Consider the following 287,223-nt stretch of genomic DNA (forward strand, 5'->3'; position numbering starts at 1 on the left):
CTTATCAGCCTTTGCAAGATTAGTGAACTTCTGATATGCGACATTTATTTACATCTTCATACTGAATGCAACGAGTCCTTCTTTGGCATGTCTTAGCTAGGCAAACGAATAACATCCCACATAACTTTTCCATCACTAGGCTCCACATCTTTTTTGACCTCCGTAGAAACCCTAACAACTGCCACAAATTGTGATAGAAAAGTTAAAGCATATGGTCAATAGTTTATTGCAGCAAGGCCATATGATTCAGCCTTAGAGAAGGAAGAGAACCCACTTGAATAGGCATAAGCAGTTGCATGGAAAATATACAATATGCGTAGAATATTTACAGCTCTTTCTTTTGACTGCTTAATGCTTACTATGACACGTCCCGATTCCAATATTTTTCTAATACCAGGATAGACATGTGCTGGTCTACGCCCAAGGATGACGATAGTCATTTATTGAGTGAAAATGCTGAAAACAAGGGGTAGATAAGACTTATAAATATAAAAGAATAATGAATATGCATTTAAGGAACGTGTTCAGAGCATACAACTAACTAAAACACTAAAAGAAATAAAATAAAATTGAATGAAACAAAAGAGTGGGTCCTACACCGAGAGGACTTGAATATGCCGATGCAGAAATGCCTGGATGTCTAGATTGTACGCCTCGATTCTAAGTCCTGAAGGGGGCATAAAACAAACATGAGTGGACCAAGTTGATACACACACACACACACACACACACACACACACACACACACACTAACCCCCAGGTTTTATGAAAACACTTATATATCATGATAAACATAGGTTTTCCAAAACCTAGCATATCGTGCAATGTCTCAAATCATAACTTGTATATATACTAATCACTAGTGAATGTCCGATAACCCCCAGGCCCCATGCCGACTCCCCGTCTCTGAGCAGACAGTTAGAGGAAAATACACTTCAGGCTTCATGTCGGCTCCTCGTCCTTGTGCTAATAGCCAGAAGAAACACACTCCAGGCCCTATGCAAACACCAAACCGTCTCCCGGGATGGACCAAAATCTATCCCTACGTCCCGTAGCGGAAAGGACCACTAGGTAAGTACAAAACCAGTGAACATATATATATTGAAAAGCAACTTCATAGTACGAAGTCATCCATCATCTATACTATAAAGAGGTGTTCTAAACATGTTCTAAATATCATATCGTCATCCATCAGATATTCTATAAGAACATGGGTTATAGGAAAAATAGTGATAATTCAAACTAACCTCAGTAAGCATGTTTTCTCATAAAACGTTTCATAAAACATAGTCATCAAGTCATGCTTTTCATGTATGCACTTCTACTATCAAAACATGCATTTTTAGAAGGGGTCCACTCACAGTATTTAACTGCCAAAGAGCCACGCAACTAGCGAAAACGGAAAAGCCACAAATAATTGCCCCTAAGCACATAAAGGATGCATTTCGTCAAACTCTACTAAAACGACTTATTTTGGGAAAATGGACATCGGAAACGGATTCAGGATGTCGAATTACCCTAAGAAGGGTCCCGGATAAATTTGGTAAAATGTCAACATAAGAATTTTCCAAACAATATTGCAACCGGATCTAGACGAGGCTGATGAGTTTGGGCTGAAATGTGCTAGGCCTAAAGGCCTAAATTCAAAGGGTTTACGGTTTAAAGTGCACGGGCCTAAGGCCCTAAAGGGAAATGGCCCAAGGGCCTTTAAATTTCAGAAAAACAATTAAAATAAATAAATGGGTTGGGTTTGATTTTAACGGGCCAAAGGCCCTAGTTGGTAAGGCCCAAAGGGCCTGGTTTGCCTGGTTTGAAGGGTTGGGCTCGGGAGCCCGTTACTCACCGGGGAAGATGGCCGAAATTCGGCCAGAAATTAGACAAAATTTAAACGCTCATAACTTTGTCAATACTTAACGAAATCGAGTGATTCAAAAATGAAAATTATAGTTCTCGAAGAGATGAAGAGAATGGTACCTCTCACGACGTCCAACTCGTCGTGATTTGGCTTGAAAATTCTTCCAAAGCCGCGAAGGTCGCCGGAAACTGGGTAAGATTCAAATGGATATAACTTCTTCAATACTCAACGAAATTGGATAAAACAAAAAGGAAAGTTGTAGTACTCGGTGAGACGAAGAGATTGATACCTTGCATGTTGGCCAACTCGTCGGGGTTTGGCCTGAAAGTGGCCTGAAAGCCACGGGTATTTGCTGGAATCTGGGTTTAGTTCTCCGAGGTGGTTTTCCTATGTAAAAACGTCCCAAGACAATACCTATTTTCATTAAAACCACCAGACCGTTGAAAATGAAGAATGAGTGATGGTATTTCGAGCCTCACCTAGTCGGGAATAGTAGAACTCGCCGGTGTGGGTGTGCTAAACATGATTGGGTGGTCTCTGTGCTTCACAAAGGATGAGGGAGAGAAGAAAGGCCCAACGATGATGGTGATGCCGTCGTGTGTTTGTATGTTTGTGTGTGTGTTCGACGGTGAGGAGGGAAACGTAAGGTCGAGAGAGAGATATAGAGAGTTTCGGGTAGAGAGAGAGAGAGAGCCAAAGGGAGTGACAAGGGAGAGTGAGGAAGAAAAGAGAACTCTTGAGAAAAAGGGGGAGAGAGACTTTTCAGAAAAATTTAAAAAAAGGGAAGGGAATCGAGGGACAAATCAGGGATGGCCCCTCCTTGGGGAAACCATTTAAGATCTAAAAATTATTTTTAAAAAGAAAATATCCTCAAACTTAGTGAAAATACAAAAATACTTTTTTGATTCCGTAAATTCCAGGACGGATTGTTACATACTACCATACGCAGCTGAAAGCTACAAATCAATTATACATATGCCAATGTGCGATACATGAAAATGAAAGAGATCCCTCATTTTCTAGTTTTCGAGTCTTCCTTTTATCTAACCTATGTAGAAATTCATGTACAATATATATTACTGAATTTAACAGCTAAATGTGCGGTCAAAAATCCACAAATATCTAGCAAGTGGAATATCTAAGCAACTTAAAATGCATTGATGTATAGTAGGACTCAAAGTGCAGACCACATATCTAAATATTTGGAAGAAATCCTTAGGGAACAGACATAAGCATCTGCAAGGGCTGCCAATCCGAATGAAAAATTCATAAATCGGACATCTGTCGAATAAGTATACAATAAACTAGAGTGAAATTAGTGGAAATGATTTGGTGGGGTGATTGATTGAGAAGTTTGGGACACTTTTTGAGGTTTTGATTTGGGATTACAGATTAGGGATTTGAATTGAAATACAAGACTAACCAATTGGATTTGTATATGTACATTAGGCCAATTGATTAAAATAGTGTACTTGCTCTCTTATTTTCTAGTTCAATCTTCCTTTTAGATTTGACTATTTGTAACTTTTCTTGTCCGAGATAGAGGGAATATATATAGTTGTTTAGTCTTTCCTAACCTCCCGCCACCATTCCTCCATCTTTGCTTATCCCTCCTTTATCCTTCATATTCCCCCTCCATAACATAACTAAAAAAATATAAAACTGAAAACAAAATGGTAATCAGAGCAAGCCAGAATGGGTGGAGATATTTTTGCAATTTTGGCTTGCTATTATCTTCGAAATCATAGAATATAGGACTTTTGATACATGAACAAATATGTGAAACATTAAGTTAAAATCCAGAGCGAAAATCAAAGGATTCACATTGAAAGGCAAAATAACATAGTTCAACTTATTTCAGAGACCAGCACCGGAAAGTGCAAATCCAACTATTCCGCAGCTAAAACGTACGAAAAGAAATTCCGACAAATACCAGCTCATACGATAACAGAAGGATTGAAGTTTGTACTGCTCGTCTAAAGATTTTACATGACATTTCAATCTTGCTTCTGGGTTGGCACAGTCTGTCTCCAGAATCCTGCCAAGGCACTACCCAAGATTGAATGACAAACACTGGAAACAGCACATGGTACTGCAGTTAGAGGGTTTCCGAAGTGCTGACCGGCTAGAACAATTCCGAGCATCGAATTCTGAAACATAGAAGAGCCGAAAACAAGACTCGCAGACAACTGATAGCGCATACAAATTGACATGGATTCTTTCAATCATACATACACACACACATCACACGTGTGCGCACCCACACAATACAAGCAATCATATGGCTTTGGTACAGAATGAAATTAACTATTGACTGTAATGTCTTTTGGATTGAATAAATGAATGCAATGTCTTTTCACTAGAAATTAAATAGCAGTGGAAAAGCTGTGAAACTCTCTTATCCAGAAGAAAAAAAACAACCCAATGATGCTTACCTCCATGCCAATCTCGATGGAGATAGTCCTTGTGATGTGACATCGAGCCCAAGCATCCTTGAAAAGATGAATCCAAAGAACAATCCACTTGCATGAAGAAGAGCGGAAGCTAGCACCACTTGTTTACCAGACGTAAGGATTGCAGATGAACTCTGGGCAATTGCATTCCCACAAAGAACACCTACAGTTGCTACAGCAATGGGTGGCATCACGGGGGAGTCGAATTTAACCAGGCCTTGGAAATACTGATTCAGAAATGCACCCGCCAAAACAGGGAGAAGCACAACCTGTGTTCAAAGCATATGGTACCTCTATATAATTTAAAAACAGCAACAGCTATAACAAGACGAAGGCAAAACGATTGAAAGCTTACCTGCAGTGTTGAGAATAAGAGCCCAGCTGCATCTACTGCGACATATTGGCCGGTAAGTTTAGCTGTGAGAAATGGGGTCATGATCTACAATATGAAAGGGTAAAAGAAGTAAGGTTCCTTGGAAAAAGCTTATAATTTAAGTCATTAGTAATAGTAAGTGGTAATTAAATTTCTATGATTATAAATCCAAACAAGGGAATTGGTCATTTCAATTTAAAATTTCTGATTTTTGTCCAAATTTCAAGTTTATTTCCCATGTCCAAACTGTGGGTTAAGGTCTGATCTTTCAGCAGATCACTTTAGGTTGAGAATCGAACAAAGGAAAATTTTATTCATAATTCATATTTAACGAATCATTTCCAAGGGAGATAGTTTGATGCTCCCCGTAGCTTTTGACAGGCAAAAGAAATAGACACGACAGAAAGTTAATCAGAATTTAATTTTTCCGGGAGTTTTAGCAGAAAATTTGATTCAAACTTATCTTTCTAACCAGTTTTCAATGTATGTGAAAAAATTTGGACCATACCAGTACACCACTTAAAGAACAAAAAAATATCAAAAGAAATTGATGTCAGTTTACCAACCACGGCTGATAAAGTGCTTGCTGCTGTCATTAAAACCGAAAGTGCCACATTTCTACTGCAAAAACAACAAGGTCATCAGATCCTCTGGCCAGGAGAGGGGAAAAAAGTAAAGTAGACTTTTGTCACCCTAGTTTTTGAAAGTTTTAGTATCATCCCTTTCGGTCCTATTCATCTGAGCAGCAAGATGGTACGCAAGGTGCAAGTGAAATGTAGGCGTGCCAATCCTGTAATATTTTTTCAGTATAACATACCCATCCAACTCACCAACACTCTGTTGGGGCTGGCAACATAAAGGGGTGGGACAATTATGACAAGTTGATACTATTTCAGATGATTCAGGCACCCCAAAGCAACCCAAATCGGAAATGCAGTCGACACAGCCTCACCAACCAGTTCAACCCAATCCCTGAAACTCCTAGTTGCATTTGCGTTGGAGCTGTTGGACGAAATGCTGCAGTGAAGCGGAGCTAGTGGTAATCGTGCGTTCTTGGCTGTTGGTATCGCTCTGGATTTTAACTTAATGTTTCACACTACTAGAAGGATTTCAGTAGGTTAGCACAAAGCAATCAATTGCTCTGCCCCTAATGGATCATCAACTGTGTCCACAGTAAAGCTTTCACAAGGCATTTCCATAAGAGGAAATAGGTTGACGACTCTAAAGGGAAGGCTTTTGGAATCTGCCACAAATTGTAAGCTGACCCATCCAGATAGTAAGGAGCTCAGTATTCAATGGTTCTTTGACAAAGAGAAGAGAGATTGCGAACCGGCTCGAACCACAATAAGTACTTAATAAGCAAAATAAATGAAACAGCTTAAAACTTTAGGTTAGGTAGTTAAATATATCCTAGTACACATGTATACTGTGAGAGAAGTCTCCTCTTTTTATTTTTTAAATGGAGACTTGGAAGAGTAATTCAACACTCTCTTTGTGTATGTGTAAAGAGTAATTGATCACTCCCACTCTTCTTTTCTTTGTCTAATCTAACTTCTAACCTATACAGGGGTTATTCAATTCATGACGCTCCTGGCAACTCTTGAGCTTTCTTTGAGAACTGTGTGATGGAACTCAAATTCTAAGCGGCGTAAGAATTGAAGCATTCCTCTGGGTTATTTTGTTAATTCCTTCTGGAAATGTACACATTAACTAACCCATAAAACCTCAACCTGACTTCTCTCATTCAACCTGCACCAAAGTACGTAACTTTGTCGCTAATCTCAAGAACCACTTGAACCACCAGAGTCAAGCTGATTCTTCCTTGCCTTGTTTTGGCAAAACTTACAATGTCCCCACATATCTGTGCATGTCTAATCTGAAGCATAGGTATTCATAAGGTTTAATCGTCACTCGTCACCTTTAGTCGTTGCATATAAATTTAGAAGTTGACAGTGTGGATGGAAATTTGTTCCTTCTTGTTCTTGGACGAAAATGCACCTGCAAAAACAATTAACACCTTAGGTCAAGACCAAGAGCCTCACACGTCCACAATGATTTTGGGGGGGGGGGGGGGGGGGGCCGTTGGCCGAAGAATCTTCAATGTCAAAGTTAGAATTTTGAGGGAAAAATGTTTGGAGAATTTTGCAAAATGATTCAACTTACGTTTTTGGAGAAATGAAATGGTATTTATAGGGATGTGGCCGGCCCCCTTTGGAGAGGTGGGAATTGGCCACATTTGGTGATTTTTGGGTGTAATTGCAAGATATTATGTCACATCTTGATTTTTGTATGAAGATTTAAGGAGCCACATCTTGATGAACTCGGAGTTTCCATCTTTTTCCAGTGTATGTGCCACCATACAACGAGAAGAAGTTAAAAGGTGAGTCATTGCTCTTGACACCGAGTCCAGTGTGCGAGAAGCTCGAGCATATGCTTCAAATCACAAGTCACCTCAATCAAAGGTTTACAAGGGAAAAAGGTCAGACTTAAAATGTGATCACTGTCTTTGTATTGGTCACCTTGGAATTCGTCATACCAAAGATCGATGTTGGATACTTCATCCAAAGTTAAAACCTAAGTTCAACAAGGATGACAAATGACATTTCAAAGTAGCTCAAACCCACCATTCAAAAACAGTTATGGGTCCAATCTTCCAGCATCTTTCTCAATAAACCATGCAAGTCAAACTCCTAATGGTGGTTTGTTAGATTTTACGTCAAATCCTACTACATTGATCAATGACTTTGCTTCCTACCTTCAACGCAAAAATTGGAGGGGTCAGAATGAAGAAACAGTGGAAACTGGAGCCAAGAACCACACTACTCTCCTTGGGAAGTTCACTGGGTTTTTGGCAGAAGCAGAAGGAATGCCACATGAAGACACTGCATATATCTTAAATACTTATTTCAATAGCTCAAGATACAAGTCTTGTGCATGATTATTGGATATGGGTGTCATTGATCACATGACAAACCAACCTACAAACTTGCATGATTTAAAAAAAATGTCATCTTAAGTATCAGTTGTTAATGGTAGAGGAGTTTCAGTCATGAGATTTTTCAGGACATGGTTACCGGGAAGATGATTGGTTAAGGCTTCTTTCAAAATGGCCTTTATTACTTATCTATGAAGTTTTCACAACCAAAGGGTCTACAAGTCAGTACAAATAGATGTTTAAGTGATGAAATTTTGTGGCAATAGCTCCCTTATTCATTCCATCCTTGTACTCAATACAAAGATCCTCATCCAACCCACAACTCACATGAAATGCCAAAGAGCATTGAAGCTCAGAGCACTGGATATCACACCCCCTTGAACTCTCACAAACATAGCACCTCTCCTTCCACCGCATTTTCAAAACCTTGGAGCAATTAATCCCTTCCCAGCCTTCGGGGATCCTTGAATAACACTTCCAGTGTAGAGAGTGAATCTCACATTGATGAGATGAGAGACCTTGCATGTGCTTATAAGGTAGTTAGATTACTTCTCATATTGTCAATTGGTTTTATGGTGGAACCTCAACTTTCTTTGTAGTATTAGAACAAGTTGGCCCACGTGTGAAGCCCAACGGCCACACTTGCTCCACGTCACTCGAGTTGTGTTGTTCACGTGTTAGGTTTGAAAATTTGGCACACATAAAAGGAAATGTTGAGAGTGAATCCTACATTGATAAAAGGAATGACCTTGCATAAGTTTACAAGCAGTTGGACTATTCTCCATATTACCAATTATTTTTATGATGAAACCTCAACTTTCTTTGTTCGTACACAATGTGTGCCTACCTGCCGTCTCCAGTGGGCTTTATTACCCCTCAATTGACAGGACACAAACAACAAGAACAGGACTCAATGGATTGGGAATGCACAGCAGAAAATGCGCATTTGGCACAGAACCAATCGCCTTTCAGATACTTTTACGAGGGGATTTCCATAGTAGGAGGCATAAACCATCAAATCACCTCTCACAAAACACAATTGGATCTGACAAATAGCACACAAAAAAACCCATCATCTTCTTCTTCATTGCACTCTTCATCCCCTGCAATTTCTTGGTTTCTCTCTTCTTGGTCTTGGGTAATCTCGATATTTTCATTGCAGCAATTTTCAGATTTACCCTCCATTTTCCCCACCACCTCTTCTTTCGGCTCCAACCCAAAAGGCAACTTGTACTCGACATTAAGGTCCAATGTCGAAAGGGGCTCTCTAGGGAACAAATCGGGCTGAAACGCCCAAACCCTTTTCTTGGCAGGCACAGAATAGGTGAGATGGCAGTGGCAGAGGTGACAAGGTTAGGGAGAACGAGTTGGTCACTAGGTGCCTTTCCTTTTTTCCCCGAAATGTGCAAAAAGGACAAAAAGGCATCCTTCTGCTGCTGCTACATGAGTCTGAATCTCTTGAGAGGAGATGGGCCATGGAATCTTTGATCCATTTATTGGTCTGGTTTTTGGGCAAATAAAAATGGGCAAAATGATTTGGTGGGAAGATTGATTGAGAGAGTTTGATTTGTATTGAGGTTTTGATTTAGGATTAGAGATTATGGATTTGAATTGAAATATTAGACGAACAAACTAGATTTGTTGTGGGAACTTTGAAAGTTACGAGCCTTCGTTTTTATTTGAGTTTTAGTAGCCAATATTTGAATTTGGTGGGCTATTTAAGTTTTTGGTTGGGGGAATTTTGGTACCAGAATTATTTGGGTGAAAGGTTTGGCTTTGCTGTTGGCCTTGGGTTTTGGGTTACGATTTGAGAGAAGTTTTCTCTCAAAATGACTAGGAGTTTTTTTTTGTGTACAACGATAAGCCAAAAATTGAAATCTTTCGATCTGAACTTTGTAGATGTAAATGAGATAAATTGGATAAAGTTGTGTAATTTTTCCCTTGTTCCCCAATTCAATCTTATGGATTGGACTATTTGTAACTTTTCTTGTCCGATATAGAGGCAATCATATGCAAAATAAAAGAACGGAAATGGCGTGGACCGGACATAAGATAGGAAAGAAAAATAAAAACAAGTAGTGTTACACTTATCACCTTTTTCATACCACATTTACATAATCTCTCTAATAGAGGTATAACCCACCAATACATGTTCAACTTATTCACAAACCAGCACCAAAAAGTGCAAATCAAACTGTCCATAGCTACTACGTACGAAAATAAATTCCGACATACGTTGCCAAGGTAGTACCCAAGATTGAATGACAAACGCTGGAAACAGTACATGGTACTGCAGTTATGTCACATCCCGACCTGGGCCCCCACCACATCCTGGGCTCGCTCCACCACCGTAGCACGATATTGTCCGTTTTGGGCCCCGACCACGCCCTCACGGTTTTGTTTCTGGGAACTCACACGAGAACTTCCCAGTGGGGAACCCATCATCGGAGTGTTCTTGCGTGCTACTCGCTTAACTTCGGAGTTCCCATGGAACCCGAAGCCAGTGAGCTTCCAAAATGCCTTGTGCTAGGTAGGGATGAGAATATACATATAAGGATCACTCCCCTAGATAATGTGGGGTCTTACAATCCACCCGCTTAGGGGCCCGACGTCCTCGTCGGCATAATGCGGCCAAGGTTATGCTCTGATACCAAATTGTCACATCCCGACTCGGGCCCCCATCACAACCTGGGCCCGCTCCACCACCGTAGCACTATATTGTCCACTTTGGGCCCCGACCACGCCCTCACAGTTTTGTTTCTAGGAACTCACACAAGAACTTCCCAGTGGGTCACCCGTCATAGGAGTGACCTCACACGCTACTCACTTAACTTCGGAGTTCCCACAGAACCCGAAGCCAGTGAGCTCACCAAAGGCCTCATGCTAGTTAGGGATGGGAATATACATATAAGGATCGCTCCCCTAGGTAATGTGGGATCTTACAAATTAGAGGGTTTCCGAAGTGCTGACCGGCTAGAACAATTCCAAGCATCGAATTCTGAAACATAAAATAGCCGATAACAACACTCGCAGACAACATGGTACTGCAGTTAGAGGGTTTCCGAAGTGCTGACCGGCTAAAACAATTCCAAGCATCGAATTCTGAAACATAAAATAGCCGATAACAACACTCGCAGACAACTGATAACGCATGCAAATTGACATGGATTCTTTCAATTATACATACACGTCATACATGTGCGCACCCACACAACACAAGCAATCATATGGCTTTAGCCATAGGATGGAATTAACAATTGACTGTTATGTCTTTTGGTTTTAATAAATCAAAGCAATGTCTTTTCGCTTGAATGAATGAAATTAACAATTGACTGTAATGTCTTTCCGTTGCGATGTGCCGATGCCATGCCACCGCAACGCAACAGCCGTTACGCCATACTCAGCTGGGGAAGTTGCAGCATGCACTCCATGAGCAGCAGAAGCTTCCCCACTACACAGACGGTGTGCGTTGAATAATTCGAAGGGTTGAGTTGATAAGAGAGAAGGTGAGATTAAGGGATGAGAGTGAAAAAGGACACTGAAAGGAAAGATTGGGGAGGAGGAGGGGGCTGGTTTGTAGCATGTGGGAGAATACAAATTCAAAAAAAAAGAGAGTGGGGGAATTTAGTTAGATGTTTGGGGTTTGGTGGTGGGATAATAGGATCGTTAGTCATATTTGTCAGGATAGAAAAAGAGAGAAAATTGAAATGGGTCAAACGGTGGAAGAAAGGGAATAGAGAGTGTAGAAAGGGATTGGTTTAAAATGGTAAAGATGATATTTCCTCCTTCATATTATTGTTAATTATCAATATTTTATTGCTAAGATATATCATATATGGCTCACTTCCTAATTCATAAATTGTTCTTATTCGCAAGTTGGGGCATAACAAGTTTGCACTTTGCTTAAAGCGAAGTAAGCAGCCATTTCTTGGCAAGCAAAACCACAGCTGAAGTAACCTTCCACCACCTGCTTAAAGAAAGTTGTCTCCTTGTTATTAACACATTTTTCTTCTCTCAACCCATTTTTGCTTATTACAGAACCACAACTAAGAGATTGGAGTTTGAAAGAAACCTAGTGTAAGTGTTAGCTGTAAGTTTATGAGCATGAATTGTGGAAGGAATCAGTTCTTGTGTCTAAGATTGATATGGAAAAGTCTTTGTCAAAAGCTTTAACTTATTTGGTTTCCTTGTGGAATAAGTATTGAGAGATTCTGAGTAATCCTTGTGAGATTAAAACTCAGTAATAGAACACGTTTAGGATTGATATGTTGTATCAATCGTGGAGTCCGAATCCTAAGTCTATTCTGATAGGGAATGACAAAAGGAGTACTGTAAAAGGCTTATGCCACTGCTCTTGCAAGATACGGTTCATAGCATTCTGAGTCCTATTTTTTGGAAGAACCATTGTGCCTTGCTAAAGAGGAGAAGGCTGCAAGCTGTGAAGTTGCAATGGCTTCTTCATCTGGTTCCAATTCTGCAGGTAAGTTCTTGAGTGTTTCTCAAGTATGAATTCATCTCTTGGTTAAATGAAGTTGTGATTTAATTGGTTGTATCCATGTTCTTTAGATTGATGAACTGTTCGAGTTTATTCTTACATGTGGTATCAGAGCCTTGGATTCTAACCATTAAGTTCAACCCTCCATGGAAACCATTGAATCTGGGACACGAGCTGCACGCTAGGGTTCAAAGAATTCGAAGCTAAATAAAACGGTGTCGTTTATAAATATGGCCGTCTTAATATATAAAATTTAAAAAAAAAACAAAAATAAAAAAAATGGTGTCGTTTTAATTACAAATCTGGGATTGCTGTCCCGTTTGTGTTCTTCGAGATGAGTTTTCTTTTTGTTCTCTTTCCCTTTCCTTATTCCATATTGCGAGAGTTATTCTAATGTCGAACAATAAGTCTTTCAAACTTCTTGAATAAAGATATGAATTCTGATTTAATTTGCACCTGAGTTTTCAATTTTAAATTTGTTCTGCATACTGTCATGCTAAAAGGAAAATTTGAATATGTTCCTGTATTTTCTGATTACCTTGGATGTCAATAAAGTTTTGAGTTGAACGGTTGCATAGATTGTTACAAATTGTTTTCGCTGGTATAACTAATAAGAAATAAATCAAATAAGTTTTGTCTTACTGTCTTATATTGTACAATCGGTGCTAACCACTTCTGCAGAAATATGACAAATAGTATTGCAGTTAGAACAATTAGTGTTGTTTGTGGATTTCATTGTAATTGTTTACTCTACATATATATCATTAAACTCCAAGGATATATATATGACTAAATTGATTCAATGGGCTAAATTTTAATGGTGAAAAAGATGGAAGTCAGGAATCTTTAAAAGGGTTCATAGTTCTAATTTTATTTATCAATTCTGCAGTTTCACTCAAGACACTAAATTTAGCAGCAGTACCAATACTCACTGGTGGAAGCAATTATAAGAAATGAAGAAGAGATATTGAATTGCTCTTGACACTGAATGAGTATGACATTGCCCTTGACAATCCACAACCTGAAGCTTTGATTGATAAAAGTACCAAAGCCGAGAAGACTGAGTTTGAAAGACGGACTAGAGCAAACAAGGTGGCTTTAGAAAGTGGAATGACAGACACCATGTGTGGGGGAATCAAGAAATTTGCTCTTGCTAAGGATTATCTTCAGGCCATTGAGAATAAATTTAGGGAATCTGAGAAAGCTGAAATTGCTCAACACATGTCTCTCTTAACTTCTTACAAATTTGAAGGTGGAGGCTCAATCAGATATCGTATTATGAGGATGACTGTGCAGCCAAGAAGCTCACTTCCATGGATGTCAACATTTGTGAAGAGCAACTAATTTTCATGATATTACAAGCCCTGCCACAAAAGTATAGCCAACTCAAGGTATCTTACAACACTCAAGACAAAACTTGGACCGTGGATGAGTTGATTGCTCAATGTGTGCAAGAGGATAATCGACAAAAGCAAGAAAAAGGCAAAGAACCTGAGTTTGTCAATTTTGTGCAATCTGCAAAGGGAAAGAAGAAGGCAAATTCAGATAAAATTTCTAAACCTCAGACTTTTGATAAATCTATGATACCTGCTAAAAATTCCAATTCCTCTAAGTCTAATAAATTTAAGGTGAAAAACAAAAATATTGAAAAGGTTAGATGTCATCATTGCAAAACCAAAGGTCACTATAGAAAAGATTATGAAATTTTCAAGGATTGGCTGAGATCTAAAGGAAGAACGGATGTCTATGTGTGTGAGGAGTCAAATGTCATTTGATATTCCTACTGATTTTTGGTGGTTTGATACTTGTGCATCTGTGCATATCACAAATTCTCTGCATGGTTTTAAAGAGCAAAAGAAAACAAACTGTTTTAAGGTTTTTGTTGGGGAAGGAACCAAAGTGGCAATTGAATCTATAGGGACTGTAAAATTGAAATTGGTCACTGGGATGATAATGCAGTTGGATGAAATGTTATACGTACCTAAAATGAGGAGAAATTTAGTATCAGCATCAAAACTAGTAAAACAAGGGTATTCCTTTAAGGGCAGTGATGAGAGTACAAAATTTTTCAAAAAAGGTTTAATACAGGGAAAAGCAGTTTTATTTGATCATCTTTGGAAGTTGCAATGCACTGTTGAAATTGAAAATTTGCATGCTTTGACTACTGCAACTAAAAGAATGCACAATTTTGATCAAACATTCATGCTTTGGCATAAGAAACTAGCACACATTTCTAATGAAAGAATCTTTCAATTATCAAGATTACAATTAATTCCTACCATAGATTATAAAACTGCAGTTGAGTGTGTTGATTGTATGAAAGGTAAAAGGACTAATGTTAGGAAGTTAGATGCTAAAAGAAGTCTTAGTTTGCTTGAGATCATACACACAAATATTTGTGGCCCTTTTCCTATCAAAACCATTTGTGGGAATACCTATTTTGTGAAATTTATTGATGACTTCTTAAGATTCAGTTATGTTTTCCTTATTCGTGAGAAATCAGCAGTCCTTGGTTGTTTTAAATTCTTTAAAAGTGAAGCTGAGAAACAGTTAAATCATGTGATTAAAATTGTTAGATCGGATAGAGGAAGGGAATATTTTGGCAAGTCAAGGGATTGTGGCACAATATACCACTCCTGGAACACCACAACAGAATGGAGTGGCAGAAAGGAGAAATAGGACATTAATAGAGATGGTGAGAAGTATGATTTCAAGATCAAAACTTCCTGGTTTTCTTTGGGGTGAGGCATTGAAGACAGCAAATTACATCTTAAATCGGGTGCCATCTAAATTTGTGCCAAAAAACCATTCAAATTATGGAATGACCAACTACCAAGCTTCAATCATTTTCATGTTTGGGGATGCAAAGCAGAAGCAAGATTCTACAATCCAAGTGAGAAGAAATTGGATTCCAAAACCACTACATGTTTCTTTATTGGATACTCAGAAAAATCAAAGGGTTTTAAGTTCTATTACACTCAGGCACACACAAGAATACAAGAAACTTAAATGCCATATTTTTAGAAGATGAAGATGTATCTGATATGGTTCTAGATAGCTTTGAGTTTGAAGAAATGGTGCAGTCGGATTTTGATACTTCACAACTTAATTATACTCAAGTACCTTTGCTTCAGAAATCCAACACCATTAATTCTGATCTTGATGAAGACATGATGGATGTTCCTGAGAATCTTATTCAAAATAACAATCCAAGTATTGAAACTCAAGAAATGACTCAGTTCGATTTGGATCATAATGTTAGTGATCAACACACTGATAACTTGTTGGAACAACCATAACCAAGGAAATCTAGCAAAATAAGAAAACCTGAAATCTCAAAAGACTATGTATATCTTCAAGAGGCAGATTTTGACTATGGTGATATCGATGATCCTGTGACCTTTCATCAAGCAATGAAGAGCCTTCAAGTAGTTCTATGGCAAAGGCAAGAAGAACTTGATTCAATGCAGAAGAACAATGTTTGGTCCTTAGTGCACTTGCCAGCTAAAGTTCAAACTATTGGTTGTAAATGGGTATACAAGACCAAGAAGGATGCTGAAGGAAGGATTGAAAGATACAAGGCTAGATTAGTTGCAAAAGGGTTTACACAAAGATAGGGTGTTAATTATAAAGACACTTTTTCCCCAGTATCTTCAAAGGATTCTTTGAGAGTTATAATGGCCTTGACTGCCCATTTTGATCTGGAATTACACCAAATGGAAGTCAAGATTGCTTTCTTGAATGGTGAGCTCGATGAAGAAATATTCATGACTCAACCTCCTGGATTTGTTGAAAGGGGGAAAGAAAATATGATTTACAAACTGAACAAGTCAATTTATGGATTAAAGCAAGCTTCAAGACAATAGTTCTTAAAGTTTGATTAGGTGGTGACTTCACAAGGTTTTTTTGAAAACAATATGGATGATTGCATTTATCTTAAAGTGAAAGGCTCGAAATTCATTTTTCTTGTCTTATATGTTGATGATATCTTGTTGGCAAGTTTGGATATCTAAATGTTGAAAGAAACAAAAGGTATGCTCAGTAAGAATTTTGAAATGAAGGATCTTGGTAAAACTCATTATGTTTTAGGTATTGAGATTATCAGGGACAAAAATAAAAGGCTTCTTGGTTTATCTCAGAAGGGTAACATTGAGAGAGTACTCAATTGATTCAATATGGAAAACTGCAACAAGGCTAAGGTTCCGGTTAACAAAGGTGACAAATTCTCTTGAGATCAATGTCCTAAGAATGAACAAGAAACCAAGCTCATGAAGTTAAAACCATATGCTTCATTGGTTGGCAGTCTCATGTATGCCAATATTTGTACTAGACCTGACTTAGCCTTTATTATTAGACTTTTGGGAAGATTTCAATCAAATCCAAGAGAGTCTTATTGGATGGTTGCAAAGAAAGTATTGAGGTATTTGCAGAAGAATAAAGCCTTCATGTTGGTTTATGAACAAAAAACCAATTTGCAATTAGTTGGCCACATTAATTCAGATCTTGCAAGGGATATAGATGAAAGAAAATAGACTGGAGGATATATTTTCAAGTTAAGTGGAGGGGCTGTTTCATGGAAAAGTGCTAAACAGTCTATAGTGTCTACTTAAACAATGGAAGCTGAATTTGTGGCATGCTTTGAGAGGATGAAGCAAGCAGTTTGGTTAAGGAACTTGATAGTTGATATGCAGCTAGTAGAATCAGTTAAAGAACCGATAATAATACTGCTGTGTTTTTCTCGAAGAACAACAAAAGAACTTCAGCCTCGAGGTTAATGGATGTGAAATTTCTCAAGGTAAGAGAGATGGTTAAAAAAAGGGGAAATTGATATACAATATCTGTCTATTAGTATGATAATTGCAGATCCTCTTACCAAGGCCTTGCCGAATAATGTGTTCAAGGGGCATGTTACTAAGATGGGAGTTTTGGATTCTTTTGATCAGTGGGAGTATAATGTTTAAAGGCTTGAAGATAGTTGCTTTTGTTCAGTTAGAACATGGCAACGATGAGCTTGAAGATTCCCAGAACTAAGTTAGTCTAGTTGGCTTAGTTATGCTTATCTAGTTGTTAGTTTATTTTTGGTTTTTAACAAGTGTTCAATTTTTCCAATTATGTGATTAATTGTTACAAAAGACAAATTTGTTTAATAATAGTTAAGATTGCTAGAAAATCGTTTTGGATTTTTATGTTGCATTCTTTATAAGTTGTTATTATACTATTGAGTTTGATATATATGTTCTGATAATTATTATTCTGTTATGAAGTTGGCTAATATCAATGGGAGTAATGTTTTGGTATTACTCTAATATTGATTCAAATGAATGTACAGATCAGATATGCTGTGATTGTTGGATCAATTCTATGTTGTACAGATTAGATTCTTGAATTCCATATTTTGAAATGTATTCTGGTGTGTGATTGTGAGCTTGTTGATTTTTGGACTTGGTGATCACTTCTATAAATCTTAAAAGACTGGTTTTGCAAATTCATACCCAAGTGGGAAAATTTAAGTTTATGAGTATGAATTGTGGAAGGAATTAGTTCTTTTGTCTAACATTGATATGGAATAGTCTTTGTCAAAAGCTTTAACTTATTTGGTTTCCTTGTGGAATAAGTATTGAGAGATTCTGAGTAATCCTTGTGAGATTAAAACTCAGTAATAGAACACGTTTAGGATTGATATGTTGTATCAATCATGGAGTTCGAATCCTATATCTATTCTGATAGGGAATGACAAAAGGGGTACTGTAAAAGGCTTATGCCACTGCTCTTGCAAGATGCGGTTCATAGCATTCTGAGTCCTATTGTTTGGAAGAACCATTGTGCCTTGCTAAAGAGGAGAAGGCTTCAAGCTGTGAAGTCGCAATGGCTTCTTCATCTGGTTCCAATACTGCAGGTAAGTTCTCGAGTCTTTCTCATGTATGAATTCATCTCTTGGTTAAATGAAGTTGTGATTTAATTGGTTGTATCCATGTTCTTTAGATTGATAAACTGTTCGAGTTTATTCTTACATTAGCTGCTGGATTTCATAGTTTGGAACATAGTGAATCAAGTAAGTTTCTTTGTCTTGTTTGCTTTGCTTCCATCTTTCTTAATCTCTATGCTACATTGTTATTGAGCTTTATTTCGGTTTTCAGTTGTCTTCTTTGTCATTTGAACCTTTTTTTATTATTCGCTCAGATATCATTGCCTTTTTTTTCATTGTTCAAAGCGTTTGTAGTCGTACGTCGAATAACATTTGAACTTGTGGTTGATTCAGTTCGTCTGAATCATAGTATTTATGCCTTCTTTGTGAAGGAGTCTGGACCTATGATGAGTTGGATAAAGCCACGTAACCAACTGATGAGGAATTACAGAAGCTATTTGTATTGTTATTAATTCTTTGGATTCTTGTGTCCATTCTATTGCAGCTCTTGAATCCATCTCCTTTGACTATGCATTCGAATAATTTCATTTAAGATAATGTTGCTTACTGAGCTTTGCAACTCACACTTTTTCCCTTCCGTTTCAGCAGCTTGGGTGAGAAGTTGACACATGTTTTGGTGTATATTTGAAGAGCTGTACAAGATTTTTGTTCATTTTAGAAAACATTAAATGTTTTGTAGCTATTTTGACAACATTGTGCACATTAGATGTTTTCTACGTTTATTCTAGATTTTGGAACCTTTGTAATTTCATTTTCAGGTTATTTGAAGGAAATCGTAATAAATTGTTTATTTTAGTTTGGGAGAACGGGAAGTATTACTTTTTGCTCTTAAAAGTAAAATGAAATGTCACCTGCTCGAATTTAGTTTGGGTCAAATCTGTTACATGACATATAAGGTGATAGTACTAGTGTAATCCATTAGGTACCATTTGGTACGTGGGATGGATGGAACGCAGTGGGATGGGACGCACTCGTCCAACGTCTGGTGCCAATTTTCCTAGGATGTGTTGTCCTGTGAAACGGATTTTAGTCAATTTTTTGTGTCACCCTCCCCCTAGAACGACTTGTTCCAGCCCTTGGAACACCAAATTATAACTTTTTGGACAATAATACCCCTCTTTTTTTCATTAATTTCACTTTCTACCCTCTCACTCCCATAACCTCCCTCTCTCTTATAGCCTCTTCCTCCTCCACCACAAACCCAGCAACCCAAGCTAACCCAATCCCAGTAAGCCAATCTAAACCCAACCCTACCTTCCTTCTGCCGCCTCCCTCCTCCCTGCTAGTCCCACGACAAGACCGTTGCCCTCTGCCAAGAAAACCTCAAGACCACCCCACTTGCAGGACGTGGCTGACGTTGTCGCTCGAGGGATAGGACGACAAGGATTAGGCGGAAGATGTGAGGGATGATGTTGAACCCGTTGGCGGTGGCTCAAGTAAGGTCGAACTCGTCGGAGTGGATGGGTACGATTGTCATTTAATCCTTCATTCCATTCCGACCTAAACGTACACTAAACGTAACCTCCATTCCGTTTCATCCTGTCTGCATATCAAACGGTACCGTAGAGCATATTACTTTGTAGTGTAAACGATTTGATCATAGACTTTAAGACCTTCAATTGGATAGAGACGTGGAATTACTGAACTAGCTTGAGTGCAAAAACTTGAGTGTAATGAGGATATTTCTGGGAACTTGGTTACATAATAGTGTTAGTCTTAGGTCATGTGATAAGTGTTGTAAAGTGATGGAATATGTAACAATTTCATGTCCTTTTAAAATTAGGAAAACTAATGAAAATTGCTTGAAAACTTTGAGTTTTAATGAAAATGACAAAAAAGTGTTGTAAGTGAATACTACCAAGATTGACTTTATAGAGTAAAAATGTGGTTTTTCGTTAAAGTGAACAGTACCGGAAGCTTTTCATTAAAATTCCCTTTAAATTTTGGGATGTTTAAGTAATAAATTAATTGTGATGCACTCACGGTTAAAGTTTTCAACTATAAGTTTGTCAAATAAATTATGGAGTTTTAACGAAATACTCCCTGATACTGTTCACTTTTAACGAAAAACCACATTTTTACCTTTACTGGATATTATTCACTACACTTTTATTTGTCCCTTTTCATTAAAACAAAATATTTTTGAAATTTTTGTTAGTTTCCCTAATAAATAAAGCATCATATCCAATAAAATAAAATAAAAAAAGATAACTATAGTTTGTCAATATTTTTTTGAGAGATCGCATTTTTTAACCATTAGTGTACCATTTAATGTGATAATTGATGTGTATGTGTCATGCTTATTAATTAATTTATCTCATTGGATATTAATTGTATGCATCACTTGTCACAAAAGATAATACACTAATATAATACAAAATTATAATCTCCCTAATATTACTTCAGATTTGTCTCATGATAACAGAGAATGGTGTCCAAACTTATTATTAGATGATAATTTCTGACAATTAAGACATCATTTGGGCAATATTAATTTTACAACATACACCTTTTTATTCCTTTCAGAAATTTACATAATCCTTTTTATTCTCTTCAGAGTAATTTCTCTACTGCTTAACATCATCACTTAATCCTCAACTCGTCAAGAAAAGATTTTCCATGAAGCTTACGTTGAAAAAATGCTTTGAAATATTCTTTAACACTCAGCCTTTTAAATGCTGCAGGTGTTTGCTCAGTGATCAAGCTAGAGGCCGGGCATATTTCACCATCAACTCCGGGGTTGTAAAATGTGGCGATTGAGAGCCTTTCTTTTTCAGAGTTCACAGTTGCACGATGTTCAATGCTACGATACGTCCCATTTGTTATAATCTGCCACGTATACATGCATATATTTAAACACAAAAAATAAAAGGCAACAGCTGCAATAGGTCTAAATTATTAAGGATCAAGCTTTTGTTTGAAATAATTAATTGTTCAAGACATTTCTCACAAAATATAGGACACACTCACGCAGTAAAAAGTTATTGAAGATTAAGCTATGTGTGAAAGATTCACATGCTTAACAACATAGTCAGTAAACATGACATGGATAACACTATATTCTTTTTTTTTATATAACAGAAAGTTTAGAGCAGGGGGAGACTACCCATTCCAAGTCCAAGGCATACCACATGCCTCTTTGAGGACTTATAGAGGGGGGTTTTAGCCTTTTTTTTTTTGTTTTTACAAATCGCTCACCAAGAGAGATTGCTAGCAGCGAGACTCAAACTTAAGTTTTGGTCTAGTAAAGAGAACGATTCTTACTAACTCAACTAACTCTTGTTCGCAACACTACACTCTTTATATACACTTATAAAATTGGTACTGAGTAATGTTGGAGTAAAATTCTTTTTTACCAGATATTTTTCTACGTAACGGTGTAAATTAATTTTGAATATCTATATGTAGTTAAGAAAGAATTGATCACCTGATGGTCAATGGTATGAAAATGACAGTTGGATAACGTTTTCATCTACGTATCGAGCAAGATGATATTCAAAAGGATAAAGTTATCAGTGAAAATCATTACCTCTAGAACGTCTCCAATATTCACAATAAATGCATCTGGTAGTGGCTTCACAGGAACCCAAATCCCATCTTTCTTTACTTGGAGGCCATCCATTTCATTGACTTGTAGGAGGATGGTGAGAGCTGCACCATCAGAGTGAGGGGTTAGACCGAGGACTTTCCCCGGCTGAGGACACGGAGGGTAATAGTTCACCCTCACCGCTTGCAATGCACCTTCGAATATGTTGGTCGCTTCGTTGGTTTCCATCTGCAAAGCTTTTTCCATTTGTGATAGGATAGTCATGGCTAGGTTTTTCAGTTCCAATGAGTAAGTTTCTAAAGTCTCTCTGCATTATAAAAATATAGGTGAATTATTTGTACATATATCTTACAATGATATATTGTGCCTAAAATATGTTACAATATATGCAAAATAATTTTCGTACAAAATAAAGCAATATTGTTTGATTCAAAATTAATTTACTTATTAATTTTACATATATCTTATACTAATAAAATGTGCCCTATATGCATGCAAAATAAACTACCTACATAATAAAGGGTTGTTATTTTGTATTAAAAAATAATTTACCTATAGTTTAAATAAAAATATAAATTAATTATTTGACAATACATATTATTGTTGCTTTTTTTTTTTGTCAAAAAATAGATTTTGTTAGATTAGCCACCGGTAGAGTTTAAACCCACACCATCATGTAAAAGCTTAATTCATTTCCACCATTGTGATAAAGGGCCAATTGCATATTACTATTGCTCAATATATTTAATAATACATGTAAATAATTTACCTATAAAAATAAGTTATTTGCTCATCATCAATTTGTAAATAGGTAAACTAATTGGTAGAATATTTTTGTACGTATTTGTATCTAGGGGTGGAAAAAAAATACCGAAAATTCCGAACCGTACCAAAAAATTCCTGAAACCAAACCAGAAATCCCAAAAATTTTGGTACCGATCCCGACCTTTTCGGTACGGGAATCAGTCTCACGATTTTTTCGCTAATCACAAACCGAACTGAAGTGAAAATATATATAGATTTAGATATTATAAGCCATTGGATTGGTTGATAATTAATCTCAACCGTTCATTCAAAATGAAACCCAGCCTCACCTTCACCTTCACTATTTGACCTCTCCGCCAAACTCTTTGACCTCACCTCACCTTCACTTCCTTACCTCCCTACTCCTGTACTCCTTTCAGTTCAGACCCACAAATCTCTCTCTCTCTCTCTCTCTCTCTCTCTCTCTCTCTCGACCTCCACTCTTTCACTCTTTCCCCCTTACCTTCACACTACATCCAGACTCCGGTCTTCCATTTTCTTTTTGCATTTGACAACTTCCTCTGCATTTGATAATCAATACAGCCACCTCTGCTTCCTTTTAATTCTCTCTTCATTAAGGTAATATTCTTGTCTTCATCTAGTAACAGGCTCGGCCCAGGCCCAGTGTAGGCAAGGCGACCGTCTGAGGCCCCAAAAAATTGGGGGCACCAAAATTATTAGGGTGGTATATTTATATATGTTTTTATAAGAGTATAAATTTATAAAATTTGGTTTAGTAACAAAGAAATTTAACTAGAACTAGTGGTTTTGTTGTTTAAAATTAATGAGGAGGTCTTAGGTTCAAAACATCATGTGTGCTTATTTACATTCCAATTTTTACAAATTTTTTTTTATAACAGTATAAATTTATAAAATTTGGCCAAATGATAAAGAAGTTTAATTAGAAGCAATGGTCTTTGTTGTTTAAAATTAACGAGAGGTCTAAGTTCGAAATGTTATCTGCATGTTTATTTTTTTTCAATTTTTACAAATTTTTGTTTGGTTCTTAATTTATTTACTAGTTAGTAGCTATGTAAGTTGCTATTTTTAAATAGCCACTCCAATTCAAGTCTAATCTTCAGCAAAGAGTAATGCGTAGACTAAATTTTTAGATCAAATATGCAAATAATATTACGTGTCATCAAAAAGTTTAATTTAGTGTTCATTCATTACTTATACATATTCTTAAAGACTCAAAAATATTAATATTTTTTTAGTCGTATATTGACAAGGTTAGTAAATAAGAAAAAATAACTCACGATTTATACAAAAACACTTTAAAAGTTCAGATGGAAAACAAAACTCATAATCTATCTACTTGTAAGCCCAAAGTTTTTTAGTTTCCTTCTCTTGATACAAAATAAATTAATTATTCCATGTTTCTAAATTATTGAGTTTGAAGTGTTTTTCTAAATATAATTGTATCGATGTCTTACATATGAAAACATGCATTTTTTTTATATGAAATGAGGGCACATTTTTTTACGTCGCCCCGAACCTCAAAAATCTCTGGACCAGCCTTGTCTGGTAATCTTGATGTGGTAAAGTCTATTTGCGGCTTCAATTCATTTTTAATTTGGGCATTTGAATTCTAGGGTTTGGATGTGGGGGTTTTCCATTTCGTTTGAATTCTAGGGTTTTGTGTTTCCAACAACATTGCTAGCAAGGCAAGTTTAAATAAATTCATTTTTTTTAATCTGTTCACGGTATTAATTTTTGGAATTTTTAACCACAAAGCCTTCATAAAACATGGTGGATTAGATTTGTTTATTAGCAAGATACCATCCATATTTGAATTCTATGTTTCTTACAGTCCCCTCTCTTTCTTTACAGGCATGAGAGAATTTAGGCCAATGAGTTTGGTTTCTTGCCTTGGAGATTCTAGGGAAGGATAGTTTTCTTTATTTTTCAATGAATGTTGTAATAGCAGAATGTTTTGCCGAGACTTTCTCTGAATTCGTGAGTGTATTTGCTACTTTAGCTACATGAACTATATGCTTAGCTGTAAACGAAGTTTCTATGTTGTTATAATTGTTTTGACACATGAGCCAAAAACTATTTCGGGATTCTTGAAAATTTGGTTTGGGATCGGTCTTGAAATTGGGATTCCTGAAAACTTCGGTTTGAGAATCGGAACAAGAGTTTCGGTTCGGTATCCCATACCAAACCAGCCCTAGGTGTGACATCCCACATCGCCTAGGGGAGTGATCCTTAAATGTATATTCCTATCTCTACCTAGCACGAGGCATTTTGGGAGCTCACTGGCTTCAGGTTCCGTAGGAACTCCGAAGTTAAGCGAAAAGGGGGCTAGAACAATCTCATGATGGGTGACCCACTGGGAAGTTGCTCGTGAGTTCTCAAAAACAAAACCGTGAGGGAATGGTAAGCCCAAAGCGGACAATATCGTGCTACGGTGGTGGAGCGGGCCGGGAAAGTGATCCGTCCTGGGTCGGGATGTGACTCTAGGTGTATCCCTAAAACACCCTAAAATAAATTGTTTTTAGTCTTTCAAATATAAAATAGAAAATTGGATTAATGTCGATGATGGTTTTATTAAATATTGGTGCCATAATTAGGGTTTCACCATGGTGATAATCATGATATACACGTAGGTACGTACTATTCTAGTTCATTGTTCTGGATACATTTTATGAATTATGTAGCGTACCTATGCGTATAGATTCAAAAGATTTGAAACAATATTTTACCTCATAAAAAGGACCAATATAAAAAAACTAATTCGACACCTGAGTTTAGTATAGGAAAATCATGTTAGGATGAATATAACATAGATGCCCTAATGCACTGATATCTATCAATAATATTATTAGACACATAAAAATGATTTCATTAGTAACACGTGTTAATAGAAGTAAGTCTGTATGTTACACTCACTTATGTCAGTACTCAACTAGAGATTGTCAGAAATAAAATCAGATTTTTTGTTTTTTTGTTTTACTAAATAACATTATTCTTGGATATATTCGTGCATTCACATTCATATTGCACAAAATCATAGACAAACATATTTACTTGGAATCACGAGAGGACCTGAAAGGAGAAGGGAGTTTTGGGAGTAGATGAGGCCTCCTCAGTTGGGCAGGAAGGGTGGTCAAGACGAAAGTGTCAGCCCAATCGAGTTTTTGGTCTTCAGAAACTACAAAATTTTGTCCAAAACCTTCAATGTCTCCTGGCTGTTGCGAAAATTTTTTCTTCTCTTCCATGGGTAGGTTGAAGAACTCTTGAGTTTCTGTCTTCATTTTCTCCAACAAGGAAGAGCTCACACCATGGTTTACCAACTGTAAAAATATATAGAGTGAATACTATGGCCAAAAAAAAACCTACGAAATAGCAAATTCTAAAATTTAGTATGCAGGACAGGTGAAAAAAACATAGGTTAGGCCTAGAAAGTAGCCAATTTAGTATGCACCATACTTCACCTGAGTAAGGGGGCGGTCTCACATATAAAGTCCAACGGCCACATGTACTTCACGTTATCCAATTTGTGTTGTTCATGTGTTAGGCTTGAAAACTCACCACACGTGAGTAAGGGTGTTGACAGTATGAATCCCAAATCGAAGAGAAGAGATTTTACATGTTCTTATAGTAACTGAACTACACTCCATATTGCCACTTGATTTTGTTACGAAACCTCAATATTTTTCAGATCAGCCCATTCGATTGATAGCTAAAATGGTTTTATCCGTAAAACGGTCCTTAAATAACCAAAAGGTCGAAGCCATGAATTTCCAAAAGGGTGGGCTGGCTGTTTTTAAGTTTGACTCACTTGTTGCTAACATGAATTTCAACCAACGACAAATCAAATCGTTGGGAAAGTTTGATATAGAAGTGGACTACTAATTAAGCTTAACTTGAGGTGAAATATATATATATATATAATTACATGATTACATAGTTATGTACTGCTCTTCATATCGCCAACGAAGACTAGATTATACTAGACTAAATGATCATCGGCAAATTCCTCGAACTCGTGGGCAAAAAACAATCAGCACTATTTGATGAAAGATTTAAGTGACAAAGGCTAGGTAATTTAATTACCTGAAAGAAACCCCACTCTTGGCAAGCAAAATGGAGCCTGGCTAGTTCAGATTCAGAAATGGTTGATTTTTGGGAAATCAATATCTGCATGTCAATGGATGGTATTTGATGAGCATGATGATCAGAACTGATGATCTCTTGATGAAGAGGCTGTACGTATCTGGGTGGGATTGTGAGTATTGGCTTCTGTACTAATTCTTGAACACTAGGAACAGGAAGAGAACCACCGTACAAGCTCTTCCCTGCAAATGCCTTTTCTTCCATACTTAGCATTTGCGTACGCTGTAAGTAATGGGTGTTTTAGATAGGCTCTGGTAATGATATATATACTGTGTACAATACTATGTGTGTGGATGTGTTGGTGCCACGACGACGACTGATGGTTTGTCACGGGCTCTCCTTTGTGCCTCACTTTCTGTATGAGCTCGGTAGCGATATGGACCAGTCACCAACGTACCTTTGAATCTTGATCTGATTAGATTAGTCTGTCTCTCTTTAGAAAGGACACGTGGTTCTTTCATATATAATTAAAATAATGACTATTTTAATGATCAAGTATTATTCTTATCTATTTGTATATTACATAAATGATGAGTTAGAGCATCTACAGCGAACTACCTAAATGAGATCCTAGCTAAAGTTTAGAGAGGATTTGAAAATGTTCATTTCCAATCACACTTTCAATCCACTTCTTGAGATAGAGATTAGTCCACAATTATAACTTCCTAACTTAGAGTCACTTAGTATTACGGTATAGTGATATTTCTCTTTACTTGTAAGTAAGAGGTTTTAGGTTCGATTCTTGTCAAATACAAGTTTGAACCACATTATTGCTAGCCAATTATGAGGCTAAACCTATCATTTCCCCCCTTTAGTATAGATAATATCGTTTGTTCAACCAAAAACCAAAAAAAAAAAAAAAAAATAAAAAAACATTCCTAACTTAGAGAATATAATTGGAGAAGAAATTTTTTAAGGATCTCTTAAAATAATTTCCTAGTCTTTTTAGCTGCAATCTAACTAAAAACTATTTCGTTGTATTTGACTTCATAAGACAAAACATATCACTAGAGATGACACGTATCAATGTCTAGAAAGGGCTAAAAAAAGGATAAAATGTACGTAGTTGCTTTATTCTTAATTTACTATACTTTAAGAGAAGGGATTTCCAATTTTTTTTTAAAATTGGGGATTAATTGTAGATCCGACTCTACATTAAATTTTAACGATCCAAACTGTTTATTTTGTAGGTCTCGATTCATAGATGATCCTTACAAAAATTCAATTCAATCCGAAATCATTTGTCTATTTAATTATCACAATGGAGTTTCAATGTTTCGTAGAGAACAAAGTGTTCATCAATTTCTTTGAAATTAATTAGATGCCTCAAATATTTTTTATTTTGCTAATATTTTGCAAGGAAGATCTATGAGATACACATTGAAAAATGATGTTTCGAATCGTTAAAGTTCAATGTGATGTGGTCCCCACAACTAATTCTTATTTTTTGGAAAAAAAAAAATTAAGATTCGTTTCCTTAAAGGCCTCTATTTACAATATAACTAAGATCTTGTAGAGGATAGAATAACATTAGTTTGCAACTTTTTTTTCCCAACTCACTGTAGAGATCTTGTAGAGGATAGAATCATTGAAGCATTATTAATCTTCTACGCATATAAAGGGAGAATGCAAAGGATAAAGTTTCCATAATATTTAAATTACTCTTCTTCTATTTGGATATCAAAAAACAAAAAGAGTCCACGTAGTAGGGCCATTGATGGTTACGTTCATTATTTTTTTTAAATATATTTAAATTAAAACAATAATATTTAAAATAAGTAAAATTAATAAATAATAAAAGATAAAACAAAAAAAGAGTCGATTTCTAAACTCATAATTATGAAACAAGCAAGATGTCTACTATGTAAGGACAAGTCTTGCTCAAATCTGCTGTCGGGGGCCCGATTAGGCCGCCCATGGCGACTTTTATTGTTAGATTAGGGGACTTTTCTGAGTTCATTGTCATCTTCACATTAAAGTAGTGAGGATAAGAATTCTAGAGAGGTTGACTACGCACGGTGACGGTTTATATTTCTTGTTTAAATTAAAGAAATTTAGCTTGACTAGATCAGAAGCAATACTGCTCATGAACTGTGACTAGGGCTGGTTCGGATCGGGATCCCGAACCGAAATCCCTAACTTGAATCCCAAAGCAAAATATTTCGGGATGAAACAAGTTAAGCTCAAGTTCACAATTGTCTACCAAACTAGTTAATTAAAAGTGCATGCAACCAAAATGAAATAAGTTAAGTTTTACAAACCAAACTTCCGAATGAGTTTAGATTAAGTTACAAACCAAAAGCCAAACATAGTTTATAAACAAGAAAGTGCATGCAACCAAAATGAAGCTTAAGTAAGTTCATTCCCTTTTGCCCCTTCCCCTTGTTGATGAATCAACCACACTCTTGATTTTTCCCTTCTCTATGAAATACAATTTTAAAACCGCTGCCGCCACCTTGTTCCTATTTGGAAGCTCATGCTTTGGATTCAAGTCATGGATCCAATCTCTAAAGTCCTCTTGATCAACCATCCTAAAAGGCATTCTTTTTTTATTGAAAGTGTGAGCGACAACTTGACCTCCCATCCCCCCTTGTGACAACAATGGTTGTTTCGAATCCGGGGTCCTAGGTGTACTAGTAGATTGTGATTGGTTACCGCTACCACTACCAGACTCGTCCATCCTGACAATGCACAATAATATATCACAACACAGTTCAGCATATATATAATATTCATATATCTCATCTCATATACTGATCAAACACATATATATCACAACCATAAACTAACAGAGTGCACACGTTCCATAAAATGATCCATATACACATATAATATATATCAAAGTCAAACACATATTTATCTCTGATCCATAACATGCCCCAAAAGACAAAAGGATTATTAAACATCCTCCTACAGTTACAGCAGGGATAAGTTTCAACATTACATATACAGATATACTTATAATGTTTTCCACTACGCGTACAAGAAAAGCATGCGACTTTTGAGCACCACCCAACGCGGAGATTAATACGAAAAAAAAAACTCCTAAAATCGAGTGAGTTACGAAACTTTGAAAATTACCCAAACTTCCGGCCAAGAGCTTCGGGACACTTAATGGAGTTTTTAACAGAATAACCAAAATGATGGATGGTGGACAATCTCAAGGACCATTTCTATTGATTTTCAATCTCAAGGACCAAAGTGATGTGTTATGCAAATTTCAAGGATCATTTTGGCTATTTAGCCATAATGTAATGCAATGTAATGTTGAATTAAGACATCACGCAACTATAAACCTATTTCGTATAAGTTGATCTTCTTCTACAAATCAGTATTGCCTCTTTTTATTTTTGTTATGTTTCAGTATCAAAACACCCAAGAGACATACACAAGGGGCTCTTTGCACTCGAATTACACAAACAATTTTGCTGGACCTGAATGAAAAAAGTTGAAGTTTCATCATAAAATAAATTGACAATAGAGGGTTTGGTAAACTTCCTATGGGAAACATTTCTTCACACTTTTCTCATGTGTAATGAATTTTCAAATCTAACACATGAGTTACATTGGTCTGCTACCCTAATTAAAGTAACAGCATAAATCAATTGGCAGTATGACAAATTAACTAACTTCTTATCGACCTTTGCAAGATTAGCGAACTTCCGATATGCAACATTTATTTACATCCTCATACCGCCGGATGCAACGAGTCCTCCCTTTGTATGTCTTAGCTAGGCAAACGAATAACATCCCACATACTTCCCTGCCAAAGAACTTTTCCTTCAATAGGCACCACATCTTCTTTGACCTCCGTAGAAACCCTAGCAACTGCCACAAATTCCGATGAAAAAGTCAAAGCATGTGGTCAACAGTTTATTGCAGCAATGTCATATGATTCAGCCTTAGACCAACTTCAATGGTGGGTTAAAAGTCAAATTATCCCCCAAAATTTCCCCCCAAACGCACTCCAACCCAAGGGGAAATTTTGAGCTAAATGCTAAATGCTAAACCAATGCCAAATTCCCCCCAAAATTTAGCTCATAAATCAGGCTAGACTCTACCCAATATTTATCGGAATTTAAATTTTTTTAGATTAAAATGTTCATAAAATTAATTTACGATAGTCTACATTTTATTTATTTTTTAAAATTTAATTTAACAAAAAAAAAAACCTAAATTCATTCTTTAATAATCCCGGGCTAAAATTTTAGGGTAGAATGGTTGGAGTATAAAATCTGTTTTTGGGCTAAAAGCTAAATTTTTCGGGCTAAAAAATTTGACTTTTAGCCCAACCATTGGAGATGGTCTTAGAGAAGGAAGAGAACCAACTTGAATAGGCATAAGCAGTTGCATGTAAAATATACAATATGCATAGAATATTTACAGCTCTTTCTTTTGACTGCTTAATGCTTACTACCACATGCAGGAACTGAAAGCTACAAATCAATTATACATATGCCAAGGTGCGATACATGAAAATGAAAGAGATCCCTCGTTTTCTAGTTTTCGGGTCTTCCCTTTATTTAACCTATGTAGAAATTCATGTATAAACATATATTACTTAATTTAACGGCTGAATGTGCGGTCAAGAATCCACAAATATCTAGCAAGTGGAATATCTAAGCAACTTATAATGCATTGATTTATAGTAGGACTCAAAATGCAGACCACATATCTAAATATTTGGAAGAAATCCTTAGAGCCTTAGAGGACAGACATAAGCATCTGCAAGGCCTGCCGATCCGAATGAAAAATTCATAAATCAGACATCTCTCGCATAAGTAAACAATAAACGATCTTATTCGAATGAAAATTGGTGGAAATGATTTGGTGGGGGTGATTGATTGAGAAGTTTGGGAGACTTTTTGAGGTTTTGATTTGGGATTAGGGATTAGGAATTTGAATTGAAATATAAGACGAACCAATTGGATTTGTATACGTAAATTAGGCCAATTGATTAAAATAGTGTATCTCCTCTCTTGTTTCCTAGTTCAATCTTCCTTTTAGATTTGACTATTTGTAACTTTTCTTGTCCGAGATAGAGGGAATATATATGGAAAAATAAAGAATCGAAATGGTGGACTGGACGTAGAATAACAAATAAAAACAAAACCTACAAGAAATTGATTTAGTTTTCAGTTTTCATTTTGTTTACTCTTTCCTAACCTCCCGCGGCCATTCCTCCATCTTTGCTTATCCCTCCTTTATCCTTCGTATTCCCCCTCTATACATAACTAAAAAAAATAAAACTGAAAACGAAATGATAATCAGAGCAAGCCAGAATAGGTGAAGATGTTTTTGCAATTTTGGCTTGCTATTATCTTTGAAATCATAGAATATTGGAGGACTTTTGATACATGAACAAATATGTGAAACATTGAGTTAAAATCCAGAGCGAAAATCAAAGGATTCACATTTGTAAGGCAAAGTACATACATTGTTCAACTTATTCACAGACCAGCACCGGAAAGTGCAAATCCAACTGTTCCGCAGCTAAAACGTACGAAAATAAATTCCGACAAATACCAGCTCATACGATAACAGAAGGATTGAAGTTTGTACTGCTCGTCTAAAGATGTTACATGACATTTCAATCTTGCTTCTGGGTTGGCACGGTCTGTCTCCAGAATCCTGCCAAGGCACTACCCAAGATTGAATGAGAAACGCTGGAAACAGCACATGGTACTGCAGTTAGAGGGTTTCCGAAGTGCTGACCGGCTAGAACAATTCCGAGCACCGAATTCTGAAACATAAAAGAGCTGATAACAACACTTGCAGACAACCGATAACGCATACAAATTGACATGGATTCTTTCAATCATACATACACACACATCACACGTGTGCGCACCCACACAATACAAGCAATCATATGGCTTTGGTACAGAATGAAATTAACAATTGACTGTAATGTCTTTTCGATTGAATAAATGAATGCAATGTCTTTTCACTAGAAAGTAAATAGCAGTGGAAAAGCTGTGAAACTCTCTTTTAAAAAATCCAGAAGAAAAAAAACAACCCAATGATGCTTACCTGCATGCCAACCTCGATGGAGATAGTCCTTGATGATGTGACATCAAGCCCAAGCATCCTTGAAAAGAAGTATCCAAAGAAAAATCCACTTGCATGAAGAAGAGCCGAAGCAAGCACCACTTGTTTACCAGACGTAAGGATTGCAGATGAACTCTGGGCAATTGCATTCCCACAAAGAACACCTACAGTTGCTACAGCAATGGGTGGCATCACGGGGGAGACGAATTTAACCAGGCCTTGGAAATACTGATTCAGAAATGCACCCGCCAAAACAGGGAGAAGCACAACCTGTGTTCAAAGCATATGGTACCTTTATATAATTTAAAACAGCAACAGCTATAACAAGACGAATGCAAAACGATTGAAAGCTTACCTGCAGTGTTGAGAATAAGAGCCCAGCTGCATCTACTGCAACATATTGGCCGGCAAGTTTAGCTGTGAGAAATGGGGTCATGATCTACAATATGAAAGGGTAAAAGAAGTAAGGTTCCTTGAAAAAAGCTTATAATTTAAGTCATTAGTAATAGTAAGTGGTAACTAAATTTCTATGATTATAAATCCAAAGGGAATTGGTCATTTCAATTTAAAATTTCTGATTTTTGTCCAAATTTCAAGTTTATTTCCCATGCCCAAACGGTGGGTTAAGTTCTGATCTTTCAGCAGATCACTTTAGGTTGAGAATCGAACAAAGGAAAATTTTATTCATGATTCATATTTAACGAATCATTTCCAAAGGGAGATAGTTTGATGCTCCCCGTAGCTTTTGACAGGCAAAAGAAATAGATATTGCAGAATGTTAATCAGAATTTAATTTTTCTGCGAGTTTTAGCAGAAACTTTGATTCAAACTTATCTTTCTAACCAGTTTTCAATGTATGTGCAAAAATTTGGACCATACCAGTACACCACTTAAAGAACAAAAAAATATCAAAAGAAATTTATGTCAGTTTACCAACCACGGCTGATAAAGTGCTTGCTGCTGTCATTAAAACCGAAAGTGCCACATTTCCACTGCAAAAACAACAAGGTCATCAGATCCTCTGGCCAGGAGAGGGGAAAAAAGTAAAGTAGACTTTTGTCACCCTAGTTTTTGAAAGTTTTAGCATCATCCCTTTTGGTCCTATTCATCTCAGCAGCAAGATGGTACGCAAGGTGCAAGTGAAATGTAGGCGTGCCAATCCTGTAATATTTTTTCAATATAACATACCCATCCAACTCACCAACACTCTGTTGGGGCTGGCAACATAAAGGGGTGGGACAATTACGACAAGTTGATACTATTTCAGATGATTCATGTACCGTGCAATATAAGTTACAATGTTACTTGCTGTTCCTGCAAAGAATTAACCGGGGGAAAATTGTATTCAGAAAGAGCGGTGAAGATTGAGTAAACATAACAACGATATCTACGAAAAGACTGGCACAGATACATACCACCTGGGCAGCAACCAACCAATATCAAACCAGCTGCATAATACGATGGCAAATTCAAAAGCTTGCTCACAAAATATCCTGATAAAGGCATCACCTGCAAGTAGTACTCACCATTTAAATAGTAAATGTTACACATTTGCACCTAAACAGATCGAAGGACACATAACCATAATTTTTAACCCCAGTACAAAACAACATGGAGTTAGAAATGTTTGCAAGATCAAAGTTGTTGACACTGGAGCCTAAGATAACAGGAGGATGAACTCTGCAGGGGTAAAGAGTGCTAAACAAATTTATATATTCGGAGTCGCCAAAAAAAAAAAGACATTTCCTTGAAGGCTTGAACTGGAAAATTAATACAAATATCAACGATTTTATGTGATATGAACGCAAAGGCTAATTACTACAACAAATGAGCTATATGCATCAAACAAAATGTAGGGAACGACATTCAGTATTCGATTCAATTATGTACCAAGTAAATATAAGCATTATTATACATATGAAATGTGGAGCTACAGACCGAGTACTGAAGAACAAAGCCAGCAAGCAACTCCTTGGGCATAGCCAAGGCGCCACGAAGGTCGGCAAAAGTGAGGGTCATACCCATGCCGAGCATGGTCAGTGTTAAACCAAAGATGTTGTAGTTGGGTGTGACCCAATTGAAGGAGCTCGGCTTGAGGAGCCCCAACAGGCACCCCAAAGAAACCCAAATCGGAAATGCAGTCGACACAGCCTCACCAACCAGTTCAACCCAATCCCTGAAACTCCTAGTCGCATTTGCGTTGGAGCTGTTCGACGAAATGCCGCAGTGAAGCGGAGCTAGTGGTAATCGTGCGTTCTTGGCTGTTGGTATCGGTGAAAAGGGATTCGAGGGTAGATGCCAAGTGGGTTTGCTGGGAAATTGTGGTTGCGAGTTGCAGTGGGATCTTAGAACGAGTTGAATGGAAGAAGAGGAGGAAAGAGACGTGTTGGTGTAGTGAGAGAAGGGGAATGATTTGGATGTCAGTGGCGATTGGTTTGAAATGGGGTTCGGTTGGAATTTGAAGAAGCCTGTGATTCCATGGGGATACGAGAGTGACGACTGCATTTTCCCTTTCCCTCTCCCTCTGCCTCTCCCTCTCCGGCTAGTGAGTACCTGATTTCGCTTTCAGGTGTTGACAGTGTTTTGCACATGGCAGTCGAGATCTAGAATTCTCTTAAAGTAACGACGCACTTCCATTCCAACAACGGATGGCACTTGAAAATGGTAACCATGTCGTTTTTAGTTTTTATTGCCTTTTCAACGCCTCTTTATTTGTATTTCTTGATTCTTTTTTTTTTTTTTTTTTTTTTAATTTATTGCAAAAGGGCTAAAGGAAAATGTATTGAAAGAGAAAAGGAGTCTGGTTTGATTTGAGATCATAAAAAGTAGAGGAGAGCTTTAATGAACGTTTTTATGACATTGTTTACCATTATTGTGTTTCTTATGCATTCTCCCTTGTGTAATAAAGCAACCACCACCACCACCTCTTTTCCACTTCCACCGTCGCCACCTCTTTTCCAGAAGCCACCACCATTTATGCCACCAACACCCTCATAATCATCACCACCGCCGCCGCCATATACCACATTACCTATACGTTCGGTATCAACCCCGTCTACATTACCTACGGTATGTATCCAATTCCGTTTCATCTTGGGCTCGATTCTGAAATTTGTATTCGTAAGTTTCCACCTACAATAATGCATGCAGGGAAAAGGGAACTTTGTAAATATATCAAAACAAACCCAGGAGATTTATAATACCCAGCAAAAGACTACCCTCAATTTACCCTGAAAAATAGAAAGTTATCCTTCCAATCCAATCCTAGAGACCGAAAGACTACCCTCAAATGGCTCCTTGTAAGCAGTCATTTCAAATGCATCAATCAAATGCTTTGCAGTGCACTTCTACAGTCCTTACTAAATCCCTTGGTACTACTACAACCCCTCGTCCAAACACAAAATTAGTATCTTACAAACGGTTGAGCATAAATTATTTTGGTTTCCAATTATGCCAACTCTCACATCTTGCCTGGTGGCTTCTGATTAAAGTAGTACGTAGTACGCAGGAGGATACCATTTATGGTCGGCCAACATTCGATCATAAGATCGAACCACCTGGTTGTTTGTTCGTTGCATTAAGATAACAGGGAACCAAACCATTCTTGCCTTTAGCTTGTGCCGCAATACAGAAATCACCACCTGAGAATATAATTCAACTCATCAAATAAATTGCATACAACAGAACTCTTTGAATGTATGCAAATACTTGCAATAAATTCATAAAAACATTTGCATACAAACGTAAAAATGCAAATAATGTCGAGCCAAACAAGGTTAGCACTTGTGAATCATGTTTATTGACCCACAAATTCGGACACGATTATTTGATTTTCAATGTGTTCCTATGGAGCAGTCATACACTAAACTCCAACACCGGCGTCCACAAGACTTCTAGACTAGGTTGAAACACTACTAGAAGGATTTCAGTGGGTTATTACGAAGCAATCAATTGCTCTGCCCCAAATGGATCATCAACTGTGTCCACAGTAAAGCTTTCACAAGGCATTTCCATAAGAGGAACTAGGTTGACGACTCTAAAAGGAAGGTTTTTGGCCTCTTCCACAAATTGAAGCTGACCAATCCAGATAGTAAGGAGTTGAGTCGTCAATGGTTCTTTAACGAAGGAGAGGAAGATTGGGAACTGGTTTGAACCACACATTAAGTACTTAATAAGGAAAATAAAATGAATCAGCTTATAAATTTTCGGTAGTTAAATATATCCTAGTACACATATATACTGTCTGAAATGTCTCCTCTTTTTATTTTTTCAATGGAGACTTGTCAGAGTAATTCAACATTCTTTTTGTGTATGTGTGAAGAGTAATCGATCATTGTGAGAACTTATGTTTGATTGTGGGCCCAATATTTTAGACACAATCAAACCAAGTTGGTGGAGCCCTACTTTTACCCGAGTCTCCTCTTTTTTCATCTCTCCCCTCCAATCACTCCCTCTCTTCTTGTCTTTGTCTAATCTAACTGCTAACATATACGGGGATTATTCAATTCAAGACGGTTCCAGCAACCCTTGAGCTTTCTTTGAGAACTGTGTCACAGAACTTAAAATTAAGCGGCATAGGAATTGAAGTAATCCCCTGGGTCATATTTTTTTATTCCTTCTGAAAATGTAGACTTTAACTGACCCATAAAACCTTAACCTGAGTTCTCTCATTAAACCTGCGCCAAAAGTAACTATGTCGCTATTCTCAAGAGCCACTTGAACCACCAGAGTCAAGCTGATTCTTTCTTGCCAACAACATTTACAATCTCCCCACAAATCCGTGTATGTCTAATCTGAAACACAGGTATCCATGAGGTTTAATTGTCAATCGTCACCTATAGCCATTGCATATTAATTAAAGATTCTCTTTCACCTTTTAGGAAACCTTTATCCAGATTTTAAAACCCTAAATCCCTTGTTCTCTCTGCAAAGTTTCACTCTTCTCATAAGCTTACTTTGGAAATTCATTAGATTAACCTATGTGACAACTATTTCTAGCATCATGGCTCTAACTTTCCAAGTCACTTTAGTAAGAGTATCAATCTTGCATCACCACACATGAGCCCATTCAACATTTTCAACTGTAGCTTATAATGTATCCTCCCAATTTGCTTATTACATCATGTATCCGTCTTCTTTTTCAAAAAAAAATTCTACAATGGTACTATTACCTCATTTATAATGTATTCTGTGTTTAATTACAAAACAAAAATAGCAGTAGTATCGAAATGATAAACCAAAAAAGAAAGGTGCAAAGTTGAATGGCTAAACATACCTCATGAGCAGATTTGAAATCGTGAGCAGAACTAGAGAGAACATTGGACATACGTGGAAGGCAGCAGATTTGCAGGGTCAAAAGGTTGTGAACCTGGAGATGAAGACATACATGAAGAATATCAGAGACCAGATAAGCATATAAACATGTATGCATTTCCTCAATTCTAATTTCTAAGAGAGGCAAGTGATCATGAACAAAACTCAAGAGAAAATAGGACATAAAGACAGACTTGATTAAACACAAATTCAATAGGATACAGCATTAGTTATGGATTCATATCTCCATTCCACTCGAGAAAAGTCATGCAATAGGGTACCAAATGCAGCTAAACCCTGCTCCAATATACAGCTTCCTAAAATGAGTTTAACATACTTGAATGCATAAACTAGCTAAACACTGCCTCTGTCACCCTCCCCAAAAAACAGGAAAAAAATTTCGGTAGCAGTATAATCAGATTGATGAACTAGTGTATCAGGCAGAGAGAAAACTAAGCAGCCCTGACGTAAGGCTTAAACCATCAGATCAGATCAGCATAAGAGCCTAAATAAAAAGTTCTACATCTGAAAGTTAGTTATGCGTTTATTTAGTCCTATGTATAAAATAACACCCAAATAAAGCAGTTGAATCATATATAATCTTCCAAACAGTGCCGTGCTCTAGTAAAAGCTAAAAGAAAAATCATGTACCATTTTAAGATCATGAAGTTGTGATTTCCATAATGGAACGCACTACACAAACTAAATGTTGCGCATAAAGTTTCTGTGGTGAGAGCTGGTGGTAAATCTACCAAGGGGGGTTTCATGGTCCAAACCCAGGCAATGTATTTCATGTTGCCAAGAAAAGAAAGAATGCTGTCAACCGAAAACATCAGCTCCTCCTAGACTAATTCGACTATGAATACTTTAAAAAAATTTCATAGTCAGTAATTTCAAATTCTCATCAGATGACATTAAGCTCGATAGTGCACCACAACTCAGATGCTTCATTACAACCCTTGCATACCTAAACCAAAAGAGGTTATATTCCCTTATGCTCGTAACAAGAGTACCTCATGCTTCAATGTAAAGCCTTTTCATTCTAAACTTGATATCCAAAGTATCCAAAATGGCTTTTGTTCTACCAAAATACTATCCAATTTTATATCCAGCTTTACTTGCTGCTCCTAGTAAATTATGATATAAAATACTGCAGTCAAGAAGGAAAGCAAGCTCTAATTAACTTTACATTAACTACACACATAGCAGACCTGAAATACGAATCAGTCAGAGCTTGCCCATCACAGTAACAATGCAAAACAAAATATCCTGAGAATAAAATCCTACGTGCTGCCAAGGTGCAACCATGGAAGTCTAAAACATTAGTCCATTGATTTGAAGTCTAAGACCCAACAGACGTAAAAGAGAGGATCAAGGATACCAAGCACCAAACTACCTCAACCACAGATCACAAGGAACTTCCTAAAAAATGCCACTGACAAGGGGTTTGGACACAAAACTTATGAGTCCAGTTCTAAAGAAAACCCAATTTTGCGGTAACAACTAAGAGGGGAATATTTAGAAAAACATAGAAGAACAAACAAAGACTGGGAAAAGTCAGAAATTCAAATCACTTACTTGACTGGAAACTCATTCTGCAGCTCCATTGTTGAAGGTCTTCTCAATGAACAGCATACCTCATGCTATGAATACACTCCTTACATTTATGCTGTTGTTGTTCTAAAAGAAGCGAGATACGGAAAGAAAGTTTCCTTAAGAGCATCTCATGAACTAAACTCACTGAAAAAACTCATCAAAAAATTGAGCACTTTCTCACAAGTTCACAACTAAAAAATCTATGCCTTGAACAGTCGACTCCCGTTGTCCCACAAATTGTCTCACCATAGTTTTAATAAATAAATGAATGACTATAGAACTTATAATCCATAAGTCAAAAGTGAAGGGGAAGAATGAAGACCTCTCTTTACATATGCCATGCACAATGAGAGGAGAGAGAAAGAGGGAACACTTTACTAAGATTTTCCTAGCCGTGCCGACAAACTTACTGTTCCACATATGCCATGCACAATGAGCGAAGAGAACGAGGGGAGATAGAAGAGAGAGAAAGAAGGACCACTTTACTAAGATTTTCCTAGCCGTGCCGACAAACTAACTAAATTGTTCCACTAAGAAAACAGATACAAGGAATCTAACTCAAATTATCAGCAGTGAAAATTGACTTCCAAACAGAATCAAGTTTCCTGGGTGCAAAGGTTTCCTGGACATAACAAATCAAGCAAGGGGTAACAGCTCATTAAACTTCACAGCCAGCCTGCACCGGTGATTGTAAGTGATTTTGAGGAGCGCTTCCACTCATGAGCAGCATAACTCAATGGAAACCAACATACTCACTTGAGACCCCCAAATTACAACATAAGCCACCCAACAATGTCTAACAAAACTAAAATAAAGCCCATGGCTAACAAGTTTGTTTATGTACTGCTGCAAAAATTTGGTTATTAGCACTAACAGTAAAACAATGGCAAACAAAATCTTAAACGGCAATTTTCTATTAAATCTATGAAATATAATAAGTTAATGGTCTGTCCTTGAGTATTCAGTCCAATATCCAAAGAAATTTTTACATGCAGTTCTAATATTAATTGATGTTGCTACACCTTTTACAGATTCAAAATGAATTCTTCCTTATTCCTTGTTTTGGAACTAAAAATGATATTACCAATCCCACAAAGCTTACTCTTTTGAATAATTTTGCATGAATTAAAAAAATGTCTGACTAATTGTTTGTAATTAGAGTCTGAGTCTCGCCAAATACAACCAAAACTCCACAACTGGTATCTCCAAACATTAAAATCAAAATCATAACCAACTCACCAAATAAACATGAAGAGTTGATTCACACCATGTTAATTTAATGTGGGCTATACAAAATAATACAGTAGTTTTAGAGCGTTTATCTTCTCATGTGTGTGGTTGTGTGATATTTTCTTCCTTTATATGATTCCATGAAAAGTTAACTTTCCTGAGTTTTAAGCTAGCTAAGCTAGCACGACCATTATGATACGAAAATGAGGCAACGATAATATAATAGAATGGACAAATATTACAAGATGTACAAAGTCAACAGACTGGAAAATAACAATATTGCTTAATACAAAAGGGGAACAAGAAACCCTAGGTATAGAAATATAAAAAATACATTGATCATAGGTTAGCACAAAACAAATTCACCAAGTGCTTACATAATAATAAGGAAAGAAGAAATGACAAGCTACAATGATAAAGAACTTGAGTCCTCATATGAATTGAAGAAGTTGTACTACCAATTATCAAAGATCAACTTATAAACATTCTGGGCCTGTTTGGCACAGCATTTGGAAGAACGCTTTCAAATAACCAAAAGTGATTCTGAAAATGTTCGACAGAAAACTTAACAGTCCTTTAGGATTGTAAAAGCACTTGGACTTTGATAAAAAATTGTTGTGCTTCTAGTAAAATTTCTTCTAGCAGGACTGCTCCCCTAACACTACAGTAATCCAAAGTGCACAAGCAAGAAAGCTTCTAGGGCAGAAACCTAATTAGCCTTAATATATATGGGCAAACAAGATGCAAAGAGAAACTAACCTTAAACAACAAATAGGAAGAGTATTAATAAACCATATTTGCTAACATAACAGAGTTCACAAGTAAATGACACGAATTCACAATCAAGGGACTGTAAAACACTAGCAATGTTCTTGCTTCAAACCAGACAAAATTCAACAAACTGACCTAACAAACCAAGCATCTGATATATGAAGAGCACAAAAAAAGTACAAACAAAATTCAGAAAATATTATCAGCTATCTATATACAACAGCTGGCAATGTTTATATATTAAGGAAACGGAGCATTGATATCATAATGAAATTCATTTTAGAGAACATAGTACAATATGTGCATCAAAGAACACCAAATTATGAAAACTTTACTGCACCATCAAGGCAATATGATTTGTGATGTGTTTAGGTACAGTTACTAAAGGCCAAATAAACAAGAAAATTTCCAAAATGTCTACTATCAGATAACACTTCAATCACAGATCTAAGCATCTAATACGTTGCAGCCAAGATACCAGTCAGGACGGGGGCTCAGCATCATGGATGAACTAGCTTATCTGTGTCCCTGAGCTCGCTGCATGTCATAAGCACCTGACGAACCGGGCATAGGAGCATACTGAGGAAAATTTTCAGCACCACTATGTACCTGAACAATGAGGGAGGAACTAATGAAAACATATCCTCACTTAGAGGAAAATAATGCATGCATAATAGCCCAGCAGTTTACACAGATATGCATTATTGCGTGGGCACATACAAAACAAAAACATCAATGCTTTAATCAGGCATGCACACTCACAACGCCTATTATGAATTCATGAAAGAGAACAAAACTTACAGGATTCATGCCATAGTTGGCAGGATAGGGATTTCCTGCATATCCTGCTTCAAGATTGCCATAATTTGCATTATAACCTACAGCTTTAGAGAAAATTAAAAGACAACCCACAGCAATTTCATGTGAAGCTCCAAGTAAAGAACATATAACATATAATTATCATCAATCTGTGCATATGGCTTCAATGTGACTGTGACAACCAATTTAAAAAAGTTCCAATGTATACCTGGATTTCCAACAGCAGCTGCAGCTCGTGCTCTCTTCTCAGTATTAGCAATTTCTGCACGAAGTTTCTCCAGCTCCCTAGCCATCGATGTCAAATTCTTCTCCATGATCTGACCATGCTCATAATTCTCTGCATATCCTTTCTTTTCATACTCAATGGCAGCTCTAAATGCAACCAAAAACTCATATGGTTAAAACAAATCCATAGATTATAGTCAAAACATAAAAATTAAATTCAAGCACAATAATAAATCATGCAAAATCTACCTAGCACGTTGCAATTCCTGTTTCATTGCTTCAATTTCTGCTCTCAAAGCTGGTGCTTGTTGCAAATCAGCAGTCATTCTAGCCAAATCTTGTGTCATCGCTTGTGCCTGAGCCGAGAGGTCCTGCCTCGCAGCAGTGAGCTCCTTGATATCAGTACGAACCTGAAGAAGTTCATTCCGCATGGCCTCAACTCCACGAAGGTCCACTTCCAAACGAACAGACTTGTCATACAAATCTCTCATTTGAACATCCTTGTCTGCCCGCAGTGAATCAACATGGTAAGCCATTCGCTGCAACTCAAATTGGGCAGCCTCCAATTCCTGCTTAAGTGCGACATGGGTTGCAGCTAGCCTTTGGTTATCACCTAGAAGTCCTTGTATATCTTGATGTTGAGCCGCAAGATGCTCCTCTATTATTGCAGGGTGGGGAGGACGTTGTCTGGGACCCATGCCAAGCTGAGATTCTCGCATTTCCTCGACTAATGCTGGATGGGGTATCGGCCCAAGTCCTCTTCCATATGGAGATTCATGAACCGGAGGGGGCAATCCAGCATGAGGTGGTCCACGATTTCTTCCAGACATGACTTTCTTTTACTCAAAGACTCAACTATAAAAATATGCGCTTCTCAAAAATATCAACCAAGCCCGTTCAGAATCAAACCTGAATGACATCAAAACTAATCTCAATTATCTACCAACTAAGAACTTATTTCTCACAGCCACCATCAACCTTAAAAGTTCAGCCAAACAATCAAAACCCAGCTAGAAACCTCAAATTTTAAACATTTGAAAGCATAATTCTAACCAAGTCTCTTTCTTCTAACTCACTCAACTATATTAAAACAAAATCGGAATTATAATCCATCAATTTAATCCACATCCATCTACCTAACCCTACGTTTGGTGGCCAAGAAAACACAAGAAACTAAAAAAAAAATCAGAATTCCCAAAATTATTACAACCCAGCAGAACTGAAACCAACTGGGATAATTACATTCAAAAAATTCGAATCATATTTAAATTTTTTGCGCCAACCAAACAGAAAAGGAATTATATCCTGCGGAAGGTAAAGTGATACTCGACGAATGTAATTGAAAGAGTAGGAAAAAAGCGCAAATTGTAGAAATTAATAACCTTTGGGAAGGTAGAGGGCTAAGAGAGTCGTACGGAGTGGCTTCTGGGCATGGATTCCGTCTCTGAACGAGCTTGGAGTGGTTCAGAAACCCTAGCACATGAGATTTTCCTCGCTGGGCTGTCTTGTGAAGGAGAAGGAAGGAGGAATTGGAAGTAGAATTTCTTTTTTCTTTTTCTTTTTTATATTTTAATTTTTTTTTTTTAATAAACGATATTGGAAAATGTGGCTTTGCAAAGTGTTTGTCATACACTTACAAATTACGAAAAATATCACTAGATTGTAAGACTAAAGAGTGCTATGCAAGTTTTGTGTGATGGGCCATTGGGCCCAAGTCATTTTCGGATGGCATGTTTAGTTAGGAGCCATCCAAAAACAAGATTAATCTAACACAATGAGTCAGCCATAATTTAACGTCAAACTTGTTATTCACGCAAGTTGAATCTAAATGTATTTCACTTACAAGTGAAATAGCATAACTATTTCGAACTCGTTTGGAAGTATTTTTAAAATGATTAAAGTGTTTTTGCTTAAAATGTTTTTGAAACCAATCATTAATAAAAATTTAAATGAATTCTAGAAAAACACATTTGGGCTGTTTGAAAGTGTTCTATTAAGAAGTATATATATGGTGCTTTTTTGAAAAAGCATTTTAAGTGCTTTTGAAATCCAAAATTAATTTCATCAAAAGCGTTTCTAGTTATTTTAAAAGCAATTTCAAACGAGGTGTTAGCCCATCTTTCATAATTCATGAGTGGCGTCGTGCTCTATATACTAATTTGTTTGTTTTTTTTTAACTTTTGCTTGTAAAGAAATTGAAGTTTCACTATAAAACTAACTAGTAATATAGGGCGTAGCTAACTAATTTATAAACTCATATCAGGTCTCTTATTCTCAACATCTTGCCTAATTTTGCAAGATTTCTAAGTTGTGTGCTATTGACTTCTCTTCAATGAATAAATCACCAATCGACAAAACAAAATAATCTAGACCACCACATGTTTATTAAAAATCGGAAAGACTTTATATCACGAATACACTAGAATAATAATGTTCCGTATCATATAAGTTACTCCTGTTAAAAACACACACATGCAACTCCAATACTTTTTTTTCTATCTAAATGCATGCATGTGCAAGTGTTGATGGAACCACATCCCTTGCTTCCTATTTTATCATTGATTGTCCTCACACCATAACATTGTTTGTGGTCATCGTGTCACATTCAACCCAAGAAATGTCAAATCTCTTTATGACAAGGAAATGGGAAAGGGATCTCCTCTCCGGATCTCTTTCATCTAATCCACCAAAGTCACAAATTCAAACATTTGAAATTTAATATAACAACTAAAGTTATTATATATAACTTTTAAAGTAGACCCCTATTTTTAGCCGTTAGATCAAATTTCAAAGTCCTAAATTTATGGCTTTGGTGGATTAGGTGGAAGGGATACGAAGAGGATCCCTTTCCAAGGAAATGATAATGGCAATTAGTCCTACATTTGCGTTTGGACGAGGGCTTTCAAAATTTTATATAATTAAAGATAAATTTACTAAGTAAATTAGTGATGTAAAACAGATGGCAAAATGGATTTAAGAGGAAATGAACCGTCGAAAGGCAAAAGGATGCAATGGAAATTTGCGGATTTGGTGTACAAGCTTCGATTTGGGCCCGTGATACATTTTCAGAAAGGGAACAACAACACGAGTCAAACACATTGTTTTGTTGTGACATACGATAGATTTTGACCATCTAAGATCATTTCAGCTTCCAAAATAGGATTTTAATTTTCATAATAAAAATCGAACATTTAAGTTGTCATCTTATTAATGTCGAAATAATGTCATTTTAATTGTTGGAGTCCTTTAAGTTGTTCAAGAAGTCGTAAGTCTACTTAAAGCCTCTGAGTGTTTCAATGTACTTATTCAATCATCAATTAAACAAACAACCTTTTGGGATTCTCTCTATTTTCTGGTGGATTCCAAATTGACGATTCTTCAAGAATTTACGTCTATAATCCTTATACACTTGTGCTACGTCAATTAGTCTCAAGTTCGACTACAATTATCAACGAATCCAACCGTATCAAACACATACACAACGAAAACTTGAAAGGTTATCACTTTTGCCTCTATTCTCTCAAAGCAAAATTATCCGCACTCTCGGTTTGATATCCTGCACTCATGTCAGTAGTAGTAGTGGTAGAGAGAGAGAGAGAGAGAGAGAGAGAGAGAGAGAGAGATGTTTAATTAGGGTTTAAAACGACCATGAAGACCCCATGACTGCCTTTACTCCCCAACGGTCGTAAAAACTCAACCAAATAGAGCAACTAAGCCCTGCAGCCAGGCGGTGGACCTTCACGTGTAGACCGTACACTATCATTAATGCAGAATTACTGCATGCACCTTTCTACGTATAAGAAATCATCATTCTTTTTCTACCTTCCCAAATATTCCCCATACAAAACCATCAAGAATCTAACTTACTTTGTTGCTGCTGCACACCATATAAGGAGACAAGGGAATTCCATGGAAGCCTTGTGGAATTTAGAAGACAAGTGGAAGATCTCAACCCAACAAGCATTTCTCCTCTTAGTTTCCGCTGCCTTCGCAGTCATCGGTCTTTGCATGGCGGCGACGGTTTTGCTAAAGAAGGCTCAGAGGAAGCAGGAGCAGCAGCTTGTGATGAGCAGCCAGCGAGAGGCTGTAGCAGGACAACCGAAATGGTCTGAGCCGAGTTGTGGTTGGGGGTCGATAACGAGAGCGTTGGTGAGCTCGGTGCGGTGGAGCAGAAGGAGCAAGTGGGAGGAGAGGCGGGGCGGGAGCTGGAGAGCGACGCCGCTGCCGCTGCCACTGCTGGACAAAAGGGTTGAGGTTGAAGTGGGGTGGCGGAGCCATAACTCGGACTCTCCTGTGTGGCAGAGACCTATACTTATGGGGGAGAAGTGTGAGCTTCCTAGATTCAGTGGGCTTATTCTCTATGATGAAAGAGGTCGTCCTCTGTGCGACTCCCACAAGGAAATTAGAAACCAGGTAAAATTATGAATGCACTACTTTTTTTTCTTTTGAATTTTAACTGATTAAATTTATCTAATTATTTGCTGAGATCGTAAATTTGCTAGTTGATAACTAATTTCACAATCTTTAGCATGCAGAGACTAAGACATTTTGCTGTGCTTGTATGTAGTAGTGTAGTGATCACATGACACATTAAACATCTGCCGATCTCGGCTTCATCAAGTTAGCTAAAGCAAGATGCTCTCCTTATGCACTCAAGTTTGAATTTTCTTCTTTGCTGTGTAGACTATCGCCATGACTTTTCTTTTACATTCTCCTTTTCTAGAAACCAATTTAGTATAAGTTCAGTGGGAAAATGCATCATGCCTCGTAAGAGGTTCATAAAGAAAACTTATCAATTCCAATCCGCCCAAAAATGGTAGTATTAGAAGGGAGGACGAAAAACCATTCTTCTCTACCTTCAATACTAGAATTTAGAGGATTATTCATTCAAATTCAAACATCAATTGTCTGTAAATTACGTAAATCCGGGCAAAACACGGACATTTATCGATTGCTCATTGTGTACATTGAGACCGAAGAGAAACCTTATTTTTTTATCAATATTTGCTTCTTTCTAAATCAACATATTGTTTTTGGTTTGATGTGCAGGAAAATACTGGTGGTGTTGGCAGAACAACTTTGAGGGACTTGCTGTAGTTTTTCTAACAGAAATGTTCTAAAAAGATTTACCAACACAGTGTGGTAGGGATTTCAGTAGCCATGTGGTCCAGTTTTCTTCAATATATATAATAACCCTTTGTGAGAAAGGACAAAATGAAGAGAAGATATGTGATCTAGCTACCAATGACGTGCATTATGAAGGTTTTGTGTTCAATGACAGAGAAACATAGTGTGCACCTAAGAGAATGATCGCTTCTCACTTCATCCGACGATGAATAGAGAAATGTTATTGACATTCCGAAAGAGTCATTCTGAACTCATCTATAAAAAAAAAGACGAGGGAGGATCCAGTGCAGAATGACTACTTTCGAGTGCTAACTTGATGATCCATAGAGGTTCCCACGTTCAAAATTAATCTCCCTTTCCCATCCACGTTCAAGAAAATCTATAAACGGAGTTTCGTTGAAACTCCATAAGTTAACCAACAAATATCGTAGAAAGCTTGGCAGTAAAGATATCGAAGAACTTGTTTCTGCAGAATTATTGCTATCAGCTAATCATCAGTGGATCTTATAGTTCCTTTCAATCTAAATTAAAACTTTCTGCTCACAGCCTACTCTCATGCCTCAAGTACCTAAGCTTGCTACCCACGTTTCTTTTAAACCCTCCCGTGTTTTTTCGGAACGGAGGTTTCTAGTGAAGATAGTATTTCTGCTATGTTCTGATGATTTGCTAGAATGTTTCTTCTAAAACTTGAGGTGTATGAGTCAACAATTAAACTTGTTAAATGTTTTATGCTTTACTACAAGAAAGTTTATAATTCAGAAGACGATTGAATTTTCCTAAACTCCCTAAAAGAATACGAATACAAAACAGAAACACAAGCAAAGAGTAAAGTATTTCATGATTGATTCTGAAACAGGCAGGCACAATCACAAATCACGTATACAAAAAGAAGCTGAGAAAGGAAAGTGGAATTGAAACCGCGGCACTGCATTGAGGCAGGAGACTTCTTCCGTTCTTTTCCTTGAGATATACCAACAGTGAAGCTGCTAAAGCCATATAAAAAAGGGCTTTACAGGTTTCAAGTTGATGTAGGAATGATGAGAAGGAAGTTGATTTCACGATCTTAAACAATTCCATCGTAGAAGTCATACCAATTCATGAATGCTACCGATTAAAAAATGGGGAAAGTAGTGTGACAAACTCTTCAAAATATCAATGATACTCATAGATGCACTTTCACACATAAACAACAGAAGACGAGGAGGGAGGGAGTGGGAGGGGGATGACCCGAGCCGCAGAGGAGATTGAAAGGCCGAAGAACATACTTTTTGCTTTCAAGTTGGTAACAAGCACCACTCTTCACTTCAATCGTTTTGCCTACTTGATAAGATTCGTTCTCACCTATTAACAGTCAAAGATGAATTCATAAGATTGGCATGACATTAACTTTACATTTACACAACTATTCAGGGAAGGGAAACCCATTACCCATGCCACCAAATTATTTTGCGCAAGGAAAATGGAGCATATATAGCATTTATTTGCGATATATTTGACACCCAGAAGGATCAGACTTGTACATGCTAGAAATGAGAAGAATATGGTTTCCTGTTGCAATAAATAAAATAGATAAAAGACAACACTTACGTCAAAGTCAAAACACATGCACTGTTCTTGTTGCCGGAACTGATTTATTCATATGAAACTAACAACGGTTCTCTGGAGTCTTCTTTAGACGAATCCTTATAATAAAAGTACAACGCTAATTGTACAATCCCCAAAATGGTTCCTACTCCATTTGGGACCTGAAATGCATAAAGAATGATACTGTTAGACCTGAGAAACCATTAAACTGAATTGACGGCTCCAAATATCCTTGTTAAAAATGAAGAAAAAAATAGTGAAAATGTGCTGCAAGGAAATCTTACATAAACGAAGGGATCAAAATTAAAAATTCCATAAAGCAAGAAAGAGGTGCTCATTAGGAAGGTGGAAAGGGAGAGATAGAATGGCATAAATTCAACACTCTGTGTCTGGATCACCAAGTTCTGCAAAAACATAACAAAGTAAATAAGGTCACACAACAAAATACATAATTGATACCAACTTATACCAAAATAAAGCAAGTAACGCAAATGCCTTGGATTAACTTACAATTATAAACAAAGGAGACGCAAACATTGATATTAAAGAAGCACAACTAAGCAGTCCAACAACTAGCCGGCGCGTAGCAGCATCAGTAATTTGCAAGCTCCCAAGGACTATGATTGCAATTAGACCACAAACTGCTGCCAGCAAGCCCAGCATCCTCACCTGCAAAGATAGAGGGAACTAACGACGCTTAGAACATAATAAGGCTTTCAGAAACTTCACTAAGGGTAACAACTGTGAGTAGTACAAGTAACCTTTGTTGTTTTCTCAGCATATATTATGAAGAGGGTTATGTACACTAATTGAAACACCGCACCAACTGAATTGACTGTCATAACCAATATGTTATCAGAAGATACAACAGGCGATCCATACCACGTGCAGATCAAGCAGTTCAAAAGGGCATATATGTATGGGAGCCCTGAGAACTCTTCAGTGGCATGGTTTCTTATTATTCTTCTAAATGTGTGTCTGAAAGTAAGAAAATAAAGCCAGTTAAAAACACAAACCGGGGAGTAAATGAAATAAAAATCGTTCTCTTTCTCATGTTTTCTGACAATGACATTTAAGTATTACCAAACCGATCAAAACTTACGCTGGTGAAACAAACAGCCCAAAAGCAAAGATGTTCCCTGCAACAGATATTAAAAATAAGTGGAACCCCAATATGCGTATATACTATATACATATATCATAATTATCATGGATTCAATTGCGAGAATCAGAAAGCACCACAGGCTGTTGATCACATTGACCACATGGTCAATTTAACACAATTAACAGCTTTTAGAAGCTTTACATGGCCAAAAGGCCCAAAATGCCTTGTAATAGCGTTCACAAACACTACACTTGTAATATACTACACACACACACACACACACACACACACACATACATATATATATATATATATATTTGTACATACACATGCATGTGACAATACGATTCAACACTCAGAATTTGATATAGTGGGAAAGATTTTTTTTTTAAATATTTTTATATTTAAATTGCCGGTGTAACTGGGCGTTTCTCCTTTTAAAGTTCTAAGACATGATTTGCACACATGTCCAGGCATTAATATTTAAAAATTGTAGTGTAACACAAACATGCCGTTATAGTTCAACGCAAATTAGTGATGTCTGATATTCTGAATTTGTTATTGAGCACAGTAAGCCTCAGAAAGTACTAAAACATGGAAGTTAAAGCATCTGAAATCGAGTAGCTACTTAGATGGGCAAATCCCACATTTATGAGCTCAACAGCTTCGTTTAGAGTAAGCAGCAAAAGCTTCAAGTCAACCTAACATGTGAATGTGCGTTTTTGCTCAGAGTCGAATGCATTGTTGTAGCTCAGTAAAAGTACAGCATTTTTGGAAGCCAAAATCCTTTAAAGACAATAGAATGCGATCGGGACATTGCTTTCAGTAAATGCCATATTCCTAGCATCGAAATTTCTACTAAATAGGGCGAGAGGAAGATGTTTAAACCCGAGAACAGTCATGAAAATAAACACATAACAATACAATCAAATTACTTCCTTATTGCTGCTAAAGCTTTGAAATTTGACTTTTCGCGTGATGCTTTGGGAGCCCCTCAAAAAGAGAATTATTTGGTGATGCACAAACACTTGGTTTCATATATTTACAGTTCTCTCTAATCACTATAACATAACATCGGTATCTTTTCGGATTTCAAAACTCTCGTTGATACCGACTTTGAACTAACAATCCTGAAATCAAACTATAACCTGGGCTGCTGAACTAACATGAAGACTTTTGCCCAGTTGACTAGATATCAACAATCTTCTCTTCCATCACAATCCAACACAACAGAGCCAAACAGTTCCCACAAAAATTAACCTGCTGGAATATCACACATCCACCAAAAAAGGGTTTTCCTTTCCTTTTGCAATAAATGCAATACCAAAAACCAACAAGTTCTTCAATAGTAAAGGCTTAATCTTTAATGGTTAATTTCCAGTTCTTAATTAAGGAGAAATTTAAATCCAAAAAACAATAACAGTTCAGACAATGCTCACAGAAAAACCCACAACTTAAAAAGGGGTTGAAGAGAATAATAATACCTGCAACGCCAGCTGCATCTTTGCAGATTATGAGCACGGAATTTGAAGCTGAAAAAACCATCAGTCCCTTCAACTCCAACTCCACGGTAAACCAGCCAGAAAAATAACCCAAACCACCGTTTCAAATAAAACACAAGAGAGTTATAGTTAAACCCTCTCTCTCTCTCTCTCTCTCTCTCTGTGAAAGATTGGAAGTTTAGCAGAGCCCAGGTCTCTGAGAAAGGGAGAGGCGCAGTCCAAGGCTTTCAAGACCTCATCTTGGGAAGTTTGGCAGAGGCCCTTCTGATTGTTTCTGCCTCATTAATTATTTATATTTAGACAATTTACAAATGTAGAACCGTCCAAGGGCTTTCAAGGCTTCAACTTGGAGAATGAAGATTTCTCCGGATCATTGTGAGGATTCGGATTCTTTAATTGTATACATTTATTGTATATCATATATAAAAATAATTTTAAGTTTGTTATTTAAAATTAAATATAAATAGTATTTGATAAAAATTAACCGTATAATTTACAATGAACGAAAACAATTAAGATCCCCTGGATCCTCTTTATGAGGATCCGGAGAGGTTCTTCATTCCAACTTGGGAAATACAAGATAGAGACTATTAAAAGCTAGAAAATGTAATGGAGATTATTTTTTAGTATATTTTTTAGATTATATGATGTGTTCATTGATGGTTAAATTCTTTCTTTAATGATTTAAAGAAAAAAAATTCAAACATCGTCACATTATATAATTTACAAGATATAAATATAGGAACTTAAGCCTTTCTGAATCAATCTCGTGGGAATCCTCCTGACGAATTGATCTCATCCGTTGGTACAAATCCAACGGTCGACGTAGTTGCAAGCCTTTCTCTTCCTTTCCGCAACTATCTCTTCCCCTTCCTCTCTTCTCTCAACTCCTCTTTCTCCCTCACTTCAAAGCACCCACCGCCACCATGTCACAAACTGAATTCAACCATTACTTGTCATATTATATGGTAGCCTTATTGTGTACATTATGCGTTCCATGTTAATTTGACTAAATGTGATGCGTACAGAAATCATACAACTTGAGTTTGCTACATCTAACATTATTATTACACTAGTGTAGATTCAATTATTGGTATCACAATCAAATGTTTCGGTCCATTATAAAAGTGTAATTTCTATGAGTTCAATATATCAGTATTACACTTATTTTTTTCAACCGAATATAGGAAAACACGTGATCTACTTGTGTTTGAACACATAGAAAAATCTCTCTCATGTCATACTTTGTGGTATCTTTTGGATTTGGATCCTCTCCGAATCCCCTCCCTGGGGATCCCAGGATCAAGACACAAGGACCGTTCATCAAAGATCGTGCGGCCACAATTAAATGCTTTTTATATTTTTAAAAATAAAGCAATCTCGTTTTGCGTAAAAAACATTTAATTATGGTCTCACGATCTTTTATGAAGGGTCTTTGTGTCTTGATCCCCGGGATCCCCAGGGAGGGGATTCGGAGAGGATCCAAATTCGTATCTTTTACCCAAATCAACAACTTAGATCAAATTTTAAATTAAATGACATGATTGTTCATAATCAAATTATTACTTAAGTTTTAATTAACGTATTATTTTTTATTAATGAGACATCACATGATTTACAAATTTAATCTAAAAAATTAATCTTCCAATCATTTTTTTAAATAAAAAATAAAAATTTGATCTACCCAGAACTTCCTACTTTGCATCGAAACTGCCTACTTAGCAATTTCATTATTTAGGTAATTTAACACTCTACACAATCAAATGTTTCGGTCCACTATAAAAGTGTAATTTCTATGAGTTCAATATCAGTATTACACTTATTTTTTCCAACCGAATGTAGGAAAATACGTGATCTACTTGTGTTTCTAACACATTGAAAAATATCTCTCATGTCATACTTTGTGGTATCTTTTATCCACGTTGAGAACTCTGGATGGAAGGTGTTAATTCGAACAAGAGCTGGCACGAGTGGGCCCCGGCTGCCCCAATCACATGTGTCATGACTCTCTACTTAAGGTACTATTATATTTGTGAGTCGTATCAGCAACAAAAGAATATGCACATTATAAGCCGTTTTCGGTGCATCTGGGTTCTATAATTTTTTTTATTTTTTATGGATAATGTTACCCAAATCAACAGCCTAGATCAAATTTTAAATCAAATGGCATGATCATTGATAATCAAATTATTACTTAAGTTTTAATTAATGTATTATTTTTTTTATTAGTGAGATATCACATGATTTACAAATTTAATCTAAAAAGTTGATCTTCCAATTGGTTTTTTAAATAAAAAATAAAAATTTGATCTACTCAGAACTTCCTACTTTGCATCAAAACTGCCTACTTGGCAATTTCATTATTTAGGTAATTTAACACTCTACACAACCGATCACCAAATCAATCAATTTCAGGCGCTTGATCAAATGAGACGGTGAGAAGAAGTTCTGTACGCGAACCCGGTCGCACCGAAGGAAAAATCGCATTAGGCATGCAACCCAAAAGATGTCCCTGGTGCCAAAAGATCCTACATACTCCCCCCATCTGACACTTCCATCATGACATATCATGAACATGGATCAGATCGTGGTTAATATTTAGATTGAATCTGGATTCGCAAGATATATGTTGGGGGAATTGAGAGACTGAATTATGGGTTATTTAAAAAGTTGTTCAATCTAAAAGAATTTTAGGGTTTTAATTATCAAAGTTATAAATATGATTGTCAAAGTTTTACCTAAGACGGTAAGATCATTGGATTTTCAACTATCTTTGATTAACATTCATGAGTAATTCAAATGAAAAATATATAATGAGTAATGTTAGGTAAACTAAATTTGCAAACCAAATAATATGTCACTAATAAGAAATAAGCACGTTAATCAATATTTAAGTATTAATACAATCATCAACTTACATGCCATTCAATTTACAAAATGTAGTCTACAAATTTTGTCTCTATAGGTAGACTGAATTTCCAAACTAAATTTTGTAAACTAATGATATGGTTGTTAATAATTGAATTATTACTTAAGTGTTACTTAACATACTTATTTCATATTAGTGACACATTATTTAGTTTGCAAATTTCGCTTGAAAATTTAATCTCTTTAGTATTACCCATATATATATATATATATATATATATATATTCTTTGAGTTAATTTTAGGTACACCATGATGCATGCATGCATCCATGCAGTTGTAAAGATGCCGTGGAGGGATGCAATTCTCTTCAACACGATCACTTTCAGCCTTTGACTTCAGCACGTCGCAAGGCTAAGCTATACATAAATACCGGCTTAAATATCATATCATTGTATATAATGAAAATAGTACTGCATGCTTTTGATTTTTAATTGCGATAATCCATCTGATTTGGAAGAGAGTGATGTGTGTTGATTTGATTTATAGCGATTGTTGGTTTTATTGTGTTTGGAAGATGAATGAGACTGGCAACGTATTGCCAATCGACAAGGATTATTAGTTTCAAACAAGCATCTTAAAAAAAGAATATTGCTTTAGAAAATGAAAGTAATAAAAATAGTTTTTATATCTTAAAGAGATGATGATGCATATAGTAGTTTAATTCAAAAATGATTTTCTAATAAAAAAAGTAATGACGTCATGTCTACAAAGACGTTCTAATCGAAGGGTTATACTTCTCACCTTGGTCTTATTATGGGAAGGCCAATGCACCACCTAGTCGGTGTGGTGACGTCTAGAAGAAGAAAATTTGTATGTACTGTTGCCTCTTTGTGCGGAGGCACCCATTCAATCTCTTTAGATAACGTTGCCCTCTTTGGGCATTTTTTTTTTTTTTTTCTTTATGGGCTTAAATTTAAACCCTAGGTTGTCCGTAACACGAAATTCCCTTGGGCCGTAGCAGGAATCCCACTAGCAGGAAACTATATATACACTCGCTTTCCGAGAAACCCTAAACCCAAAAGCGCTCTGTGTCAACTTCCTCCTCCTCTCTCGATTTGATCGCATTCTCCTTGCCTTCTTACTAACCCTAGTTTGCCTTAACAATGACAACTACAAGAGGTAATTATGATATTATCACTTATATTTTCATCGCCTCGGTCTACATATACTTGCATATAAATTCATGTTTCAGGTTGTCTATTGCATGAATTTAATCGCATCGACACCTGTGTCTTTTGCTGTTATAATATTATTTGTGTATATTATGAAATCTGTACCATTTTATTTTTGTCAATAATGATTCGGACTTAAGACCTCCAAAACTGACTAAACCCTAATTTGTTTGAATTTTTTTAAATATATGTGTGCGGGCGTGCTTGTGCATGTTTAATTGTTGCTATAATGCTATAATGGTATGTAGCAAGATATGTAATATTTCGTATTCAACATGTCGTCGGCTTTTCTTCCTTAGCACTGAATGAATGTCTTTGTATGAATAAAACTATCCACTCTAGATTAATGATTATCCTTTGCTTCTTGGATTTTGGATTGAATATAATATAGGTCGTGGTGGTGCTGTTCGTGTTGCCCGCAGAGGCCTTGCTGCACCTTCTGGTGTCCGCAGAGGACCGCCTCCTGGTGTCCGCAGAGGACCGCCTCCTGGTGTCCGCAGAGTACCCCCTCCTGGTGTCCGCAGAAGACCCCCTCCTGGTGTCCGCAGAAGACCACCCCCTGGTGACTTCAGAAGACCACCCCCTGGTGACTTCAGAAGACCACATCCTGGTGACCGCAGAAGACGGCCAGCACCTGGTGGAGGTGGAAACAAAGGAATTATCACCCCATATGGTGTGCACGAAGGGGTTTTCAAACATACGTCTATTAAAGGCGATGCTCTCGTCACTAAAAACATGGTCCCTGGTGAATCTGTTTATAATGAGAAGTGCATCTCCGTTCAGGTTAGTTGATTGTTTTTATTTTTTATTTTTAATATATAGACAGAATTGATGATTCAGATCTTCTAATTTCATAAGAAGTTTATGCAATGTACGCGAAAAAAAGGTTTGTACTATATACATATCGATTCAATATTCTTCTTAATATTATATGTATATGTGCCCCTTCTTACACATCCCAACTCCGTTGTAGACGAACTAGGATCGATGTACTACGTGCTCTCCTATTCCCTGTATGGTACCATGTATACCTATAAACAATACTATGTGGTCAATGCTCCATACCTGTTCACTATATGGACAATACAATATAGTTGCTATGTTATTCTGCTCTGTGAACAGTTGAGTACATATATATGCAGGGTCGTCCCGCTGCGAATCCAACAAAAAAGCCCTCCTTATTTAAAAAATAATAATTTTTTGAACAATATATTCATCAGAATTCAAAAATCAATATTCAAACTTAATTGAAATCAACATCTCATTTTTATTAATTGAATAATCTCCAGTTGTCATGAAATTATAATGAGGGTTCATCCACAAAAAAGGGAGCATGAATGAAAGAGAGATATGTAAATACGTTATGTTTGTGGAAGAAAGTAATACTCAAGGTAGTTTTTTATTGCTACAAAAAAATGGAAGAAAGTAATATACAAGTCTTTTATTGCTAGAGAAAAGTGGAAATTAATATTAAATATAGATTCCACTTAATCAATTGTAATATAGATAAAATCACATGATGATTTTTTTTTTTAAGCAAATACTTTTTAATTTATACTCATGTAATATATAGGATGATGAAATTTTTTGAAGGTCTCAGAAATTCATTTATCACTCCACCTTTTGCACGCCTGTGGCCTTTGAGTATACCTTTACATGCAACTTTCTTCTCGATCACCTGTTCAATATTGTATGAAACTCCCCTTAATTTGTGAAACTCTGCAGTATGCCTTTACATGCAAGTTTCTTCTTTTTATTTATTTGAAAACATGAATACAAAAAAATTTAATTAATTAAGTTTGATGGCCTAATTAACCCCTTTTAGTTTATATATGTTGCATTATTTAAAACAACATAGTATACAATTATTTTTTTGTATAGAGAATTGATTGTAATTACTATTTCTTTTTGTAATATTATTCAGAATGAAGATGGAACCAAGGTGGAATATAGGGTTTGGAACCCCTTCAAAGCTGGGAGCTGCAATCTTGGCGGGCATTGACATCATTGGGATTGTGAGTTCCTCTATCTTGTACAATATCTTATACACATGTCTAGCAAATTTTATGATACTTAATTGCAACATAATGAATCACACCCTCAAATATCATAGTTATCTTTGTTATTTCTATAAATTTAATTTATACGTATAATTGATTAATTGTGTATAATTACTTGATCTCAAGAAACCTGGAGCTCGAGTTCTCTACCTAGGAGCTGCTTCAGGAACCTCTGTTTCTCATGTATCCGACATCGTTGGACCTGTAAGCCTTTTCCGACCAAACGCTCTAATTGTTTATCATGAATTAACAAGCAGTTTACTATTAAAACTTCAAATAAAACATCATGCATTTGTTTGTTCCAATATCTCTCGTTCGTTCATCTTCATAGACTGGAGTGGTGTATGCGGTCGAATTTTCCCCTAGGAGTGGTAGGGACTTGGTAAACATGGCAAAGAAGAGAATTAATGTCATACCAATCATCGAAGACGCAAGACATCCAGCAAGATATCGGATGCTTGTCAGCGTGGTAGATGTCATATTTACAGATGTTGCTCAGCCTGATCAGGTTTTTCTATACACTGAATCACCAATTCATTGTTTTATTTGTAGCACAGAATTACTGTTTTAATTTTCATACTAAGTGCTTTCTCATGGTAACAATCTTGCAGATACGGCATAGTGCGCACAAGGGTTTTTCATTAGCCATATGTTGCATTTGCTAAACCAACATTCCAAATTATTTAGGGTCTATTTGAAAATCATTTCATTTTCAATTTTTTTTGTCCTTTGTTTTCAAACTAAAAACTTTCTGGTGGCAATTTTCAATTGAAATATGCTTTTTTTTATTTATTATTTTTTTAGTTTTAGTTTATAGAAAAATGAAAACAAAAAATTGATATGAAACAGTCCTTTACAAGATCAAATTTTACGTAAATAATTTGTTTTTGTCAACTAATATTTGAGCTGTAGTAGGTAGTCTTTTTTAATGCTCTTTCAAATAATTTGAAACATTTTTCAAAGTTTACCTATGGATTGTGGCACGAAACTGCTGATTTTCAAAGCTTGAATTATTTTCGTATCTAGCATGTGATGTACTCAGGAATTCCCGTTTATTCAATAAATAATGAAGCGGAGATCCAATATATATACATACATACTAAGTATCTGATGCTAATTTGAGTTGATCATGTGTGTGTTTGTTTTTTTTTCCATACTGAAACTCAAATAAGGACAAATTAAGTTTTTTTGGTGAATAATTAAGTTTTTGGGTGAATAATTAAGTTTAACATATCAATTTCTTTTCTTTTTCTTTTTTTTGAGTGTGACAACTTTTTTATTTTTCGTCACATTTTTTCGACTTTTTGTCACACTTTCAGCAATAACCACCCGTAGACGTTGCCCATTTTTATTGTACTGACAGTTAGTCATGTGACATAATTACTAACCTGGCGATTAATTCTCGGTTTTGAGTTGGTTTCATATATATATCAATTAAGCATGTGATGCACTCAGGGACACCATTAAGCAATCAATTAAGGGTGATTCTAACATTGAGTTGCTAATGCTAATCTTAGTTGGTTATGAATTATTTTTACCTCATTTATACATTGATTTTCAACAATTTCATAAAATTTAAAATCTGTATATTTCTAGCCTTGCATATGCAGGTAAGTTATAAATTGAATTAAGCCAAAATCTTCGAACTTCATGATTTTCACATTGATCTACTTGGTATGTGTGTGTGTGTGTGTGTATTTATTTCTAGCCTTGCATGTGCATGCAAATTATAAATTGAATTAAGCCAAGAACTTCATGATTTTAACATACGCATTAGATGCCAAAATACAATAAACAACCAAGCTTAGAAATAATCCAATTATAATTTGTACCTACGGCAACAAAATATTAAAAATTTACTCTGTTGAAATCGTACCAATCTACTAATTTATTCAATCCATTAAAAGTATGAATGTGAAACAAAACTATAGGAAAAACATGATTAAACCTATGAATCATAACCAACATTCATCAATCCAAAAATAGAATAAATAAGAAATTTCATTAACATCCACAACATAAAATTTGACATTGAAACTCCGAAATAGAATCAAAATAATAAAAATACATAATCATAGTAAAGGTTTCTCCCCTAGCCTTAGATAGAGAGATTAGTTCTCCATAAACTAAAATAGAATCAGAAAAAAGTCTAAAATTATGAAAGAGCAAAACTCCACCAAAAACATAAAAATGGGAATGGTTATATTGAGCTGCTACGCAGCCAACCCCCATATCCCTCATGAATAATGGTCATTTATCAACCCCATTATTAAGCCAATTATAACTTAGCCGTTCCTTGTTCTTTGCCTTCCCATGTCTGTTTCATTTTCTTTCCATAACTGACAAGCTTACTCACCAATTTATTATCTTTGCCTCTTGGGTTAACTCGTTGCAGACAGCCCCATCTTCCTTTCTTCATCCCACCGTTTATCTTCTAAGAAATTCCAACAAGTGACCTGACAAAAAGATCAAGATAAAATGAATATCAATCCTCATGTATATTGTAAACCGCAAAATGTGAACCATACACTTCAACCAATGTCATAAGGCACTCAAACTAAATTAGACCAACTGATTAAATTAAAACAAGGGATTTATAACATGATTTTGGTCCAATTCATTAGCCTGACCATAACAACACAAAGTCATGTAATTCCTTTCATTTAAATCCAACATATTATCAGAAAATGTAACATCCAGGATGAAATAAGATATGCACTCATCATTGACCAACATTACATCACAATTTCGGTAAATTACTAGAAAAATTACTTAACGGGTATAATGAAAGAGCATTAAACATGCACTTTTGAGAAATTATCAATGACAAATGCTCTAATCGCGTTTTCTGTCAAAAGTGCATATTAAATGGATATATGCACTATATATATATATATATATAAGGCAAGAGAGAACAACTACTTTCTCCACCTCCGACTGAAACCGATTGGGATCTTATAGCATTTGTCATCATGGATCAAGGTACGATTGATTGTTTATTGTATTTCTCCATCTAATGCATATGTGAAAACCATGAAGTTAGAAGATCTTGGCTTAATTCACTTTATAACTTACAGTGCATGCATGCTTCCAAGGTTAGAGGTAGAACACTGGAATGTCAACTTAAATTTATATATTGCTTAATACGATTCCTCTGTTCTGTTAAAGCTTACAGAGATGGTGGGGAGGATGAATTACTTTATTTTTATTGTATTAAAAATAGTCTTTTTTTTTTTTTTTTCCCCACCGAAAGTCCGCTTTGCTATGTAATCCTCTCTTTGCAGGCAAGGATTTTAGGTTTGAATGCAAAATATTTCCTCAAAGTAGGAGGTTGTTGTTTGATGTCAATCAAGGTTCGTGTTGCCCTTATTGTTGATCTCCAAAATTGCTAATATACTGTTTCAACTTATCTTTTTAGGCTATTCTGCCAGTTTTCACCCTTGAACATGTACCCCATTACCTATAATTTTCCAGTGACTAAACTTTAGAGCAAAACTTTTATAAATGGCCACTTTAACTAAATGTCGTATAACTTTTTGTTAAAAATTGTCACATTTTGGTAAGCTAATAAATTATTGGCATGCACGTATGGACAGAAAATTAGATGGAATGTGGTTGAACATGACAGTTGGGGGAAATTAGGCAGTTATAGTAGTTTAATGAGGAAATTGGTCCAATTAGAAGTTTAGGGAGCAAATCGGCTTTGGGGAACTAGTTCAGGAAGAAAATCTGAAGTATTTGTTTCTTATTAGTCAGTGTAAAAGGATTGGGTTTATATTTGTTCCTGCATTTTTCCAGGCAAATTGCATAGACTCCACTCTACCTGCTGAGAAAGTTTATGAACTTGAAGTGGAAAGAATGACGGCAGAACAGGTGAAGCCTAAACAAAGGGTGACTATTGAAAGTCCTATCTGTGTAATATGTGTAATAGGGTTTGTGTCAACCCTAGTAGTGCTTTATCTAGTTGTATAAATGTCTTATCTTGTTGGCAGCTTGTTGGCAGCTAATAGGGTTTGTGTCAACCCTAGTAGTGTTTTATCTAGTTGTATAAATGTCTTATCTTGTTCAGTTCTTTTAAGAAGCACCGTGGGATCAGTGGTGTGAGGTCTATAGACATCCAGCTCATTCCACATGCTTCTTAGAGAGCCAAGATGTTGAACAAAGGTTTTACCTTCTTGTTGAACACTGGAGATATCCTTCTTGAGTTGAAAAATGCGGGCAGAATTATTTTGATTACCATACATCTCCTTCACTGTTGTCCAGAGAGTGAGTGACGATTCGGAATAGCTGAAGATCTCAGCAATCTTCATTTCCATGGAATTAAGCAGCCATGACATGACCAGCTGATCTTTGCAAAGCCACCCTCCATATTCAGGAGAAGTGACTCCAGGAGCAGGAAAACTGCCATCGATGAAACCCAGTTTGGATCTTCCACCTAGTGCGAGACTAACCGCTCTTGCCCACGGTAAATAGTTGAACTCATTCAGTAACACTGAACTGAGTCGTTGATTTGGATTGATATCCATTTCAGAGATGTGAGTGGAAGGAGCAGCAATGATGCTCTCTTCCTCCGAATGCTCATCAGCCATAGTTTTGCTAAAGAGAAATCACAGCGTAAGATATTCAAAGACAGGTTTCAGAGGGATGCCTGCTCTGATACCATGTTAACTTTTGAAGTTTGTGTATTTTGTATATTGTTGTCGTACAAGGAACAGAAACATGATACAAATATATAGAGGAGTTTGAGTGAGTTGCAAACTACACTCAACACTCAAGACTCTAACCTAGAACTTCCTTGAATCAAGCTAAGAAGTCGACATAGGAAACATAATTAAGCTCCTTGAATTAAGGAGCTGCCAATCAGCTGTCAACCAGCTGCCAACAAGCTGCCAACAAGATAAGACATTTATACAACTAGATAAAACACTACTAGGGTTGACACAAACCCTATTAGCTGCCAACAAGCTGCCAACAAGATAAGACATTTATACAACTAGATAAAGCACTACTAGGGTTGACACAAACCCTATTACACATATTACACAGATAGGACTTTCAATCTTGATCAACACAAAACCTGGAGCATTGAGACACTGCCTAAGGGAAAGAAGACAGTAGGTTGCAGGTGGATATACAAGGTTAAATTCAACTCAGATGGATCCATAGAAAGACACAAGGCAAGATTAGTGGCTCGTGGCTTTACTCAAACATTTGATGTGGACTACAAAGAAACATTCGCCCCTGTTGCAAAGATGAACTCTGTAAGAGTACTACTTTCAGTTGCTGTTAACAAAGGATGGCCTATGTTTCAAATGGACGTAAAGAACGCCTTCTTACATGGTGAGCTTGAAGAAGAAGTCTTCATGAGGTTACCCCCAGGCCATCCTCAAAGTCATGAACCTGATCTTGTGTGCAGATTGCACAAATCAATTTATGGTCTTAAACAGTCACCAAGAGCTTGGTATGCCAAGCTAAGTTCAGTCCTCACAACGGTTGGTTTTAAAAGAAGCAATGCAGACTCTTCATTGTTCGTACGCACGGGCACTGCTGGGAAACTGGTCGTTCTTGTCTATGTCGATGATTTAATCATCACAGGAGATAACATGGATGAAATAACTAAGCTCAAGCATTCACTGCAACAACGTTTTGCCATCAAAGATCTTGGCATACTCAGATATTTTCTTGGCATCGAAATGGCTACCTCTCCCAAGGGTTTCTTTCTCAGCCAACGGAAATATGTTCTGGACCTTCTCAAGGAAGCAAACATGAGTGATGCTAAACCTGTCAATACACCTCTTGACACGAAACTCAAACTTAGCTTGGAAGGACAACCACTGCCCAACATCAGCTATTATCAGCGTCTTGTGGGTAAGCTGATCTACTTGACTATTACAAGGCCTGACATAGCCTATTCAGTAAGCATTGCTAGCCAATTTATGCACTCTCCCACCATGGAGCATTTTAACCTTGTCAAGAGACTACTTCGGTATCTCAAAGGTTCAATAGGTCGTGGCATCATCATGAAAAAGAATGAGAGCACTGAGATCACAGGTTATTGTGATGCTGATTGGGCTGGCAACTCTATTGATCGTAAGTCTACAACGGGGTATTGCACATTTGTGGGAGGCAATCTTGTTACCTGGAAAAGTAAAAAGCAAGCCGTAGTTGCTCGATCCAGCACTGAGGCTGAATATCGCGCCATGGCATCTACTGCCTGTGAACTAATATGGCTAAAAGGTTTGCTGTGCGACTTAGGTGTCTCTACTACTCAGTCCATGTCTCTTTTCTGTGATAACCAAGCGGCAATGCACATTGCGTCCAACCCCGTCTTCCACGAGAGAACCAAGCACATCGAAGTTGATTGTCACTATGTCCGTGCACAGGTACAATCACAGGTCATCAAAACTCATTTTGTCAAGAGCTACGATCAACTCGCAGACCTATTCACTAAACCTTTAGCATCACCTCAGTTTCAGCGGCTTCTCGGCAAGCTTGGATCCATCAACCTCCTGGATCCAGCTTGAGGGGGAGTATTGAAAGTCCTATCTGTGTAATATGTGTAATAGGGTTTGTGTCAACCCTAGTAGTGCTTTATCTAGTTGTATAAATGTCTTATCTTGTTGGCAGCTTGTTGGCAGCTAATAGGGTTTGTGTCAACCCTAGTAGTGTTTTATCTAGTTGTATAAATGTCTTATCTTGTTGGCAGCTTGTTGGCAGCTGGTTGACAGCTGATTGGCAGCTCCTTAATTCAAGGAGCTTAATTATGTTTCCTATGTCGACTTCTTAGCTTGATTCAAGGAAGTTCTAGGTTAGAGTCTTGAGTGTTGAGTGTAGTTTGCAACTCACTCAAACTCCTCTATATATTTGTATCATGTTTCTGTTCCTTGTACGACAACAATATACAAAATACACAAACTTCAAAAGTTAACAGTGACACTTGAGCCATTTGAACGAGACCATGCTTGCGTAGTTGGTGGCTACCGAATGCCAATCAAGATACAAAAATAAACTCTCTGATGTTGGTGCATACTTGTATGCCTGAAGATTGCCTCTCTTTTGAGATTCAGCTCTGCTAGAAGATTCTTTTGATTTCAAAATCCTCAATTATTAAGACTTACTGGAATAATTATAGTACTGTGAGTTAAATTTATGCAAGTTCTTGCAAATGGGATATTTGATAATTGTTTGGTTTAATGTCAGTGGAGATTATTTGTTTGTTTTTAATTTCCATGAGTTTGTCATTATCACATGGAATTATATTTACTGATAGAATTCTTATGAATTTTGTTATTAATTTGCAATTTGACCCTTTTGTTTATATAGAACTTTAAGCATGTAATGTAGGACACGAAACTGGGTATTTTCATTTGGTTTGAAGTTGCATTTCACGAGAATTACAATAAGGGCCTCTTATAAGACTAGAACTAAATGACAACTTTTGCCTATAATTAATAGAGAAATATCATTAGACCGTCAATCTTTTCCTTATTTGTTATTATGTTTTCCTATTTACTCCAAATTTCTGCCTATATTACTAATAGAGAAATATAATAAGCTGTTCTTATTCGTTGGTAATATTGATCAAGAATGAAAAACAATTCCCCAACTCCTCTCCAAATCTTCCATCCAGCTATGTTAGATTGTAGTTTTGAGAAAGACAAACATGTGCTAGAACCCTAAAGTTGCTCATAACTTAGGCTGAAACCAGTAATAATATTGTAAGGACAAAGAATGATATGCCAGGGTTTTGCAAAACTTCTTTTGGTTGATGTTTAACGTATATATTTAAATGTTGCAAGTATAATTTAATAAGCAGTTCAACATCTCTTTCGACCTTTTCACTTGAGTATGTTGCAACCTAAGACAATAATGTATGCTTTGTTGATTTGCATTTTTTCTTGATGAAAGCGATTTGTGATCTGATTATTTCACATGTATTTTGAAGATTAGAGTTTGTGCTCCCGGTACTGTTCACTTTAACAAAAAATCATATTTTTACACTAAAAAGTCAATCCTGGTACTATTCACTTTACATTTTATTTTGTCCTTAACGTTAAAACTCATAGTTTCAAACTCTTTTAATTAGTTTTCCTTGTTCTTTATGAAAGATAATAAGAATATTGAACACACGAATCAATTGCAAATAAATTGAGGTTTAGTAAAGCTTGATATTAGGTGATTATTCACAAGACAAATATGGCTATTTTTTATACACGCGATATTTTATTCTAAATATATTTTTTGATCAAATGATATTATCTACATTGGGGGTAAGGGATGAGTTTAGCCTCACAATGAACTAGCAATAATGTGGTTCAAATTCGTCTTTGCGAGAATCGAACCTAAGACCTCTCATTTTCACTTACAAGTGAAGAGAAATATTATTAGACTATAGTATTAAGTGACTATTTTACCCTAAATTTATTAAAACTATGCAGAAAAAAAAAATCGAACTTGAGTGTAAAATGAATAATTACTAGTGCTTAACAAGCATTTTCCTTAACTTCTGCATGATGACAATGTGTCTTGCACTACTAGGGCAAACCCCACATATATAGTGGTTAGCTAACATTATTCCCTTCGAGTTAGCTAAACATATCGGAAAAAGATTTGCAAGCAAAATATACACATATCTCTGTTTGGTATGCGCCTTTATTTTTCACGTGACGTAAATGTGTTGCATGCAATTTCTCTCGATGCAATATGTAGCTCTCATGAGACCATAATAATTAAGGACCATTATGACATATTTAGACTATCTTTAAAGGAGATGTTAAATTATAAGAGTCAAATTACAAATGATGGTTGATGTGGTAATTTGAAGCCTTATGTCAAATTTTGTACTTCTCCAACTGAATTGTCAAATGTTATTTTATTAGTTAAACGAAGTTTTAAATAGTTGTAATTATTAAAAAAATGTTGAAACAAAATTTTTATTGATTGAAATGTTAGTAGAATAAGAGACCCACCATTAAAATGAATTAAAAATAAATTTGACATTGATGTCAAATTTGACTCCAAATCACAAAGCTTCAAATTTAGTCAGCAAATAACACTTCGGTTGGAGAGGCTTTTGATGTCAAATATGTGCAGTGACATTCCACCTAGAATTTTGACATCTCATTTGAAAATGCTCATAGCAACGTTTTATATAACAGTTTTTCATTTTAAACATGTAAAAACCAGTGTAGTTGTAACATGTTTTTGATAGACAGTTAATAAAGAATATCTCAGGAAATAAAAAACCCACATACAATAATTAGCTTGAATTCTGTAAAAATTAAAACATAATAATTCTTAAGAACACGATCTAAAAAAATAAAAAACTTAAGATATGTACAAAATATGGGTAATGCTAGAAATATTAAATACTAAATATTTTAAACTATACGACATGGAAGTTGATGATTAAATTATTGCTTAAGTGTTGATTAACGTACTTATTTATTATTGGTGACATACTATTTTGTTTACAAATTTAGTCTACCTAACATTACTCATAAAATATAATTAAGATTTTGAGAAAGAAAAATAAATTATGTACCTCACCACCACCTTATCATGATCATCACAATTGCCAAATACGTTGTTCCTTCCTTATCATTCTCCTTAGCAATTAGAATAAATTAGTCTATAATTGTATCGGGTGGTTTGTGTTGTAGTCAATATTGAATAAATGTGATTATGCAAGTCAAATCCAATAGCAAATAAAGCCATCTTGATTGACTCTAGGTCCCGCAATCCAGAGTCGACGGACTAAAAAAATCGAACAGTTCAAGAAATAGAAAGAGAGATTCAGACCCTTAATTTGTGTGAAGTAGGCTAATGAAATGTACTAATGGGGTCGTAAATTTTAAAATGAGCGACTCAAACTTGTCAATTTGTAAGTTTCGAACTATGATATCTCAAAAGAATCTCATTTTACAATAGCTTTCCATTTCTTACCTAAATTCGCAACCATTTCACTCATTCCACACGTAACTTACTTCTTTTGTACGTTAACTTCCAACATATGCACATGTTTAGACTATTAGAACGTGAACATTTTTAGAATATTAGAATGTGTGATCTTTTATGTCGGTACTTTACAACCCAGAAAATTAGAGATGATTGAATAATATATAGTATGATGATTAATTCCTGGTAAGTGCTTACGCATTACTAATTAGCTAGCATACTGTCTGACTGCCAGAATATACTCTTGTGTGAACAGCTATTACAAGAGAAAATTCGATATAAATCCAGTTTTATTAGCCACCATCAGTTATAGTCCACATTCATTTAATCAACAGTACTAATAATGTAATCTCTTCATCAAATCTTTACTTATAAGTTAGAGATTTTAAAATTGATTCGCTAATTGCGAATTGAAATCAAATTATTATACTATTCTATTATAAGATCTACACAATATCAAATATTAAAAAAAAAATTAATATAACATATCCAAATGCAACCTTAATATGGTCACAAGGAATCTCAACCTTATTTGTTCACCTTTAATTAGGCATTAAACTTTTTGTGCTAGCATATCAAAAAATTTCAAATATCTTTTCCATCAAAATTGGAAGGAAAGAGGCAAAATAACAATAAAATCATGTCATAGTACGTTTATGATTGAAAAAAACTTTAGTTTTCGACAACAATTTTAACGCGTGTGCAATTGTGGTTAGTATTTTACCCGCTTTAAGATTTGAATTCTGAATTATTTCAAAATGTGGACGAAAAAAACACCAGCAAAACATGTCAAAAAATTTCAAACACCCTCATCTTGAAAATAAAACAAGTCAAACGAACAAAAAAAAAAAAAAATCTTATCATGAAAGATTATGGTAGTTTTAAACAGCCATTTGACGCGTGAACAACTGTCAGAAACAATTTACTTACATTACTCGACGGCTAATAAAACCTTAGCGCAAAATACGTGTCGAAATTTGAATGGGTGTTGTCAAGAAGTTCACCTGGTAAGACCAAAATATCCAATGATCTTGACGTCATAAGATCACAATTCTGACTTGCAAACCAAAATTTGCGCCCAGCCTGCCCCTACAAAAGAGGCGGGCCCACAAAACGTGTGCTGTTGTAATTTGCTCAACCGTCGGAGGGCATTTCGGTCATTCGGTCTCTTCCACGGGACCGTTTCTAAGATTTACGGAGGGCGTATATATACATCCAGAGGCTCTGCACCTCCTTTCTTTCACAGACGAATCCTTGGCCATTTTTCTCTCTCTAATTTCTCTGCCTGAATCTCTCCCTCTCTCTTCGCTTGCCTCCTGAGGCGTCGTCTCTGAATTTCTCTATCTGGGTTGGTCGATCTTGACCGAAGCTAAATCTTTAAGTAAGCTTATTACTATCTTTTCTGCATTTTTTTTTGTTACATTTCATGTGGCCAAAGTATTGGATCATTGCTTTGGTTGTGATATTTTTGATTTGGGTACTTTTGAAACGTTAGATCTGTGATAAATATGTAGAATTTGAGTGTTGGGTTTGCTATTACGCTTTGATTTACTAACATGGCATTGCTCAATTTTGATCTGGGATCTATGAAACGAGAAATGGGTTGTCATGAATGGGGGAAGAGATTCTGATGTCTGCGTGTTTAGTCCAAATGGGTTGGATGATTTGATGTGATCATTTGTTCTGAATATGTATGATCTGAAATTTGATGTATTGGTTGTGTTAGATGTGATAGGATTTAGTGAATGTTTTTGTGATGTGTTGTGGTCTTGCTTCTGTTTGATACCGATTCGGGCATGTTTACTTGCTTGTAAGGGAAGGAAAAAACATAAAAGAAAAGTTAATCCTTAGTATATAATGAGGTGTTGGAAACTCTTTAAGATATTGATGAGTCATTTCTAAGAAATTGGCTGTATATGGTGCACTTGATTTGGCGACTTTGCGCTTTTAATCACCAAATTAGAAACTTTATATGTAATTTTGGTAGCTCTGTTTTGTTATAAACTAAGGGGATCTGTCATTTGAATTATCTGTTTCCTATTGTTTACAGTGTCGTGATAATGTCGTTTTACCTAGGGTTATGGGATAAATGGAAAGTTTGCTTTACATGTTCTTCTAGCTCCATGGTTGATTTTCAGTAGTTTATGTATTTTGGTATGTATTGTTATATTGTTTTAGCTTCGGTTCTCATTGTAGTTTTCTAATGTTTGATATTAGAAGTTTCCCCAACATGGGTTCATATACCCCCAAGAACATCCTCATAACTGGGGCTGCTGGCTTCATCGCATCTCATGTTGCCAACCGGCTCATCCGCAGTTACCCTGGCTACAAGATTGTTGTGCTTGACAAGCTTGACTATTGTTCAAATCTGAAAAACCTCCTTCCCTCCAAATCATCACCCAATTTCAAGTTTGTTAAGGGGGACATTGCCAGTGCTGACCTTGTCAACTATCTCCTCATCACTGAGTCAATCGATACCATAATGCATTTCGCTGCCCAGACCCATGTCGACAACTCCTTTGGTAACAGCCTTGAGTTCACCAAGAACAACATCTATGGCACCCATGTTCTCCTAGAAGCATGCAAAGTTACTGGACAAATCAAGAGGTTCATCCATGTCAGCACAGATGAGGTCTATGGTGAGACTGATGAAGATGCTGTTGTGGGAAACCACGAAGCATCTCAACTTCTCCCAACAAATCCATACTCTGCAACAAAAGCGGGAGCGGAAATGCTTGTTATGGCATATGGCAGATCATATGGATTGCCTGTTATAACTACCCGTGGAAACAATGTCTATGGACCAAATCAATTTCCTGAAAAATTGATTCCAAAGTTCATTCTGTTGGCCATGCAAGGGAAGCCTCTGCCCATTCACGGGGATGGTTCTAACGTGAGAAGCTATCTATATTGTGAGGATGTTGCTGAGGCTTTTGAGCTCATTCTTCACAAAGGAGAGATTGGACATGTGTACAATATTGGAACAAAGAGGGAAAGGAGAGTTATTGATGTGGCCAAAGATATATGCAGACTTTTCTCAATTGACCCGGAGACAAACATCAAGTTTGTTGAAAACAGACCTTTCAATGATCAGAGGTATTTCCTAGATGATGAGAAGCTGAAGATTTTGGGGTGGTCAGAGCGCACCCAGTGGCAAGATGGGTTGAAGAAGACTATAGAATGGTACACTCAGAATCCTGATTGGTGGGGTGATGTATCTGGGGCTCTGCTACCTCATCCTCGAATGCTGATGATGCCTGGTGGGATTGAGAGACTTTCGGAAGAGTCTGAAGTGGGCAAATCTGAATCTTTTGTCTCAAGTAATCCCCGAATGTTGGTTCCACCTTCCAAAGCTAGTGGCTCTCCTCGTAAACCTCCCTATAAGTTCTTGATCTATGGTAGGACTGGTTGGATTGGGGGTGTACTTGGGAAGCTATGTGAAAAACAAGGGATTCCTTATGAATATGGAAAAGGGCGTCTAGAGGATCGCTCATCACTCTTGGCCGATATTCAGAATGTCAAGCCAACCCATGTGTTCAATGCTGCTGGTCTGACTGGTAGACCTAATGTTGATTGGTGCGAATCTCATAAAGCAGAAACAATTCGAGTCAATGTTGCTGGAACCTTGACCTTGGCAGATGTTTGCAGAGAGCATGGACTCCTGATGATGAACTATGCTACTGGGTGTATATTTGAATATGATGCTAAACATCCAGAAGGTTCGGGAATTGGGTTCAAGGAAGAGGACACACCCAATTTCCATGGTTCTTACTACTCAAAAACCAAGGCCATGGTACATTTCACTGAGAGTTCTTGGTTTTATTCTCTTTTCTTTATTCTTCCTCTTCTCAAGTCTTACGTTTGTCATTTATTTTTAATCAGGTTGAGGAGCTCTTGAAAGAATTTGACAATGTCTGCACTCTCAGAGTTCGGATGCCCATCTCATCTGACCTGAATAACCCTCGCAACTTCATTACCAAGATCTCTCGTTATAACAAAGTGGTAAACATTCCTAACAGCATGACCATCTTGGATGAGTTAATACCCATTTCTATTGAGATGGCAAAGCGGAACTTGAGGGGCATATGGAACTTCACAAACCCTGGTGTCGTAAGCCATAATGAGATCCTGGAGATGTACAAGCAATACATTGACCCAAAGTTCACATGGGCTAACTTCACACTCGAAGAGCAAGCCAAGGTCATAGTTGCAGCTCGAAGCAACAATGAAATGGATGCATCCAAGTTGAAGAAAGAGTTCCCCGAGTTGCTGCCAATCAAGGAGTCGCTGATCAAGTACGTCTTTGAACCAAACAAGAAGGTGTAAGCAAATTTCAGTTATAGAGCTCGGTAAAACCTCCACCATCCATATTAGGTGATATATGCTTAGATTACCTCAGTTTAGTTGAATCAGTATCACTCATTATTCATTTTTAGCCTTGCCATTATTTCTTGTATGCCTAGAGGGTGTTGGGTATAATTCTACTAAGTGTGCTTTCTGTGTTTTCATCGGTGTATCTTACTTTCCTTCGTGTTTCATTTTACAAAAACTTTCCACAGATTCGGTTCCCGATAGATATACTTCTGTAAACTTCTTTTACATTCTGTTCAATGAAGGTTGTGGTGTTTAATTCTTTTGTTTTCAGCTTATATAAATGTGTGTGCGCGCGTGTGTGTGTGTGTGTGTATACACTCGTTCATGCATTGCTTGAATTCAGCTTATATAAATGTGTGTGTGTGTGTGTGTGGGTTTAGGACAAGTGGCTTTTGCTATGTTGCTCGCATCTTCCCTCTGCCCTCCCCCTCTCTTTCTCATATTTTCTCGCCATGTCCTCACTCTCTCCCTCTCTCCTCTCTTTCCTCTCTCCTTCACTCCTCTCTCTTACAAACCCAAACAAATTTGAGAAGCCCAAAGAAATCAGCACGGTCGTCGCTGCAAGCGTTGTTTGATTCCGTCGCCAATCCGTTCAATTTCGCCGCGAGATCTGTTCGACTCTGCCTCTGTTGCTGCCTTTGTCACGACTCACGATCTGGTGGTGGCTCAAACTCAAAGTTGCCTCAGGAACGTTAGAAAAATTGTACATCTTTGGGAACTCTGCTGTTACAAGTTGGTTCTAAGGGGCAACTGTATTCGTGAGTTCTTAACAAATTTTGATTTCTGCACTCTTGTTTTCGCCTTTTGCATTCCTCTTGATTTGTACATTGATTCTCTTTTGATTTATTTAATTTAATGATTACAAAAAAAGAAAAGATTACGTAAAGCCATCTGGACTAGTGCACGACTAAAGAGCGGTGGGCTATGCTTTATCCCTCCAAGATATATGCCCCACAAAATATATCTTTTAATGTGTAGTCTTGATTATTTTTGTTCCTCTCCGTGAATTATAGAACCGTACTACTTATAGTTTGTTAGATTTAGAGGAGTAGAGAGAGATATGAAGTCCACGTGGGCCCCACCAAAAGCGTGTCAGAGGGCTGAATGCGACCCACTCAACTCGAGGGCTACAAGTAGCCAACCCTGCTTGTTGACTAGGAATATAGCTTCCTCGTGAGAGACGGACTTTGCACATTTCCGAAGTAAAAATAACCTATCGCCCTTGGCTCGAGATGGCCTAAGGTGAAAAGGGGATTGCAAAATCACCCTCCAATTTTGATAGTGGAAATGACACATGCAAATAAGTGGAGACAAATGGAGCAAAAGAACTGCATATTTGAGTAAGGATAATACTTCAAGTGTGGTTTTTTCCTTCTTCTTCCCAAGTCTTTAATTGTCACTGTGGTTTAGATGCTTTCAATACCTACTTTGTCACTCAATCTAATACTTCAATTGAAGCATTAGAAATATCTACGATGTAATAGTACTCAGAAGCATATGAAGCTACACTTTCGAGAAATCCTAGAGCATTATACTCTCAATCGGAAGATGAAACGCTTGCGGAAGATGCACCGGCCAGTTCCTTCAGAAACGAGACAACATCATCCGAGGACTGAAATAGATAGCGAGCATTTGTGCGAGTCCGCCCCACAGAGCAAGAGTAGTAGTTCTCCTTCTTCAGATCAAGTACGTTCCACGAAATCTTTTCTGGAGATGGCCATCGTGGATTCGTGGTGTTATGATTTGCATTTTTCTTCTCAGAGTTTGGTAAAAGCCGTTGCGCCTTGCTCTGAGATGATTTTGACCCGCTTTTGATTGCCGCAGCCTTCAAAGAAGATCTTCTCTCATTTGGCTTTAGTCCATCGGGTATCTTGTTTCTTGGAAGACCAATCGGCCCAGACGGAAGATCTGGGTCGAAAAAGGTGTACACATCTTCATCCTGAAATGAATATGAACAAACACTTGAATCAAATGTTCTCCATTTTCCGCAGTTGGAAGTTAGAGCATATAAACACTCTTTCCCATACCAGAAAAATATCATAAATCAACGAAAAACGAGGGTTTCGAGTCTTTAACATGATGGTATTGCATGCAATGAAGGATTAACCTCACATTCTGAGTTTTCCTCATATCAGAAAGAAAGCTTTCAGAATATGACTCAAATAACGAGTTCAGAGACGAGAAAACGCATGACTTGTGGAACAAGAAAGTTACCTTGCCAAGAAAATGTCCAATACACAGCACATAATCAATGGGGGACGTCATGGATTTACTGTGAACTATCTCTCCCAATATACGGTCAATTGCTGCACCCTGAACCGAAAGAGAATTTTCAGAAACGAAACAGTTGTTTGAAAAGTATAAGCAAAATAATTTCAACTGTTTTCACAGGCAAAGCATCATAGTCTCACCTTTGTCACACCAACTGCTCGAACCTCAACAGACCGGCTACCTTGAACAACATCAAGAGAGGCATTAGAAATCGGGCCAGTCCAGAGATGCTGCAGCATATCTCTTGCTTGAAGTCTTCCAAAATCAAAATCTGCAGTTATGATAAGGTGAAAAAGAAACAGAAAAAAGTAGGCATTAGAGTAACCAAAAGTTCACTTATTCAAAAAACTTAGTCCAAGTGAAATTGGGTTCAACAAAACCGATTTCTTTTTCTGGTTGGATGGTTTGAAAAAAAAAAAAAACAAGCTATACCTGCATATTTATAATTCCACACAAGGGAAGTTTCGCGTAGTTCAAAACGTGATCGCGGTGTTCTCTCTGTGAAATATTCAAAAACATGCTGAAAAAATAAAATCAGCATTATAAGGATGAAGAAACGAGGATACAACTAAACCGAATATAACTTGAATTCAAGACGCGAGCACCTTCACGCTGTCAACCCATTCCATATTCAAATGTTCAGGCATTGTTGTCATCCATTCTCCCTTTGTAAGGCGTAAAAACATCCCGTTTTCCGCTGCCAACCACATATCAAGCTCCCCAAAGTTCTGTAAAAACACCTTAATTAAAAAAGGGATAAGACAAGGGTGGTAAGAGAACTTAGATGTGAAAATGGATGAATTACATCATCTAAGACATTTCTGTCACTCCCACTGAGGACGACAATAGTTGTTGTCGGATCATTGCAGAGTGCTGACAAGGTTTCTTTCAATTTGGGGTGCAGTTTAAGTTCCATTTCTTTTATTTGATCACCTCGTCTCTCGGGTGTGTCCACTGGTTCAGTCAATGTCGCGTTGAATCCCTGAGTTCCCATCACCAGAAAGATCAGATGGATGAAAGAAAATGCCAACCAGATGCTAAAACCATAAAATCTTTTAACTGTGATGCCTACACAAACTGGGCTCAGGAAGAAAATTCAGCTCTTCATGGTCTCCGAAGAATAGATAATAAAGAGTCTCACAATCGATGAGATAGCTGAATACTTCACTGTATTAAAATTGGTGAGAGACTTGATGTATTATTGGCTACTTAAAATGTCAAACACTTCAATGGAAGAAACCTTTATATGCTGCCAGCCTGCCAGTTTACTCAGCAAAGAAAGGCATGCTGCATAACCAAAACCTACAATTTGGGGAGCGAAATTTGGTGTGTACAAGTAGATCTGATTACCAATACGAAACCTGAGAATTCCATCACACTTCCTATACTTGACCAAGAATACCATGAAAATCCGCTAAAATTTGAATACCATGTAGATACCTATGATAGCAAAAGGTTTGATGGAGGTACATGAACATTACTTCTTAACTGGGACATTCCCATGACATACCAGTATGATCAATCGATTATTTGCTTGCAAATAACTCTGAATTGCGTCCTGGTTTGGAAGTGGTGGTGGCACCTGTCTGGTCCGTAATTGTGCCTCTATAACAGTATCGTTCAGTTCACTGAAAAATAATGATATGAATGTCAATTCTCAGTGCATAATTCATCTATACTACCTTTTAAAATACAAGCATGCTATTCAGGATTTTTGTAAGGGTCAATCTATTGGAAACTGCATATGCAGATATGTTTCCAATTTCAAGTCAGAAAACACATTATTGCCAAATTTTTACAGGTTTTACATTGTCCTCGAAAGCTTAAACTGTTAAGATGAGGAAAACAAAATGTATGCCACGAATCACTAAGAATCATGTTAAATTATGTTGGTTTACCGTCGTTAGACGTAGCAAAGAAATAGTTTTGTGCTTAAAGAATTAAACACATGACACTCAAGCATGCATACCTTACAAACGTTTCGGCCCATTCCTGTGCAGTGTGGGTTGTCACGTGTAAAAAATTATGCTTATGTCGCTTCTCTCTTTCTTCAGAGGGCATATTCAATGCTTGAGCAATTGAATTGGCAACTTCTGTGATGTTCCACGGGTTCACTAGGATTGCTCCAGCACCTAAAGACTGTGCGGCACCAGCAAACTACAGAAGGACCAGGAAGTGTCAAAGCAGACTAAAGACCAAATATTAGGTTGTTTTTAAAGATGATTCTGTATGCTTTTTGAAATCAGATAAACTTTTCATGTGTCCGATCCAAGCCATGTAACATGACAGCTATAAAAACAAAAGATAAGTTCACCAAATTGGTAGATATGAGACTTTGAGTGAAGATCAAACATAACAAAGCACGCAAATTTCTAGTTATTACCTCACTCAGAATAAGGACCCCTCTCTTTGCATCCTGGCATGCCACAAACTCATAACTGACAAGATTCATTCCGTCCCTCAGGGATGTCACAAGTGCTATATCTGGACAAATTGAAAACGAAAACGAACGGACAGAAGAAGATATTACTAGATGAAAAATTATATGTACATTTTCTCAGATACTAGCTGTAAAGTTATGTCGAAAACTTATGTGCTTGCAAAAAATGGGTCAAAAGAAACGGGGAACCAGAGCCAGAGTACGTAGAATAGTACCAGTTACAGCATATAGTGCACACAATGCATAAAAGTCAAGAGAACGATCCTGTAGACAAAAAAAGAATTGGTTAGGAAGTATTCGTTCAAATCCCCAGCAAACTTGATATATGTAAGAAAAACAACTGCTATTAATAATGCGGAACTCTTTTAGTTTCATCCTAGTGGCTCGGCTCATTCGAAAAAGTGTCTTCAAAATTTGAGAATCTCAATGAATCCTCTAATTTTTTTTAGTATTTATTTTATTTAGCCAACCTAATATCTAAAACTAAAAAATAAAATAGCGTCATCCCCCATACATGGTCTTACAACTTTGCAGAGACCTGTGTTTTTGGTAAACAGTCGCCCAGGGCTGGTCACTACGACCCCCTTTGTGAGGGGGCACTCCTTAATAAGGTGCTACAAAACTACTACACCTTATCGCATAGTGCTAAGCAGGAGACATATAATTCCACTGCAGATGAACTTTAACCAACTAATGACCCTTGTGGCATGAATCCAGCATTTTCAAATTTAAATTATGTCTCCTAATATGCCATTATCATACAGAATGTTAATAAAGACAGACCAATAACGTCATAGACACGCAGCACATGAACATCCTTTGTATTAAATTCCACCGAGGCCCCTTCAATAACATGTTGTGGAATAGTTACTTTGAAAATCAAGAGCATACCAGGTGATGTATTGGGACAGCAGTCAAAGTTCCAAATCTTCCATTTATTCGGCCAACAATTTCATGAACCTGGCTTGTAAGTTTTTGATCTGTGAAAATGCAAGATAAGTAGTTTATACATCACAATCAAGATAAAACAAAGAAATGAAACGAATATATAGATCCTAGCTTATTCTAAATGCAACTAAGAGTACAAAAAACACTTGACAAAGCATCCTAAGGAGGGGGCATACACTCTGGAACATCCGTTCTTGTTGGCACCGCAATTTGCAGCAAAACCACTTTGTCACGCCAAGTTGGGTTTTCCTCAAGAAACTTTTCAAACGCCAGTATCTTTTGAGGAATCCCCTTAATCATATCAAGGCGATCAACACCTAGCATTACCTGCAGTGTAAAAAAAGAGAGTCATAACTAGAGAAAAAAACGGCATACATAGTAAAATAAGAAATTGAAAGACTTTGTCGAAATTGTTCGTTTGGAAATTTCCCAAAAACCTAATCGTAGGTTCTTTCCATCGGAACAATAGGGCCGTTATGCTCATTACTAAACTTGTTGAAGAGATGAAATATAACCAAGGTATATCTTTTTGATCAGAGGTTAAATTGATTTGCTTTTCCTCACTGAAGACCCTAAACAAAAAACAAAAAAAAAAGCTTCTAAGGCTTCTATTCCCGGCATCCTTTTCGAAAACGAACTCACTTGTGAAGTTCCTTGGAGTAATGATGCCAAAATAAAGAAGGTAAAAGAAATAAACTTCTGCATTTGAGTTGCAAGACTGATCGTGCTACTTTTTAAAACTACCCATGTGTTTGGCAGATTTCACTGACAGAGATGAAAGGCGGATTTGTACATGTGTCTAGGATCATTGAAACAACAAAAGAACATTTACCTTTCGCCCAGCGAACCGTTCTTTCAATTCCTTAATGTGTTTTTGGACTTCAGGAACATCAAGTGCACGTATGAAGCGGTCTGAATCTATTCCAATAGGAAACTGAAATTAAAACGTAGCAAGTACAGCTAGAATTAGATTCCAATGTGCGTATATCACTCAATTTGTTAAACGCTAAACGTTGTATAAAAGGATACTAGAAACCTTAAAAGATAGAATACCAAAAACCAAGAAAATAACAGGTGATAATTGAACAGATACAGACCGCAGCCACTCGAGTAAGCCTCCCTTGATCCTCAACTCCTTCAGGTGTGCCCTCAAGTCCAAGAATGCGAGTGCAAGCACTAACAAAGTGCCGTGCATAGTCATAAGTGTGAAAACTGAAAAAACAAGACAATAAGTCACAAAACTTTCTAGTCGCTATGCATATTAGGTTTTTGTGCATGAAATCACTTCACACAACATCTCAAAGTACCAATAGAAATTCGATGAATTTATAGTTAACTAAAGCTGTCAACACTATTCCATTCCTAGTAATTGGATACCCCATTATTGCCTCCTTGTTTTGCCAATTGAAATTGAATTATGCTTTACCGATCAGATATTCTACTGTTTTATGGTTATTAGGGACGATTGTAGCATAATTCAAAAGAGGAATGAAGGCAATGGTCAGAACACATTATTTCTACATAAATGGGGTCTTCTATTTCTGAAATTTCTATACCATGTGAAATACAATAAGCCATATCATGCCTCATGCCAGCACAAAAGAAACAGAATATCACGGCTACACCTAAATATTATGCATCGCGGATGAAAGCCAGATAGTTTTAAGCATTTGAGGAATAGAACAAGATGTCATTAGTTTTTGCAACATGAAATACCTTCTCAATGATAGATGCAAAGACAACCAAGCTTGATAGATTCAAAAGATATGCCAAATGTCTAGTAACAGCATTTCTCAATTATCATCAGCAAAGTAAACTGCAAAGAAAATTAATTACTGGTGCAGAATGTAAGGAATAATTACCCAACTAAATCAGCTGCAAGAACTGAACGGAGTAGTTCTGATCGTGAAGGCAATGTCCTATGGATTTCAGAAGAAGGAAAAGGGGTGTGGAGAAACCAACCAACTTTTATTTTACTATTGTAATCCTTCAAGCATTTTGGAAGAAACATAAGATGGTAATCATGGACCCAAACTACGTCACCCTCTTCATAGTACTCATTAACCACGTTGGCAAACATTTGATTTGCCTTCTTATATGCAGCAAACTGTGACTGGAAACTCCGGGTGGTGGCAAGTCGGTCTTCTTGTGGAAGTGCAAGGTAATGGAAAAGGGGCCACAAAATATTATTGCAATAGCCATTGTAATATTGATGAACAATCTCCTCGTCAAGAAAAACTGGGATACATCTCTGCAAGGAACAAAACAGCCATCTTAAAATTTCATGGACATTTACACCGGAAAGTGTTGTATACATAAGCAAGAGTGAAAATGAGCTGAACCTATGTCTATGAATGACAGAAAATTTCAGTTTTAAAAGAGATCCAGGTACAGAAATTTGGACCTTCTCAGCGAGAGCTCTAGTAAGTGCCTTCTGTCCAATTTCATCCGGCACATTTACCCCGGCCCAACCAATCCACCTTGCCTCAAACTCCTTTATACCTGCAGAAAAAATAAAAAACCATCCAGTACAAATTAGGTTCATCTTTGCAGTTTAATTACCAAATCATAATTAAAATGAAGGGGATATCATCACTGATGAAAATCTTGTCCCCTTTATGAAAATGATAGACACGGGAACAGAAACTTCGATAAAGGAACAAAGATCGATGTTAAACCGGTCACCAGTATTTATTATTTAAAGAAGAGTTAAAACACCACATACCCAAAAGTGCAGTGACCAGACCCCCTGCACTCATCTCCAGAGACCATGAATCTTCGCCTCTCCTAATTGCAGACACCGGTAACCTGTTAGCCACAACCAACAGTCGTTGCCTGCTAGGCCTCCGCTCTTGCTTTTCGCATCCCTCATTAAGCGCCCTTGCAGCTGCAGCCCCTTCCAAGAATTGTTCAACATAGGCAGCTTTTGAGTTTTCATCTTCTCTTAACTGCAACTCAGGCTCAAATGGTTCATTCAAGTTCAAGGCCCTGTAATTTTTCCTTAGCTCCCTTTCTCTCAAGAGCCGTTCAAGTCGATTTGGTGGGATGTGGTCCGAATTACTGTTGTACTTGTTCCCAGGCATATGCTCTCTCTAGTAGTGAACCCTCCCTTCTAACTTTATTAACACAAGTTATCCTCGGACAACTGCGTCCTACATTCCGTTTAAAGCAAACAAAGTCATCAAAACATCGCCACAGGCCAAACAAAAATCTTCGACATTTTGGATGCCAGGAGCAAAAAATCATAGCGCACTCGGTCTGAATATAATAAGGACATCTCTACAACAGTACATGATAATCTTGGCACACTAATAAAAGTGACAGCAGGCTTACTGGAATATTAAATAAAAATCATGCCAAGAACATGATCCACAGTACGAAAAATGGGGTCTACCGCTATCTCGTGGTCTTTTAAAGTAGCAATTTTAAAACTCACATTCATAAAATCGACACGAAAAAGGTTAAAAGCATAAAGGCAAAAGAGTAAAAAATGGCAGTAACAGGAGAAGACAGAGAGAATAAACCCCACGGCTCTCGGCTAGTGGAGGAGTTCTCTGGTTTTCTCAGCCAAAAAGTTATGAACGTCATACAGACGAAACAACAACAGACACCGAAATACGAAAAAATAACTGAGAAAGCAATATCATATACTGTTTCGATTAGCATGCTTAATCCTGCCCAGAGAGTTCAGAACCAGCACAAACAAAACAAGAGACAAATAAATAATAAATGATAAATATTAAAACTAACAATTCTCGAATTCTCTCTAGAAACCCACCTCTCCCCTTGAGTTTGAATCAAATATGCCTTTGGAGATGGATGTCAACTAAAACACTGTCACTGGTTTTGAGAGGGAGAGAGAGAGAGAGATGGTAATCTCCAAAATCTGAAAACGTAGTGAGAGAAAAAACGAAGGAGCAACAATATCCTCATGTAAGCGTTATAAGGTACTGAAATCCTTACAGCCATGCAGGAGATATCAATCATTATGTTGTAAACAGAAAAATTTATACCCAAACCGGGCAGAAACAGAAATACTTTGCTTAGTGGTTTATACAAATCTGCTATATTAGCAACTAATTAATTGAAAATCTAAAAGTTTTTATTTCATTTTTTCTTTGGGAGTGAAATATGAAGATAATTTCTGCCGCTTACATAATTCTACATTTTTTTTTAAAATAAAAACATTTATGTGCGTATATACTGGAAAGAAATATCTTCTCACTCGATATTTATCTCATCCGGAACAAAAGTTTGATAACAGTTTGTTGCTAAAGACCAACCAAAAACAACTGGAACCCACTTCATTGCATGTCGTATTTGTTACGTCATTTTCTTTTTGTGGTTCAGACATGTGAACCGAAGACGCTCTGATTAGAAAATGCGATTATGAGACAGAGCCTTAAGATAAAAGGAGTGGAGGAAAACCTAGAAAGACAGGAAAAAAACTTTAAGAAATTAAAGACATGGAGTATTTGAAGTGGAAGACTTAGCGTAAAACCGAACATAATGCCGTTATAAGATTCATACAGCCTACACCACTCAGTAAGATAAGCATTGTTGTTGTTTTTTTATTTTCTTTTTGTTAGACCAGTTTTCACGTTAACACGTGTTCTTGTTCAACAAATAAAAAAAACACGTGCTTGTTTTTTCTATCGTTTTATTTTAAACTTAACAAATTAAATTAGCAAAAGCACACAACACGCATCTTAAGAATAAACAATATAAGGTCCATCCAATTTAATCTCAAACAAATTTGGTACTTTGGATCAAATAAAAACACGATATATTCTCATGTTTTAAAAATATAAAAATTTAATTCTCCTATTTTTTTATTAATTAATTGTTTTGTCCTAAAAAACTTCAAGAATTTTGGGATTCTATCTACATATTACCTAAGAATTTTTAATTTCAAAACATTTACCAATTGAATGTGTAAATGGAATCTACAAGTCAAATGTTGAGTAAAGAAGGTAGGTAGCATCCTATGCATAGCAGTGTAACAGCTAACCTATTTAGATTCAATAGTTTTTTTAGCTCGTCTCGTCTCGTCTCAGTTAACTAACTAATAATCCATCAATGATTGTTAACCTACTTTATTAGTAAGACAACAACAAACACTGACAAGAGTGACAAAGCACATCAACCAAATTGTTGCTACATGGTAGCGACATAACCAACACCCTAGGATACCGGAAGACGCACATTTGGGCTTTACAAAATGTTAGGGCTGTCGCATGTTGAAGGGTTGCTGGCCGATGATTTATGCAAATTAAGTACATAGCTAAATGTATCATGTCCTAGAATCTTGGACAACAAATATTTGACCTTCATAAAACGCATAGTTGGTTTCTAATTGTAATCTCTGCAAAATACATCACTACAAAGTTGCTATAGGGACATGACCCGCATCATAGAATAGTGGACGACACACTTTTGGGCTTCAAAAATGTGTACAGTCAATCATGCGTGGACTCGTGGCTGATTTCTAGCCGGTGATACGGGCAAACCACATCACTAAATTATTACTATAGTAACATGACTCACATCCTAAAATACTGAATGACATACATTTTGGCAAGGAATGTTTGGAGTGGTCGTTCGTTCGCAGTCAAGAAACGTGACTTAATAAGAAAGGAAAACAAAATTATTTCTAATATAAGGATTCCTTCAATATTTTCTAGCAATTTTGATCCTATATATCTATAAATTGACTTCGATTTTCAAAGATTTATAGGGAAAATAGTACTATATACTTAATCGAAAATCTTACGAGATTTGCTATATTTACCGTAACACTTGTGAAAATGGGCGTTTCTATCTATTTTCTTCTTATAAGGAAAGATCAAAGCGAGCACCATCTGACTAGTTTCTATCTATTTTCTTCAAGAAGCAATACTTTTTTGTCTCTGATAAGGACAAACAGCAGACAAACATTGACGAAAACAAGAATTTTGACTGAAGTGTCAACTGCTAATTGATGGAATTTCCATCACTACAATGTGGTCACAACACACTCCATCTGATTAGGTTGTTTGACATGTCGGTAACACAGCTTGCTCTCCACGCATTAAGTTCAAATTATTCTGCCTACACAGGAAGCAATTTCGAGTTCGGAAATGATTTCTTCACATCATTTTTCTATTTTATACACCCGGTTTAAAATTGTTTTTAACTTTTTTTTATAAGACGAGAAATAAACAAGAGTGTACAGTAAAAAAAACAGTGTGTGAAAATCATTTTCTTCTAATAAATTAGTAAAGTAAAGAAGCTAGAACATGCAAACACGTTATTCATTCATTTGGTTCTTAGATTATAAAACCAAAAAGGACATGGCTGCGCATAAAGTTGAGGGACAGAATCATTGAGGACCAAAGAATAAAACACTAATTAAGCACACATTTAGGAATGAAGATCCTCTTTGGATCCTCTTTGTGAAGATTCTGTGAATTCTTTAATCGTGTCCATTCATCGTACATCATGCAGGTAGAAATCATTTAAAATTTTTTATTTAGATTGAACACAAATAGTACATGAAGAAAACTAGCTGCACGATTTAAGATGAACGGATACGATTAAAGAATCACCTGGATCCTCATAAAGTGGATCCGAAGAGGATCCTCATTCCACATTTAGGTCGAAATTCTTAGCAGGGCATCATTTCATCCACAGACAAGTCGAACATTGACTAAACACGATGAAATATAACGCAGCGACAATGCTTACGACCACAAGTTTTATTTACTAAACCAAGAAGAAGCATCAGACACTTTCGTATTCAAGTATAATGATCTGTTAAGCATTTTAATTAGGACTAATTAAGCACCAATAATTACAAGGTGACAATTCTTCTTTTCCTCTAGCTTTGGAGTCCCTACTAGCAGGGACCAAATGTCCGAAAGCTGGACCGGAAACACCATAATCAGGCCAAGTCTAGAGGCAAAAACTATATCAAGACGCCACTCGGATAAGAAGAAACACTTAAATTAGTTTCTATAATCACTTCCTAATCAAGAATCGACCGTTTACAATCTGCAATTAATCTAGGAAAAAGTAAGGACCTCTCTATCGTTCGGAAGGGACTATTGGACCTTAAACAACCAGAAAAACTTGAACATTCCAACAATGGTTGCAAGAGAAACAAATTTCTGATTTATCCAGCAATCAAAGTGGCATATAAAATAAGGTAATTAAACATGAACACAAAAACACAGAGGAAAAAGAAAACGCTAACCTTCATTGACTTGTTGGAAAAGGAGAAAAAAAACCTTTTGTCATGGAACAAATTACGGCACAGAACTTTTTAAGTATCTTCTTCTCAGAGTATCTTTTGACTGATGATAAAGATTTTCTGGTCCTCTCCTCTCTGGCTTTTTTCTTATGGAAAAGCAAAAGAAAAAGGAAAAGGGGGTTACAAACAACCACAAACATGTGACTAAATGGAAGGAAGCGGCCAATGAATTGTGCATGCAGCGCTCAGTGTGTTGTTTTCTTCTCTGCTACAGCAAGCCAAGTGGAAAACAACTTATATGACACACAGTTGGCGTCCTGTGATAACAAAATGAGAACATGCAAACAAAAACTTACACATAAAATAAGTACATGTGGACGCCATTGTGACGGTGTGTACCGTTTGATATAAGTCATGCATTCTCCAAGTGGAATTGGTAATATTGCTTTGCTTTGCTTTGATGTGCTCAGATCAGATAAGGGGAGGGATTCTTTTACTTTCTATGGTGCAAAGCTCTTGAAACACTCACCTAGTCAGAGAATATGCAGAGCTAAACTTAAATTTGTCACACATGCAAACATAAAGCTTTGGCACACAGAGTTGTGTGGCCCCCGGTTTGATGCGATATCCTGAATTTTGGACCAAATTAACCATCCAATTTCATCCAGTCTAAGCAAGCAAGTTCTCTTGGGTTTGGACAGTAAAAAGGGCACACATCATGGGGCAATTTTAGTAGAATCACATCAAGGGCTGTTAAAAAATTGAAATTCTAATGTGCCGTGGGGTTGAAAACAAACAAAACTTTTTATTGTCAAGTTGCTTAGAGAAGTCTGTCTCTTATGTACTTAAATTCGAAATCTTCACCCCTACCTTAAATTGATTACAGTGTGACAAATAACAAAAATGATACTGCATTTCAAACAGCAAAAAGAAATGGGGAAATAACTCATCGAAATTTGAACAGGAAACATTTCAGATTAATCTGAAGGTTAGAATTCTTGTAACATAAGAAACTTGACCTTGTGAAAACTACCACTAGCTGGAAACCTGAAGCTTCCTATACCCTAATCTTTTTGTGAATTACAATTTCATCCTATGTGTATTCCATTGGACAAATCAAGTTCAATAGTTTTGTAACCTGACCAAGCAATCCAAAAACATAAAACTAATGAGTGATCAGAATAGCTAAAGGCTAAAGCTAATGAAGTTAGTAAAAACCTAATCAATCACTTGAAGAAAGTCTAACGAAATTTAAAAGTATTAGATAAATAAAAGTTTAGATATGAAAAAAAAGGGTAAATTACACTTTCATACCTCAGGTTTGGGAACTATTTCAATTCCTTACAACATTTTCAAAACATTTCACTTTCATACCTTAAGTACTATTTTATTTCAAAATAATACATTTGTTACATTTTCCATTTATTGATCTGTTAAATGCTGATGTGGCTGACAAATGTCTGCAATGTGGCAAATAAAATAATTTTTTAATTTTTTTTTAAAAACCTAAATTTTCTCAAAAAAAAAAAATATGAAACCTAGTATCCCCCCACCAGCGACCCACATCCCTATCCCTAACCCAAAACCCAAAAAACCTGCTGCAGCAGCAAAAAGAAGAAGAAAGAAAGAAAAAAAAAAAAAAAAAAAAAAAAAAAAAAAACCTGCAGCAGCATCAGCAGGAAGAAGAAGAAGAAGGAAAAAAAAAAATCCCAAACCCAGTTCGTCCCCCCCTCCCGCGACCCACCTCCCTTCCCTCCCAGGTGCCGCGCAACCTTCCCCCCTTCCCCACCCCTCTCGAGTCAGGATCTCGTGATTTTTAGTATGGGTGGGTTTTGAAAATACTCTGAGTTTGAGATGATTTTTGGACTGGTTTTGTGGTAGATCCACCTAATCTCGGGTGGAATTTTTGTGGGTGATGGGGGATGGGAGAAAGGGGTGGCTCGAGTGGGACGAACTGGGACTTTTTTCTTCTTCTTCTTCTTGTAGGTTTTTGGGTTCTGGGTTAGGGTCTCCCGGGGGGGGTGGGGAAGGCACTGGTTTCAATTATTTTTTTCTTTTTTTGAGAAAATTTAGGTTTTTTTTAAAAAAAATTATTTGCCATGTGACATATATGTAGCAGCCATATTAGTATTTAACAGATCAATAGATGGAAAATGTAACGGAAATATTATTTTAAAATAAAATAGTGATGTTGTAAGAAATTGAAATAGACCCCAAACCTAAGGTATGAAAGTGTAATTTATCAAAAAAAAAAAAAAAAGTGTAGTAAAAGCGAGGTTTGCCAAACTTGAGGATAGTAAGTAAAACTAACCCACGTTTACTGACAAACAAAACGAAATTGCTCCTAAAATTATTACATTGCCTAAAAAGATTCGCAATAAACTGAAATAAATAAATAATTATATATTATGATTTCTTGAAACGCTTAATCCTGACTTAACTCGCAAGAATCAGTACAACTACGACAGCAATCCGATTCGATGAACAGTCCGAGATTCAATGCAGTTGCCAACACTCAATCAAGCAAAACGAAAGACAGTTTGCATTCAGAAAGAAAGAGCTAACCGATTCGTTCGAAAATCGACTCGAGCTTCCAACGAGCACTGAGAGCTCCTCCGTCGTCCGATTGCGAGAGAGAGAGAGAGAGAGATAGATGGAATGTGTTGTGGAGAAGTGAGAGAGGGGCAATGTAGTAGGAGGAAATATCTGGGAAGAAATGCGAGCGACAGAGAGGAGAGAGAGTAATTGGGAGACAGTGGTAGCGTCGTCAGAAAGACTTTTATGGCGGGAGAGAGAGAGGGGGAGAGAGAGTGAGAGAGGAGGGGCTACCAATCATTTGGAGGGAATTTGTTCCCCTTTTGTTTATTTTTGAATCCTTTTTTTCTTTCTGGATAAAGAGAAGAAATAAAAAAATAAAAAAAAGATTATATTCACACAACCCAAATTACTTCTTCCACACAATATTTTTCTATCAAGTGTTAGTGGTGTGTAGAAAATATTAAAAAATAAAAAACTTGTGAGAAAAGTAATTTGAGGTATGTGAATATAATCTCTCAAGAAGAAAAGAAGCGATGTTGTTTTATTTTATAGAATTGGATTATGACAATGCATGACCAAAATCTATAGCAAGAAAAAGTAAAATTTTTCAATGATTTTGCAATACAGAATGCATCTCATTGACATAATCTTCGAATTGATAAGGAAAAAAAAAAAACTTATTTCTAGCATACCCGGGAAATTGTGAATTTTGGCAATATAAACTTGATTTCGTACTAGATTGGATTTAAGGGTGCAAGTCGAATAAAAAATGTTAATTTTGATTTAAAATTTTATAACTACGGGTAGTGGTGGTTCAAGATTCAAACTCTGTGGATTTTAGTGTTAAATGTCCAAGTATTTTAGATGGAAAATAGAACTCGGCTTCTTTGTCCTAAAATCGCATGCAATCTCGTATTAGAATTCTATATTCCTCTTTGTGTTGTCGTCGTCCATGTCCGAGGTAGCTACCCACAAACCATGAAACCACCATGATAGATCGTACAACCGCTAAACACGCCCAACCCACCCACATGTTCACAAATTGAGTGGCTCCGTCTTTCTTGTCTGTTGGCCGACGACGGTTCGAAGAAACTAGAACCCGAGCACCTCGGAACGGCCACGGGTAAAGGCCCAATCCGCGCGGCTCGAAGTGATGCTCACCTCGATTTTAGACGTTTTCTAGGGGGATTTATTCACATAAAAAAATAAAATAAAAATAAAAAAAACATCCATAATAGTAGAACTTCAAAAGCATGTGTCAAAAAATTTTCATTTAGGTCTAGTTGTAGATTTTGGTATTTGAACTCAAAATTTGTGAGTGTTGTTTCTACACTTGTCAAACTATGGAACAATAGTTCTTTACGGTAACTTTTTATCTCGTATTATCTCCTTAAAATCCTTTATTTTGGATGAAAGTTATAACGGTGTTATCCAATTTTAATGAGTTCAAGAACCAATACTTACAAATTTTTAGTTCAGTGACCAGAACTTTAATTGAATTAAAGTTCAGGAGCCAATACTCAAATTTTCTTTCTTAAGTTGTAGTCATTGTATATTTGACATGGTTTTTTTTTTTTTTAAGGTTAATATCGTTGAAGATTAAAGCTTTTAGGGCAACTAGTACACATAATCATCTTGTAGCATAACATTACGGTCTCGTTTGGCAGCTCGGACTGTACTGACTATTTCAGTCGGATAGGATAAATAATCGTCGGATAGTACTGACTAAATTAGTTGAGCATTTGGTATTGTATCGAATTAATTTATGCATTGGATAATACGTCAGACTATAATAATTTTTTTTAATTCACAATAATTGTTGTTAAAATTAAAATAAAAAATAAAAAAAATAATAAAAAGGAAAAAAAAACCAGGACTCTTCTTAGTCGCATCTTCCTTCTTCACCATCTTCCCCGCGCATCAATCCCACCCTCGGCGACCGATTGCAGAGGAGTAGCGGCCAGGGTCGAGAACTCGGAGCCTATATTCGAATTCTTGTCCCCCTCCTCGTCGGAGCCCAGCTCCCTTCCTCATCAGAGCCTAGATTTGAATTGATATACCCCTCCTCGTCGGAGCCTAGCTCCCTTCCTCATCGTCCTTCTCGTTGTCGGAGCCCAGATCGGAAGAATTTGAATCATCATCTTCCTAGGAAGAATTTGTTGTCAGAAATCAAAGGCAAACAGAGAGGTGGGAGGTGTGCGTGCAAAGAAGGAGGGAGGAAGAGAGAGAGAGAAAAAAAAAAAGATGGAGACAAAGACGAACCTGGAAGTAGACGAAAGATAGCAGGCGATGTGAGAGAGTTGAAGGAGAGTGCATGAGAGAGGGACGGAGTGAGCCAGTGTGAGCGAGAGAGATGCACCTGACTAAATAATACAGAGGTTTGGGACGGGATAAACAAGCAAGTGTGAAGGGGATAAAAAAAGGTAGGGCCAGATTAAATAATCCGGTGCTTATTTAATACGAAGCTCACCAAACATCCGCTCCATATTATTAGCACTATCCGATGGTCTTATACGGCGTGCCAAACAAGGCCTACATGTACAATGCAGAACAATAGTAAAGTAGACATAATCAAAGGAAAGAGTTCTTCCAAAATTAGCCAACAAATCAGCTACAAAGTTGGCTTCACGGAGCACTAAGTGTAGTTAATATATGTTTCACATGTACGTGACATGCTATCAATATACAATTATAGTTTGCCACTTTTAGAGCAACTCTACCGTGGTGGATTGCTCGGAGGACAGGCCAGAGAAAGCTTGAGGCCCTGTGGATTCGCTCCAGCGTGAAGGAGCCCAAATGGAGGTGGAGGCCCGAGCTCAGGGCCTGTGAAGAATTGCTAGCCTGAGAGCCCGAGTGGATGTGACGCCAGGGCTGACGTCAGCTTGGTGTCAGGCCTTTTTTTTATTTTTTTCTGTCAGGCGTATGCATCCCACTCGCGCGTGAGGGCACATCGCCCGACATATTTTCAGAAAAGTCAGCCCACTTTTTAGACTGAAATGTTACCGTTGGAAGCCACGTGGCTTCCCACGGCCTGTTCGATCTCAACGGTAAAATTAAAAAAAAAAAATCTTATTTAATATCAACCGTTCGATCTGAGATCGACGGTTGATATTAATTTGCTTTATAAATAAAAAATAAAAGAAAAAATAGTTTTAAAATTAAAAAAAGTTACCGTTGTGAATCATGGTACAATCTGGAGTGTTGAAATTCAAATTTTTTTATATCCAACGGTAGAGATTAATTAGTTGAATAAAAATTTTTAAAAAATTGTAAAAAATTCAAAAAAATATCTGAAATTTTTTTTTAAAAAAATTGTTTTTACTTTTCTATAAATACCTTCTCATTATCATCTACCTTACACCACAATTTCATATTTTCTCAACTACTTTCAATCACATTCCTTTCTTTCTCTCAAAGTTTCAATCCATTTTTTTTCAACAAAATGACTACTGATGCATGTACAAATTGGTCTCTTCTTGAAGATGTTGCGTTGTGTACTAGCTGGGTTGAAGTTACTCATAGTTTGCTTACGGGTAATGAGATGCAGTTGTGAGAAATGTGGAGTCTTATTCATACCAATTATCTTGAGAAAATTGGTGGGAAAAGAACCAAAGAATCGATGTCCAGTCGTTGAAAATTACTTAGCCAATCGTTTAGTACATGGAGAGACGCCTTGGCACAAGCTAGTACTAATATTCAAAGTGGGGAAAATTACTCGGATCGGGTAACAATATATTATTTATTTGTTTGTACTATACCCAAATTTACATTATAATTATTTGTTTGTATTATTTATTTGTTACCTACTTACATTATAATTATTTGTTTGGATGACTTGACGGGAATGTGAGGCTCTGCCCATTCTTGCTTCATCATCTCTCCTTCTACGCTCCTCATCCTTTTCCCTCTCATTTTTTGCCACCTGGAGATTGAACATTCCTTCTGATTGGTTAAACAATTCTTCCTCAACCTGATCGAGTTCCCACATCATCCTTGAGTAAGAAGAAGACATTGTAAGAAAGAAGCAGAAACTATCAATAATGATACAAATTTTTGTGAAGAAGGAAGCAGAAACTATGAATAATGATAGAGATCTTGAGAAAATTGGTGTAAGATTTGTGAGGATGGATTGTGAATTATATGGAGGATTCATAAAGGATTAGGTTGTAGATAATGTCACGTGGCATGCCGTCATTCGTTAAAAATCTGATGGAATCTATCCTCAAAGATTGTAAACAGATTATGACACGTGGCGCAACGAGTACAATTAAAAATCTTATCGGAAATCCATCCCTAATAATTGTCTTATCAGATTTTATCACAAATGGCGCAACGAGAACGATTAAAAATCTTATCCGAAATTATAATTAAAATTATTTTGTATTATTTAATAATACTTCGGATAATGACACGTAGTGCAATGAGAACGATTAAAAATCTTACCGAAATTACAATTAAAATTATTTTGTATTATTTTATAAAATAAAAAAAATACTAATATTTTATTGTCAATTGCCAGGACTATTGAAGTGCAACGATGGAGATGCAAAAGACGATTACTATTCATTAATAGCCGTTACTGTTCACCAGGTGACTTGAATAATAAATAACCTGAGGTAATGGCTCCCACGCTAGAGTTGCTCTTATACAATTATTATATCAACAAAACGCCTTAGTCGGTTGGACTGCATTAAGGTCTATGAGGTGGATCGACAAACAAAATTTTGAACACATGACCTGGTGGTGAGAAGTAAAAGTAAAATTAAGAAATGATAAGTCTGTTCTCTCTCTCTCTCTCTCTTCTCCTGAACAACATAAGTAAACAGCTTTATTCTGTTGAATATTGTCTGCTGTACTTGATTCTTCAGCAATATATGTACATGGTGATGACAGTAGCATAATCCTTGGGTTTATGCCTTCATATCTCAACGTTTGTTAACTTGGCTTTCACGTGAGCTTACACATTTCTCATTGGACCTACTTTGCTTTCTATTTTATCTTTCCTGGCTGCTATATATTATTAAGCAAATTTGCCTTTTCCTACATGCTTTTACAAAAAGCAGGTTTTTTAAGACACTGTTACAAAAAGCAGTTTTTTTAGGACACTTTTACAAAAAGCATGTGCCAAATGCACTTTGACGAGCCTTTGGCCTCAACTTCAGAAACTTTCGGAAAATCAGATTCCAATTATTCATTATAAAAAGCTGAGCGTAAATCAACTTTTATTAGTGTGATCTTAATTGATTAATTACTATACTGTTGATCTTATAATATTGTGAAATTTGGGAGGTCACTACTTTTAGTTTGTTTGGAAATTACTAGATCCTTTTGCACTAATGGCAGGTCAACTCTAATAAAACCACCAAAACCATCCATTAACAACTAATTAATTGTTGGAGAATACAGTCACTCACTCAATTCTTTTGGGTCTTTTGGGACTAATATTTTCGACCCCTTGTTTGTACTTTGTACGAATGATGATTGTTTACAAATATATCATGATAATACGATAATACGTTTACAATAATGTAACGTAATTATAATAGAACAGAACTAGTCACAACTAAATATAAAATTGATATGCATATATATAATATCATAACATCTATAAATAAGTCGAACCTGAAATCTTGTCTGATCAAGTGAAAAAGCAAATTTTAATTTTGGAGCTAGAAAGCAAAGGAAGACAGAGTTGGTGCAACGTGGCCTTTGAGCTTTTTTAGATTCCCCTTGTCGTATCCGAGAAAGCATGCAATTGATGAAGACATTTACCTTATATACGTATTGTGGCCATATTATAACACGATCATGCAAACTGTCTTTTTTCTGATTTTCCACAAAGAAAAATGCGATCTTATCATATTGATATATACCTAAAAAGATTCTCAGATATATATCTTCATCAACGACTAAAGCCTCTCTGGCTAATCTGTGAGCAACAAGGTTGGTCTCTCTAGGCGCATGTAGCGCACTGCAAAACAAGGACTAAGTAAAGGAAGGAGCTAATCATTTCATTACCTAAGAAACAATAAGAAAATTGTCAGCTAGCTAGGATGGAAGACAGCCACGGAGGTCCCCTTCCATCCTAACATGATCCGAAATGTGGCATGATTTCATGGACGAGGTTAAAATTGGCCGACAAATTAACAAATGTCAAGTCTTTGCGATTTTATTTTAAAATCAATTGGTAATAGAGAGAACAAAAATTTTATGGTGTTTCAGAATATGAGATATTACGAGTTCTTTAATCGTTAGATCTTGATGTTTGTATTTTTTAATAAATATCTAACGTTTAAAAAATTTAGAGTATTTTATACTTCAGAGCACCACAGAAAATCTTGAGAGTAGCTCTAGAACGGTTTCTTAACTTTTCGATTTGATGCATTTCTTCAGATCCTCACAAATCGGTTCTGCCTGACAGCTTGCAAAATATATGAACCACAATGAACTTGGCCATGATACCATACGATAGATCTGTTATGTAAATATTCTGCTGCAATGCTTTTGTTTTCTGGTAGAAAAATTTGCAACTGTATAGAGATATGTTCAAATTCCCTAATACTAATTTTAACCACAACATAAATTAACGTGTTGGATGTCTAGTGGTTAGTGGGCCAAAATGTACTAAGGAATCAGGATTTGGATCATCTTCTGAGCAGAGGGTCCGAATCCTGCTAATCAAGGAACACGGACCATTGAATCAAAATCTAACGGTTACAAATAAGCAGATCCTCTAAAAGTTATAATAATTATAACCGTTAAATTTTGATCCAACGGTTCGTGTTCCTTGATCAACAGGATTCGGACCCTCTGAGCTGAGGAAAGGATCCAAATCCAAGGAATCAGTTCATTGTGGTTTCAAATTATGTCAAGTTCCTAATATTTTAATTTAAGAAAAGAGGAATAAATTATTTCATTTTCCTTGGGAAAGCCAGTCTTAGATATCAAAATATCATAAAAAAATAAGACAAAGGATGGTCAAAAACCCCACAAAGAATAGATAAAACCAAAACCCCGGAAAATTAATAAACAGAGGAAAACACAACAAAGTAACAACCAGAGAGCAGCATGCAAATGTCACGTACAGTTTCTAATTTTTCCCTTTACGACATCAAATAGTTTATTAATCATACGGGCCACTTAATTAATTAATTGGCTCATCAAACTATCGTTGCGTCATATAAGTTATAACTATATGGTTAATTTAGTATCCTAAACCTAAATTTCGATGAAATGTCATATGAATGCTTAATTTAGGTGTCCTGATAAACTAAATTTCGATGAAATGCAATATGGATAGCATTCGTTATACTTCTAGTTGGCTACTCAGGCAGTATAAAACAATGTTATGGTAACTCTATCAAGGTTACATTCGAAGTTTTCAAATTCTGAATCTAGAGTCTTGTTACTCTACACCCCTTCTCACTACTAGACGGACTCTAAATCAATCATACACCTATTACTAACCTTATCATGAAATATGAATGAACAATATTAGTATAATGGTAGTTTTCTTCTAACTAATAAAAGAGATCTAGTTTTCTTATCAACAATTATTATTGGTGTAGATTTTGCATATCAGCGGGTTGGTATTAGGCTATCTCCAACCGAAAGGTCCAGAAGGTCGAAAATAGCCCAAAAACCGTTTCCAACCGAGGGTTAGGCCATAGGGCTTATGGACCTCACGGAATTTAAAAGGGCCAATTTTTTGTTAAATCTGTCAGATTTCTTGTCGGTTATAATCGACAAGAATAAGAGCAATAGTGTCGGTTATAACCAACACGAATAGTAGGGAAATTTTTTTTTTAATGAATTTAAACCTTTTTTTCCCCTATAAATACCTAAGTCATTCCTACACCATTTCTCACATAATTTTCACCATTCCATACTATCTCACTTCATTCTATTTCATTTCTTCACATTATATTTTCTTACCTCTTCCAATAATATTTCCTTCAATTTTTTCAATCATTTTCAAATGGCCTCATCTGCAATGAAAGGTAGGGTTTGTACCTAAAAAGAAGATGAAACTCTTTGCAAGGCTTATAGATAGGTCTCGGAATAGTGTGAGGGGGATTTCTCAAACAAGTGAAGGTGTTTGAACTCGTGTGTCCAAAAAATACTTAGAGTTCTATGAAGGCACCATTCCACCGAATACCCGAAACCACGAGAGTTATTCTTCAAGATGGAAGAAACATCTTCATCCAAGTTTGAATAAATGGCATCAAGCACCGTTAGCATCCGCAAGTAGACATGAAAGCAGCGCCAATTACTACAACGAAGTTAGTGTTTTCACAGTTTATTTTAAATGTTTAATTATATTACACTTAATTTCATAAATTAATTTCCTTTAATTTTTGTAATTATATTTTCTAGGTACACCAAGTGGAGGAATTGTATATGGAGGGCATCTCAAAACCCTTTCAGTTTCACGGTTGTTGGGAAATTTGTAAAGTGTGGTTGTTATTTGAAGATCCACCTCAACACAGAGCTCCTACGCCAGTGTTCGGAACTACATCCTCAGCTGCAGATATGGATGAAGATGGATCTCCTGCCATTCAACAAACAAGGGTAGAAAATCCGTCTTTGGGTGAAGGTTCCATACCTAGGGCTATGGGACGAAACAAGGTGTGAAGGTTGAAGGAAAAGGGTAAGGCAAATGATTATTACGTCGCTCAACATGAAGTGGCAGCCTCATTGCGACTAATGGCAGAGCAAAATGCCCTTGAGGTGGAAGAAAGGAAAGGTAGGCATGAAGAACGGCCCAAACAAATAGAAGAAGAGATGGATGATAAGAATATGGAAAGGAACACTTAGAATTACACTACAATGAGTAAGGCCTATTTTGATAGGAAAAAGAAAAAGAAAATGAAATTATGACTCAGCAACAGTTGTTTACCTCTGACTATACTCCTACAATGGCGGATGATGAAAATGATGTTGATTATGGATATTAAATTTAAGTTGTTGTAATTTTTAAATTTAAGTTAATGTTGTTTTTAAATTTAAGTTGTTGTAGTTTTTAAATTTAAATAATAAATTATGTTTGGCCTTTTGGCCCTCGGTTGGAGACAATTTTTTGTGACAAGGCTAAAACAAGCCCTATAGCCCTCGGTTGGAGATGGAGGCAAATATGACCATATATTGTTCATTAAAATATTAATATCTTGGAGGGCCAGAAGGCTAAAACGAGCTATCTGGCCAGCTATCGGTTGGAGATGGCCTTATCTTTGGTTGGAAAGTGACTCTTTTAGTGTTATTTCTGCTCTCCAATCGACTTATTTTGATCCTCATTGGCTTCTTTGTACGCAATAGTCTATTTCTTTGGACTGCATTCAAAAGATGACTTTCTACACCCCCTCACATATATCGCAAAGAAAATGTTGTTGTAAACAATTTTGCTAACATGAGCTTGTCTTCTCCAACCCTGGTATGGCATGACTCCCCTCTGTTCGTGGTTTGTGCTACTTTATTTTCAAACTACACTGATTTTCTTGGCTTCCTATTCTCAAATTAATGTGCATTTCGATATATAGATTTGTCTCATTTTTTTTTTCTTAGCCTTGTGATTTAGCTAAATCTGTTTTGCAGGTTTAGATCCTTATGTTTGGTTTTAGAAGGGTTAGGTTTCATGTCTCTTCCCCTCTTTTCCTTGTATTTTTATTGTTTTTGTTTCTCGGAGGGTAAAGTTTATGTCTCCCTTCTTTTTTATTTTATTTTTAATGGTTTAGACCATCCGAATCCGATAGACAAAAAAAGCACAATAATGGTTGCTTATCCGAAAATGACAAACGAGTGCGTGAAATCTTAAAAGGCAATCAAACCAATATTTTGCTATCATAATTACAAATTCACGAGAGGGTAAGGTTTATGTCTTCATTCTTTTTTATCTTTTTTTTAATGGTTTAGACCATCCGAATCAGATAAACAAAAAAAGCACAATAATGGTTGCTTATCCAAGAAGAAAATGACAAACGAGTGCGTGAAATCTTAAAAGGCAATCAAAACAATATTTTGCTATCATAATTACAAATTCACGAGAGGGTATGGGCGTAGCATTTGGGGACAGGCATGGGGACGCCTAGGGCATTGTTGTAGGAGAATCACCACATGATCATGGTGGTGGGTGCATTATGAAAGGCACAAAATCGATAGGCAAATCAGTAGGCAGCTTTGGAATCTTATTTTGTTGGTTCAGAATCTCCTTAACAGATGTGGTCTTTAAGATATCACCTTGTTTTACTTTATAGATTCTAGGGATTGGGTGGGGGCTAGGGTTTGAGGTAGGTATAAAATTAGAGAAAAACTAAAAAAATTGACATCAAAATTTTGAGTTTTAATAATAAGTACCAAATAAATGGTAAAATGAATAGTATCATGATTGACTTTTTAATGTAAAAATGTAGTTTTTCGTTAAAGTGAATAATACCGGAAGTTTTTTGTTAAAGTTTCCTAAAATTAAAGCAACTTTAATCATCAGTTAACCTTGTTTTGATATTATTCAATAAATAAGCTTTGAGGCTCTATTAGATTTCCAGAAAAATCCAAGACTGTTACTCTTTTAAAGTTATTGTTAGATTTCCTTGACAGTGGCATTTAGGTCATAGAAGAAAATCACATTTGCACATATTCTAACTTTTGCAAATAACGTATCTTCATTTGAATCAAATTGTATATCGTTTAGTCATCCAATTATAGTTAATAAATAGATGGTTCATCATGAATATATTCCTTGATACTCACACCATCGATTTGTTCCATATATCTGAACGACTAAACAATTTCTGATTGTACCTCCTTGGCGATTATTCAAGTGGTAAAGCCGATTATTCAAGTGGTAAAGCAAATCAAGTTCTTGTTAATTGCCTCCAATTTCATTGTTCTTTGTTGATGTCAATTAAAGTGGAGGCTTGTATACGTAGCTATTGATCTTTTAGAATCCTCCCTTCCCCTTAGCTTCGCTTGTAGCCAAAACAAAATTTATTCACCAAAAACGGCTAGAGCTTGATCTTCATAAAGGACCCGTTCTAGTCCAAGATATTTACAAGCTCAAAATGATTTTTGACATCGCAATTTTTTTTTTGTTAATTACAAGCGGAAATTTCTAATATAAACTATGTTATGGGGTTTTTAATCTCGAAACACACAAGGTTATAAATGAGGGGAATCCACCAATTGTTCTAACTTTGAAAAATTACAACAAAACCTCTTAATTTGATCCACTTAAACTAGATGTTTTAAAAATTTGAATATCATTATTTCTTTCTAAGAACCTGTGCAATTGATGGTTCAGTAGTGAACAAATGAAGGGCATTTTCACCACTACATTGTCTGTGAACAGTGCATCCGAGTTTGGATTTTGGTATAGAAATAATGTTTCAAAGAATGAAATTGTAGAGAATCTCATTCCAAGTGTTTGGGATTCCACAAAGACACCAATGACTACAATCCATTTCTGTGGGACCTCCCAACCCATAAATTAGAGGATGTTCATGTGGTAGAAACTAACACACAAATTAAACCTTATAAATTATGCAATTGTAGTACGAGTAAGTAGGGATCGTTCTATTCCGAAGATTCGAAGGGATGCTAATCAACACAAATTAAACTTATAAAACTGAAAACTAAGTTAAACTAACAACAAGACAGTGACTTGGGGATTTTGGACAAATTTAATTTAAACAAAAGTAAAAGGCAGCAAGTAAATTAAGTTGTGAATGAAATATGGATGAAAGGATAGCTAAATGATTCTTCTCCACACATGAATCATATGCATACAAATCGATTTCCAGTTATTCTTCCTATAAACCATGAATGACAATGCCCCAAATTAATTGTGAATAACACTAATTAACTCTCAGATTTTTCTAAGTTCATTGAATTGGACTCAGCAACGCAACCAAATTATTCTTCTCTAGTTCCCTAACTATGAAAAACATGATAGAGATACATCTCAAAGATCATTAAATTATGTGAAAGTCATAAGCATTGACAAAACATTCGTAACTATGATAAGCATGATACTCTTGCCAAGAAGTTACTTAACTCAATCATGACTAGTGACTTTTACTACTTACAAATATAAGTTCATAACGATTAGGTGAAATTCCCTTATATTCTAGCATTAAATCCCTGCATGCAAACTAAGTATGCATCCTTAATAAACATAAATAAGTTCTCTATAAAGCAGATAAGTAAATCGCATTCATATTTTATGAAACAATAACTGAATGTAATCAATTTATATAAAACATATGATTATGACTTCGAATTCACTTCTAGAAAAAAGGAAACCTAGTTACACATGTTCATCATAACTGAAAAGCAATCTAAAATAAACATTGAAACTTAAAACAAAGATAGAAATAACTCTGAAAATTCCAGCAACTTCAATGGATGAATGGTACGCGCGGCACATCCTAAATCGTTGCAGGAATTTCATATATATAGGGGAAACGATTGAATCCAAGGAGGAAAGGAATTAGGCATTTTGAATTATTTTAGGACTCTAAGAATCAGATAGAAAGTGTTGGAATGTGATTAGGATTCCTCATTGCAGCTAGAGATAAGATAAGATCATGTTGGATAAGATAAGATAAGATAAGATAATGTTTCTCTCCGACTAGGATTCCTCTTTCTTGTGTAATTCCTTGCCTTCCAACCCTCAACTTTAATTTCTCCAGATTTTAGCACATATCTAGCACCATTTAAACACCAAAAACATCCAGCCCATATGCTATCCATGCATGCTATCCAATCCAAGTCCAAAACTACTCCTAATTGCTCCATTTGGCTATTTATTGTCATCTTTACCAACTGGACCTACAATAATACGAAAATAACTTAAATTACCAAAATAAATGGAAATTAACTAAGTAAATGCAAAGAAATAAGATAACAAAATCATATAAATATGCTCCTATTAGATGTCCATCTTTACACAAGAGGGAGTGGTTTGTTACATCTAGCAATACCACTGGAAGGGCCGTATTTGACATTTTGAGGGCTTTGAATTTAATAAAAGGGCGCTCCTCATTTTTAAAGAAAATAATTGTTTGGACTATATTATATTTATACATTATTTAACGATCAATGTTCAAACTTAATCTAAATCAGCATCTCACTCTTATTAATTGAATTTTCTATTGTCATGAAATTATGCTTTAGGGGCCATCCATGAAAAAGAAGCATAATTGAAAGAGAGATACAAAATACACTCAGTGCTTGGCGGAGAAAGTAATACACAAGTTTTTTTATTGCTAGAGAAAAGTGGACGAAAGTAATACACAATTGTTTTTTATTGATACAGAAAAAATTTATATATTATGTATTTATCAACTGTAATATATATATATATATATATATATATATATATATAGATAAAATTACGATTATGATTTTTCTTTTCAGTCAAAAAAAATTTTATTAACAAAATTGTGCTCATATGTAATGTCTTAGGTCTATGTCCTATTACTTTGGCTGTATTATTCGTAATTGCCTATTTACGATACAGACGTGGTGATCAGTTGAATGCGGTATCATTGCTGAATCAACCAATGCAAGAACAATTGCTTTATTTCGAAAAAGGAGTTTCCAACCACCTTTCCTTTTAGATTTTAGGCCAAACAATCTTTGTAATTTTAGAAACAATTAATCTCCAGCCACCTTTCTTTTTAGATTTCCAGCCAATCATCCGATTACAGATTATTGAATCGTTATTAATTTCATTCAATTCATATACTTCTATATCTCTCAATCCAAATTATATAATTAGGTTTATTATATTTTTAAGAGTTCTTTTTTTATTTCTTTTGTAAACAGAATGCTTTTAATGGTCCATTTTGTTGGTTTTTTGAGACATTTAGAAACAATTTTTTTTAGAATTATAAAACATTTCTTTTGCAATTTTTATTTTTATTTTTTTGAGTTCTTTAAAAATCATTTCAAAGAATGAAAGTTTTTTTTTTTTGGGGAGAACCCAGGTGTAGTTCAACTTTCATTCTAAAAATTGTTAAAAATAAAATAATAATAATAATATTTTTGACCTTGCTTTTTCATTGGATCATATAAGAGGATAAAATTTTTTAGGGCTCAGAAATTCGTTGCACCTTTGGCGCACCCCAACACTGCTCGTCACTAGCTTTTTTTTTATTATGCTTGATTTATCCTATTTACTATAATCCACTTCAAAAATATTATTCTACACACACTCGTATTTCATGAAAACATAAAGAAGAAATTGCACCATGAATAGTAATGTGAATATAAGATAACTTTCTTAGAGTGCTAATAACGAATCATTTTGATTAATTAGCTAATAGTCATTAGCTTAGATAAGTTATATTAGACAAAGAACGAACTATAATGAGATGGAGAAATTCCTTGGAAGAAAACCCTAGACTTTGATCCACCTATCCAGCCCAAATTCATGACTGCGTTGCTGGTCTCGCCTCCTACTTCAACATTGTCTTATCTGTAAAATTACAACAGTTAACCTAGTATTTACCTTTTCACTAGTCACAATTTATAGAGATGTTAGAATAGACTTAATTAATCAGTAATCATTTCTGTAATTATTGTATATATTATTGGAATTATTTTGTAATTGTAATTATGTAGGGTGACATAATTCTCTATTTAGTTAGGAATTCTACACTAATTACAATTAAAAAATATATTCATATAGTATAGTATATGTAATAATTACAGAGATGGTTCTTGATTAATTAAGGATTTGTTTGGTAAGTGTCTTTTTTTTTTTGTTACAAAAGGGCCCAAAGCCCAAGCAGGAACTACTAAACAAAGAAGAACATTAGCCCAAGGGGCTTACACAAATAACTTGAGTACTAGCAACTCCAAAAATATCATCTAGAAGTAAACCACCAATTGAAAAAAGACGGTTATCCAACATAATACAACCTAGATTCAAAGAAAAACTCAGTTTTACTAAACCATCAACACCATATTCATTTCCCTATAATATGACCTAAATCAAATTGTTCAAAATGAAAAATCAAGTGATGATAGCCATATAACAAAGAAGCTAGGGGATGCAAATCATGCACAAGAAATTTGAAGATTGACACTAAAACAACATAGTCAGATTCCACAATTATCCTTCTAGCACCCTTATCCAAAGCCATTTTCATACTCATAAAGAGATCCCACAGTTTTGCTTCAAGGACTTCTCCTACTCCTATATTAGCTAAAAAAACCTTCAATCCAAGAGCCCTGATGATCTCTAAATACTCCTTCATAACCGATAGCATGGTTTTTTCCCTTGACAAGAACCATCAATATTCAATTTCAACCATCTGTCATTTGGAAAAACCCAAGTCAACTTTTCAATAATTCTGCAGGGCTTAGAATGACTAACCTTATTAGCATCAATCCACTCCCAAGCATACTTCAAAATAGCCTTCACAAGATCGAATGGAGGTTGATACAATACAATTTCTCCACTTCCATATATGCCAACACACAAACTAGAAGAGATTACACCATTCTAAACCTCGTTGACTGAAAGATTGACAGTGTATGTTAGCAGCAATCCATCTGTCACTCCCTGATCCCGACCTACGTCCAGGATCGACACGTGATGTCTCAAATACTCGTACATCTAACATACCTAGCCTCCGAGATATGGATAAAACACCACTCAAGGTCCAAATTGCATAGTAATTTTTCGTATGCTTTATGGTTGCATCTAACATTCTCGTTAGACTGTCTATGTACCCTTAATAGGGATCAAGCCATTCATAGTTCACCATTTGTCAAACTCTAATCTTTTCATAAAATACTTCTAGCGAAAAACATAGGGTACCACACTACACATCAACCATAAGCCAAACACAATTATCATCTTGTCATACACGCAAGTATGCTATTCCTGCACATATGCTTTCCAATTCATTCTTCATATAAATCACTATGTTTCACATAATACCGCAATTTATAGTCTGCAACATCTCAAAGACCAGTCAACAAAGCACAATGTTATCTTCTAACCACAATGGTCAACAAGTCTAATCATAATGACAACAATTACAACCAACATCATTCCACAATCACTTCAATCAATAACACATAACATATACCAAAATGCAGGGTTAGAGCGACACAGTTCGGCCGAAGCCTACATCTCTGAAGTTGATATCAACTCTAAGAAACCAAGTCAAATGATGCGATTTTGGACCACTCAATGGAATTAAAACACCAAAGGGGATTCCAGACCTCTTAACAAAATCCAAACTAGGATACGATTCTGGACCATCACTCAATGGAATCGCGGAGTAGAAGGGATTTTGGACCATTACTCAATGGAATCCAACTAAGATACGATTTCGGACCATCACTCAATGAAATCCAAACCAGGATACGATTCCGGACCATCACTCAATGGAATTGCAGAGTAGAAGGGATTCCAGACCATTACTCAACAGAATCCAAACTAGGATATGATTCCGGGCCATCACTCGACGGAATCGCGAAGTAGAAGGGATTTCGGACCATCACTCAACGGAATTCAAGTGGATACCTAGTTCCCGATCACTCAACGGAACCAAGTGGATGTCCAAGGAATGGGACATAAAACAAGTACCCAAATACAAAAGCTCAACGAAACAAGAAATGGAACAAAGCATAAGGTACACAATTAGAACGGCTCAACGAAACGAGAAATGAAATAATGAATCGATATGTAGTACAAGTCTCGAAGCAATGAATCCCTCATGATAGTGGGTTAACAGTCCATTACTAGCCCTCACATTTCATTACATCATACCAATTATGCAAATCAACAACATTTCAAATATGCACGTCAAATCACATATCACAATCATCACGAGTACACAAGCCAAATTATGTTTAATGAACATAGGTCTGTGGCTAAATATATAAAATCTCATCTCAATAGAAATCACATTAGAAACCAAATCATATTCACAAATGATATTAATATAAGAAATCCAGGTAAGAACCAAATCACATATATTCAAGTCACTCTCTAACCAATGTAGGCCCACCAGACTTCACTTAAGTCTCTGGTAGTACTAATTTTAGTATTTAGAACATTTTGAGACATGTTGACCAAAAGTCAACCGTCAGTCAACTATAGGGTCCACAACCCTACGAAATTTGATCCGGAAGATCCGTACATTGGATTTCGGATCCATAACATCCTAAGGTCCACATTATGCTCATAGAACAACTTACTAAAATCTCATTGCAATCTGACGGTCGGATCTCTGCCAATTGCTAGAATTAGGTGGCGGTCAACAATTAGTTTTACAAACTTAGAAATTCAATTCGGAAAGATCCGTATGCTGGATTCCTGGTTTTTCAGTTCCTAACATCCTCAATATTATGTTCTATAAGATATTAAAGTTTGGGGACGATCCAACGGTCGGATCGTCGATTCATATATTTATCAAGTGGCGTATTATAATGAAAACAGGTTCAAACAATCAAATTTCATCAAGCGGGTATCAACTCCGAAATCAAGACATCTAATTTAGTTTAAAATAGCATCGTCGGCCTACTGGCCACTCGCTGCCGCAAGTGGCGGTCGGCCGCCCGGACTTGCTAGAAAATTCAACTATCTCCAAAAATTACCAAATTTTACCATAATGAAGATCTCAATGAGTAAAACAAGTTTTATACATGTGGCCAAGTCCAATTTGGTTGGGAAAAGCCCTAATTTGGCTCGCACCCGTCGAAATAAATTAATATAAATTCCCGAAACATAATATAAAATGTCAAAAATACAAATACATAGATCATAACAGTGAAATCCAGGAATGAGATTTCACATTCTTCCCCCATAAAAAAAATTTTCATCCTTGAAATTTCCCAGTATCAAATCATTGTCCACTAATGCAACAATTCAAGTAAATCGTGATGCACAAACACATTCACACTTTAGCTATAACTAGATTTAGCTAGCTCAAGTTCAACCACATTGTACCTTAACTCACAAATACAATCATCGTCGTCCCAGCACGACTTCAACACCAATCTTTGCAGAATCACAAAGAATGCCACTACTGACAAGAATTCATCAATATACTCATGATTCTGGCAACCAAACCAACCAAATTGTAATTACAAGCTTTCCCCCTCAATCCTTTTCATCAAACGTTAAAAAAATGGAATAATATTACACATGTCCCACAACTGGGAAGTTGTTATCAGAGTGACACAATAGCTAGGTCACAGTTATTTTCTTTTTGAAAATTTATTAATTCATCTTTACGAGTTGCACGAAATTAATTGTGTACATCAAACATTCAAATAGAGGTATTTTAGGCATTTGAAATTTTTTTAATGTGTAAAGTCAAACATAATTAATGAATTTGCTGATGTGAAATCTAGTCAATGATGATTTTTACTCATGTAAAAAACTAAGGCCGAATTTTATTTGGAGAAAATTAAATTTGAAAAGACAGAGTCATATTTTTATTTTTATTTATTTTATTTCTGATTATTGGATTGTCAAAAATCAAACATACATGAACATAGTAAAACAAGAATGTGAGAGGAAAAAAAAAGTGTCTATTTATTATTTCTCATTAAATATTGTAATAAATATAGCTTTAACTTTTAACTAGGACTACGGTTGAGAGAGAAATTTTTTTAGTGTGCTAGGGACAAGCCCCGGTACACAATTGGTTGGAAATTTTTGTTTTCAAATGTCCAACCAATTGTATTATTACACTTATGTACTGGGTCGTGTTCTGCACACTGAAAAATTTATTGGTTAATGTTTCTGTTCAAAAAAAAAAAAAAAAAAAGGGAAAGGTTTTATTTGCTTGGGTATTTTGTATTATATATGTTATTTTATTGAAGTTTTTCTTTGTTTTCAAGGAATTAATTTTGTTGACTTATTTGATTAGATTAGTATCCTAGAAGCCTTCCTGTATTGCTATATATTGTAAACCATACTATCACCCACCCATAACTCAGCCACAAAATACCCAAACCCTAACACTAGTGTATGTGCACTTGAACAGCATCAGAAAAGAAAAGATGAATGATTCTACCTCTCCTTCAACAAAAGCATTAATATTTCTCATTCAAATAGTTTGTCTCGTTGTGTTTCTTCCAACCAGCCATTGCAGCAGACCGGCAGTCTTCTTCCCAATGGATGCCAGTCTGATCGAACAAACATGCAACCAAACACCATATCCCGATCTTTGCGTCTCTACTCTTCAATCAGACCCTGGATCGAAGTGCCAAAGCAGATGTCAATGGCTTAGGCATCATATGGTCGATGCACTAAAGCCTAAGGCACTCGACGTTTTGGATAAAGCCTTGGTACTTGTAGTTAAAGAACCCGGAAATCAGCCCGCAAAAGCTTGCGCAAATACCTACCAAGAAGTTCTCTTACTGATATTCCACAAGCCAGTGAAGATTTCCCTAAAGGTGAGTCTAGGATAGCAGCGCTAGCCATGATCAATGTCGTCCAAAAATCAGATTCGTGTGAAAGTGGTTTTCCCGGCGGCAGTCCTTTCAAATATAAAAGCAAAGTTGTCCATGATGTTGCTTATGTGGCTTCAGCAATTGCCAAATTAATCAACTCTTAATGTATTCTTCTATTGTTGTAGTAAAGTAGTGAATTTGATATAATAAAAACTCAAGAATAGGATTAGAGTTGTTTGAAAATTTCCAAATCCATTTTTTTTGTTTACAAATGATAGTGTTAGTGAGTTAAATTGTTAAATGTTAGCAGGAGGAGGATAGTTTAGGGTTGAAGCTGCACTAGGGTACATAGCAATCATGTTTATGCATCTTAGTGCATGTTCGATCTCCACCGTTATCTAAGCCACTAATGCTATCGTTGTACCCAAAACAATGAACATAATGAATTTTTATCTTATCACATGTAAATAAGTATAAAATTTCCGATTGGAATATATTGAGTAAATTATTTTGCTTGTATTTTACAGATATTAAGTAAATTATTTGTTTTTAAGTAACATTTTAAAATTTATATAGTAGGTGCACTATTTGAATCAAATAACATTTCTTTATTTTGTATGTAAATTATTTTGCGTGAATTTTTACATATATCGGGCATTTTATTATTATATATATGTGTGCTTCAAATAATATACCTACATTTCTTTATTTTGTATGTAAATTATTTTGCGTGAATTTTTACATATATCGGGCATTTTATTATTATATATATGTGTGCTTCAAATAATATACCTACATTTGTATGAAGAGTATTATTTTATTGATTTAATTAAGCATGTATTATTTCATATATTAGGCATGTTTTATTGTTATTATACAATAGGAAATGCATTTATAACATTAAGAGTAATGTTATTCATACCATGTTTTTGTACCACATTTCTATACCACCTTGGTGGCATTTGATGTGAACAACCACATCATTTGAAAAGTTTACAAAACCCAAGGAAATGAATAAGAAAGACTCCTCGTATACCACAATCATCATTTAATTAACTAGTTTTTCTTAATTATTAGTTTATTAAATAATGAACTAAATTTAAAAATCTAATTAATTCAAATGATGTGGTTGTCCACATCAAATGACATCTAAGGTGGTATGAAAATGTGGTACAAAAATATGGTATAAATAGCACTACTCTAACATTAATGTCTTTTTCTTTTTGTAAAATTATTAATTTGTCCTTACAATCCACATGTAATTAATTGTTTAGGCATTCGAACAATTTTAAATGTGTAAAGTTAGACATAATTAATGAATGTAAGTGGCCATTTTCTACAGTGGTGGAAAAAAGTTAAGCCCTTGCATAACTGTATGGGTTCAAACTCTGTCAGTGGCTAATCTAACACCTAATTTAACAAAAATCTACTGTTTGACAAGAAGAAAAAAAACATAATTAATGAATTTGTTGATGTCGAATATAGTTAGTGGTTTTATTTACACAATTAAGAAATTTGTTGATGTTGAATCTAGTCAATGAGTTTTATTTGAGTGAAAAACTTATATCTCATTTTATTTGGAGAAACTTAAAATTCAAAGGCCAAAGTCTATTTTTATTTCTAGTCATCGAATGGTAAAAAATCAGACATGCATGAAAATAATAAAACAAGGGTTGGAGGAGGAAAAAAATGTGTCCATTTATTATTTCTGATTAATGAAAAAAAAATTAAAATTTGGGGAGAAAATACATTTTGCCAAGATTGAGAGTGAATGAGAATGAGAGAGAGGAGTGAGTCTGAGAGAGTTAGAGGAGATAGTGAGAGAGATGAAAGAGTGAGTGAGAGTGAGAGATAGAGAAGAGTGAGTAAGAGTGAGAGATAGAGAAGAGAGAGAGAAAGGAGAGATTTGGGGAGAGGGAAAGAGATGAGAGGTAAGAGAATAGATATAAACATTAAGAAAATTGTGGAGGAGCTATATTGGTTTTAAAAACTGTATCACTTTGCGCGATGAAGGATACGAGTTTGAGCAATGAAATATTGGTCACGCAAAGTCTTAAAAAAATTTTAAAAAATAAAATTTCCTGCTTCCCATTTTTGGCACCCGCTCAATTTTGAAGGTTTTGCACGACGAAGTGTTGGTCGTGCAAAGTTTTGGGCAACGAATGATTTGACACACCCTGACCTAGAATGTTCACCTGGACTCCGAATCGAGATGTGTCAGCCGATACCAGAAAGGTGACAAAGCCAATATAAAATATAAAACTAAATAAAAAACAAGTAAATAGGGTTTAGGTGACGAAATATTGATATCGTCATGCAAAGTTTAAAAAAAATAATAATAATAACTTATGAAAATAACTATATTAAAATTTATAATATAAAATTAAATAAAAAAAGAAAATAAGTTGGTTAGGTGACGAAATAACGCAAAGGTTTTTAAAAAATAATTTTTTTATTTTTGTAAAGACTTTGCGTGACGAAGTTAAAAATTTCATCGCGCAAAGCAACCTTGTAAATAGTAAGAAATAGCATTCGGTTGGTCAAGTAAGACGAGACTCTCTACAAAAGAATCCATGAAGAAGTACCTGTATCCATCAGTTTCGAAATCCTTAACTTGTTCGGTTTCAGGATCCACCAAAACAAGCACTCCGCCCAGCATTCTGAACACTACTTCACCACTCTTTCTAACACCAAACGGCCCTGTTAGACTTCCTTCCAGGCACGCACTCAGTAATTTAGTCCACGATTCAGCAACACCGTACTCTTTCATGATCCACATGTGAACACGAGTAATAGTATTCGATCCATCCGAAACTTCATACTCTCTCTCAAACAAAGCAAGAGACTCTTCGTATCTCGACACAGACAAAGCCTTTCTTCTCAACTCATGTGGCACCATTATCTTTCCAAATGATTCCCTCGCATATCAAATGACACAATGCGGTTACCCTCGTTCTTACTCGGTTGAAGCCAATGCGGAGAACCATTAACGAAAGCTTGTGTATATCTACCGGCAATACCTGCAGGCATAAAGTCTGCGGGAATAACATCAGCGCTAAGACTCTTCCAGTGTCCCCCGGCTAATAACCGAACCTCAACCCTGCACCGGGCTTTGACATTTTTGTTGCTCACAATTCTCAAAACCTTATAGTCATCTATACGCAAATCATCGCCAAATGCATAAGTCGCTATCAGATTAGTATAATCTGTAGCGGAGAATGCAGGCAAAAACATAAACTTTCTAGCACAAGGGTTCCAAATAATTGTGGCAAAGTTAGCAGCAAGGCATATGAGACCATTACAAGTTCCAAGCACAGAAATTATTTTGTACTAAAACCGTTCTCTTTTGGGGGAAATAATTTGTGTTATTGTAAATGAAGGGATTTAGATTCTTGGTGTACTCACCAAATGCAGGGTTGTCTCAGTGCAAGGAGAAAAGCTCACCAACCTGATGAGTAGCGTCCTCTTTCTCGGCCAAAGCATTTCGTAGAAAGAGGTGATCAGTGTTGTTTTGGTTGCTGGATTGGACCGCACAGCTGAGATGGGCGTGAATGAAGGCGGAGGTTTGGATTAGAGACCTCCATGGCAGGCACACTGCACTGCATTTGCCTAAAGATTTGATGGGCAACCTCAGAAGAATTTCCCGTAGGATTGCTTCAGGGAAGTAATAGTTTGACATAGCTTGCCTTGTCTGATAATTTTGCTCTAGTTCTCAGATTTCAATGGAGGATCTGGGGATCTGGGGATTTGCTTGTCTGAAAATTTTATTCTGAGCTATTATCTTTTTGGTCAAGAAAACCAAGTCAATCTTTAGACAGTCTCTCGTTGACTTTCTAGAAGTGCAATGCTACCTGTCTGGATGCCCCCAAAAGTGTCCCTCCATATATTTTTAGACGGAAGTTAAGCCAGTTGGCTAGAGTAGTGTACGCAATCCTTTGCACCCTTTCAATCCCTCTCCTGTAAGTTATAATTTAGAGTCTCTCTGTCAAAAATTATGCTACGTTCAGCATACATGGTTTATAACAGCAGGACTTGAAGGTATTAGCCATCGATAGATAAGCAAATTGAATCTTGTAAATAAGAAAGAAAGATTGCAATTAGATAAACGTGTAATAATATACTGATTGAGGGATTGGGATGAAGGTTTTGTGCATAGAATAGATATAAAGATTATTGATTGAACATCCCACATTTTGTTAAAACATGAAGAACCACATCTTACAAAGAAAGAGTCGCACGCTCGAAAATTAAGGATACACGCGAAAGAGGTTGCTCTTGCTTACGTACAGATCTGGAAATCTAGTAGATGTCCTAAAATTTACATTTAAGCTTGACAAAGAACTACAAGCGATTAACGAGTCTCATGTGATGTATTGACATGGAGAAAGAGATGAGGTTCACTGCCCAGACCAGCTTTAACTGCGTCGACATCATTTAGACAGCACTGGATAGGCCAATAGCCGATCCATCAACCTTGCATCATAAGATTACACCATAAGTCAGTACTTGACACATACGGTTAGCGCAATAGATATGGAGAAATGCAGGAAGTGTAGCAGAAACATACCATTGGAAAATGAACTCTATTCAACAAGAATTGGTCTGGCAGAAGGGATTGGTCGAGCAGAATGGCTTGACAATGTATTAGCATCTGATAGAAAAGAGAAATCAGTACTTCATGCAATAAGATCACTGCTATGGAATAGAAACGCAGAACTCAAAGTGTAATTACATGCCTTTTAATTCCACCCGCAACCAATCTTGTGTGCATACCAAAGCCTCTCGAATGTCAGGATTCAGTGAGCTTCGACATTCATCAAGCACTCTACCACCAATGTCGAATGCTGATTCTTGTGCAACAGTTGACATGGGAGTTCCCAGAACGTCACGTGCCATCATGGACAAAATAGGGTACCTAGGTGTGTGGACCTTCCACCAATTTAATATGTTAAAATCACAATTGCGTGGAAAGACAGGTTCCTCTAGATACTTGTCCAAGTCTGATATCATGTTTTGGCTCTGAGAGGTCTCGTAGAGAAATTTGTCAAATCCCTTCAATCGATCCCTACTATCAGTGCTGGTACTCGGTAAGCTGCTGCCAGGCAAAGCTGAACCTTGATCAACCATTGTTGAGCAGATTGAATATGCATCAAAAAGTTCCTTGAGGCCATCAGAAACTTCCTTAATCCTATCCAGAGCAGTACTACCGTATATTTGAGAGTAGTAATACTCCACCAACTTCATTTTGAATCGGGGATCCAAGATTGCTGCTACTGCCAAAGCCAAACTGCACTTGCTCCAGTACTTATCAAACTTAGCTTTCATCTTTAGTGCCATGGAACTAAGAAATTCATCTGGGCTCTTGCACCATTCAATTAATTGGATGTGAACATCACAAATCTCAGGAAAATATATACTTGCAGTTGGACATTTGTTGCTGGAAAAGACATTAACGATTTCAACAAGAAGTTTCAAATAAACTGTAACAGACCTCATCTGTTCCCATTCTGTGTCAGTTAAAGCTGATGTATACGAAGGGTCATGCTCTTGCAGGAGAGAAAATGCACCCCTGTATTCTAAGGCTGTTTCAAGCATATGATACGTTGAGTTCCATCGAGCTGGGAAATCGAGAATTAATCTCCTCTGACTATTAATTCCTACTTGCTGAACAATTTCATTGAACTTCCCTTGTGTCAATTGTGAACTTCTTACGTGCTTGAAACTTCCTCGAATATTTCTTATCACCTCTCTCATTGCTTCCAAAACATCCTGCACAATTGAATTTAGAAGATGTGCTGCAGAGCGAATATCAAATAACTGACCATGGACCGAGAGAGGCCTGTTTTGGGAGATCCGGTCTTTGATTCTTACAACAATGTCATCATCAACAGAACAATCATCAAATGTCAAGGCAAATAACTTACTGTCAATGTCCCAGTCCATCAGGCACTTGATAACTACTTCTGAAAGCAAGTCTTCAGTATGAGTAGAATCAAGTGTAACAAAATTCAGAATTTTCTTTTGTAATTTCCAGTCCTCGTCAATATAGTGTGCTGTCAAACACAGGTACTCAACGTTTTCTGGAGAAGACCACATTTCAACAGAAAGGTTAATTCTGCCGTGCAAACTATTAATCATCTCATACACTTGATGTTTTTCCTTCCTATAAATTTCCATACAAAACTGTTCAACATCATTATTTGGCACAACCTCAAATGATGGTTGAAGGTTCTTCACAAAAACTTTGAATCCAACATCATCAACCATGGTGAACGGGTAACCATGCAATAAAATCATACGAGCAAGATCATAACGACTACGGTCATGATCAAACTTTCCGCTTGCAATGGTAACTAGTTCATCCTTTTTTGGATCCTGATCAAACTTTATAAGTGCTGGCTGAATATAATCATCTTTTCTCTGTGCTTCATCACCATTAATACTTGCTATGGCAAGGATATTATCTTTTTTCCTTCTCTTCGCTGAAAGTAGTTGTGATACATCAAAGTTCGATCGTTTCAGACATCGCATTAAATGGTTTCTCAGATGGGTGGTCCCACTGTTACTTGATCCACTGAGCTTCTTGTTACAATGTACACAAACAGCATAACATATTTCAGCCTTTCTAACCCTTTCAAAATGATTCCAGACAATAGATGTCAACCTCTTTGGTTTCTTAGCAGACTCGACTGGTATTTCCATCACATAGGCATGAAATTCGATCAAACTCTGCACAACATATGAGATAAAACGACTAAATCAGATAGAACTACAAGATGAATTTGCGGAACCTCAAGCATCAATAAAAAAAAGTTGACAGTCACAAAAGAATTAAAATTACTCCGAAAACTAGCTATAAATAAGTCCTATAATTTACGGTGCACAACACCAATAAAAGGTGAATGCAAATATGTGTGTGTCGTGTGTGTGCATGTACATGCATAATTACAGACATACACGAAGGATCTCATAGTAATTGATATTTTACAACACAACTGAATTGAGAAACACACAGAATAACAACCACACTGTTAAAATGTTTGGTGCAAGTAAATTCCTTGAGACACATCCTTTACAAGAATTCAAATACTCTCAGACCAAAACCTTGCAATACTTAAATCATCCAGCGAACACTGAACTATAAATAAACTATAACGCACAGACAAACCAGCATAAATGCACGGAATCACTACAAGAAGAAATCACCATGTTATCACTAGTTTAAAGTCACAGAGAAATTTATCAGTCAGAAGATACACATAACAAGATTCAAGAGGTATGTGAACATTCATTTCACTAACTGGATACTGAAACACGACGAATTTTTTTCTTCTTCAGTGCACAAGACAAACTGAATCGATTTTGGCCCATAGAGATTTCCCAAGGAAAACCTGGAAGCAAGTCTAGAACACAACCCACACAATGACCAAAAATACAACCTTGAAACCAGCAATAATGCAGCTAAAGTATGTTATGTCAACCAAACCCATGAAACCTCACAACTTGAAGATCAATTCCAATATAAAACACGACTCAAAATGAATTTAGCGGGTCTACGATTATAAGTTAATAGCTGAAAGATTCAATGTTCAAGCTCTCACTAAACCCGTTACACATATCAAGAGGGCTAAAGGTCACTAAGTCTTAACGCAGACAGAGAAAACTGCAAACTATAGACCTTGTGACATCAAACCAGATCAACACAAAACTGTCTGAATGCAAATATGAATATCGAACTCAAGAAAAATGTGCACGAAGCCACTGAGAAACCCGAAAAACAAACGAAGAACATGTCATGACACGTCACCAGGGGAACTTCAAAGGTGAAATTTTTCAACCCAATAAAAATATATCAATTAGGACTAGAAGTCAACATTTGGAGTCATTTGTTAAGGTACCATTGCATTGACTCATGTCACAATTTAAAGTGATAAATCCAGAAGTCAAATCCTGCTCCTCTTGATCATACAAAAGCATGAGTTTATCCACAACCACATAACTTGAATTTCAACACCACCTAAAAACTAACTAATTCAAAAATCAAAATTTTCAAATAAATAACAACAAAAATACAAAATTCAATTTATAAAGATTCAACCTTTCATCTTCAAATCCCTAAACAACAGAACAATCATATGCATTTAAGATCTGGGTCAGACCAAAATCCACCAAATAAACTCCAATAAACATTACAAATTCCAATTAAAATCTGAGCCAAACAGAGTGAGAGGAAAAAAGAACAAAATTACACAAAAATTCGAAATGGGTCTTACCGCAATTGTTGAAATGACCTTATATCTTAAAAAATCTCAGGGAATCCGATCAGTGGTCCGGCGAATCGGGGTTGGATCGTGGGTGACCCTGAAGAGAGAGAGGGAGCGAGCCTGAACCCGATGTGGGTGTGAGAGAAAATGGTTTGGATCCGATAAGTATACCCACTCACTTTACCCGTATTGGGTTGTGGGTCAACGGATTAGATATTAATTTGGCGATCCGATAGAAATTAAAGCAACGGTACGGACCCTAGTGATTTGACCTGACCCAAATTGTGGTCCGTTTTGTTTTAGGTTAGGCAGGGTTAGGTGTTAGGTGTTTGAATCATTTGCCAACATGGTATTAGAAAACAATTTATAGTACAGAAAAAGGGAATTGTTATTAACACTTTAAAAATCTCATTTACATTCAAAATTTTCTATATTAAGAAAGAAAAATACATTTGTGAGAAGTGTAGAATGAGATTTTTGGAGCGTTAATAACACTTCCCCACAAAAATCGCAAATAATATATTCATAGCATGTCGTATTATTATGGAAATTTTAATGAAAAGTTTTCGATACTATTCATTTTAACGAAAAATCAAAGTTTTATATTAAAAAAAATCAATTGTGGTACTATTCACTTTACCTTTTATTTTTTCTTTATCATTAAAACTCAAAGTTTTTAAATCATTTTCATTAATTTTCCTTATTATATATATGTCATTCTCGGACATTTGGAGTTAGAACTATTTGTTTATTTACTTTGGTAAATAAGAGTTGGACTTATAGAATCTATAGAATCTTTCGTACTTTTGACAAAACGACATTCTAATTTAATTTAATTTAGTTTACTAGAGATATGGAGTTTGAGTGATTTTAATTGATTTATAAGTTCATAGAGTTTGATGAAGTTTAAATGATTTCTATAGATTTTAATGATGTCCCTCATGAGAGATGTGAGATTTGTAAATACTTAATATACATTACGTAATATCTTCAATTCTCTCGAATCTTTTACTTTTTAAATTCATTTCAAATAAATTTCTAATTGAATACACTTAAAATTTTATATACTCCTTTAAAATCATAATCGAATGCATTCGAATGATGTTTTATAACATATGTGAAGTAGGACAAGGTATAAGACTCTCTCCAACCATGGGCTAAAAGCCAAATTACCTATTGATTCCCCCCCCCCCCAAAAACACCACCCAACCCAAGCTAAAACATTGAGCTAAAAGCCAAATGCTAAAGCTAGGCCAAATACCCCCCAAATCCCCCCCCCCAAACGCGTGGACTCGCTGGAACTTGGGCCAGTCTCGGCCCGCCCACACACGGTAGGTTGAAATTGTTTCCCGACAGCGTGGGGCCCACTGTCAGGGCCCTGTCGGCCACTTCCTTGAGCCCAACGGCTCTTTTGCGCATCGAACGACCATCATTTAAGGATCGTTGATTGATCCAACGGTCCAAATTCAATTTAAAAATATATATATGTTATTTTAAAATACATTGAATCCAACGACTAAGATCGAATATAATCAAATCTAACGGTAAAAAAAAAAAAAAAAAAAATCTAACAGCCCAAATTTAAACCCAACAACTAAAATAATTAAAAATATATATTTAACTCAAAATTCACCTAAAAACTCTATAAATACCTATGTATTTGTTCAAACATCCACACAAAACTCAACTTTCTCCTACAATTCTTCCAATTTATCTTTCTACCATTTCTTTCCATTTCCAAATTGTTCAACATGGCAAGAGAGCATATTAGAGGTCGTAATTGGACCTATGAGAAAGATGTTGTTTTATGCTAGGCATGGGTTTATGTTAGCGAAGATGGTGCAGTTAGCACAAATCAAAATAATAAAAAATTTGTGGGATAAAATCATTGCAAAGTTTCAAGAAAACTACAACGGCGGCCAGCGGGACGGTGGTGGTGTTTATGATTAGTGGAAGACTATCAACAAAGCATGCACTTTATGAAATGGAAGCTTGGAGAGAGCCGTGGTTGGCATGGCTAGTGACAGGAGCGCCACATAAATTGTGAGTTTTGTTCTTGATATTTTATTTGTCATGTACATAATATTAGTTTCCAACTAATTATTTTTATGTATTTTTTGCATAGGGTGACAAAGCAATGGAAATTTACTAGACAAGAGTAACACCAAAAAATCAAGTTTTTAAGTTACAACATGCTTAGGACGTCCTCAAGGATTATCCGAGGTAGGGAACCGATGCGGACCAACAATGGGGAAGATTATTTCAACATGAAGCCGCATAGACAAATGTCGGAGATGAAGGTGTCGATGAAATGACACCATCTCCTTCTTTTGCAAGGCCCCTGGGAAGAGATAAGCAAAAGGAAGTAAAGAGAAAAGGGAAGTCCCCAGATCCGATGAGTGGACACTTTGCTACTAGAATTGCAAAATTGAACGAAACCTATAGTGCTCACCAAGAAGAAACGCCCTGAATGCGTTTGCAAATGAAGAAAATCTCGGATAGGGAGCAAGATACGTTTGAAATTAATTTCATGATGGAGGACCTCAACAAATACACTCCATAGAGGAAGAAGTTCTTACGTGGTAAGCAAAAGGAAATTTTGCGATAGTCTGCCTTAAGGAGTATGTTTCAAGATGATGAATCCTCTAAACCCTATATCCCAAGTCAATCACGAAGTCCATCACCAAGGGAAAATGGTGGATATGATTATTAAGTTTATGTAGTGTATGAATTATGTGCTTTATTAATTAAGTTTATTAATTGTTGTTTGTATTAAGTTTATGTAGTTTATTAATTATGTAGCTTATGAATTATCGGTTGTATTAAGTTTATGTAGTTTATTAATTATGTGGTTTATGAATTATCGGTTATATTAAGTTTATGTGGTTTATATACTTTATTAAATTTATGTCTTATTAATTATTGTTTCTATTAATTTAGATGTCTTCAATAATTATTGTACTTATTATTTCACACTTTGATGTAGAATAGATGCCTTCAATAATTCAACCTCCATTCAATAATTTATCCAACGTAGTAGACAAAATACCTTGCACAAGAAGACACTTAAATTTATTACTAGAAAATAACAACATAGTACACTTAAAATTATTCCATAAATGCTTAACCAACATCATCAACGTTCACCTTCTTGACGCCATACATGCTCAACCAAATTCTTGCGGAGTGTGTCATGACATTTAGGAGCTTGAATTCTATTTAAACGTCTCATATACTCACTCAAGGTGAACCTATCCTGTCAAGTCTCATATGTGGTTAGAGCGAGATATTCAACATCTTTTGCAATAGATCTCGCATGTGTTGGTTGGTTATCATCCACATCTTCGTCTGAATCTTCTTCAATTTCGATGTACTCATCTTCCACAATTATGTTATGCAAAATTATGCACGTCATCATGATTGAATGGAGGTCTTTGGTCTGCCAAAATCGTGCAGGTCCTCTAACAATGACTAATCGAGCTTGTAGGATCTCGAACGCTCTCTCCACATCCTTCCTGTAAGATTTTTGCCTCTGCGAAAATAATTTCTTTTTTGCACTATCGAGATGAGAAAAACTTTTGACAAAGGTAAACCAACTAAGATAAATATCATCAGTTAGGTAGTAACCTAGCTCATACCTATTACCATTTACCTTGTACTGAAATTCAGGTGCCCATCCATTGACAACATAATCGAACAGAGGAGAAGACCAAATAATGTTGATATCGTTATTTGATCCGGGAGCGCCGAAGAAAGCATGCCAAATCCATGTGTCGTAAGACGCTACAGCCTCGAGCATGATGGTTGGCTTGTTATGACAACCCTTGAATTGGTTAGCCCAAGCAGTAGGACAAATTTTCCACTCCCAATGCATACAATCGAGACTTCCTATCATGCCAGGGAAGCCTCTTTTGTTTGCCTTGCGTAAAAGCTTTTTCAAGTGTTCATGATTTGGCTTGCGGAGGTATGTGGCTCCATATATGACTTGAATTGCCTGATAGAAGCATTTTAGGTTCTCAATAGCAATAATCTCTGCAAGTTAGCAATACTCGTCAGTTAAGTATGCAGAGCACCCATTAACTAGCATGCAAAAAGCAGATGTGAGCTTCTAGACTTTGTCAGCCTGTGACATCTATTTTCCTTGCAAAGTAGTGGTCATGATTGACAACTGCGTTCTAGATGCTTTCAAAAAGCTCTTTCCTCATCTAAAACCGCCTCAAAAAATCATGAGCAGGAAATCTCGAACGCTTGATAAAATAATCTTTCATCATTCGATCATGACACTCTTTTCTGTCACGCTGCACAAATAAATGCCCCGTGACAAAACTACGATGACTAGATTCATTATGGTGCTCATATTGCATAAACGAGTTTACAAATTCAGCTTCGGCGTTAATCAATTCTGCATCCTCAATCTCAATCCTTGCTTGGTATTGTGTCATCTGCATTGCCATGCTACGCCTTCTTCTATCACCCATTGATGAGATATTGAGGATTTTTAAGAAACAAATACTCTTTGAAAGTTGAAAGATTGGTGAATATAGATGATGATTGAAGGTTAAAAGGTCGTGTGATCAACTAATATTGTACATGTGTTTATATAGAGGATGATTGATGAAAGTTGAACGGTTGGTGAAAGTTGAAAGTTGAAAGTTTGGTGTTGAACGGTTGGTGAATTGAAAGTTTGGTAAAAGTTGAAAGATTGGCGAAAGTTAAAGGATTGCTTTGTGGAAAATTTAGTGATTTTTCAATATTTATCGGAATTTAAATATTTTTAGATTAAAATGTTCATAAAATTAATTTACGATAATCTACATGTTTATTTAAAAAAAATTAATTTAAGAAAAAAATTAGCCTAAGTTCATTCTTTAATAACTCCGTACTAAAATTTTAGACTAGAAAAGTTAGAGCAGAAAAACTGTTTCTGGGCTATAAGCTAAATTTTCCGGATTAAAAAATTTGGCTTTTAGCCTAAAGGTTGGAGATGGTCTAAGTCAAAGAAGGAAGATAATAAAATAAAGAGGTATTCATCAATTTCCCCCCTGAACTTGTGACCATTGGTCAATTTCCCCCCTGAGCTTTAATTTTGGCTAATTTCCCCCTTCAACTCTCATAATTAGTCAATTTCCCCCCTGAACTTTAATTTGGCCAATTTCCCCCCTCAACTCTCAAAATTAGTCAATTTGCACCCTACTATTAATTATTAATTTTTTTTTTTAATTTTCCATCTATTCTTTTCTTAATTTTTAATCTTTCTAATAGCTTCCAACAAAGTACTAAAATTAACATAAACTCACATGCATAATATAGGGTAAAATGTACAAAAACATAATACAGTTAGTATGTGACATGGGTTGATTATAAGAAAAAGTTATGAATCGGGTTTAAAGCATGAAGAAGAAGAAATAATAACAAAAAGAAATAGTAATCCTAAACTCATGGATCAAACCTATTTCAATAAAATGGGTTATTCTTAATAAGGAGTCGAAAATTATGAATAGACTAGCCATTTTTTTCACTAAAGCTCGATTCTCCGCAATTTACTTGAACTTAGCTTTCACTTTTATAAAGAAAATTGTATTCACATACAAAAATTTACACATCAATCCTTTTTGTTATCAATTTTGTATAGTCAAAAATCAAATAAAATTACTCCATACTGATTTATTATGACTAATAATACTATCTATGATAAATTGTAAAATTCTAAATTTTAATCTATTTGTAATAGGATAAAGATATAGGAACATGATTAACATACATCTTATTTAGTTTCTTACACACACTTGTTTAATTATGATCAAATTAAAAAATTAACAGTAGGGTGCAAATTGACTAATTATAAGAGTTGAGGGGGGAAATTGGCTAAATTAAAGTTGAGGGGGGAAATTGACTAATCATGAGAGTTCAGGGGGGAAATTGGCCAAAATTAAAGTTGAGGGGGGAAATTGGCTAATGGTCACAAGTTCAGGGGGGAAATTGATGAATACCCCTAAAATAAAATGTTTCAAATTTTTAAAAAGTAATTAAAGTTAGGAACCATTGAACCAAAGACAAATTGATCGAAGAAAGACAAAAGGATGTAGAGAAATTTATAAATTTTGTGTTCGATTCCCATTTTCGAAGCATAATACCTTCTAAAAAGAGCGTTGCATGCTAATTCAAATTCATTGTACGATGTATTTTAATCATCCAAATTTGTTTAAATTTCCAAAATCGCGTAAACTTGTAATAAAAATTGAACTTTTCGTATTTTCATCCCATTAATATTTTTGTATTTTCTAAGACGAACATCCTAAAGTAAGTCTATTTAAACCTTATGCCTCCCCGTCTAATTCATCAATTCAGAAATAATTAAACCGCCTGCAGCTCTGGAGTGTTTAGTCGACCGTCACACCCTATCGAGAGAGCAATGGGGAGGAAGCGATTGTTGGTGGTGCTAAAGCCGATCGAAGCTGACCCAGTTTCCCAATCAGAAGGTCCATCTCGCATCACCAATCCTCAGTCTAAGGTAATGATCCATCTGCATATTTGAACTGTTTTATTCAGCTTAGCACTCCAAGTGTTTGGTAAAATGCCAAGTCGATAACTTTCGTTTGTCTGCTTTATTTTTTTCCTTCAAATTCATCTTTGTAAAAATGGGATAATAAGAAAATTCTTAGTTCTTGTTTATACTGCAAAAAGTAAAAAAATTTCAATGAACGCAAAAACATTACAAATGAGAAGAGAGGAGGGATTAGCACATTGTACCAATTTTGTAAGATTTTTGTAGTATTTGTGATATATTTACTTTGTAGTGTGTATTAAGGCTTCATCTATGAGTAGGCCATGATTTAAGGTGCCAAGAATGATAAAGTTTCCGGTTTTGGGTCTTTAGGCTTACAGAAAACTCAAGAATTTTCTTACTTGGATTCAATTTTGAGAAAACTGTTGGAATAAGTGGAGTACGAAACAAGTTTGAAAATTAAACGGTGTGAACTTTGATTTCACTTGTTTAACTCAGTATAAAAGAGAATGGCATACCTGGGAAAGAAAAACAAGGTGACGAAGGTTTACGCTTTGTAGTTGTATATATAACAAAATCAAATTCTGATCATTTCTCGGTGTGACATGTTTTCGTTGTGCAACTTTGCCAAGGATAATACTGTTAGATCAGTTCCTTAAACCCTCTTTCTTCGATTGCATTTTCCCCCTACCTTTGATAAACTCTCGCACGCTCTATCTCCTGTTAAGTTAGTTTTAAACACCCTTGTTAATTCAGTTTCTTTTGAATGAATTGCAGATGCTACATCACTTAGACAGCAGAAGAAAGGTGCACAATGATGCAATAAGTTGTTGTCAGAATATTTTGCGCCGCAAGCCCATTGAGTGGAATTCTGTAGTGCTTACCGATCTATCACAGCCCGTCCATGATGTGAACCTTGTTGTCACAGTTGGCGGCGATGGTACTCTATTACAAGCTAGCCATTTCATTGATGACTCAGTTCCAGTTCTAGGAGTGAATTCTGACCCCACACAGCCCAAAGAGGTTAGTTTCAGTCTTTGGCTAAGCCCTCAAGTATTAGTCTTTATATTGGCATGCTAGCTTCCTTAGTTGTACAGCTTGTGCTTTATCCTTGCTTGTAACGAGTTCAATTTTTCCTCATATTCCCTGATTTTTGGGCTGAGACTTGGTAATTTTCGGAGCAGCGTATTTACAATATTTTGTTTGGTCAGGTAGAGAAGCTCAGCAATGAGATTGATGCTTCCAGAAGCACAGGATATCTTTGCGCCACAACTATTGACAACTTCGAAGAGGTAAAACAAAATCATGAATTTGACACAATACAAAACAGAATCCAGACCAGTCAAATTTAGGTTCCTCTATTCTAGTTAGGGTGTCTTTAGAAGCAGGAATAGGGAAAGTACACAATTCATATCTTTTGAAAATTTGCTTTCTTTTCTCCGCAGGTACTCGACAACATCCTCCAGGGTCGAACTATCCCTTCCAAATTGACAAGGATATCCGTATATGTAAACTCGCAAGTGCTTCCAACTTATGCCCTTAACGATGTCTTGATTGCACATCCATGTCCTGCAGCACTTTCGCAGTTCTCATTCAAGTAAAAGTTCCTCCGTGGTCTGCTGATCAGCCATATATTTAACTTGTTTGTTTAGCTTACACGCATTAGTTTTTATTAACTGTTTAAATTCCTGAATCGTTGCCTTCAGAATTAAAAGGGACGGCGAGTTATGTTCCCCCTTAGTGAACTCTCGGTCAAGTGGCCTCAGGTTTTCAACAGCTGCCGGATCAACAGCCGCAATGCTCTCAGCAGGCGGATTTCCGATGCCAATCTTATCTCAGGATCTCCAGTTTATGGTACGAGAGCCCATTTCACCCGGAAACACCTCAAGCTTGATGCATGGATTAATCAAATCACATCAGTCCATGGAAGTTACATGGTTTTGTAAAGAAGGTGGCGTATACATCGACGGTTCTCATGTTTTCTTTTCTATACAGAATGGGGATGCGATTGAGATATCTTCAAAGGCTCCAATTTTGAAGGTTTTCTTGTCTCACAATTTGCAGACAACAGTAAAGAAATGTGAGGAAAAGTATTTACATAAAAATGTAATAGCTTGTAAATACTAGCTCTATTCACAACTTCATTCATATGGAACTCGTGATTTCTTGTGTCAATAAAATTACTGTTTTACCTTTATATATAATTCTAAAAGTATTTCTCTTGTTTCACCAAACGCTTGCCCCAGCCATCGTTACCGGCGGTGGCTTCGCCGAGGAAATGCCATGTGTGGAATGGAATAACAAGTAATAAGTGAATTTCATGTGTCAAAAAGTAAATAGTGTGGACGATAAGCGTCCATTCAAGTCGTCTATAAAGAGGCCTATAACTGGATTAGAGCAGTAATTTATACTAGATTAATTAGAATATTGCTCGAATAAAGATGCAATAAGTGTAGGTTGTGGTTTATCTCAAAAGTACAGTTTTTGTTGGTTTATAGCTCAAAGTTTCAAACCGAACCATCCGAGTTAGCCTTTTTGCTAGTTGAACGTTTATATTGTGTTTCATCCATTCAATTTTTTCGTTTTCAATTTTGGTAGAGATAGAAAAGAAAAACATAAGACAAAGAAGAGAAACAAAAAATAGTTGAGGAATGATCATGAGGGAAGCAGAAGAAATGTATTTGTAATGACACACAAAATGAAAACGAAGGAGTGTGTTATCCACACACATTTTTTTACTTTTCATACATCTCTTGTTGATTTTTGCCTTTTGATCTTCTTCAATTCATCCGATTCAACGATCAAAAATTAAAAAAATATGAAAGAAGTAAAAACGGATGTGTGAATATCATATCCCAAATGAAAAACTATAATCTTCCATTAAAACCATAGCATAAAACAAAATAATTTCTTACACAAAACATAAAATAAAATGAAAATATGCTAAATACTAAATAGACCCTAAAAATTGCTCGGTAGACCCTAAGTCCCTGACTGTTACCAAGAAAAAGTGGAAAAGAAAGGCCCTAAATTGTGAGAAATTGTTCAATGTAGCCTGTTACGGTTCCGCCACATGCAAGTCTAAACGGAGCTTTGGCCGGTCCACCATCACACCACAGAGAGAGAGAGAGAGAGAGAGAGAGAGAGATGGCGAGGAGGAGACTGTTGCTGCTGTTAAAACCGTTCGACGTTTACCCAGTCGGCCAATCAGAGGGTCTGTCTCGCATCACCAACCCTCAGGTACCACCATGCCCCTTTTGCTTCTTTCTGATTCGGTGTCCGCTACAACGTGGTCCTTCTCGTGGACCCTCATATTCGAACTGCTTGCCTTGCTAGTTTTGATGGGTCGCTTGCAATTTTCAGCTTAAGCATTCAACCTGTTTGTTAAAATGCCAAAGTTAATAAATTTGGTTTGAAATGAGAAGAAGCTCGGGAAAAAAAATTGATTTTTTTTTTATTAAACGAAATCAATGAACTTAAGAAGTCTGTGATTTGAGTGAGAAAGGTGAAAAAATTTGTACTTTGTACCAATTTTCAGGACATTCCCCGACCCTCGCAAAGTAGGGAACCTTGTTGTGTTGGCTCGCCATTTTACCAATTTTCAAGACATTGTAGTTTAAACCATGATTTGTCTTTTAGAATTTTATGTTGTTTTGTATATATGTATAGAATCATGTATGAATGTATCATGATGAGGATGCCGACGATGGTTGATTTGTGTGTTTGGGCTTGCAGAAAAACACCGGTATTTCTTTGGCCGGGGTTTTTTTTATTTTTATGATGGTACTAGTTTCTCGCCCGTACTTTGTATGATTGAGGCTTTTACAAGCTGAACTGATGTTTGAGAAACTCTTGGAATAAGTGGAATTTGAGATAGATTTATGTGAACTGTGATTTCACTGGTAAAACCCGGTGAATGAGAAAATGCCATACCCAAAAAGACAAATAAGTTGATGAAATTTAAGGTATTAAATCGTTTCACCAATAACATTTGGCTTTGTGATTGTACATGTATATTAATCAAGGACACGATTCTAGCTATGTCTTTGGTTGTGGGAATATTCTTTAAACTTTGTATTTTCACCTTAAATGGAGCCTCGAGTGAAGAGCAGAGAGTCACGGGCTTGCTCTTCTCATAGTGCTCCGGACATTGATTGTCTTGCTGTTTCAGAAGGATGGTTTGGTTCCATCTTTTGACAACTTTTGCAAAGGCATACAAGTAATTCATATTTTCTTAGTTCATCATATTATGCTTTTTCCAAAGCACCCTCATAATTCAGTTTCCTTTGGAGAAATTGCAGGTACTACATTACTTGGAGAACAGGCGAAAAGTGCACAAGGATGCAATAAACTTGTGTCAGAGTGTTTTGCACCAGAAGCCTGTTGAGTGGAAACCTATAGTACGTACTAATCTATCCGAGCCTATCCGTGATGTGGACCTTGTTGTTACAGTTGGGGGTGATGGCACTCTATTACAAGGCAGCCATTTCATTGATGACACGGTTCCAGTTCTAGGAGTGAATTCTGACCCCACACAACCTGAAGAGGTTAGTCTCTTAATTTGGCTAAGCCATAGAGGTTCAGTCTTTATATCGGCGTATTAGTTCACTGAGTTTCACTTAATCATGGCTTGTAATCAGTTCATGCTTTGTTTCTTTCTTCCTGGTTTTGCCTTGGTTAGGTAGAGAAGCTCAGGAATGAGTTTGATGCTAATAGAAGCACAGGCTATCTTTGCGGTGCAACAGTCAACAACTTTGAACAGGTAAGACTGATCTGGAATTTTAACCTAAAGATGATCGGAGACTAGTTACTAGTTTTACTCCTCTATTCTAGGGTGTCTTCAAGATCAGACAGTACTGGAAGGAGAGAAAACATAGAACATTAACCTCATGCGTTAAAGATCTGTTTGCAGGCCCAAGCCCTGCTACGGTATTAAAGGCATCTAGGGTTGGTCTGCATGGAAGTATGTTTCATTAAGTGCAGTTAATTGGTTGTAGGCAGGCCCACTCACTTAGGAGTTAGTCTTAGTTAAGTAACTTCTGTATTTTCAACTTCTTGTGAAGTTGTTCCGCACAACTTAAATGTGATATCATTACACGTTTTGGAGATGCAGAGTGAAGGATTTGTAGAAAAATTGGTGATTTCCAGCACAAAGTAGCAATTCCTTTTGAAGTATCGTAACTTCTGAAAAGATTTGCTCTTCTTTTCTTAGGTACTGGACAACATCCTCGAGGGTCGAGCTAATCCTTCCAAATTGACAAGGATATCCCTATGTGTAAACTCAAAAGTACACCCGACTTATGCTCTTAATGATATTTTAATTGCACATCCATGTCCGGCAGCAGTTTCGCGATTCTCATTCAAGTAAGCTTCCTCCATGGTCACACGGCTGTATGCTTAACTTATTTCTTTACTTAACATGCATCTAACTTTCTCTCTAGCTAATATGTATCTAACTTTCCCTCCCCCGCCTACAAGCAGAATTAAAATGGATGACCAGCCATGTACCCCACTGGTGCATTCTCGATCAAGCGGTCTCAGAGTTTCAACAGCTGCTGGATCAACCGCTGCAATGCTCTCAGCAGGCGGATTTCCGATGCCCATCTTATCTCAGGATCTCCAGTACATGGTAAGAGAGCCCATTTCACCAGGAAACACCTCAAGCTTAATGCACGGATCAATCAAATCTCGTCAGTCCATGGAAGCTACGTGGTTGTCTAAATCGGGGGTCGTATACATTGACGGTTCTCATGTTTGCTATTCCATAAAAGATGGCGATGTCATAGAGATATCTTCCAAGGCCCCAGTTTTGAAGGTTTTTTTGCCCCACCATTTACAGAACATTAGTGAAGAAACGTAAGGACGGATGTTTGGGTAGAAATAAATTTTTGTAAATACGAGCTGTGAATATTGCGGAACTTCTGTAAACATGCGTTCGGGTTGTAGAGTTTTGATTCTTTGATTTCCAGTAGAAACCATGACATATTTTACTTGAAACGATATTGGAATTATTTGGAACCCTGACATCCCCGCGTTTACCAGCACGCGAGTAACTTTCTCTATTCCAAGTAAATAACCGTGCCATTGTAGTCGAATATGTAACAAACGTGTCCTGCCAGAAACATTCCGTACTATTGATATCTGCTTAGGAAATTACATCAAGTGAAGGAGGGAAGGGGGAAGAGATGGGAGGCAAATCAGCTTCCGGGGTGCAACGTCCATGCCATAACCATATCACCGGAAGCTGTTTCACCCCAAAACGAAAATATGTACACCAAATGATGCCACAACTGATGCATTTTTCTGTTACAACATATGATTGTTTCGTAATAGGGTCTGCGAGAATTCTCTTTTTCTTTTCGAAAAAGAAAATTATAGTCATAGTAAACATATTCGGCATGTCTTTCAGCAAACAGCGAGCACTCAACTTCGAGCCTAGAACCTGAAAACCAGGTCACGAGAATTCAGGAATGGATAGCTAAGTAAACTTGGCAGAACTAAAATTGCAACTTACGTGAACATCTGGGGACGGCGGGAGAGCTGAGGCCTCTTTATTGGGGAGAGTATCATGTTCCGTAAAGTCATTGCGGGGTTGCTAGCTCCGCTTCCAAACATAGGGTGAGCACCAGCCCTTCTATTCCCAGCATCAACTGGAATAGCAGCTTGTTTTGCTGGTGAGCCAAGCGACATGTCAAAAGGACCGCCGGAGTTTGAACTATTCTGTCTCGCTGGCCATATATCCTCCTTCGGCCCTGGAGTTTCAGGAGTAAGAACGGACCAATCTGCAAGAAATAAGTCAACTGGATTTGGAAATATTTGAGACAGAGATTAAAAAATAAAGCTATTATGTTCAGATCAGTCACGTTATAGCATCAAACATCCAGAACTTGGGAGGTTTATCGAAAAGAAAAGTCAGCATAGGGTTTTTATTTACTGCTTTACAAATTTATTTCTGCAACATTAGAAGGAAAAGAGTTACCTCTTCTAACAGCTTCTCTGTTATCCATCATAATGTTAGCTTGGTTTGAGAAAATATCAGGTTCATTTCTTGAAAAGAAATTGGTCGACGGTTGGATGGCAGATCGTTTAACTGAATCGTACTCACTCCTCAATTGATCATACATTTCATCTAATTTTCTCTTCTGTCTGGTATATAATAGAGAAAATCATTATACGAGGGACCCAATAACGGGACTATATGCCTCAGGAATTAGTATCAGTGGGTATGAAACGAGACCTGGATTTCTCTGAAAACTTCTCCTGCAGCTCCTGCTTATCCTTGGACAAGCTCTCAATTTCTTGCGCCATCGTTTGGCACCTCTTCGCCATTTTCTGGTATGCAGCATGCAGCTGTTCCATTTTCTCACCAAACTTTTCTTGCATTGCTTCAAATTTCTGCCGATACTGAGCTTGCATTCTGTTCATCTTGCACTGCATTTCCAATTCCCTTTGGCCAATGTAGAACATGACACTTTTGTGTGCACTCTTCATTACTAGGAATACTGTCAAGGGAAAGATGTCCTGCCATTGTCCCTTTATAAAACATTGAATACAATGCAATAAAAACCTAATCTAGTTTCGTCACTCCCTCATAAGAAATGCACCAATCACCGTATCAGATTATTAGATTGCAGAGAAAATAGAAAAGGATACATATCTGTGGAGACACTCCAATCATGGCCATCTGAAACAGAATATCTTCAGATCATTATCAAAAGGATACAGAAGCTACAAACGCAAAAGGAAAAGTAATATAAAACATGAAGACAAGCTAGGTCTAGTCAGTGAGTACTTGCTTACATTTATCCATTCATCATTTGGATTGATATCAAAAGCTTTCATATGACTGCCAAGAGGAAAGCAAAATGAGATGGGCAAGATGCTATATGTAAGTAGGAAATAAGTTTGCCACAGTGCTTCTATTCAAAACACAAAGTTTTATTGGTGGCAGGAACTGTCATGTTATGGCTTTACTTTTCGGTTCTCTCAAGGATTGCACAAACTGGTTGCTGCACGAAAAAGAATTCTGCAGCAACCATTGATGCCGGAAACAGACTAAATTTGGTATTCAGCAGTTATCCCATACAGTGCATATCTATAGTTACACTCTCATATTACTTGTTAGTAATAAAAGATGACACCCTCTCATTTATGTACATGTATGCACAGTGCACCTGCACACTTAACTGCAAGGCTTGAAGAATACAGATTCCCAGAAAATGCTACCATTCTAAGATCATTAGAGGCACTTACCTCTTAGAGAGCACTTGATCACAAACGGGACACGCTCCATCACTGCCAAGGATCTTGCCCGCATCCTCTGTGCCTTTCCAAACTGTTAAGGAAATTTATATTCATATATACCAATCAACCCTATTTCCACAAGAAAGTTAAGTTACACGAATGTTGACGCAAAATTTTCCTCTCCGTAGGATACACAAAAGGTGGCCACAGGTGGTGGAAACGGCTCGCCCTTCCAGTTCTCGCCAACACGCATTGCATCTCATTTCAACCTTCAAAGACAATCTAATGCACTGGCATACCTAGGGGATATAAAACATGGGTTAAATGCTTTTTGTTATGGGTTTCAATTGAGAAACCAGGGAGGCTTGTGGCAAAACGAACAAAGGAAACATAAACTTTTTCCAGTGCAGTAATAAAAAATTGCAGACTTGCTACAAATTATAAGAGCAATGAGTTCATTTGCAAATATTAACACAAATTCTATGGAAAATAGGTTTTTCTTATCCATTTTCAACATTTTTGACCACTTTCTGAAACCAAAATAAAGGAAACCACTGGAACAGAAAAAATGTGAGAAATATATTGAAATCAAATCTGTCCAAAGAAATACAGACGAAGAAAATAGCTTCATGTTCATTGACAATATAATTTCTGAAAATAAAAACAAAGAAGCGGAAAAATCAATTAATTTCCTCATCAATATCAAATAATCAATGCTTAATAAACGCAAAATCCTTTGGTTTTTAACATTTTCTCAGCAACCAAACAGTAAAAAGAGAAGTTATAAACTTGTATACCCGAACTTTGACCAAAATTCAGCTCCAAAGCTTTGATTCCATTGGTTTCAAAGAAAATCCTTCAGCTATCAAATTACAGACCTTCCGATTGTGATTTTCCGCTCGCTCAACTGGCCGTCTCTCGGCGTGTGCTCCGATTCATACGAAAAACTTCCTGAAACGCCAAAACGTAAAAAGAAATCGAAAATCACAGATGAAAGGACGAGAAAATTGGCGCTGAAATCCGAAATACGAAGTGGTAATACTTTTGCGGAGATTTACCGCAAAAGTCGAAATTCTTCGTTTGTTTGCCTCTTCCAATCGGAAAGATGAAGTTACAGCAGCTATACGAAGAGGACGCAGAGAGAGAACTGAAGAGAAACCCTAGCGGTTTGGAAACGAATTTGGCGGGAAATGCCGGGGACAATGTGCTTTGCTGAGCTTTATTTGCGTGAGAGAACGAGACACTCTTTGAATTTAAATTCTTAAAAAAAAAAAATGTCGAGATATGAAATTCGGGTCGGGTTCCCATAACCATCTAGTGATGGGCCGACTCCAGCCCAAACTCTCAACTCTCTCTTAGCCCAGCACCGAAATTCCTGATTTCTGTCGGCAGAACCTACAGAACTTTTCCCACTAGTTCGGCATTTATATCCGAATAATCTTTGGCAGTTCATTTTGTACGACCGAAAAAATATTGGACCCCTTTTAAATTCCTGCCAAGATGATGAATCATGTTCATGTTCTAGGTTCTACCGCATCATAGAACTAACCTAGTTAAAGGACCGCGATTTGATTTCGCTCCATCACTCAATAATCAATTACTTTTCCAATAGCGACAATTTTTATAAATTTAAGATACAATTGGTAAAGACTAGTTCATAATTATTTCGTTTTTAATTTTTAATTTTTAATTCTTACGATCAATCGTAGGAACATCACCACCAGACTTCAAATATATTAAATATGAGCCTAATTTATTTACTTTTATTTCAAGTAAGCGAACATTTCCCAACAATAAGTTCAAACCAACCATTTTGAATGCACTTTGACTTAAACAACCCTTATACAAGGAAGTCGACAACTGCCCTAAAATCCTTGGATGAAAGCAACAAGACAACCTTAACATGCGAAGGAGAAAGACGTAGCGCCAAAAAGAGCCTCCATAGACAACAACCCCCTCTCTAATATCCTCAATGAACACCCTCCTACTAGTTATCATGTTCATATCTCTAGGGCTATCCATTTATTTATTTACTTTATGCACATTTTTATTATTTTTTATCCATTGATCTTCTTTAATTTGTTCGATCTGATGGTCGAAAATTGATAGGTGTGTGTGAAAGGTAAAAATGGAAGTGCGGAATTTATTTAAATTGCTAGTTCGTTTGTGGATTATCTTATATGATTGTACAAAGAGTAATGCTATACTTACCATATTTTTTATTACCACATTCGTACCACTTCTGTAATAGAGGTAGAGTCCACTTATACATTTAGGTCTCATTTCTATTAGAGACGTAGTACAAATGTGAATAGAAAATATGATAAGATTAGTGTTTTTGTTGTGCCAATAAAAAATTTATTCTACTGTAATGTGAAAGAGTAACAATTTTATTTTACAAATAACAAATTTGCACTACTGTGTTATTATACAAGTAACATATAAGATTAAAGCATTTCGAACCACAAAAGTTGATAATTGATGATATTTAAGGCAGATTAAATAAGGCATTATAGCCTCAATAGTCCTACAATTAAGGGACACCTACCCTTAATTAGTTCCTACATCTCATCCCATTAATGACGTGTTTACTTACATGGAATTAGAATGAGTAGAGTGTGAATGATTCCAATTTCGGATCAAACGTGTTTACATACATGGAATCGGAATGAGTATAGAGTGAATGATTCCAATTCCAGATCAACCCTGTGTTAACCTTCCCAACAGGAATGAAGAGTAATGTGGAGTGGACCCAATCTAAAATAAGGAATCTGATTCATACTTTTGAAGGAATTCAATTCCTCAGGGAGGTGGTGGATTTGGGCATGGCGAGAATGGGAATCAACTCCATGACCACCGTCAAACCACTACCGCACTATCCAATCAAAACCATTGTTCTAAAATTTCCCGCTTTACTCCGTCTGGGGGTTAGACGGCTAGTCACCGCTTTCATTAATTCATACACATTTGAAAATTAAGAAAAGTCGCTCACCTAAACTGTCTAGTCTGCCTAAGCTATGCCTAGCCCTGCTTAGGTGCTAGACTCTAATCTTGCTTGACTAGTGTCTAACGTCTTTTAGAACATTGCCCAGTAACAAGCCAGTATGATCAAATCGAAACTCATTATATGAGAAGATCAAAACTTGAATAGAGGTGCAGTTGGAAGCGTATGCTACTGTCTTTCATCTTCCACTTTTGGCCTTCAATTTCGTGGTCCTGGCCTTGAAAAATTTGTCAACCATCCCCCACCCTTTGACACAAGAAAAAAAATGAAATTCCGATGCCTTTCTCTTTCTTATTCTTAAATGGGCCAGTTTAGTAATTAAATTGGTTTTAATTTCAATTCAGGAATATTTGGTAAACAACTTTTATGGAATTAACATTATTCATACTTTAATTTAAGATAGTTTAGTAAACATCTTACATAAAAAGTTTAATTCTAATTTCTCCTCTTAATTCAACTTATATTCATTTCCATTCATCTTAATCTGATAACGCATTAAATAAACGTGCCATAAGTTGAAAGCCTCAACAAGAAAGGTGCACCATCCCATACCAAACAATGCCAGTTGGACGAGCCCTCTCATTAATTTTGGTACCTTCCATACAAGGAGGAGGATTCTTTACTTTTCTAATCTCTCTACCCTTCTATACTCTCTTATTTGAACGGTCACAGTTAAATCATGTCAACATCTTGTTATTGATCTTTTTTTTATAGAGATAATAAGATAAAAAACAATGTGTGTGAGAAGGAGATGGAAGGGGATGAGAATAAGAGGGTAGAAAATCCTCTTTCTCCATATAATGCCTAGTTGCTCTGGGCGTGCCCACTATAAAATAGGTGAATCTGAATCTTCGTCGGATCCTCTTTATGAGAATCTCAAAGATCCGTGAATTGTACCTATTCATTGTACATCGTGCAGTTAGTAATCATTTTAAATATTTTTATTTAAAATTAAACACAAACTGTATTTGACAAAAATTGACTGTACAATATACGATGAACAGACACGATTTATAATTCTTAAAATTCTCACCTAAAGGATCCAGAGAGGATACTGTTGGAAACTAGGCCATTTGGTTTTTGTGGGTTTCTGTGGTGTCAACAGGACGCTCCCCGGATTCTTTGATGAGGATCCAGAGAGGATCCTGTTGGAAACTAGGCTATTTGGTTTTTGCGGGCTCCTGTGGTGCCCTCTCCGGATTCATTTGACAAGGAAGGATCTGTAAATTATGTTTGTTATCATATATTATGCGATTAGTTTTTATTAGGTAATTTTTGTGTTTAAATTTAAATAAAAATATTTAAAATAATTTATGATGGTTAACCAATTTCTGGAACCCTCACAAGAGGATCCAGATTTCTGTGATGTTTACATTATGTCAGTTTTCGTTTGTCAGAAAGAAGTGTCAGTTGAGCTCCCGAAGATATTTGTAAACAGTCTTGCAATCAACAATTGCAAGGCAACGGCGGCCTCCTACGCCACGACACTTGTTAAATCCCTCCACGTGTACACCTTCAAATTGCTTGCTGTCCTCCGAGAAGATCACTCGTTTTTCGCTCACTCCTCCCTTCTTCAACTGTGGAGATAGAAACACCTATAAAACGCACAAGAGTAGAGATTTTGGAAGGGTTTAGAGAGAGAGATGAAGATACAGTGCAACGTTTGCGAGGCGGCGGAGGCGAACGTCCTCTGCTGCGCCGACGAGGCGGCGCTGTGCTGGGCGTGCGACGAGAAGGTTCACAAAGCGAACAAGCTCGCGAGCAAGCACCAGAGGGTTCCTCTGTGCTCCTCCCACATGCCCAAGTGCGATATCTGCCAGGTATACTTTAAAGATTCGAATCCCACATCGAAAAAGTTGAGAAATTTGATTGTAAAAACGCGAAATTTGGATTGGGTTTTGCTTGAATTTTTGAGTTCATGCTTTGCAGGAGGCAGTTGGGTACTTTTTCTGCTTAGAAGATCGAGCTTTGCTGTGTAGAAAATGTGATGTATCTGTTCACACGGCTAATAGCTTTGTGTCGGCTCACCGGAGGTTCTTGCTGACCGGAATCAAGGTTGGGCCGGAGCCAGCTGAGCCGGATTCCGGCGGAGTTAATGGGGTTTGTGTTGGGGCGTCTTCTACTGTGAAGTTGCATTCTGGGTCTGCCTCTGTGTCTAGATGTGAAACTCATAACCCGTTGCCGGTGGAGTGCAAGGCGGGCGCGCCGCCCGGTGGAGGGATATCGTTTACCGGGGGTTCTGCAGCTGGGAGTGTTCCACAATGTTATATAGATGAGTTTCTTGGATTCTCTGATCTTGATCAGAGCTTTGACTACATTGATAATGGATCTTCAAAGGTGTGTGCCTGCCTCATTGTGTTCAATGCTAATCTTATAATTATTCATTTATTTAACAATCATTATCCTATTGCATTGTTGCAAATACATTCTTTATTTTGATTACACTTAACAAATAACAATTTATTTTGGAGAAACCTTTCGAAATTGTGGTGCCAATTTTTTGGTTTCATGAAAATTCGAATGCGAAGTACTACAAATTGGGTCTTAAAGCTCTTCAATGGACAAGTATTTTGAGATTCATAAGATTGCACTTCATAATTGCAAAAAGGAGATGTCCTATAAGCGTGTACTATAGGTCATCGTAAACCGCTTTTACAGCTGTTGTGTTGCAAGGCCCTTGTGATTATTGAAGCGCTCGCTAATGTTAGGCCGTCAAGCAGTTGACAGAATTCAATAATTTGGTTATGACTGATGAGTGATGAGCGATGACCTGCTCCTTGGCATATTTCTCTAAGCATTATCGTTCTAACTTATAGCAGTGCATAATGTTGCTTTTTTCTTGTGATACCAGGCTGACTGCAGTAAACTTGGAGGGTATGACTCGCCAGTTTTAAGATCATCTGTGGAGGAATTGGAAGACTATGAGTGCATAGGTGAGGTGCCAGAGACCTCATGGATGGTGCCACAGGTACCTTCCCCGCCTACAGCATCGGGACTCTACTGGCCCAAAAGTTTTCAGAATCTGTCCGATTCTTCTACAACGTTTGTTCCAGACATATGCCACTCACAAATGCAAAACTCTCTTCGTTCCCAACATAATGGTACTATCTCAAAACGTCGTAGGCAATTCTAGTTCCTTTTACAAAAATTACCATATGCTGGGTTTGTTTGTTGTGCTTATAATACAGTATTTTTGTGCACCGTTCTTTCTCCGCTTGTAATTTTGTGTACCATTCCCAACATAATGTCTTACCACTTCCCATCATCTCCTGTAATGTTTGTAAACATCAATCCACGAAATAAAATAAACGAGTTGTATTCGGTTATTGCATATAGATTCAATTTGATTTTTACCCATTTAGATTTAAAAGGTTCTCCTTTGTCGGATAGAAGAAGTCCAGAGTTGTTACCCTGCTCATGAAATTCTAAATGTCCATAAACACGTTTTCTTCTTTAAGAAATAGAGAGATTAGGCAAGACTAGTTCTTCGTCAATTTAGAAACATTGAACCTATGGCTACTTACTAGATCCTTAGGTGCATTTGTGCTATCGGAAAAACTCAACTGCTGTTGTGACATCTTATCTTAAACAATCTAAACAACTGATGACCTGCCCATGACTCTTTGCATCTCTGGTCATGTCAATAGCTTCTCTCTTTCACATGCAGTCTCACAAGGGCTGGACCTCCTTGCTTGTTCTTTCATTTCATATTGTTAAAACTGTGATGCATTATGATTTCAGTTTCTTATGCAACTCGGATGCCAAGGTGGCGGTATCCTGATACGTTGGAGATACCGTCACCCTGCGGTGCTGTTTGACTGATATCAGATATGATCGACTAGAAATTTCTGTGCTTCTTCCCTCTTGATGATGTTCTTAGTCCCCAGCTCCATGCCTACCACTACTTTATTATGCTATGTACTGTCAAATCTTGATTTGTAATTTTGTTTTGCATTAAGGGTTAATGTGCCTCGTGTCATTTAACGTTAGGAATGTTTCATAATCAAATTGGTTGGAACCCATTTGTCCCACATCAGACAGAGACAGAGGGAAGAAGAAAGAGCCTTTTAAATAGAATTACCCCACTCTAACTAACGTCAAGGTTTTTTGTGATAAAACCCCACACCTGACGGATTGGGTGGCTGGTAAAGTGGGGACAAAATTCTACATGATATTAGAGCCAGGGGATGGGCTTGTACTGCCACGTGATTGGGTGGGTCCCCGTTTGGCCCCGCGCGATGGGTGAGCCCCGACATGGCTCTATGTGGTTGCCGATGTGTGGATCTCCACGTGTGACCCATAAAATGGGATCTCACGTGTGGGGGAGTGTTGGAACCCATTTGTCCCACATTGGACAGATGGAAGAAGAAAGAGTCATTTAAATAGAATTACCCCACTCTAACTAACACCGAGGCTTAGAAAGAGCCATTTAAATAGAATTACCTTACTCTAACTAACACCGATGATTTTTATGATAAAACTTCACACCTGACGGATTGTGTAGGTGGTAAAGTGGGGACTTTTTGTGATAAAACTTCACATTTGATGGATTGGGCAGGTGATAAAGTGGGGATAGTAATGGTGTTGTTGGAGTGGGCTCTTGGCCCGTCGACCTGAAAAATTCTACACTTCTATTATTTTTTTTGGAAACACTTCTTTATTTGAATTATATACAACCTGTTTGCACAAAAGATAGGAGAAGAGCATATGCTACATGTTGAATTGGGGGACAAAACATTTCACATGGCAGGATCAATACTTCAATGGCTGGCCTGCTAGTACCTGCCAGAAGTAGGATTGCCATGGAGGATAGTGTCCCTTGATTAGGCTTCCTGTATTGTCTGTTTCACGGATTGGATGCGGCGTAGGTGGCTTTCGTGGAGAGGCCAAACCAATCCAACTATTTGGGTTTGGTTCAGTTCGGTTCACGATTATACTGTTTTAGGGTAAAATTCGAATTGAACTGCTCGGATTGGTTTGGTTTTGGTCGATTTGAATGGTTTAAGGCGGTTTTCTGTCCTCCCTTTAGTCTGTTACACCTTAACTGTGTACACGATTTTTGTCGGATGAATTTCCATTCGAATCAACGCTATAGGATAAATGCAACATTACCAATTCTGTGTTGGTGCCTGTTTGAACGAACAGTAAACGTTGCATCTAGTTTTCTTCTTCTCGAGGAAGGTGGACACTTTTCTTGGCTTCCTTGAGGATGAGTTCCAAGAGCCTCTCATACATTCCGATAGCAGATTCGAGCGTATCGATCGCTCTGCTTCTATCCTTTGCTGCTACCTTCAGCACCTTCGATTTCTACTTGGCTGCTTCTGTTTTTGTTAGAGGAAATTGGATGGTTTGGTCTGAGTTCTTGTTTTGGTTTGACATGGTTGCATGAAAGGCCGCCAAGAAATGGTGAGATGAGATTCCAACCCAATTAAGGCGGATTTTTGAATTAGTAGCATCATGTGACAGTTACAGAAATTTGTTCAATTAGTACCCATCTTGTTCATTTTATTTTGACTTGACCTTAGGATTAGGTCTCATTTGGAAGGTTAATAAAGTTAATAGATATTCTAGACATGCTATGCATGCGACGGAAGTTAATATAAGAGAGAAGATGTTCTTGATGCACAATAATCCCATTTCTCACTACTTCAAAGATTAATTTCCATAGTACATACATTCCTTACCATTTCGACAATAAATAGTTCTCCGAACCATTTTCAACTAGCTTTCATTTTTCTTTAGGGAACGGGCAACACCAAACCAAAGCATTTTCTAAATATTTTCCAATGAGCATAATCTCGCTAAATCGTTAACACGCCATCTGAGATATAAGGCAACATGCCTGTGATCCGTCTCCCACGTTGAGCGCAATGGTCTGTTTTCGGTCGCCAGTGTGAAAAATATGGATCATGTTTGATTTTGTTAGCATAGCTGGTCGGCACATCGGAGAAGCATCTTCAGCCTTCATGGATTTGACAATTTACATACTCAGTTCTGGAGCAAAACCTGCCGCATCAAGACTGCCAAAATGCTGCCCATCGATATGTTTATGACGTTCACAGCATCGTTGTTGAGCTGTAAAATAGAGCATGAACATGGTGTAAGAACAGAGGGAAATATGTTGCACACAATTGAAGCCGAGAACAAACTACAAGGAAAATTATATACTATGAAGCTGTAACATCTAGGGCCTACCTGCCAATAAAGCACAAAGAAACTTGTGCATTTCAAAATGTATCATGATATTGTTATTATTCGAGGAACCTCCCCGTGCTCCCCAGATTGCCCATCTATTCTATCACCAGGTCCTCAACAGGACAAAAAAAACCCCATACTTTCCCATACACAACATTATTTTACCAAAATGCTCAGGAAACCCATGAATCGAGCTCAACCGGCCATTGGTTCTCCTTAATATGCTAAGAGCAAACCCTCAATGGTCATGACCGATCATACCAAACTGATTCTTTATTAGAGAATGAACATAATACGCCAAAAAAGAGGTACTAAAAAAGGATATATAAAGAATAAAAAAATTGGGATGATCACCTACCCATCTAAATCCTTCCTTGTCTTGAAGAGCAGCACCTATAATGCTCTCACCAAGATTAGCTATTTGCGAAGCTATTACGCATATCAGTGCTTCAGGTGCACTTACCTGTTTGACCAAAAGTACAAGGAATGTTATAAACATAGAAGTTTAAGGGACAGACAAAAAGATAATACACACAAACATTGAAGGGCATATATAGTAAACAGCACCTCACCCATGGCACAACCAACAAACGCAAGAAGGATAGCGGCCAAAAGTCCAGCAAAGGTTCCCTCAACACTCATAGCCCCCTCTGTTCCCCTTGGAACTACCTTTAATGTTGTAACTAAGTACCTGGTCAAGAAGCAAAATTTATGTTATTGGAATTTTAAATTGATCCGGGGTACCAGAAAATACTAAATTTGTGATGATCTCAAACAAATCATTGCTTATCTAAAATCCAAAAGGAAAAGGACACGTTTATCCAGTTACCAGAAAAATTAGGACAACACTAGTTGGATTCTTTTCCAAATGAGAAAACTGACCTAGGAAGGGAGAGTTGCAGAATTTTATGGGGCAGCAGCTTTCAGTATATATTAGGGGGTTTGGGGTTTCTGGTAGCAAATAATGCGGCTCAAGATTTACAAGGTGTATCCTTGAGAAAAAAACTAATTGGATTAGAAAAGAGATTTCAATTGTAAGCTCTAAGATTCATGGGGAAAAAAAAAACACATCAGTTTAGTTGTTGATGTAAGTGACTCACCCTAATATCAACCTAATTCTCAATTTGATACTTTTAATTCCTAGCTTCTTTAAGTCGCCAGAACTTCTCAAAAGATAAAATTAAAGCTTCAAATTTCACCATGCTGCAATCATCCCGCACTAGAAACTGCAGAATAGACTAAAATGATTTTGTACCTGAAGGCTAAAGCATTAAGCATTTTATGTTAGTTGCACTTTACCTGAAGGCTAAATCATTACGCATTTTATGTTCGTTCCACTTTACAAGAGTGTTACACTGTCAATGAAAGGTTAGCCATTCTTCTACTGATGGACAGGACCACAATCAATGAGAAAAACTACTAGAACCATCTTCTCATTATGTGTCCAAGTTTTGCAGGCCTGTTCCCAAGTAACTCAGTCACCTAAAAAGAATCCTACAAGCCAACACAAGATTCAGTTGACGACCGAAGGTTTCAACTTTCAAATGACATTAGGTTGGGCAAAACTGCTGGAATGTTCCGGGCACAACCATTTATCTTCCTTTTTGGCACCCATCAGAATTTGAGGCAATCTTATGTGTCAATCATACGGTGTATAGGGTTTAAACCTAATGCTATGTAAGAAATCACCAGAGCATGTAAAGCTGAACGATGTATAAAATCTAATAAGAAAAGACGAAGAGAGAGATGAACTATGACAATTTCAAGCAATAGACTATCACATGCCGTATATCTAGAAACTTCTGGGGTTGCTAATTTATGTAATGCCAATAAAAATGAAACTTATTAACCAAATGTGATGCTGTTGAGTATTGAACACCAATATTAGACCCATAAGATCAGTTATAAGTAATAACAACATGGACACAAAGATCTCAATTCAAACAAATACAGAAACTTACGTTGTTTTTCCATAGGCCTTTCCCATCTCACTCGAGACAGTATCACTTAATTTAGTGCAGAAGCTGGCAACAAACCCTAGTTGCCAAAGCCGAGAATATCCGCTTCCTCCTACTCCAAGTATTGACAGGAAAGCACAGACACAACCAGCAGCACTGGATCCAATGACACTGCCAGGGCCTCTCCTTCCTTTCCTCTTCTCGGCTACCCCTTCAGCCTCCTTTTGTTTCATCCTCACCTTTGTCACTGCCGTGCCCTGATAAGATTTTGACAAAACCCCATCACGAAAGATCAGAAATCGAAATCATTTGGAAATTAGATTCATTAAATGAGCATAATAGCATGGAATTGTTAAATCTGCAAAGTTACAGATTTCACGAAAATCCCCTTTGAACTGAGTCAAGTTATCAACTGTCACTATGAAGGTTCAGCACCTTAATTTTTGCATCCCTCACTCAAATTTCAAAAAGAAAAAAAAAACTGAAATTTAACAAAAACTATAAAAGAACAGAACTTTAAAGTGCAACTGATAACGAAAATAAAACCAAATACCAATTATCGCCATTTAGTATTACGGTTTAGTAATATTCTTGTTTTAAGAACTCTCCTGGATGACGAGTTCGATACCAGTTATCAAAAAGCTTTATGGAACTAATAGAATAATCAATTTATACCAGAAAACAGACAAAAAGAAAAACCCAGATAAAGTTAATATCCAAAAAACACTCAGATACATAAAAGCAAGAGAATTTTCACTCACAAGGACGAAGTATGCGGCCACCAGGAGAAACCCAGATGACCCAAAAGCGCGCCAAGTGAGAGTACCGAGCAAGAAAGCAGCTCCAATGCCAGAGGCAGAGAGTCCGGAGACCAGAATTGGAGAACCCAGCAGGAAGATCAGGAGGTTGCTGAGGACGGAGGACTGCCAGGTCGGAGGCGACGACTGGATCAGACTCATTGCCTGGGACACAGCACTCTGCACACTGGCTGCGGGAGGCCTGTTCATTGTTTGTTTGGGGGGATTGCTGTGGCGAGGGTGGGTTGGGATTAGGAATTTTGTGCGGAGGATGGGGAGGGAGGAGGAGGACACGCGGTGGGATTGGGATTGGAATAAGGAAGGAATTCGAGGGGGTTTGATGTGTAGGAGGAGGTGAGTTGTCGACAATGCCATTTTTTTGTGTATTTGGAATGTGGGTTTGAGTGTGTGCGAAGGAAAAGTGAAGTATTTGGGGAAAATCCATATGACGTGTCATTATCAAGCTATTTGGATCTTTCATGTTTTTTATATATATAAAATATTAGAAGTTTTAACGAAAAATTTACAGTACTGTTCACTTTAACGAAAAATTATATTTTTACACTAAAAAATCAAACATGGTACTATTCACTTTACCCTTTATTTTTTTCTTATCGTTAAAACCCAAAGTTTTCAAACTTTTTTCATTAGTTTTCCTTAAAATATTCTCCATATATTAAATATCAAATTTATTTAATAAAGAGTCAATTTCAAATATCTTTCATATAATGACTTGAAGTTTAGTCGAGGTTTTAATTGGGTTCCAAAATCAGTCGAGTTATGGAACTTAATGATAAACTTGAAAAGAAAATCTCTTGTTTCATTAAAAAGAAGTGAAAAAAGAAATATAAATCGAAAACATCTTTTATCATTCACATGAAAAAATCACCATGTTAATAGCTTGTTATGAAGTCAAACTTAGTCTAAACATTTTTCTATGTTAAATTTGAATCACCCCCTCTTGTCAATTAGAAAATTAATAAATTTCGATACTTGAAATCGCATTAGACTTAGGGTTGAGTTATATTGACTAGAACAATGTATTATTTCAATTGTACCGAAAGTTTGAACATGTAAATAAATTTAATATAGAATATTGCTTGTACAATAGAAAATCGCAATTTTCACCAATTCAAGACTTGTATTTGTGACGTGTATGTGACATCCCACATCGCCCAGGGGAGTGATCCTTATATATATATTCCCATCCCTACCTAGCACGATGCCTTTTGGGAGTTCACTGGATTCGGGTTCCGTAGGAACTTCGAAGTTAAGCGAGAAGGGGTCTAAAGCAATTCCATGATGGGTGACCCACTGGGAAGTTGCTCGTGAGTTCCCAAAAACAAAACCGTGAGGGAATGGTAAGTCCAAAGCGGACAATATCATGCTACGGTGGTGGAGCGGGCCCGGGAAGTGATCCGCCCCGGGCCGGGATGTGAAAATTGGTATCAGAGCCAATCCCTGGCCGGAAATGTGCCGACAAGGACGTCGGGCCCCTAAGGGGGGTGGATTGTGACATCCCACATCGCCCAGGGGAGTGATCCTTATATGTATATTCCCATCCCTACCTAGCACGAGGCCTTTTGGGAGCTCACTGGCTTCGGGTTCCGTAGGAACTCCCAAGTTAAGCGATAAGGGGTCTAGAACAATCCCATGATGGGTGACCCACTGGGAAGTTGCTCGTGAGTTCTCAAAAACAAAACCGTGAGGGAATGCTAAGCCCAAAACAGACAATATCGTGCTACGGTGGTGAAGCGGGCCCGGAAAGTAATCCGACCCGGACCGGGATGTGACATGTACTTCAACTACGGCTCGCTTGGAAGGATTTTAAATGAAAAAACAAATGTTACGTTGTTAAATGTATTGGAAAAATAATTAAGATTGAAACCGATGCGGTGCGTTTAGACCTACGTTCATCTGCAAGTCGAACATCTTATCCTCTTTTATCAACAAACACTCCGCAAAACCCAACCCAGAAACACAGCGGAGTGGGTGAGACTCTGAGACATCAAAATGTCCGTACTCTCGCTCGCAGCTTCATCTTCTTCTTCCTTCATGCTTTCATCCTCCGCCACTTGCTCTTCTTCCCCAAAACCCCCATTCTCCTCCTCCTCAAAACCCCCCATTAAAACCCCATTTGTTGGGTTCTCGGTGGCGCCACCACAGAAGCTCTGGATTCCCTCCACCACCGACCTCAGCTTCAACAATGAAGGTTCGCCACGTCGGAGCTTCGAGGTCTTCAGCAGTAAAACTAAGGACTTCGTTCGGGTCCCTTTGGATCAGCGATGGATGTTCGAGGACTACGAAGTCGACGGCCCTGTATGTCCTCACACTCGCGCTCTCTCTCTCTATCTCTACATATATATTACGTATGTGTATTGGGTTGTGTTTGGTTTTTGATAGAATGTAGCAAAAAAAGTACTTTTTCAATTTTGCTTCTGAAAATTTTGAGTTAGAAATGCGGACCCAGAAAGCAAAGAAGAAAAAGGAGTTGAATTTTAATGGTGGGTGTGCTCAAGACTTGTTCTTTATGCTTATTTCTACGAAACACCGGTTTACTAACCTTGTTTAGCTTAAACAGTAACTTATGTAGTCTTCAATGTGAAAAATTGTGACCAATGGATAGTTTTAAAGAAAACTTAGTGTATTTTGTGTGTAGGAAACTTCTATTGATTTCTTCAAACATGGTTATTGAGTTTGAGTATATGCTTTGGGTCTGTTTACTAATAATATATACATACATTTTTATTAAAGATTGTGTAAATACGCTATCCTAGAAGTTATTGATGTCAATATGTACTTTTCTTTGAGGGCAATGTCGATATGCACTTAGGTCCTCACTCAGGTTTTCCACTCTTTTTTTCCCAGGACATTTGGAATAATACGTGGTATCCAAAAGCTGCAGACCATGTGAATACTGACAAGCCATGGTTTATCGTTGATGCCACGGAGAAGATTCTTGGACGAATGGCATCCACAATTGCCATTTACATCCGCGGGAAGAATTTGGCGACCTACACCCCTAGTGTGGACATGGGAGCATTTGTCATTGTGGTATGTGGAGTGTACAGTTTATTAGTTATGCACATGCTTCTCTTCATTGTCATTGCTCTAGATGCAGACTAAATTACAATCTTCCTTGACTTATATGGTTCTGGCTGGGTAGTGGTTCTTAAGGTTTTGGTTATTGTGGAATTAGATATTTCTAGATCAATGTCTAGTCCTGACTTGAGATCATTGAAACGATATAATTCTCGTTGTGCTGAGAATTTCATTACATCTTCTTTAACAGCGTATATGCATGCATCTTTATGCTCTGTTCCATTTGCCTACGTACCTTGAAGTTGATTAGTCTTTGTCTCTATTTTTAATCTGCTAGTTTATCCCTTTATATTTGGAATTGTTTGGTTCCTTCATCATTTTGTCGAGACTTGGGCTTGGTAAATTTTTTTTGGAGGTCCTCCATGGGTGTCTGGAAGATTAGTATTCACACAATCTGAAGCCTCTGGTGCTCCAAGTGAGACTATTTCATGTGATTTATAAGAAATGGCCGTGGTTACTGATATTGATATTGTTTTGGAGCTAAATGGGTCCAGAATCCAGAAAATGGGGTACTACCAATGTTTCCCAGTCTATTTATATGATTGTCGAGTGACGCTACTTGTATAGTTTCAACCATACAATGTGATGATAAAACTGATAAAGAACTCAAGCACATACGAGATTTAGTATTTTTATTTTATAACTGCTAATGGTGCAGGTTTTCATAGAAGGCTAAGAAAGATATTTCTAGTGAGAATCACTTTTTCTATTATTGTTCCTTGTTTTCTTCTCTGCTTGTCGTTATTCTTTGGGTTAAAATGGCCGATGTCTTTATTTGTCTGCTGTCTGCTGTGTTATTAAAATTCTGGTTATTTTAGGTTGTATTTCGTGTCGACTTCCAGTTCACTTCCAGTGCACTTCCCTATCTCTTTCATTATACCCTTCCTGTGCTAGAGGAAAGGAAGGTCTTTTCAAGTACCGTTTACTCTCTACTGTGTAGGCTTTTGACTGTTCTCCAAATATTCCTTCATCCTTTTCCACCATTAGTGGTTTTGTGTTATCTTTACATTTCCATTTTTGTGTACGATGTCTAGCATCCCCTTGGTGTTTTTTAATAATACTTTGTCCTGACAAACATAAAAAAATCTCTCACAATTACACATAAAAATCAAAATGATAAAGAAGATAACCAGGGATTGAGCAAAGAAGAAATGCACGAATCGTAATCAATATTATCTACTCTCAATGTAGTCTGAAACAGTCTTAAAACATTTTGGTTCCAAAAAATTAGCGTTAAATCATTTTTGTATTCTCAGATGGGCATATGCTTTACTGTGGGGCAGGCCCAAAAATGCTTCTCTCAAGCTGTGGGTCTCTAGCAGACCGTTTTTTCATTTTTGTTTTCAAGTCTTGTATTGCTGTTCTCTCTGGTTCTCAAGGTTCTGGAATTTGCTTAACTATTACTTCTTTTCATGTTTCTCTTATTTTCGCTTCCAAATACTTCTATGCTTCAGTGGATGATTGTGTTGAAATTTATAGGTAAATGCTGAAAAGGTTGCCGTATCTGGCAAAAAAAGGAACCAAAAACTCTACAGGAGGCATTCTGGACGACCAGGTGGTATGACAGTGGAAACGTTTGACCAGTTACAGCAGAGAATCCCAGAGAGGATTATTGAACATGCTGTTCGTGGCATGCTTCCGAAAGGGAGGGTGAGTTCTTGTACTCAAAGTTATCTTCCTATATGCCTACACATACACAAAAGAAAGCTATATCTTTCATTTTGCATAGATTTGATTGAAACTACGAAACTCATTCATAATAAAAGTATATGCAAGTGGTTCTCTTCTCTCGGCATGACTGTTGTGCTTGGCTTTACTATTGTTTTTCACTCTGCTACTGCTCTGCATTGTCCGTTCTGAATATTTCCTCTAAAACAAACTCTCTCGTGCAGCTCGGGAGAGCGCTTTTCAACCACCTAAAGGTGTACAAGGGGCCAGATCATCCCCATGAAGCCCAGATGCCAGTGGAGCTGCCGATTAAGGACAAAAGAATACAAAAACAGAAGTAGATTTGAAGATGGATTCTGCAGCACTTCATCTATTTCATTTCCTGGGCAGAGTTTAATGCTTAAAATCGTTGGCTAGAACCCGGCTTTTTTCATGTTTATATTTTTTAGCATGTGGATGTCGTTTTCAATATCAGGCTTGCTTGAATCTGGCCGGAAGCGTCCATAGGTTTCATTTGCTCTTATGTAATTGAACACGAAGATGAAATTATGTTACAACCGGTTTCAGCAGAAATTCTGTCTGCATGACAGATGTGCATCGTTGCTGTAAAAAATATCGATGCGTTTTATTGGCGGCAATGATATAAACACATTATTGATGACATATCAATAGTTTGTTCCATAGCCAAACTACACGTTCGAGAGTTATTAGCAGTGAGTAGTCTGGCTAAAACAAAATTAAGAATGCATTTTCCGATTTTCGTGGTGGAATATGGTCATGTAACTGTGCCAAACTCATGACAAGAAAAGACAAAGGTGGCGAGATTACATGCGGTCATAGCAAATCGAAAAGAATTTGGACCACGATGGTCCTGCAGTGGGAATGTCTCGTTCCGGATTCTGAATAACGAGGGTGTCAGGATACGTTGTTGTACTTTGTACATGGCGACTTTGGGAGGATTAATTTCAGTAACATCTCTTGAGATTTATTGTGTTTTCACATAACTCTTTTAAGTTTCTAAAATTACATTGACACCCCTTGGATTCTAATCTCCTTGGAACATCATTCATTGACGAGCTTTGACGCCACGGAGATGTTGGTTCTTTGTGATTGAAAAGTTACAGTTTCGAGTTGTGGAACTAGTCTCTTTGTAAAGTAAAAATAAAGTTTCGAACAGTAAACATTCCCTTTGAAACTCGTAAACTGAGTAGCTTTATTGGGTCGTCCTTTTATCACTCATTGAGGTGGTGTTCATTTAAAGGTAATTGTAATTATTTTCTTGATAAATTAATGGCTAGATACTTGAACAAGAAACCCTAAGGAGTAAGGAGGATTCAAATGAAGTAGCCCACCGCCGATTCAAATGAAGTAGCCCACCGCCACGGACGTCTATAACTCACCAAATTCCAAATTGATGAGTGTAGGCTGTAGCAGTCTGATGCTTTCTTACTAACTAGTTCATACTTCGATGTCAACCATTACCGTTTCTTCTGGCGCGTGGTTAAGATATGAGAAATTTTTAACTGTGACGGGAACACATGTGGTACATTACATATTTCAATATAAGTGGTGAAAAATTTTATTTTTAAAGTTCTTAACTTTTTAGCACACATATCCCACCATTTGTATAATGACAAGTGGTGTACCATCTCGTGTACCTGTCGTACTTAAAAATCTCTCATAGGATACGAGCACCAACTATCATCCCAACTGCTTTTTCCAATACCAATTGAGTTAGTAACGCTAATAATTAATTATTTATATCATGTGTCACCAATAAAAATGAGCATACTTATTGATGTTTAATTAATAACCCCATTGTCTAGTGATCGAATGGTTGAGAGTTAGAGTCGTGGTCTTTAAGGGCTGAGCTCTGGCACAAAGAAAGATTGTTCCTTTGTGATCATGAGTTTGAGTTGTGAAAATAACCTCTTTACAAAATAAGATTAAAAAGGCTGTTTCCACCCAAAAAAAAAAAAAAAAAAAATTCCCACCCCCTTGAGTTTGCCCTTTTAAAACAGTCGACACCACTAACAGGATAAGAGGTGGTGGTTGTTTTTAAACAGTCTTGGGTATTATCACTTCAATAAAGCTTTAGATGTATCTTCACGCATGCAAGTGTACTTTTGTATTGGATGAGGCTAGTTGACTTTGATTTTCCACGTCATCATCTCACGCGTACGTACCCTCACCACATCTCTATAAATACTACGGAGTTTTAACGAAAAATTTACTTTAGCGAAAAATTATATTTTTACACTAAAAAATCAATCATGGTACTATTTATTTTACTCTTTATTTTATCCTTATCAATAAAACTCAAAGTTTTCAAACCCTTTTCATTAGTTTTCATTAAATACTACGGGTGACATGCCTTAACAAACGTTCACACACATTCACAATTCACAAAATCCATCAAATAACTTAGTTTCCTTTCCTCACATCATGATGTCCCCCACGTCGGTTGGAAACCTCATCAGCTGCATATGTCTAGCCATGGCCATAGCAACCATAGCCCAACCGGTGCTCGACACTGCAGGACGGGCTCTTCAACCCGGCATAGACTACTACATCAAACCAGCCATAACCGACAGCGGAGGCCGTTTCACTCTGATCAACCGAAACAATTCCTGTCCGTTCTTTGTAGGTCAAGAAAACGTCTCAGGCCCCGTGGGCTTACCCGTGACCTTTGCTCCCTTTGCCGCGGGAGCAACTGTGGTGAGGGAGAGCCATGACCAAATGATCACGTTTTCTGCGTCCACAATATGTGTGTCCTCGACTGCATGGAAGGTGGGTGAGACTAATAGAATCACCCAAAGGAGGTTGATTGTCGCCGGAGCACCTGCTGCATCTGAAGGGCTGCCTTATAGAAGCTATTTTATGATAAATAGGGTGGAGCCAGAGAGAGCTGGTGTCTACAGTCTGAGGTGGTGTCCCACTGACGTGTGCCCCACCTGTAGGTTCAGCAACTGTGGGCCCATCGGTGCTTTGGTTGAGAATGGAAAGAGGTTGCTGGCCTTGCATGGTTCTGTGCTTCCTGTTGTGTTTGAGAGGGCTTAAGGGATCGATTTGTTTAAATAATCTGCACTCTTGTTTAGGGTTGATTGTTTTAATAACAGGGATCTGTATACCCTTTTCTTCCCATTATACATAAGTACTCTTGTAACAATTTTTATTTGATGTGTAATATGTAAGTTGTCATTAGTACTTTTATCATAAAGATAAAATTAATAAAAAAGATTCACGTACATTATAATTTTTCTTCTAAATATGTTGATGAAAAAAATTTGCGATTGAGATGAAGAAAGTAAAATCGCAATCCCACACAAGAATACACTCTGACTTAACATGGGTCACTCATTGCGGACTACCAATATTCATTTGGTTTAGTATTTTGATTGAATTTAAGAGCTCTAAGTGTCAGAGTATAGTAGATTTTTTGTAAACTATGAGCGAACATAATATTGTAGACAAGAATTACGGAGTTAATTACCACAAAGAGTCTAGGGAGGGTATAGTCAACTTAGATTTTAGAGGTTTTTAATAGACTTTTTTAAGTGACAAATTTTAAAGGATTTTAATAGATTCTACAATCTTATATAGATTTTGATAGATTTATATGGATTTCACTTATAGATTTCTATGGATTTGTATGGGTTTTTTCATGGATTTCTTAGGAATTTTATCATGCCAATCAACGCAGAGCCTACATATGAATTCATCTCCAATTTCTTCTCAACTACAAAACACTCCACACACGTACCCAAACTCAAATCCCCCATGTCCCCGCACGCTCAAGAACTGTTGCCAAAGTCATTTAATTAGGCTCAAATCCATCACCCCTCATTTCCCGGAACAACCCCACCGCATCTCCAGCACACTCCATCTTGCAATACACAGAAATCATGGAATTCCACGAAACCAAATCCCTCGCAATAATTTCATCAAACACTTTCCGTGCAAAAACCCACCCACCACACCTTGCATACATAGTAATCAAAGAGTGACTCACTTGTCCATCCTTATTCAATGCCATCCATGATTTGTATTGGATTCGAACAACAACAAACACTCACAAGCTTTAATCACAACCTTACCAGCAACAACATTGGATTGTTCATCCAATAAAGGCAAAGCACGAAAATCAAATCCATTTTGGCAGTGGGTGGGTGGGATTGTTCATCCAATATGGCAGTGGGTGGGTCACGGGGAGGGATGAGGGGTGGTGAAAGCAAGTTAGAGAAATGCAGATTTGGAAACCTGTTATGTATAGATGTGAGCTGCTAATCGGGTTCTTAGGCAGGGCAAAAAATGGGGAAGACTATTCCTCTTCTACAGATAGAATTCTTCGTTCTTGAAATGAAATCCTAGGGGTGAATGTTGGATTGTTTATGACATTTGTTATTTATACTTCTACTCTCAAAGTCATCAAAATCCTTCACCCATTAAAATCCTATCAAATCCTTGATATTTTCACTACACCAAGACTTTTGAGGACTTTTAAAATCCTAATCAACTACCTATGAATTTGAATGTATTCTTTAAAATCCTTTAAAATCATAATTTGACTACATCATGATTTTAAAATCTTTTAAAATCTCATTAACTACTCCCGAATTTTAAAGTCTATTAAAATACTATCAAATCCTAATTTGACTATAACCTCCTAAAATAAGCTCAAGGGACAGTTTTCAGATTAAGGTGATGTGCCTTTTTTAATAGACAAATCCACTCCTTAATTTATATATTTAAGCAAGACTCAAATAATGGTATTAACATGTATCAGTCTTGTGAGTTGTATTTAGTACAAAGGATGAAGCAGTGTTCTAAAAATCAGCCTAGGTGACCGCCTAGGTAGCACCTAGGTGCTGGGCGATGGGCTTCCGTGGTGATTTTGGGTAAAACGTTCAATAAATCGGAAGGGGTCTAGGCGGCGCTAGTCGTTCCTCGTCTTTTCGCTCTGTGCCTATGTAAGCGTGCGACATGGTTAAGTGACCTGCTGTGAAGTACCCCAAACGAGCACCTTGACTCGTTCATCTCTGTCACCACGGACGAGGACGTCGACAACATGATGGAGGAGTACGACCACATCGCACAGAATCAAAACTCAAAGTCGGCGCGGCTCCGCCTTTTTCCCAGAACTTCTGTGCATGGAAATGGAGAATTACCATGGTGGCTTAGAGGGAGTGATAGAGAAGAAGATAGATAGAGGGTTAAACGGAGAAGTCGAGGTGACTGATAGAGATTAGAGGGAGTTGTGCGGAGGGGAGATGTGCGGAGGAGAGATGGAGGGTTAGAGGGAGTTGTTTTAATTTGTTGTTTTTCAGAAGAGAAGAAGATAGAGGGTTAAACAGAAAAGTCGAGGTGACTAATAGAGATTAGGCAGCAGGGAAAATCGGGAAAGTGGAAAAAATGCCTAGTTTTGTGTGAAAGTCTACCAGCCTCTTAATAAAAAAAAAACATAAAGAATAGTTACCCACTGTCCATTAATCAATATATTGTATAAATGATTCAGATAATATTTTAGTATTTTTTCTGTTTTAAAACAACATTATATTATGTTCTTATAATATAATATTTTATTATTTTTTCTTTTTAAGATCAGACTATATTATACTCTTGCATCATATATGTATATCTTTTTTCAAAAATAACGTATTACTCAATGTTTATTTATCTATTATATAGTAAATTTAACTAATTTATATGATATATATAATTATTTTACTCAAATCCGCTTAGACCGCCTAGTTGTCTAGGTGCTAGGCTCATTTCCGCTGCCCGATTAGCACCTAGCACTTTTTAGAACCTTGGGATGAACGCAATTTTTTTATTTTTTTTTAAAGAAAAAGAAGATTTAAACTTTGGTCTTTTACTAGACAATCAAAGCATAGAAACAATCCCTATCTAGAGACACTCATTGAGTTTAACCTTTCAGAAAATTGGTTTAGGGCACAAAGTTCGTACCCAAATTTCGTTAGGCACAAATAGACCATCGATCTTTTTATTTAATCTCGTTTTAACTCCGATTAATGTTTCTTTTGTGTAAAGGGTTTAAGGAATTTTCGTGCCCGTTTAATTGTGCATGTAGTGTTTTGTGAACTCCTAATTTTTAACTTTGGGATATATTGAGCAATAAATTGGAGCAACAAATATAGGGCAAGAAGTTGGATAACAGAAAGGAATAGAAAGAAAGTATCCAATCTACCTAACCCGTCGAAATTTGAATTCAAGTTTAAAGGTAAACTTAATGATTTTTGGTAGATCTTCATCATAGCGATGGCATTTTTCATCAAAGTTGACTATTATTAGTATTAGATCGATGCAGCTAACTTTCAAGCACGCAACATTAACTTGTAATGAACAATACTTGCATTGATGCCATGAGGTTGCACCACTTTGTCTACTCATTGTGAGTAGCGTATTTTTATTGTATAAACCTTATAATCAGAATTGTTTATTTTCTTCACCTTTATTTAAATTTTTTTATAAAATATATAATCATTCACATCAAAGATTGTTTAATCATTCATATGCATTGAACAAATCGATGGTTTTAGTATGATTAGTAATATACTCAATGAACCATCCATTTTTTTTTATACATGTAGTGAATAGGACACTAGTACAAATAACGGTTTGCGCGACGAAGTATAGTTCGTCGCCTAAAGTAAAAAATGTCGCCTGAAAATTAGCCCGACGAAAACTTCGTCACGCGCAAACCGTCGTTCAAATGTCGTGAAAGCAAGGTTTGCGCGACGACAATACCTACGCCGCGCAAAAGGTCTTTGCGTGATGGCAATACTTGTGTCGTGCAAAAAGTTTTTGTGCGATGACAATACCTGCGTTGCGCAAAAGTTCTTTGCGTGACGACAGTACGTGCGTTGCTTAAAAGGTCTTTGCGCAACGACAATCCTTGACCCTATATGAATACAATGAATGAATTCAATCTTCAGTTTAAAATATTTACACTAGTGGATACCACAAGATCTTATGTTATACTTAATGAAAGTATAAATAGACTCTAAGTGAAACTAGTTTCAACAATCCCATTGTCAAACTTATTTGTATATACTTTGAGATCACAAATGCCACAAATCACAATAAACAAACATTCAGAGATCAAGTAACGAGATAAAACTATTCGACGGTTAGAAACAAAAAATCATGATTTAATTGTTATTTTAACTCCAATTTTGATGATTTTTTTACAGCTACACTCCTTGACCCTATATGAATACACTGAATGAATTCGATCTTCAATTTAAAATATTTACACTAGTGGATACCACAATAAAAGTATAAATAAACTCTAAGTGCCAGTGAATCTATTGTTTTGATGAGATACGCATTCTACGAAACTAGTATCCAATCTACCTAACCCACTGAAATTTGAATTCAAGTTTAAAGGTGAACTTAATGATTTTTGGTTGATCTTCATCATAGCGATGGCATTTTTCATCAAAGTTGACTATTATTAGTAATAGATCGATGCAGCTAACTTTCAAGCACGCAACATTAACTTGTAATGAACAATACTTGCATTGATGCCATGAGGTTGCACCACTTTGTCTGCTCAATGTGATTAGCGTATTTTTACTATATAAACCTTATAATCAGAATTGTTTATTTTCTTCACCTTCATTTAAAAATCTTTATAAAACATATAAACAAATCGATGATTTTAGTATGATCAGTAATATACTCAATGAACCGTCCTTTTTTATTTTATTTTATTTTTTTATACATGCAGTGAATAGGACACTAGTACAAATAATAGTTTGCGCGACGAAACATAGTTCGTCGCGCAAAGTAAAAAAATATCGCCTGAAAATTAGCCTGACGAAAATTTCATCGCGTGCAAATCGTCGTGCAAAGGTCTTGAAAGTAGGGTTTGCGCGACGACAATACCTGCGTCGTACAAAAGGTTTTTATGCGATGACAATCCTTGACCTTATATGAATACAATGAATGAATTCGATCTTTAATCTAAAATATTTACACTAGTGGATACCACAAGATCTTATGTTATACTTAATGAAAGCATAAATAAACTCTTAAGTGTTAGTGAATCTATTGTTTTGATGAGATACGCATTCTACGAAACTACTTTCAACGATTCCACCGTCAAACTTGTTTGTATATACTTCGAGATCGCATATGCCAAAAATGGCAATAAACAAACATTCAGAGATCAAGTAACGAGACAAAACTCTTCGATGGTTAGAAACAAAAAATCACGATTTAACGGTTATTTTAACTCCGATTTTGATGATTTTTTTTACAGCTACACTCCTTCCCTATATGAATACAATGAATGAATTTGATCTTCAATTTAAAATATTTACACAAGTGGATACCACATAAACTTATGTTATACTCAATGAAAGTATAAATAAACTTTTAATGTTAGTGAATCTATTGTTTTGATGGGATACGCATTTTACGAAATTAGTTTCAACGATCCAACCATCAAACTTGTTTGTATATACTTCGAGATCGGATATGCCAAAAAATCGCAAAAAACAAACATTCAAAGATCAAGTAACGGGGCAAAACTCTTCGACAGTTATAAACGAAAAATCACAATTTAACGGTTAGTTTAACTCTGATTTTGATTATTTTTTATAGCTACACTCCTTGACCCTATATGAATACAATGAACTAATTCGATCATCAATTTAAAATATTTACACAAGTGGACCACAAAATCTTATGTTATACTTAATGAAAGTATAAGATAGACTCTAAGTGTTTGTTGAATATATTGTTTTGACAGTGTCACACATACTGTTTGGAGCTAAACATTACCGCGTTTTTTTCCAGAAAATTGTGCAACGGACCAACCACGTCGCGCAAACACCTTTGTGTGACGTATTAGTTGGTACGTCACGCAAAAACCCTTTACGTGACGCATTTTGTTCCGTCGCACAAACACCTTTGCATGACGCATTGGGTTGGTCCGTCGCACAATTTTCTGCTGCTAAATCAAAGCTTTGACCTCTTTTTTCCCAACATTGCGCGATAAAGGTACACCTTCGTTGCGCTAAACAGTTTTGCGCAACGGAATGCTTCGTTACGCAAAATGTCCTTGCGTGACACATAGTTGTCAACGTTGCGCAAAATTTCCTTATGCAACGTAATTTACTCCATCGCGCAAGTGTGTTTTTGTACTAGTAGGATGATGTATGGTGGATGCAAGTATTTTTCCATCTTGAATTATATATTCAAGATATACATGCTAGCATTCAGTTTATAACACACAATCATATATATTACGTAAGGCTCAAAACGAAACGTTCAAACAATGTGCCCCACCGCTAATTTACGTGTGTGTACTTCTACTTATCAAATTCCAAAATGTTTATGTCTAGCTATATATTTTCTTGTTCAATGTTCACTGCTCAAAACGTCATTTAACAATTCTGACTTTATCCTTTTAACCCACGTACGTAGTTATCTATATGTGTCTGTAGACATCGAAATTTCGGTGAAATGAATGTTAACCAATAATTAAAATTTCAACGCTTACGTGTCACATGAATTTTACATGTAGCGTGTGACTCAACGAAAAATCGAAATAAATTGGAAAGGTCATCAAATAGGACACGTGTCAATATCTGGCAGAAATGATTTATTTCATCTGATTATTTAAATCCAAAAATCAAGTTTTGGAATTCTATAAATAGGAGGCCAAGGCATTCATTTCGGAAAAAAGAGGAAAGAAAGAAAAAAAGAAAGAAAGAAAGGAATTTACATCACACCAAAACCTTGAAGCCTCGAAACTCTAAAGCTCTCAAGCAAATCCCGAAGGATCAAGAAAATACTCTTCATTCTTCGTAAAATCCTCTTTCAAGGCCAAGCCCCAACGGCCCTTGAAGAACTCCAACTGACTCAAGATCAAGCCCCGACGGCCCCTTGAAGAAAGTGTTCATCACCCGTTCGTCCTAAGATCAAGCCCCAACGGCCCTTTGGATCAACAACCTCAACAAGTCCACACATCCATCAGTCTTCAAGATTAGGCCCAAAAGCCCTTGAAGATCCGCTCATCCCAGTCTTCAAGATTAGGCCCAAAAGCCCTTGAAGATCCGCTCATCCATCAGTCTTCAAGATTAGGCCCAAAAGCCCTCGAAGATCCGTTCATCAACTGTTCATCCCTAGATCAAGCCCCGACGGCCCTTTGGATCAACAGCTCATCCACAAACCTACACCCTACGAAGATAGAATCAGAGGAACAAATTACAAAGAGATTGTAACCCCAAAATCATAAACACCAAAAAATATATTTTGTACACGTTATTCTTGTCTCTTGTTTTCAGGAACTTTTCGTGTTTACAAATTTGGCACGCCCAGTGGGACAATCTCTACCTCTCATCTCTATCCTCCAATCATCGAAAAACGCAAATGGCATCAAGAAAGGATCAAGCTGTTCCTGCAATCAAAGCAAAGAACAAGAACATCATCACCGCAAGTGGTGATATTTCGGGCATCGTAACCCGAAGTAAGGCAAGAGCTCTTTTTGCCGCGGCTTCCGCCCCTGCATTGACTCTGTCAAAGGAACAAGAGCACCTGAGGTACGAGCCTGTGATCACCCTAGCCTCGCTAAAGGCATCAAGGGGGGAAGGCCCGAGGAAATACTCAGAGTCCCTACTCTCCGACGCTGATTCGAGCGGCAGTACAACCATGCAAGTTATGACCACTGGAGCAACTTCAATCGAGGAGCAGCTAGCTCAGATGAATGAAGCAATCGCAAAGCTCACACGGACTGTGGAGGAGAAGGACTTGCAGATTGCCGCACTTGTCAACCAACTAGATGCGCTGCCCGACGTGAAAGTCGACCCAAATATTGGCCTATTAAAGAAAGAAGACGACGAAGAAGAGGAGCCACCATTGGAGAAAGTTGAAGAGAAGCCAAAGCTAGACCAAGAAACGGCATTCATGGGATCTCTCTCTATCCAGCAGCTACAGGAGATGATCGCAAGCACTGTCAAGACACAGTACGAAGGAAGCTCGCATGACTCCGTACTGTACTCAAAGCCTTACTCCAAGAAGATTGACGCTTTGAAGATGCCAAGGGGTTATCAGCCCCCAAAATTCATGCAGTTCGATGGAAAAGGCAACCCAAAGCAACATGTCGCCCATTTCATTGAAACTTGCAACAATGCTGGGACAGAGGGAGACTACCTCGTCAAACAGTTCGTGCGTTCGCTGAAAAGTAACGCTTTTGACTGGTACACTGACCTCGAACCTGAGTCTATCAACAGTTGGGACCAGCTAGAAAGGGAATTCCTCAACCGTTTCTACAGCACTCGTCGTACTGTAAGCATGCTAGAGCTGACTAGTACGAAACAGTGGAGAGATGAACCTGTCGTCAACTACATAAATAGATGGCGCTCCTTAAGTCTGGATTGCAAAGATCGGCTTTCTGAAACCTCTGCCATTGAGATGTGCGTTCAAGGCATGCACTGGGGGTTACATTACATCCTCCAAGGCATAAAACCAAGAACATTCGAAGAGCTAGCAACTCGTTCCCACGACATGGAGCTGAGTATCGCTAATCATGGGAAAAAGGAGCCAATTACTAACTTCAATAAGGAGAAAGTATTCGCCCCAAATGTAGACAAGACCGGGAAGAAGCCCGTTAAGGAAGCTTTCATCGTCAACACTACCCCCATCAAGACCTCTTCAGCGCCCATCAAGACCTCCTCAGCGCCCATCAAGATCTCCTCCAAGAAGAAAGCGAATGAGATAAAGACAAGTGAGCCTTCTCGCACCCAAGACAGATACAAGAGCACCTTGAGAGAGTTGGAACAGAAAACGTACCCTTTTCCTGACTCTGACATGGCTGCCATGTTAGATGACTTGCTGGAAAAAAAGGTGATTGAGCTACCCGAATGCAAGCGTCCTGAAGAAATGAATCGCACAAACGATCCTAGGTACTGCAAGTATCATCGTATTGTGAGCCATCCTGTTGGCAAGTGCTTCGTTCTCAAAGAACTCATCATGAAGCTAGCACAACAAGGGCAAATTGAGCTCGACCTTGAGGACACGGCCGCAACGCATACCACTACAATTGCGTTTGGATCGTTTAATCCTGTGCCTCTCCAAATGAACCTGACCGTTCCCGTGAATGCTTAAGTTGCACGGCACCTCCTACACAACCATCACTGGAGAGAAGCGACCAAGATACACATGCTGATGATGAAGAAGGATGGATATTGGTAACCTACAAAAATACAAGGAAACCAAGACCACAAGTCATACAGCCAAAGGTGGAACAAAGAAGAAATCACCACGGCCGCAACAATGCGAAGCCTAAAAGAAACATAAAGCATAATAAAACAACATATGCTAGGGAACCTATGGAGCAGGAGCCACGCATTCCCGTTTCCTTGCGTGAGTACTTCCCGAATGACTTTTTCCAACAGTGCACTACCGTGGCCTGTCACATGGTTGAAGTAGAAATAGAAGAGCCCTCAAAAGGCAAAGCTATTGCCACTGAGGTAGAAAAGACCATTACACCTGGAGAAGGTCTGCCAACACACTTTAGCATCGAGGAAGCGCTACCATTACCAAAAAAGATGCGAAGAGCACTAGCAGCAGTCTTGGCAGGTCCCGACGACCACGAAGTGCAAGAAAGTAATGACGAAGGCTCGAAGCTTCAGCCACATGAATGTGCCACATGTTGTGCCACCCATGACGTAATTAACTTCACTGACGAAGACCTACTGTTGGGATCAAAGCCTTACAACCGTCCTCTCTTCGTCTCCGGGTACATAAAGGAATACAAAGTCAACCGCATGCTTGTGGATGGTGGGTCAGCCATAAACATCATGCCAAAATCAACAATGACCATAATCGGCATCAAGGTGAATGAACTATCCCTGAGCCGTCTGCTGATCCAGGGTTTTAACCAAGGAGGACAAAGGGCGATAGGTATGATCCGAGTAGAGATGACCATGGGAGAGCTCAAATCAAGCACGATATTCCACGTGATTGATGCAAGAACTTCCTATAGCTTGCTCTTAGGAAGACCTTGGATCCACGCAAATGGGGTAGTGCCGTCCACCCTTCACCAATGCCTAAAATTTTACCGAGAAGGAGTGAAGGTGATCCAAGGTGATACCAAGCCATTCACCGAAGCCGAATCACACTTTGCAGATGCCAAGTTCTACATGGATGAAGAGACGGTACCCGAAGCCCTTCCGGAAGAGATCAAATCCACGGGCAGAGCAGCACCTAAAAAGCAGGAGTGGCAAGCCATGCCTAAAAAACAAAAAGAGCAGGCTGGGCCATCTTCAAGCAAAGATGATGACGAGTTTGCTAAACCTGCAACAACCAAAGGGAGTAGGATGCCGTCAGAAGGACCGAACGCACCCATATTCCGGTATATCCCGATGTCAAGAAGAAAGAATGGTCAATCTCCATTCGAAACTAGAAAAGCCGACACACAGTGGCACACGGATAACGTGAAGTTGCTCAAGACGAATGCAGTTTTGCCTCTGACACAGCTAGGGGGTGCTAAGGCCGCAAGACTACCACAAGGCTTCATAAAAGCTCTACCAAAGAAGGTGGAATCAAGCTTTCTTCCAACCAAGAGGACCAAGGAAGGTTTTGACCCTAACGCCTACAAACTCATGTCAAAAGCCGGGTACGACTTCGCTTCTTCTGCGGTGGCTGGAAAGAAAGTTTCAAACACTGTCAATGACGAAGAACGTAACCTCACCAAAACTCAAAAGAAGTTGAAGGAGCATGGTTACGGAGTTGACAACAACAAAGCCGGACTTGGTTTCACACCAAATGCACCTGTGATGATTTCAAGCCAAGCGAAAAACACTAGCACTCAATATGTCAGCATGAGCATTGAACAAGACCAAGAAGAGCCTAAACCCTCCCCTCGGACGTCGGTCTTCGATAGGATGAGCCAGTCAAGCTCCAGAACTTCAGTGCTTAATCGCATTGGTGGTCAAGACCGAACCTCTGTCTTCAAGAGGCTTAACGCGCCGACATCCCAAAGCTCTGTTTTTGAAAGGTTGTTAAAGCCTAAGAAACAAAGCAACACAGTTATCTCTCCTCTGCGACGATCAGCTTCAGAAAGGTTTGAAGATAATGGGAAGCCTTTTGGAAAAAGGAAGACAACACTAAAGGAAGAAAAGCTCAATGGGTTAGGAGAAAAGGACGACGTTCGAAGCTTGATTCCTTCAAGGATGAAGCGCCAAGCAATCCTAGAGGTTGACACAAAAGGACCACTAAAGGTAAGGAGGCGCATCATCGTCCACACTGGCAAATCTTCATGCCAACAAACCCAAGAGAACGGCACTGAAGATGAAATCCCTAAGAAAGATGTCACTTCTGGCTCTTTCGACTCAAAGTCTTCACCTCAACCGCTGGGGGCATGTTCCAAAACCATGTCAGTCAAGTCAAGTGAAGATGAAGGATGGATTCAGGTCACTCCGAAGAAGCTGCACGAGAAACATATGTCTTGTCCACAAGTTCACCAATCGGAAAGGGGGCAAAGCAGCTACCGTCAACCTTCAAAGCTACATGAAAATGTTGAGGATGATGAAATTACAACACAAAGATCGTTCATGCGGGATCTTTTCTTCCTCGAAGATGTCTTCAATTTCTCGATCAAGGCTCCTTGTTATGAAGATTGTGAGGAATGCATTTCGAAGATCGCTTCGAAGAAATTGGACAAGCAGCAACCATCTTGTCCACAAGTTTATCAGTCGAAAAAGGGGCAAAACAGCTCCTGTCAACCTCCAGAACAATGTGAAAGTATTGGAGATAATGAAATTTCGACACAAAGATCGTCCATCCCCATCACAATGTGCGACCTCTTCCCAGAAGACTTCTTCAATTACCCGGTCAAGGCTCCTTCCTATGAAGATTGCGAGGAACGCCTCTCCCAGAACACCAGACAATCCTTATGCCGACAAGCCCGAGAAGACAGCACCGAAGAGGAGATCCAAGATGTTTTCCACGTCACGGTTCAAGAAGGTAAAGAAGACGAAATCCCCGAGGAAGATGTCACTGCTGCACCACCACAGCTCGAAGATGGGGGACAAGCCACAATTGATGATCTCAAGGAACTCAACTTAGGTACAAGCAAGGAACCAAAGCCTATCTTCGTAAGTGCATTATTAAGTACAGACGAGATAGAGGAGTATTATCAGCTGTTGTTAGAGTACAAAGACGTCTTTGCCTGGACCTACAAAGAAATGCCCGGCCTGGACCCTATCATCGCTGTTCATCATCTTGCGGTCAGGCCTGGAACACGGCCGATAAAGCAAACTCAAAGACGCTATCGATCTGAGCTTATCCCACAAATCGAGGTCGAGATCGACAAGCTAATCGAAGCAGGCTTTATTCGAGAAGTGCAATACCCCAAGTGGATCTCCAACATCGTCATTGTCCTTAAAAAATCAGGACAAATACGTGTTTGCGTAGACTTCCGGGACCTCAACGATGCTTGCCCAAAGGATGACTTCCCCTTGCCAATCATTGAAATCATGGTGGATGCAACCACTGGCCATGAGGCATTATCATTCATGGATGGCTCTTCTGGGTACAATCAAATTCGCATGGCCCTCGAAGACGAGGAACTAACAGCCTTTCGTACTCCAAAAGGTATCTACTGCTACAAGGTAATGCCCTTTGGTCTAAAGAACGCTGGAGCTACGTATCAACGCGCAATGCAGAAAATCTTCAATGACATGCTACACAAAAACGTAGAATGTTACGTAGATGATGTGGTGGTTAAGACGAAGAAAAGATCAGAACACTTGAAGGATCTGCGAATAGTGTTCGAAAGGCTGCGAAAATACAACCTCAAGATGAACCCGTTAAAGTGTGCGTTTGGCGTCACCTCTGGAAAATTCCTCGGCTTCATCGTCAAGCACCGTGGTATTGAAGTAGACCAATCAAAGATCAAGGCCATTCAAAGCATGCCCGAGCCAAGAAACCTGCACGAGCTGAAAAGTCTACAAGGACGGCTAGCCTTCATCAGACGCTTCATCTCCAACCTCGCAGGGCGTTGTCAACCGTTTAGTCGCCTTATGAAGAAAGATGTTCCATTCGTGTGGGACAAAGCATGCCATAATGCTTTTGAAAGCATAAAGAAATATTTGTCAAGTCCACCTGTCCTGGGGGCACCTGTGCCCGGGAAACCACTCATATTGTATATTGCTGCTCAGGAAAGTTCAATCGGAGCACTCTTGGCGCAAGAGAATGAATCCCAAAGAGAAGGAGCACTTTACTACCTCAGTCGAACTCTCACCGGCGCTGAGTTGAACTATTCCCCAATAGAAAAGATGTGCCTCGCTTTGGTGTTTGCCATTCAGAAACTCAGACATTACATGCATGCTTACACCATCCACTTGGTTGCTAAAGCCGACCCTGTCAAATACGTTATGACTAAGCCAGTCTTGACAGGGCGACTCGCTAAATGGGCTTTGCTTCTTAATCAATATGAGATCATCTACGTCCCAGCTAAAGCCGTCAAGGGACAAGCGCTAGCAGACTTCCTTGCCGATCATCCAATCCCGGCTGATTGGAAAATCTCAGACGACTTGCCTGACGAGGAGGTGTTCTACATCGACATCTTCCCGACATGGACGATGTTCTTCGACGGATCCGCACGAGCAGACGGAGCGGGGGCAGGAGTAGTATTTATGTCACCACAAAGGCACATACTACCTTACTCCTTCCAACTGAATGAGCTATGCTCCAACAATGTTGCTGAGTACCAAGCATTGATCATCGGGCTCCAAATGGCGATCAACATGGAAATCACAGCTCTTGAGGTATATGGCGATTCCAAGCTCATAATCAATCAACTCTTAACTGAATATGAGGTGAGGAAAGATGATCTCGTCCCATACTTCCGGCTAGCGACCCAACTGCTACAAAGGTTCGAAGCTGTGACACTAGAACATGTGCCAAGAAAGGAAAATCAAATGGCAGACGCTCTCGCCAATCTAGCCTCAAGTATGACACTAGGAAAAGATGAAGTTGCAGACGTGCCAGTTTGCCAAAGATGGGTGATTCCGCTCGTTAATGAAATGTCACTAGATGATACAAATGTCATCTCAGTACTTCCAGTCGATACTGAAGAGTGGAGACAGCCGCTGATCGACTACTTAGAGCACGGAAAGCTTCCCGATGATCTTAGACACCGTTCCGAAATACGTCGACGAGCACCTCGCTTCCTTTACTACAAAGGAACACTCTACCGACGCTCTTTTGAAGGACTGCTCCTGAGATGCCTAGGTGAGGAAGAAGTTAATCAAGCCATGGAAGAAGCACATTCAGGTGTGTGTGGGGCACATCAATCTGGACCAAAGCTACATTTCCAGCTTAAAAGAATGGGTTACTACTGGCCGAGCATGGTGAAGGACTGCCTGGAACATGCCAAAAGGTGCCAAGCCTGCCAATTCCACGCCAACTTCATACATCAACCGCCTGAACCATTACACCCTACAGTTGCTTCATGGCCGTTCGACGCATGGGGATTGGACGTTGTAGGACCAATTACGCCAAAGTCATCTGCAGGGGAACGGCGCCTAGCTGAACCAATGGCACCAGATGGATATGAGTCTCCCTTTGGCTTAGTGGTTTTGTTGCAACTTCTTCTCCTCGAGGACTTCTTGTACCTTGTGTCCTCCCAATACCAGAAGCGGATCCATGAAGAAATCTTCACGCCTGATTTACTTCGAGCATCTTGGAAAAGCTTGTGATATGCCCAAAATAAACAGCGACAACTCGCAGGCAATCCTCGGTTATTGCAGAGAGAAAGTTCCTCCGCACTAGGAACGACCTCGTCATAAAACTTACCTTGGGATTGGCAATCCCCCTATCTTGTGGAGATCCCAAAGTGAAATTGACATCTCTCCTTGAGCTGTATGAAGCGTGTTAGTCGCTGAACACCAATGCTCGAAGAACGCATGAAGGACAGAATGATGGAGATCATAACTAAACAAAGATGCGTACACGGCATGGTAAAGGCCCATGCTAGTAAGCACATGTTTAGATCGGCCCAAGACATCTTCAAGCCACTCCCAATAAGACTCATCAAAAACAGCTTCTCCGGTAGTCGACAAGGCATCATTCCAAGCCATAGCTCCGCTGCGGATGTGATCTCCGAGAAGCTTAAACGAAGCCGGATGACTGTCATGAGCATGGTGTGAAGGGTTCAAGATAAGAATCCTCGGTGTGCACGCCTCCCTCTTCGTATTTGATCGAACAAAGTTTGCCACCTTCCAAGATACTTCAGAAGACCACGACTTAATATGCATGGAGTTGTCTTTTGTAGGAAGAGCAAGCGCCTTAAGGCCAGTCAGTGGGGCGTAAATCTTCAGAGTTGTTCCCCTATCTTGCGAATCATTTTCCTTCGCAAGAATGGTAATGGTGTTGCTCTTAAAACATTTGAAAAATACCATGACCGCAAAAAACAAAAAAAAAAAAAAAAAAAAAAAAAAAACAGCCACAAAACTTGAACAGCAGGACAACAGACAGTGCAATGGTGTGCAGCGATGACGGTGCAGCAAGCAGCAACAAGAGGCACAACAACGTCACCACCGAGGAAAATTATGATCAAAAGGCACTACACAGCATAAACTCGCTGCAGTCTTTTGCATAACCCCACACGGTAAAAGTGACACACTGCAACAAGCTCCAAGCAGCGGCAAGAGGCACAACAACGTCACCACCGAGGAAAATTATGATCAAAAGGCACTACACAGCATAAACTCGCTGCAGTCTTTTGCATAACCCCACACGGTAAAAGTGACACACTGCAACAAGCTCCAAGCAGCGGCAAGAGGCACGGCAACGTCACTACCAAGGGAAGACTGTGACCAAAAGGCATTACACAGCAAAAAATCCCTTTGCAATCTTTGCACAACACCACTCTTTCTACACCACCAATTTACGCGTTCCTGGTTTCTTCGTCGATTTGGCAGCCTCAGCCTTGCAGATCACCATATAAAAAAATTAATAAAATATATATATATATATATATATATATATATATAATAAAAAAACAAAAAAAAAAACACAAAAAAAAAAAAAAATAAAAAATAAAAAAAAAAAATGCAAGAACAAAATATAAAAGACACAAAAATTTTAACGAGGTTCCTCCACAGTCAGTGTAACTGGAGTACGTCCTTGGAGTAGTAGGAGCTCACCCAATAATCCACTATCAACCAAATGGGAGTTTACAAAGTGTTGGTAATCTCACAGCCCAAATAACCCAATACACCCAAAAGCTCTCACACACCAAAGAAACAAATAGAGGAAGAAATATAATGAATAATTTCTTCTCTATACATATAGCTCAAAGCTATTACAAACAACAACTACTTTGGTAGATGATTACTAACCAAATGAAGCAGCAGCTTTTCTTCTCTATTTGCAGTTTTTTTTTTTTCTTTTTTTCTCAGCAGAGTATTGAGCTCTCTCTTCTTCTCTATTTTCTCCAAAACCGAAATGAGCTATCTTCACTTTTTTTTCCTTTGCTTCAAAGGCTCTTTAAACCAACGGATGTGGAAGAAAAAAACAAAAACACTTTCCTGTTTTTCCTCCCTAAAACAAGGAAAATGTTTCTCCTTTTCTTCCTTTATAATTTTTTTTATAGCCAAAAGCATTTGCAATTGTTGTCTAGCTGAAAGCATAGCCAAGTTGGCCACTTTCCAACATAAAAAAATAAAATAAAATAAAATAAAAATAAAAAAAAAAACTTTGGTGGATCAGCACCACCGAAGGAGAAAAAAAAAAAAAAAAAAAAAAAAAAAAATTTGGTGGATCAGCGCCACCGAAGGAGGAAAAAAAAAAAACTTAGTGATGTATATGTTTTATTTGTATTTAACACAATACACTGAATAAAATAAAGCATTTCCATTAATCTCCAAGAAATTACAAGTGTATACAAAAAAAAAAAAAAAAAAAAAAAAAAAAAAAGATGGAGCTTTCACAAAGGATGTTCACGTGAAGCCCCATTACTTGGCAAAACTCTAGAAGCGGAAGGCATCGGAGCAGAAGGCATCGGAGCGGGAGGCATTGAAGCTAGAGCATTCCAGGCCTCAATACTTGGCCAAACGCTGGAAGACCCAGGAAAAAGGTGTCTCTAGAGGAAAGACGAAAACCTTTGACGGTCACTCTGAATCCGACCTTCAGACTCTTGCAGCTCATCAAGCTTCCTCTTCATGCCCGTCGAATAGTTGTTTGCAAGCACGTGCAAGCTTCTATTCTCATGCTTCAGCTGCTTGATCTCTTGTTTGAGACTTTCCACCTCCGCCATCAAGGATTCAACTTGGCGGGAGCGAGCAAGTAGGCGTTGGCCCATGTTGGACACAGAGCCTGCACACTGAACACTGAGAGCGAGGGACTCTTGAACGGCCAACTCATCGGACCGTCCTGAAAGCAGCCTACTATCCTTAGGAGTGAGGAGGTTTCTAGCTACTATCGTAGCTGTTGTTACATCCGTCATCATGGAGTCTTCACCTGAAAGAGGACCGTTAGAAGATAAAAAAGAAGGGCGCCATACATTACCTTGAAGGGGTGCAACTGGATCGCTGCTAAGACTCAAATCTAAGCAAAGGTTCGATGAGTTAGTCATTTTTCAAAGGTGTTCAGAGAGAAGGGGTGGATGGAGCTAATTCTCAAAAGGCCGGAGACGATTTTCAAGAATGGGCAATTTTCAGAGTGTGTATGTTGGAGTGATCGATACCTCTGTAAAAAGCCAAGCGACACGACCACCGATTCAAAAATCCGGATTTTCCTGCGTAAAGTTTGGCGACGCGTTCGCGGCTTTTCAGAAAACGCGTTCAACTTTGTCAAAAGATATCTGACAAAGTCGAGAACACGTGGAGGCCATCATCGCAACTACACGTCTTTAGCCGACAAGCGCAAAGTTCGGCGACGCTTTCTCTGCTTTTCAGAAAACGCGTGCAACTTTGTCAAAAGTGGCGCTCGTTCAGAAATCGAAGAGGCGTCGTTCAGAAATCGAAGAGGCGTCGTTCAGAAATCGAAGAGGCGTCGTTCAGATATCGAAGAGACATTTGTCGACAAGGGTAAAAGAACGGTACCACCACTTGCTATTAAGAAATCCCTATATACGTCGACCTTCGTCTCTTATGACAAGGCAGACCTGAAGAAAATGCCCAACTCTTCCTCACCTCTGAGGGCGCACTCCCAGCAAAGCCTCTCGAAATACACAATTCTTCTTCTTCCTTTGAGAAAACCTATTCAACCTTTGAAGATACCAGATGCCTCGAGTACAGATGACCCAGGAGGAAACGATAGATTGAAGCATGTGCTGATTCATTCACCGTTTCTTCAAAAGCAAAGGTATCTCATATCATCAAGGGCGAAAGCAAAGGTATCTCATATCATGCTTTTTCCCTATCTTTTCCTTTGCCCTTGTTCTCACCTGCCAAGACAAGGACAAAGAAAGCAATATGTCGGAACCTCCACTCAAACCAGTTGCCACCAAGGAGTGAAGCACCATTTAAATGCAAAGGTTGCATTCAACTCCTGCATCGGAGGACAAATACTACAAGAAAAGATGCTAAACCTGCATAAGGAAATACCACTTCTGCAAAGGGGAGCAAGTAAGGCAAGTGAAAATGATACATCGAAGCATGTGGAGACAAGCACAACAAATATATGTGTTGATTCATTCGCTGCTTCTTCGAAAGCAAAGGTATCTCATATCATGCTTTTTCCCTGTCTTTTCCTTTGTCCTTGTTCTTACTCGCATGGCAAAGTGAAAGAAGCAATCAGCCGGCACTTGGAGTCAGTCTTCCGATCTGGAACCGACTACCTGGAATCTATTCCTGATGGCTTACCTAGTATTGCTCTCGAGTAGTCATCTTCAATGGTTGCTACACTGCCAGAGAAGGGACAAGGAAACTTCAATCTTTCCAACCCTCTTCAATACGAATTGGAAAGATTGAACAAAGAAACAGGTCAGCACCTCCACCTCGTACTTGCCTGCCATATCCTGAAACCGCTCGTAGACCTTCGGGGGGAGACCAAAAGAATCCTGCTGCCCAGTTCAAGAGTAGCACAAAGGAAAATCAACGAGCGGAGGAGACCAGAAGAATCCTCCAGCCCAGTTCAAGATCAAGCCTCAATGGCCCTTGAAGAAATCACAAGTCCGATTCAAAATCAAGTGTTCACCACCCTTGAATCAAATTCAACTCCATATAAAAGGAGCAAGTTCAGACCTTCGGAGGAGACCAAAAGAATCCTCCAGCCCAGTTCAAGATTAAGCTTGTGGAAAATCAACGATTGGAGGAAACCAGAAAATCTTCCAGTCGAACTCAAGATCAAGCCTCGATGGCCCTTGAAGAAATTTCCAGCCCAATTCAAGATCAAGCCCCGACGGCCCTTGGATTGACATCTACATTAAGGAACTTCAAAACGCATCTCATACACGTGACAAGCACATGTCAACGACGCGCCTTGAAGTGGGGGCATTTGTAGACATCGAAATTTCGGTGAAATGAATGTTAACCAATAATTAAAATTTCAACGCTTACGTGTCACATGAATTTTACATGTAGCGTGTGACTCAACGAAAAATCGAAATAAATTGGAAAGGTCATCAAATAGGACACGTGTCAATATCTGGCAGAAATGATTTATTTCATCTGATTATTTAAATCCAAAAATCAAGTTTTGGAATTCTATAAATAGGAGGCCAAGGCATTCATTTCGGAAAAAAGAGGAAAGAAAGAAAAAAAGAAAGAAAGAAAGGAATTTACATCACACCAAAACCTTGAAGCCTCGAAACTCTAAAGCTCTCAAGCAAATCCCGAAGGATCAAGAAAATACTCTTCATTCTTCGTAAAATCCTCTTTCAAGGCCAAGCCCCAACGGCCCTTGAAGAACTCCAACTGACTCAAGATCAAGCCCCGACGGCCCCTTGAAGAAAGTGTTCATCACCCGTTCGTCCTAAGATCAAGCCCCAACGGCCCTTTGGATCAACAACCTCAACAAGTCCACACATCCATCAGTCTTCAAGATTAGGCCCAAAAGCCCTTGAAGATCCGCTCATCCCAGTCTTCAAGATTAGGCCCAAAAGCCCTTGAAGATCCGCTCATCCATCAGTCTTCAAGATTAGGCCCAAAAGCCCTCGAAGATCCGTTCATCAACTGTTCATCCCTAGATCAAGCCCCGACGGCCCTTTGGATCAACAGCTCATCCACAAACCTACACCCTACGAAGATAGAATCAGAGGAACAAATTACAAAGAGATTGTAACCCCAAAATCATAAACACCAAAAAATATATTTTGTACACGTTATTCTTGTCTCTTGTTTTCAGGAACTTTTCGTGTTTACAGTGTCACATGTGTAGGCAAGCATTTTAGTACTGGTTTGATACTGATGTGCTTTTATAAAAAGTGGTATAAAAAAAAACTGAGCTCAAAAAGGTATTTGGTAAATACTTAAAAATAACTTATTTTCACAGTTTTGAGTGAAAAAAAGCTGAAAACATGAAGCAGCAAAAATAAGCTTTGAAATACCAGCTTTATTTCACAACTGCTTATTCTCACAGCACATCAGAATCAGTTTTGTTTTCAAAACACAACGATACCAAACTAGCACCTCTCTCTCCCTACAGCCAAATTTCCAATCAAGGGTATCAAAGTCTAGAGAGTAATGCTATTCATACCATATTTTTGTATCACATCTTCATACTACCTTAGGTGACATTTGTTATGGACAGCCACATCATTTGAATTAATCAGATTTTTAAATTTAGTTAATTAAATGATGATTGTGGTATACGATGAGTCTTTCTCCTTCCTTTCCTTTGGTTTTGCAAATTTTTCAAATGATGTAACTGTTCACATCAGATGTCACCTAAAGTGGTATAGAAATATGATGTAAAAATATGGTATGAATAACATTACTCAAGTCTAGATTGTTCAAGACGTTAAGCCTTGCTGTGACAGAAGACAAGTAAACCAAAACCCTAGCTAATGGTAATGGATGAGACTACTTGACTTTCATTTTCGATGTTTGATCATGTCACGTCTCGTCACAACTGCATCTCTGTAAATACATTGGGAATAGCCACACATAAGGAAAACTTACTAAGCATAAATTATTCTGCTTTTGCAATTGTATGAGATCAATTGAATTAAACCCATCGAAATGATGTCTATGAAGTTTATTTCAAGCTTCCTTAGCTTCACATTGCTAATGATGGCCATATCGACCCTAGCCCAAACATCAAATGACACAGCAGGTTCTCCGGTGCTCGACACAACCGGACAACCTCTTCAACGTGGGGTTGAGTACTACATCAAGCCTGCCGTTACAGAAAATGGCGGCCGTTTGATCGACCGTAGAAACGGAACATGCCCGTTTTACGTAGGTCAAGAAGACCTCTCAGGTCCCGACGGCTTTCCGGTGACCTTTGCGCCATTCACAGAAGTTGAAACAGTGGTGAAGGAGGGTAGGGACATAAAAATCACGTTTGCGGTGTGTGCAGTCAACTGCGTGGAAGCGAAGCAAGGAGAAAGGCCAAGAGACCGAAAGGAGACTAATTTTTATTGGAGAAGACGAAAATGAAGGGTATCTGACTGGAAACTACTATAAGATTATTAGAGAAGGGAATGGTCTCTACAGTCTGTTGTGGTGTCCTTATGAGGCGTGTCCCATTTGCAAATTTGATTGTAGAGCGACGTGGGTTGGTGTTTTGGTTGAGAACGGGAAGAGGTTGCTGGCATTGGATGGTTCTGCGCTTCCTGTTGAGTTTGAAAGGCATAATATTGATTAGGGTTTAGGGTTTCATTGGCATTGGATCATCATGAATATACAGTATATTATAATAATGGAGCCGATGAGTTCCTTTATTCTTAATTATGGATGAATAAATTCTGGCAACTAATGTGACGGACTTGTGATTAATTGTTTAAATAAAGAAATAAAAAGGGAGACTTTGCCTTCTGTTTTATGTGTTGTTGACAAACTTTTTGGAAAAGTTAGCACTTTTATGTATTTTATTATTATTTTTTCTTTTTCTTTTTTAATATTTTTTTTCTTTTCAGTTAATTGAATAATATTCGAAGTTTGTAATCCGTTTGGTCTTCTTTTTCTTTTCTGATTTTTTAAACAAAATTGACAAATTATTAATTTAAGAGAGCTTATAGTGCAGAATAACGAACGATGTAAGTTAATAAGGCTGAAATGCGATCAGTCGTACAATAATAATAATAATACTAATTATTATTATCATCAAACAATCCATAAGAAAATTTTATTTAAGTAAAGAAAAATAAGAAAATTCCTAGAGCAAAGCTGCATACAAAAGTTCATTCCAAGTATCAGGAGCACCAGGAAGACACCAGTGACTACAGTCATTATATTTGGGACCTTCACCTGCATAAATGGAGGGGTGCCCATCTTTTCTGAGCTGCGTGAGCAATGTGATGTCCAATAAATACACAGGCTTTTCCATGCCACTTAACACACTCTTTACAATAGCTTCTCCCGGATGACTTGGTCCTGGATAAGTTGGTCCTAGAATTGGTTGGGTCTGTCTTAGGCAACTTCCTGCTTCTGGATCCTTCCATTCCTTGCCACTAAAACATAATTGATTTCATGCCCACAAAATGGAATATACAGTGTTAGTAAATCTGCACAATTTCTTGTTTGTATGGAAAATTCGTCCAGTGCAATTGTCAAAATACCAAGTGGTATTACCGTACTACTAATTTACGTGTTACAAAATTATTAAATTGATAACATCAAATATCGGTGTAACAATTGCTTTGAAAATAGAACTTACTCAGTATGAACAGCAGCTACTCCTTGAAAGAAGACTTTGGTAATTGAAATATCAATGCTGGAATCAACCCATTTACCCCATGTTGTTAATGCAATCTTGTAGGCCTCCATGTGATCCATCTCTTTCACCACGTTGTCTCCCACTTGAAAATAGTCCCATCTGCAACAACAAAATAATAATCATAAATCATTCAATTCTAAATTAATTTTTATGATTGATTAATTTAAACTTATATTTGGTATGCCTATGGAAATGTTCTTTTAGGAGATAGTCTGGTACATCGTCTTTTCAGTCTGTCAAAATTAAACTATTGACACGATTCTATGAATATGCTATTTGAATTGATAGTCTAAAAACATAGCATGAGTTGAAGATTGGCATACGTTTGAGCACGCCCGGTATGAGCCCACCAATGAAAGCTGTTGAAAATCAGTAAGTCTACTCCTTTCCATTGGTCGCCAGTACTGATGGAGTCCAATTTCAGGACTTTGCCAATCTTTTCATAAGCCAAATCCACCAAGAACCCATTTTTCAGAAACATAATCCACACTCCATATTCCTATCAAAACATAAAACAAATTTAATTTGATTGGCATTTCGTTGAGGCCTGAGTCATTTGCCAAGTCATATTCCATGCCTGTCGACAGATGCCGACAACTTTCGAGCGAGCATGTCATTCAATAATAACTTTTGAACGAGCATGCTACCCAAACGAGCTTAAAGACAGATGCCTATAGCAATGTTTACAAAGACATGAGGCTAGCAGATACCTGCCTAGTGCCCATAGGGGCAATCCATCGAGCAGTTGGAGGGCAGCTCTTCCATGGAAGATGTCTAATCTTCGAGGGGAGGGGAGGGGAGGGGAGGGGAGGGGAGGGGAGGGGGGGGGGGGAGGAGAGGTGTGGTCAGCTAACCCACCTTGCCTCGAGATGGATCCGTCATTGATCTACCTAAAGAGTCTATTTAAAGTTTTTCATACAAGCAAATGTTTTAAAGTCATATGAACATTAAATCTCGGGTGCAGAACTAAACGCTATCAAATGCTTTATAAAACCCTTGCGGATGTGAAAAGAAATTGAGTGGCCTAGAGTTACCTCAAGGTAAAATGTGTTGAGGGACCCTGCTTGGGTTAAGGTGTATTTAGAATTAGGGACTGCAACATGTAGCATGCATGTCAATGACTGCCACATATTGTTGCTTAGTGAGTCCCCCACAAACATGATTTTTTTGCCTCTGTTTCTCTCCAAGAAATCCTGGCCATTGAATCTGTGTCAATTTCACATGAGCTGTTAGGATATGAATGAGTGATCAACGTTTATTGGAATCAGAAGAACAAAAAAGTAACCAAAATAAAGGACAAGGCCTAAACACGTTTTTGGTTTTGTAGCTTTCACAAAATTCCACTTTCGTCTTTATATTTTCTTTTGTCCCTAATTTATTCTCTGTGATTTGTAGATTATTTTATTCCGAAAACCTTCGTCAAATTTGGTTAATTTTTGTCTAAAACTGTCACATACACAATACATGAGATGATTAGCTCGACAAATTTTGTACAAGAAATAAACAGAAATTAACTTATGTCCGATGGAACAAGTTGCAAACTACATGCACCAAACTCTCTACAATCGAAAAACAAGAACAAAAGTAAAACTTTGTGGAAAAACTACATGGAACACGGACTAGAAGTAAAGTGATTTCTACAAACTTTTTTCTCTTCTACCCACTCCCGTGGATTGAAGAAATTTAAAAAAAAAAAAAGTGAACGAACATATATAAACAAGATTATGCAGAAGGAAAAAAAATGTGTGCAGAAATCATTTTCTGGAACGTAAAAGCTTATTTTAGTTGAGAATCAGAGAAAAAAGTTACCTTGGAAGTTCACAAGCAGTGGGCTTCCATCTATATTTGAGGTACTCTTTGTCAGGTCTACCGTTGCTGAGGCAATTGAATCCAATGAAGGGACAGCTTGAACCATTGTAAAGTGGGTAAAACTCGTCCACAACCCAACTCCCCTGAAAAAAATCACAGGCAGCCGATGACGATGGCGGTAAAAGAGAAGAAAGAAGTAGAGGAAGAAGGTGAAAACACCACAGTGCCATTTCAGATTCTCGGAAATCTGATAAATTAATCGGCAGAGAGAATACTGAAACGCTCTTTATAATGATTTTTTTTTCCTTTAATGTTTGAAAATCTTTCTGGCTGTGTGGTCTTTATGAGTGGAGTTGCCGTTTGCCATTTGTTAATTTCCTTTTTCTTCCCCTGGGTTTCTGTCTTCTCTGCATGGAAGTGTTTAAATTTGATGCCTCAACGGTCTAGATTAAAGAACAAATCCTTGTCTAATAGAATAGTATCTAATCATAAAAGAATTACTATACTTTTTTCTAAGATAAAAGAAATACTATACTTTTTTTTTTTGGATAAAAGAATTACGGGTTCTTTAAATATAGATTCTTACAAGTCATTTTTTAGATAAAAACCTATCTAATTCTAAACTTCTAAATAAAATCCAAATTTAAAAAAGACTGTCAAGTAGAAAAGTAATTGACCTATTATTACAAAATGTTTACAGCTTATGCCGCAATATTCAAATCAAATCAATAAATGTTATTACTCATCTTAATTATAATGAACAAATAATTATAGCACATACTATTACCCCTAACACACACACACTACCATAAGTTCAATATATATATATAATTTAACTATATATATGTAGTATTACTATACGTTCAAATATATATATGCACAATACTAACATACATGTTAAAGTAATTCATTTACCTATATGTAAATTTATGATTAACAAATAATATATATTTTGTAGGTAAATTAATAATGAATCAAGTAATATTCTTTTATTTTGTAGGTAACTTATTTTTCATATATTATTACATATATTTGACACATTTTATTATTGTAAGATATATGTACAAACAATAGGTAAATTAGCTTCGAATCAAATAACATTGCTTTATTTTGTAAGCAAATTAATTTTGAATCAAATAGCATTATTTTGTTATGTAGATATTTTATTTTGAGTGATGTTATTCCCATCCCAATGTCTTATCTTTCCTATCACATCCCAAACCAGCTCCGCCGTAGCACAATATTGTCCGCTTTGGGCCCCAGCCACACTCTCACATTTTTGTTTCTGGGAGCTCAGACAAGAACTTTTCAGTGGACCCATCCTGGGAATGCTTGCGCTTGAACTTGCTTAATTTCGGAGTTCCGATGGAACCCGAAACCAGTGAGTTCCCAAAAGGCCTCATGTTATATGGAGATGGGCATGTACATATAAGGCACATCACCCCCTCTCCGTTGGTCGATGTGAGATGTTACATTTCTAGCCACCTTTTAATGAATTTTTAATTACAAATTTGTCCATTTACAAAAAGACTGATAAGGACATTAATTATCATTTTTGGCTTAATTAAAAAAAAAAAAAAAAAAAAAAAAAAAAACAGGTTGGGCATGGGAGACAATTTGTTTACCTTAAACCCTAACTCATATTTTCATCTCCTTTCATTCAGAGAAAGTAAAAAAATAACAATGGACTTAGAAGATGACTTTTTCATTAAACATGTAGAAGATGACGCTTCTACGGAAGAGGTAGAAGATTATGTTTCCATTAAAAAGGTAGAAGAATAATTTGTGTGTAGGTCATTTGAATTTGTCTATCGTATTTTTAAATTTTTTGTTGTTGAATTCTTTTAAATTTAGATACCTCTGTCGTTTCTATTTGAATTTCCAGACTTTAGTGGTTTTCATTTACATATTATTTGTTATATTTTTTAAGAGACAATTTTATAATTTCATATGTACGTATATATTAAAGGTTATTTTGGGAATAATAGTGGGTGGGAAAATAACATTTCAATTTTTTAACTTTTTAAGGTGGGTGGGATTATAATGTGACAACCCGTTCTAAATTTTACATTTTTATTTTATTTTAAAAGCGTGAATTTATAAAAATGCCATAGAGGCAAAGATTTTGACTTATGTTGACCATCATCTAGAGAGACGTATGACTTATTCTTTTAACATATTCTCGTAGTACTCGTTGGTGTGAACGCATAGGCGAAATTCGTTTGCGAGTCCGGATTATAACGGTATAGTTATGGACGTTTGAAAATGGTTATTTAAAGTTTAGTTATAAATTATTTGAATTATCACCTTGTGAGAAAGTGGCCAATCAGATTTTAGGCACAAATAGGAAGGAACCAATTAAAATTAGAGGGAGAGGGTAAGACCCAATCAGAAAAGAAAGAAAAAAAAGGGAAAGCTTCCCGTGCACCTGTGCCCGACCCTGTGTGACCACCCATTTTCCAAGGCCGATTCCGGCTAACTCCAATGGAGTTTTTCGACGCCACCACCACCATCTTGAAGCTCTCATTCCCCTCTACAAAACCCACCCAATAACCACCTTGATTAACCACGGTATGTGGCGGTTTGAGGCCACGAAAGTTGGCGGTTCTCACGGTGCTCTGGGCACCCTTTTTTATTTTCCTGCAAATCGGCAAAGTGATGGCCGATGCCACCACTTGGGCTTTGTAGCCCATCATCCCAGGAGCAAAACCCAACCAACCTTGACCCCGTTGGACCACTGTAGAAGACGAATCGACACAGGGCAGTTTTAGGCACCCGCCGGATTTGTGGGCAAAATTGACCATCTTCCGTCCACTTTTGAACTTCGTGGCAGGTATGAAAGTTGCTCCATTCACTGAGATCTTCATTTCTGTGAAGTTTGAGAATTTTTGGAAATAGTTGGATTTTCCGGCGAGTCGGGGCGGTCGACTGCCACCCGTGGCGGTGCGTGGCCAGCGGGCCGCCAATGTTATTTTTAGGCTATGTCGAATGTTTTGAATTTAGTTTTATTATTTGAATGACATAGGTTGATCGTTGGAATCTAAATTCGTTACGATATATTACTTGATAAAAATGTGAATCGATGATCCGACGTACGGATCTTCCCGAATTGGATTTGTAAGTTAGTAAAATAAATGTTCACGGCCACTTATTTTAGGCAATTGGCGGATATCCGACCGTTGGATCGTAATGAAATTTTAATATGTTATTCTCGAAGCATATTGTGGATCTTTGAGAGTTGCGGATTGGAAATCTGATATGCGGATCTTCCGGGTCGAGTTATACAGGGTTGTAAACCTACCGTCGATCTTTGATCGACTGTTGACTTGTGGTCAATGGGTCTCAAACTATTTTAGAATGCCCTTGAGGTTGTGTTTTATGTGAATTACGTATTCTACTGATAAGAGTTCTGAGATGTGATTCGATAATTGGTCACATGCACCAATCATTTAGTACACCTCGATGCGTGGGTTAGAGAATCATAGCGTGGACTCCAGGTGAGTGAATCTTTTCCTTTTTATCGTACATATTATTGAGAGTTCTATCGAAACTTTTAAATTGATTAGGTATATTACCTTCATATAATTATTGTGAATACTTGAAGTACTATATGAACTACGAATGACTTGATCCCTGTTTTTGGTATGTAGACAGTCTAACGAGACGTTAGATGCAGCCATAGTATATTTGATACAAAAGCCTTATTTGGGAAATTGAGTAATGCGAAGGAAATTGGTAAAGGCAAATTTTAGTTTTGTGATTAGTTAGTTAAATTAGTGTTAATTGGGTTGTCATGGATAATTATCCCTGAAAATAAGTAGTTCGAGAGTAGGGCGTTATTGATTGTACATTTCACACCGTATTGTATATAATTGAAAATGCTACGACATGGTTGAGTATTAGATTGCATCATGGTATATCCATATGTATATTACTTGCATATAATTATTGGGAATGCTTTCAAGTGCAAAGGTGAACGCAGGACACCCAGGTAAGTTCAGGTGAGTTTATGGTATTAGTTGAATCGATTGAGTTATAGCATGACTACATTTATGTGTTAGGCAACTCCGATACTGTCGGACTAGTTGCCATGAGTTGCACATGTTATATTGAGATGCATTGAGAGCTCATAAACCTGCACCCTGGTGTTAGTGCTCCCGTCCGTGGTCAGGGCACAATCCTTCACATGATGTTCACCTCCCGCACCTTACGCTCACCTTGGACTCAAGGTAGGTGCATAGGCCTGTCATACAGACCATTATAGGTGGTTCCGACTCGTAGGTGACCCGCGATTATTCGCACAGTCTTCACGTGATCGTAGCACTTGAGCGTACTTATTTACACCCAGTCCTGTCGTACAGACCACTAGAGGTGGTTCCGACTCTTGTGCAGGGATGTTTGATGAGCTATAGATTAAGTCATACAGGTCACTATAGGTGACTCCCGACTTGTATGCTAGTATTGATTGATGAGATATGGATACCTGCACCCCAGTGTTAGTGCTCCCGCCCGTGGTCAGGGCACAGTCCTTCACATGATGTTCACCTCCCGCACCTCACACTCACCTTGGACTCAAGGTATGTGCACATGCTTATCGTACATACCACTATAGGTGGTTCCGACTCGTAGGTGACCCGTGATTATTCGCACAGTCTTCACGTGATCGTAGCACTTGAGCGTACTTATTTACACCTAGTCCTGTCGTACAGACCACTAGAGGTGGTTCCGACTCGTGTGCAGGGATGATTGATGAGATATAAGTACAGTCGTACGGGTCAAGTTAGGTAATTTCGGCTGATGTATCATTTTATATTGATTAAGTTCATTTGGCCTACTTGTTAATGCATTGTAAAGTCTATGGACATGGCATACCCGTGGTTTTGGCCATTTTATAGCATGGGTGGATATATATATATATATATATATATATATATATATATGTGTGTGTGTGTGTGTGTGTGTGTGTGTGTGTGTGTGTGTGTGTGTGTGTGTGTGTAGTACTGTCCTATGGAAAACGATAAGGGAATTATAGTGAGGGGTTATTACTGATAGAAAGGTAATAGTTTTGGGAAGCTTGGTTTTACTGCTTACTCACACTTTCTGTTTTGTACCCCTTCAGGTTTTAATTGCTGAGTTCGTATCGACGAGGATATATGACTAATCTTAATATCCAAGGCACTGTGGTTAAATTGTGATTTTAAATTGTCGCAACCTATAACATACGGTTTGGGGCAATATTTGGATCCAAAATTCAATCAACCCAAACTGCACCCCAAACGGTTGGAAACTTTGAAACTTTGTTACATATATGAACTCTATTACATGTTCTAATTGAATTAACAGTTAAGTTTATTATTATATCTTCTCCTCTAGCTAGCGAGAACAATTTCCATGACTCGACATCATCACCAATCACCATAACATCCCGTGCGGCCGTGCCCAAGTTCTTCTCTAGTCAGTAGTCACAAGAATAGCATACAATAGTTCATTCCATGAATCAGGGACACCAGCAGGGCACCAGTGACTACAATCATTTCCATGTTTTCCATTGAGGCCGTATACAGATGGGTGCCCGTTCATTCGTAATTGCGATAGTAACGTTATGTCCAACAAAGTTATTGGCGTTGACATTGTGGTCAAGACATCCTTGACCACAGTTGTTGCTGATGGGGGACCTCCTGGATAGATCGATCCACTAACAGGTTGAGTTTGTCCATTGCAAGTTGCCTTTGGGTCGTCCCATTCTTTTCCACTGCCCCGTCAGTATCCAAAAAATAATTAGTTACTTTTACATTTTTTCATTGTATTAAAAACATAGTTTGATACATCAAGTGTTATAATATAATTTAAATTTTTTTTTTTTTTCAAATTTCCAACCAATCATATTATTATAGTTAATGTACTAGGACCTGTTCACAGCACATAAACTAATACATTGAGGTTTACTAAAAAATTAACATGTACACTGTCACATTATTTAGTAAATAAATGTGCTAGATAAATTATGTGGCACCAACACTATTGGACGTGATATTTGATATTTCTAAAAAAACTTGTACCTGGCAGTGAGATTTAAAAAGATGATAAGAACATACTCGTAATGGGTTGGAGAAATGCCTTGAAAGAAAACTTTGGTCTTGTTAGCATCAACATTCGAGTCCACCCACTTGGACCAAGTAGTTAATCCCTCCCTAAAAGCAATCAAACGGTCCATATCCTTGAGTATTTTACCTCCTGATTCAATGTAGTCCCATCTGAAACTCCAATACAACAAGAGATTAATTATTTCTTTTGAGTATGTCGATATTTTTACACTAAGGAGTGCATGCAAAGTAAGGTTCTACTACTCCACAAATGTGAATAATTTTTCTAAACCATGATTATATATTTAACATAGGGGACGGGTTTGTGACATCATTTTTTACACAATTTTTATATAATATATATATATTTTTTTTTTGAGGCCTACTTCTTAATATTTTTCACAATCCGAACCGTCTATGTTTGAGATCTTCCGTGTGTGTATATATATATATATACACAGACACACACATATACATGTATATGTACGTTATGAGGCATTGAATCAACATTGATAAATTATAATCGAATTCGAATGTTCAATCCTAATTTACAGTATGAATATATTAAAAACTATATTAATTTCTGAGATTAGTAATTTAGTATCTTACGGTTGCTTGCTTCCTGTATGGAGCCACCAATGCCAAGTGTTGAAGATAAGCATGTCGTATCCTTTCCATGCTTTGCCACTCAAGCTTGAGAACCTCGCCTATCTCTGTCTTGACTAGATCCACTAGAAATGTATTTCGAGATAGTGTAACAGAAACTCCATATTCCTGCAAACTCCAGTTCTTAGTAATTGATACTTAACATCTTATAAGCCTAAAAGCACCCGATTCAAAGATACAAATAAAAGTCCGGTCAGTGACACATTAAGATCAATTTTAATTCAAATTTTTTTGATCGAAATGATAAATTCTAAATAATTGTTGCTCAGTCACAGATAAGAAAATTCATTAATTAAATTTAGTAATCTAATACTTCAAAGACCCAAGTAATTGAAATGTATAAGATATGGCCTTCATGAACGCCCATAGTTCTTTGAGAGTAGAGATCGTAGACATGTATGCCTGCAGAAAACTCACAGGCAAAGAAAATGCGGAGTCATCTAGAGTATAATTTGATTGGGGCACTGCAGTGTGCAACATGCATGTAAGTGACTGCCATTGGTTGAAGCTTAGAGAGTCCCCGACGAATAAGATCCTCTTCCCCTTTACCCTGCTCAGCATGTCCTCACCATTGAATCTGCACCATATATTGCATAAATGAGATATATTTAATTGAAAATTATATAATTTTATTTGAGGACACTTTGGGTCCGCTTTGAATTTTATTTCATTCAAACATCTAATTCTAATGAAGAAAATAGACATACACAATGTTATAAGAAAGAGACTAAAATGATAATCATTTAATTGAGTGGTTAAATAGTTTCGAATTTGAGCGGTTTTTCGCAAGAATGATTTCAAATACAATATCCATGAGCCTTACAAAAATGTTCCTCAAATAAACTTACTCAAAAACCCCTCAGCTAGAAGCTTAGATATATAATAAAGGGTTACCTCTGAGAGGTGTAATCAGTAGTAATGCAGTGCAAATAGTTTTATGTAGGCTGTTTATCCAAAATGGTTATGACTTCCCATTTTGATTACTGAGCTTTAAAATCGGTAGAAGTAGTCCATGAGATTGTTCACCGTCAATCATTTTGGTTCTTCTATGAGAAATCACTATTAAATTGATGGTAACTGGTGTTTTCTTCAATTGAACAGAGATTTTTCACAGAATGACCAAAATGATTGAAGGTGGACAATCTCAGGGACCACTTCTATCGATTTTAAATCTTAAGGATCAAAATGAGAAGTCGTGACAATCTTGGGGACCACCTTGGCTAAAATGCCTTATATGTATGAAGAAGACTATCAAATAGCTAGTCTCGAAGGAGAAAAAATTGGCAGATAAGAAAACAAGTTGTTTACCTTGGAAGGTCACAGTCACTGGCCGGTTTCCATCTATATTTGAGGTATTCTTTATCTGGTCTACCATTCTTCAGGCAATCGAATTCTCGATCGATGAATAATGGACACTTTGATGAATCGTAAAATGGATATGAATTATCAATTATCCAACTTCCTTGAAAATAATCACATCCATTTGACTGCTTTAGTTGTTTATCTTCGCCTGCATCACCATTACCATGCACTTTACAAGGTTGCAATATAATAACTAGCTGAGATAGAAGAGAAACAGAGGATACCATGAAACTAAACCACAAAGCCATTCTAGAAATTAATGTGATTGAAAACTGGAGGGAAGAAAGGAAATGGACACCATATATATATATATAGGGTTTTGGAAGATTTTCCTCAACTTTACAGTGTTTTAATAACATATTCTTAAAAAGCATCAAACAGAATCTAGCTTTTTCTTTTTCGTCAAAACAAAATCAGGCTGGTAAGGAATTAATATCTAGAAATTACAGAATTTGTTGTAAATGTGGGTGGATGGACTCGTAGCTTCTTATGCTGGTGGATGGACCACTAATTTCGTAAGTGCTATTATTATACAACCATTTGTAACGTATGGGATAGCCCCATTATCATAAGCCTATAAATAAGGGGCTTATCAAAGAATGAAATACGTTGAATACTGTGTTACTTTATTCATTATTAGAATTTACAATGTATAGGCACGCATGCCTTATTTTACAAAGAAAGTAATTACAAAAGATAAGAAAACTAAATCCTAAAGATAACAACCAATTACAAATTATAATCCTACCAAATATAGGACTCATAAAATATCTACAATAAAGTCAACACACTGCATCAAGTTGGTGCATTGATATCATACATACCCAACTTGATAAGTGAGTCATTGTAAAACTTTACTTGATACTCTATGAGCAAGAACATCAACCAGTTGCTCCCATAAATTCACAAACAGTATAGACACAATCTTCCTTTCAAGATTCATCAAAGTGTCTATCAACCTCCACATGCTTTGTTCTATTATGTTGTACCAAATTATTCTCTATTTCCCTTGCAGACTTATTGGCACAACATAATTTCATAGTTTCCTTTGGTTCGAAGCCAAGACATCTTAAAAGTTTACGTATACAAAGGAGTTCACATATTTCCTTCTGCCATACCCCTATAGTCGGCCTCAACAAAAGACTTTAACATTGCTTTCTGTTTTTTACTACGCCACGTAACCAAGTTCCCCCAAACAAACAAAAAATAGAACTTCTGTTAATAGCATTACCAGCCCAATCTGTTGAACAGTGCTCACTTGATACGTAATTAGCAATTGGATACTTCACCTTTCCTTATGGAAAGAACCTGTCAGGTGGTACACCACGATTTTATCTTGTTGGTAATTTATATGTATCGACAAATAAGAAAACAAGTTGTTTACCTTGGAAGGAGAACAAATTGTTGTATAAAAAAACAAGTTGTCTACCTTGGAAGGTCATAGTCACTGGGTTTCACTCTACATGTGAGGTATTCTTTATGAGGTCTACCATTCTTCAGGCATTCGAATTCTCAACTAATGAATAATGGACATTTTGATGAATCGTAAAGTGAATATGAATTATCAATTATCCAACTTCCTTCAAAATAACCGCATCCATTTTATTACTTTAGTTATTTATCATCATCTCCATCACCATTACCTTGCACATTACGTAGCCAGCTGAGATAGAAGAGAAACAAATGATATCATGAAACTAAACCAGAAGCCATTCTAGAAATTTATTAATGTATTTCAAAACTAGGGGCGAACCGACTTAATGCCAAGGGGGGTCAGCTGATCTTCGACCTCCGGTGAATTTCTATAGATGACTTGGGTGTTGAGTCTTTGAAAGTTGGAGTTGCCCTTCATATATGCCTTCCAACTACTTGATAAAATGTGTTAGAGAAATGTTGCCCCTTTACTGTCTAGGCCTAATATTATTTGCCTTTTGCTTGTTTGTTGGTTGTTATTACAATTGTAGAAAAAAAAAAAAGAACGAAGTAAAAGATTATCAAAAAATGCAAAGTAAATGAAATGGTAATCTCATAGAATGAACAAAGAATCATCATTCTTAGACAAACATATTAATGAGATGCAATGAGATCAATCAATTTGTTAGTGTGTTCAAGATAAGTGTGTTCCTTTGTTAAACATTATATGGGAACAGCCTTGGAACATATTAGTTACCCACGCAAATGAGAGCTTAACAGGTGTGCAATATGCTTTTGCAAATAACTTCAGGCCTATCAAAACTCGATAAAGTAACGATTTGCATACTATTTCGATTATAAAAAAAAAAATTTGCACGCTGGGAGTGCTATTGTTACTAACCTCCCTAATAATATATTCTAAATCTGCCACTTTTCAAAACCGATGGGAAGAAAGGAAATGGATCCCATATATATAGAATTTTGGAAGATTTTCCTCTAAGCTTTATAGGGTTTTAATAACATATTCATATAAAGCATCAAACAAAGTCTAGCTTTTTCATTTTGTCAAAACAAAATTTGGCTGGTAAGGATATTAATATCTAGAAAGTACATAATTTATGGTTCTTTATAAGACCGATAATAGAAAAAAATGTGAGAATTAAATGCCCAATTACAGGAATGTATTGATAATCTGTAACAGTCTCTTTAACCTTATAAAACAGAGAGTTTCAGTCGCTTTTACATAAGCTTCCCCTTGGGGATGCCCATAGCTCTCTCTCTTCTCTTTCTTTGGCCTTTCTTCTAGAAACAAAATCCTTTCTCGAAGAACAGGGGGTGTAGTCATACTAAGATTTTAAAGGATTTTAAAAGAGATAGATTTGATAGGATTTAAGAGGATTAAAGACTCTTACAAAATTCCTATAGATTTTAAAGAATTTGAGTGGATTGTGGTGGAAGGATTTGAAATCCTAGGGGGTGAGGTTTGATTCTTTTTAGTTTTGGTTATATATACTTGTGGTGGAAGGATTTGAAATCCTTAGATTTGGATGGATTCTAAAATCCCTTAAAATCTTTTAATTGATTACAATAAGATTTTAAAGTCTTTTAAAATCCTTTCAAATCCGAGTTTGACTGCATCATTCTTAATAAATGATTCGCTACAAAATAATTTTTATGTATAGCCCATTTAATTAAGAATTTAGAGGAGAGAAGGCATGCAAGCCTTATTTAAATGACAATCCAAAAATATAAAATGAATTGAACACATACAACATCACATTATTTACGTTTCAACTCCATAATTAAATTATGCATGTATTGCGGCGAATCACATAGGTACATTACTTATTTGGCCTAGTCCATAATAAACCATATGCCAGTTCGCTCAATTTTGCGTCAAGTTTTCTCTTAGCTCCAAGTACTTCATGTATTTTCTTAGAGTCTCTTTCCAAATCTTTATAGATCTTTCTTACCCTTTTTGCATTGAGCCTTTGTCTCATAATAGAATCTTCTAACCGAAGTATCCGTAGGTCTTCAGTTTACATGTCCAAACCACCTTAACTGATTTATTATCATCTTATCTTCAATTGCAGCCACTCATGTTTTACCTCGGATATTCTCGTTCATGATCATGTCTTTTCTCGTGTGCCAACACATCCAAAGAAGCATTCTCATCTCCTCTACGCTCATTTTTTCCATGTGTTGATGCTTGATTGTCCAACATAAAGCATTTCTGGCTTTGTTGCTGTCTATAAAATATTTCTTGAGCTTTAGTGGCATACGTCAATTGTAGAACACATTTGATGTACTTTTCCACTTCATTCATCCATCTTGTATTCTATGGTTGAGATATTCATCCAATTCTCCGTTCTTTTCCAAGATAGATCCAAGATAATGCAAGGGCTCACTCTTTGGTACTTTTTGATCTCCAATATGGTGTAAGTTGTGTTATAAATGGTTTTTTTATTTATAAGATACAAGCCCCCAGGGCAAACCAGACGCAAGATCCCATAACCCCTCTTGGAAAAGAAATCTCATAACCAAATAGAACGAGTCTCATGCAGAAGAATCTGCATTCAAACGCGATTATCATAAGGTTTTAAATGGCTACTATTAACAATAATGGTCATCATCAAAACAAATTAAAACAATTTAGTTTAATGTGTGCGTATCTCCGCCTTCCGTGCTCAGTAGTAGCCACAAGAGTTGCGTAGAATATTTCCTCCTTTAGTGATCAGTAGCCACAAGAGTTGCGTAGAATAGTTCGTTCCAGGTATCAGGCACACCAGCAAGGCACCAGTGACTACAATCATTTCCTTTCTTTCCATCGATGCCATATGTAGATGGGTGTCCATCTTTTCTCAACTGCGATAGCAACGTTATGTCAAGCAAGATTACTGCGGATGTCATGGCAGTCAACACTTGGTTTACCACAGTTGCTGCCGGTGGTGAACCTCCCGGATATTTTGAGCCTCTTACTGGTTGAGTTTGTCCATTGCAAGTTGCTGAGTCTGACCCATTCCACTCTTTTCCACTGTTCCACCATTAGTATTACTAATTAATTAATTTAATTGTTACCCTTTTCAGGGTGAAATTAAACCAAAATATAATAAAAATAAAAGGGAAAAACTAAAATAAATGGCTACTTAGTACTACGGTCTAATGATATTCATCTTCACTTGTAAGTGAGATGTCTTAAGTTCAATTATCGTCAAAAGAGAATTTGAACCACATTATTATGACTAGCTTAGTGTAAAGCTTAGTTCACTCCTCCACCTCTAAGGTAGATAATATCGTTTGTTAAAAAAAAAAAAAAAAAAAAAAAAAAAAGCTAAATAAATTGACTGAGTATATGAGAGACTTCGTATAAATTAAATTCATCTATTTTGCTGTGGCACGTCATTTAGTAGATAAAATTATTAGGCCGAACATTATTGGATGTGATATTTTAATTATTTTCTTACTAGAAGATTTAAAAGAGGCATCAAGCACATACTTGTAGTGGGTCGGAGAAATCCCTTGAAAGAAAACTTTGGTGTTGCTAAAATCAACATTATAATCCACCCACTTGGACCAAGTAGTTAATCCCTCCCTAAAAGCAACTAAACGATCCATATCCTTGAGTATCTCACCTCCTGCTTCAATGTAGTCCCATCTGACACTCGTAATACCAAAATGTATAATCAGTGCATGCAAATTGAGGTTTTTAATTTCCAAAATATATTATAACTTGTTCAAAGTAGTAACTTGTTAAAGTAGTATACAGTACTTAATTATAGAGATCTGACAAATTATGTTTAAATTGTATAATTTTGGTGCAATGCTTAATTATTGTATTTTGAGGTTTCTATATGTAGCATATATCTCACGGTTGTTGGCTTCCTTTATGCAGCCACCAGTGCCAAGTATTAAAGATAAGCATATCATATCCTCTCCATGCGTCCCCGTTCTCAATAGAGTCCAGCTTTAGAACCCTGCCTACTACTGTATTCACTAGGTCCACCAAAAATGCATTGCGAGATAAAGTAACCGAAACATCATAATCCTGCAAAATCCAGGGGGTTAATTTTGTGATCACTCCAAAATAATCATTTGGTAATCTTATTATTTGTTTTGTATTTTTTTTAAATAAAAAAGTTTCATCATAAAATCAATTGTCAATATGGGAAAAGTAGTCAAATTTCTTATAAGCCCTTGAAAGACTTTTCCTTTCACCAATGTAGGACTCTTTTACCTTCACATTTTCACACGCCCACTCAGAAGTGCGAATTTTGAAGCCAAATACGAGGACAACAAGAATTGGTGACAGGGGAGCATGTGTAGCCGTTAGGCTTCACATGTAGGCCAACCTACTCTGATACCATGAAAAAAGTTGGGGTTTCACTGAAAACCATTTCACAATATGGGAAGTAGCCCTCTTATAAGCCCCTTGCAAGGTTTCTCCTTTAAAATGATGCCAGACTCTTTTTCCTTGACATCCTCACACCCACGCATGTGTGACGATTTTTCAAGCCAAACAAATGGACAACACGAATTGGGTGATGTGAAGCATGTGTGGCCATTGAGCTTCACATGTGGGCTGACCTGCACTGATACGATGAAGAAAATTGAAGTTCTACCATAAAACCAATTGACAATATGAGGAGTAGCCCAACCTTTTATAAACCCTTGCAAGCCAAATATGTGGACAATACGTATTAGGTAATGTGGAGCACCTGCGCCCGTTGGGCTTCATACTTGGACCAGTCTGCTCTGATACCATGAAGAAAGTTGGGTTCTACCATAAAACCAATTGACAATATGGGAAGTAGTTGAACTTCTTAAATCCCTTACAAAGTTTCTCCTTTTACCGATGTGGGAGTCTTTTACTTTCACATTCTCATAATTTTTTTCTTTAAAGAAAAATGCATGATAACTATTTTGAATGCACAAAACAATTCTCTTTTAAGATTAATGTTCAATAGTACTTGTCCACGTATACTAGTTAGTGATCAAAAGGCTACATTTATACACTTCGTTTAGGAACCTAATATCTAATCATATATATCGTTGGTAGAAAGTCTTTTGTAACTAGATAGATATGCATCTGAAAAACTCACAGGCAACGAAAACGTGGAGATGGCTTCTTTCCTTGTTATAGTATAATGTGTTTGGGGCACAGCAGCATACAACATACATGTTAGCGATTGCCATTGATTGAGGCTTAGAGAGTCACCTACGAATATTATTTTTTTCCCCTTTAACCTCCTCAGCATGTCCTCCCCATTGAATCTGTACCATGTATATACGTTGAAAAATGAGAAATATGTGATATTTCCGAATTCTATCAAGTAATTACATATGCTTATTTAAAAGGGAATTAAAAGGTGCAAGTGTCGGTGCCTTACATTTGTTAATTTTGTATTTGTGTCGCATAGTGTATATGTGGGTGTTCATAACTGTGAAGTATGTCAAGGATTGGCCATTGTAATTAAGGCTGGAGCCTAGTTATGATCACAACCCCTCCTGTTCTATCATGTGATGATAAAGTCAAATAACCCATGATATTGTCAAGGTCAATGATTTTGTATCATTTGATTTAGGAGAGTTCAAATCTTCTACACCTATTTTGTGTGTGGCCACCTCTATTATTGATGAACATGTGTTAAGTTTATGACAACAGGAGTAAGAAGAGTTAATTTTATAGACATGTGTTAATCAATATAGAAGACACGGAATTGTCACACACAAAATTAGTTTCAAATCATACGTGAAGACATTGTACAAGCGGAAGTTGATTTCTTTGCACCTTGCCCCTATTCTTGGGGCAAGGACTTAAATCTTGGAAAAACACTTTATTGCTTTCTGCAATAAGCACGTAACTATACGCACATAAATACAAGCTTTACTTATGAATCCACTTGTCTCCACCTTGCTGAATACTTATACATGTAAGCAAATGTTATCTTATCAAGCAGTATTCTAACATGCGCTGAGTATACATAGTTAATGGAGAAATTTTGGAAGGGTTTATATATAAGAAGTTTAGTTACTCTCTAATATTGCAAATTAGTTTTATGTTAGAACTTTAATTTTTTTTATTGTATCAAAGCAAGTTAGTCTACGTGCGAAGTTCAATGACTACACATGCTCTATGTCACCGAATTCACGTTGTCTATGTATTTGGCTTAAAAATTTGCCACGCGTGAGGGGGCATGTTAATATGTGAAAGTAAAAGAGTCCCGCATCGATGAAAAAAGAAACCTTACAAGGACTTATAATTAAGAGGTCGAGTTACTTTTTATATTGTCAACTGATTTATCAACACATTGGTTCCTTTTATCAACACAAGTTATGGGGCTAATGGTGTCTAATAAAGCTGTTAACCTGAACTTTTGATTAAAGAAAATTTTAATTGAATGCCTGATTACTACTAAGCGCAGAGCTAGCCTATTCTGGTTGTGAGGGTTGGGGCACAACCACTTCAAGCTTGTATGTGGCTCCACCCATGCTGGCAAGAGAACGTTACTCTCTAAACAATCTAACGACTTACAAAGCTCGTATGTACATATACGTAGGATTAACGAAATTCATGTCACGTCAATCTTCAACTGTATCAGTAGAGCTCTACATATATAAAACATGGAAATCGTTACCTTGGGAGTGCACATGCGTCAGGCTTCCATCTATATTTGAGATACTGATCGTCTGGCCGTCCATTTTTCTGGCAATCAAACTCTTCCTCAACGAAAGGGCAGCCCGATGTGTCATAGAGTGGATAGCTAACATCATAAACCCAACTCCTTGAAAAAAATCACATCCTTTTGCATATGAATAATATTGGCCTTCCAAATGGAGGCATAGAAAAATGAGTAGAGCATAAGAAAAAAAGCCATAGCCCTGCAACATATTTCCCATGGTTGACAGAGATAGAAATAAAGATGTATGTGTTATGTGTGTGTGTGTGTGTGTGTGTATAGATTGTGTGTGGTGGCAAATGGATTGGGAATTCGATTTCAGATAGAGTGAAAGATACAAACAAACGCTAGCTACTGTGCTTTCTGTATGGATGTCATCGATTTCAGTTTGTTGGGTGGGGTGTTTTTTTTTTTCTTTTCGTGTGGGGTTTACTTGGATACAAATACCCATTTTTCTTTCTTGTCCATTTCTTTTGATATAGCTTTTGTTAGTTTGGACGTTTTCTTGACGTGAATTATTTTCCAACAAATTTTTATATACTGGCAGATCCTTCTAAAGAAAACCATGTCTTTTTGTACAAAACAATGTTCTTTTTCCAGCTTCCAACAATGTAAAGGGCAATGATCTGGTACCAAATAAAAAAAAATGAAGTAAATAGTTGCAATGATTGTCGGCAGCAAATATATATATGAAAAACAAGTGTACTTTCTCGGTGCAGACAAAACTAGTCCACAATAATTTAAGCTCAAGCATGATTTTCAATATCGCAATAAGTAATGTTATTCATATTATGTTCTTGTATCATATTTTCATACAATCTTAGATGGTATTTGATGTGAACAGTTATATCATTTGAATTAATCTTATTTTTAAATTTAGTTTATTATTTAATAAACAAATAATTAAGAAAAATTAGTTAATTAAATGGTGATTGTGGTATACGATGAGTCTTCCTCTTTTCTTCCTTGGGTTTTGTCAAATTTTCAAATGATGTGTCTGTCCACATCAGATGCCATCTAAGATGATATAGAAATATGGTATGAATATCATTCCTCATTCTAACTTGAAAACTATCGCATAAACTCTTAATTTGATATACACTAAAAACAAAGAGTTGTAAAAATTGGAGTAGAATTCTCTCCCTTCTTTTTTTCTCTCCCCTTCCCTACTATTTGAACGGTCACGGTTAAGTCACGTCAACATCTTATATTAATTTTTTATAACAACAAGATAAAGACAAAATAAGAGAATGTAAGAGGATAAGATGGAAGGGGATGAAAAGAGAAGTGAAGAGAATCATAATCCGTAAAAATTTGAATATCATTTAAAATCATATCATTTGTTTCCAAGAACTTGTCCAATCTCCATCCCTTCGATGGTTTTCAATAATGAATGTTTTAAAGAATAAAATTGTAGAGAATCTCATTCCAAGAATCTGGGACTCCACAAAGACACCAATGACTACAATCCATTCCTGTGCGGCCTGCCAACCCATAAATTGAAGGATGTCCATCCTTGCGCAGGAGTGAGAGGTTTGTTATATCTAGCAATGTCACGGGCTTTTTTATTGTGCTTAACACATTCTTCAGCACACCCAGAGCTGGTGGTAAAGCTCCTGGATAGATCGACTCAAGCAAAGGCTCCTTCTGCCCTACACAACTTCTTGCCCTTGGTTCATGCCATTCACTGCCACTACAATTAAAATTAAGAAAAGAAAATAAGAGACTACTAATTTGATTGATGTCTTGGGAACAAACTTCATAAACAAGTTTTCAAAACAAATTATTCGAAAATTATAACAGTGATATCAACTAATTAAAAAAGTTAAAACTATTGTGTTATATTTCACCCAAAAATTGAATTCAATTCATAAGGCTGTTATTTGACACTTCAAACTAATCATTTTAGGTTCACTCCTCTTTAATGAAAATATAATGAAATTGGAGTAGAAAGAGTGTTACGAGTATATGATAACTTTTTTGGAGTGCTGCAATGATGATTAGCTTAGATTAGTAATATTAGGTAAGGAACTCACTTGTAATGAGAGGGAGAAATTCCTTGGAAGAAAACCATAGACTTCGCTGGATCAATGTTTAAATCCACCCATCCAGCCCAAGTCACGAGTGCCTGCTGAAAAGCAAGCAAGCGGTCAATGTCTTTGCTCATCTGACCTCCTACTTCAACATAATCCCATCTGCAAAATTATAGTAGTTAATTTGGTTTTACCTTTTAAATACAGTTAAAATTAAACAAAATATGATTAAATATTATAGTAAATAATAGTTATAGACTTTACGGTTGGGAGGGTCCTCTACGATTCCACCAATGCCAAGTGTTGAAGATGAGCATATCAATATCCTTCCATAACTTGCCTCCCACAATTGAATCAAGCTTCAAGACCCTCCCAATCTTTTCTCTTACAATATCTACTAGATATACATTGCGGTCTAGCATCACTTTAACTTCATAATCCTGCAGGTATTGATTACAAATTTCACCATGTCATTTACCCAAAGGAAAATTGGGGCTGAATCACGTGCTTCGTGCTTGTAGGATCATGACAAAAGTTCATGTCAAGTAGTTGTCCAAGGGAACTGAAAGGTCAAATTAATTTCACACGAGACCAAATTAATTAATTTCACGTGAAGTAGTTGGTGGAAATAAAACTGATGAAAAGTCTAAGGGGAATTGTAGTCAAATTAGGATTTGATAGTATTTTAATAGATTTTAAAATTTGAGAGTAGTCAATGAGATTTTAAAAGATGATTTTAAAAAATTTTGAAATCATGGTGTAGTCAAATTAAGATTTTAAAGGATTTAAAAGAATACATCCAAATTCATGGGTAGTTGATTAGGATTTTAAAAAGTCCTCAAAAGTCTAGATGTAGTGAAAATATCAAGGATTTGCTAGGATTTTAATGGGTGAAGGATTTTGATGGATTTGATAGTATAAATAATAAATGTCATAAACAATCCAACATTCACCCCTAGGATTTCATTTCAAGAACGAAAAATTCTATACGTAGAAGAGGAATAGTCTTCCCCATTTTTGGCCCTACCTAAGAACCCAGTGAGCAGCTCACCATCTATACATAACAGGTTTCCAAATCTGCATTTCTCTAACTTGCTTTCACTACCCCTCATCCCCCCCATGACCCACCCACTGCCATATTGGATGAACAATCCCATCCACCCACTACCAAAATGGGTTTGATTTTCGTGCTTTGCTTTTATTGGATGAACAATCCAATGTCGTTGCTGGTAAGGTTGCGATTAAAGCTTGTGAGTGTTTGTTGTTGCTCGAATCCAATACAAATCATGGATGCCATTGAATAAGGATGGACAGGTGAGTCACTCTTTGATTACTATGTATGCCAGGTGTGGTGAGTAGGTTTTTGCACGGAAAGTGTTTGATGACATTATTAAGAGGGATTTGGTTTCGTGGAATTCCATGACTTCTGTGTATTGCAAGATGGGGTGTGCTGGAGATGCGGTGGGGTTGTTCCGGGAAATGAGAGGTGATGGATTTGAGCCTAATGAAACGACTTTGGCAACAGTTCTTGAGCATGCGGGGACATGGGGGATTTGAGTTTGGGTACTTGTGTGAAGTGTGTTTTGTAGTTGAGAAGAAATTGGAGATCAATTCATATGTAGGCTCTATGTTGATTGGCATGATAAAAATCCTAAGAAATTCATGAAAAAATCCATACAAATCCATATAAATCTGTAAGTGAAATCTATATAAATCTGTCAAAATCCATATAAGATTGTAGAATCTATTAAAAAATTTTAAAATTTGTCACTTAAAAAAGTTTATTAAAATACTCTAAAATCCAAGTTGACTACACCCTAAAGTGTTAGGATTGATGCTTTGCACTCACCTTACCAAATTTATGTGTGATTTGACTTCACTTAAATTAAGTTGGTTATCAACTAAACAACTATTATCATCTTCTGCTAAAAATTTAAGCGTATTATGTTATTAAATTGTCAGTTTTGACTACATATACAAATAAAAATGTACCATTGAATGGTTTTATCAATTCATATATATCCTGACAACAACGTATCAGATTCTTTGATAGTAGAATTATTCTCATACAAATAAAAAGCAATGGCCAAAACAAAATGGAGACTTGACGTACCATGAATTCGAAGATAGATACATCGTTTACTCTTATCACATTATACTTAGCAGTTGGTACAGCTGAGTGAAGCATGCATGTCAAGGATTGCCATTGATTTCGGCTCAATGAATCTCCAACGAACATGATGCTCTTTCCTCTAAATCTTTCGAAGAAGTCAAGCGCATCAAATCTGAAAACAAGGTAGTACAAACATTAAGCTAGGTTCCCATAGGATAAACTATTATTCAGGTAAGACATGTAAATGCTAGATCAATAATGTTTTCATCCTATCAAATAGTTATGTTATATCACTACAGTATAAAATTATGTTTAGTGTCGATTGACATTTTAAGTACACAATATGCTTATGCATTCAACAATTATCAATATGGTCGTGGTGCCACTTGTGTACGCGGGTGTTAAAAGAAAGTGAAGTTAAACATAATCATTGTTCATCATGAATCGAGAGGGACCTCCGCGACAACTTACAACTCCACAATCCATATAGGCATACAGTTCAATGGCAGTAAACTGGCAGAAGGCTGCAGGTTCAATGCATGTAGATTTAGCATTGTTTTCTTTCGAGCAGGGTAGGTGATGAAATGTTTAAATTTATTTATTCCAAATGTACTAACACGGAATTAAGAGTTAGGATTGCTGTTTACATGGAAATGCCCTAAAATTTTTTTTTGAGGGTACAGTAATGTTTAAATTAATCCAAATTGTTTTGTAGTTATTATCAACATTCTTAATAAATCACTACTTTCATCTTTTTAATAGAAACTCTAATATAAAGTCTAGTTGTAATTCTCTTCATTTATAAATAAGAGATTTTAAATTTCCCTCCCGCTGATCATGAGTTTGAAATGATACTCCCGCTGATCATGAGTTCTTCACCAAGAGTTTAGTGAACTCCCGCTTTCCACCCATTTTCTTTCGATCAGATCTCCCTCCCCCTTCTCTCTCTCTCTCTCTCTCTCTCTCTCTCTCTCTCTCTCTCTCTCTCTCTCTCTCTCACATTTAGGTCCAAAACAATTAAGTTGTAGTAAAATTATGGGTAAATTACACAAAACTATCTCAATTATAGGTCAAATGACATTATCATACCTTATCTTTTAAAAATGACAATGTCATATCTCTTCTTACGAATTTGTTTCAATATTAGACATCCGTCAGTTTTTCTATTAAATGCTGACATGGCTAGAAACGGAACCCACTCACTAATTTAACTAAATTAAAAAATAATTAAATGTATTTTTAATAATTAAATATTAAAAATTAAAATTTAAAAAAAACTAAACAAATAAAAAATGACCTATGCGGGCCTTCCCTTTCCTCCACCCACACCAACCCTTTTTCTTCTTCTCTTTGACAGCCACCAAACCCTTCCCCACCCGTCCTCCCAAATCCAAGGACCACGCACTGCGAGATGCAGAGTCCAATCGCCGGTTGCCGATCACCACCACCACCATAACCGCTTCCCCTTTCTTCCCAAAGCTCTCCATCATAGCCTCCTTCCCCAATTGCGAGCCTTCCGTTCTCGTCACCGACAACGGCACATCCTCCTCAGGGCTCCAATCCTCTGCTTCGCAAGCCGACCATGCTCTTTCCAGCTCCATCGAGGTTGACGCCGTCACCGAAGCCGAGCTCCGGGAGAACGGATTTCTCTCCACCAGGCGCATTAAGCTCGGATGCACCATTGGTTCGGCCACCTCCGGATTCGACCAGATCGAGTCGCTCGCCGTCGGCGGCATGAACGTAGCGCATCAATATGTACTATATCTTTGAGGATGGTATAGATGAACCTGCTGATGACGGTGGAATGGTGTCTAAGCGGGCTGATGACAGTGGAATGGTGTTTTAATTTTTCGAATTTAAAATTTTAGCGGATTGCACGTTGCCCAGAGAGAGAGAGAGAGATGGTGGTGGTGGGGGAAGGTTGGGGGGACGGGTGGGAAAGGGTTTGGTGGCTGTCGAAGAGGAGAAGAAAAATGGTTTGTGCAGGTGGAGGAAAGGGAAGACTCGCATCCTATGCCATTTTTTATTTGTTTAGTTTTTCAATTTTTTAATATTTAATTGTTAAAAATATATTTAATTATTTTTTAATCCAGTTGGATTAGTGAGTAGATCTCGTCTCTAGCCATCTCAGCATTTAACAGAAAAATTAATTGAAAATTTGACGGATGTTTGATATTGGAATAAATTTGTAAGATGAGATATGACATTATTATTTTTTAAATATAAGATATGATAATGTTATTCGATTTTAGTTAAGATAATTTTATATAATTTATTCTAAAATCATCCTCGCTCTTTCTCTTAACCTAATCATATGATAATTTTATTTTATATCAAACACGAATAACTGACATGACAACAATATGGCACCACCGATTCCCGTGAGCTCTAACACGTCTTTAATAAATAATTTGATTAATTGTCACATGAGTAGAGGCCATATCATATGAGTGGGTGGGTGGACTATAAAAGTAGAAAGAAATAAACTAATAATTCTATCACCATCCGTGCCATCCCATTGCCAAGACAATCACAGCTCACACAAACCAAAAGGCGCAACTGTCACCAATGAAAGGCTGCGACCACCGACATTTCCATGCAGCCAAACATTTATATTTTTCAGGAAAATCATTGGGGGAGAGTCGCTTTATGTATTCACAGGGGCCACGGTCCCTCTTCCACAATTTTTGTTCTAAACAAAACATTGATATACTCTGTTCACAGGATGATTCCCGCCAGGAAGTATATAAATTAAGTTCATTTGTTTCAAATGTAAAAAAGGGACACACACAACTAGATCTAACTTTACTTTTCATATTTCGAAAAAATTACCAAAACAAGTCATTTTCTTAGAATTAATTTGGAATGTGGGATTTCAAATGTAGACATTGTAATTCATGTATCCAAAATAAACAGAAGAATTTATAAATTTCATGAATTTTTATTTTTAGTCACATAAAATTTGAACTTAATATCAATAATATTGCAGCAAGCCAACAAGCCAACAACTAGGAAAACAATAAGCAATAATATTGCAGCAACAGAAAGCATTATAATAAGTAGAACAAGAGAAATCAGAGAGAGAGAGAGAGAGAGAGAGAGAGAGAGAGAGAGGTGTGCACCTTGCTAAATCACAGTCATGTGGTTGCCATCTGTATTTCGTGTATATCTGATCGGGACGGCCATTCTTTTGGCAGGTAAACTCGTGCTCAATGAAGGGGCATGAGGAAGTATTGTAGAGGGGGTAGGACTGGTCCAAAACCCATCTCCCTTTGAAGAAATCACACGACGAAGACGATGATATTGATTCATCACTTCTTGCACCATTTGCTAATACTACCGCTTGGTAATCACAAACAACAAGGAGGAGGAGAACAGCTACACTCCTAGCGCAAAAACTACTATGAACCCAGAAACCCATGAGTCTTTTCTATAGAGAGAGAGAGAGAGAGAGAGAGAGAGAGAGAGAGAGAGAGAGAGGGGGGTTTATAAGAAATGATAATGGGATTAGAAACTCTTCTATCTATCTGCTCTTTATCTCTTATAGCTACTATATTTATGTCTTGTCTGTATATACGTGAGAGAGAGGATGGAAACTTATTGAGAAATTCAAATGATCTCCTTATGATACTTTCCCTCGTCAGCCTTCAATCAACGTCAATAAGGGAGAGCATCATGGGATTATTACTTACTTTGTACCAAATTATCAATTAGCTATGCAGTAGGGATTCTTGTAATTATATACACCTGTATTCTAGTACAATCAAAATTAATGCAATTGAAGTAAATTTCGAAACTTCCAAAACTACATTTAAGATGGTATCAGAGCCCCTCCTTGGCATAGATGTGGGTTTGATACGGTTATCGTACTAAAACTGTCATACTAATTACCATGCTAAACTTTTGATATGACAAAATTCATTACTATTACCATGCTAAAATTTGGGTATATCAAATTTCGATAAGCAAAATTTTTTGGTTGGCATGTTATAGTAATGGCAATGTCATTCTTTTAAAGAAAAACTAATGAGGAGCATTTCAAAACTTTGAGTTTTAACCAAAAATCATCATATAACTTTATTTAATGATAATGACAAGAGAAATTAAGAAAAAAAACAAAAAAACAAAAAAACAAAACAAACCTAACTAAAGGCGCATGCAAAGAACACCCAACCAATCCTTCAGTTGCATAACCCTTTGACATAATCCAATTATATTTTATTCCTCTCAAATTAAAATTTCAAATTGAAGTGGGTTCCATTTGATTCAGAACCACATATGGGGCAGTATGGTTAGGAAGGAGTCGGTCTGGTGTGGGTTGGGATGGTTGGTGGTAGGGTGGGGCAACATTATTGACAACATCGTTGGACTCATCACCATTTTCTAGTAATGGTATTGAGCTATTAGCCATGCATGACTTTGACGGCGTGGACGTTGATCTCTATCATGTTTTTTATTTTTATTTTTTATTTTTTATTTTTATATCTTTTTATTGCATTCTGGTGAAAGAAATTGAAAATCTGAGACGAGCATCTACCATTAAGTTTCATAAACAGTGTCGTACTGTTAAGTTTTATAAACAGTGCAGTACCGTTAAGTTTCATAAACAGAGTAAAAAGTTTCATAAACAGTATAGTAAGTTTCATAAGCAGTATAGTGAGTTCATAAACAGTGTAGTAAGTTTCTTAAACAGTTTGTGTGAGGGCGCGCGGGTCCGTGCGTTAGTTTTTTTTTTAAATATTAAAATTATATATTTTTCATTAAAATATAAGTTTTTTTTTTGTCTTTTTTTATTAAAATTTAAGAGTTTTTCATTAAAATTTAAGCCTTTTTCATTAAATAAAATTATAACATGATTTTTTATTAAAATAAACTTAGTCCAAGCTCAAATCTTTTTTTTTTTTTTTTTTTTTTAATTTTATAAATCCTACTCAATGAAGCTTTTAGCCCAAAACGGTACAATTACCATACCATTACCAATTGGTACAAAATTTTAGCATAAAATTGATATGGTACGGTAATATGGTAAAATTTTCCACCTCTACCTGGGCTCTTGATTCTTTACATTTTTTTTTCTGCTCCTTCTTCCTCCTAGAAGTTGGATGTTTCCTTTTCAAACGTGGGAGACAGGTTCAGATGCTAAGAGTGATTCCAAGGATTCCTTTGGCCAATTTTTCGCCATCATTCCAATTATTCCTGAACGATGCTTGTTTCTAAGCCTCTACCGGTGATAACTATGGCATTTGGTGTTGCTCCATGACGATTATGCTCAGTTCGAAAAACAAGTTAGTGCTCATAGATGGTACTATTGAAAAGCCAAATGCGAAGAAGACCATTGAACTTGCTCTTTGGCAAAGGTGTAACGACATGGTACTTACGTGGATTGTCAACGTCCTCGCATCCAACATAACGTCTAGTGTTGTGTATTTTAGGATTGCTGCAGATGTTTGGGAAGATTTCAAAAGAGAGGTTTTCGCAGCAAAACATCTCATTCAACATGAAAGTTCACGCACCACTTGAAACCAACAACCAATCAATGTTTACTTCACCAAACTGAGGAGTTTATAGGATGAGATAGAGGTATGTCAGACGGTGGAAGCATGTTCTTGTGGTGCTGCCAAATCCCACGGTGAACAAGCGAAACTACAAAGGTGTTGTAGATTCTTATAAGCCTTGATGAGTCGTAAGGAGCGATTGTTGGTCATATTCTTCTAACGTAACCCTTCCATCCATCCATAAGATCTATTTCCTCTTGTATCAAGAAGAGAAACAATGAGGCATAGCCACTGTGCAAGCCTTGATTGAACCCGCAGCCATGGTGGTGCAGTCCTCACGCAATAATGGCCAGGGACGATTAGCGGAAACGCAAACCTCTCATCTGTTCGTACTGTGACCACGACCATCACACATTTGACACCTGGGTCATCATTTTCATGGCAAATCCGAAGAAACTGTTGGAGTTTGAGACCCTCTTGTCCCACATTGGTCAACAATATTTTTTCACTGGCCTTTATATAGGCTTATTCCTTTTTCTTAGTAATTAGAACTTGGATCATTTGGAAATAGATTGAAGGCTTGGGCCTTATGGTTGTGTGGATTAGGCTTGATGATTATACTATAATATTAATAATTAATATTAATTAATCAAGACATGGGCCTTGAGGCACTTGGACATGGGCCTTGAGGCACTTGGGGCTAAGGAATTAAAATTAATCTGATCAATTAGTTTTAATTTCGAATTAAGTTTTTAATTAAATTAATTAAAAACATTTTGATTAATAGACACAACTCTTTGGAAAGAGTTGTATCTTTTTGGAAAGAGTTGTATAGCTTCAGATACATCCAAAAGGTGTTTGAAGATGTATGAAAGAGCCTATATAACTAGAGTCCTCATTTCCATCAATCATTATCTTTTTCTTCTCTTTTGTCTTCCGTACAAAATTTCCAGAGAGTAAACACACAAAGCAATTCGCTAGAGTTCTATAATCCAGTGCGGGTTGTAGAATTAGGTAGTTGTATCCTGGTCGAACATACGTTGTAGAACCACAAGCACACGAGTGGAACGGAAATACTGTTCGATGGACATAGCGTTTGCGCTAGCCTCTACCTTCAATTCATTCAAATTAGTATCATATTAATTTTTTGTAATTATTGTGTTATTGCATTCTGTATTGCAAGTATTTGTGAATAATAAAGTATAAGTATTTTGATTCTGTATTTCTGTTATTTTATTGTTTCTAAATTGTTCTCCAACAAACACCAGTGATGGCGATTGCAAAAAGAAAGCCAAAGGTAGTAGGTCAAGCAGCGAATGGGTTTCATTAGCCAACAATATTCAATCCATAGGGTGTGCTGAAATGACGCCCAACCATATTCAAGAGCAGTACAGCAAATTTTATCGGTGTTATTGCATTCTGTATTGCAAGTATTTGTGAATAATAAAGTATAAGTATTTTGATTCTGTATTTCTGTTATTTTATTGTTTCTAAATTGTTCTCCAACAAACACCAGTGATGGCGATTGCAAAAAGAAAGCCAAAGGTAGTAGGTCAAGCAGCGAATGGGTTTCATTAGCCAACAATATTCAATCCATAGGGTGTGCTGAAATGACGCCCAACCATATTCAAGAGCAGTACAGCAAATTTTATCGGTGATGAGCCAGAAATTAAGCATGGAAAGCAAAGCCAATGCAATCACTGCTGCAGGTAGGACTCTAACGAATGGGTACTGGACAGTGGTGCAACAGACCATGAGTTAGGTTTTCCATTGGCCCAAGCAACATTTAAAACATCATTGCTTGTCGTGGCTTGACCTGATGGCACGCTGCTGGATTTTCATTGGGCACCCTTTTGGACAAAAATAATACAAATTATATGATCTTCACTCCAAACATAGTTTTACGAGTTGAGACGTTGTTTTCCACAAGGATGTGTTTCCCTATCATGGCTAAAAGGAATTGAATCCCCATTCAAACAACCATTATACACCCATGTTCAGTTTTTGCATTGAGCCTTCCTCACCATGCCATAAACTACATGACCGCACCAGTGCCTCACAAAATGCCGAGACACATCTTAATATTGCTCCTGATTATCAGCTCTTTAACATGCAGTCACTTGATGAGCACCATGCTGCTATCACGCAGCCTGATGATCAGCTCTATGCACGCAGCCTGATGATTAGCTATCTAACACGCAGTCACCCGATGAGTACCTTGTTGCTATCACAGCCTGATGATCATCTCTGTGACACGCAGCCTGATGATTAGCTCTCTGACATGCAACTTGCCACTCAACCTGCCTTTGCTCCCGCTTCTATCCCTCTCTGGGGATCTTGTCACCTTACAACTATGAAACTCAACGACTATGTTTGTCCTTCTCTTATGTTGCCCCCTCCCCTGCACATGCCCTCGTCTGCCCAGTTCTAGTACTAGACATCCACTTTCAAATTTTTTATCCTACCAATAATTGTCGCCGCTATAGTCTGCCTTCATTTCTAGTTTTTCTACCATTGTGGACTCAACCACTTATGCAGAGGCGTGTAAAGATCCTAAATAACGTCAAGCCATGGATGACAAAATCCAAGCTCTAGAGGCTAGCAACACTTGGAGTATTACTCATTTGCCCCATGGTAAGGCATGTATTGGTTGCAAATGGGTCTACAAAGTCAAGTACAGATTTGATGGCAGTATTGAGTGCTACAAAGCTCGTTTGGTCGCTAAGAGGTACACTTAGTTATAGGGTATTGATTATGATGATACATTTTCCCCTACTGCCAAACTGGTCACATTCTGCTGCCCTCTTACTCTTGATACTGCCTCTTCTTGGTCCCTACATTATCTGGATGTTCATAATGCCTTCCTTCATGGTGATCTCATGGAGGAAATATACATGGCCCCGCCTTCTAATCTTAGCCGACAGGAGGAGAATTTGGTACGTCGCCTCAATAAATCGCTTTATGGTTTAAAGCAAGTCCCTCAACAATGTTTTTCAAGTCTTCGCAAGCCATTAAGACCGCTGGTTATGTTTAATCAAAAGCAAATTATTTGCTTTTCACTAAACGTGAAGGTAAGTCATTTACTGCACTCCTTATTTATGTTGACGACATTTTGATTACAGGAAAGGATTCAACTGCAATTAATGACCTAAAACATTTTTTAAAATACCAAGTTCTACATCAAAGATCTTGGTAATTTAAAATACTTTTTAGGCATAGAAGTGGTACGTTCAAAAAAGGGGATTTTTATCTTGCAAAGGAATATTTGTTGGATATTCTCGATGATATGGGTCTTTTAGGATCACAACCTAGCACTTTCTCTATTGAGAAAAATCTCAAATTGCTTTTTGATGAGGGTGAAATGCTCAATGATCATGTTAAATATAGGAGATTGATTGGTCATCTAATTTATCCCACTATTATCTTGCTAGATATCATGTACTTGTTCCACTTGTTGAGTAGATCATGCAAGCACCTCAGAAGTCACACTATAAGGCTACATTGCGCATTTTGAGGTACTTAAAATGGACTCCCGAACAAGGTATCAAGTTTTCTTTAGAAAATGATTTGAAGTTGAAAGTGTACTTAACTTGGATAGCGCGGGGTGCCCAACCACTCGGCGGTCCACCACTGATTATTATATTTTTTTGGGAGACTCTCTTATTTCATGGACAAGCAAACGTCAAAGGACAGTCTCTTTGTCCGCTGTCGAAGCAGAGTATGAATCCATGGCAGCGAGTTGGCTTGGCTACAAAATCTATTTCATGATCTACAACTTTGCAACAAGGGGGCTACAACTTTGTTTTGTGATGATCAAGCTGCTCTTCACATTATCGTAAATTCAGCATTCCATGAACGTACACAACACATTGAGATTGATTGTCGCCATGTCCGAAATAAAATCATGAAAGGAAAAGTTGTCACAGGTTATTATGTTCTATCCATGTCACAACTTACCGCCATTATCTATTCTGAAGTTGAGGAGTAATTTGACTGTAGCTGCTACAGTCAAGTCAAAAATTTTCCCCTTGATTTCACTTTATTTACAACAAATCCATGGGATTTGGGAATGGGTTGGAAGGTAGTTATTAAAAGTTAGGAAGGTAATTTTGTTTCTGAACAGATTTTGAGATATTCACGGTTTTGCCAGTCTATTCTAAAATGGGCCCTCTGTTTTGCGTTATTTACATTTCTGCCAGTGTATGGCTGTGCTTCTGCCGTTACTTACATTTCTGAGGGCACTACGGTTCGGGACCGAATGGGCGCAGGCATTGCGGGACAGCCGTTGCAGAGAGATGAGATTTCAGGGATTCGCAGAGAGATGGGAGGATTTTCTGCAAGGGTTGAAGGGAACGGGTAAGGGAGGTATGACCTTGCACAGAGGGAAGGACAGAGAAAGACGGAGAGTCGTCATCATCAGCAAGAAAAGATTAAGGAGTAAAACTCCTCAACCCTTCTTCAGTTCCTTTTCAGATTTCTCTCTCTACAACTTTCTCTCTCTAAAATCCATCTCTTTCCTCTGGGAATCCCAAACCTTTCAGGGCCACGCACGACTCTGCGATGACAAACCCTGATCCTTTGTACGGTCTCAAGACTTGGAGATTTTATGTATATAGTGTTGATTTATATTCTTTTTGTGGCGTATGAAGCTCTGAGAAAAAAACCCTCAGGAAGTTGATCGGGCTGCTATCGTTCACGAGCTTGAGGACAACCTAGCTGAAGCGGACGAGATCGATCGAGTTGGCTTTCGTGTTCAGTTCAACTTTCTTTTCCAGTTTTCTGTTTGGTTGGTGGGAAAATCCCTACTTTCTGTTCATCCCCAAACCTTTAAATCCACGCTTTCAAGGTAATACCCGCCGGCTTCTTAATTTAATTTCATTTTTAATTCAGTTTTCCATTTCCAATGCCTAGAAATATAATTACACAAGGAATAATAGGAACTAAAATTTCACATCTCCAGAAATTTTTGTTTTCTAATCCTCCGCGGTTTCTCGGCAACCAAACGTAGTGTTAAACAATTTTAATTAACTAAAATAACGTTATTTATTTATTTATTCGTTTGTTGAATGGATAAATCCGTTGATATTAGAGCTCGATCTCGCATTTCTGCAGATATTTCTCAACCTTTGGTCCAACTCTCTCTCACAGCTCCTCCATTTATTTATTAGTTTTGAGATTCCTTCTCTTCCATTAAAGTCATGCCTAAATCAACTAGAGTTTTTCTTTTACTAATTTTTGTTGCACAATCAATCATTGACAGGTTATGCTATTCGTAGAGTGGTTCAAAGAATTCTAAGAGCTTCATTCATCTAATTTATGCTCTTCGTGTAAAAAAAATTTCAAAAAGCTCAAACATCTTTCAATTTTCTTTTACTAATTTTTGTTGCACAATCAATCATTGACAGGTTATGCTATTCGTAGAGTGGTTCAAAGAATTCTAAGAGCTTCATTCATCTAATTTATGCTCTTCGTGTAAAAAAAATTTCAAAAAGCTCAAACATCTTTCAATGTAAATAACATTAACTTTTGTAACAATTTCTTATAGCTTTGAAACATAGTTTCTAATCCTGCAGTAGTGCGCCTAAAGCTTTGGGAAAGGAACGTTTTAAATCTCTATTAGGCAAGTTGGGCCTTTTTAACAAGGGAGAGCATCACAGGCTGATTACTTAATTACTTCGTACCGATTAGCAATGTAGGGATTCTTGTAATTGTATATACCTATATTCTACAACAATCAAAATCAATCCAATTGAAGTAAGGTACCATTTGGTACGTGGGACGAGACGGAACAGAGTGGGACAAGGCGTTCTGTCTCACGTTTGGTGCGCCTAAAACGGGTGGAACGAGTTTTGGGTGAATTTTCGTTCCACCTCACCCCCTGGAACGACTCGTTCCACATCCGTGGAACGCAAAATTATAACCTCTCCGTCTCCTTCTTCTTCCTCCTTGTTTCCATCCGAGGGCATCTTTGCTTCCGTTCCGTTCCGTTCCGTCCTGTCCCGTCCCGTCCCATTCTGTTCCGTCCTATCCCGTCTGCATACCAAACGATACCTAAATTTCAGAACTTCCAAAACTAAATTTAAGAAAACTTGGCAATTTGTTTATCTTTTAGGAATGATTTACATCATGTATAATTTTTCTTTTCAGGCACATTCTTTGAATCTTGCTTACCTTATATATTAGCTATATATTTTTTTGTAGAAAATCCTCCGTAAATGATTTCCGATTTTACTAAATTATGTTCCTTCTCTCAACCAACTTGCTGTATTCCCCTCCTTTTCAATTTTGGTGTACTTTACCTAGTCTCTTCACAAACAACCACATAGCCAAAATAGTATAGTGTTCAACCAACTTACTCTATTCCCTTCCTTTACAACTTTTGTATTTGTAATACGATGAAACTTGCCTGAACTTAGCTGACTTTTTAAACCGTTAGTGACGATTTGTGATAATAAAATTCTGAAGCTGGAAGCTTTTTATGATACCGGTTTTTTATGTTATTTTATTTTATAATTTAAGCCGTAACAAACTAGTACTAAGTTACTTTAATTTTAGCAACAGCATGAGCCATTATTTTATACTTGGCAGTATAAGCTCGAAAACATTCAAATACCAAAATTTAGCTGCCAAGTAACGTGTTCCATTTTCCTCTGACTAAAACGCTGCACTGTGTTGCAAACTTGGCAGCCAAGATTATGATCAGTTTTTATTTTGAAGGAAGTTGATCGAAACAATTGATCCAATCTAGGTATTGAAGTATAAATTTATTATTCGAAAAGAAAATCATTTTATCATACTACAAAATACTGAAAAGAGCTGATTTCACATTTTATAATCACCATGCTGTAGAAACTTCTTCAGTTCTGCTGTCTACTATATTATCAAACAGAAAAAAGAAAATAGCTACAGAGGAAATGCAAATTATTTATTAGCTGATATGTTTAGTGTGCTAAGGTTGAGTCAAACAGATAACTGTGCAGCACAAGTTCTCTCGCTTCTATTTCAGGTTGACTCAAACAGATAACCGAGCAGACGCGGATGAAGCAGTCCATGGCCCTTCAGTTGACTGATCCATTTCTATCCGTTTCTCGCTCGTGCCCCTTCCAAAACTAGATTGAAAATGTTTCCTCATTGCATCGATCTCAATACTCTCGGCTTTTGGATCCAAGACCAACTCCTGAATAACAGCCTTTCCTTCGAGCATGCTCACAACCGAAGACATGGTAGGCCTAGCTGTTGAAGTAACGTTGCAACAAAGAAGAGCCACATTAATTGCAACAATCATCTCCTCTTTGTTAAAGTCGGATCCCAACCTTGGATCAACTAGGTCCATCAAATTCCCTTGCTGTTTTAGAAGTCGTGCCTACAAAAAATGGAAGTAACAAAAGCAATATAAACTGTCTTTGGATTAAACTTCACCGATTCAAACGTACTTTCACACGTATAAGGTATATTGAGAAAATTTGAAGTTAAATTAGGAAGTAGTAAATTCATGTTACCCAATCAAGAAGATAAAAGCTTTCTTCCTTTTTCCGGTAAGTTGTGTTGTTTCTCCCGCTAACAATTTCCAATACGAGAATACCAAAACTATAGACATCTGCTTTATCAGTCAGATAACCCCGCATTGCATATTCGGGCGCCATATATCCACTGCAATATCATGAAATCATATCATTAACCCAAATCTAGCTAAAATAACTAGTAAAAATATTGCTAATTGAATACTTAAGATTAATCCAATAGTTTGAGAGATACACAGTAATACAACTATATTCAAAGAAAAAAAATCTGCCCTTGAAATTTCTTGAACAACAAAGATTTGATGAGGTTGAAAATTATGTAAGTCAGAGATTTTCCGTTGCTCTATCTTCTTTTTTAAGGGTGGAAGAAGATCAAAACAAGACAATAAGAAGATAAATAAAAGTTTAGGGACTCACTACGTTCCAGCAATACGGGTGCTAATGTGTGTATTATCCTCTTCATCAAGCTTGGCCAATCCAAAGTCAGATATTTTCGGGTTAAGATTTTTATCAAGCAGAACATTAGAAGCCTTGATGTCTCTATGAACGACCTTCAATCTTGATTCCTCATGAAGATAAGCCAAACCTCTTGCTGTACCAATACAAATCTTGTGCCTTGTTGGCCAATCCAACTTCAATTGACTTTCTTCTACCCCTTCAATTTGCCAAATTAAACAAAGTTAGTTGTAATGGACATATTTTTAGTGCATAAGATCTTTTATGCCCACTGTATGAAGAAATGAACTTTTGGCAAACAAGACTAGTATTTACCGAATAAAACGCAAGCGACGCTATTATTTTCCAGGTACTCATAAACAAGCAATAGTTGATTTCCTTCAATACAACATCCATGGAGCTTGACAAGATGAGGGTGTTGCAGAGCAGAAATCATGCCAATCTCATTAACAAATTCACGATTCCCTTGCTTTGATTTGGAAGAAAGCTGCTTAACAGCTATTATGGTGCCATCTGCTAGAACGCCCTACATTTGAGAAAGATAATCAAATTAACATCACTACAGAGCAAATTAACTTTCATTAGAATGGAAATTATCAAATTAGAAAAAAAATGTAATCAATAACTAAATTCTTTGCTCCGAAGAATACCTTATAAACAGAACCAAAACCACCCTCACCAATCTTATTGGCTTTGTTAAAGTTGCTCGTGGCATCTTTGAGTTGCTTGAAGGTAAATTTACCAGTTTGCAGGTCCACACCCTTCAAATCTGTATAACAAGTAAAACTCATAAGAAATTGTGTCTAAGAAAACGTTTAGAACGATAGCATTCTTAGTTATTAATACTTTGTGCCTGATTCTAGAATTTAACTAGTAACTGGATCTGTAGGCAGCACTTTGCATCATGAGTTTGGACGATATATACATATATTACATCAACATCAAATTGCCGGAAAACTCAATATCTAAATAATTACTGTCTTTGTGGTGCACGTCAATATGCTTGAAAACCATACAAAATAGCATAAAATTGCACTTAGATACGAAAAAACACGATGAGAAAAAGTAAAGGAGAAACAAAAAGGAAAAACAAGTATAACAGAATAAACTGCAAATTAATACCATCCTCCAATGTCTTTTGTTGTCCTAGGAGGCCTCTCTTCCAAAGAATACCAAATATCAGTAGTATCATGAAGATTGCTCCAACCACAATTCCAACCACAGCACCTACAGGCACGCCACTTCCACCAGGTTTTGGCGGGGGATCAAAGTCTGTCGAAAGTAAGAATATAGCTTAAATTAGTGTAAATGTAAATGTAATTAATATGAGGTTGTATTGGTCAACCAGCTATCTAATGCAAAACGAAACAGAAGATTGAACCCCGTCTTTAGGGCATCCTTAAATAAGTAGATAGTAAATGAAGTAATCCCTTGAACAAACTTTCGTTGGATGGTTGTAATTAAATATTATATGTTTCCTTAAGTGAACTGGATAGTTTTCATGTAAATAGTTTAAAATGTTCGAAGTTGAATTTTGTTGTATTTAAAAGCGCATACCCGTCACCTAGAAAAATAAAAAACAGCATATTATATGATAAGAAAATTTAAGAGTATTTCTTCAAGTCTTGGCTCAAACTATGTAAAACAGAAGAAACACGCAGAAGCATTTTTGTGAAATTACAAGGGAAAGGAAATATTGAAGAAGAACCTTGCAGAACTGAAGTCGGGTCTCTTAATTTAGTAGATATATCAATGCATATGGTCGACGCATAGTAATTAGACAAAGCTAAGATCAGTGGAAACTTACTTGGGTCTACTGAAATAGCAGAAATAAGTGGACCATAGACTCCTTTAACAGGGATGGCCGTCGTCCCTTTCCCGGCCCAATAGAAACGAATCTCCAATGTACTATTAGTCACAGGAGCAGTAAAGTTCTTTATGACTACATCACCAAACACACCAGCTTCATCCATGATATTGAAGTCCTTTTTCACTAGTTTTCCCTGCAATATATATATATATATATATATATATATATATATGTACGTATATATACTAATTTAGTTGCTTAACATTTCATGATCATAAATGTGAAAGTTAACATCAAATCGTCCAAAATATAAACAATGCTTGTTGAAAATTAGAATAATTCACTGGTATACATGGAAGTGGATGCGATACTTACCTGAATGTAAATGTCGAATATGCGCCTTCCCAAGCTTTTATATGTTTTGCCATTTCTAAACATTATCTCTGCAAAATGGAGGTTTACAGTGTAGTTTCCATTTCCCAGACAAAACCCAAAATAAGTTAGAGAGATGGGAGAAAGGCGTGCGTTCATGTACAGTTGAGGATTGGCCATAGAGAGTCTAGTTCCATTAGTCCCTATAAAGGTGTCATAAGGGCGTTCAACATCAATGAACCAACCGGTGCTGCTTAATGCCCAATTTGTATGGAGAGAGTAGTGCAAATCTGTGAAAAAAGAAAATGGAAGTAAGTTGGCATTAAGGAGGAAAACTAAAAAAGAATGAACCGAAAAAATAAAGGTAATTATTGTGTAGAAACTCGGCTTACATTTTGGACACTCTGAAGTTTTTAAACATGAAACAGTTCTCCTGATAGAGTAATTCAGGGTACAGAAAATGTCAGCAATCATAAATGAGAAGAAGTTGGAAAAAAGAGAGTACAAAATACACCGTTGGATGCCAAAGTAAATTTATAGGTGCATGCTTTGAGACGATTAATTGGAACTTACGAACTATTGCCTTTTGACGAGCTTGCAAACAAATCACTGCAGAAATTAACAAAAATGAAAAGTTAAGCTTTTCTCCACATAACACATACAGATTAACTTCAAGCTAATGAAACATTCTTACAGGCCGACTTGTGGTTGACAACTTGCATCCTCTAAGGCGAGGTTGTTATATGAAAGATCACTGCACAAAAAGAGCTAGGACGCAAATTCTGTTGAATTGTAAGTCTCTAGCTGATTAGAATTAGTGAAAAATAAGTTATGAGCTTAATTGTGTATTCACTTGAGTTGTAATATTGCCAAGTGTGGGTTCAAAGATGCAAGGCAAATAATGCCATGTGTGATGATCCTGGAAAATAGCTAGATGTGTGGCTGAGATCACTTTGTGATGTCTAAGGTAATATTCTCTTTGCATGACTTGTGTGTGATAGAGAGAGTGAGAGAATATTGAATGAAGAGGGATTTTCCCCTGCTGCATTCTGCAGAGCAGCGAGGACATACATTCTCTGTGTGATTTTCTTCATCCTTTCATTTTCATTATTAATCATCTTCCCCCCAGTCCTCATATTCGTTGAGGTTTCATAAACCAGAATAAAAGAAGCGCTAACAAAAGGAAACAAGGGTGAGGAGAAAGAGGTAGGCATTCACATGGTTCGAATTAAGTTTTTGATATAATAGTCTTATATCTATCGTAGTAAAAAAAGCATAAATTTCCTTGGTAGCAAAAGAGTAGCATTTGGAAGAGAAGCTTACACGTTGAGACTTGGCGGCCAAGCAGGTACAGGTCCAGTCAGCAAGTTTCCAGTTAAGAATCTAAAAATAATGAATACAGAATAACTCAGTAAAGAATATAGTGTTTATTCTTAGGAATTTCTTTGTGAAGGTTTGAAAATTTGAGTTTGCCAACTCTGAGTCCATTAGATCAGTACTTCCATCTGAAAGACACATCCAATGGATCACCTTATGTCAGTTAATTGCATGAGTAGTAATGACTATAATGAATAAACTAAATTTTATTGCAGTATAACCCGTGACTCTTAATTATAGTAATCGTGATTGGAAATACTTCCAGCTTGTCAGGCTGGGGTGTAACAAAACCATTGAAGAATATCTGCTTGAATTTCATGTAAGAAAGATTAGATTGGTCATTTGCTTACATATAAGTCACATCTGGTAGACTACCGAAGCTGCTTGGAATTTCTCCGGTCAGCTTGTTAAAGCTGAGGTCTCTGCACAAACAAATAGCAAATGCAGTTTAGATGTGCCCTCTGCAGAGAGGGAAATGATATCTGAAAGAGATGTTCTCTTAATAAATACAGAAACATAAAGTCCACCCAACATTGTCTAATAAGTCACTTCAATAATCATTGAATTAGTAGAATCACATCTAGAAGAAATTTTTTATTTGAAGACGGAAAAAATAGGGACTAAGACATTTGTACTTACAAAGTTACCAACTTGTTCATTTGCTCAAGATATGGAGGTATCTTTCCAATCAGGTTGCAACTCCTCAACATCCTGCAACAGACACAAAAGCTTGGAGTTTACAGAAGACTTCTGGTACAGACAAAAATTGTGTGTCATGGAACCATTAACTCACAGTGTCCTCATATTTTTCATCTTATTCAGCGAAGGAATGGGTGATTCGGGTCCACTCAAGTCAGTGATTCTCCTGCAAGTTAAAATTGAGCCATGAACATAAACTACGCATTTCGCTAATCGTTTTGTATTTAAAAATAGAGACGGGATATACTAACAAGTCAGTTAAGTTCGTCAAAAGAGAAATGCCAGAAGGAATTGGCCCTGTCAAACCGCTAGCCTGAATCACTCTGTTTCAACGAGTCATAACATATGAATTAGAGATAAAATTCAGAATCAAATAGCAGAAAGATGACACAAAAAAGAAAAATACTCACAGTTTTTCAAGATTTGTCCAGTTCTCAATAAAATCAGGTATCTGTCCGGAAAAGTGACTGTCACAAACCCGACTGCATAATGATTGGAAAAGGGAAAATACTTCGAATTAGTAACAGAAAGCAGTGAAAAAAATGTATAAGTGCTCAGGAAACCTTTAAGAAGGAAAAACCACAGAAGCTTACAAGTCCTTTATTTTGGTAAGCATTGCAAATGTTTCTGGCAACTCCCCAGTAAAGTTGTTTGAGGAAAGCAGCCAAAGTATAAAATAGACATAACAATATATCAATGATAAAGAAGTAGATGATTTACTGGTGAAAACATCCAGAATTTGTCTACAAGAAAGAAAGTTCCAAATAAACCAAATACTTTTTAACACGGTAAAATTTGAATAGGACTCTTACATTCTTTCTATGTTGGCCCAAGATCCAAGCTCCTGAGGGAGAGGTCCAGAGAAATTATTGAAACTGATGTCACTATACAAATAAATTCAATTCCATTGATTAAAAAAAACATCATTAAGGATCTCCACAGAATCAAATGGGGTAAGCAAGAAACAAATGCTCAATTAACACTCACAAACTCTTCAGGGTGGTGATGTCTCCAAGCTCTTTGGGGATAGAACCCGTCAAACGATTTCCAAGAAGGGATCTGCTTCAAAAACTGTAGTCTTAAGATCACTTTTATCAAGCAAGAGGCTCAATAACATTAACATGTTCGTCAATACGAAGGCAATGAACCCCATGTGTTCGATTCAATATTTATGATTCAAGCGCCTCATGACCACGGAAGCCCATCATGAAAAAAACTCAATGTAGTAGATTCATAGTTTAAGAAAGAAATGGCTGAAGAACATTGGAATGACCAAATAAAGCAATAAGAACGTGACATGAACATCAAACACAAAAATGCATGCAGTTTGAGAGAAGACAGTACATGTTCAGAAGTGGAAGAGAGCTCCATTCTGGAGGGATGGTACCGCTCAGGTAGTTGCGGTTGAGGTCGCTGAAGGAGAAAGAAAGAAACCAGTTATCGTCTCATTGACAACAGAAATAAAGGTAAGCTATGTATGAAATTAGAATAAACCATTTACACGACACATATTTATTTTCTTTTTACTTTTAATAATGTAAACTTGGAGGGGTAAAAATATGCTTACATTTCTTGAAGATAGGTGAGATTTACCAGCTCTACTGGGAGTGTTCCTTGCAAATCTTGGGATCTTAGAATTCTGTGTTTCATCGGAAAACATGGTTTCAAAGATCAGTTGCAAATTAACAGATATCCATTACGCCATCTATACTGTGACTAAAAGAAAAAGCTGCCATAAAATGCGACCAAACAGTTAAAACACTAATTTATCACAGAAAATACTTACTTTTGGTCAGAGAATTAAATAGGAAGAAGGAATTGGTTTTTTTACTTTAAAACCGAAGGAAAATGTCCAATGTTCTTTAGAAAGAATAAAACTTGAGGAATTACACAAACATTAAATGTGTATTTGTTACAATCACACTGTGAATCATTCTTTCATCGACTTTGTAACTAATAACTAGGCCGATACAAAGTTGTTCGTGTACAAGAAGTATGCAAGAATCATGGTGGCTGCGAAATGTTGTACGTCGATCAAGTATGCAAGAATCAAGCCTAAATACAGTACAGCAGTAATACCAAGTTCTAACAACGCAGCATGCCACAGAACGTCTATGCTGGCTCATGACCAGCTCAAAAACACATTGCTGTCGTAATTGAGCAAACTGGTCACCTCCCATGAACTCGATTTTGCAGATAAGCTTAACTTGAATTGCGGTCCATGGTAGGTTGTAATTGATGTTTCATTGGTCATTCAATAAAGGAAATGGATTAGTCTTTCTGCATTTCTTGAATTTCAAGGCACAACAAAGGTCTTATTAGACCAAGAAAAACTTCCAATTGGTTGCCGGTTGAAGAAAAATTAAAAATCTAGAGGGTAAAGGATTTGGGAAAATGGAAACCCCACTAGGGTCTAGAGATATCAGAATTATGTTGGCTTTATACCCAATGATGGATCACAAATTAGTAACTATGTAACGATGGCAAATGCGGCTTAATTTTAAGATGTGTTCCATTTTTCTTCATATTTTTGTTTGTAACCCGACAAAAACAGAATTGGTCGAAATCGAAATTTTCAATCCAACTTGCATGTCAAGAATAACTTTTAGCTTTATGAAAATGATTATTGCATAATTTGGTTTTATTCATGTCCCTTGATTCGTCAAAGGCTAGAAATCAATAGGGTGCATGAAGAGAAAAAGATGAGTGATAATCACTTTTCGTAGCTCTAAACGGTAGCGTTTTACATACATAATAAAAGCTTTAAAATTTTTACACCCCAAAGCTAGAAGAAATTTTGTGTGTAGAGAACAAAACTGGTTCACTAAGTGTCATAATACAAGTGGTTGTAAATTTTTTATCAAGTACTTAATCACTTATATTATGATACTTGGTGTGCGGACTCGTATTCTTAGCACACTAAAAAATCTCTTCAAAGCTAAGGTCGGGGCGTGAGAAAATCAAAAGAAACAAACGAGCTCGACTTTGCTATTAAACTAACATCCCTCAAATCCAATTGAAATCAATAGGCCTAGCTAGCTACCTTGCCCGACATAAGGTTGAATGATTGAATATGACGTGCCAACTTGCCAATAGGCAACTCGATGAGGCCCACACTAAGCCTTATAATTCCCACTTTATTTTAGAGGTTTCATGGGCATGGGGTTAGATTAGAACAACTCCACCGTGGGTAGTGGACCGGCAACCATTTCATTAAATTGCCTTCCTCTTCTTGTTCCAGCTCATGCGAGCGATTGGGCTGAGGGACCCAAGTAAAAGGGCGGGCTCAAATAACAGGCCCGAGTTGGGGGACGTGTAATGAAAAATTGATTGGTACTTTTCAACGGCAACAAGAAAAAAAAAATTGATTGATACATATATCAAATAGACATGGGGTCCACAAAACCGAATTCCAACCATCTAATCAACATCTCTCCTTGCTATCTTTATGAGTTTTTTCAACTCTCGAAAAGGTGAATTGTCGTGACAAAATAACCAGTTAATCCCTTTTTTTTTTTTTTTTTTTTTTTTTTAAAAAAAAATCTCTCCTCACACACTTGTGATCAGTTTATATCAAACAAATCTATTATTTTTAATATTTTTGATATAATATTATATACCATGTTAACAAAAATTTACACGTATTTATATATGATTAAATGTAAAATTTTATGATTTAACTCGTTCAATGCAAGTTATTTGTCTCACTTAGTCTACATGCATGGTTAATTTTCTATGTAGGAGGCAAGTGGCCCTTTACTACAGTAATGTAAAAGTGTTGAGCCTTTGCATGACAACGTGTGTTCAAATCCTATTGATGACTAATTTAACATCTAACCTAACAAAATCTATCCCTTGACCAAAAAAAAAAAAAAAATTTCTTTGTAGGAGAAAATGCTTATTAAGAAGAGATTTTTTCAAGCAGTACATCGCATATCATAATATAAGTGAGAAAAATGATATTTTTTTTTTTTTTTATGTCTTCACTCATTTATAACACTTAAATTACTTACTTGAATACTGAGTACTTAAAAAAAATTTCTGCTCATTCTGTACGTTGCTTTTGCTTAGTCAAGTTATCTTCTCAACTTTTTCTTTATTTTTCTCTTAATATTTCTAAATATTGCATGAGATGGAACTCGTTCAAAACACAACGACCAAACTGTTTATCCAGAAAAGAAAATTATAATGAGCAATTTTTAATGCCTTAAGAAATAAGTTAATCAATGACAATTCTATATAACCCAACGTTTATTTTCCAACTTATGTCTCTTTATCACATTAAGTACTTAAATTAGTGTTTATTAACGCAATAATCTTATGTGCATGTTACGTGTCAAATAAATTGAAAACCAAGAATTTAGAATTTCCTCCATTTTTTATCTAGGAATTTTAAATTCGTGGTTTTATTAATTTTTTTTTATAATTTGGTATCGAATTCGCCATTCACGAAATTCAAACCTAAGACCTCTCACTTCCAAGTGAAGAGGAATACCACCAGATCGTAGTACTGAGTGATGACTTTATTAAAAATATTAGTTTAAGTAATTCATCATTATCACTAAAAAATTAACTTTGTATTTCTGTTATTATATTTAATTAGTCTCTTCTTTCATTAAAAAATAAATAATTAATACTTTCATAAAAAAACTTCATTATTTTTATTAAAATTTTACGTATTGTTATATGAAAAATATTTTTAAAAGTTATGGTACATTTAAAAACAAACATACCAACTTTTGGTACTTTTCGATTTTAAATGTACCAGGAAACAAAATGTACTATATAATTAACTGAACCAATAAAATCAAACATGCTTCTAATAAAATTGTATAAAAAATGTTAAATCAAATTCTTAAAAAAAAGAACAAAAGTTTAATCAAAGAAATTGAAAAATGAGGCGTCAACAAAAAAAGTTAGCACCATTACCATTCTACTAACTAGTTGATAGTCTAATGGCACTTCTCTTATTAAATTTAAAGGATGTACCAAATCCGAATTTGCCTCCCCGTCAATTTAAACAAGTAGCATTTTAATTACGTAATTCTAATCGAAGAAAATATCCCAGCGATCTAAAAATATTCCGGTAAAACTTTTGCTGGGGGCGGCACCAATAAATGCACATCAATTTAAATCACAAAAACCCAATAAGATTATTTGGTATGGGGTAATACTAGGGAGATTAAATTTGGAGACATAATTTTGAAAACTAAAGAACATGAAAGTTGATGATTGAATTATTACTTAAACGTCAATAAACGTGCTTTCTATTTGTGATACATCATTTAGTTTGCAAATTTAATGATTAGAATTTAGTCTCTTTAGCATTATTTTTTGGTATTAGCTTATGAGATGTAGAGAAAATTTTCATTATGTTCAGAAGTATACCACGTGTTGTTGTATAAATGGAAGGAAGTTTTATTTTTCAAATTGTGTTAATTTTTTAACACAAGTAACTCACTATTTATATAATGATACGTATTATATTAGTTCATATTTTGAGCACACTGAAAAATCTCACTAAGTTCTAAGTCGGGCATGTTTGTTTTTGAGAGAGAGAGAGGTTTACATGTTGGTAATATGGCAGACAGTGGAACTTTCATAGGAGCAATTACAACTGATGGCATTCTGAACTGCTTTGGGTAAGCTTAGATCAGTCCATGGAAGTTGGCCGCTGCATGGATCTGCGTCTCCACTGAAATCCCAGTTCGTCTTCCCCAGTGTCTTTGCTATGTCTTTCAAAGTTTGCACTGCATATACGCAAAATAAAATGCAACAAATTTCAACTAAGTTCACACAAATATCTTTTTACCTAAGGTCCATTTGATAACCATTTTAAATTTCAGTTTTTAATTTTTAGTTCATTGGTAACTGTTTTCACTTCTTCGAAAATTGTAAACTGAAAACCAGAATTAACCCAAACCAAATTTTGGAAACTCAAAAAAATTGAAAACTAAAAGATTATCAAACGAACTTAAAACTATCATTTATAGAATGAAACAAAGGAAACTAAGAAAGATTTTGACATAGAGATATTGAGGTGAATTACTCGTACCTTCATCATTTGGCAATCGAGTAGCTCCAAAGGAAAAAGTTACAAAGCAAGCTACAAAGAAAAGAGAATGAGGAAGAAGTCGAGGGAAGAACATATTCATCATTTCTCTAAGCAAAGTCTTTCACATTCGAAGAGAAAACCAGAGACAAAATGATCAGTTTAATTGTGCGGCTAGCTGGATGGAATATGTTTAGTGGTTTTGAATTTGCTGGGTTGTATGTATGAAAAATTGTGAGAGTGGCGAAGAAAGAGAGATTTGTGAGGAGAATGAGTCTGAATTACAGCTTTTTATTCGCTTGAGGGGAAGGAGTGGACCTCGAAGGACACAAACGGAAGTCAATGACTTGTGTTACCTTACTTGCCCTTAAAACCAAAGACCAATCAAGAAGGGGAAAAAATATATTCCCAACCACTGATTCTATTTATTTTTATTTAATTATTTATATAATTAAGGATACATTTACATAAATTACTTGTAAAATAATTAATTTAAAATAGAAGATTTGAGTTTAGCCAAGCTAATTACGCTAGTGTGTTTTTTTCTGCACCAAATTTGAATTCTGCTTGCCGTAATTTAGTTAAATTTAATATAATTATCTTATCATTTGACAATGAATAGACTCCTTGGTAACATGTTACAAAGATTAGTCAATGAATAGGCTCCTTAGTAACATGTTAAAAAGATTGGTTTCACCGATAGTGACTTGTTAAACTTAAGTTATTATATTATATTGAGTTTTTATCATAAGTGGTTTCTGAGATTGACCCACCACATCAAGATGATATCTGAAGTTGAAAATTGAATAATATCGTCTTCTGTCTGGATTTTGTAAAAAAAAAATTCTATTATGTGCTGATATGAAATACATAAAACTCTACATTCCAATAATATGTTGACACATGGATTAAAGAAAGTGTTTCAAAGATTTAAAAACGTACAAAGAAGAAAAACAACAAACTAACAATCCTCATCTTCTCCTTCTTCTTTGAACCCAGCCACCAAACAACAATCTCCATATTCATAAACAACATTGATCAAGTTTCAATTTCAGAATCATTTTCATGCGCTAGTCAATTTCAGGGACTATTTGTGATAAAAATATGAATTTGACTACAATACTTACATGTTTTTAATACAATCAATATCTTTAGGATATAATTTGGCCACCTATTTAAATGTTAATTATGTAGAATGTCTAAGTGATGAACTTGTTAGAAAAGAAATCCATGTTTGTGCCTCAAATTTATTTATTAGCTTAACAGTGGTGTTCATGTCAAGTTGTTAACAAATAAATTGTGTCCAACACCATCTGAAAACGAAAAAATAATCCTTTTTCCGTTTTTTAGAATATATTATTTTTTTAGGTAAATTACATTTTACCCCAAGTATGGGGTCAATTGCAACCTTATACAATATTTTTAAAACATTTCAATTTCATATGTTTAGTTACATTTCTTTTTAGTTTTATACATCCGTTGAAAAATCCGTTAATTTAACCGTTAAGTAATGACGTGACAAATGTAGGGTCCACATTTATGCTGACATGAATGTCAACTTTGCACCTTGTGAATAAAAAATAATAAAAAGTATAATTTAATAAAAAATCAATATTTTTTTTTATAATTAAAAACTTAAAAATTTGAAGGGAGGATCTGGGCAGCTTGGTGAATGATTTTTTTTTTTTTTTTTGGCCGTCATCCTCGGTAACCAATTCCTCTACATCGGCTCACACTCCTATACGCTTCCAATCACCACCACCAGGACCCACGATCTCACAACTCGCTCGCAGCTGGGTCCGTTCCGTCACTCTCGAGTTCGATCTCGACATGACTCAGTAGGGCGAGAGGCAGGTCTGGCGGCGGGGCTCCACCCGATTCAGCCCCAACACCTCGATTCCGTCGAACGAGGTGGATGTGGACAACCCCCTGCCTCGATGTTCTAGTGCTGGAGCTCCATGCGGTTCGCGGCCGATAAGGTCGCGAAAGACTCGTTAGGACGGTGATTGACGGCAGCATTGAACGAGGAGACATAGTTGTCAGTGCAGGAAGCTGTAGCATGCCGGGGCGGCATCATCTGTGATGGAAGAAGCCGATAAGGGGGGAGAAGAAACAGGAAATGACGTGTCGTCGGGAGAGATGGTGCCGGGAACGGCAGAGCCGGTAAGGATGTCGTTGATGGACTTGTTGGAGGAAGAGGCAGTGACGGAAGAAGCTTCCCAAACCAAGAATCAAATTCTTGGTTGCAGACAAGCGCAGAGGAGAAGGGATGGAGTCGAGGAAGAGATGGGGTTATAGGGGCAAGCTTTGCCCATATCCTCTTTTCAAATTTTTTTAGTTTTTAATTATAATCTAAATTTAATTTTTTATTAATTAATTATTTTTTCATTATTTTTTATTCACAGGGTGCAAAGTTGGCATCCATGTTAGCATTAATGAGGACTTTATATTTGCCACATCAACAGTTAACTTAACGGATTTTTTAACAAATGTTTGAAACTAAAAAAAAAAATAACTAAATGTATGAAATTAACAGATTTTTTAACAAATATTTGACACTGAAAAGAAATATGACTAAATATATGAAATTAAAATGTTATATGAAGTTATAATTGACCCTCGTACTTGAAAGAATAAATTATAATTTACCCTTGTTTTATTACAATCAATGTTATTATTAATAATTTAAGCTACACTATAAAGACGGGGACGTATAAACTAACGACAAAATAAATCAAAGAGAAAAAGTCATATTCATCAGATAATCCGACGGTTACATAACGATATAAAAGAAATAAAAAGGAAAAACTTTAAAAAAGTCGGGCATGAAATTAAGTGCATGTCTACATTTAGCTAAAACAAATGCTATGTCAAAGAGAAAAGTCATATTCATCAGCTAATCCGACGCTGACATAATGATATAAAAGAAATAAAAAGAAAAAACTTTAAAAAAGTTGTGCATGAAATTAAGTGCATGTCTACATTTAGCTAAAGCAATGAATGGCACAGTGTGACAGAAGGCTAAATAAATGTAGTTCGAAATTAATCTTACACTTCTTCACTAACACTCAATCAAAAGGAAAGGTTGGTTGGTATATGAATAAGAAAATTTCAGAACTTCCAAAACTAAATTTAAGAAAACTTGGCAATTTGTTTCTCTTTTAGGAACTGGATCCTCTCCAGACCATTAAAAAATGAGCCTGCTAAGCAGACGACTCGTGCCGTTGAAATTTGATCAAACGGCTACAAACAAAAGGACCTCTAAAAGTTATAATAATTGTAGCCGTTTAATCAAGTTTCAACGGTTTGGATCATCTGCTCAGCAGACTCAATTTTTAATGGTCCGGAGGGGATCCGGTTCCCTCTTTTATACAATAATTTACATCACGTATCATTTTTCCCTTCATGCATATCCTTTGAATCTTGCATTACCTTATATATTAGCAATATATTGATATAGAAAAATCCTCCACAAATGATTTCCAATTTTACTAAATATATATTTTTTTGAAATTAAGTACAATATCCATTGAAAAAATAAAGAAAACGTACCATCAAAGAGAATATGGTGCTAAAATGGATCTCGATAAAAACCTTGTGAGGAATTCCAACTCAGATCAAGGGAAAAAGAACGTTCCGCACCTCTAAATTAAGTAGTAATGATATCCTCAAAAAGAAAATTAGAAATTACATCCGGAGGTTCTTCAAATCAAAAAATTTGACCATCCAATGTTAATCTCAATCTCGCAAGACGATGAGCAATCTTGTTCGCCTGCCGTACGACCAAACATGACCTTCCAATGCGGAAAAGACTTCAAAATATGTCGGGTATCATTCACAATATGCCCAAAGGCACCATTACATGGAGTTGCCAAATCCCTTTGAAGGGCATTGATAACAACCATTGCATACCCCTGCAATTCCAAGTCAGTTGCCGACAGGTTATAAGCAAAAACCACTGCTGCCCGAGCCGCCATGATCTCAGCCAGCATCGCCGAGTAGACTCCTCGAATTTTTATTGCCGTTGCTACCACAAAGTCACCTCTCTCATTTCGAATCACCCCAAGCCAATGCCCCCTAGCTCTCCTACGTCATTCCGATTTTACTAAATTTAAGTTCCTTCTCTTAATCAACTTACTCTATTCCCATCCCTTCCGATTTTGGTGTACATTATCTACTCTCTTCACAAACAACCACATAGCAAAAATAGTATAGTGTTCAACCAACTTACTATATTCCCCTCCTTTTCAATTTTTGTATTTGTAATTAGTATGATGGAACTTGCCTGAACTTAGCTGACTTTTTAAAACTTTAGTGACGATTTGTAATATATAAAATTCTGAAGCTGGAAGCTTTTTATGATACCCGCTTTTTTTGTAATTTAAGCAGTAACAAACTAGTTTTACATACACAATACGAGCTTTAAAAAACTGAAAAGACCTGATTTCACAATTTACAATTACCATGCTGTAGAAACTTCTTCAATTCTGCTTTCTACTATATTATCAAAAAGAAAAAAGAAAATAGTTATAGACGAAATACAGATGATTTATTAGCTGATATGTTTGAGTGTGCTAAGGTTGAGTCGAACTGCTAACCGTGCAGCTCAAGTTCTCTTGCATCTGTTCTCCCAGTAATTTGAATCAGGATTGATGGGATACAGATCGTGAGCAGACGCAGACGAAGCAGTCCATGGCCCTTTAGTTGACCCCGTTTCTATCTGTTTCTCGCATGTGCCCTTTCCAAAACTAGATTTATGTTTCCTCATTGCGTCGATCTCAATACTCTCGGCATTTGGATCCAAGACCAACTCCTGAACAACAGCCTTTCCTTCGAGCATGCTTACAACCGAAGACATGGTAGGCCTAGCTGTCGAAGTAACATTGCAACAAAGGAGAGCCACATTGATTGCAACAGTCATCTCCTCTTTGTTAAAGTCTGATTCCAACCTTGGATCAATGAGTTCCATCAAATTCCCTTGCTCTTTTAGAAGTCGTGCCTACAAAAGATGGAAGTAACAAAAGCAATATAAATTCTGTCTTTGGATTAAATTTCACCGATTCAAATGTACTTTCACACATATAAGGTATATTAAGAAAAATTGAAGTTAATTAGGAAGTAGTAGATTCATGTTACCCAATCAAGAAGATAAAAGCTTTCTTCCTTTTTCCAGTAAGTTGTGTTGTTTCTCCTGCTAACAATTTCCAATATGAGAATACCAAAACTATAGACATTTGCTTTATCAGTTAGATAACCCCACATTGCATATTCGGGCGCCATATATCCCCTACAATATCATGAAATCATATCATTAACCCAGATTTAGCTAAAATAATTAGTAAAAATATTGCTAATTGAGTACTTAAGATTAATCCAATAGTTAAAGAGATACACAGTGATACAACTATATTCAAAGAACAAATCTGCCATTGAAATTTCTTGAACAACAAAGATTTGGTTAGGTTGAAACTTGTGTAAGTTATAGACTTTCCATTGCTCTATCTTCTTTTTAAGGGTGGAAGAAGACCAAAACAAGAGAATAAGAAGATAAATAAAAGTTTAGGGACTCACTAAGTTCCAACAATATGGGTGCTAATGTTTGTATTATCCTCTTCATCAAGCTTAGCCAATCCAAAGTCAGATATTTTCGGGTTAAGATTTTTATCAAGCATAATATTAGTAGCCTTGATGTCTCTATGAACGACCTTCAATCTTGATTCCTCATGAAGATAAGCCAAATTAACCTCTTGATGTACCAATACAAATCTTGTGCCTTGTTGGCCAATCCAACTTCAAATGACTTTCTTCTACCCCTTCACTTTGTCAAATTAAACAAAGTTAGTTGTAAGGGACATAGTTTTAGTGCATAAGACCTTTTATGCCACTGTCTGATGAAATGAACTTTGGGCAAACAAGACTAATATTTACTGAAGAAAGTATGAGCGACGTTATTATTTTCCAGGTACTCATAGACAAGCAATAATTGATTTCCTTCAATACAACATTCGTGGAGCTTGACAAGATAAGGGTGTTGCAGAGCAGAAATCATGCCAATCTCATTAACAAATTCATGATTCCCTTGCTTTGATTTGGAAGAAAGCTGCTTAATAGCTATTACGGTGCCATCTGCTTGAACGTCGTACATTTGAGAAAGATAGTCAAATTCGCATCATTATGGAGCAAATTAACTTTCATTAGAACGGACAACATCAAATTAGAAAAAAAAAAATGTAATCAACAAATAAATTATTTGCTTCGAAGAGTACCTAGTAAACAGTGGCGAAGCTACGTGAGGGCGAGGAGTGGCGGCCGCTCCTCCCCTCGCTGGAAAACACGCCTAGGAGTGCTGGTTCAGCCCTTCCGCTGTCTTGGTTGAATTTGTAGAGGAAGGGCGATAATTTGGTTGGATTTGCAGAGGAATGACGAAGACGGAGGAGAGAGGTTGGGGGGCGCGCGTGAGGGTGGGGAAGAGAAGATGGAGGAAAGAAGATGGGTTGAAGAAGAAACCATAGCCATGGCATGGAGATTAGCAGACATCGGAGAAGAAGAGTTCTGTTTGGTATTGGGTTTAAAAGGGCTTGGTTTGCGTTTGGTTATGAAGATAGCAAAAGTTGAGATTGTTTTAAATTTGGTATTGGGTTTAAAGGGGTTGGTTACATGGTTTGCGTCTGGCCCCACCTTTTTTTTTGTGGTTTATTAACCCATTTCTTTCATTTATTATTAATTTTTTTATTCTGTATGTATTTTTATTTTCTCTTTTAAGACTCTCATTGTATTTATCTTAAACTCTCACATTATTTATAAATATTGTATTACTTTTTAAAAACAATGTAAATATTGTTTAATGCTTATTTTACGATAATTTAAATCCATCTAAGCTCCTGCCTAGATCTCGCCTAGACACCTAGCTACTAGGTGCTAGTCCGTTATTTGACTAGCACCTAATGTTTTAAGAGGATCTAACCCTAGCCAATTTAAGCTTCTTACATTGGCTTTGATATTATTGCTTACAACCGCTTTGATGGAAAAACTATTTTTTACTATGAGTATTGACTTAAAACTTTGCACTCTCCAATATGAAAGCAACCGCTTCGATTAAACCTTGCACTCTTTGAATTTTGCCCCTCCCCTGGCAAATCCTAGCTTCACCACTGCTAGTAAACAGAACCAAAACCACCTTCACCAATCTTATCGGCTTTGTTAAAGTTACTTGTGGCATCTTTGAGGTGCTTGAAGGTAAATTTACCAGTTTGCAGGTCCACACCCTTCAAATCTGTATAACAAGTAAAACTCATAAGAAATTGTGTCTAAGAAAACTTCCAGAATGATAGCATTCTTAGTTCTTGATATTTGGTGCGTGATTCTAGAATTTAACTAGTAACAGGATCTATAGGTAGACACTTTGCATCATGAGTTTGGACGATAAATATATTACAGCAACATCAAAGTGCCGGAAAGCTCAATATATAAATAATTACTGTCTTTGTGGTGCATGTCAATACGCAGGAGAACCATGCAAAATAGCGTAAATATTGTCCTTAATTAGTTACGAAAAAAGCTCGTTCAGAAAAAGTAATGGAGAAACAAAAAGGAAAAACCAGTATAACAGAATAAACTGCAAATTAATACCATCCTCCAATGTCTTTTGTTGCCCTAGGAGGCCTCTCTTCCAAAGAATACCAACTATCGGTAGTATAATGAAGACTCATCCAACCACAATTCCAACCACAGCACCTACATGCACACCACTTCCACCTACAGGCACGCCACTTCTACCAGTTGAGGCGTCACTTAGAGCATTCCCAGCGTTGGGTTTGGCTCGGGGGACAGGCTCGAAAACAAGGGCCCGAGGGCCGGTGGGAGGGCTCCAGCGTGGGCTAGCCCGATGGAAGGTGGAGGCCCGAGCTCCGGGCCCGTGGGGGATTGCCAGCCCGAGAGCCCGAGGTGGGCGTGACGTTAGGCTGACGCCAGGGTGGCGTCAGCGCAATATTTAATTTTTTGTGTCAGGCGCGTGCACCCCACCCGCGCTTGGGGGCGCGTCGCCGACACAAAAATCAGAAGAAAAAAAAAAGCTGTCAGTTACCGTTGGGAAGCCACGTGGCTTCCCACGGTGCGTTAGATCTCAACGGTCACTTAATTTGGACCGTTCGATCTCAACGGTAAAAAAAAAAATTAAGTCAGATTTAATATCCACCGTTCGATCTGAGATCAACGGTGGATATTAAAATGCTTTATAAATAAAAAAATAAATGAAAAAATAGTTTTAAAAATCTGAAATGTTACCGTTGTGACACGTGGCACAATCTGGAGTGTTGGAATTCAAATTTTTTTATATCCAACGGCAGAGATTAATTAATTGAATAAAAAAATTTAAAAAATTGTAAAAAATTCAAAAAAATTCAAAAAAATATCTGAAAAATCTGAAAAAAATTGTAAAAAAAATTGTTTTTACTTTTCTATAAATACCTTCTCATTATCATCTACCTTACACAAATTAATTTGGTAAGTTATTTATACTAAGAATTACCCTCTGCCTCCTTGCTTTCCTCACGACATGAAAATTATTAACAAACCCTCTGCCTCCTTGGTAAGTTATTAACAAACCCTCTGCCTCCTTGCTTTATGCCAATTGTGATTTATTATTGTTTAAGCCCACTCTAATATTTTCTTTTATTGAAAAAAAAAAAGTGATTTTCTACTTGTATAAAATAATTAAAAGTCCATGACCATTGTTCTAATTATCTTCTTTTTTACATAGATTAAAACCCACACGAAGTGTGACTCTGTTTTCTTCTTATAATACATATACTAAGAATTACATAAACATAAACATAAAAAAATTACATATACTAAGAATTACATAAACATAAACATAAAAAAATTACATAAACATAAACATAAACATACTAAGAATTACATAAACATAAACATACCAAATTCAAAAAAACACACTAAATGAACTTAATTATCTTCAGCTTGTTTCAATGCCCACTGGTGTTCTATCAAGTCAATTTGTCGGGCATTGTGCATGTCTGGCATTTGAAATGCAGTATATCGTTGAATGAGCCTTTCATTGTAACGTCCATCCCTTTGTAATGGCTCATGTTGCACGGGCTCATCGGTGGCGTCATGAGCACAATATATACGTGTTCTTGAATTGTTCATCGGGTCTGGCTCATATTCATCAACAGCTTCATAATCGTACTCATCTTCCACAATCATGTTGTGAAGAATGATGCACGTCATCATGATGGATCGAAGCGACTCTACATCAAACAATCTGGTAGCAGCCCTCACAATCGCCCAACGAGCTTGGAGGATACCGAAACAACGCTCCACATCTTTCCTGCACCCCTCTTGACAGCTTGCAAAGTGTTTTTCCTTTGCACTCCGCGGACGTGGCACTGTTTTGACAAATGTTGACCATCGCGGGTAGATGCCGTCAGCTAGGTAGTATGGCCCGTTGTACATACGTCCGTTGACCTCATACGTAACTTTTGGTGCCTTTCCTTGCAGAACATCGTTGAACACTGGGGATTGGGCAAGGACGTTGATGTCATTTTGAGCTCCCGGGACCCCGAAAAAGGCGTGCCAAATCCATGTATCAAAAGATGTCACCGCCTCCATAATGATACTTTTTGCTCCTTTTCTGTCCCCGTAAGCGCCTTGCCATGCACTTGGACAGTTTTTCCACGTCCAGTGCATACAATCAATGCTTCCAATCATCCCAGGAAAGCCACGCATCTCCGCCTTCTTCAACAGCCGCTCCAAGTCCATGTGTGTAGGTTTGCGGAGGTACTCAGCGGTGTAGATAGATTCGATTGCTTCGCAAAACCTCATCAGGGACTCAAGAATGGTTGATTTCCCCATCCTCGTTATCTCATCCACTTGGTCTGCAGATGCTCCATATGCAAGCATCCGCAAGGCAGCAGTAATTTTTTGCTCAGGCAGTAGACCCATAGCACCAAAAGCATCTTTTTTTTGCACAAAATAAGAATCATGGTTGCAAACAGCAATCATGATTTTGTTGAACAAATGTCGTTCCATTCTAAAACGACGTCTAAAGTACGTATCAGGGAATGCACTATTAGGAACAAAATAATCATCCAAGAGTTCCATACCTTGTCGTTGCCTGCTGCTATCAAGGTTTCCGGAACGGCTGGGCCTGCAGATCTGAGCCGCAGCTTGGATGACTCAACGGGAATGTGAGGCTCTGCCCTTTCTTACTTCGTCATCTCTCATTTGACGCTCCTCATCCTCTTCCCTCTCATTTCTTACCCCTAGTGATTGAACATTGCTTCTGATTCGTTAAACAATTCTTCCTCTTCCTGATTGAATTCCCACATCATCCTTGAGGAAGAAGAAGAAGACATTGAAAGAAAGAAACATAAACTATGAATAATGATACAGATTTTTGTGAATAAGGAAACAGAAACTATGAATAATGATAGAGATCTTGAGAATTTTGGTGTGAGATTTGTGAGGATGGATGGTGGATTATATAGAGGATTCAGAAAGGATTAGGTTGTGCATAATGCCACGTGGCATGCCGTCATTCGTTACAAATCTGATGGAAATCTATCCTCAAAGATTGTGAACAGATTATGACACGTGGCATGCCGTCATTCGTTAAAAATCTGATGGAAATCTATCCTCAAAGATTGTGAACAGATTATGACACGTGGCGCGACGTGATTGGTTAACAATCTTATCAGAAATCCATCACCAATAATTGTATTATTTTGTATTATTTAATAATACTTCGGATAATGACACGTGGCGCAACGAGAACGATTAAAAATCTTATCCGATATTACAATTAAAATGATTTTGTATTATTTTATAAATAAATAAAAATACTAATATTTTATTGCCTATTGCCAGGGCTATTGAAGTGTAACGGTGGAGATGCAAATTCTATTGCTAGGGCTATTTACTGTTCATTAAGGGCAGTTACTGTTCATTAGGTGGATTGAATAGTGCATTGCCAGAGGGGAGGGCTCCAATGCTGGAGTTGCTCTTACAGGTTTTGGCGGGGGATGAAAGTCTATTGGAAGAAACAATATAGCTTAAATTAGAGTAAATGTAAATGTAATTGATATAAAAGTGGATTATTCAACCAGCTATCTAATGCACATAGAAAGAGAAGATTGAACCCAGTCTTTGGAGCATCCTTAAATAAGTAGATAGTATATGAAGTAATCCCTCGAACAAACTTTCTTTGGATGGTTGTAAATATTATATGTAGATAACCTCCATCGGCCGCGTGAATTGAGAAGCGATCTTAGGCACTCGGCTCGGCCATTAAGTTCTCTAGGTTCGAGCAATGAACCAGAGGGCATGGCCGAAATCTCCTCCCGGCAGGTCTAGAAACACATTCCCTTTGTTATGCATTTCACATCTTTCCTTCTACTGACGTTTTCCTTTCCTGTGTAGCTTTCATGGGAGGTCGAGCTCGACGCCTTGATTGAGACTATTTCGGGGGCTGCTGGCTTTTCCGCACCCGCAACAAAAACTTCCGCGTCCATGGCCGAACCAAATACCCTCAACAAGCTGCAGGAATTGCTATCTCTTTCGGCATCGTAAATCCTTGAGTGCCGAGGCCTTGACTCCGTAGGAGCATATCTAAACGATCTTGCGGTTGATGGTCAGTTAAGCACCGAAGCCATCACTCGAGCTTCTTCCGCTCTAGAACGCACTCGGGAGTATTTCAGTATTTTCGAGAGAGCTCTCCGGACCGAAGATGACCTGAAAGCCGCGATGGTCGCTCAAGAAGCTTTGCGTCCACAAGTCGATATGCTAAAGGAGAAAGAAAGAAACTAGTTATTGTCTCATTGACAACGGACATAAAGGTAAGCTATATATGAAATTAGAATAAACAAATACACGGCATAAAGTTATTTTCTTTTTACTTTAAATAATGTAAACTTGGAGGGGTAAAAATGTGCTTACATTTCTGGAAGATAGGTGAGATTTACCATCTCTAGTGGGAGTGTTCCTTGCAGATCTTGGGAATTTAGAATTCTGTGTTTCATTGGAAAACAGGGTTTCAAAGATTAGTTGTAAATTAACAGATATCCATTACGCATTTATCCTATGACTAAAAGAAAAGCTGCCACATAAATGAGACCAAACAGGTAAAACACTAACTTATCACAGAAAATACTTACTTAAACAGGCAAAACACTAACTTATCACAGAAAATACTTACCTTTGGTCAGGGAATTAAATAGGAAGAAAGAACTGGTTTTCTTACTTTAAAACCGAAGGAAAATGTCCAATGTTCTTTAGAAAGAATAAAACTTAAGGAATTACACAAATGGTAAATGTGTATTTGTTACAAGCACATTGTGAATCATTATTTCGTTGACTTTGTAATGAATAACTAGGTCGATACAGAGTTGGTCATGTATAAGAAGTATGCAAGAATCATGGCCCCACCTTCTAATCTTCACCGACATGGAGAGAATTTGGTATGTCACCTCAATAAATCGCTTTATGGTTTAAAGTAAGTCCTTTGACAATGGTTTTTCAAGTCTTCGCAAGCTATTAGGTTTGCTGATTATGTTCAATCCAAAGTGATAGATTATTCGCTTTTCACTAAACTATTGCCCTCCTTATTTATGGTGACGATATTTTGATTACAGGAAACGATTCAACTGCAATTAATAGCCTAAAACATTTTTTAAATACCAAGTTCTACATCAAAGATCTTGGTAATTTAAAATACTTTTTAGGCATAGAAGTGGTGAGTTCAAAAAAGGGGATTTTTATTTCGCAAAGGAAATATTTGTTGGATATTCTCGATGATATGGGATTTTTAGGATCACGACCTAGCACTTTCTCTATTGAGAAAAATCTCAAATTGCTTTTTGATGAGGGTGTAATGCTCAATGATCATGTTAAATATAGGAGATTGATTGGTCACCTAATTTATCCCACTATTATCCTGCCAGATATCATGTAGTTGCTCCACTTGTTGAGTAGATTCATGCAAGCACCTCAAAAATCACACTACGAGGTTGCATTGCACATTTTGAGATACTTAAAATGGACACCTGAACGAGAGATTTTTCAGTGTGATCGGTACACCAGATGCTACACCATGTGTCACTATACAAATGGTGAGATATGTGTGTTAAAAAGTTAATAACTTAAAAAATAAAATTTGTCACCACTTCTATTAAAACACGTGGTATACCACTTGTGTTCTCGTCACAACTAAAAATTTCGCCACCCGAACAAGGTATTATTTTTTCTTCAGAAAATGATTTGAAGTTGAAAGCATACTTAACTTAGATAGCGCAGGGTGCCCAACCACTCAACGGTCCACCACTAATTATTATATTTTTCTTGGAGACTCTCTTGTTTCATGGAAAAGCAAACATCAAAAGACATTCTCTTTGTCCTCTGCTGAAGAAGAGAATGAATCCATGGCAGCAGCCTGTTGCAAGTTGGCTTGGCTACAAAATCTATTTCATGATATACAACTTTGCAACAAGGGGGCAGCAACTTTGTTTTGTGATAATCAAGCTGCTCTTCACATTGTCGCAAATTCAATACTCCATGAACGTACACAGCACATTGAGATTGATAGTCACTATGTCCGAAATAAAATCATGGAAGGAAAAGTTGTCACAAGTTATTATGTTCCATCCATGTCACAGCTTGCCGACATTTTCACTAAAGTTTTGGTAAAGGGACATTTTAAATCTTTATTAGGCAAGTTGGATGTTCTTAATAAGGGAGAGCATCACAGGCTGATTACTTAATTACTTTGTACCAATTAGCTATGTGGTAGGGATTCTTGTAGTTATATATGTCTGTATTCTACAACAATCAAAATCAATGCAATTGAAGTAAACTTCAGAACTTCCAAAACTAAATTTAAGAAAACTTGGCAATTTGTTTATCTTTTAGGCAATGATTTATGTCACGTATCATTTTTCTTTTCATGCACATTCTTTGAATCTTGCTTGCCTTATATATTAGCTATATTTTTTGTAGAAAATCCTCCGTAAATGATTTCCGATTTTACTAAATTAAGTTCCTTCTATCAACCAACTTGTTGTATTCCCCTCCTTTTCAATTTTGGTGTACATTACCTACTCTATTCACAAACAAACACATAGCCAAAATAGTATAGTGTTCAACCAACTTACTCTATTCCCCTCCAAAGTTTTTGTATTCGTAGTACGATGGAACTTGCCTCAACTTAGCTGACTTTTTAAAACATTAGTGACGATTTGTGATAATAAAATTATGAAGTTGAAAGCTTTTTATGATACCTGTCTTTATATATATATATATATATATATATATATATAATTTAAGCAGTAACAAACAAGTACTAAGTGCATTACTTTAAATTTAGTAACAGTAGGAGCCATTATTTTATACTCAGCAGTATAAGCACGAAAACATTCAAATACCAAAATTTAGCTGCCAAATAACGTATTCCATTTTCCTCTGACTAAAACTCTGCCCTGTGTTGCAAACTTAGCAGCCAAGATTATGATCAATTTTTATTTTGAAGGAAGTTGATCGAAACAATTGATCCAATCTAGGTATTGAAGTATAAATTTATTATTCGAAAAGAAAATCATATTATCATACTACAAAATACTGAAACGAGTTGATTTCACAATTTATAATTACCATGCTGTAGAAACTTCTTCAGTCCTGCTTTCTACTATATTATCAAACAGAAAAAAGAAAATACTTATAGAGGAAAAGTAAATTATTTATTAGCTGATATGTTTGAGCGTGCTAAGGTTGTGTCAAACTGATAACTGTGCAGCTCAAGTTCTCTCGCTTCTGTTCTCCCATTAATCTGAATCAGGATTGATGGGATACAGATCGTGAGCAGACGCAGACGAAGCAGTCCATGGCCCTTTAATTGACCGCATTTCTATCCATTTCTCGCTCGTGCCCCTTCCAAAACTAGATTGAAAATGTTTCCTCATTGCATCGATCTCAATACTCTCGGCTTTTGGATCCGAGACCAACTCTTGAACAACAGCCCTTCCTTCGAGCATGCTCACAACCGAAGACATGGTAGGCCTAGCTGTCGAAGTAACATTGCAACAAAGGAGAGCCACATTGATTGCAACAGTCATCTCCTCTTTGTTAAAGTCTGATTCCAACCTTGGATCAACTAGGTCCATCAAATTCCCATGCTTTTTTAGAAGTCGTGCCTACAAAAAATGGAAGTAACAAAAGCAATATAAATTCTGTCCTTGGATTAAACTTCACCGATTCAAATGTACTTTCACACATACAAGGTATATTAAGAAAATTTGAAGTTAAATTAGGAAGTAGTAGATTCATGTTACCCAATCAAGAAGATAAAAGCTTTCTTCCTTTTTCCGGTAAGTTGTGTTGTTTCTCCCGCTAACAATTTCCAAAACGAGAATACCAAAACTATAGACATCTGCTTTATCAGTCAGATAACCCCGCATTGCATATTCGGGCGCCATGTATCCACTACAATATCATGAATCATATCATTAACCCAGATTTAGCTAAAATAATTAGTAAAAATTTTGCTAATTGACTACTTAAGATGAATCCAATAGTTAGAGAGATACACAGCAATACAACTATATTCAAAGAACAAATCTGCCCTTGAAATTTCTTGAACAACAAAGATTTGGTTAGGTTGAAAATTATGTAAGTTATAGACTTTCCATTGCTCTATCTTCTTTTTTAAGGGTGGAAGAAGATCAAAATAAGAGAATAAGAAGATAAATAAAAGTTTAGGGACTCACTAAGTTCCAGCAATACGAGTGCTAATATGAGTATTATCCTCTTCATCAAGCTTGGCCAATCCAAAGTCAGATATTTTCGGGTTAAGATTTTTATCAAGCAAAACATTAGTAGCCTTGATGTCTCTATGAACGACCTTCAATCTTGATTCCTCATGAAGATAAGCCAAACCTCTTGCTGTACCAATACAAATCTTGTGCCTTGTTGGCCAATCCAACTTCAAATGACTTTCTTCTGCCCCTTCAATTTACCAAATTAAACAAGGTTAGTTGTAAGGGACATATTTTTAGTGCATAAGATCTTTTATGCCACTGTATGATGAAATGAACTTTTGGCAAACAAGACTAATATTTACTGAAGAAAGCATGAGCGACGCTATTATTTTCCAGATACTCATAGACAAGCAATAATTGATTTCCTTCAATACAACATCCGTGGAGCTTGACAAGATGAGGGTGTTGCAGAGCAGAAATCATGCCAATCTCATTAACAAATTCACGATTCCCTTGCTTTGATTTGGAAGAAAGCTGCTTAACAGCTATTACGGTGCCATCTGCTAGAACGCCCTACATTTCAGAAAGATTGTCAAATTTGCATCACTATGGAGCAAATTAACTTTCATTAGAATGGACAGTATCAAATTAGGAAAAAAAATGTAATCAATAAATAAATTATTTGCTTTGAAGAATACCTTATAAACAGAACCAAAACCACCTTCACCAATCTTATTGGCTTTGTTAAAGTTACTTGTGGCATCTTTGAGTTGCTTGAAGGTAAATTTACCCGTTTGCAGGTCCACGCCCTTCAAATCTGTATGACAAGTAAAACTCATAAGAAATTGTGTCTAAGAAAACTTTCAGAATGATAGCATTCTTCGTTCTTAATATTTTGTGCGTGATTAATTTAACTAGTAACTAGATCTATAGGCAGACACTTTGCATCATGAGTTTGGACGATAAATATATTACAGCAACATCAAAGTGCTGGAAAGATCAATATCTAAATAATTACCGTCTTTGTGGTGCACATCAATATGTAGGAGAACCATGCAAAATAGCGTAAATATTGTACTTAATTAGTTACGAAAAAAGCTCGATGAGAAAAAGTAATGAAGAAACAAAAAGGAAAAACCAATATAAAAATAAATTGCAAATTAATACCATCCTCCACTGTCTTTTGCTGCCCTAGGAGGCCTCTCTTCCAAAGAATACCAAATATCAATAGTATAATGAAGACTCCTCCAACCACAATTCCAACCACGGCACCTATATGCATGCCACTTCCACCTACAGGCACGCCACTTCCACCTCCAAGCACACCACTTCTACCAGTTGATGTGTCACTTACAGGTTTTGGCGGGGGATCAAAGTCTGTCGGAAGAAAGAATATAGCTTAAATTATAGTAAATGTAAATGTAATTGATATGAGAGTGGATTATTCAACCAGCTATCTAATGCACATAGAAACAGAAGATTGAACCCGGTCTTTGGGTCATCCTTAAATAAGTAGATAGTATATAAAGTAATCCCTCGAACAAACTTTCTTTGGATGGTTGCAAATATTATATGTTTCCTTAAGTGAACTGGATAGTTTTCATGTAATTAGTTAAACATCCTCGATGTAGAATTTTGTTGTATTTAAAAGCGCATACCGGTCACCTAGGAAAAAACAGCATATTATGTGATAAGAAAATTTAAGAGTATTTCTTCAAGTCTTGGCCCGAACTATGTAAAACAGGAGAAAAGCACAGAAGCATTTTTGTGAAAATACAAGGGAAAGGAAATTTTGAAGAAGAACCTGCAGAACTGAATTCAGATCTCCTAATTTAGTAGATATATCAATGCATATGGTCGATGCATAGTAATTTGACGAAGTTCAGATCATTGAAAACTTACTTGGGTCTACTGAAATAGCTGAAATAAGTGGACCATAGATTCCTCTAACAGGGATGCCTGTCGTCCCTTTCCCAGCCCAATATAAACGAATCTCCAATGTATTATTAGTTACAGGAGCAGTAAAGTTCTTTATGACTACATCACCAAACACATCAGCTTCATCCATGATATTGAAGTCCTTCCTCACTAGTTTTCCCTGCAGTATATATACTAATTAGTTGCTCAACATTTCATGATCATAAATGTGAAAGTTAACATTCAAATCGACTAAAATATAAACAATGCTTGTTGAAAATTAGAATAATTCACTAGTATACATGGAAGTGGATGCGATTAGTTACCTGAATGTAAATGTCGAATATGCGCCTTCCCATGCTTTTATATGTTGGGCCATTTTCAAACATTATCTCTGCAAAATGGAGGTTTACAGTGTAGTTTCCATTTCCCAGACAAAACCCAAAATAAGTGAGAGAGATGGGAGAAAGGCGTGCGTTCATGTACAGTTGAGGATTGGCCATATAGAGTCTAGTTCCATTATTCACTATAAGGGTGTCTGTAGTTTGGTCGTCATCAGTGAAGTAACCAGTGTTGCTTAATGCCCAATTTGTTGTGCTCTGGTAAAATGATGAAGGTCCAGCTGAATCTGTGTCACCATCATATGTTGTATTTGTCTCTCCAGGGACAGTAAATTCTGTCCCACCACAATTTATACGGAGAGAGTAGTACAAATCTATGAAAAAAGAAAGTGGAGATTAGTAGGAGTTGAGGAGGAAAACTAAAAAAGAATGAACCGAAAAGAGAAAGGTAATCATTTGTGTAGAAACTCGGCCTACATGGTGGACATTGTGCAGTTCTGAAACATGAAACATTTCTCCTGATAGAGAAATTCAGAGTACAGAAAATGTCAGCAATCATAAATGAGAAGAAGTTGGAAAAAAATAGTACAGAATAAACCGTTGGAAACCGAAGTAAATTTATAGGTGCATGCTTTGAGACGATTAATTTGAACTTACGAACTATTGTCCTTTGACGAGCTTGCAAACAAGTTCCTGCAGAAATTAGCACACATGAAAAGTTAAGCTTGCACCACAAGAGACAAACAGAAACTTCAAGCTAATGAAAACATTCTTACATGCCGCCTGGTGGTAGACAACCTCCATCGCCTATGGTGAGGTTGTTATATGAAAGATCACTGCACAAAAAGAGCTATGATGCAAATTGTTTTCCATAAGTAGTATGTGAGTACAAAAGGAAATAAGGGTAAGGAGAAAGAGGTAGGCATCAACATGGCTGGAATAAAGTTTTTATATCATAGTTTTATATCTATTTTAGTAAAAAATTCCAGAAGGAAGCTTACACAACGTCTTTTGGCCAGGTAGGTACGGGTCCAGTCAGCAAGTTTCCAGTTAAGAATCTAAAAATAATGAATACAGAAAGCTCAGTAAAGAATATAGTGTTTGTTCTTAGGAACTTTGTGAAGGTTTGAAAATTTGAGTTTGCCAACTCTGAGTGCATTAGATCAGTTACCAGTACTTCCATCTGAAGGACACATCTAAGGGTGATCACCTTATGTCACTTAATTGCATGAGTAGTAATGACTCTAATGAATAAACTAAATTTTATTGCAGTATAACCCGTGACTCAGTAATTGTGATTGGAAATACTTCCAGCTTGTCAGGCTGGGGTGTAACAAAACCATTGAACAACGTCTGCGTGAATTTCATATAAGAAAGACTAGATTGGTTATTCCAATTGCTTACATATAATCCACTTTTGCTAGACTAGCAAAGCTGCTTGGAATTTCTCCGGTCAGCTTGTTAAAGCTGAGGTCTCTGCACAAACAAATAGCAAATGCAGTTTATATATGCTCTCTACAGAGAGGGAAATGTCATCTGAAAGAGATTTTCTCTTAATAAATACAGAAACTTAATGTCCCTCCAACATCGTCTAAGTCACTTTAATAATCCTTAAATTAGTAGAATCACATCTAGAAGAAATTTTTTTATCTGAAGTCAGAAAAAAATAGGGACGAATACATTTGTACTTACAAAGTTTCCAATTTAGCCATTTGCCCAAGATATGGAGGTAGCCGTCCAACAAGGTTGCAACTCCTCAACATCCTGCAACAGAAACACCAAAGCTTTGAGTTTATAGAAGACTTCTGGTACAGACGGAAATTTTGTGTCATGGAACCATTAACTCACAGTTTCTTCATGTTTTTCATGTTATCGAGCAAAGGAATGGGTGATTCAGGTCCACTCAAGTCAGTGATTCTCCTGCATGTTAAAATTGACCATGAACATAAACTTTGCATTTCACTAATTATTTTGTATTTATTAATAGAGACGAGATATACTAACAAGTCATTTAAGCTTGTCAAAAGAGAAATGCCAGAAGGAATTGGCCCTGTCAAACCGCTAGCCTGAATCAATCTGTTTCAACGAGTCATAACATATCAATTAGGATAATTTCAAAATCAAATAGCAGAAAGATGACACACAAAAGAAAAACACTCACAGTCTTTTAAGACTTGTCCACTTCTCAATAAAATCAGGTATCTGCCCGGAAAAGTGACTGTCACTTACCCGACTGCATAATGATTGGAAAAGGGAAAATACTACCAGTTAGTATCAGAAAGCAGTAAAAAAAATTGTATAAGTGCTCAGGAAACCTTTAAGAAGAAATAACCACAGAAGCTTACAAGTCCTTTATTTTGGTAAGCATTGCAAATGTTTCAGGCAACTCCCCAGTAAAGTTGTTGGAGGAAAGTAGCCTAAGTATGAAACAGATATAACAATATATCAATGATAAAGAAGTAGATGATTTATTGGTGAAAACATCCAGAATTTGTCTACAAGAAAGAAAATTCCAAATAAACCAAATACTTTTTAACACGGTAAAATTTGAATAGGACTCTTACATTCTTTCTATGTTGGCCCAAGATCCAAGCTCCTGAGGGAGACGTCCAGAGAAATTATTGAAGCTGATGTCCCTATACAAACAAATTCAATTCTATTGATTAGAAAAAACATCATTAAGGATCTCCATAGAATCAAATGGGATAAGCAAGAAACAAATGCGCAATCAACACTCACAAATTCTTCAGGGTGGTGATGTCTCCGAGCTCTTTGGGGATAGAACCCATCAAACGATTTCCAAAAAGGGTTCTGCATCAAAAACTATAGTCTTAAGATCACCTTTATCAAGCAAGAGGCTCAATAACATTAACATGTTCGTCAATACAAAGGCAATGAACGCCATGTGTTCGATTCAATATTTATGATTCAAACACCTCATGACCACGGAAGCTCATTATCATGAACAAAACCCAATGTAGTAGATTCATAGTTTAAGAAAGAAATGGCTGAAGAACATTGGAGTGACCAAATAAAGTAACAAGAACATGACATGAGCATCAAACACAAAAATGTATGCAGTGTGAGAGAAGGCAGAACATGTTCACAAGTGGAAGAGAGCTCCATTCTGGAGGGATGGTACCGCTCAGGTAGTTGCGGGTGAGGTCGCTGAAGGAGAAAGAAAGAAACCAGTTATTGTCTCATTGACAACAAACATAAAGGTAAGCTATATATGAAATTAGAATAAACCAAATACACGACACAATGTTATTTTCTTTTTTACTTTAAATAATGTAAACTTGGAGTGGTAAAAATGTGCTTACATTTCTTGAAGATAGGTGAGATTTACCAGCTCTAGTGGGAGTGTTCCTTGCAGATCTTGGGATTTTAGAATTCTGTGTTTCATCGGAAAACAGGGTTTCAAAGATTAGTTGCAAATTAACAGATATTCATTACGCATCTATCCTATGACTAAAAGGAATAGCTGCCACATAAATGTGACCAAACAGGTAAAACACTTACTTATCACCGAAAATACTTACTTTTGGTCAGGGAATTAAATAGGAAGAAGGAACTGGTTTTCTTACTTTAAAACCGAAGGAAAATGTCCAATGTTCTTTAGAAAGAATAAAACTTAAGGAATCACACAAACGGTAAATGTGTATTTGTTACAAGCATACTGTGAATCATTCTTTCATTGACTTTGTAACTAATAACTGGGTCGATACAGAGTTGGTCGTGTATAAGAAGTATGAAAGAATCATGGTGACTGTGAAATAATGTACGTTGATCAAGTATGCAAGAATCAAGCCTAAATACAGCACAGCAGTAATACCAAGTCCTAACAACTCAGCATTGCTGGCTCATGGCCAGCTCAAAAACACATTGCTGTAGTAATTGAGTAAATTGGTCACATCTCATGAACTCGATTTTGCAGATAAGCTTAACTTGAATTGCGGTACATGGTAGGTTGTAATTGATGTTTCATTGGTCATTCAATAAAAGAAATGGATTAGTCTTTCTGCATTTCTTGAATTTCAAGGCACAACAAGGTCTTACTAGACCAAGAGAAACTTCCAATTGGTAGCTGGTTGAAGAAAAATTAAAAATCTAGAGGGTCAAGGATTTGGGAAAATGGAAACCCCACTAGGGTCTAGAGATATCAGAATTACGTTGGCTTTATACCCACTGGTGGATCACAAATTCAATATATACTAAAACTGAAAAACAACTGAATCACTGTTCATAAGAACAGTGTAGTATCTGCAGACCTGAAGGATGAATGTAAGCTAAATTGTACTAAAGATGGTAGTAACTCGTCTCTGCCTCCTTCCCCTTTACTTGCACCAGTTGTGACAGATTTTCCTTTTTGGTTCTATCTCAGGAGTTCGTCAAGGAGAAAGTTCGTGAACAAAAGAAAGGAGTGAAGAAGCTAAAGCAGCATTTGAAAGTATGATGCAAGTTCTACTTTGTACTTACCCCAGATACTCCTGACATTTCAAATACAGTAACTTCCCAAACATTGATATTTTGGTTTTCTATTGGTAGATGTGAAACCAGCTTGATTTACGTTACAAGGTTGAGGGTTGAGGATAGTTGGCAAATAACAGAATTAATTTGTTGTCTAGCGTATATAAAACCAACCATGGAATAAGAGAAGTAATTTGTTGGCAAATAACAGAAGTAATTTGTTGCCCAAGTTTTTTAATTAATGTACGAATGGTTTTCTTATTTTGACTTGCCAAATGCATAAATAATTAGATTATTCTGTAGTATTTCGCTATGGTGGTATTAATTTTCTGTTTTTTTGTTTTTGAGTACATCGTATTTTTACATTAAGGGGATGGGGAGTTTGGCTAAGCCACACAATAGACAACCTAATTTGGTATCAAATTCGTCATTCATGGGATTCAAACCTAAGACCTCTCACTTCCAAGTGAAAAGGAATGCCACCAGACTGTAGTACTGAGTGACTTATTCTAATTTTAGATGGCTTAATCCGGCATTTTCTGTCATTTTCATGTCTAATTAGGTACTAATGTTTCTACTTTATGTGTTCTGTAAATTTTTTTTAATGAGTTACTATTAGTTATTATTTACAAGGAAATGCTTGAGTTTGCAATCGAACCCTTAGATTTAATGTAATTGTATTTTATCGTATTTCTGAAGAAATCTACATACGGTGAATTATTTCTGAAAAAATCTATATACAGTGAACTTTGACAATAAATTACTAGCCTTCCTATTGATTTCTTATAATAAATTTGGAATGCTTGGTAGCGGCCAACTGATAAGGAACAAATTGATGTGGAATTAGATATAGCCAATGAATTGCAGAGCTCATTATCGATTCTTGGCCTGATGTAAATACTCCACTTTGTGTTTTTCTATTTGCCTCGTGTTTTCTTCTTTGTATGTGCACCAGATGCTTCTGACATTTCAAATAAGGTAACTTCCCAAACACTGATGTTTTGCTTTTTTACTGGTATATGTAATCCATTGAGTTCTGTACTAATATTCGTTTACTATGCAAGTCAAATTGTTATTTTTCGGTTTGTCAATAAGTTTGCTTTTCTATTCTACATCCGGGATTAAGAGGTTGCCATGTCAAGGGGTTCAAGTTTTGCTTAATAGATGAAAGTTGTTTTTTAACCTCAGTCTGTAATCTGTATGGTCTTGATCATGTCTTTTATTTTGGTGGTAGTTAGGTGTCACTAGATGGTCTACTAAAGCAACTAAGGGTATTGAAATCAGTTATGGTTGATTGGTGGTGGGGAATTGTAGAGGGATATGGTACACATGAGTATAATTGAAACGGATACAAGAGACTCTTTCAGATGGTGCACGACCTTAAGCTAAAGCTACATGCATGTTTTATATAAATACGTTTTTTCACTTGCAGAAGCTTTTTTCTCTCAGTGGGCATATAAACACCACCTGTGGTTAATTGGTTTGCCATCTTTGTGGTCATTTTTATTCTTATGGTTTCCTGTAATGCTTGGCAAAGTTTTGAGATTTAGTCTCTACAATGTGGGAACCAAGGAACTCACTTCCCTTTCATGCTTTGAATTCACACTCAGTGTGGAGATTATATAATCATTTGGGCATGGTTTCTCTCTAGGATAAAGCTTGTCTAGCTATATATATATGGAATTGGATTTGTGTAATTAATGTCAAATAATTGAGTTCAACATAGTTATTTCTTGGCTTAAGCTTTCATCTTTCTTCCTTCGTTTTTCAAAAGAGGTTAATTTTATACTCTTTTTTTTTTTAAGAATTATGCATAGTAGTTGTTAAATAATTGTGGCATTTGAAAGTCCTTACTTATGTAATTATGAGATGATTATTGTGTATTTGCTTTATTTAATTACAATATAGGGTTGATGGAAAATTTAATTTATGCAGGCGTTTTCATTGTTTCTTCCTAGTCATCAATTTGGTTTTGCACATAATGCCAAAAAGAACTAGGAATAGCAAAAGAAATCAGATGATACAAGATCATACTTCTAGAAGTCCTCGCAGCGGAGCGCGGACATTTTTGCTAGTTAGTAATTATGTAAGGATAGCAAAGGCGGCCTAATTTTAAGATACGTTCCAATTTTCCTCATATTTTTGTTCGTAAACCGACAAAACAGAGTTCGTCGAAATCAAAATTTTCAATTCAACTTGCATGTCAAGAATACTTATAGCTTTATGAAAATGATTATTGCATAATTTGGTTTTATTCATGTCCCTTGATTCGTCAAATAGTGTGCATGAAGAGAAAAAGACGAGCAATAATCACTTTTCATAGCTCTAAACAATAGCAACATTTACTTGTTTTACACATACAATGAGCTTTAAAATTTTTACGCCCCAAAGTTAGGACAAATTTTGTGTGCAGAGAACAAATCTAGTTCACTAAGTGTCATAATACAACTGGTTGTAAATTTTTTTTAAAGTATACAATACTTATATTATAATATTTGGTATATCAGATCGTACTCTAGCACACTAAAAAAATATCTCGGTCGGGGCGTGAGAAAATCACAAAGAAACAAACGTGCTCGACTGTGCTATTAAACTAACATCCCTCAAATCCAATTGAAATCAAATGGCCTAGCTACCTTGCCCGACGTAAGGTTGAATGTGAATACGCCAAGTTGCCAATACTCGATGAGATTAGAGGTGGGCAAACGGGTTTAGAAACCACGGGGCAGGTTCAAGTTTTGTAAACTCAAAACGAGACGGGCTGAAACGGGTACATGTAATTGGCTAAGTGGGGCGGGTTTAAATTTTTGAAAAACTGGTTACCTAGACCGGACCGTTTTCTCCGTCCATTGTATGGAGATTAAATCTCTACCGTTCATTTGGTATGCAGACGGGACGGGACGGAACGGAATGGGACGGGACGGGACGGGACAGGACGGAACGGAACGGAGCGGGAGCAAAGATGCCCTCAGATGGAAACAAGGAGGAAGAAGAAGGAGACGGAGATGTTATAATTTTGTGTTCCACGGATGTGGAACGAGTCGTTCCAGGGGGGTGAGGTGGAACGAAAATTCATCCAAAACTCGTCCCGTGGAACAGCTCGTTCCACCCGTTTTAGGCGCACCAAACGTGGGACGGAACGCCTTGTTCCACTCTGTTTCGTCCCGTCCCACGTATCAAACGTACCTTATACCACTCTTACTCTCGCCTCCTCTCTCGACTTTTTCAGGATCCATCCTTCTCTCTCAAGATGGACTCTCGCCTCCCATCGCTTCCTCAGCGCCTACTCCACCGCTCACTCCTCCTCTCGTTGAAGCTACGGCGGTCTTCATCAGCGCTACCACTACCCTATCTTCTCCGCTCACTCCTCCTCTGATTCAGCGCACTTGACTTAATCTTTGCCTCCTTCACTCAGCCCGACGACGACGTCTGGACTACCAGGTCAACTCGCCTGTTCGACGACGACGGTTACCTGGGCTATGACCCCCGACTCTCCTCCCAGCGATTCGAATCCATCGTCGACTCTGAGTCGCTCAAGGACTCCGCCATCGATTCCCCAATATTCCACGGCTCTGCCGCGGACGACGTTTTTGCCACTCAACAGGCGTCGGAGGCCTTCTCTCCTCCCTCGATCTACGCTGAATCGAACGGCCAGGGCTTTGATGGAGAGTTTGGCAGGTCCGACGATCCGATTTTGCAGCCTTCGTCGGCGATGCTACCTGAGGAGGGCTTCGCTCTCAGAGAATGAAGGAGGTAAGATTCTCGAATTCTGATTGTTTTCGATTGGACCGATAGTTCTGTATAGCAATTAAATTTTGACTCTTTTGTGCATTTTAGTTGAAAGTTTTTGGTTTTGATTTGGCTTGATCTTTCTGTTGCTGAGAAATTGAGTGGAAGTTGTTGTTTTGATTTCAGTAATTTTCAAGAATTGCATGTGTGGTGATCAGTAATCATCTTTCTGATATCAAATCTTTATGAATTTAACGTGCCGATTTTTCGTATAAGAATGTTCAGCTGAATTCGAATTGAAAAAAGACTCATGATTGTTGTCAATTTGTAGTTATTGACTATCAGATCGTCGATTCGGTCTCCTGATTCAATCTCAGTGTGGAGCAGCAGGAAAGATGAAACTGGAGGAACTTCTGAAAATTTCAGTCTCCTGCTTCATCTCATTATGCCCAAAACCGAAAAGAAATTATAAAAAAAAAAATAATAATAACAAAAGGTAATTGGACCCTGGACCCTTTCCTAACCGGTCTGTTTCTAACGGACCAGATTAGGTTCGGTTCTCAAATTCAAAATCCTTCTACCCGGCCCCCCGTTACATTTTAAACGGGTACAGTCTAGTTTCTTCAAATTTGAGCCCGGTCCAGCTCGTACCCAGCCCTAGATGAGGCCCACACTAGGCCTTATATAATTCCTACTTTATTTTGGAGGCTTCATGGGCATGGGGTTAGGTTAGGGGAATAATTGATGAAAAATTGATGGATACGTATAGCATATAGACGTGGGGTCCACAAAACCGAATTCCAACCATTTATATCACCGTCTCCCCTCGTTGTCATGGCTTAAGAAATAAGTTAATCAATGACAATTCCATACAAACCCTTATTTTCCAACTTATGTCTCTTTTATCACATTAATTACTTAAATTGGTGTTTATTAACGCAATAATCTCATGTGCATGTTATGTGTCAAATAAATTGAAAACAAAGAATATAGAATTTCCTCTTTTTTTTTTTCAACTTGTTTAGACAACTCATCTGTTCTTTTACAAAATTTGATTAAGATGTTTTGATTAATAGGAAAATTAAAGAAAAAGGTTTGAAAAACTTTGAGTTTCAACGAAAATGACAAAATAAAGGATATAGTGAATAGTACTAGAATTGACTTTTTAGTGTAAAAATGTGGTTTTTCGTTAAAGTTAACAGTACTGGGAGCTTTTCGTTAAAATTCCCTTGATTAATTGCCAACTCAACATTTATTTCATTATATATATATATATATATATATATATATATCCATTTAAGCTATCTAACAACTAATTTCTTGCAAGCTAGAGAATTTAAATTCGTGACTTTATTAAAGATATTAGTTTAAGTAATTCATCATTTTCACTCAAAAAATAACTTTTTTTTTTTGTTATTATATTTAATTAGTCTCCTCTTTCATTTAAAAAATCATTAATACTTTCATAAAAAACTTCATTATTTTTAATTAAAATTTTAAGTATAATTATATAAAAAATCTTTTTAAAAGTTATGGTACATTTAAAAACAAACATATCGACTTTTTGATACATTTTGATTATAAATGTTCCAGAAAACAAAATGTACTATATAATTAAATGTACAAATATAATAAAAAAAAAGTTAGCACCAGTAGCATTCTAGTAACTAGTTGATAGTCTAATGGTACTTCTCTTATTAGATTTAAAAGATGTACCAAATCCGAATTTGCCTTCCTGTTAATTGAAAAACAAGTAGCATTTTAATTATTTAATTCTAATTGAAGAAAATATCCCCAGCGATCTAATAATATTCCGGAAAAACTTTCGTTGGGGGCGGCACCACTAAATGCACAGCAATTTAAATCACAAAATCCCTAAAGATTATTTGGTATTAGCTTGTGAGATGTAGAGAAATTTTTCATTGTGCTCGGAAGTACATCACGTGTTGTAATATAAGGGGGAAGGAAGTTTTATTTTTCAAATTGTGTTAATTTTTTTAACACAAGTAACTCATCATTTATATAGTGACATGTGGTATATCACTCCATGTTCTGAACATACTGAAAAATCTTAGTTCTAATTCGGGCATGTTTGTTTTTGAGAGAGAGAGAGAGAGAGAGAGAGAGAGAGAGAGAGAGGTTTACATGCTGGTAATATGGCAGACAGTGGAGTTTTCATAGGAGCAATTACAGCTGATGCCGTACTCACATCCCTTGGGTACGCTTAGATCAGTCCATGGAAGTTGGCGGCTGCATGGATTTGCATCTCCACTGAAATCCCAGTCCGTCTTCCCCAGTGTCTTTGCTATGTCTTTTAAAGTTTGCACTGCATATATGCAAAATAAAATGCAACAAATTAACATCGTGCTCAACAAAATAGTAAAAAACAAAAATTTGATGCATAGACAAGAACTACAGAATGCACGTCAGCATCATATGATTGAAAATTTATACTAAGTTCACACAAGTATCTATTTACCTAAGGTCCATTTGATAACCATTTTAATTTTCAGTTCATTGGTAACCGTTTTCACTTCTCCGAAAAATGTAAACTGAAAACCTAAATTAAACCAAACCAAATTTTGAAAACTAAAAGATTATCGAACGAACTTAAAACTATCATTTATAGAATGAAACAAAGGAAACTAAGGAAGATATTTGACATAGAGATGTTGAGGTGAATTACTCGTACCTTCATCATTTGGCAATCGAGCAGCTCCAAAGGCAAAAGTTACAAAGGAAGCTACAAAGAAAAGAGAATGAGGAAGAAGTCGAGAGAAGAACAAATTTAAATTCATCATTTTTCTATATATGCAAAGTCTTTCACATTTGAAGAGAAAACCAGAGACAAAAGGATAGTTTGTGCAGTTAGCTGGATGGAATATGTTGAGAGGTTTTGGAATTTGTTGGAATGTATGTACGAAAATTTGTGAGAGCGGCGAAGAAAGAAAGATTTGTGAGCAAAATGAGTCTGAATTACAGCTTTTTATTCGCTTGTGGGGAGGGAAGGAGTGGACCTCGAAGGACACAAATGGAAGTCAATGACTTGTAAAAAGGGTTAGTATAGAACTTGCGGAGTGATTCTTGCTGATTCAATCATTCAAGTCTCCTCTTCCAAATCTGTAAAAGAAAGACTCTGAAGACAAGAAAAGCAAGTAATTTCCACATTTTTTCCTCAGTTAAAATTTTCTTTGAGTTCACACTATATTCAAAGAAATCAAATATTGTAAACAATTTTGATTCTAGAAGAAAGAAGAAGGATGCCTACGAGCATCACCATCCAGTTCTTTCAGTAAAAATTTTCAATCAATTGTAAGTCATCAAGTAAGTTTTGCAATGAAACTCATTTTCAAATTATATCTCCATCATTATTTTAAATTCATTATTTCATTTGAATATTTTCATAACAACTTATTTCAATTGACATAGAGTCCTCGATCACTATTTAATAAATTGACTAAGAGTGAGGATTCTATGCTAATGGAAATTAGTTGTTATGAAAATATTCATAATGGAAATAATGGATTGACTAAGAATGAGGATAAATTCAACCAAATGGTGGGATAATTCAACCAGCAAAGAATAATTGAACATGTTGTTTGTGAATTTCTCATTGAACCACAACCAGTTATCGAAACACAATCATTATCAGACATCTCTCCATTCTCCTCACTCAAAAGAAAGTAAAAGTCTTCCAAGTCATCAAAATCAAAGCACAAAGCTGCAGAAATGGAAGATCTTGGACATAAACTTCTTGCTCAAGTGACACAGTTACAGTCACAAGCAGCCCATTTACAATTACAGTTAAAATCTGAAGACAAAGAAGTTGAAACTTCCTCCAAATCTTCGAATGCATCTTCGCAACAATTAGTAAAGCCAAACAGTTAAAGCACCAAGTCGGTCGACTACCAAGATAATCAAGACCCATTTGCATAAAGTCATGTGAATCATCAAGTCAAGCTATGTGAACACAGTAAGTCACTATGTTAGTCACCATGTGAAAATTCAGTCGTCATTTGAAGTCACCATGTGAAGCATTCAGTCATTATTCGCATAGAAAATCAAGGATCCAATCAGTCAACAAGAATCACTCAGCGCGTTCTATAGTAAAAGCAGAAATTATTTCGACAAGTGCACTATTCATCAACAGTGAAAGAAAGTCATCTTCCATCTCGTGCTTCAACAGTAAAGAACTCAATCATTCCAGTCTCCTTTTCCAAGTCTATAAAATGAAGACTTTGAAGACAAAGAAAGCAAGTTAATTTCCACATCTTTTCCTCAGTTCAAATTTTCTTTGACTTCACATTGTATTCAAAGAAATCAAATATAGTAAACACTTTCATTCTAGAAAAAAGAAGAAAGGTGCCTACGAGCACCACCATCTAGTTCTTTCAGTAAATTTTGTCAGTCAATTGTAAGTCATCAAGTAAGTTTTGCAATAAAACTTATTTTCAAATTATATCTCCATCATTATTTTAAATTCATTAGTTTCATTATAAATATTTTCATAACAGCTGATTTCAATTGGCATACAATCCTCACTCTCAATCAATTCATTGAATATCTTAATTTCAAAGTAAATACAGATGAAGACTTTGTGCCTTTTTGTTTTATTCATTTACCACAATTGGTTCCATTTTTTGTGTTATAGTAAGGTACAAGGCCTGCTGGCTGAGTAAGGTACAAGACCTGACTGTTGTTTGATTGATTTTTTTTATTGACTCTTGTTACTGATTCTTGATTGACTGATTTTTTTATTTATTTATTGAGTGTTTGTGAAGAAGTCAAAGTCATGTAAGATTCATTTCAAAGGAAAACTAATGAAAATGGTTTGAAAACTTTGAGTTTTAACGATAAGGACAAAATAAAGGGTAAAGTGAATAGTAATATGTTTCACTTTTTATTGTAAAAATACGATTTTTCGTTAAAATGAACAGTACTGCGGACTTTTTCTTAAAACTTCCTAATTTCAAACTACATTTGTTTAGCCTTCTGTCACTCTGTGCCATTCATTTGCTTTAGCTATATGCGAAACCAGCTTGATTTACGTTACAGGGTTCAGGGTTGAGGATAGTTGGCAAATAACAGAAGTATGTAATTTGTTGTGTAGCGTATATAAAACCAACCATGGAATAAGAGTGTCGTTTGGCTCTAAGTTTTTTAATTAATGTACGAATGGTTTTCTTATTTGAACTTGCCAAATGCATAAATAATTAGATTATTCTGTAGTATTTCGCTATGGTGGTATTAATTTTCTGTTTTTTTTGTTTTTGGGTACATTATATTTTTACACTAAGGGGATGAGGAGTTTGGCTAAGCCACACAATAAACAGCCTAATTTGGTATCGAATTCGTCATCCACAAGATTCAAACCTAAGACCCCTCACTTCCAAGTGAAAATGAATATCACCAGACTGTAGTACTAAGTGACTTATTCTAATTTTAGATGGCTTAATCCGGTATATTCTGTCATTTTCATGTCTAATTAGGTACTTATGCTTCTACTTTATGTGTTCTGTAAAATTTTTGTCATGAGTTATTATTAGTTATTATTTTCAAGGAAATGCTTGAGTTTGCAATTGAATCCTTAGATTTAATGTAATTGTATTTTATCATATTTCTGAAGAAATCTACATACGGTGAATTATTTCAGAGAAAATCTATATACGGTGAACTTTGACAATAAATTACTAGCCTTCCTATTGATTTCTTATAATTAATTTGGAATGGTTGGTTTCAACGGCCAACTGAGAAGGAAGGAATGAGATATAGCCAATTGAATTACGAAGCTCATTATCGATTCTTGGCCTGATGTAAATACTCCACTTTCGTTTTTCTATCTGCCTCGTGTTTTCTTCTTTTTCTATCTGCCTCGTGGTTTTTTTTTTTTTTTTTTTTTTTTTTTTGTTTTTTTGTCAAACGATAGATTTTGTTAGATTAGCCAACGACAGGATTTGAACCCACACCATCATGTAAGAGTTTAACTCATTTCCACCACTATGGTAAAGAGTCACTTGCCACTTGGTATACGAATGAATTAGCCCAAACTAGAGTTACTATATTTTATGCCTCTTTTCTTTCTATTTTTGTACTCAATGACGTATGTAATATGTCATAGAAGGTCAAAGGCCTTTGCTTTAATTTTCAAATCATCAAATTGAATGTGCTTATGTAATCTTAATATTGATTTTATTTTCGTTTTTTTCTTTTTATTTATTAGTATTTGTGACACACCCCGATCGAGATCAGGGCATGCTGGCCGTCACATGGAAGTGACGTAACCATGTGCACAGTGCGGAAGCTAATAAAATAATAATAAAAATAGTACGAATAAATAAAATTCAGCTTTACACAAAGTAATAACATACATGTGCAAGCGTAAGTGTGAAAACAAAGTTCAGAGCACGAAGACCTAATGTAGTCCGAGAGAAAACGATACTACAAAAGCACACCCGAAGGTGGTCCTACACTGGTAATAATCTGTCAGATATGCCGGGGAAATCCTCAGGGGAGCCACCAAAAGTGCTAACCAACTAGAATCTGGAGGGGCGCAAAACAAAAAGTGTGAGTGGGCAAAAACAAAGCTTTTCAAAAACCATTTCATCAACAGGATTCTAACTCCTCGCCGTAAAACCTGTATACTTCCTAGAAAAATAGAATATACATATATATATAAATCATGCTCGGAAAATATGCCATGCCAAATGCCTCGAATAAATGCAAGTGCTCAGGTATGTCAAATCAATGTCATGCAATCTGTCAGCCAGAGTCACCTAACGTGACCTATACGACTGAATCTAGAGCTCAAATCTCCACCTCACTAACTATACATGCACACGAGTCGGAACCACTTAAAATGGTCCGTACGACAGGACTGGGTGTATAAATAGTACGCTAAAGTGCTACGATCACGTGAAGGCTGGGCGAATAATCGCGGGTCACCTACGAGTCGGAACCACCTAAAGTGGTCTGTACGACAGGACTGTGCACCTAACTTGGATCCAAGATAAGTGTGTGGTGCGGGAGGTGAACATCACACGAAGGACTCTGCCCAACTCTGGGCGGGAGCACTAACACCGGGGGTGCAGGTTATGAGCTCTCTATGCATCTCGAATCACTACTGAACGTAAACATAAATCATACTCACCTGACACTTACCTGTGCGTTCGCAGCACCAAACATATATAAACATATGCGACTCATAATGCGTAAATAAATGGCAAACAATAAGCATGGCATATAAACATATAATGTTTCAAATCAATTTCTGGAAAAAAAACATAAGTATATAGGTATATACGGAAAACCAAAAGCCCACTCACTGGTATGTAGAAGGGTCGTAACCCCCTTGCCTCTAGTGACCGCGCTCGTCCTCGGGATAGGTCTCACCTATATGTGAAACAACTATAAAAACGTTAATTTTAAAACACATAACCAACCTTATGAAATAACTTCTCATACGATGCTCAAATGGGGTCTATGAATACACCAATGTGATCTACTCAACCTCAGGAACATCCCCATATTTTAAGAAAAATTTTCCACCGCCGCACGCGCCTACACGCGCCGACCACGCGCAGGCACGTGCCTGGCACACTGACGGCGTCAGTTAACGCCGTCAGGAATATTCCGTTAACTTTAACGGAATCCGTTAACGCCGTTAGGAATATTCCGTCCAAACTGACGGAATATTCCGTCGTGTTCTCCGGCGAGGCTCTGGCGCCGGAAAATCGTGAAAATTTCAAAACTTTGTAACTTTTTCGTTTTTCAACCAAATTTCACGAAATTGGTACCAAAATGAAGCTTACAACGAGAGGAACAAATCCATACCACTTTCAAGTGCTAAAACACACGGAATCTCGCCAGGAAAACACCACCAACTCCGGCCAACCTTGTAACTCACGATCCCGACGTCCAAAACCTTCAAACGAACCACCCCGAGCCTCATAAGAACCTCACCAAGCTTCCTACAAGCTTGAAATTCCCAAAAACACAAGAATTAACGTGTGCATGAACAGTGACAAAATCGGGGTATCCCGAGTTCGACGTGAAAACGAAGGTATCCTTACCTGAAATGGGTATGGTTGAACTTCTACGGACCTCATGAGCATGAATATATACTTTGTTTCCTCAATCTGTGAAGATTTGGAGGGTTTCTAGGTGTGTCTGTACAAATGGAATAGGAAATGGGGGAGAAAGGGAACTCGGGACAAGGGTGCAGGGCAAGGAAAAAGTGAGGGGGGTGTGGGAGAGTGTGTGAGTGGTCCACAACCTGCCAACAACAATCCAAAAACAACCACACAACAAAAGATCACACTAGGGGCAAAATCATCATTTCACCCTTACGGTTCGAAAATTCCGGAACGGGCTATCACAATTTGACTCTTTTCCTATTCTCCCTTTCGACCCTTTAAATCTTTTTTTTTTTTTTTTTTTTTTCGATTTTGATAATCATCCAAATGCAATTAATTAATAAGTTGGATTTTATATTTAATTTAATCTATAAATTTTGTAAAATATGCAGGGGAGTTCAAAGTCGAGAGGGGTACGCACATATTAAGCGTATGTATCTTAGTGAGATTATAGATTTCGTATGTAAATAGTATGTATCTCACTTAGATTGTAGATTTTGTGTGATTTTTAATAGGGTTATCAAATCTTTTGTATGTAAATAGTATGTAATACACATTAAATATTATCCTTTGTATATAAATAGTACTAGATACAAAAATTTTGTATGATTTTCAATCCCGCAGCATCGCGCGACGTATTCCTTGTTAGTTATATATACTAAAGCACAATGGAAATAACATGGATAAATTACATTTTCATACATCAGGTTTCTAGCCTATTTCAATTCCTTACAACATCTTCAAAACATTTCACTTTCATACGTTACGTACTATTTTATTTCAAAATAATATATCCGTTACATTTTTCATCCATGGATCCGTTAAGTGCTGACGTGGCTACCACATATATGCCACGTGTCTGCCAAATGTGTGTCACGTGGCAAAAAAAATAATTTTTTAATTTTTTTTTTAAAAACCTGAATTTTCTCAAAAAAAAAAAAGAAAAAAAAACCCATTATCCCTTTCCCCGTTCCCACTTGCAACAAGAAGAAGAGAAAAGAAAAAAAAAATGTGCAACCCATTTTGTCTCCACACACACCCCCCCCCCCCCCAAACAAAAGTTCCCCACCTGCACGAAGAAGAAGAGGAAGAGGGAGAAAAAAAAAAAAACAAACTGCAACCCAATTCGTCCCCCAATTTCCCACCAGCAACAACAAGAAGAGGAAGAGGAAGAAAAAAAAAAAAAAAAAAAACTGGGTTGTTCGTCCCCACCCCACCTCCCAACCCCCCCCTGGGGCCCGTGGGGGACCCCGTGACCCACCTCCCTTGCACCCAGTTTAAACAACAAAAAACCATTGCTTCTAATTAAACTTTTGATCATTTAGCCAAATATTATAAATTTATACTGTTATGAAAAAAAATTTGTAAAAATTGAAATGTAAATAAGCACACATGGTGTTTTGAAACTAAGACCTTCTTATTAATTTTAAGCAACAAAACCACCAATTTTAGTTAAATTTCTTTAACTAAATCAAATTTTATAAATTTATACTCTTATAAAAACATATATAAATATACCACCCTAATAATTTTGGTGCCGCCAATTTTTTTGGGCCCCAAATGGTTACCCTACCAGCACTGAGTCTGGGCTGGCCCTAGAGTTGTGGATAATTACAAAAGAGTATAATAAATGTACACCGAGTTACACATAGTCCTAAATTAGTACTTTATTTTTTTTGGAAGACAGGATTTTATATCATCTGGGCAAAGATGCCAAAGGGGAACAAGAAGGCCTACAAGGAGGCAAACAAACAAAACAAGGAAAGAGTAGTGCAAGGAGGTAACATAAACTAAGACGCCACACCTAGTGCTAAAGCGTCCCTCCTCGCACTACCAACACAATTAATGAGGATATGGAAGTCCATCATTACACAAAACATGAACAAGGGAAGTTGGGGGTCTATCGACCCAAATAAGATCACATTCCTCCCTACAACGTCGCGAAGCCAAAAGGTCCACTGCCACATTGGCCGATCTTGGAACCCAAGACCAGCGGCAATCATGAAAGCCATTCCCCAAAAGACTACATCTCGCAATAACCGGGAAGGTTTCTCAACTGCCCTTCCTTGTTACGTCCTTTAACCAAGTAATAGACTCCAAAGAATCAGACTCCACCATTATCAAACTTCACCATTATCCTAAATTAGTACTTAGTCTAAAAACGCCAATAAGACAGATCCAGAAGATTCAACTTCTCGTCCTCATCATATCCCCATTAAGCCATCATTACCAACACCTCCACAATTTGTAGATCGCAATGGATGCTTAAACAAAACAGATCCATCAAGGATCTTACCATGCAAGGTAGGTGGGGCCGAACAACACGAGGACTTCCCAGATCGATTATGTTTCTGGGAACTCACACGAGAACTTCCCAGTAGGTCACCATCATGGGAACTCCGAAGTGAAGCGAGTAGCACACCTTGATTTTGGTCGGGATGTGTCATTAGTAAATAAAAAAAAATACCTCACGATTTATACAAAAACACTTTAAAAGTTCAGATGGAAAACAAAACTCATAATCGATCTACTTGTAAGCCTGAAGTTTTTTGGTTTCCTTCTCTCAATACAAAATAAATTAGTTATTCCGTGTTTCTAAATTGTTGAGTTTGAAGTGTTTTTCTAAATACAATTTCATCGATGTCTTACGTGTGAAAACAAATAATTTTTTTATATGAAGTGAGGGCACATTTTTTGGCGTTGCCTCGAGCCTCAAAAATCTCTGTACCGGCCCTGCACAACTTTGATGACCAATTAAATAATTACATTAAACTAACCTCATATGATTATCAAGGCACATCTCTGTTGAGACATAAAATATCCCGATTTGTTAGAGCATGCCACATGTATTTTAAACTCAATATAACTGTCCTGCCTTTAACAGATTGTATGTACATTAGTCGTACATTATGGGCTTACAAGCCCTATTCCGCAAAGATCCAAGAAGTCCACAAACATCAGGCCCCGAGACCATATCACAAGAGTAGCCCAACTTACTTATAAGCACATGCAATGTCCCTTCTCTTAACAATTCCTCATAAGATGTACACATTGATTTTAATTGTATGTATTATTCTTCTCTCTAGCATGTAAATATATAGTTGTACAAGAGGTCCTATAAAATAAGAAATAAGAAATAAAAATCCCAATTATACAAGGAATCAATCACATGATCATATTCCTAAACTATATGGTTGACTCACGCCAACACTCCCCCTCAACTTGATGGGTAGATATCTCCTGAGCCCAACTTTCTATGTGAGTCTTGAAACATCATTTCTGGCATTGCATGAGTTAACACATTAGCCAATTGTTCTTCAGACCTTAAGTACAGAATATCAATCAACTTTACATCTAACTTTTCTTTGATGAAGTGTCTATCTACCTCCACATGCTTTGTATGGTCATGTTGCACTGGATTATTGGCTATTTCCCTAGCTACTTGATTGTAATAGTATAACAACATAACCCCCTGAGGTTTAAACTCGATCTCATTAAGGAGAATCTTGAGCCACAACAATTCATAACTTCCATGTACCATCCCTATATACTCATCTTCTGCCATGGATCTAGCCACCACATTTTGCTTCTTACTTCTCCAAGTTACTAGATTTCTTGCCACGAATGTAAAGTAGCCTGATGTGGAGCGACGATTGGTATTGTTTCCTGCCCAATCAACATGAATATACCTTTTTACCTCCATATGTCCATGCTTCTTGAAGAGTAATCTTCTACCTGGTGCTCTTTTAAGATAACTCAGTATACGCATCATAAATGTCATGTAATTGTCACTAGGAGCATGCATAAACTGGCTAACAACACTGACTGCATAAGCAATATCTTACCGTGTAAACGACAAGTAAATAAACCGTCCTACCAATCTATGATATCTTTCTTTATTGGTAGGAATTTGATCTTGGTAGATTGCCAGATGATGGTTTTGCACAATAGGAGTTTCCGCTGGTTTACAAGCTAACATACCAGTTTTAGAAAGAAGATCAAGAAAATATTTCTGCTGAGACAAATAAATACAGTCACAAAAACGAGCAACTTCAATGCCCATGAAGTCTTTCAAGCCCCCTAGATCTTTCATCTCAAATTCTGAATAGAGATACTCTTGCAACCTTTTTATCTATTCTATATCGTCACCGGTGACTACCATATGATCCACATAGATTATCAATAAAGTAACTTTACCTCCCATGTGTTTGATAAACAGGGTGTAATTTGCATTTCCTCGTCTATAGCCATACTTCTTCGTTGTTTCGATGAATCTTCCAAACCACACTTTGGGTGACTGTTTGAGTCCATAGAAAGCCTTTTCAAAGTCTACACACTTTTCCTGCTTCATTTGGCACTTCATGTCCTGGTGAAAAATCTATGTATACTTCTTCCAGGTCTCTATGTAAGAAAGCATTTTTCACATCAAATTGTTTCCATGACCAATTTAAGTTAACAGTTAAGGACAAAAGAACTCGAATTTAAGTTAACATTTCCTAGTAGTCAACCCTAAATGTCTGCGTGTACCCTTCCGCTGCCAATCTTGCCTTGATCTATCAATCAATCCATCAACTTTGTGCTTTATGGTGAATACCCATTTACATCCCACCGGTCTCTTCCCTCGTGGTAGTGGTACCACATTCCACGTTCCATTCTTCTTTAAAGCTTCCATTTCTACTTCCATGGCTTATGTCCAACGAGGATCTCGAAAGGCCTCTTCCACTTTTGTTGAAATTTTAATCCCAGCCATTTGATTCACCAAGGCTTGGTACTTGGGCTATAGTTGATAAGTGGACACATACTGTGCAATTGCACATCTCACTTTTCCATTAGGAGAAAACCTATCAGGTTGTTTCCCACAATCTTGCCTAGAGGTAAATTATAAGAATTTTTAACCATACCCGAAGTGTGAGAATGTACTTCTTAAATATTCGTGAGGCCATGAGCGTGTACTGATGGAGAATTATGAGGGTTATTTTCCATTTGCATGGTCTCGGTATCGCTCAAAGACCAATTAATTTCTTCTGCCTGCATAAACTGTACAGGTCCATTGCATACTGTTGCTTAGGTGTGTCACGTGAGTCAAGGTCAGAGGCCATTGGAATTTGCCATGTTCGACTAGTGGTATCGTGGCCCATTTCTGGGCTTATTTAGCTCGGTGTGCTATGGTCCATTACTGCGTTGTATGCTGGCTTGCATGAACTGATGTCGTGGCCCATTCTTCTTGAAACTCGGCCTGAATTATTGCTGAAATCTCAATCTACCATCTCAGTCTCTCCAGAACTGTTGTTGGGCCCAAATCCATCAGATGGGATACCTGAGCTGTCTTGTTCAAGTAGGACATCAAACCCACTGTATTCTTCATTTGTACTATGCAACTCCTCCATAACGGTATAGTGGGTTTGATCAGTGATGAAGAACATCTTTGTTTCAAAAAACGTGACGTCTATGGTGACATAGAATTGCTTAGTGGGTGGATGGTAGAACCAGTATCCCGTTTGTTGGCTATTAAACCCAAAAGGACACAACCAATGGCATACATATTCAATTTACTTCATTAATTCTTGGGAAGATACACTTAGGCCACGCACCCAAATATGCAAGGTGATAATTGGAGAGAGGATGGTAAAGTAACATGATATGTTAAGACTTCCATGGGAGTTCAAAAATCATGAACTCGAGAAGGCATTCGATTAAAGAGATGTAGCCTCCAATGAGAATAGCTCGTGTAGCCTCCTAGATATGTCTGTTCTTGCGTTCTTCCACACCGTTTTGTTAAGGAGTTTGAGGATAAGTAGTCTCATGAAGTATGTCGTGTGTTGCGAAAAATTGTGGTAGCTCCAAATTAAGATATTCTCCACCATTATCAATTCGAAGAACTTTGATAGGACATAAGAGAAATTTGACTTCCAATCATAAGATAAAACTGTTGAAAGATTTGCCCAACATCACTCTTTTGTTTCATAATATAGAGCCAAGTCATTCCGGTGTAATCATCGACAAACATAACATACTAACGAATACCATGGTGCGTTGCTATTGGTAAAGGCCCCAAACATCTAAATGAATTATCTCAAAAAGCATTGTTCTTTTATTGAAACTCAAATGATAAAAAGTACGATGACTTTTTGCAAGAATGCAATCATTACACTGAAAATCAGAGTCTATAACGCCATTAAATAAAGACAGAAGTAATTTGTTTTAAATAACCAAGGGATGCATGTCCTAGTTGACAATGCCATAGCCAAATTTGCTTGATCTTGTTATTGTGACCACTGCGGACTTGGTTGACTCGGCCCGGTACCACATCATCCACATAATATAACCCTCTCTTCTTAGTACCATGCCCAATGATCATGGTACAAGAGGTCCTATAAAATAGGAAATAAGAATCCCAATTATACAATGAATCAATCACATGATCACATTCCCAAACTATATGGTTGATTCACGCTAACAAATAGTTATAGAGGAAATACAAACGATTAATTAGCTGATATGTTTGACTGTGCTAAGGTTGAGTCAAACTGATAACCGTGTAGCTCAAGTTCTCTCACTTCTGTTCTCCCATTAATTTGAATCATAATTGACAGGATATAGATTGTGAGCAGACGCAGACGAAGCAGTCCATGGCCCTTCAGTTGACCCCGTTTTTATCTGTTTCTCGCTCGTGCCCCTTCCAAAACTAGATTGAAAATGTTTCCTCATTGCATCGATCTCAATACTCTCGGCATTTGGATCCGAGACTAACTCATGAACAACAGCCTTTCCTTCGAGCATGCTCACAACCGAAGACATGGTAGGCCTAGTTGTCGAAGTAACATTGCAACAAAGGAGAGCCACATTGATTGCAACAATCATCTCCTCTTTATTAAAGTTTGATCCCAACCTTGGATCAACTAGGTCCATCAAATTCCCCTGATCTTTTAGAAGTTGTGCCTACAAAAAAAGGAAGTAACAAAAGCAACATAAATTCTGTCTTTGGATTAAACTTCATCGATTCAAATGTACTTTCACACATATAAGGCATATCAAGAAAATTTGAAATTAAATTAGGAAGTAGTAGATTCATACAAGGCATATCAAGAAAATTTGAAATTAAATTATGAGCTTAAGTGTGTATTCACTTGAGTTGTAATATTGCCAAGTGTGAGGTTCAAAGATGTAAGGCAAATAATGCCATGTGTGATGATCCTAGAAAATAGTTAGATGTGTGGCTGAGATCACTTTGTGATGTCCAAGGATCCAGCTGTGTTTTGCTAATGGCAATATTCTCTGGGAAGTGTTATTAGCACTCCAAAAATCTCATTCTACACTCCTCACAAGTGTATTTTTCTTTTTAAATATAGAAAGTTTGGAGTGTAGAATGAGAAATTTGGAGTGCCAATAACAATTCCCTATTCTCTTTGCACAACTTGAGAGAGAGAGAGAGAGAGAGAGAGAGAGAGAGAGAGAGAGAATTTCGAATTAAGAAGGATTTTCCTCTGCTGCATTCTGCAGAGCAGCAAGGACATACATTCTGTGTGTGATTTTCTTCATCCTTCCATTTTCGGTATTAATCATCTTCTCCAGTCCTCATATTCATTGAGGTTTCATAAACCAGAATCAAAGAAGCACTAACAAATTCTTTTCCAGATGTAGTATGTCAGTACAAAAGGAAACAAGGGTGAGGAGAAAGAGGTAGGCATTAACATGTTTCGAATGAAGTTTTTGATATAATAGTTTTATATCTATCTTAGTAAAAACAAAACAGCCTAAATTTCCTTAGTAACTAAAGAGTAACATTTGGAAGAGAAGCTTACACGTTGTTTTTCAGCCAAGCAGGTACACGTCCAGTCGGTAAGTTTCCAGTTAAGAATCTAAAAATAATGAATACAGAAAAACTAAGTAAAAAATATAGCGTTTGTTCTTAGGAATTTCTTTGTAAAGGTTTGAAAATTTGAGTTTGCCAACTCTGGGTGCATTAGATCATTCCTTCCATGTGAAAGACACATCTAAGGGTGATCACCTTATGTTAGGCAATTGCATGAGTAGTAATGACTCTAATGAATAAACTAAGTTTTGTTGCAGTTTAACCCGTGACTCATTATTATAGTGATTGTGATTGGAAATACTTCCAGCTTGTCAGGCTGGGGTGTGACAAAACCATTGAAGAATGTCTGCGTGAATTTCATATAAGAAAGACTAGATTGGTCATTCCAATTGCGTACATATAATCCGCTTTTGCTAGACTAGCGAAGCTGCTTGGAATTTCTCCGGTCAGCTGGTTAAAGCTGAGGTCTCTGCACAAACAAATAGCAAATGCAATTTAGACATGCTTTCTGCAGAGAGGGAAATGTCATCTGAAGGAGATGTTCTCTTAATAAATACAGAAACATAATGTCCCTCCAACATTGTCTAAGTCACTTTAACAATCCTTAAATTAGTAGAATCACATCTAGAAGAATTTTTTTTTTTATCTGAAGTCGGAAAAAATAGGGACGAATACATTTGTACTTGCAAAGTTTTCAATTTAGTCATTTCCCCAAGATATGGAGGTAGCTGTCCAGTAAGGTTGCAATTCCTCAACATCCTGCAACAGACACCAAAGCTTTGAGTTTACAGAAGACTTCTGGTACGGACAGAAATTGTGTGTCATGGAACCATTAACTCAGAGTGTCTTCATGTTTTTCATCTTATCAAGCGAAGGAAAGGGTGATTCAGGTCCACTCAAGTCAGTGATTCTCCTACAAGTTAAAATTGAGCCATGAACATAGACTACGCATTTCGCTAATCGTTTTGTATTTAAAAATAGAGACAGGATACACTAACAAGTCAGTTAAGTTTGTCAAAAGAGAAATACCAGAAGGAATTGGCCCTGTCAAACCGCTAGCCTGAATCACTCTGTTTCACGAGTCATAACATATGAATTAGAGATAAAATTCAGAATCAAATAGCAGAAAGATGACACAAAAAAGAAAAATACTCACAGTTTTTCAAGATTTGTCCAGTTCTCAATAAAATCAGGTATCTACCCGGAAAAGTTACTGTTACAAACCTGACTGCATAATGATTGGAAAAGGGAAAATACTTCGAATTAGTAACAGAAAGCAGTGAAAAAAATGTATAAGTGCTCAGGAAACCTTTAAGAAGGAAAAACCACAGAAGCTTACAAGTCCTTTATTTTGGTAAGCATTGCAAATGTTTCTGGCAACTCCCCAGTAAAGTTGTTTGAGGAAAGCAGCCTAAGTATAAAATAGATATCACAATATATCAATGATAAAGAAGTAGATGATTTACCGGTGAAAACATCCAGAATTTGTCTACAAGAAAGAAAATTCCAAATAAACCAAAAACTTTTTAACACGGTAAAATTTGAATAGGACTCTTACATTCTTTCTATGTTGGCCCAAGATCCAAGCTCCTGAGGGAGAGGTCCAGAGAAATTATTGAAACTGATGTCACTATACGAACAAATTCAATTCCATTGATTAAAAAAACATCATTAAGGATCTCCACAGAATCAAATGGGGTAAGCAAGAAACAAATGCTCAATTAACACTCACAAACCCTTCAGGGTGGTGATGTCTCCAAGCTCTTTGGGGATAAAACCCGTCAAACGATTTCCAAGAAGGGATCTGCTTCAAAAACTATAGTCTTAAGATCACTTTTATCAAGCAAGAGGCTCAATAACGTTAACATGTTCGTCAATACGAAGGCAATGAACCCCATGTGTTCGATTCAATATTTATGATTCAAGCGCCTCATGACCACGGAAGCCCATCATGAAAAGAACTCAATGTAGTAGATTCATAGTTTAAGAAAGAAATGGCTGAAGAACATTGGAATGACCAAATAAAGCAATAAGAACATGACATGAACATCAAACACAAAAATGCATGCAGTTTGAGTGAAGACAGTACATGTTCAGAAGTGGAAGAGAGCTCCATTCTGGAGGGATGGTACCGCTCAGGTAGTTGTGGTTGAGGTCGCTGAAGGAGAAAGAAAGAAACCAGTTATTGTCTCATTGACAACAGAAATAAAGGTAAGCTATATATGAAATTAGAATAAACCATTTACACGACACATATTTATTTTCTTTTTACTTTTAATAATGTAAATCAATTTAAATGCACATCAATTTAAATCACTGAAACCTAATAAGATTATTTGGTATTGGGTAATGCTAGAGATATTAAATTTGGAGACATAATTTTGAAAACTAAATGACATGGAAGTTGATGATTGAATTATTACTTAAACGTCAATAAACAAGCTTATTTCTATTTGTGATACATCATTTAGTTTGCAAATTTAGTGATCAGAATTTAGTCTTCCTAGCATTACTTTTTGGTATTAGCTTATGAGATGTAGAGAAAATTTTCATTATGTTCAGAAGTATACCACGTGTTGTTGTATAAATGGAAGGAAGTTTTATTTTTCAAATTGTGTTAATTTTTTAACACAAGTAACTCACTATTTATATAGTGACACATGATATATTATTTCATATTCTAGGCACACTGAAAAATCACACTAAGTTCTAAGTCGGGCATGTTTGTTTTTGAGAGAGAGAGAGGTTTACATGCTGGTAATATGGCAGATAGTGGAACTTTCATAGGAGCAATTACAGCTGATGGCATTCTGAACTGCTTTGGGTAAGCGTAGATCAGTCCATGGAAGTTGGCCGCTGCATGGATTTGCGTCTCCACTGAAATCCCAGTTCGTCTTCCCCAGTGTCTTTGCTATGTCTTTCAAAGTTTGCACTGCATATACGCAAAATAAAATGCAACAAATTAACATCGTGCTCAACAAATGGAAATTTTTTTTTTTTTTTTGATGCATAGACGAGAACTACAGAGTGCGCCTTAGCATCATATGATTGAAAATTTCAACTAAGTTCACACAAATATCTTTTTACCTAAGGTCCATTTGATAATCATTTTAAATTTCAGTTTTTAATTTTTAGTTCATTGGTAACTGTTTTCACTTCTCCGAAAATTGTAAACTGAAAACCAGAATCAACCCAAACCAAATTTTGGAAACTCAAAAAAATTGAAAACTAAAAGATTATCGAACGAACTTAAAACTATCATTTATAGAATGAAACAAAGGAAACTAAGAAAGATTTTGACATAGAGATATTGAGGTGAATTACTCGTACCTTCATCATTTGGCAATCGACCAAGAAAAACACATCGATGAGCCCTCGGAGAGAACTTGGAGGAAGGATGGACAAACGTGGCATAGGCAAGACAACCGAAAACACGCATATGGGAATAAGAAGGTGGTTTGTTGTATAGTATCTCAAATGGTGATTTTCTGGAAAGTAATGGTGTAGGGAGACGGTTTATGAGATAAGTGGCGGTCAGAATACACTCCCCCCAAAACTTAACTGGTAAATGAGACTGAAAACGCAAAGCTCGGGCAGTTTCTAGGATGTGGCGATGCTTGCATTCTACAACACCATTTTGTTGTGGTGTGTAAACACAAGAATGTTGATAAATGATCCCATTGTCAGAGAAGAAATCCCGCATGGAATAAAATTCACCCCCATTATCGACTCTAATTTGTTTGATTTTGGCGTGAAATTGAGTTTCAATATAAGCAAAAAACGTTTTGAGGGTAGGTTGTGTTTCATGTTTGTGTCGCATTAAGAAAACCCAGGTGAAACGAGAAAAATCATCAACGATAGTTAAGAAATAATGAGCACCAGTAAGGGAGGCAGTCTTATGAGGACCCCAAATGTCACAATGCAAAAGTTCAAAAAAACTAGAAGTTGAAATGGAGCTACGACTAAAAGGTTGGCGAGTTTGTTTCGCCAACGGACAAACATGACAACGATGACTTGAATCAAAAGGGAAATTTAAGGTTTTATTTGCTAAATATTGTAGACGCCCAAGAGAAGGATGCCCCAGACGGCGGTGCCAAAGGTCAGCAGAAACGGTAATGAGGTGACAGGAGGGTCGGTTTTGCAGAGAGGAAGTAGAAGCCAACGCCACAAGGTAATAGAGATTGCCCCGTCGCTTACCAACACCAATCGTCACCTTCGAAATCAAGTACTGTAAAATGCACCAAGAGGGAAAAAAAGTCACTGAACAATGTAACCCATCTGTAATTTTTCCAACAGATAATAAATCAACTTGGAAAGAAGGCACGCATAGAACATCTTTCAATTGTAGTAAATCGCTTAATTGAATATTGCCAATCGAAGTAATAGAAGCCTTCTCTCCGCTAGGCAGTGAGACAGACGGCAAAGAGGTATTGTTAATGGAATTTGTCAATAAACTAGACGAGCAAGTGATGTGATCCGTTGCTCCGCTGTCGATGATCCATCGACCGGGAACAAGCAGAGACAAACCTGAGGGTGGTGGAGAAGTGAGAGTGGCATGGGCTTGTGGTGCTTCATTTGCAGCTTGTGGTTTGTCATTCTTGGAAGTCAAGGCAGAAAAGATGTCTGCATATTGTTTCTCGAACAGGTTGGGCACAGTTGCTTGAAGATCCTTGATGGTGGGAGTAGAAGCAACGTGATGAGCACAAGAACTTCCACGAGAGAAGCCGCTGCCACCACCATTTTGTTTGGAGTTGCGTGTCTTGTTGGGATTGTGACGGGGATGATCCGGTGGATAACCATTCTTCTGCCAACAAGTCTCAACGGTATGATACTTAGCGTCACAGTAAGAGCAGTGAAGAGGAGGTCGACTGTTGCTGCTGGTCTGCGACTGTTGGTGCTGCTTCTTGTAAGATTGCTGCTGATGGCGAACCGCCATGGCTGCTGGTTCAGTTAGACTGCGGGATCCAGTGCCTAACTCCCGTTGTTTTTCTTCTTGGATGATCAAGGAATACGCTTGTCGGTAGGAGGGAAGTGGATTCATCAATAGGATTTGTCCACGAATAGCACTGTAAGACTCATTCAATCCCATGAGGAACTGCATAAGTCTATTGGTTTCATGTTGTGCGCCACAAGTGCAGATTGTTGAAGAACTATAGGATGCTAACTCATCCCAAAAACCCTTCAATTTTGTGTAATAAACAACCACAGATTGTTGGCCTTGGGTGAGAGAGGCAATCTCTCTTTGAAGCTGAAAAATTCGTGGAGCATTGCTTTGAGAAAATCTTTCCCGAAGATCTTCCCAAACTTCATAGGCTGTCTTCAAGTAAAGAATTGAATCTGAAATATCAGATTCAATGGAATTGATGATCCATGCAAGTAGCATGTTATCGCACCTCTGCCATGCGGCGTAAGCATCGGGTTGCTTTGTTTTAGATGGCATGTTCACCTTGCCGTTAATAAAACCAATTTTGTTCTTGGCACCTAAAGAAATCTCCATAGCTCGGCACCAAGTGTTGTAGTTGTCCCCAGTCAATTTTTTGGAGACTAAAATCAAACCAGGATGATCTGAAGGATGAAGAAAATAAGGGTCGGCAAAACTCTCGTCGTCGCCCTTCTTGATAATGGTGTTGTCGTTGTCAGCCATGGAGAAGGAGGACAACGAACGAAAAAAAGGTTCTGGTGGTTTCGGCGGAGAAAAAAGCTAGGGTTTGGAACCTGCTTTGATACCATGTGAAAACTGTATTTAGCCAGAATAATTCCTTTCATTGATAGAATGCTCAATATATACAATACCTTTCCTTGTACAACAAGAAGACCTAGAAACTAGGAATACGATAACAGAAAGTATCAATTACAAATCAATTAAATAAAACATTCCTATCTAGTTACATTGACTTTCTAACAAGTAGCTCCAAAGGAAAAAGTTACAAAGCAAGCTACAAAGAAAAGAGAATGAGGAAGAAGTCGAGGGAAGAACATATTCATCATTTCTCTAAGCAAAGTCTTTCACATTTGAAGAGAAAACCAGAGACAAAATGATCAGTTTAATTGTGCAGCTAGCGGGATGGAATATGTTGAGTGGTTTTGAATTTGCTGGGTTGTATGTATGAAAAATTGTGATAGTGGCGAAGAAAGAGAGATTTGTGAGGAGAATGAGTCTGAATTACAGCTTTTTATTCGCTTGAGGGGAAGGAGTGGACCTCGAAGGACACAAACGGAAGTCAATGACTTGTGTTACCTTACTTGCCCTTAAAACCAAAGACCAATCAAGGAGTGGAAAAAAAAAAAATTATTCCCAACTACTGATTCTATTTATTTTTATTTAATTATTTATATAATTAAAGATAAATTTACATAAACTACTTGTAACAGAGTTAATTTAAAATAGAAGATTTGAGTTTAGCCAAGGTAATTACGCTAGTGTGTTTTTTCCTGCACCAAGTTTGAATTCTGCTTGCCATAATTTAGTTATATTTAATATAATTATCTTATCATTTGACAATGAATAGACTCCTTGGTAACATGTTACAAAGATTGGTTTCGCCGACAGTGACTTGTCACTACAAGAAAAATGAGCTTTGGGTACAAAATAAAGGGCACAATTGAGAATTTTGTGTCAGTTTGACCACCAAAAAGCTTAAACAATTCCCATTCCATAGAGGGCACCATCTATTGTGCCCAATGTTAAAAAAAGTAGACACAAAACACTAATGGGCACGGAAATCGTGTCGAGTGGGGTCACATGACAACTTTTTTACTGAAAATGGGCACAAAAAATATTTTGTGTCTATAAAAATTATTTGTCAGAGGCACTATATGTTCTCTCTCGTTTGTCCTTACCTCCACTAGCACACCAATAATTAAAATTTATAAAATTGTGGTAAATAATTGTATGAAGCTGTTTATTACCGTGCAATATTTTAGCCTCAAAATAAGTTAGCAATAATGTTGTTCAAATTTGTTTTACCCGAAAGCTGAACCTCATATCTCTCACTTACAAGTAAAGAAGAATACCACTACACCGTAGTACTAAGTGGCATGTTTTAGATTTACAAAGGATCATTTCCAGGTGCAATGAATGTTTGTTAGATTCGTATCTTTTTGAACTGCTTTTTAGATTGTTATCTTCTTGCAGGTTTGTTTTTTATACTTGGTGATATGGTTTTTGGTTTTAAAGTCCTACCTGCAGTGACACATAACCAACAATTGTGCCCTTAGGGTTGGTCTCTGTGCAAAAGTTAGTTGGTCTTCAGATAGACAAATGAGTTAATAATTGTAGATTCCTTTTTATAACACTAATGATAGAAATTGTGTCCACTAAATATTAATAAATAATAAATCACTCTACTTCTCATTGGGTCTTCAAATAGAGAATATATTTTAATAATTATAAATTCCTCTTTTCTGACACAAATGTTAGAAATTGTGTCTAGTAAATATTAATAAATAATAAATACTCTACAACAAAAGAATATGTTGGCACAATTATGGATTTGTGCCTTTATTCTACTATAAAATGTCCACACACTCCCTTACTAATTTGTATATGGAAATTAAGAAGGTTGCTTCATACACTTGTGTTTCTTTTGAATTTGATAAAGTTCTACATCATTGAGAATGGCGGACAGGCGACGTCGTGGAGTTAGAATTGGAACTGAATCTCCAGCATCACATTCGTATATTGCTTCCAACATTACAACAGCAAATTCCACAACGAATCCTCCAGTTCAACGTCCATGACAACCTGTTAATGCCGGGCGTATACCTCGTTCTTTTGATAATCAGTACATTCTTACTACTTTTGCTGATGGTCACCTTGGCTACACATTACCCTTCAATAACGGATGCGTACGCGCACCTCAAGGACGTGTATTGCCAGCATGGGCAAACCCAGGTAGGACAGAACAATATCCTGTCAATTTGGTTTCTGCTGAAACAACAACTGAACAGTCTACCAGTTCTGTCGTTATTATTGAAGAACCACGCACTTATCAAGCACAAATTCGTCCTAGAGGTCTGTCTCTCCCACAGTTGAGCTCACGAAATATGCAGAATGTTACCGTTGAGATTTTAAGCAGTGATGACGAGGACAATTAATATATTTTGTATTATGTTATATTTCACTGGTGTACTGTGAAAATATAACTATCTTATGCTATGCTGGACTCCTCTTGGGTCCTTTTATCAACTTATGTAGTATTACAATATAATAATATTTTCTTTCTAATTGGCCCATGATATAGATACTCCCAACATTATATATTTTTTGGTTTATAATTATGTTTCCCGGTTCATACAAAAAAGATAAAACAAAAGAAAAGAAAAAACAAAAGAAAAACAAAAAGAAAAAAAGAAAAAAATAATAAAAGAACAACGCAAGCCTTTTATCATGCTAAACACAATTAACCTTCGATAGAGCTTCAAAATTAAAACAAAATTGGACTATAACTAATAATGGCCTTGTGAAATCCCATCCTCGGAATTTCACTACTAATTACATATCTCGTTATTTAAATTCGTATTTCACGTTTACATTATTTTCATTAGTTAATTTTAATTCCATTGATTTTTGGAATTAAATCGAATAACTATCGGATTTTAATTTTCGTAATCAATCTTTAAAATTCGTTGACCTTTCAAGTTCACAATTGATGTTTTCAAATAGATCTCGAGATAACGAACGCACAGATGAAAACCGTTTGTGAATCCGGATTATAACGGCATAGTTACAAACATTTGAAGTCATTTCACTAAACTATAAATTTAAATGAATATAAACTCCCACCTTGTGGGAAAGAGGCCATTCAGGCCAAAGGGAAGGAACCAATAAGTTAAATGGTGAAGGACCAATCAGAATTTGGGGGGGGGGGGTGGTGTTGGAGGTTGAGCAACCAATCAGAAATTAGGAAGAAAAAAAAAATACTATGCGAATCAATGCTCGAGTTATGTTTTGCCATATCCCGAAGACGGGGTATGATAGACGTACGGATACTTGATAACGTCACGCGTCAATCCGGGACGTATGTCGAGATCGGAAGTGACAAGCTTATAAAATTGGATTTATAATAAGTTTCCCTTTTCTCCAAATTGGACTTCTCCCTCTCTTTTATGGTGCAAGTTTGGGTTTCCCACTACTAAATTCAAAAACTTAGGTTTCCACCACCGCATTACACAATTGTGCCCACTAACTCTTATAATAATAATTAAAATTCTACCCCAATTCTATCTCGGGTCCCTTCGATCTCTTTCCCTTTAGTTTCCCCTTTCGCCCTGCTTCCCCTCAAATTCTTTCTCTCACCTTTGTCTCTTTCTCTCTCCAACCCCTCTTTCTCTCTCTACCTTCTCCAGACAAATCGTGGAGGCTCTTGAGCCCCATAATCGCCAGAATCCCCTAGCAGAAACCCCATGCACGTGATGGAGGAAGGTTTGGGAAGATCGGGGTCTGGTAGGGAGAGATCAAGGGAGGGGGTGGGTCGGGTTTGGGATGATCGGTGGATGTAGAGCCTAAATCGGAAATCGCGTTGGGATCGGAGTCCGATAAGGAGGGATCATGGGAGGGAGGTGCGTCAAGTTAGGAGGTGTTGGTGAGGGAAGGGCAGGTGCGAGTCGAAGAGGGAGTGAGGAGTCGTGGTCGTCATCAATATTTCATCGCCGTTGTGGAAACCTTCGAATTCGGAAAAATGGTTTGTCTTCTTCCCATTTTCTGGAAAAATGGTTTATGGGTTTTCATTGTTATTGCATGTTCCATTCAAATTATGATTTGGGTGTCTCGGATTTTAAATTTTAAATCTTGGCATGGCTTCTGACTCCATATTGTTGGTTGCTCGTGGGTTATGTCCCAGACTCCAAATTTTACGAAGTTGAAGTGATTCTGAGGTGCAGAAACGATTCACTCATCTGTTTGGTTCTTAATTTTGTTTACGTTGATTGTTTATAGCTCTGCTGCATGTCTGCTGTGCTTTTTTCTTCTATTACTTTTGTGTGTGGAATACATGAGGTTATGGGTTTTACTTTCATCTAATTATTTCTTAATCTTTGCTATGATTATGGGACGAGCTAGGCCCTGGCGAGTTTTGCATGTTTCTTTGGTAAGAACTGTTGAACCTTAAACACAGCATACTGCATATTAATTAGCATTGCATTTTGCATTGGCATAATAAAATTAGGAAAGCAACAAATTGATGTTTCAAATTTTGTTGATTGGATAGTAGGAAGAATAGCTCTCTGTTTCTAAGCATGTGTAGTTATCTAAGCACCATCCCATCTTCTTCTGCAGTTGCCCTTAATCCTTTTTAAACACTCAAATCCATTTGCATATATCGAACACATAGTCACGATTGATTTGGATTGGAGTTCAAACACGATAAACATTGAAGGTTAATGAAATTCTAATCTAGAGTGCCATTGATGTCACTGGACCTAAATTTTGATTGCGGTGTGGCCTGTTGCGACATGTCAAAAGATCAATTAGTAGTTGTTAGTTGTACCACTATACAATTCATTTCTGGAATTTAATGAAAATTGTTTGTGATTATTGCTTGGAATTATAGATAAGATTTTGAAAAGTTAAATCCTTTTATTGCTTCTTCTTGTTCGTCATTGCGGTTGCTCATAAAGGATATAAGGTGATGGGTACAATGTTAGTAATAAAGGGTTAGTTTGTTGACAGACTGCTTGAACTATTGAATAATGTTGCAACTCTCCCCCATATTCCTGATGTTCTTTCCTCTTGTTTTTTCGTCATGCCATACTTCGTTTTTGGGTTCATCTGTAAGTTTTTGCTGAATCTTTGAACCAGTTTTGGTAGTTGGTTGTTGATCCTGCCACCAAAGAACTATTGCATTATACTGAGAATCCAGTGACTTTTGTATGTACACGATGCAATTATTGTCTCAAAATTGTTCATTTAGTTGGTGCTTCATGATCTCAATTCTTTGTTTTATGTACTTTGTTACATGCCACATTATGTAAGGGTTATCTATTTTCTAAATGCAGATGAGTGATTTGATCAATTGTGGTCTATATGTATTTGTTCCCACATATTTTACTGCCATTCAAGAAGTCTCCAGTCATCGAGAAGGCAGAGGTTGGTCTTTTTCTTCACTGGCATTATAGTTGTGGATTGGTTTGCACTTGGGATCAAATTCTGGCTCTAAAAATATTATATCACTTGATTTGTAATTATTGAGAACATATTTGATCTCATAGCCAAATGAATTTTGTAGATTATGGATGCAATTATTTCTCATGGTTGCTTCTTGCGAGAATGTAGCGTTCAACACTCCATTGTGGGTGCGCGCTCACGTCTAGAGTCTGGAGTCGAACTTAAGGTGAGCTACCCTTTCTACGCATTGGTAACAACAGGCTACCAGATTCCAATATGTTAATCATATAATATTTCAAGCAGCACTTAGAATGCGCTTGAAAACATAAGCATGCTGGTGTTACGAGCTCTGATCACATTTGGTTATTTTAAATCGATTTTCAGGATACTATGAATTCTCAATGTTGATTGGATGTTTGGGTAGTTAAACATCACTGAAAATATGTGATCCTTTCCCTTTTTCATTTTTCCTTTGGTTTGGATTTCAGGAAGGTGATTGCATAATCCACTGAGCTGGGAAAAAGGGTAAAATCAGTTACGGGTGGCAATTATGTAGGAATGCATGGATACATTGATAGGAAAATCTCATTATTTTGTTGGTCTTTTATCTTTAACACTTGTAAACATGTTCTTTATGAGGAATATTTCTGTAGTTTCATTATAGACATTCCATTTCTACTATTGGATTGCTTGCCATCTTTGATTTTATGAAAATTTTAAATTTTTGGTTTTATTTCAAAATTTTGCATTTTTATTTTTTTTTTAAATGGAACCTACTGGGCACAATAACAAAAATAGTGCAAACATGGATGGAGAAGGTCATCTGACAAGTTTGTCAGAACATAGACACAAAAAGGCCTTTATTTGTGCCTGTGTCTTTGAGCACCAAACAGTGTATTGTGCCCTTTTAGTAATGGTGACGCCCATAGAGGGCACAGATACAAACTTAGTTGCTGCACGGTTGCCATTGGTCTATGGACGCATATGTTGGTGCCCTTTGACCTCAAAGGGCACAAATAATTTATAGTGTGCAGTGCCCATATTTTTTGTAGTGTGTTAAACTTAAGTTATTATATTATATTGAGTTTTTATCATAAGTGGTTTCTGAGATTAACCCACCACATCAAGATGATATCTGAAGTTGAAAATTGAATAATATCGTCTTCTGTCTGAATTTTGTAAAAAAAAAAATTCTATTATATGTTGATATGAAACACATAAAACTCTACATTCCAATAATATGTTGACACATGGATTAAAGAAAGTGTTTCAATGATTTAAAAACGTACAAAGAAGAAAAGCAACAAACTAACAATCCTCATTTACAAAGAAGAAAAACAACAAACTAACAATCCTCATCTTCTCCGTCTTCTTTGAACCCAGCCACCAAAAAACAATCTCCATATTCATAAACGACATTGATCAAGTTTCAATTTCAGAATCATTTTCATGCGCTAGTCAATTTCAGAGACTATTTGTGATAAAAATATGAATTTTGACTACAATACTTACATGTTTTTAATACAATCAATATCTTTAGGATATAATTTGGCCACCTATTTAAATGTTAATTATGTAGAATGTCTATATGACATCCCATATCATCCAGGGGAGTGATCCTTATATGTATATTATCATCTCTACCTAGCACGAGGCCTTTTGGGAGCTCACTGGCTTCGGGTTCCGTAGGAACTTCGAAGTTAAGTGAGAAGAGGGCTAGAGCAATACCATGATGGGTGACCCACTGGGAAGTTGCTCGTGAGTTTCCAAAAACAAAACCGTGAGGGAATGGTAAGCCCAAAGCGGATAATATCGTGCTACGGTGGTGGAGCGGGCCCGGGAAGTGATCCGCCCCGGGCCGGGATGTGACAGTCTAAGTGATGAACTTATTAGAAAAGAAATCCATGTTTGTGCCTCAAATTTATCTATTAGCTTAACAGTGGTGTTCATGTCAAGTTGTTAACAAATAAATTGTGTCCAACACCATCTGAAAACGAAAAAATAATCCTTTTTTTGTTTTTTTAGGTAAATTATATTTTACCTCTCATGTATGGGGTCAATTGCAACCTCATACAATATCTTAAAACATTTCAATTTCATATACTTAGTTACATTTCTTTTTAGTTTCATACATTCGTTGAAAAATCTGTTAAGTTAACCGTTAAGTAATGACATGACAAATGTAGGGTTCACATTTGTGCTGACATGAATTTCAACTTTGCACCTTGTCAATAGTTACTTAACGGATTTTTTAGCAGATGTTTGAAACTGAAAAGAAATATAACTAATGTATGAAAGTGAAAAAAATATATATAACTAAATATATGAAATTGAAATATTTTAAAAATATTATATGAAGTTATAATTGACTCTCATACTTGAAGGGATAAAATATAATTTACCCTTGTTTTATTACAGTCAATGTTATTATTAATAATTTAAGCTACACTATGAAGACCGGAACGTATAAACTAACGACACAATAAATCAAAGAGAAAAGTCATATTCATCAGATAATCCGACGCTTACATAACGATATAAAAGAAATAAAAAGGAAAAACTTTAAAAAAGTCGTGCATGAAATTAAGTGCATGTCTACATTTAGCTAAAGCAAATGCTATGTCAAAGAGAAAAGTCATATTCATCAGATAATCCGACGCTGACATAACGATATAAAAGAAATAAAAAGGAAAAACTTCAAAAAAGTTGTGCATGAAATTAAGTGCATGTCTACATTTAGCTAAAGCAAATGAGAAGCAGAGTGACAGAAGGCTAAATAAATGTAGTTCGAAATTAATCTTACACGACTTTGACTTCTTCATTAACACTCAATCAAAAGCAAAGGTTGGTTGGTATATGAATAAGAAATTTCAGAACTTCCAAAACTAAATTTTAGAAAACTTGGCAATTTGTTTCTCTTTTAGGGAACCGGATCCTCTCCGGACCGTTGAAAGTTGATCCAACATCTACAAACAGGGAGACCTTTAAAAGTTATAATAATTATAACCGTTTAATTAAATTTCAACAGCTTGGATCACCTGCTCAGCATGCTCAATTTTTAACTGTCCGAAAGGGATCTAGTTCCCTCTTTTATACAATAATTTAAGTCACGTATCATTTTTCTTTTCATGCATATCCTTTGAATCTTGCATTACCTTATATATTAGCAATATATTGATATAGAAAAATCCTCCACAAATGATTTCCAATTTTACTAAATATATATATATATATATTTGTTTTTTTTTTAAATTAAGTACGATATTCATTGATAAATAAAGAAAATGTACAATCAAAGAGGATATGGGTGCTAAAATGGGTCTCGATAAAAACCTTGCCAAGAATTCCAACCCATATCAAGGGAAAAAGAACATCACGCACCTCTAAATTAAGTAGTAATAATATTCTCAAAAAGAAAATTAGAAATTACATCTGGAGGTTCTTCAAACAAAAAAATTTGACCATCCAATGTTAATCTTAATCTCGCAAGACGATGAACAATCTCGTTCGCCTCCCGTACGACCAAACATGACCTTCCAATGCGGAAAAGACTTCAAAATATGTCGGGTATCATTCAAAATATGCCCGAAGGCACCATTACATGGAGTTGCCAAATCCCTTTGAAGGGCATTGATAACAACCATTGCATCCCCCTGCAACTCCAAGTGAGTTGCCGACAGCCAGCAACGCCGAGCAGACTCCTCGAATTTTTATTGCCGTTGCCACCACAAAGTCACCTCTCTCATTTCGAATCACCCCAAGCCAATGCCCCCTAGCTCTCCTACGTCATTCCGATTTTGCTAAATTTAAGTTCCTTCTCTCAATCAACTTACTCTATTCCCATCCTTTCCTATTTTGGTGTACATTATCTACTCTCTTCACAAACAACCACATAGCAAAAATAGTATAGTGTTCAACCAACTTACTCTATTCCCCTCCTTTTCAATTTTTGTATTTGTAATTAGTATGATGGAACTTGCCTGAACTTAGCTGACTTTTTAAAACTTTAGTAACGATTTGTGATATATAAAATTATGAAGCTGGAAGCTTTTTATGATACCCGCTTTTTTATAATTTAAGCAGTCACAAACTAGTTTTACATACACAATAAGAGCTTTAAAATACTGAAAAGAGCTGATTTCACAATTTACTATTACCATGTTGTCGAAACTTCTTCAATTCTGCTTTCTACTATTGTTTGGGGTCAAATTTACACCATCGGTCCGAGTAATCAAGACCGTTGAGTAAGCATGCTTCTACATCATCGATCGAAGAGTGAAGATAGTTTTGTTATTGTTGAGGGATAATAGTATGATTTTTATCATAATAATTATCTTTCAATATGATTCATTATTACAGTTATACGATGGGATATATGAGATTCTCATTACCTCTAATGGAAGCAACAACAGAGTTCAAATTAATTGGGGTTTGTTGACAGAACGTGCAGAGATCAGCGCTTGGCATGATCAGATGAGTCTTGGATGATGGGATGGCGTGATCAGATGGGTCTTGAAGAGATAATGAAAGAATATTATTTTGTTTTCCTATATGGTCAAAACAACAATATACATTGAATGTTGCCAATAATCTAGTCAAAACAAGATTGCATCAGGGTAAATCTTTGAAAGCCGAATTTGATGGAAGGTCAGGTTCTCAAGATGGCAATAGGTTTTGATTGATGTGATAAGGTATGGGGTTAGCAATAGATAAAGACTTAGAGTCACAATGCAATTGGGATTGGTCTCTATAAATACCAAGCGGTAGATGACTAAAAACGCCTCTTCAATTCAACATACAAATTGCCCTGAGCAAACCTCTCAAACATCATGAGATTTTTTTTTCTTTTTCTGCCAACACACCTACAGTTTAGATAAACAGCACTGTGAAGGCAATCGGCGAACATCTTCAGTTTGGATAAACATTACTGTTGCCGTAGAATCAGCTGACCGAGGAACACATTCAGTTTGGATAAACAGCACCGCATTGAGGCCGACTGGTTACCTATCCAAGTCTCGGTCGAGAAGGGTTTTCGAATCCTTATTGGCAGAGGTCATCTCATTAGCCTTCTCGGCAAAGTGAAGTGTTACAAATTACTACATCAGGCTCTAGAACCCGAAGGCCGAGACGTGTTCCATCCTCGACCGCAGTCGCAAGATCAAGAAGTCAACAACGCGCTCAAAGTAACATCAACAAATTTTACTCATCGGCCGACGAGTTGGCACACCTTGCATACAATTGAAGGATGTAGTTATCTTATTAATTACTCGGCATGTGCGCCACGTAGGCTTGGTAGTTTTTAGGGTCAACAACTATGTGATCAAACAGAAAAAATGTCACATCCCGGGTTTGCTCCACTACCGTAGCACGATATTGTCCGCTTTGGGTCCCAATCACACCCTCGTGGTTTTGTTTCTGGGAACTCACACGAGAACTTCCCAGTGGGTCACTCTCGCTTAACTTCGGAGTTTCGATGGAACCCGAAGCCAGTGAGCTCCCAAAAGGCCTTGTGCTAGGTAGAGATGAGAATATACATATAAAGATCAATCCCCTGGGCGATGTGGGATCTTACAATCTACCCCTCCTTAGGGGCCCGACGTCCTCGTCGGCACACCACGACCAGGGTAGGCTCTGATACCAAATTGTCACATCCCAGCCCATGGTCCACCATATCCCGGGCTCGTTCCACCACCGTAGCATGATATTGTCCACTTGGGGCCCCAACCACGCCCTCACGGTTTTGTTTCTGGGAACTCACACGAGAACTTCCCAGTGGGTCACCCATCATGGAATTGATCTCGCGCACTACTCGCTTAACTTCGGAGTTCTGATGGAACCTGAAGCCAGTAAGCTCCCAAAAGGCCTCATGCTAGGTAGAGATGAGAATATACATATAAGGATCACTCCCCTGGGCGATGTGGGATCTTACAAAAAAGAAAATAGTTATAGAGGAAATACATATGATTTATTAACGGATATGTTTGAGTGTGTTAAGGTTGAGTCGAACTGATAACCGTGCATCTCAAGTTCTCTCGCTTCTATTATCCCAGTAATCTGAATTAGGATTGACGGGATACAGATCGTGAGCAGACGCAAACGAAGCAGTCCATGGCCCTTCAGTTGACCTCGTTTCGATCTATTTCTTGCCCGTGCCCCTTCCAAAACTAGATTTAAAATGTTTCCTCATTGCATCGATCTTAATACTCTCGGCATTTGGATCCGAGAACAACTCCTGAACAACAGCCTTTCCTTCGAGCATGCTCACAACTGAAGACACGGTAGGCCTAGCTATCGAAGTAACATTGCAACAAAGGAAAGCCACATTGATTACAACAGTCATCTCCTCTTTGTTAAAGTTTGATTCCAACCTTGGATCAACGAGGTCCATCAAATTCCCTTGCTCTTTTAGAAGTCGTGCGTACAAAAGATGGAAGTAACAAAAGCAATATAAATTCTGTCCTTGGATTAAACTTCACCGATTCAAATCTACTTTCACACATATAAGGTATATTAAGAAAATTTGAAGTGAAATTAGGAAGAAGTAGATTCATGTTACCCAATCAAGAAGATAAAAGCTTTCTTCATTTTTACAGTAAGTTGTGTTGTTTCTCCCGCTAACAATTTCCAATAATACCAAAATTGTAGACATCTGCTTTATCAGTCAGATAACCCCGCATTGTATATTTGGGCACCATGTATCCATTGCAATATCATGAAATCATATCATTAACCCAGATTTAGCTAAAATAATTAGTAAAAATATTGCTAATTGAGTACTTAAGATTAATCCAATAGTTAGAGAGACACACAGTAATACAACTATATTCAAAGAACAAATCTGCCCTTGAAATTTCTTGAACAACAAAGATTTGGTTAGGTTGAAACTTATGTAAGGTATCGACTTTCCATTGCTCTATCTTCTTTTTAAGGGTGGAAAAAGATCAAAACAAGAGAATAAGAGGATAAATGAAAGTTTAGGGACTCACTAAGTTCCAGCAATACGAGTGCAAATGTGTGTATTATCCTCTTCATCAAGCTTGGCCAATCCAAAGTCAGATATTTTCGGGTTAAGATTTTTATCAGGCAGAATATTAGTAGCCCTGATTTCTCTATGAACGACCTTCAATCTTGATTCCTCATGATGATAAGCCAAACCTCTTGCAGTACCAATATAAATCTTGTTCCATGTTGGCCAATCCAACTTCAAATGGCTTTCTTTTACCCCTTCAATTTGTCAAATTAAACAAAGTTAGTTGCAAGGGACATATTTTTAGTGCATAAGACCTTTTATGCCACTGTCTGATGAAATGAACTTTTGGCAAACAAGACTAATATTTACTGAAGAAAGGATGAGCGACGCTATTATTTTCCAGGTACTCATACACAAGCAATAATTGATATGAGAGTGGATTATTCAACCAGCTATCTAATGGACACAGAAACAGAAGATTGAACCCGGTCTTTGGAGCATCCTTAATTAAGTAGACGGTATATGAAGTAATCCCTCGAACAAACTTTCTTTGGATGGTCGTAAATATTATATGTTTCCATAAGTGAAGTGGATAGTTTTCATGTAAATAGTTAAAAATCCTCGAAGTGGAATTTTGTTGTATTTAAGAGCGCATACCCGTCACCTGGAAAAAAAAAACAGCATATTATGTGATAAGAAAATTTAAGAGTATTTATTCAAGTCTTGACCCAAACTATGTAAAACTGGAGAAAAGTACAAAAGCATTTTTGTAAAAATACATGGGAAAGGCACAAATGCATATGGTCGACGCATAGTAATTAGACGGAGCTCAGATCAGTGAAAACTTACTTGGGTCTACTAAAATAGCTGAAATAAGTGGAACAAAGACTCCTCTAATAGGGACGCCTGTCGTCCCTTTCCCGGCCCAATATAAACGAATCTCCAATGTATTATTAGTTACAAGAGCAGTAAAGTTCTTTAGGACTACATCACCAAACACACTAGCTTCATCCATGATATTGAAGTCCTTCTTCACTAGTTTTCCCAGCAATATATATATATACACACACACTAATTTAGTTGCTCAACATTTCATGATCATAAATGTGAAAGTCAACATTCAAATCAACCAAAATATAAACAATGCTTGTTGAAAATTAGAATAATTCACAGGTATACATGGAAGTGGATGCGATTAGTTACCTGAATGTAAATATCGAATATGCGCCTTCACGCTTTTATGTTTTCTGCCCCTTCTAAACATTATCTCTGCAAAATGGAGGTTTACAGTGTAGATTCCATTTCCCAGACAAAACCCAAAATAAGTTAGAGAGATGGGAGAAAGGCGTGCGTTCATGTACAGTTGAGGATTGGCCATATAGAGTCTTGTTCCATTATTCCCTATAAGGGTGTCCGTAGTTTGGTCGTCATCAGTGAAGTAACCAGTGCTGCTTAATGCCCAATTTGTTGTGCTCTGGTAAAATGATGAAGGTCCAGCTGAATCTGTGTCACCATCATATGATGTATTTGTCTTTCCAAGGACAGTAAATTCTTTCCCACCACAATTTATACGGAGACAGTAGTACAAATCTATGAAAAAAGAAAGTGGAGATCAGTGGAAGTTGAGGAGAAAAACTAAAAAAAGAATGAACCGAAAAGAGAAAGGTAATCATTTGTGTAGAAACTCGACCTACATGGTGGACACTGTGCAGTTCTGAAACATGAAACAGTTCTCCTGATAGAATAATTCAGGGTACAGAAAATGTCAGCAATCATAAATGAGAAGAAGTTGGAAAAAAATAGTACAGAATACATTGTTGGAAACCAAAGTAAATTTATAGGTGCATGCTTTGAGACGATTAATTTGAACTTACGAACTATTGCCCTTTGACGAGCTTGCAAACAAGTTCCTGCAGAAATTAGCACATACGAAAAGTTAAGCTTGCACCACAAGACAGAAATAGAAACTTCAAGCTATTGAAAACATTCTTACATGCCACCTCGTGGTTGACGACCTCCATCCCCTATGGTGAGGTTGTTATATGAAAGATCACTGCACAAAAGGAGCTATGATCCAAATTGTTTTCCATTTGTAGTATGTGAGTACAAAAGGAAATAAGGGTAAGGAGAAAGAGGAAGGCATTAACATGCTTGGAATGAAGTTTTTATATCATAGTTTTATATCTATTTTAGTAAAAAAAAAACAGCATAAATTTCGTTACTAAGCAACTAAAAAGTAGCATTTCGTTACTAAGCAACTAAAAGCTGCCACATAAATGAGACCAAACAGGTAAAACACTAACTTATCACAGAAAATACTTACTTTTGGTCTGGGAATTAAATAGGAAGAAGGAACTGGTTTTCTTACTTTAAAACCGAAGGAAAATGTCCAATGTTCTTTAGAAATTAAGAATAAAACTTAAGGAATTACACAAATGGTAAATGTGTATTTGTTAGAAGCACACTGTGAATCATTATTTCATTGACTTTGTAACTAATAACTAGGTTGATACAAAGTTGGTCATGTATACGAAGTATGCAAGAATCATGGCCCCACCTTATAATCTTCGCCGACATGGGGAGAATTTGGTACGTCTCCTCAATAAATCGCTTTATGGTTTAAAGCAAGTCCTTCGACAATGGTTTTTCAAGTCTTCGCAAACTATTAGGTTCGCTGATTATGTTCAATCAAAAGCGATAGATTATTCGCTTTTCACTAAACATGAAGTTAAGTCATTTACTGCACTCCTTATTTATGTTGACGATATTTTGATTACAGGAAACGATTCAATTGCAATTAATAGCCTCAAACATTTTTTAAATGCCAAGTTCTACATCAAAGATCTTGGTAATTTAAAATACTTTTTAGGCATAGAAGTGGTGCGTTAAAAAAAAAGGATTTTTTATTTCGCAAAGGAAATATTTGTTGGATATTCTCGATGATATGGGATTTTTAGGATCACAACCTAGCACTCTCTCTATTGAGAAAAATCTCAAATTGCTTTTTGATGAGGGTGTAATGCTCAATGATCATGTTAAATATAGGAGATTGATTGATCATGTAATTTATCCCACTATTATCCTGCCAGATATCATGTACTTGCTCCACTTGTTGAGTAGATTCATGCAAGCAATCACACTATGAGGCTGCATTGCACATTTCAAGATACTTAAAATGGACATCCGAACGAGAGATTTTTCAGTGTGACCGGTACACAAGATGGTACACCACGTATCACTATACAAATAGTGGGATATATGTGCTAAAAAGTTAATAACTTAAAAAATAAAATTTATCACCACTTCTATTAAAACACATTGTATATCACTTGTGTTCTCATCACAACTAAAAATTTTGCCACCCAAACAAGGTATTATGTTTTCTTCAGAAAATGATTTGAAGTTGAAAGCATACTGAACTTAGATAGCGCAGGTGCCCAACCACTTAGCGGTCCGCCACTGATTCTTATATTTTTCTTGGAGACTCTCTTGTTTCATGGAAAAGCAAACATCAAAAGACAGTCTTTTTGTCCTCTGTCAAAGAAGAGTATGAATCCATGGTAGCAGCCTGTTGCGAGTTGGCTTGGCTACAAAATCTATTTCGTGATATACAACTTTGCAAGTAGGGGGCTATAGCTTTGTTTTGTGATAATCAAGCTACTCTTCACATTGTTGCAAATTCAGTACTCCATGAACGTACACAGCACATTGAGATTGATTGTCACTATATCCAAAATAAAATCATAGAAGGAAAAGTTGTCACAGGTTATTATGTTCCATCCATGTCACAGCTTGCCAACATTTTCACTAAACCTTTGGGAAAGGGACGTTTTAAATCTTTATTAGGCAAGTTGGGCATTCTTAATAAGGGAGAGCATCACAGGTTGATTACTTAATTACTTTGTACCAATTAGCTATGTAGTAGGGATTCTTGTAGTTATATATACCTATATTCTACAACAATGAAATCAATGCAATTGATGTAAACTTCAGAACTTCCAAAACTAAATTTGAGAAAACTTGGCAATTTGTTTATGTTTTTGGCAATGATTTACGTCTCTTATCATTTTTCTTGTCATGCACATTCTTTGAATCTTGCTCACCTTATATATTAGCTATATTTTTTTTTTGTAGAAAATCCTCCGTAAATGATTTCTGATTTTACTAAATTAAGTTCCTTCTCTCAACCAACTTGTTGTATTCCCCTCCTTTTCAATTTTGGTGTACATTACCTACTCTCTTCACAAACAACCACATATATAGCCAAAATGGTAGAGTGTTCAACCAACTTACTCTATTCCCCTCCCTTACAGTTTTTGTATTTGTAATACGATGGAACTTGCCTGAACTTAAATTATGAAGCTGGAAGCTTTTTATGATACCCGCCTTTTTTTCTTTCTTTTTTCTATTATTTTATTTTATTTTTTATTTTAATTTAAATTTAAACGGTAACAAACTAGTACTAAGTGCATTACTATAATTTTAGTAACAGCGGGGCCATTATTTTATACTCAGCAGTATAAGCACGAAAACATTCAAATACCAAAATTTAGCTGCCAAATAACGTATTCCATTTTCCTCTGACTAAAACTCTGCCCTGTGTTGCAAACTTAGCAGCCAAGATTATGATCAATTTTTATTTTTAAGGAAGTTGATCGAAACAATTGATCCAATCTAGGTATTGAAGTATAAATTTATTATTCGAAAAGAAAATCATATTATCATAATACAAAATACTGAAAAGAGCTGATTTCACAATTTATATTTACCATGCTGTAGAAACTTCTTCAGTTCTAATTTCTACTATATTATCAAACAGAAAAAAGAAAATAGTTATAGAGGAAATGCAAATTATTTATTAGCTTATATGTTTGAGTGTGTTAAGGTTGAGTCAAACTGATAACTGTGCAGCTCAAGTTCTCTCGCTTCTGTTCTCCCATTAGTCTGAATCAGGATTGATGGGATACAAATTGTGAGTAGACGCAGACGAAGCAATCCATGGCCCTTCAGTTGACCCCGTTTCTATCCATTCCTCGTTGGTGCCCCTTCCAACACTAGATTGAAAATGTTTCCTCATTGCATCGATCTCAATACTCTCGGCTTTTGGATCCGAGATGAACTCTTGAATAACAGCCCTTCCTTCGAGCATGCTCACAACCGAAGACATGGTAGGCCTAGCTGTCGAAGTAACATTGCAACAAAGGAGAGCCACATTGATTGCAACAGTTATCTCCTCTTTGTTAAAGTCTGATTCCAACCTTGGATCAACTAGGTCCATCAAATTCCCATGTTTTTTAGAAGTCGTGCCTACAAAAAATGGAAGTAACAAAAGCAATATAAATTCTGTCTTTGGATTAAACTTCACCGATTCAAATGTACTTTCACACATATAAGGCATATTAAGAAAATTTGAAGTTAAATTAGGAAGTAGTAGATTCATGTTACCCAATCAAGAAGATAAAAACTTTCTTCCTTTTACCAGTAAGTTGTGTTGTTTCTCCCGCTAACAATTTCCAATAAGAGAATACCAAAACTATAGAAGTTAGACAACCCCGCATTGCATATTCGGGCACCATATATTACTGCAATATCATGAAATCATACCATTAACTCATATTGAGCTAAAATAATTAGTAAAAATATTGCTAATAGATTAATCCAATAGTTAGAGAGATACACAGTAATACAACTATATTCAAAGAATAAATCTGCCCTTGAAATTTATTGAACAACAAAGATTTGGTTAGGTTGAAAATTATGTAAGTTATAGACTTTCTGTTGCTCTATCTTCTTTTTTAAGGGTGGAAGAAGATCAAAGCAAGAGAATAAGAAGATTAATAAAAGTTTAGGGACTCACTAAGTTCCAGCAATACAGGTGCTAATGTGAGTATTATCCTCGTCATCAAGCTTGGCCAATCCAAAGTCAGATATTTTCGGGTTAAGATTTTTATCAAGTAGAACATTAGTAGCCTTGATGTCTCTATGAACGACCTTCAATCTTGATTCCTCATGAAGATAAGCCAAACCTCTTGTTGTACCAATACAAATCTTGTGCCTTGTTGGCCAATCCAACTTCAAATGACTTTCTTCTACCCCTTCAACTTGCCAAATTAAACAAGTTTAGTTGTAAAGGACATATTTTTAGTGCATAAGATCTTTTATGCCACTGTATGATGAAATGAACTTTTGGCAAACAAGACTAAGATTTACTGAAGAAAGCATGAGCAACACTATTATTTTCCAGATACTCATAGACAAGCAATAATTGATTTCCTTCAATACAACATCCGTGGAGCTTGACAAGATGAGGGTGTTGCAGAGCAGAAATCATGCCAATCTCATTAACAAATTCACGATTCCCTTGCTTTGATTTGGAAGAAATCTGCTTAATAGCTATTACGGTGCCATCTGCTAGAACGCCCTACATTTGAGAAAGATTGTCAAATTCGCATCACTATGGAGCAAATTAACTTTCATTAGAATGGACAGTATCAAATTAGAAGAAAAAAAATGTAATCAATAAATAAACTATTTGCTCCGAAGAATACCTTATAAACAGAACCAAAACCACCTTCACCATTCTTATTAGCTTTGTTAAAGTTACTTGTGGCATCTTTGAGTTGCTTGAAGGTAAATTTACCAGTTTGCAGGTCCACACCCTTCAAATCTGTATAACAAGTAAAACTCATAAGAAATTGTGTCTAAAAAAACTTTCAGAACGATAGCATTCTTAGTTCTTAATATTTTGTGCCTGATTCTAGAATTTAACTAGTAACTTGATCTATAGGCAGACACTTTGCATCATGAGTTTGGACGATAAATATATTACAGCAACATCAAAGTGCCGGAAAGCTCAATATCTAAATAATTACCGTCTTTGTGGTGCACGTCAATATGCAGGAGAACCATGCAAAATAGTGTAAATATTGTACTTAATTAGTTACAAAAAAAGCTCGATGAGAAAAAGTAATGGAGAAACAAAAAGGAAAAACCAATATAACATAATAAACTGCAAATTAATACCATCCTCCAATGTCTTTTGTTGCCCTAGGAGGCCTCTCTTCCAAAGAATACCAAATATCAGTAGTATAATGAAGACTCATCCAACCACAATTCCAACCACGACACCTACATGCACGCCACTTCCACCCACAGGCACGCCACTTCTACCAGTTGATGTGTCACTTTCAGGTTTTGGCGGGGGATCAAAGTCTGTCGGAAGAAAGAATATAGCTTAAATTAGAGTAAATGTAAATGTAATCGACATGGGAGTGGATTATTCAACCAGCTATCTAATGCACATAGAAACAGAAGATTGAACCTGGTCGTTGGGGCATCCTTAAATAAGTAGATAGTATATAAAGTAATCCCTTGAACAAACTTTCTTTGGATGGTTGCAAATATTATATGTTTCCTTAAGTGAACAGGATAGTTTTCATGTAAATAGTTAAAAATCCTCGACGTAGAATTTTGTTGTATTTAAAAGCGCATACCCGTCACCTAGGAAAAAACAGCATATTATGTGATAAGAAAATTTAAGAGTATTTCTTCAAGTCTTGGCCCAAACTATGTAAAACAAGAGAAAAGCACAGAAGCATTTTTGTGAAAATACAAGGGAAAGGAAATATTGAAGAAGAACCTTGCAGAACTGAATTCGGATCTCTTAATTTAGTAGATATATCAATGCATATGGTCGACGCATAGTAATTAGACGAAGTTCAGATCAATGAAAACTTACTTGGGTCTATTGAAATAGTTGAAATAAGTGGACCATAGATTCCTTTAATAGGGACGCCTGTCGTCCCTTTCCCAGCCCAATATAAACGAATCTCCAACGTATTATTAGTTACAGGAGCAGTAAAGTTCCTTATGACTACATCACCAAACACACCAGCTTCATCCATGATATTGAAGTCCTTCTTCACTAGTTTTCCCTGCAATACACACACACACACACACACACACACACAATTTAGTTGCTTAACATTTCATGATCATAAATGTGAAAGTCAACATTCAAATCAACCAAAATATAAACAATGCATGTTGAAAATTAGAATAATTCACTGGTATGCATGGCAGTGGATGCGATTAGTTACCTGAATGTAAATATCGAATATGCGCCTTCCCAAGCTTTTATGTGTTCTGCCATTTCTAAACATTATCTCTGCAAAATGGAGGTTTACAGTGTAGTTTCCATTTCCCAGACAAAACCCAAAATAAGTTAGAGAGATGGGAGAAAGGCGTGCATTCATGTACAGTTGAGGATTGGCC

The 287,223-nt window shown here is 36.8% G+C and overlaps 21 protein-coding genes, 2 long non-coding RNA genes and 9 pseudogenes across 33 annotated transcripts; 11 read left to right on the forward strand and 21 right to left on the reverse strand.

Moving 5' to 3' along the window:
* Positions 1-3,661: 3,661 nt before the first annotated feature.
* LOC137741870 (probable sodium/metabolite cotransporter BASS1, chloroplastic) lies at positions 3,662-5,672 on the reverse strand (annotated as a pseudogene).
* A 14,794-nt stretch (positions 5,673-20,466) lies between these two features.
* LOC137742665 (protein SRG1-like) lies at positions 20,467-26,762 on the reverse strand. Its single transcript, XM_068482589.1, has 4 exons — positions 26,451-26,762; positions 25,440-25,687; positions 21,567-21,891; positions 20,467-20,866 (listed from the first exon to the last, which is right to left on the reverse strand). Exons 1-4 carry the CDS (start codon positions 26,721-26,723, stop codon positions 20,621-20,623), a joined length of 1,092 nt encoding a protein of 363 aa, XP_068338690.1. The 5' UTR covers positions 26,724-26,762; the 3' UTR covers positions 20,467-20,620.
* A 5,096-nt stretch (positions 26,763-31,858) lies between these two features.
* LOC137742569 (probable sodium/metabolite cotransporter BASS1, chloroplastic) lies at positions 31,859-35,143 on the reverse strand. Its single transcript, XM_068482476.1, has 7 exons — positions 34,500-35,143; positions 33,977-34,070; positions 33,842-33,875; positions 33,499-33,553; positions 32,917-33,000; positions 32,544-32,831; positions 31,859-32,253 (listed from the first exon to the last, which is right to left on the reverse strand). Exons 1-7 carry the CDS (start codon positions 35,064-35,066, stop codon positions 32,101-32,103), a joined length of 1,275 nt encoding a protein of 424 aa, XP_068338577.1. The 5' UTR covers positions 35,067-35,143; the 3' UTR covers positions 31,859-32,100.
* Positions 35,144-35,731: 588 nt separating this feature from the next.
* LOC137741951 (protein FLX-like 1) lies at positions 35,732-44,066 on the reverse strand. Of its 6 annotated transcripts, none has more exons than XR_011069349.1 (7): positions 43,898-44,038; positions 42,765-43,424; positions 42,499-42,662; positions 42,273-42,316; positions 41,950-42,080; positions 37,837-37,929; positions 35,732-36,202 (listed from the first exon to the last, which is right to left on the reverse strand). XR_011069349.1 is itself a non-coding variant. In XM_068481655.1 (5 exons), the coding sequence occupies exons 2-5, from the start codon at positions 43,343-43,345 to the stop codon at positions 41,988-41,990; spliced, it is 921 nt and encodes a 306-aa protein (XP_068337756.1). In that variant the 5' UTR covers positions 43,346-43,424; positions 43,931-44,066; the 3' UTR covers positions 41,732-41,987. The 6 variants fall into 6 exon arrangements, 4 of the variants coding, with proteins under 4 accessions (XP_068337756.1, XP_068337757.1, XP_068337755.1 ...); XR_011069348.1 differs by having other exon boundaries at positions 42,273-42,355; XM_068481655.1 differs by lacking the exons at positions 35,732-36,202; positions 37,837-37,929 and having other exon boundaries at positions 41,732-42,080; positions 42,273-42,355; positions 43,931-44,066.
* Positions 44,067-46,424: 2,358 nt separating this feature from the next.
* On the forward strand, positions 46,425-47,612 carry LOC137741871 (uncharacterized). The gene is made up of 2 exons (XM_068481574.1): positions 46,425-46,928; positions 47,565-47,612. The coding sequence occupies exons 1-2, from the start codon at positions 46,425-46,427 to the stop codon at positions 47,610-47,612; spliced, it is 552 nt and encodes a 183-aa protein (XP_068337675.1).
* Positions 47,613-48,450: 838 nt separating this feature from the next.
* Positions 48,451-52,117, reverse strand: LOC137742352 (bidirectional sugar transporter SWEET2-like). Its single transcript, XM_068482201.1, has 7 exons — positions 51,816-52,117; positions 50,329-50,365; positions 49,988-50,204; positions 49,737-49,895; positions 49,511-49,630; positions 49,230-49,387; positions 48,451-48,983 (listed from the first exon to the last, which is right to left on the reverse strand). Exons 1-6 carry the CDS (start codon positions 51,874-51,876, stop codon positions 49,274-49,276), a joined length of 708 nt encoding a protein of 235 aa, XP_068338302.1. The 5' UTR covers positions 51,877-52,117; the 3' UTR covers positions 48,451-48,983; positions 49,230-49,273.
* A 3,748-nt stretch (positions 52,118-55,865) lies between these two features.
* Positions 55,866-65,002, forward strand: LOC137741872 (rRNA 2'-O-methyltransferase fibrillarin 1-like; annotated as a pseudogene).
* Positions 65,003-69,187: 4,185 nt separating this feature from the next.
* LOC137741730 (trifunctional UDP-glucose 4,6-dehydratase/UDP-4-keto-6-deoxy-D-glucose 3,5-epimerase/UDP-4-keto-L-rhamnose-reductase RHM1-like) lies at positions 69,188-72,581 on the forward strand. 2 transcript variants are annotated; one of them, XM_068481442.1, is made up of 3 exons: positions 69,188-69,332; positions 70,169-71,744; positions 71,834-72,581. In XM_068481442.1, the coding sequence occupies exons 2-3, from the start codon at positions 70,182-70,184 to the stop codon at positions 72,275-72,277; spliced, it is 2,007 nt and encodes a 668-aa protein (XP_068337543.1). In that variant the 5' UTR covers positions 69,188-69,332; positions 70,169-70,181; the 3' UTR covers positions 72,278-72,581. The 2 variants fall into 2 exon arrangements, with proteins under 2 accessions (XP_068337543.1, XP_068337544.1); XM_068481443.1 differs by having other exon boundaries at positions 70,172-71,744.
* An 866-nt stretch (positions 72,582-73,447) lies between these two features.
* On the reverse strand, positions 73,448-87,963 carry LOC137742351 (alpha,alpha-trehalose-phosphate synthase [UDP-forming] 1-like). 2 transcript variants are annotated; one of them, XM_068482199.1, is made up of 18 exons: positions 87,781-87,963; positions 80,710-81,136; positions 80,389-80,486; positions 79,847-80,235; positions 79,082-79,196; positions 78,817-78,918; positions 78,161-78,311; positions 77,928-78,016; positions 77,252-77,300; positions 76,980-77,080; positions 76,566-76,753; positions 76,107-76,224; positions 75,402-75,578; positions 75,202-75,324; positions 75,029-75,116; positions 74,737-74,867; positions 74,540-74,638; positions 73,448-74,264 (listed from the first exon to the last, which is right to left on the reverse strand). In XM_068482199.1, the coding sequence occupies exons 2-18, from the start codon at positions 81,065-81,067 to the stop codon at positions 73,863-73,865; spliced, it is 2,778 nt and encodes a 925-aa protein (XP_068338300.1). In that variant the 5' UTR covers positions 81,068-81,136; positions 87,781-87,963; the 3' UTR covers positions 73,448-73,862. The 2 variants fall into 2 exon arrangements, with proteins under 2 accessions (XP_068338300.1, XP_068338301.1); XM_068482200.1 differs by lacking the exon at positions 87,781-87,963 and adding an exon at positions 81,763-82,192.
* An 18,816-nt stretch (positions 87,964-106,779) lies between these two features.
* LOC137741873 (cell wall / vacuolar inhibitor of fructosidase 1-like) lies at positions 106,780-107,336 on the forward strand (annotated as a pseudogene).
* A 2,734-nt stretch (positions 107,337-110,070) lies between these two features.
* LOC137741874 (F-box/kelch-repeat protein At3g23880-like) lies at positions 110,071-110,851 on the reverse strand. Its single transcript, XM_068481575.1, has 2 exons — positions 110,617-110,851; positions 110,071-110,378 (listed from the first exon to the last, which is right to left on the reverse strand). Exons 1-2 carry the CDS (start codon positions 110,849-110,851, stop codon positions 110,071-110,073), a joined length of 543 nt encoding a protein of 180 aa, XP_068337676.1.
* A 465-nt stretch (positions 110,852-111,316) lies between these two features.
* On the reverse strand, positions 111,317-115,738 carry LOC137741786 (zinc finger BED domain-containing protein RICESLEEPER 1-like). The gene is made up of 4 exons (XM_068481504.1): positions 115,446-115,738; positions 111,909-113,901; positions 111,740-111,823; positions 111,317-111,645 (listed from the first exon to the last, which is right to left on the reverse strand). The coding sequence occupies exons 2-3, from the start codon at positions 113,872-113,874 to the stop codon at positions 111,756-111,758; spliced, it is 2,034 nt and encodes a 677-aa protein (XP_068337605.1). The 5' UTR covers positions 113,875-113,901; positions 115,446-115,738; the 3' UTR covers positions 111,317-111,645; positions 111,740-111,755.
* A 2,957-nt stretch (positions 115,739-118,695) lies between these two features.
* LOC137741875 (uncharacterized) lies at positions 118,696-119,914 on the reverse strand. Its single transcript, XM_068481576.1, has 2 exons — positions 119,683-119,914; positions 118,696-119,468 (listed from the first exon to the last, which is right to left on the reverse strand). The coding sequence occupies exons 1-2, from the start codon at positions 119,912-119,914 to the stop codon at positions 118,696-118,698; spliced, it is 1,005 nt and encodes a 334-aa protein (XP_068337677.1).
* A 1,749-nt stretch (positions 119,915-121,663) lies between these two features.
* LOC137743589 (NADH kinase-like) lies at positions 121,664-124,138 on the forward strand. Its single transcript, XM_068483513.1, has 5 exons — positions 121,664-121,947; positions 122,719-122,964; positions 123,153-123,233; positions 123,387-123,538; positions 123,648-124,138. The coding sequence occupies exons 1-5, from the start codon at positions 121,849-121,851 to the stop codon at positions 124,066-124,068; spliced, it is 999 nt and encodes a 332-aa protein (XP_068339614.1). The 5' UTR covers positions 121,664-121,848; the 3' UTR covers positions 124,069-124,138.
* Positions 124,139-124,937: 799 nt separating this feature from the next.
* Positions 124,938-127,967, forward strand: LOC137743604 (NADH kinase). Its single transcript, XM_068483530.1, has 5 exons — positions 124,938-125,181; positions 126,243-126,488; positions 126,623-126,703; positions 127,154-127,305; positions 127,423-127,967. The coding sequence occupies exons 1-5, from the start codon at positions 125,089-125,091 to the stop codon at positions 127,799-127,801; spliced, it is 951 nt and encodes a 316-aa protein (XP_068339631.1). The 5' UTR covers positions 124,938-125,088; the 3' UTR covers positions 127,802-127,967.
* Positions 127,968-128,451: 484 nt separating this feature from the next.
* Positions 128,452-130,460, reverse strand: LOC137741473 (E3 ubiquitin-protein ligase CCNB1IP1 homolog). The gene is made up of 7 exons (XM_068481180.1): positions 130,379-130,460; positions 130,195-130,267; positions 129,742-129,787; positions 129,595-129,625; positions 129,179-129,434; positions 128,921-129,087; positions 128,452-128,693 (listed from the first exon to the last, which is right to left on the reverse strand). The coding sequence occupies exons 1-7, from the start codon at positions 130,446-130,448 to the stop codon at positions 128,452-128,454; spliced, it is 885 nt and encodes a 294-aa protein (XP_068337281.1). The 5' UTR covers positions 130,449-130,460.
* A 4,124-nt stretch (positions 130,461-134,584) lies between these two features.
* Positions 134,585-136,520, forward strand: LOC137742615 (B-box zinc finger protein 22-like). Its single transcript, XM_068482526.1, has 3 exons — positions 134,585-135,009; positions 135,119-135,526; positions 136,041-136,520. The coding sequence occupies exons 1-3, from the start codon at positions 134,833-134,835 to the stop codon at positions 136,320-136,322; spliced, it is 867 nt and encodes a 288-aa protein (XP_068338627.1). The 5' UTR covers positions 134,585-134,832; the 3' UTR covers positions 136,323-136,520.
* Positions 136,521-138,789: 2,269 nt separating this feature from the next.
* On the reverse strand, positions 138,790-142,525 carry LOC137742778 (protein VTE6, chloroplastic-like). 2 transcript variants are annotated; one of them, XR_011069431.1, is made up of 5 exons: positions 142,104-142,525; positions 141,346-141,599; positions 139,957-140,075; positions 139,743-139,847; positions 138,790-139,264 (listed from the first exon to the last, which is right to left on the reverse strand). XR_011069431.1 is itself a non-coding variant. In XM_068482726.1 (5 exons), exons 1-5 carry the CDS (start codon positions 142,512-142,514, stop codon positions 139,178-139,180), a joined length of 981 nt encoding a protein of 326 aa, XP_068338827.1. In that variant the 5' UTR covers positions 142,515-142,525; the 3' UTR covers positions 138,796-139,177. The 2 variants fall into 2 exon arrangements, 1 of the variants encoding a protein (XP_068338827.1); XM_068482726.1 differs by having other exon boundaries at positions 138,796-139,264; positions 139,952-140,075.
* Positions 142,526-144,079: 1,554 nt separating this feature from the next.
* LOC137742018 (large ribosomal subunit protein uL13c-like) lies at positions 144,080-147,476 on the forward strand. The gene is made up of 4 exons (XM_068481749.1): positions 144,080-144,458; positions 145,008-145,193; positions 146,721-146,891; positions 147,134-147,476. The coding sequence occupies exons 1-4, from the start codon at positions 144,153-144,155 to the stop codon at positions 147,248-147,250; spliced, it is 780 nt and encodes a 259-aa protein (XP_068337850.1). The 5' UTR covers positions 144,080-144,152; the 3' UTR covers positions 147,251-147,476.
* Positions 147,477-149,312: 1,836 nt separating this feature from the next.
* On the forward strand, positions 149,313-150,150 carry LOC137741379 (kunitz type trypsin inhibitor 106-like). Its single transcript, XM_068481096.1, has one exon. The coding sequence runs from the start codon at positions 149,355-149,357 to the stop codon at positions 149,967-149,969; it is 615 nt and encodes a 204-aa protein (XP_068337197.1). The 5' UTR covers positions 149,313-149,354; the 3' UTR covers positions 149,970-150,150.
* Positions 150,151-170,899: 20,749 nt separating this feature from the next.
* On the forward strand, positions 170,900-171,754 carry LOC137741537 (kunitz type trypsin inhibitor 111-like; annotated as a pseudogene).
* Positions 171,755-172,206: 452 nt separating this feature from the next.
* Positions 172,207-174,897, reverse strand: LOC137743771 (protein trichome birefringence-like 42). The gene is made up of 5 exons (XM_068483712.1): positions 174,585-174,897; positions 173,810-173,981; positions 173,099-173,274; positions 172,716-172,874; positions 172,207-172,509 (listed from the first exon to the last, which is right to left on the reverse strand). The coding sequence occupies exons 1-5, from the start codon at positions 174,812-174,814 to the stop codon at positions 172,215-172,217; spliced, it is 1,032 nt and encodes a 343-aa protein (XP_068339813.1). The 5' UTR covers positions 174,815-174,897; the 3' UTR covers positions 172,207-172,214.
* Positions 174,898-180,035: 5,138 nt separating this feature from the next.
* Positions 180,036-183,069, reverse strand: LOC137743932 (protein trichome birefringence-like 43; annotated as a pseudogene).
* Positions 183,070-186,835: 3,766 nt separating this feature from the next.
* On the reverse strand, positions 186,836-190,898 carry LOC137741876 (protein trichome birefringence-like 37; the record flags this gene model as incomplete). Its single annotated transcript, XM_068481577.1, has 5 exons — positions 186,836-187,142; positions 187,605-187,763; positions 187,978-188,153; positions 189,208-189,379; positions 190,744-190,898. Coding segments are annotated over 5 exons (969 nt in total), but the record flags the coding sequence as incomplete, so codon positions are not given.
* Positions 190,899-192,096: 1,198 nt separating this feature from the next.
* Positions 192,097-198,355, reverse strand: LOC137743637 (protein trichome birefringence-like 41). Of its 2 annotated transcripts, none has more exons than XM_068483564.1 (5): positions 198,054-198,355; positions 194,932-195,103; positions 193,083-193,258; positions 192,822-192,980; positions 192,097-192,478 (listed from the first exon to the last, which is right to left on the reverse strand). In XM_068483564.1, the coding sequence occupies exons 1-5, from the start codon at positions 198,350-198,352 to the stop codon at positions 192,184-192,186; spliced, it is 1,101 nt and encodes a 366-aa protein (XP_068339665.1). In that variant the 5' UTR covers positions 198,353-198,355; the 3' UTR covers positions 192,097-192,183. The 2 variants fall into 2 exon arrangements, with proteins under 2 accessions (XP_068339665.1, XP_068339666.1); XM_068483565.1 differs by lacking the exon at positions 198,054-198,355 and adding an exon at positions 196,229-196,472.
* An 8,929-nt stretch (positions 198,356-207,284) lies between these two features.
* On the reverse strand, positions 207,285-210,806 carry LOC137741827 (probable leucine-rich repeat receptor-like serine/threonine-protein kinase At3g14840). Its single transcript, XM_068481542.1, has 8 exons — positions 210,588-210,806; positions 210,210-210,405; positions 209,525-209,674; positions 209,053-209,171; positions 208,718-208,928; positions 208,364-208,601; positions 207,926-208,076; positions 207,285-207,789 (listed from the first exon to the last, which is right to left on the reverse strand). The coding sequence occupies exons 1-8, from the start codon at positions 210,762-210,764 to the stop codon at positions 207,439-207,441; spliced, it is 1,593 nt and encodes a 530-aa protein (XP_068337643.1). The 5' UTR covers positions 210,765-210,806; the 3' UTR covers positions 207,285-207,438.
* Positions 210,807-213,471: 2,665 nt separating this feature from the next.
* On the reverse strand, positions 213,472-214,299 carry LOC137741835 (uncharacterized). The gene is made up of 4 exons (XR_011069344.1): positions 214,228-214,299; positions 214,005-214,073; positions 213,648-213,719; positions 213,472-213,544 (listed from the first exon to the last, which is right to left on the reverse strand). It is a non-coding gene; the product is annotated as an uncharacterized lncRNA (long non-coding RNA).
* Positions 214,300-223,318: 9,019 nt separating this feature from the next.
* LOC137741881 (probable leucine-rich repeat receptor-like serine/threonine-protein kinase At3g14840) lies at positions 223,319-224,857 on the reverse strand (annotated as a pseudogene).
* Positions 224,858-233,354: 8,497 nt separating this feature from the next.
* LOC137741828 (probable leucine-rich repeat receptor-like serine/threonine-protein kinase At3g14840) lies at positions 233,355-248,072 on the reverse strand (annotated as a pseudogene).
* A 22,269-nt stretch (positions 248,073-270,341) lies between these two features.
* On the forward strand, positions 270,342-272,973 carry LOC137741834 (uncharacterized). Of its 2 annotated transcripts, XR_011069343.1 has the most exons (5): positions 270,674-270,751; positions 270,936-270,963; positions 271,871-271,961; positions 272,101-272,205; positions 272,468-272,973. It is a non-coding gene; the product is annotated as an uncharacterized lncRNA (long non-coding RNA). The 2 variants fall into 2 exon arrangements; XR_011069342.1 differs by lacking the exons at positions 270,674-270,751; positions 270,936-270,963 and adding an exon at positions 270,342-270,558.
* A 5,028-nt stretch (positions 272,974-278,001) lies between these two features.
* Positions 278,002-287,223, reverse strand: part of LOC137741826 (probable leucine-rich repeat receptor-like serine/threonine-protein kinase At3g14840) — a 24,213-nt pseudogene continuing 14,991 nt past the window's right edge.
* Positions 278,965-280,970, reverse strand: LOC137741753 (probable leucine-rich repeat receptor-like serine/threonine-protein kinase At3g14840; annotated as a pseudogene).

The sequence above is a fragment of the Pyrus communis genome, chromosome 8 (assembly GCF_963583255.1).
Source record: "Pyrus communis chromosome 8, drPyrComm1.1, whole genome shotgun sequence".
NCBI classification, from domain to species: domain Eukaryota; kingdom Viridiplantae; phylum Streptophyta; class Magnoliopsida; order Rosales; family Rosaceae; genus Pyrus; species Pyrus communis.

Bases quoted from the DNA above. Each gene is read 5' to 3' on its own strand.
- LOC137742665 (XM_068482589.1), bottom strand. From the start codon at position 26,723: ATGCTAAGTATGGAAGAAAAGGCATTTGCAGGGAAGAGCTTGTACGGT. The intron at 21,892-25,439 runs GTCCTCTCGTGA...TTTATAATGCAG, and splicing joins AAACTCCCTTCTCCTTTCAG to AGAGACTTTAGAAACTTACT. The intron at 20,867-21,566 runs GTAATGATTTTC...TATACGTGGCAG, and splicing joins ATATTGGAGACGTTCTAGAG to ATTATAACAAATGGGACGTA.
- LOC137742569 (XM_068482476.1), bottom strand. From the start codon at position 35,066: ATGCAGTCGTCACTCTCGTATCCCCATGGAATCACAGGCTTCTTCAAA. The intron at 33,001-33,498 runs GTTGGTAAACTG...TTCATATTGTAG, and splicing joins CAAGCACTTTATCAGCCGTG to ATCATGACCCCATTTCTCAC. The intron at 32,832-32,916 runs GTAAGCTTTCAA...CTTTGAACACAG, and splicing joins TCTTATTCTCAACACTGCAG to GTTGTGCTTCTCCCTGTTTT.
- LOC137741951 (XM_068481655.1), bottom strand. From the start codon at position 43,345: ATGTCTGGAAGAAATCGTGGACCACCTCATGCTGGATTGCCCCCTCCG. The intron at 42,663-42,764 runs GTAGATTTTGCA...GGTTGCATTTAG, and splicing joins CAGGAATTGCAACGTGCTAG to AGCTGCCATTGAGTATGAAA. The intron at 42,081-42,272 runs GTAAGTTTTGTT...CTCATTGTTCAG, and splicing joins CCAACTATGGCATGAATCCT to GTACATAGTGGTGCTGAAAA.
- LOC137741871 (XM_068481574.1), top strand. From the start codon at position 46,425: ATGGAAGCCTTGTGGAATTTAGAAGACAAGTGGAAGATCTCAACCCAA. The intron at 46,929-47,564 runs GTAAAATTATGA...TTTGATGTGCAG, and splicing joins ACAAGGAAATTAGAAACCAG to GAAAATACTGGTGGTGTTGG.
- LOC137742352 (XM_068482201.1), bottom strand. From the start codon at position 51,876: ATGGTTTTTTCAGCTTCAAATTCCGTGCTCATAATCTGCAAAGATGCA. The intron at 49,896-49,987 runs GTTACTTGTACT...CTATCTTTGCAG, and splicing joins ATGCTGAGAAAACAACAAAG to GTGAGGATGCTGGGCTTGCT. The intron at 49,631-49,736 runs GTAAGTTAATCC...ATGTTTTTGCAG, and splicing joins CGTCTCCTTTGTTTATAATT to AACTTGGTGATCCAGACACA.
- LOC137741730 (XM_068481442.1), top strand. From the start codon at position 70,182: ATGGGTTCATATACCCCCAAGAACATCCTCATAACTGGGGCTGCTGGC. The intron at 71,745-71,833 runs GTACATTTCACT...ATTTTTAATCAG, and splicing joins ACTCAAAAACCAAGGCCATG to GTTGAGGAGCTCTTGAAAGA.
- LOC137742351 (XM_068482199.1), bottom strand. From the start codon at position 81,067: ATGCCTGGGAACAAGTACAACAGTAATTCGGACCACATCCCACCAAAT. The intron at 77,301-77,927 runs GTATGCTCTTGA...TTTTGTCTACAG, and splicing joins CTGTCCCAATACATCACCTG to GATCGTTCTCTTGACTTTTA. The intron at 75,325-75,401 runs GTAATTCATCCA...GTGTTTTTACAG, and splicing joins ACAGAAATGTCTTAGATGAT to AACTTTGGGGAGCTTGATAT.
- LOC137741874 (XM_068481575.1), bottom strand. From the start codon at position 110,851: ATGTCAAACTATTACTTCCCTGAAGCAATCCTACGGGAAATTCTTCTG. The intron at 110,379-110,616 runs GTGAGCTTTTCT...TCTCCGCTACAG, and splicing joins GGACGCTACTCATCAGGTTG to ATTATACTAATCTGATAGCG.
- LOC137741786 (XM_068481504.1), bottom strand. From the start codon at position 113,874: ATGGAAATACCAGTCGAGTCTGCTAAGAAACCAAAGAGGTTGACATCT. The intron at 111,824-111,908 runs GCATGTAATTAC...CTTTTCTATCAG, and splicing joins GTTGCGGGTGGAATTAAAAG to ATGCTAATACATTGTCAAGC.
- LOC137741875 (XM_068481576.1), bottom strand. From the start codon at position 119,914: ATGGGTGATAGAAGAAGGCGTAGCATGGCAATGCAGATGACACAATAC. The intron at 119,469-119,682 runs GTTCGAGATTTC...GCTAACTTGCAG, and splicing joins GAAAGATTATTTTATCAAGC to AGATTATTGCTATTGAGAAC.
- LOC137743589 (XM_068483513.1), top strand. From the start codon at position 121,849: ATGGGGAGGAAGCGATTGTTGGTGGTGCTAAAGCCGATCGAAGCTGAC. The intron at 121,948-122,718 runs GTAATGATCCAT...AATGAATTGCAG, and splicing joins TCACCAATCCTCAGTCTAAG to ATGCTACATCACTTAGACAG. The intron at 123,539-123,647 runs GTAAAAGTTCCT...CGTTGCCTTCAG, and splicing joins CTTTCGCAGTTCTCATTCAA to AATTAAAAGGGACGGCGAGT.
- LOC137743604 (XM_068483530.1), top strand. From the start codon at position 125,089: ATGGCGAGGAGGAGACTGTTGCTGCTGTTAAAACCGTTCGACGTTTAC. The intron at 126,489-126,622 runs GTTAGTCTCTTA...TGCCTTGGTTAG, and splicing joins ACCCCACACAACCTGAAGAG to GTAGAGAAGCTCAGGAATGA. The intron at 126,704-127,153 runs GTAAGACTGATC...TTCTTTTCTTAG, and splicing joins CAGTCAACAACTTTGAACAG to GTACTGGACAACATCCTCGA.
- LOC137741473 (XM_068481180.1), bottom strand. From the start codon at position 130,448: ATGAGATGCAATGCGTGTTGGCGAGAACTGGAAGGGCGAGCCGTTTCC. The intron at 129,626-129,741 runs GTAAGCAAGTAC...ATTCTGTTTCAG, and splicing joins CAAATGATGAATGGATAAAT to ATGGCCATGATTGGAGTGTC. The intron at 128,694-128,920 runs GTAACTCTTTTC...CTGAAACTCCAG, and splicing joins CAGAGAAGCTGTTAGAAGAG to GGCCGAAGGAGGATATATGG.
- LOC137742615 (XM_068482526.1), top strand. From the start codon at position 134,833: ATGAAGATACAGTGCAACGTTTGCGAGGCGGCGGAGGCGAACGTCCTC. The intron at 135,010-135,118 runs GTATACTTTAAA...CATGCTTTGCAG, and splicing joins CCAAGTGCGATATCTGCCAG to GAGGCAGTTGGGTACTTTTT. The intron at 135,527-136,040 runs GTGTGTGCCTGC...TTGTGATACCAG, and splicing joins TTGATAATGGATCTTCAAAG to GCTGACTGCAGTAAACTTGG.
- LOC137742778 (XM_068482726.1), bottom strand. From the start codon at position 142,514: ATGGCATTGTCGACAACTCACCTCCTCCTACACATCAAACCCCCTCGA. The intron at 141,600-142,103 runs GTGAGTGAAAAT...AAATCTTATCAG, and splicing joins TGGCCGCATACTTCGTCCTT to GGCACGGCAGTGACAAAGGT. The intron at 139,265-139,742 runs GTAGGTGATCAT...TCTATTTTACAG, and splicing joins ACAAGGAAGGATTTAGATGG to CTCAACAACGATGCTGTGAA.
- LOC137742018 (XM_068481749.1), top strand. From the start codon at position 144,153: ATGTCCGTACTCTCGCTCGCAGCTTCATCTTCTTCTTCCTTCATGCTT. The intron at 144,459-145,007 runs GTATGTCCTCAC...TTTTTTTCCCAG, and splicing joins ACTACGAAGTCGACGGCCCT to GACATTTGGAATAATACGTG. The intron at 145,194-146,720 runs GTATGTGGAGTG...TGAAATTTATAG, and splicing joins TGGGAGCATTTGTCATTGTG to GTAAATGCTGAAAAGGTTGC.
- LOC137741379 (XM_068481096.1), top strand. From the start codon at position 149,355: ATGATGTCCCCCACGTCGGTTGGAAACCTCATCAGCTGCATATGTCTA.
- LOC137743771 (XM_068483712.1), bottom strand. From the start codon at position 174,814: ATGGCACTGTGGTGTTTTCACCTTCTTCCTCTACTTCTTTCTTCTCTT. The intron at 173,275-173,809 runs GTAACTCTAGGC...ATGTTTTGATAG, and splicing joins TCAACACATTTTACCTTGAG to GAATATGGAGTGTGGATTAT. The intron at 172,875-173,098 runs GTATGCCAATCT...TTGTTGTTGCAG, and splicing joins CATACCGGGCGTGCTCAAAC to ATGGGACTATTTTCAAGTGG.
- LOC137743637 (XM_068483564.1), bottom strand. From the start codon at position 198,352: ATGGGTTTCTGGGTTCATAGTAGTTTTTGCGCTAGGAGTGTAGCTGTT. The intron at 195,104-198,053 runs GTGCACACCTCT...CCTTGTTTTCAG, and splicing joins CATGACTGTGATTTAGCAAG to ATTTGATGCGCTTGACTTCT. The intron at 192,981-193,082 runs GTAAAGTCTATA...ATAATTTTGCAG, and splicing joins CGTAGAGGACCCTCCCAACC to ATGGGATTATGTTGAAGTAG.
- LOC137741827 (XM_068481542.1), bottom strand. From the start codon at position 210,764: ATGGCCAATCCTCAACTGTACATGAACGCACGCCTTTCTCCCATCTCT. The intron at 209,172-209,524 runs GTATTAATTTGC...CTTGTTATACAG, and splicing joins ACAAAAGACATTGGAGGATG to ATTTGAAGGGTGTGGACCTG. The intron at 207,790-207,925 runs GTAACATGAATT...CATTTTTTGTAG, and splicing joins GCTTTTATCTTCTTGATTGG to GCACGACTTCTAAAACAGCA.